This window comes from Schistocerca serialis, chromosome 1, assembly GCF_023864345.2.
Source record: "Schistocerca serialis cubense isolate TAMUIC-IGC-003099 chromosome 1, iqSchSeri2.2, whole genome shotgun sequence".
Lineage (NCBI taxonomy): Eukaryota > Metazoa > Arthropoda > Insecta > Orthoptera > Acrididae > Schistocerca > Schistocerca serialis.
In genome coordinates, this window is record NC_064638.1 from 599,220,095 (window position 1) to 599,461,303 (window position 241,209).

General features: G+C 39.8%; 2 protein-coding genes across 4 annotated transcripts; both read left to right on the forward strand.

The window, feature by feature from the left end:
• The first annotated feature begins 50,254 nt into the window (after positions 1-50,254).
• LOC126477028 (protein-L-isoaspartate O-methyltransferase domain-containing protein 1-like) lies at positions 50,255-100,068 on the forward strand. Of its 3 annotated transcripts, none has more exons than XM_050103587.1 (6): positions 50,255-50,596; positions 50,736-51,089; positions 51,163-51,297; positions 83,029-83,132; positions 95,352-95,505; positions 97,537-100,068. In XM_050103587.1, the coding sequence occupies exons 2-6, from the start codon at positions 50,783-50,785 to the stop codon at positions 98,073-98,075; spliced, it is 1,239 nt and encodes a 412-aa protein (XP_049959544.1). In that variant the 5' UTR covers positions 50,255-50,596; positions 50,736-50,782; the 3' UTR covers positions 98,076-100,068. The 3 variants fall into 3 exon arrangements, with proteins under 3 accessions (XP_049959544.1, XP_049959545.1, XP_049959543.1); XM_050103588.1 differs by having other exon boundaries at positions 50,255-50,563; XM_050103586.1 differs by having other exon boundaries at positions 50,256-51,089.
• Positions 100,069-123,318: 23,250 nt separating this feature from the next.
• LOC126477064 (lethal(3)malignant brain tumor-like protein 3) lies at positions 123,319-205,076 on the forward strand. The gene is made up of 14 exons (XM_050103589.1): positions 123,319-123,453; positions 124,400-124,776; positions 129,855-130,248; positions 138,460-139,646; positions 144,551-144,844; positions 153,498-153,684; positions 153,816-154,315; positions 162,305-162,509; positions 163,183-163,406; positions 178,053-178,281; positions 185,507-185,818; positions 186,059-186,272; positions 199,682-199,810; positions 202,274-205,076. Exons 2-14 carry the CDS (start codon positions 124,510-124,512, stop codon positions 202,806-202,808), a joined length of 4,677 nt encoding a protein of 1,558 aa, XP_049959546.1. The 5' UTR covers positions 123,319-123,453; positions 124,400-124,509; the 3' UTR covers positions 202,809-205,076.
• Positions 205,077-241,209: the final 36,133 nt, after the last annotated feature.

Sequence of the window (241,209 nt, forward strand, 5' to 3'; positions counted from 1 at the left end):
TCCATGCACAATTAAATAATAAAATATGTATGCATTCATGCACTATCAAATGACTGAACATGCACAATTAAAGGAAAAACATGCAAGGTCAGTACTAAATATTTTGTTGAGGTGTATTTTAAAACAGTATACAACAACCAGTTCTCCATTGACTTGGAGTAGTTTTCTGTGGTTTCGCTTTTTGAATTTAGACAAATGCCGGGACTGGTTTCTTACTACAGGTCACAGCCAATTCCTCCCAAATACCTACCTTTGTCGAAAAACTCTAATTCCCTTAAGGACGCAGCCCCTGCTTAAATGAAAAGAGCTGCCTGAAAGGTGAGCCGATCATCTCTTAGGAGATTCCTGGCACTAAAAGCCATACGATAAATAAATAATAATCCAAATTCTCCTCATTTGTGATCGTGCAGTTGTCAGCTGCCACATTCTTTAAGGCAGAAAATCATTTTTCTTACACTGCAAGAAGTGACAGATGTCTATTCAAATGAGGAAATTTGAGATATTGTAACGCTGAAAAATTCGCGAGCCTTTGCGTTTTCACCACCAAAAATTGTTCTAGCTTCTCCATTGAACAGAGATCTCTTTATTCCAAAGCTCTGTTCATAATAACCACGGTGTTCCAAAAAATAAGCTTTCCTCCATTTCCGATCAGTTCCTCAACTCAAATCCAGACTGAAAGAAGAAGAGTGTAAAATGACCTGGGGGAGTGAAGGGAGATAGGAGCATGATCGTTTCTTAATGGTTTGCCAAAGTACAGCACTCCTGCATCACGAAATTATTTCTCCACTTAGTGAAAACTCCGGGATCATTGTCGAATAAAATAGTATATCATTCTTTGTGGAAATTTTCAGAATAAATTAGATCTGACACACAAAGTGCCCCAGTGGCGCCAGCTAAAAACGATTACACTGGACTGTAATCAGAGGAAACGATAATAAATGAACGTTTAATACCAGCTGCACTTTTATCAAGATAGTTGGTCGCAGAATAACGTGGTTGGCGGATGCGCAATCGCCAGGGTATGTGTGGGGGCAGTGGTAGCGGTAGGGGTTGCGGGCGAGCGCTGTAGGGTAAGTGCCTTTCTGAACTTAAGCATACGCTCACATTTTCTGTAAATATTAAGTGTAGCCCTCCGCACCCACACTTGCATGGTGATCATTCAAAAAGCTCTTCTGTCACTTCTGCTGTTTTTATTATCTAACATTTTAAAACCTACATTTGTCTTATTTCCACGGTAAAATATAAGTCTTTTGCCAAAACACAGCGGAGTTTACATAATGTCACCTCACTAAAATATTGTGCAGACGTAATTGTGTAGAGAATCCTGAAACAGTGGTACATTAAATGAAGAACTGAGAAAAAGTAAATTCAGTAGCAAATGAAAAAGCACATCCTCAGTACAAAACGAACTGTAATGCTTCATTTCCGTTATTCGAAAACCCACAGCATTTCTTGTTTCACCAACTATCGATGGCATTTAAAAATTAATTCTTTTATCGAAAAACTATGTAGTTAGCGGGGTACGTCGGTAGATAATGAAGTTTTGCACAATAACCATATGGCAAAACACTCTCTTCTTTGCATTCTATCGTGTTCCAAAATCTCAATTCGATATCTGAAACCGTTTACGAAATATGAGGAATGCTGTGAATATTCACTCTGGCTTTATCGCTGGCGCCTGCGACCGGAAATCAATGTGCAACATCAAATCAATTTTCTCGAGACTGATGACGGGGAGAGAACTCCACCTACGTCTAAAGAAAACTTGAGTGTATTAGCTAAGTTCATTTACAGCAACTATGCACTAAACGCAAAATCTTAGCGACTGGTATTTTTCGTTGCAATCTTTCTCGAATTTCGCACAATGTCTTAGTTAACTGCAAACATCACAATAACAATAACCATTAGAGAAATAATGGGCACGTCATTATGAAGCTGAAATATACAGCTATAAGTAACGCAAAATAATTTTTTTTTCGAAGTGTTTCTATAAAATAGTTTGAGAAAGACTACAGGGCGTGCGCCTCGATTCTGTCAAGGCAACGCATTGCTGGCCGACCGAAAGAGGGGAAACAATGGCCTGTCCTTCGGAACGAATGAACTCGCCCAGCATTTTGGACGAAAATTTCTCACTGTGCATCGCCCACCGTATCCTGTGCGGACTCTATCGTTATTACTGTGGTCTTCAGCCCCAAGACTCGTTAGGTGGCCGCGCGGGGTAGCCGCGCGGTTGAGGCGTCTTGTCACGGTCCGCGCGGCTGCCCCCATCGGAGGTTCGAGTCCTCCCTCGGGCTTGGGTGTGTGTGTCGTCCTTAGCGTAAGTTAGTTTAAGTTAGATTAAATAGTGTGTAAGCTTAGGGACCGATGATCTCAGCAGTTTGGATCCGTAAGACCTTACCACAAATTTTCAATTTCCTCGTTAGGTGCAGCTCTTCACGCTAATCTGTCCTGTGCAAGCCTCTTCTTCTCTGCATAGCTATTGTAGTCTACATCCCCTTGCACCTGCTTGCGTAAAGTTTCTGATCGCAGTACATCGTGTGAATGTCTTGCAGTAATTCCAATCGACTCAACAGTGTCTCAAGCATAAACTAATATGCTTCAGCAGACGTGATTATAAGCTGCCTATACAAACAATACGGGTGTACCAAGAGCCCCTCTTTATTGCTTCTGTGGGTTACTGTGCAAGTGTTTAGCCTCATTAGCTATTACCGGTAACACCACTACAGGAGGACACATCAACATCTACATCGTCATGACTATTCTCCAGTTCAAATTAATGTGCTTGGCGGAGTGTTTCTAGAACGGCTGTCAGGCTATTCCTCCCCTGTTACACTCTCGAAGAGCACGTGGAGAAACAAACATCAAAATTTTTCCGTGCGAGCTCTGATTTCTCTTTTTTTTTTTTTTTTTTTTTTTACAATGATAAGTTTTCTCTATGTAAGATGGCGACAGTAAAATATTTTCGCGTTCAGACGAGAAGGTTGGTAATTGAAATTTCGCGAAAACATCTCGCAGCAACGAAAAACGCCTTTATTTTGATGATTGCCACCCCAACCCGCGTATCGTATCTGTGACACTCCCCCCCCCCCTCCTCCCCCCCCCCTATTTCGCTATAATACAAAACGAGCTGCCTTCTTTGCACTTCTATATCCTCCGTCAGTCCTACCTGGTAAGCGTACAATACCGCATAGCAGTATTCTAGCAGACGACGGACAAGCGGATTGTCTCTTTAGTAGACCTGTTGCGTCTTCTAAGTGTTCTGCCAATAAAACGCACTATTTGGTTCGCCTTCTCACAACACTTTCTGTATGATGGTTCCAATTTAAGTTGTTCGTAATTTTAATTGACAGGTGTTTAACTGAATCGATACCCTTTAAATTCGCGTGATTTATCTTGTAACCAAAATTTAACGGAACTTTTTTTATTGTTTATGTGGAGGACTTTGTACTATTTATTGTTCAGCGTCATTTGCCGCTTTTCTCACGATGCAGATATAAAATCATTTTGTAGTTCGTATTGCTCTTCTGATGAGATTACTACACGTCAAACGACATCATCGACAAACAATTTAAGACGGCCAGTCAGATCGTTTCCTATATCGTTTATGCAGGATAAGAACAGCAGAGGGCCTATAACACTTCCTTGAGGAACCCTAAAATCACCTCGGTTTCAATCAAGGACTTCCCGTCTGTTACTGCAAACAGTGACCTTCCTGATCAAAAATCACGAATATAGTTGCACAACTGGGAAGATACTACGCAGGAGCGCTATTTGATGAGTAGCTGCTTATGAGGAAGGTGTCAAAAGCCTTCTGGGAATAGAGGAATATGGAACGGACTTGAATTTCCTTGTTGAAAGCACTCATTGCCTCGTGTAAATGAAGAACAAGTTGAATTTCACAAGAATGATCTGAATAAGTGCTGGTTATGTGTCAACAGATGGTTTGCTATGAGGTATTTCATAATTTTCGAACGCAGTATATGATCCAAAATCTTACTGCAAATCGATGTCAGTGACATGGGCCTACATTTCACTGAATTACTTTTGTTTCCTTTCATGTGTCATAGTGAGTAGAAGATGCTACTCGCTATGCTTGTGTACTGCCGTGATCTGAGCAGCTTTGCAGCCTTTAGATGCAGATCTTCCATCGAATGAGCGGTTGTAAGTGGCTGCTTAACATGGAACTGTTTGATCGACATACTCCGAAAAAACCTGTTTAGTGTGCACCAGAAGACTCGCCTGTATTGAGTGACTTAAGTTGCTTTATTACACTAAGAATCTACTTCTAAATTACTCAAGTTGGCAGCTGTTCTTGATTCGAATTTTGAAATCTTCACTTCATAGTCTTTGGCGAAGAATTTTCGGAAAACCATGTTTAGTAATCGCACTTTAGTGGCCCTGTCATCGGTAACATCATCACTGCTGTCACGTATTAAAAATATTAACTGCATCTTGCCGTTGGTATATTTTACACAAGACCAGAAATCTTAGGATGGTCTGCTAGACTACGAGACAGAGTTTTGTTGTGGAAGTTATTGAAAGCATCTCGCACTGAAGTCAACGCTGAATTTCGAGTTTCTGTAAAACATCGCCAGTCTTGAAGCTTTTGCGTTCTTTTTAAATTTGTCATACTTTCTTCGTTGCTTCTGCAACAATGTTCTGGCCTGTTTTGTGTACCGTGGCGAATCAGTACCATCTGTTACCAAGTTACTTGGCATGAAACTCTCGATTGCCGTAAATACTGTTTCTTTGGATTCCTAAAAGGGAGGTCAGAGTTCGTAGTAATTGACGAAAAGTCATTGAGTAAAACAGAAGTAATATCTGAAGTTTCCCAAGGAAGTGTTATAGACCCTCTGATGTTTCTGATCTTTATATGCCCTCTGCTGTTCCTGCCTACATAAACGACATACAAGACAATCTGAGCAACCCTCTTAGATTGTCTGCAGATGATGTCATTTATCGTCTTGTCAAGTCATCAGATGATCAAAACCAACTGAGAAATGATTTAGACAAGATATCTGTATGGTGCTAAAAGTGGCAATTGACTCCAATTAATGAAAAGTGTGAAGTTTTGGCTAAAGCAAACCAAAGACTACGATTTATTGGTAGAACGCTTAGAAAATGCAACAGATCGACTAAAGAGACTGCGCGCAATACACTTGGCCGCCCTCTTCTGGAGTATCACTGTGCGGTGTGAGATGTGCATGAGATGGGACTGACGGATACATCACGAAATAAGGGGAAAGAGTGCAGCGGACATGATGCGTGAATTAGGTTGGCAGTCATTAAAACAAAGGCATTTTTCGTTGCAGCGGAATCTTCTCGTGAAATTTCAATCACTAACTTTCTCCTCCGAATGGGAAAATATTCTCTTGGCTACCTTCTACATAGCGAGAAATGATCGTCATAATAAAATAAGAAAAATCAGAGCTTACGGAAAGTTTTAAATGCTCGTTTTCCCGTGCGCAGTTAGAGAGTGGAACCGTAGAGAAATAGCTTAAAGGTGGTTCGATGAACCCTCAGCCACATACTTAATTGTGAATTGTAGAGTAATTATGTAGATGTGGATGCAGAAGCCACATATGACCTTCATTTACATGATTCGTTTTACCGCTTTTTTAAATAGGTAAACGAGTGTTTTGTGTTTAGTTTTGGTGGGTTTCGATGTTACAATATTCTGTCTCGCTGTAACAACCCGGGGTCACTAATCTCTCCACCGATTAGAACGTTCGCTATTTACTTAGGATTGTTTGCGGCTAAGAAGCCTAGTATATTATCACTATCATTTAGACTTCGTATGAGTTCCTAAATTAACTGCTCAAAATTAAAATTATTTTTGGAGAACACATTTCGAATAACTGAGGACGACGTTTATGGTTCAAATGGCTCTGAGCACTATGGGACTTAACATCTATGGTCATCAGTCCCCTAGAACTTAGAACTACTTAAACCTAACTAACCTAAGGACATCACACAACACCCAGTCATCACGAGGCAGAGAAAATCCCTGACCCCGCCGGTAATCGAACCCGGGAACCTGGGCGCGGGAAGCGAGAACGCTACCGCACGACCACGAGCTGCGGACACGACGTTTATGACTAATGCCTACTTTAAACATATATTTTCGCCAATATATAGTGGGTAAATTGAAGTCACCACCAACTCTATAACTGTATAAGTCGGGGGGAGGGTGGGAATGGGTTAAAGAAACCAGTTATTAATTTGGTCCGGTTGTGAGCATAACATCTACCCATACTAACACACAGCAGGTGTCTACTTCAATTTCACTACAAGATAACAGTTCCAAACACCAACTGAATTTAATCTGTCCTTTCTGAACACTGTTATGTACTTGGTAAGAATTTCAACTGAAGTTATTTCTGACTTTAGCCAGCTTTCAGTACCTATAAAGTCTTCTGCTGTGGTGTTTTCTTTAACGACTAGGTGCTCTGGTTCTTTACCATCACAACTACGGCAGTATTCAACTATGATACCAATGTCTCCGAAAGGCACTCTTTGAGACTGAAGCCCTGTCTGAATTTTTCCGAGACCTTCTAACCTACAACAACGTTAAGTCCATTTCACACTGTCCTCACTATCCATGTAACCACCTCCTGTGTATAATGGACTGCTGATCTATTAGGCAGGTCCCGATACCTCTCCATCATATGGCACAGGTCAAGGAATCTGCAGCCTACACGGTAGCAGAACCAACTGAGCCTCTGATTCAGAAACTTCACTCAGTTCTGTGCCATACGTAATCGCCAGAAAACAGAGAGAATCTGCTTCGATCCAAAGTGACACATTCATTTCTACCGACATGAGCCAACAGCTGCAGTTAGCTGACTCTATTTTCTTCATGTCAGTGGGAAGGATCCTTCCTCATCTTAAATGACTCCCCCACCATTCTCACGGAGTACACATTGCATTTCTTCCCCTCCTTGCCAGCCATATCCCTAAGGGCTCCATCACGCACCTAACATTGGGTACTTTCTGCCATTAAACCCAACCCCCTGCGAATCCTTGAATCTTGCGGGCTGAGAGGCATCGTCTGAAAGTAGGCAAATGACTGCAGCCGCCTCAGGATCTGTATCAGCCACAGATAATACCTGAAATCTGTTTGTAAAAAAAAAAAAAAAAAAAAAAAGAAGCAAGGACTTTCATTCAGTCCTCCAGAAAGTCTTTTGCCGTCTGCCACACCTACAAACAATATCCCACTCAATCACCCAAGGTAATCTCCTTGTCAGTAGCAACAGGGCTAAGCGCACCAATGGACCAATCGGGAGACAAGTGGGATGTGCTGGATGTCCCTTAGATCCTCATGGCCAGCCTTCCACCAATGATGCCCAGTGGCAGCAGTCTCATGGCATGTCATTGGAGCTACCACTCCCTTGAGCTGTGAGGAAGTATTAGTTTTATATGACCTACAGATATATCTCCAAGGTATGAAATCAATCCTCATACAGTGAAAACACAATAAACAGCTATTGTGGGGACATTCATTCAACTTAATCTAGACCATTTTACGATCTCTGATTTTAAATTGTTTCATTGTTCTTCACATTATGTGTGAGCAACGTGCCTCCAACTTATCTTGCATATGAATATAGCATTGACAGTACCTATCAGTCCCAAAGACAGTGGAAATTTACACTACTGAAACATGTGAGAAATTTAAGATTAAACTACAAAGTCACACAGACAAAGCTAAGCAATTAACTAACATCTAGTTAGAAGGTCGTAATATAATACACAAACAAATTGTCTATTCTCTTGGTGCTGCTTGAATGGAGCCTGGGGCCTCCCTGAGATGTCTACAACTTTCGCTGGTTGTTCAAAACAAACTACAGAACAAGGAGGAGCACTCCTCAGGCTGTCAGGAGGCACTGTAAGCCAAACTGGGAATAGCTCTTCAAACATAGAAAAAGGAGCTATTTACAGCTTGAAGAAGGATGACTATTACCATATTCAAAATATAATGGTAGGGCAAGCAACAAACTGCAAACAAGTAAGTATATGTAGTAGCTTTCTTAGTTATACTTGGATCACATCTGACATCACATTTCTCTGACACAAATGCTGAGATGATGCAGGAAAAGAAAGAAAAAACTACAGTTTCTTCCTAAACACACACACACAAAAATGTTACAGCACTTGAATCCCTCAAGAGGGTTGATCCATTTGCTGACGAGACACAATCCATTTACCACGTTCTTGCATCAAATCATAACGAAAGAAAGAAATGAGTGTGCCTATAGGGAACACTTTTGCATCTGGACACAGCTGGTGCTGAACGACAACAGTTCACTTGGAATGGAACATTAAATGTTGAGTAGATATTCATTCCACCACGAGTCAGACTGGATGTCCATAGGCTATATTGTTAATGCAGTGTTCAAAAACGCTAGGGAGGCACACCAAAATTTGAATCAATGTGCTCTCGTGGCACTATTGGAAGAGCAGTGTCGCTGAATTACTGGTCTGTGAACCCATGCAACCTGAGAAACCAGCGTGACGTGGGATGTCATTCAGTGACGTTGCATATCAGATATGGCTATGCGTCCTAGGGCTAGAACAATGACCGAGCGAGGTGGCGCAGTGGTTAGACACTGGACTCGCATTCGGGAGGACGACAGTTCAATCCCGCGTCCGGCCTTCCTGATTTAGGTTTTCCGTGATTTCCCTAAATCGCTCCAGGCAAATACCGGGATGGTTCCTTTCAAAGGGCACGGCCGACTTCCTTCCCCGTCCTTCCCTAATCCGATGAGACCGATGACCTCGCTGTCTGGTCTCCTTCCCCAAACAACCCCCCCCCCCCCCATTAGTAACATTTCAGTAGTAACTAGAACAATGTCCCCTGCATCAGACCTAAGAGAAAAATATGTTGACAAAGACTGCTATCTATATATTCAAATTGCGTGTCTATGCCTTTTACGGTGTACATGGATCCAGCAGTGCGCCTACACACAAGTGTGTCCCTGAGTGGCTAAGGAATCTCTGATACAACAGCTGTTAGGTATACAAGTAGGGCCTACAGGGCATTTCAACTGCCCCTGCCGATGTCGCTGAATGCAACCTGCATTACGTCTGAGTCACGAACGCGATCCAGACAGGTGAAAGCCATGTAATCGATACAAGTTCCCTCTGAGAGCTTTGGGCGACTGTTAGCAAACGGTATCAAACTGCAAAAACTACAAGTGCGGATTGACCTGAGTTACAAGGTATTTTTGCACCAATATATACATTACTTCTACCATACTTATCCAAGTGTCTCCAATCTATCTTTGTGCAATTAACAGAGGAGTCCTTCAGGAAGAGGAGTCCTTCTGAAAGTTTATTTCGATTATAGAACTTAATGCTTCGTAAATGGTTCAGAAACGTTGCTTAGTAAATTGTGTTTCACACGAAAGTAATAGGAGATGTCCAAATGGGAGTTGTGGAAGTAACAGGTTTCCGGTAACCCAATGATAAGACTAATATATATGACTCGCTGCGTTAATGTGCTAAAGTAGTTTTATAAACAAAATATCTACAATAGGTCTAAGAGGTCTTCGACTACTACACCAGTCATTCTGCGACATTTTCACACTGTGAATCACTTCTCCAGAAAGAAATGGCCAACATCTTTGCTCTATCATGTGGGGTTGCATAAAACGACATCGGTAAGGACAGCTGAATCAACCTATATAGCAGTGATTAGTTCAATACGATAAGGACAGAATCAGTAGGAATACTATGGGGCTTCTGGCACACAGTCCACGTTCCACCACTAGTCAATACTGCACACATGTGACGTCATGAAGATGGAGCTGGTGGTATATTAAAAAATTTAAAATGGTGACTGACAGATAATTTAAGAATTAAAGATGGTGGCTGGCGATAAATTTAAAAATTAAACATACATAATTTTTTTAAAAAAATCAAGTTAGTGGCACTAGCCTTGTTGTGCTTTGTAACACTTCCTCCCTTACCGTCTCCTTTCCTCCAGTGAGAAAACAATACCTTAAGATCATTAAAACGAACCAGCCAGTCACAATATAGCTTGATGCTGAAAAGTATCAAAAAAATCTGATTTTTTTTGCAATATGCAAAAGAATTTATCAAAAAAATTACTTGCTGTACTTTTGATTATGCTGAAAAAAATCTGAAAGCTGTGAATTCTTTTTTTGCATAATGTTCAAAAGTATTTATCCAAAAACTTACGTGAAGTATGCAACTTGCAGTATTTCCATACGTAAAAGAACTTTTCAGTCCATTAAAATGAAACAACCAATCACAATGTAGCCATCTTGACAATGCTCGAAGGTACCCAAACACTGAATTTCTTTTAGTGTCATGTTCAACAGTAGTTAACCAATAAATTACTTGCAGTATTTTTTTACCGTGCTCAAAAGTATCTCAATGCTCTATTTTTTATCTGAATGCTTATTTTTTTTGCACCATTTTCAAAAGTAGGCCTTAAGTTACAGTGAAAAACAAATTTTAAAAATTGACAATATCTTATTATCCAACACTTGTTCTAAGACAAGTGAAACATGGTGATCCAAAATATGGAAACCATTTTCCCTACCACCCACCTTTTTTTGGATATGCTCCTTCAACCGTTTATATTTCACAAGAACAATTACTGTTACACAGAGTACTAATTAACATGGCTTTAGGTAAGGAAACGACGAGATTGAGTCACATCACACATATGCTATACAGTACTATGTAGTTCAAGATATGATACACACATGAAATCCATACTCACTGAAAATACACCATTAATCTATGGAGGGTTTGCTTTGAATTTCTTGGCTGCAGACTCCCGTTTGTGCTGAGCGTTTTTGCACGTCACACTGATATGTACAGCATTAGTCAGCCAACATTCCTTCACTCCACTGGCACTGAGACTGTAACTCCATCACTGAGATGTCCTGGTGAAAACGTTCACCAAGTTTGTCACTGACAGAACCTAGATTTTTGAGGGAGAAGTGAAGATGAGAGTGAAGGAGATGAATTTTGAGGGCGTGTTGACATTCAGCTGTCTGTACGCACTTCTTCACAACATTCACAATCAACAGACTCACAATTTCGATGAAAATGGCTACAACTGATTTGAATGCCAACCCTGCATTTCTTTCAGTATCATTCAGTAAGTCTTGGAAGTGGGTGTCAGCAATTACTTTCCTTATTTGTGGACGTATGAACACACTTTCTTTTACTTTCGCATATCTCAACTTTGGAAATTTGGTGCACAGTACCGAGAAACATCTGAGTCGTTGTGTAGTGTCTACACGAAGTTCTTCATGAGCACCAGCCGTAGCAGGATAATTTTCTCATGGTCAAACAATGGCACACGGAGAACATTATTTGCCGATACAGTCTGTTTCTAATTGTCCTATTTTCCTTATGTAGTTTTGCTTTCCATATCTATTGTGCCACCCACGGACAAAACAGCAGTACTGCCTGGATTCCCATGATAATGGTAACAACTTTTAAATCATGTAGTATTTTTTCAAGAAGTAGCGTCATAGATCCATATGTCCCTTTTAGATGGGTAGGATGACGAACTGATACTGATGCATAATTGTTTCCATTGTATAATAATAAATACTGCATTCCGATTTATTTCCGATGAGTCACTGAACAATCACCATGCTTCAATGTTTCGTTAAACTCTGAGATTTGACGTGAGATCTCAAACGTCCTTACAGCAGCAAACAGTGTCACTCGTTGCACATAATTTCTTATGTTCTTTGTAATGCAAATGTGAAGTTATTCTATCAAGCGCAAGCAAATAAAATTCCTCTAAGGAATGAAGTGAGGAGTTCAGCTTGTTTTGTTAGTGCCGGGTCCGATATGAGGTCACAAAGGTCAGCACTGGTCAGTAGATGAATACCTTCTCCAGACTGGTATTCATGGTCTGATACGCTGCTTGGAGGTGAAAGATAACTTTCTTCTTACGTTTCTTCATCAAATGTATATTGTGAATATGCTATCGATATTGGACAAGCGATGGTATCATGTAGAAATGATTTAGAAACTGAAGAGACGTCTGGATACTTTGCAGAAACACGAGTTTTGTAGGAAACACGAGTTTTCGCCTTCCTTATCCAACTGCGCGAGTTGCGTGCACACGTCAAACATGAACTATGTTGCCCATGATTTGCTAGTACTTACATTTCAATCGAAGTGTTATTCATATGCAGTCTTCAGAAATGACGTAAAAGACTTACGATGGGCTTAGTCTCTTAGGCAACCGCACACGTAGCGAAACAAGTCTCGTGTATTTGTGCAACCTCTGGAAGTCATAATATCGCCTTAAACTGAAAATAAGAAAGTAACACATGAAAAATTAGTAACATGATATCGAAAATTTTTTGTCGTGTTATCTCAAAAAAAAAATATTTTCAAAGATGACGAAAACATTGTACAGCGTTAAATGAAAAATTACGAAGAACGTATGGGCAAAAAAATTAATGAACCGTATTCCACGAAAATTAATTTTTATCGATGTATTGAAAACCTGATGTGTCAGAGCAAAACGGTTTTCAGATCTGAAATCAGAATAAAACACTACATTAGAAACAGGAAGCACCATGTCAGATATCTGTAGCTTGTTCATCAGCGTTACTTGCCGTAGTTTTAGTCCTGGTCACGAGTATCCAAACGCATTGAACTTTTTTATGCCATGTTGAAAAGAATTCATTCAAAAAAAAAAAGTTGAAGAGTGTAACTACGATTACCCCGAACGCATAGTGGATACTATTGAAGTAATGATGATCAGTTCACATGGTGACTGGCTTTCCCCTATTACCCATTTGCCAGATACTGTGTACAGTTTCCCATAGAACCATTACCTACATACCTTTATCTGTTTACTGTTTACCATTTAACCTTCATTATTTACCGTTACCCATTACTTGTTACCAACTACCTGTTTGCACTGGAAAATACCCACAGTAGCTGACACCTGCAATAGCTGACACCTCCCAATAGCCGACACCCCTTAGTAAGTGCTAATAAGCATGTGGCGCTTATTGATCACCAAAATCGAGTTTCGACGTAACATGGTATCTTTAAACTATCAAAATCTTTGACTTTTCAAATTTGTGCCGCCAACTTGGTTTTATCATCTAGTCTTATTCTTGCATTTGCCATGTGATGGTGTACTGTATACTACGTCAATAATACTCGTAAATAGCGAGTTTCATATAAAGTTGTGATCAGGTTATTAATACGATGATTATATGACCTTTTCCCCGTAGTGGTAACTACAGACTTCTTCGATACGATTGCACACCTGGTTTTGCTACACTTGTTTCGTATTACTCATGTGCCACAAAATACTAATGAACTGCCACATTTGTGATTGAGAAGTGGCCGTGAGTTTGCCTACAGCCTCTTTCACTGGCGAACTGCTGGCAGTTCAGACTTTGATGTTTCCGACTGCATTTTCACGTCCACATGTTCCAATTAAAGCACAACATAACCTGTCCAGCATTGCCCAATAGCTGTGGTGCACACAGATTGCACCATGTCTACAGGCGTGGCAGTTCCTGGACTACCTTCGCTGCAGTACCCCACAACATTTGAAGAAAACATATTTCCTGCCACCCAGATACACAAGCGTGTACATCCACCTGACTTCCATGTCATTATGTTCTCGCATCAAGAACCTGTGACCGCATTTGCAGCTACTGTGATGCTCGTGCCTCCCACGCCTTGTGTGTCATGTGGACAGATGCTTACTTGTGCTGCATCATAGACATCCAATCATATACAGGTTTCTGGATACCCACAATCCCCTCACTGCCATCTTCCAAAGATACCACAGCAGCCATCTGTCGGGCAGTTTCTGAAACATCCACAACTGCAAAAGGAAAACCCCACAACATAGTTTGTGCTGGTGGATAATATCCTGGACAACCATGGCTTTTGGGATATGACACATGCTTCATCTGCTTGGTGAGCCATCTACACGATGAGCCAGACCTGGTCAGCCATCTATTGCTCACACCACAGAGCCAGCACAAATACGCAACTGCAAGAACCCACATCATCAAGCGCTTAACGCATCCTCCTGCAGAAGCCATCCACTCTATTATTCATGAAGTGTCTTTAGTGGACTGTACACACATTCTTAACTTTGGCGCCACTTATGAGCTCAGATCAGCATACACAAACTCGCCAGCCTCGTATTGTGGCCGTTGTGGCTCGTGATATTACCGTCAGATCTTTAGCTACATCCGTTGGTTAACAAAAACGCCACCCTGGAAGAAAAGTTGCATCTGGTGGACCAGGCATACAACGTCATCAAGCACTGCCAGCTAAAATTCTCCTATTTTTCTGGTACGCCTGAAGCTGGTAGCAGTGTGCCATGCCTGATTCCTGTGCATCATCAGCCAGCCAGCAGAGGTCGGGCGGGCAGCAAGCAGCACTAGCCAATGGTGTCATCTGGCAGCCAGACCAACATACCTAATGCCATTCCCAGTCCAGCTACCCGACCCACCTCTACACGACAGCAGAACGCCCCACCCCATGCCGCCAGCTCTCTGGCTCAGGCGCCGCACACAGCATACCCACTATGATGACACCACGTTACGTTTGGAGATTCCACACATTCTTGTCGCGCTCCCTGCAACTACCCAAACACGAAGCATGAGTCTTGATAGGCCCAAAAGTTCACACCGACACTTCAGAACGCCGATCACGTCATTGGCCAAGCACACTCATTGCCCATCATGCTGGCAGACTGTACTTCTATAACAGGATCGTTGTTGTTGTTGTGGTCTTCAGTTCTGAGACTGGTTTGATGCAGCTCTCCATGCTACTCAATCCTGTGCAAGCTGCTTCATCTCCCAGTACCTACTACAACCTACATCCTTCTGAATCTGTTTAGTATATTCATCTCTTGGTCTCCCTCTTCGATTTTTACCCTCCACACTGCTCGCCAATACTAAATTGGTGAACCCTTGAAGCCTCAGAATATGCCCCACCAACCGATCCCTTCTTCTAGTCAAGTTGTGCCACAAATTTCTCTTCTCTCCAATTCTATTTAATACCTCCGCATTAGTTATGTGATCTATCCATCTAATCTTCAGCATTCTTCTGTAGCACCACATTTCGAAAGCTCCTTGACCAAACTATTTATCGTCCACGTTTCACTTCCATACATGGCTACACTCCATACAATACTTTCAGAAACGACTTCCTGACACTTAAATCTACACTCGATGTTTACAAATTTCTCTTCTTCAGAAACGCTTTCCTTGCCATTGCCAGTCTACATTTTATATCCTCTCTACTTCGGCCATCATCAGTTATTTTGCCCCCCAAATAGCAAAACTCATTTACTACTTTAAACCTCCCATTTCCTAATCTAATTCCCGCAGTATCACCCGATTTAATTCGGCTACATTCCATTATCCTCGTTTTGCGTCTGTTAATGTTCATCTTGCATCCTCCTTTCAAGACACTGTCCAATCCGTTCAGCTGCTCTTCCAGGTCCTTTGCTGTCTCTGACAGAATTACAATGTCATCGGCGAGCCTCAAAGTTTTTATTTCTTCTCCATGGATTTTGATACCTATTCCGAATTTTTCTTTTGTTTCCTTTACTGCTTGCTCAATATACAGATTGAATAATATCGGAGATCGGCTACAACCCTGTCACACTCCCTTCCCAACCACTGATTCCCTTTCATGCCCCTCAACTCTTATAACTGCCATCTGGTTTCTGTACAAATTGTAAATAGCTTTTCGCTCCTTGTATTTTACCCCTGCCACCTTCAGAATTGGAAAGAGAGTATTCCAGTCAACATTGTCAAAAGCTTTCTCTAAGTCTACAAATGCTAGAAATGTAGGTTTGCCTTTCCTTAATTTATTTTCTAAGATAAGTCGTAAGGTCAGTATTGCCTCACGTGTTCCAACATTTCTACTGAATCCAAACTGATCTTCCCCGAGGACGGCTTCTATCAGTTTTTCCATTCGTCTGTAAAGAAGTCGTGTTAGTATTTTACAGCCGTAGCTTATTAAACTGATAGTTTGGTAATTTTCGCATCTGTCAACACCTGCTTTCTTTGGGATTGCAATTATTGTATTCTTCTTGAAGTCTGAGGGTATTTCGCCTGTCTCATACATCTTGCTCACTATATGGTAGAGTTTTGTTAGGCCTGGCTCTCCCAAGGCTGTTCTAATGGGATGTTGTCTACTCCCGGGGCCTTGTTTCGACTTTCAGTGCTCTGTCAAACTCTTCACGCAATATCGTATCTCCCATTTCATCTTCATCTACATTCTCTTCCATTTCTATAATATTGTTCTCAAGAACATCGCCCTTATATAGACCTTCTATATACTCCTTCCACCTTTCTGCTTTACCTTCTTTGCTTATTACTGGATTTTCATCTGAGCTCTTGAAATTCATGCAAGTCGTTTTCTTTTCTCCAAAGATATCTTTATTTTTCCTGTAGGCAGTATCTATCTTACCCCTAGTGATATGCGCCTCTACATCCTTACATTTGTCCTCTAGCCATCTCTGCTTAGCCATTTTGCACTTCCTGTCGATCTCATTTTTGAGACGTTTGTATTCCTTTTTGCCTTCTTCATTTACTGCATTTTTGTATTTTCTCCTTTCATCAATTAAATTCAATATCTCTTCTGTTACCCAAGGATTTCAATTAGCCCTCGTCTCTTTACCTACTTGATCCTCTGCTACCTTCACTATTTCGTCTCTCAAAGCTACCCATTCTTCTTCTACTGTATTTCTTTCCCCCATTCTTGTCAATCGTTCCCTAATGCTCTCCCTGAAGCTCTCTACAACCCCTGGTTCTTTCAGTTTATCCAGGTCCCATCTCCTCAAATTCCCATCTTTTTGCAGGTTCTTCACTTTTAATCTACAGTTCATAACCAATTGATTGTGGTCAAATTCCACATCTGCCCCTGGAAATGTCTTACAATTTAAAACCTGGTTTCTGAATCTCTATCTTACCATTATATAATTTATATCATACCTTCCAGTATCTGCAGGCTTCTTCCATGTATACAAACTTCTTTCATGATTCATCTTTTTGCAGTTTCTTCAGTTTTAATTTACAGTTCATAACCAATTGATTGTGGTCAAATTCCACATCTGCCCCTGGAAATGTCTTACAATTTAAAACCTGGTTCCTGAATCTCTGTCTTACCATTATATAATTTATCTGATACCTTCCAGTATCTGCAGGTTTCTTCCATATATACAACCTTCTTTCATGATTCTTGAACCCTTGGTTGGCTACGATTAAGTTATGCTCTGTGCAAAATTCTACCAGGCAACTTCCTCTTTCATTCCTGACTCCCATTCCATATTCACCTACTACGTTTCCTTCTCTTCCTTTTCCTACTGTCGAATTCCAGTCACCTATGACTATTAAATTTTCGTCTCCCTTCACTATCTGAATAATTTCTTTTATCTCATCATACTTTTCATCAATCTCTTCGTCATCTGCGGAGCTAGTTGGCATATGAACTTGCACTACTGCGATAGGCGTGGGCTTCATATCTATCTTGGCCGCAATAATGCGTTCACTATGCTGTTTTCAGTAGCTTACCCGCATTCTTATTTTTTTATCCATTATTAAACCTACTCCTGCATTATCCCTATTTGATTTTGTATTTATAACCCTGTTTTCACCTGACCTAAAGTCTTGTTCCTCCTGCTACCGAACTTCACTAATTCCCACTATATCTAACTTTAACCTATCCATTTCCCTTTTTAAATTTTCTAACCTACCTGCCCGATTAAGGGATCTGACATTCCAAACTCCGATCCGTAGAAGGCCAGTTTTCTTTCTCCTGATAACAACGTCAACCTGAGTAGTCCCCGCCCGGAGATCCGAATGGGGGACTATTTTACCTCCGGAATATTTTACCCAAGAGGACGCCATCATCATTTATCCATACAGTAAAGCTGCATCCCCTCGGGAAAAGTCACGGCGTAGTTTCCCCTTGCTTTCAGCTGTCGCAGTACCAGCACAGCTAGGCCGTTTTGGTTAGTGTTACAAGGCCAGATCAGTCATGATCAGCAAATTCTATTTCCTCATAGACACATGCGTCGACACTAGTGTCATTCTCAAGTCAAGTTCTCTGCCTGCAGTCTTACCATCTTCTATATGACTCCAGGCAGCCAGCAACTCCACAATTCATATCCAAGGCTCAGTCGAACTTCAGCTGCATATCTCATCCATCTTACGCTGCGCCTGGGCATTTTGCGTCATGGATGTCAACTGCCCCATTATTGGCATGAATTTCTTAGGCAATTTCGGATTCTCACCAGATGAGGAAGCATCAGCCATCTTGCACCATGCTACTGGCATCTGGATAAAAGGGGTATTTGCTACCACCCCACTGCCTTCCACCACACACTATGATGCCCTGTCTGCTGTTACAACCGAATGTATCCATCTCACTGCAGAGCTCACCACCGCCCTGGCTTGCCTAACAACTCAGCGCCACACAACAACCCACCCTCGCACTGAAAACACTCGCCTACAATAGCTGATCACCGCCATGTCAGCTGACCTGACACATGCATTCGAGGCAGCAGAAGACCCAGTCACGCCGTGGGGGCATGATCACACCAATACCACTATGGTGCAGGCGTTACAGATTCCCTCACAGAGACGCCTATTCCCACAACTCAGTGATATTCTTGCTGCAAACGTCACCAGTATTCCCCCTCTGCCCCCAGTGTTGTTGTTCGGGGAACACCGTTTGCGGTACGCGTGATTATTAACGGTACTTGGCACTAATTGAACACCACAGGAGGCCCTCCAGTACGCTACGAGGCTCAACGCCTTAGCGCCACGAAACTGCAGCACACAAAAACCACAGTACAAGAACTGCTAGACTCCAGTATTGTCCACCTGTCCAACAGTAATTGGTCCTCACCAGTCCACTTAGTTCAAAATGGTTCAAATGGCTCTGAGCACTATGGGACTTAACGTCAGAGGTCATCAGTCCCCTAGAACTTAGAACTACTTAAACCTAACTAACCTAAGGACATCACACACATCCATGCCCGAGGCAGGACTCGAACCTGCGACCGTAGCGGTCGCGCGGTTCCAGACTGAAGCGCCTAGCACCGCTCGGCCACACTGGCCGGCCCACTTATTTCCTAAGGAGGATGATTCTTTCTGTTTGTGTGGTGACTACTGACAACTGAATGCCCAGGCAATCTTAGATAATTATCCTGTACTGCGCATACAGGATTTCGCTCAACAACTCCATGGTGAGCGGGTTTTCAGTATGATAGGTTGCCAGAAAGTGTAGCACCACATACCAATGCATAACGACAACATCCCTAAGACCGGAATAATCATCCCTTTCGGACTCTATGAGTACTGATACATGCCACATGTCCTAAAAAATGCTGCACAGAGTTGGCAGCACTCCCATACTGTTATGCATGTCTAGATGACATTCTTATTTCGTCAACCACCTCCAAGGAGCACGAACATCATCTGTCAAGAATTCTTAATGTACTCACTGAGAATGGATCGCAATCAACATCACTAAATTGCTGTTGCCAGCTGTTGGTGTGACATTCGTGGGTTATACTGTGTCCGAGGAAGGCATCTGCCCCACATCAGAATGGGTTAACTTTATCCGTGACCTTCCTCTGCCTGAGACTTATGTGAGTGACACAGCCATCAGTACTGTGTCTCTTCAGCGTGTCGAGGGTTCCAAGCAACCACTTTGGTTCTTCTCGCGAAAGTCGTCCGCCTCCCAGTGTAAATAGTCCACTTTCGACCAAGAACTTTTTGCTATTTACGAAGCAGTCTGGCATTTCCACAATGACATAGAGGATAGGTCAGTGACTATATATGTGGACCACAAGACATTGGCTGAAGCAGTGCTTAACCCCACAGCCAACCTCCCTCCTCGACACTTCCGACATATGGACTTAATATATCAATTCGCCACCGATGTCCATTACATCAAGGACACAGATAATTTCGTCGCCGACTACAAGTCACAAGTTGGTACAATCTTGTTCTCTTGGGACTTCGGCGAACTAGCGGCTCAGCAACAAAGGATGGTGACATACACCAGTTACCACTCAGTGAGTCTACCTCACTTTCAATTGAGTCTCACCAAATTCTAGGTTCTTCCCTATTGGTCCTCTGGGACGCTTCCACAGGCAAGGTGAGCCCCCGAGTTCCAGCTGTCTTGCACCGTAACATATTTGCCGCTATCCATGACCTCGCTAATCCTAGTAGTGAGGCGACCAGGTGCTGAATAATGCCATATTTCGTATGGACAGGGGGCTAGGGCAGACTGCAAAAACTGAACCTTTGTGTGCATGTCCTATCATCGCTCCAAGGTGGGTCGCCATGCATACCAACCATGGGGCTCATTTGACGCACTTAAAGGCAGATGCATCATGGACATCTCGACCTCATCAGTACACTCCCTCCTTCAGAGGGTTTTTGATACATCCAGTCTATCATCAGCTATGTTAGTAAGTGGATCGAGACCATTCCCCTCGCAGATATAATGGCCAACTCTGTCTCACAGGCCTTTATTGCCTCCTGAGCATGTGGTCAGCTGCTTGTCTTCAGTCATGATGGGACAGGGACTACAATTTGAGGCTGTTCTTTTATCTAGTGCAAACAAATACATAAACAACCGACCATTCACAGAGCAACGGGTTGGTCGAGCACTGGTACTGCACTTTAAAGGCCGTTGTGATGTGCCACAACAATTCTTGGTCAGAGGCTCTCCCCTGGATCCTGCTTGGCATCCGTACAGCCTGTAAAGAGGACTTACAAACTTGCCTAGCTGGCTTATCGTGTGGGGAGCCTCTCGTCCTTCCAGTGCAATTCGTTGAGGACTCCAACTCTCCCATGCAGTCCAAACTTCGGCCGTTAGTAAAATATGTTCTACACTCTTCTTCAATTAAAAGAAAAATGCATTTGACATTAGGTTGGTAGCTGAACCTGCATCTAGAATTAACTATGTGTCAATATTAAATATTTTCACCTTAATGATTGCTTGTATTTGTTCTTCCCGGATTTTATCTATTGTATCTACCTCATGCTGATAGAAATCATCCTTGATGTCACTTTGTTTGTCAAACCTTATAAAACATGTTTGTAGCTATGCTTTGCCCCCCACTCCCAGAGAGCTCAATAGCCTGGGACTTAACTACGACCGGTTGGTGTTTTCCGACGGCATAGTGTCACTTAATTCATTACCTGGAGTAATTTCAGTTAGTTGCACTGTGTGGGTACTTCGATAATCTGTGTCGTTAGCTGCTGTGCCGTTATTTTGCTGCCCAAAGGTCGGTTGCAGTACAGCGTAAATCAGGGCATTGTTCCCGCGCGTCGGCCACTGCTACGGCTGATTGTTTCTGTTCAAATTCAGAATAGGGCCTTGTGTTGGTGGATTGTAATTAGCGCGTGCACTGAAATTACTCCTGTTGTTTTGAATATTTCTATTAAATCGTTTGTTTTTTCCGTTCCCGTTACCGTCTTCGTTTTCCTTGGGTATGTAATTTTGTTGCGTGTAGCATCCTTGCTGTGTGTTTAGATCACGTTTTACTGTCTGATTTACATAACTATGTTGTAGTTGTGCGTGATTTTCTGTTGCTCTATTGGCTACTGGTCTTTCCTCATAGATTAAGTCGATAGAATCAAGCACTGACAGAAAATATTCAGTGTCGTGTTGTGGCGTTGCGAATAATTTTTCTCTAATGTGAGATGGTAAACGACTTTGAAATTTTTAACACCTCTACTTGTGATATTGAGTTCGTCCAATAGCGTCTCTTGTTCACGTATTTTTCAAAGTATCCACGTAGGCTATCGTATTTGCCATTAAATGGTGCGGGTTTGAAAACCTTGCGTCTTTCTTGCACTGCCTCAAACCAGTATTTGTCGAGGATAGCTCGTCCAAATTCGATATAAGTGCTGCAACGTTCGGCCACTTCAGTTGACCATAAAAGAACGTCACCTTGCGTATATCCCACGACAAATTTGAATTTCTGTACTTCCGTCCGTTTGCATGGAGATACATGACGAAAAGCGTTGATAAATTCTACTGGATTCATTCTTTTACTTTCGTTAGTGAATGAAGGAAATTGTCGATGTTTCAGCAAATCTTCATCTACAAAAATAGTTGATAGAGACGTGGCGTTTTCGGTCGTATTTATGTTGTTACTGTAGTTACCTGTAATTCGGGTTGGTAATTGTTAGGTATTGGAGTTGTGGGTATGTTTACATTTTGCACTCTACAACTGTGCCGGCCGGGGTGGCCGAGCGGTTCCAGGCGCTACAGTCTGGAACTCGTGCCTCGGGCATGGATGTGTGTGATGTCCTTAGGTCAGTTAGGTTTAAGTAATTCTAAGTTCTAGGGGACTGATGACCTCAGAAGTTAAGTCCCATAGTGCTCAGAGCCATCTGAACTCTACAACTGTCACTGCTACCTGCTGTGGGGACTCGTGACAATTTGTGGATAAACACCGACAGGTTGTGGTTTGCTCACTGTGTCCTATTTATTATTTACGTGCATATTTCGAGATCCGGTAATATTTTCTTGATTGCTGATCCTATCTTCCGCGGCTTGTAGGTTAATGTTTCCTTGTTCACGATTTCATTTTCTTTTTTCTGAAAAGCCCTTTCTACTACATCTGTGTGTAACTTACAATCTGTTACTAACTTCTCTGCAGTGGTATTACCCGTATCTAACGTACCTGCTTTAGCTTGACTCAGATTTTCATTGATCTTCTCTCTCTCCTTCTTAGCACATGCCGAGTCAACTTATAATGTTGTTACCCTTAAAGTAAGCTCTTCTACAGCTAGAGGTACACCTTCATAGCCCTTATTTAGTTTGTTAACTACAGTGGTTATCTTTTTTACTGTCGAGCACAACTGGTTTTCTGTAGCTTCAATGTTTGTGTTCGCGTCTGTGATTTTCTTTATCTGTTGCTCTACTAGATAATGATTGCGAAAATTTTGGGCTAAGTCATTGAATTTCTGTGAAATTCCTTGAATACTTGTTTTTATTCTTGTTACATTTTATTTAGATCTTGCGTGGCGGTGTTCAGTTTGTGTATCAATTTTGATATTAATATCTTGCTTCATATCACTGAAATTGGTGTTGATGCTACCTAATTTCGTGTTTATGCGAGATAATAACTGCCATAGCGGTGCGTCAGTTGGATTACTGTGGTTGCTGTCAGCTGTACCTGTTAAGTTAATGTTTGTGTTGTGACCAAGTGGTGTTTGTAATGTGTTGTCAAAACACGTATTGGAATCGCTCTCCAATGTTCCATTCATGAGCGGTATGTCACTCTGGGAGATGCGTGACATTGTCTCGTCAATTGTAAACATTGTGTCGTCAAGGCTATTCTGCTGTGGAGCGTCGCTATCATTTGTCTGACCTGCGACACTCATCTCTGATCTACTTAAACTTTCTGCAGGCATGCATGGCGTCTGAACTTCAAATGTTCGATCTCGCAGTTCTACGCCATCTTGGCTGATTGCATTTTCGCTATCGCTATCAACAATGGGCAAATATTTTTCGTTATATGGATATGCAAAAAATAAAATTTTTACTTTCATACGCTAATTATTACACCTGACAATTGTAATTTACGCGATGTCAAAGCCTGCTTTACGTCTATTATGATGTGCAAGCTATTGTGTCACAATTCTTTATGTTTTACTGACAATGTGTATCACAATGAATAATTCCTGTGAACTTTTCACAATAAAATTAAAGGAAAGGAATAATGGAGAAAAGATTTCTGTCTACAGCAAAAGAGGCGCTACCATGCAAGCAACTTCCATAGCCTTCCCACCTTTGCTGGGCCGGGCAAAACAGCTTACTGTGGAAAATTTCAGGTAACATGCGTCCAATTCTTATTACTTACCAAAATTTCTCCTCAGTTTTTGCCTTTTTGCTTTACCTGCTTCCCGTCATGATTCACGCAAACAAAATACAGACAATTAATTTTTATGATGCATAATAATGTCGTAGAAATTTCTTGCTCTAACAATAGTTAACAATCCCTACTCACAACCGGTGCCCTGAATTCTTGGCACACGATCGACAGTAATGTTGTAATAAAAAAATTAAATACATATGCATATGAAAAATATTTAAACAACTGCGTTATTAGAGATGTCCCCTGTTGTACGAATTTTAGGCTATCGGACTTCTTCTCTTACATTTCAGTTATAGATACAGGCAGCGGACTTCAAGTACACCAGTGCGTTTCATAAATAAGAAAATCCTCCATACTTTTCATTTCCCTTGAATGAAAAGTACTTAATTCTGGTATCAGTTTTTTTTCTTATGTCGAAACATGTATGATACAAAGCACTTAACAGAACTTCTACATACAAGAGAGTATCAGAAACAAAATCATGTACAGAAAAATAAATGATTTTTTTCCATTTGTCTGTGCCTTACCGCGCATTCATAATAATTAACGTCTTTGCGAACGCTTATGGTTGATCGATGATTTTTTTTTTTTTTTCAATTTTAACTATACGATATCCTGGGGTCATTCATTATGTACCTACACGTTCTCCTTAACTACTTGTTTTAAAACGATATATTTTTGCAGGCTCATTAAGTGACGTATGTGCTGAAGTTTGACTGCATGAACAGCGAAGATGTAGCAAGTGATTTTTTTTTTTTCCTTTCATCATTTTGTAGGAGGTATGGTTCAAAATGGCTCAAATGGCTCAGAGCACTATGGGACTCAACATCTGAGGTCATCAGTCCCCGAGACGTAGAACTACTTAAACCTAACTAACGTAAGGACATCACACACATCCATGCCCGAGGCAGGATTCGAACCTGCGACCGTAGCGGTCACGCGGTTCCGGACTGAAGCGCCTAGAACCGCTCGGCCAACCCGGCCGGCTGTAGGAGGTATCAGCAAGAAGAAATTTTGTACAGATTTGAAATTAAATTTAAAGTTTGCTGCAGCTCACCAAGTGCTCTCATTTTCAAATACTGGACAAATCAAAGACCAGTATTTGGGCGTCGTCAGTTACACTGCCTGAAGACAAACACACAGTTTCTAACTGTAATACTTGTCTTGTTGTGTAAATTTTTTTCAACATGAGTATACCTCTTAATGAGTAGATTATGATAACATTTTAAATTTTTAAATTCGCTCAATAATCACGGGAAATATTACAAATCAAAATTTTGTTGCTCTTGGAAGCCATTAGACCGGCGACTTGCAATTGATAACGGGTTCCGGGTTCCTGGATAATCGCTTAGTACGAGGAGTGTTCATTAAACAACACAACACATCTTTCTTTCTTCCTTTTTTTTCGTCTGCCAGATTCGGTTGAAAAAAGTTCTCGAGGTTCCGATAGTTGGCAGCGGTATGCCTAGTCTTCAAAATGACGTCTGTAACGATGGTGCTGGTGTAGCAGAAAGCTGTCATTGTGTTTCTTTTGAAGAAAAACCAGAGTAGCTTGTGAAGTGTCTACGGAGATCTGACAGCAAACAAAGTCGACGGGCGAGGTGTATGTCATCACCCCCAACGAGGACGCGTAGACCCGTCCGATCCCCGCCTGCCGGCCGGCCGCATTCAGTTGCGACTCCTCGAATTTTGGAACGTACAGAAATTATCATTCAAGGTGACTGGCGGATCACAATCAAACACCTCTCTGCTCAACTGTATGTCGCTGTGATATTGCAGAAAAACTCGTTCACCAGTCGTGGTACTCAAATGTGTGCCCACTGGGTTCCTTACCACCTAACAAAAGTCCATAAAGAGCAACGAGGACCACCAATGCTAAATTGCTTGTGCGGTCCGAGGCTGATCGTGACTATATATATATATATATATATACAGGGCAGTCCATTGATCGTGATCGGGCCAAATATCTCACGAAATAAGAGTCAAAAGAAAGAACTACAAAGAACTAAACTTGTCTAGCTTGAAGAGGGAAACCAAATGGCGCTATGGTTGCCCCCTAGATGGCGCTGCCATAGATCAAACGGATATCAACTGCGTTTTTTTTAAATAGGAACCCCTATTTTTATTACATATTCGTGTAGTACGTAAAGAAATGAGAATGTTTTAGTTGGACCACTTTTTTCGTTTTGTGATAGATGGCGCTGCAATAGTCACAAACATATGGCTCACAATTTTAGACGAATAGTTGGTAACAGGTAGGTTTTTTAAATTAAAATACAGAACGTAGATACGTTTGAACATTTATTTCGGTTGTTCCAATGTGATACATGTACCTTTGTGAACTTATCATTTCTGAGAACGCATGCTGTTACAGCGTGATCACCTGTAAATACCACATTAATGCAATAAATACTCAAAATGATGTCCATGAACCTCAATGCATTTGGGAATACGTGTAACGACATTCCTCTCAACAAGGAGTAGTTCGCCTTCCGTAATGTTCACACATGCATTGGCAATGTGCTGACGCATGTTGTCAGGCGTTGTCAGTGGATCACCATAGCAAATATTCTTCAACTTTCCCCCCAGAAGGAAATCCGGGGACGTCAGATCCGGTGAACGTGCTGGCTGTGTTATGGTTCTTCGACGACCAATCCATCTGTCATGAGATATGCTATTCAATATCGCTTCAACCGCACGCGAGCTATGTACTGGACATCCATCATGTTGGAAGTACATCGCCCTTCTGTCATGCAGTGAAACATCTTGTGGTAACATCGGTGGAACATTACGTAGGAAATCAGCACACATTGCACCATTTAGATTGCCATCGATAAAATGGGGGCCAATTATCCTTCCTCCCATAATGCCGCACCATACATTAACCCGCCAAGGTCGCTGATGTTCCACTTGTCGCAGCCATCGTGGATTTTCCGTTGCCCAATAGTGCATATTATACCACTTTAAGTTATCGCTGTTGGTGAATGACGCTTCGTCGCTAAATAGAACGCGCGGCAAAAATCTGTCACCGTCCCGTAATTTCTCTTGTGCCCAGTGGCAGAACTGTACACGACGTTCAGAGTCGTCGCCATGCAATTCCTGGTGCATAGAAATATGGTACGGGTGCAACCGATGTTGATGTAGCATTCTCAACACCGACGGTTTTGAGATTCCCGATTCTCGCGCAATTTGTCTGCTCTGCTACTGATGTGCGTATTAGCCGCGACAACAGCTGAAACACCTACTTGGGCATCATCATTTGTTGCAGGTCATGGTTGACGTTTCACATGTGGCTGAACGCTTCCTGTTTCCTTAAATAATGTATCTATCCGGCGAACGGTCCTGACACTAGGATGATGTCGTCCAGGATACCGAGCAGCATACATAGCACACGCCCGTTGGGCATTTTGATCACAATAGCCATACATCAACACGATATCGTCCTTTTCCGCAATTGGTAAACGGTCCATTTTAACACGGGTAATGTATCACGAAGCAAATACCGTCCGCACTTGCGGAATGCTACGTGACACCACGTACTTATACGTTTGTGACTATTAAGCGCCATCTATCACAAAGCGAAAAAAGTGGATCAACTAAAACATTCTCATTTCTTTACGTACTACACAAATATGTAATAAAAATGGGGGTTCCTACTTAAAAAAAAAAAAAACGCAGTTCATATCCGTTTGACCACTGGCAGCGCCATCTAGCAGGCCAATCATAGCGCCATCTGCTTTCCCCTTTGAAGCTAGACGAGTTTCGTTCTTTGTAGTTTTTTCGTTTGATGCTTATTTCGTGAGATATTTGGCCCGGTCACTATCAATGGACTGCTCTATATATATCATTTTGAACCAGAAACTAAATGGCAATCGGAATGGCGCCAGACCACCTCTCTCCTCCGAAGAAAATGTTCAAAGCCGCACCGCATCCGATGAAACCACGGCCGTGGTCTTCTGGGACTCTGACGGGGGTTATTCTGTTTGATGTTCTCCCGCAAGGGGCAATGATCAGCTCTGAAGTGTATTGTGCTACCCTCCAGAAATTGAAGTAACGCCATCAGCGTGTTCATCACCACAAATATGCAAACACACTTCTCCTTGTCCTTGACAACGCAAGGCCTCGCAACAAGTCTGAGCACCTAAGAGGGGCTCACAAAACTACACTGGACTTTTCTTCCTCATCCGTCCTTCAGCCCGGATCTCATACCTACCGACTTCCATCTGTTTGGCACAATGAAGGATGCAGTGCATACAAGATGGGGAGGTTGTTATTGATACAGGAAGACGTTGGCTCCGACGTCGACCAGTAGAGTGGTGCTACGCCGGCATCTATGCCCTCCATGTAAGCTGGCACTAGGCCGTCGCATTGAACGAAAATTATGTTGAAAAATAGGGCTTTGCAGTCAAGAGAGTCAGGAATAATATAGCGTATTGAAATCCTGGATGAAACCAATCTGCTTTCAGAAAAAAACGTGTTTTATTACTTACTGAACGCCCTTCGTAAGACAGATTATTAACGCAAATGGCTGTAATCTAAAAAATGTGGTTGAATACAGAAGGGGAAGCAGCGTGTTGCGAAAAGTGGACGTTTGAAACTAAGCTGTAACGTCTGAAACGCCGACAGGAGCCAGCTCACACAGAAGTACAAATGCTCGGAAGATACAGGCACTTCAGACAACACGGCGAGAAAACGCTGGAGACAACACAAGTCACGCAGGAAACAATGGAAGCGACGTTATGAAATGTTACAGGATTGTCAGGAAGACTGACTATAATTGGTACGACAAAAGTGTAAATATCGTAAAAATCCCACGAACCGTATAAAACTGGTGACAGCCACAGCTGAGATAAGAGATGGTACGCAGAAATGGAAAAGAAGTTTATCAGTACTGAGAAACTCGCGGAAGCTGCAGTGGACAGAAAGGCCGCCATCCCTGGTTCCAACAAAACGTCTGACGGTCAGCTGATTAATGTGACCACGCCTGATAACCTCCGATGTCGCGCTGTTAATGTTACAAGCGGCATTAATGCCAAACAGCAGATCAGCTTCTTTCCAGTTGCACACAATCAGCCATATAATAGCAGACTTAAGATTTGTGTTTACATAAATATTAAACATTAAAATTGTTTTTCGATGTTTATCAGCAAATGAAAGAAACGAAGCTTATAATTCTGAAACGGTATATTTCCATATAAAAGTCCCTTGATTTACCTTTCCGCATCACCATTGTCAACTACCGTACGTTTTTAAAAGCTAGGCGTCGAGCGAGCTTTGTATTGCATCGCAGTAGAAGAAAGGGAGTGGGCAGATTAAAATTTAGAGCTGTTCCGGCTGCTCTTTCAACTGCTTTATCAACATCTGTTGAACCTAATCGTAACCTTAGGAAGTCAAAACAGACTTATCTTTATTTGAGAAAACAATAAAGATTGTACGAAAGATGCGTGAAAATATACTGCCCAGAGTACTGCAATTTATTCTATGTGCGCCACGTCCAGTGTACATATAGCAGGGTATAGTAAACGAATACCCCGCCGTAGAATTCATCGTCATTGTTCTCAAAACAACGATGCAGTTTTTGTAACTTCTTATAGCATCCAGTACATAGATTCGATATTGTGTACCCGAAGCAAGAAGTCGGCAGCAAATGATAATTTTCCAACGCATCAACAAATGTGTGCCGTGATGCTTCCGGATGACGTTGTACCTCTGGATTTTTATGCTACACGTTTGTGGCTTCGAGCCACTCAGTCTCATGTAGCTTTGTGTGGAGAAAATGAAGTTTCAACATTCATCAGATACAATGCAGTGGAGAAAATAATAATCTTTCGTCACTGTCAGACTTTGCAGTAGGTACTTTGACAGCAAAACACTGCTCTAATGTTGTTTCCAAAACGCTAAATCGAAGTTTAGTAACGGAAAACTCGAGAAACAGTGGCACAGATACTGAAAAATAAAAATTGGTGCCTTATTTACAATCAAATAACTAATTTGCCGAGATACCACATTGTACATCACGATGACAAGCATAATAAACAGGACCTCTCGTGCTTCAAACTGAGCGAGACGCCATAGTGGTAAAATACTGGACTCGCAGTCTGGAGGACCAGATTTCAAATCGTAGTCTGGCCTCTAGATTTGGGTTCTATGCTGTTTCCATAAATCGCTTAAGGAAAACGTCGGGTTCGTTCCCCTGGAAAAAAAACCGGTCGAATTCCTTTCCCTATTTTTTCCTGGCATAAGCTTTTACTGTTTCTAATGACTTTATTGTTGACAGGTATAATCTGCTAGTCTTCGTTTCGTGCTTCAAAAGGCAATATGAAACAAGTATCACATTAGTAATGCAACTGAGAGGCTTCGGCTCGCTGTAAGTATAATTGGAAGCTGGCGTTGATCAAGTAAAGAGGTCACTTAAGGAACATTCATACAGTCAATATTGAAATGTGATCCGGTGGCTCAGTGGTCCTTTGTCACCAATAAACGAGATGCTAACGAACAAAATTATTTTGTTATGTTAGCCAGTACAAGAAAGTGCAAGATACGCTAACCACAAAGAAATGTACGGATACGCATTACATATAGTATGCTCAAGAACAGGGGTTAAGACTAAGATGAGATAAATGCATGGAGCCTCGACTAACCCTTGGAGTACCAGTGGTTTCTGCCTGAAACCACTAATTTATTAATTTTTATTTTTGTCGTTTGCATTAAAACAGCGATGATATTGCAAGATAGACATCTAGTGGAACACTGAAGTACTTTTACAAATGGAGCGCATTGTAGCAGTCATCGTGTGCAAAGCAACAGACGACACAGTGATTTCAAAGTGGTTCCAAAGTGAAACGAAAACTTTAAAACAATTGGTTGTTTCCTTTTTGCCGATTTCTTCTTGTATTCGTTGCTTGCTGTGATAATAAATATTAATTTTGTGAAAAATTTTAACATTATATCCCAAAGTGGAACCACCTCCTTGACAATTATTGATTGTTTACTTTTTGTCAATTTGTTCTTGTACTCGTTGCTTACTCTGATGGTAAAAATCAGTTTTGTGAGAAATTTTAAATTTTTTTGTATTGTTGGTTAAAGACACTAAACACTGAATAATCTCGCCTCTCAAGGAAAACGCACCTGTAACCATAAAGTTGTAGTTCTGATAATAGATCAGTTTAGTTGATTCGAATATAACGTTTCAATAGGAAGTATTAAGCTTAATTTCATTTGAAAAATATACGTACATTAAGAAACGGAAGGGCTTCTGCTACCTAGGAAAAATAAAAATCTTTTATTCACATATTTGTTTTCTGTACTTGAGACTGTTGATTTAAGATGCAAGAAGGTAGATCGCTTACCGTGAAGCAGCAATAAGGGCATGAATAGCTCCATAATACCATAAAGAAAAGAAAGAAGAAATAATGAGAATAACTGTAGGAAAGAAAAGACAGATAGTATTTCAGTTACTAAATTTCGTTGACAGATCGTTAAAAAAGATTTAAGAGTATAGTTACATTCTCATGAAACTTACTTTTCAGGCGGCGGCAATTAATACATGTTGTATTCACCTAAACTAAACAAAACAAACTGTCTGGGCAAGTGAGCTCAAACGTCGGCGGAAAGCAGCGGCATGTCGCTTTCAACGGTACTATGCCCAGTAGATCGGTATTGAAACCTACCTTTTGGTTGATGATATCATGTTCAGTATGACATGCTAACCCTCTGTGATCAGGTTCCTTGAGACAAACACTTCGGGAAACAGATACGCAACATAGAATACAAAGTGATTTTTGAGGAGTCTGAGAGCTACACTCGTATTATTCAAGGAAAAATTAGAAACCTTCTGCGACAGCCAAACGAAAATTGCTATACAAGCAAACGTTCAAGACATACGTTATCACGCAATAAGCCTTTACCGACACTACACCCGCCGTTTTGCAACTTTTAGAAAAAGATAAGTTAGTGTTTAACGTTCAGTCTACAATGAAGTCGTTGGAGACGAAGCAGAAGCTCGGATTGTTGTTAGGATGGAAATCAGTCTCGCCTTTTAGAGGAACCATCCCAACATTAGCCTGGACGATTTAGGAAAATAGCGGAAAACGGTAATTTCGGTGGCGAACTCGCATTTGAACCATCGTATTCCAGAATACGAGTGCAGTGTGATGACCTCTGCGTCACCTCGCTCAGAGCACCTTTTCGCACCATGAAATTGCTTAAAACTTTGCAGTCGTAGCCTTGAAGGAATGACTTGTTAGAAAGCAGCAAGCAAAAAGCAATAAAAAAGATCGCCTCAGTAAAAAGCAATCATCCTCATCGTTAACGCAGAAATCACATTTGTAGGCGGAAACGAACGTGTCTGAGAGGTAGACAGCCCACAGTACTCTAGTACACGTGTAAACCGATATGCTGACAATATAGACCATTCAGCCAGATCTGGAGGTTAGTACACCCATGCAATATTAAAAGTATTCCTCCTCACACCATAACTGCTGGACCACAAAAACTATCATGTTCGACAGTGTTCCTGGTTGCATTACATGTTCCGTAACCCTCTGTTGAGCATTAAAGTATTTTAGAAACGATTTCCCGTGTACTAATAGTATTTGCTTTATCGTAAGCTGTTTCTAATTTATGATTGATAACAGATTTGAAGTCACTACCTCTCGGGTGTCTACCTCTTTCAAAAATCACTTTAGACATTAAAAACCTTCGTGGCATGGGTGAGATAAATCTACTGCCTGAGTACATATGCTGGGTTGCCTCCTGGAAGCACAGTCGTCACGTAACGAGACGAAGCTGAATGGAAACATCAGAATTACCTACATTAATATCCATATACTGACGTTCAAAACTTAACGTCAAAAGTGACTATCGCATGATGTAGCGCTGCCAAATAATACAGCTCGATGAAACTTGAACCATACATACAAAGAACTGCTGCAGTATAGCACAGAAGGTGATTGACAGAAATAAGCAAGGAGACGAACAGAAATGACACGTTTATTCAAAGCCAACAATTAAACTGAAGTAAACGTAATTTTAGACGGTCTCCTCGGCATTACAGAGGGTAGTACGTGGTTCTTAATATGGTGAGTCAGTGCATGCACGTCCTGCAACGTGCTTCCACACTGGCTACAAGGTTGGTTAGGAGTATTTGCGGTAGGGCGTTCTATTCCTCCATCAGCACAGTTGACTCGTGGAAGAGGGTCGTTGGTGCATGTGCAACCGCTGCAATACTTCTATCCAAGGCATCTCACACGTCCTTGATGGGATTTAAGTCGGGGGAGCGGGCAGATCAGTCCATTCGCCGAATATCCTCTGTGGTGTCACCGCCAGACACCACACTTGCTAGGTGGTATTTTTAAATCGGCCGCGGTCCATTAGTACATGTCGGACCCGCGTGTCGCCACTGTGTGATCGCAGACCGAGCGCCACCGCAAGGCAGGTCTCGAGATACGGGATAGCACTCGCCCCAGTTGTACGGACGACGTAGCTAGCGATGCACACTGACGAAGCCTCGCTCATTTGCAGAGCAGATAGTTAGAATAGCCTTCAGCTAAGTCAATGGCTACGACCTAGCAAGGCGCCATTAGTAACATTGCATGTATCTAAAGAGTCTCACTTGTATCGCCACAATCTCCAGATGTACCAAAAGGATGGATTAAAGTTAAGTATTCCAGAAGCTACGTACTTTTCTTTATAGCATTCATTACGTATCCTGTTTCAGACCTCACGCCATCCTGCTTTAGCTTAGCGCGTGCCTTTCGGCTTCCTCTCATTGTGTCTAGGCTGTCTTGTCTAGACACAACATCCTCTCATTCCAAGAACTCCTCCACCTGATCTGTTCTATACAGTCGCGCATTGTCATCCATAAAAATGAGGTCAGGTCTGAATGTACCCCTGAAAACACGCATATGATGAAGGAATACAGTTTCACATTAACGTTGACTGGTGAGTACAACATGTTCAAAGATGTGGAAGGCAGCACTTTTCCAACATTACGAATATGCCTTCCCACACCATAACAGCTGGACCCCAGAGACGATCAAGTTCGACATTGTTCCTGGAGACATTACGTGTTCCCAACTCTCGCCATATGAGGGTACAGCCAGAATCGCCAGTCACACTGAATCTGCACTCATCCGAGAAGAGCACACATCCCCACTCCTCATAGATCCAGTCCCTATGCCTAATACAGATCTTGTGAGAGGCCGAAACCCTGAGAATGAATTCATGTCAAGACGAATGGGACAACTGTGATTTGTTTTTTCCTTTATTGTAATTTCATGTCTTGTACGAGGCGGGCCGGCAGCAGCCTACATACGCCGCCCTTCGGCCAATAGATACAACAGATACACATAGAAGACATAAAACATAAAAAGCATGGTAATACATGATGATGAACATTACATGATAGATTAGAGGCCGTTCGACAGAAGGCACTGTGCACACAAAGGTGGTCAACAGTAGAACAAAGACATCCAATTGGAGACACGAATGTAGGAGGAGACTGACGAAAACACTGTAGCACAAAACGAAGAAACACTGACGCACGGAAACACTGGTGACGATCATCGGCGAAGCACTCACAAACACAATGATGAAGGGGGGGGGGGCTGCCTCTGGGTGGAAGGGAAAGGTAGGAGGGCGGGAAGGAGGGAGGGATGGAGCCAGTGGGAGAAAGAAGGGAGAGTGGGGGGAGTGAGAGGGGAGGGGTTGGAAGCTCAGGGAGGGGGAGGAAGTGGGAGACGTAGGAGAGAGGTGGGAAGGGAGAAAGGAAGGTGAGGAGGGAGAGAGGGAGCCCTGGGGGGAAAAGGGGGGGAATTGGAGGGGAGAGTCAGATTTGGTGACAACTGTGAAAAGGCCTGTAGGGATATATGCATTCTTCCCCAACACCAGGAAGCGAGTGAAACATGTTAATCCCAGTCGGGACATGGTTTATTTCTTAACCAGTGGTGGGCCATACCCCTTTCCTTTGCTGCATGTAAATTTCGGTCACGAGGCTGACTGTCCAGTGAGAGAGAGAGAGGGATCCCAGAACACATACTTTTGTACTGTGACCATTGGTCATAGAGAAGACGACTAGAGAACTCAAGTGACGAAATAACACAGTCACTTAGAGATCAGACCTTGTCGGCTGATCTTAACGACTTTGCAGACAATATCTAGAGCGCTGCGTCAAGTGCACTTGCAGCAATGAGAGTCCAACAACAACAACAACAGGCTTAGGCAAAAAATGATTCGCAGACAACGCTAGCGAGACAGATGGCAGTAGTAGTGGCAGCATAGTCACTAAAGTGTCACGAAACGAAGTGCTCGTAAGACATTAAAACTATATTGTCAGAGAAATGTAGAAATAGAAGGCAGCACATGCTGCTGTGTAAAGTAACGTAACGTAGATGTATAATCACGTCATCTCAGGGCGAGAGGTTCGAAGTATTGTTGAGGTTCTCGTCCTCAGATGGCGAGTGGTAGTAGATCAGGCAGGAGCTGCCCAGTAGGGGGATGCTGAGTGTCGTTCTGAGGGCAATCCTTACTGGACGGTTATAAATAAAAACTCATTTCTAATTTTTATAGTCTTAACACATACATCGTTAATTTTAAATACTTGCTGATCAGTTTTAAGTTCACAAGTATTTAAAACTGCAAAACTGTTAAACTTAGTTAAAATAAGAAGAAACCAAATATTCTATATGTCCTGTAAATATACAATTTAATTTTGTGGAAACTCGACCTGTGGAGCGTAAGTTGCGCGTCTTACAGTCCCGTCAAATGTGCTCGCAATTGCACTTGCTGTTTGACGTGGGTTCCTTCTTGTCTGTCGCACAATGTAGCGATCATATGCTGCTGTTTATGACCATGACTGACCACCTCCTTTCCTCTGGGTAGCAAGCTTGTGGTCTGGAAAGTTCCCCACACCTGCGAAACAATGCTATGAGCAATACCACACCTGGCCTACACTCACTATTCTTTGTCCTTCTCCCATTTCCCGCTGATTTTTCCCGATGTGAATCAATCTAACTGTTGTCTCAAGACCACACTCTGAAGAATACCATCACAAAGCATCATAGCTGCTTCCTAATTGACACACACTATCTTTTCCTGTTCCATCGACTGTCTCGTGTTGCTGAGCCAGTGCCTAATGCTGACCACACGCCATGTTATGTCCAGCTTCCTGTGGACAACTACAGAACTTGTCACAACACGCTGCTGCACTTTCGTTAATTTCAACCAGTTTATTAATATGTTACTTTATCTGCCTTATTAGATACACAAGGATTTATTAAGTAAACATTACTAATATCTTTTCCAGAGCCTTAGCACGGTATTACAAATGTCAGAAAGTTTAATACGTTTCTAGTTAGAGCATGTACAAATGTCGCACGACTGTAGCAGGAATATAAATGTGGTCATTGGTTCCAACAACACTACCAACTAATAAAGTGGCGTACCACTCTGCCTATACGCCATATCTTTAATAAGAAGTGAATGCCACCAAGTTACGGGTAAAAGTGTTCTTCACCCTCTTATTTTGGAATGGCTGTGCTGAGGTGCTAGCAGCTGAGTGGCTGGAAATCCTGTGTGGTCAGTGGAAGGCTAATTTTTCACTTTATTTGCTCTTAATAAGGACTGTGGACTCTGGGTCCTTTAGCCCTTATGATGTGTTGATGTGCTGATTTTTCAAGTCCGATGGTATTGTAGAACTTCTAAGATGGCCCTTGGTGCTCTGACCTGTTGCCAGTGTCTGGGTGCTACTGATCCTGTACACTCGAGATGTCTAGCTGTAGGTCTCAGGGTGTCGATTTTGTCCAATAGCTTCTGCATCATCTGGATGATAGCTCCCAGGCTGCTGGTTGTTGTAGTTCTGGGTATAAATCCAGAATCCTTGCCCACTTGGGGCACCGAAAATAAGACATAGGCACCTGTTTTTCAATGTCTGGATCGGCACTAGGATACAATGGCAGCATCTGGAACCTTCTTGGGAGGGCCTGAGTGATGCAAGCACGGGAGGCAAGTTGGTCAGCTCCTAGCAGCTTTGTGCCCCTGCAGAACTGTGGCCAGCAAGATATATGGGCCCAGCAGCGTGCATCACAGTACTTGTACGAAATTTCACATGTTATGACTGCCAGCAGCCGTCTCCAGTGGGAAGAGAGCTACTGCTTCAGACAATATTAATAATTCTTAACTGCCTGTTTAGATACATGCTAGCTCTTGATAACACCTGACATAGTTAACAGCCTTAGTGGGTACAGTCTCTCTGGCTAACTGATTTCCCGAAGCCCTGCATGGAGCCGAGCATTCATGGTGTGTGGTGGGCAAGACCACTAGTGTGACATTATAAGTTCATCGTGGGCCCATTTCTTGTGGGCGCCGCAGAGAACCGACTGATATCAGATGGCGCAAGGGCTAGTGCAATGTTTGAAACTGGAGTTCCCATGGCCTTACGAGCATCAAGTAGTCATCTTTGCTTTTGCTCAATGTCCAAAGCTCACCTCCATTCCCTGCTAAGTGTGTACCCTTGGTCTTTTTTTAAAGTTTTTGCTTTTTATTCTAATTTCGCCGCTGCTTGTGTACCACAATCCAAATGTGATGGTGTTTCAGCTAAAACCCTCGTCTTTTCAAATCGTATTTTGTGCCCGTTTTCTAGGCAATTTGAGCCCTGAACATCATCTCAAGTTCCCTTTGTTTAATACATAATGAGTGCAATGCAGAATGTTCAGGAACAGTGTGAATGGTTGAACCTACGTAAATGCTACCACATTCACAGGGGACTCCATAAACGTGAAAACCTTGAAGACCTGTCTTGTCTTAGATGTGGGCCACAACACTAGTCTCAGTCCATGTCTCTTCAGCACGCTAGTAGCGGCTCTACAGTATGGAAGGAATGCTGCCTGCTTAGCCTCTTCCACTGATTCATGGTGCGTGTTTCATCATTGACACCTGAAAGACTTTGCAATTTCTCCCTTCCTGTAACCATTTTATCTGAAGTTCAAACTATTTGCACTATTGCAGAGCATTCACGACATATTATGCAAAGGAAACTTGAGAAGCCGGCAATGGCTGAACATTGCCTAGGAAACAGGCATAAAATACAATTTGAAAAGACGAGGGTTTTGACTCAGACATCATGATATTGGAATTCTGGTATAAAAGAAGTGGTGGAAATTAGAATAAACAGCAACATCACTCTGGCCTTCTCTGGAAGATTCTAGACATCTCTTACAAGCAAAACACCATTCCAGCCCTGGTAGTCAGTGATTTTAAGCCATGATGACAATGGCATTGACAGCTATCGAAAGCTCGAGTGTTTGAATAAGTCATGTAGCTTGAAAAGCGATAAGATTTTGTTGACACAAGGTATCAATATGTGAACACTACCACATGAATATCGAAAAAAAGACACTAAACGAATTTCAGTCTAAGGCAGGTTCACTGTGATCATAGATGGGTGTGGGTAACGTGTGTGGTATTAGTATGTTCGTCAGAATATCTTGTCATCGATCAGGCCTCCTCCTTTCAGGGGAAGAATGGTCCAGGCAAGGTCAACGGCAGAGTGACGATGCATGGTGGCTTTTGTCAAGGTGGACACAAGCCACAGGATTCCTCTTCTCAACATATGTGCATCTCATGAGAGTTTCTTCAATGTTCACGAAGAGATCAAGTGTTTATTTTTTATCAGTTCTGCACGGTCTAGCAAACTGCATGCTGGAATTTAAATCTTGAGGTGTGCTTCTTCTCTGCACTGACAACAGCGAGATGCAAAAGAGTCTCTTGACAGACAAAAGGAAAGAATTGTCTGTGGAGTAATGCTACCATACATGGTATTGCTATCCAAGAGTAGCTTTTGATTCAGGAAAGACTTTCACAGTGCTTGTGTATGTGTCACAGCTAGTGAAAATTCTCTTGAGGAGAAAAACATGTGTAAATTTTTATGGTAAGTGCTGCCATGTATGGCAGACTGGCCAATATCGTTGCCAGAAAAAGGAAGATGTGTGATCTTTGTGGGTCACCAATGTGGATTTTATCCAGGGAAAGGACAAAGACAATGACTAATAATGCCATGGTTCCACATAAAATGCGTTTTATTACTTACAGCAGTACAACCAAATTAACATCCATACAGCTGTAAAGCTCACACCACACTACGCTCCTCTCTGGATACTCCACTCACAACTGCTGTTGTGCTGGACAGAGAGTCGTACCACCTCCCAACATCTAAAATTTTTTTCATTGTACAATGGCTTTTATATTTCTCTGCCTCATCAACCATGAACAAAGGGGTGTATAGGTCACTGACCACTGCTGGTACTGAGATCTCATCTGTTGTTGAAAAGAAAAAAAAAACTACAAGCAAATTATGTGTCCTGTAAATTAACACAGGTCTGTGCCCATAACCTGATAAAACATTTAGCAACATATTAATAAGATAAAAGAAATCAAATGATATGGAATCCAGGTATCAATAACAACAGAATAAAAATATAATGCATTACAGATTTGTCATCGAAAAGGAAAGGACAAACTGAAAAAAGTTAAGCTGAGAGATTTGAATAGCAATGCTCACAATTTCTGTCCATCCGTGGGCAATATAAATTGTGTGGATGATGTCGAGAATACACGTCTTTTTTATGTACAGTTTATGTCATCATTCTTTTGTATAGTGGATTTTTCACAACAAGTAAAATTCCAAGATGACGTTCATTCAGACTAGTATTTGTATAGGTAATCAATATTTCTTACGAAATATGGGTACATGATTTTACATAAGATGCAGAATGTGTTCATTGTGCTTTTTACCACTAACCGTAAAGTATCCGACATTTTCATACCATACGCTGCAGGAATGCACAAATGCAGGAATGCACAAATGATCAAACAGTTTGTTAAATTGTACTCTGTTTGCTAAATATTTGACTATGTACAATTTTCTTGATGTGTTTTTCAAAAATAGAGTGCATCTGGAATTTTAGAGATAAATTTTGATTGATGGAAGATTTGACAAGTTGGTGGACGTTTCTTATGTCGCTGTGCGAGCCGTAGCTTCTTTCCCAGCTATATATTATGCAGTATGAGGTTAGAGAATATCAGCATTCTGTGCACAACATACAAGCAGGAGTGCAGTAAGAAAAAACGAAGTTCTTCAATTCTTCAACAGATAATGTAACCTACTGTATTTTCCTATGTAATATTTTAATGAGCTGTCATTAGAGGCCCAAGTAGTACAGAAAAAATTTTGGTATACTGGTCTCTTTTTCAATGTTGGGGTGAAGTAACTCTGGAAATGGAAATGAAGTTCCATGCTTCTTCACAGAGCATAGGGGAACGATGAGGGTGACCCACACAACCGTACTAGGCAAGGTCCTAATGGAGGTGGTTTGCCGTTGCCTTCCTCTGACCGTAATGGGGATCAATGATGATGAAGACGACACAGCAACATCCAGTCATCTTGGGGCAGGTGAAAATCCCTGACCCCTCTAGGAATCGAACCCGTGACCCCATGCTCAGGAAGTGAGAATGCGATGAAGTAACTCTAAACAAATTATTAAAAGTTGATGTAATCATATTCTGAATGTAACATTTTCTTTAACAGATCCTCATGTGCACATTTCTCTCTCGTTTTAAACCATTCCCTAGAACAGTGTCCTGGTTACTACTCCTTCTTTGAACAAAGTGCCAGAGTCAGTGCTAGAAATGTTTTATTTGCCCTTGTAGCCATTCCCACTAGTGTCTACGTATAGCATACACAAACAACATCTGCTTCAAAAGTGACGCTAAACTGACATACTTTGTTGATGTGTGAACAAGCAAGTTACACAAGTGCATGGCTATGTAACAGGGAATTTGACAGATCTGGTTGATCATTAAAAAGGGCCTAAAGATCAAACAATTTATCAATTGCCACTATGTTTGCCAAATATGCAGCAATGAAAAGTGCTGTTTGATATGTTTGTCTGTTCTGGAATGTGGCTGTCATATTTGCCAGAAATTTCGACTGGGGGAAAATTTGCAAGATGCCAGACATTGTCTGAATCAATGTTTCACTGCATGTGTTTAGTGAAAAACAGTTTTATTACAATTTATCTCCATTTTTAGAGAGTTTCCACAACTCTGGAAACTATAATCAATGACAAAAAGGAAATACCAGTAGCAATTACCTAAATGGTTGCGATGTTGCATCTTTCCCAGCCACATATCACACGGGATGAATGTAAGAAGAAAATCAAAATTTTGTGCACATCAAGTGGCAGTGCAAAGAAACTAAAAAAGATCAAAGTTCTCCAGTTTTTCCACTGATGATGTAGGCTATATGTTCCCCCATTGTGGTATTTTAATGAAATGTCATTAATATGTTTAGAATATCATTCTGGGTCCAACCAAGGACACATTTCTGACATAATTTAAAAGTCTCAACAGTTTACTGAAACAATGAACTTTATCAATTCAGTTCTACTTTTTACTGGACATGGCTTCTTTCAGAAATGGTATTGTAGAATGTGCATTGAACAACCAGTTCTAAAACAGATCTGGAAAATCATTTTGAACTTACCTGGACACATTTTCATTCCCTGTTCTCCTCGCACTACTGTAATTACTGCCAATGTTATCAGCTATATAACAAGACAACTTTTCTTGAAGTTTGTATTTTTTTCATGCACTGCAAAAGATACCAAGTCAAAATTTGAGCAGTTTCAATTGACACTTCATCGAAATTTAACAGTTTGACGTGAATTCTCTCCTTCAGACTGAAATACCTTACAACAATCGTAACATGTTTTACTTCACATCTCTTTGGAGTATCCATCTTTTCTGTTATATAGGGTGTAACAAAACAGTACAGCACAAATTGCCGGACACATTCCTCATATGCAGACCAAGAAATTATGTTATATGAATTTTGGGAATTCTTTGTTTCTGTGTTACAACTCACTTTCTCCAACTCATTAATCATGGGAAACACACAAGAACAGAACGTTAGCATCAAGGCACCATGCACTGTTGAAGATATCTGGTTACATTGTGCACTTCCAGTGTTTTGTTTTATGTGTCCCTGTTGCCATGTGGCGTACATTATTGTATGTTTACAGTTAACATCAACTGTTCCAGCGATCAGTAAGCCTGTTGCAAACACATGGGTTACCAACAGGTTACTGTGCAGAGCTAATCACAAAATTCGCTCGTGCAATGGCAGTGTACATGAATGGACACGTGGCAGATGCCCATTTGATGTATGGATTAGCTGATGGCAATGGCGCTCACTCTCAGTTTTCGTACTAGGAGAGATTTCCAGAATGAAGGTGCACCAACAGCAAAACTGAGGGAGGCCAAGAAGGATGACGACACTTCAACAGAAGGTGCAAGTTTCATGCTGTTGATGACAATCCTAGTGTCATTACAAAATGTAGATAGGTAAAAATCAACCAATGCCCTGGCCTGTACACTCTCCAGACCTAGTCCACAAGACTTTTATTTGTGAAGGCATTTGAAAGCTCTTGCGTATGGAAGCTCAGTACAAGCTGTTCAGAGTCTCTGTGCCTGTATTATGAAAGGCTGTGTTACCATATGCAATACTTCAGGTATACATAAATGCATCCGAGATTCACTTTGACACTGGGTTGATTCATTTATCAATGCCCATCGAGGGCATATTGAACATCTCCTGTGAGAAAGATTTGCATATGGTATGCTGGTGTCTTCTATTCATGTGTGTTTCCCATGATTTATGAGTTGGAGAAAATGAGTTATAACAAAGAAAGAAACTATTACCAGACCCATGTGCACATAAAATAATTTTTTCGGCTATGTGTCCTGAAATTTGTGCTGTACATTTTTGTTGCATCCTTTATAATTAATGTTTTCCAAAGAAGTCAACACTACCAAATACTTTATAAATGTCGGAAAAATTTTAACAATAATTGCCTCAATTTTGGTTCTAGCATGTGAAAATTTTGGATCATTTAAACTTTTAGCCAGTTTAGATCTACAGTCTGATCTTTTGAAACTGAATTCATGTGTAGCAGTGTGGTATGAAAATGACACCTCTTTAACTGCACACTCAAGCTCACAACTCCCTGAAAAAATACCTTACGTTTAGTGAAGCAGCAGTTTTAAGGTGCGTCCACATGATGCCTTCTTTCGTTTCAACTTTGCACATGCACATGTATTTCCAGCAGCGCAATTATGTATGCATGTTTGTTCATGCACAATTTCCTGGAAATGGAGGCTGTGCGTTAAGCATTTTACTTTCCAGCTTCAGTGTTTATGCTCTTTGGCAGAAAACTGGCAGCTGGGGCCCATGTGTGTTTCATTTTCTAGTGTGTTGAGATTATGCTGCGAAGTGGTTTATGTACACTAATGTCAGCTGAGTCCAAAGGAAGGACTTTGAAATGTATAATTGATCACAGGACAAAGAAACGCAGTACAGAATGCCACTTCTAAAGAGTATTTAAATAAAAATTTGAGATATGATGCTCAGTGTCTCTGATCACATTGCTGTAAAAATAAGATACCGTAAATTTTGAAGTAGGAAAACAGAAAAGAATGAGCCTAAAATTTATGAGAAGTATATGAAAACTCGAACAAATTTCATGCTATGGCGACTTACATCACAGCTACTGTGGAGCCAGGCATCTGTAGAAAAGAAATGCTAGAGTATGTGTAGCTCCTCAAGAAGCTACAAGAAAATAGAAATGAAGGATACTGATGATGCTAAAAGTTGCAAATTGGACATCACATCATCTGTGCTAGTGGATTTTCGAGTCTATGAAATTCCCAGAATTGTCGAGTCAAGGGTATTAATCTACATGTAATCTTTCAAAAATTAAAGCTGTGTAAATAACTTTTTTATAAATTAAAGTACAAATAACACACTGAAAGATAATTAAACTTCACATAACGACTAAGAATCTCCCTGAAGTATTTCACAGTTTCAGGAATGATCACTGAAATGCTTTGTTCTGAAATGCGAAATAAGTAGTTCAAACTGGTGTATAAGAAAATCTCGCTGTGTCCTCCTGAAACTTGCAATCAAAACTTCGTTGTCACTTTGTATTTCTCGCACCTCTGTTATTTAGATAATTATTTATCTATAGTCGCTTTTGCATTTTCTTCTTCTGTAGTCTTTTCAACACAATAAACGCAGCTCAAGCTCCCAAGCAAAGAAGGGGCCCATAGCAGATTGCTTATGCATTGAGGAAAGATGTGGACATGAGAATGCTCATACGTACATGTGTACTTTCCACAAATTTTTTTCACATGCTCTTTAATGCCCATGCATCTGCAATTGCACATGGGGAAAGAGGCTTCGTGTAGTCACACCTTTAATAGCAATCCTATGTTTAGTTGTTATCACTTGGTCTTTAATATCACCCTTTCCTTTAAGTGTAACAGAAGATACATAGTACAAAATAAACACGTTTGTTGTTACTGTCATTACACAATTTAAAAAATTTGTATTCCTGTTGCATTAAACATATAACTGTGTATGATGCTGTTCCATGTATTTGTGAAGCATGGATCGTGTCTGGCGTGTTTGCGAGAAGTTCTGATTGATGGGAAGTTTGACATTATGATGGACATTGTTTGTGTCCTATATTTCGTAGCAAATGTTTAGTGAAAAATAGTTTTATTACAATTTGTCTCACTGTATCGTGAGTTTCCACAACTATTGAAACTACAATCAAGGATAAAAAAAACAACACTGGCAGTTATCAAAATGGTAGCGTCTCTCCTAGTCATAATTGCCAGTAAGTGGGAAGAGGTTAAGAACAAAATCATTATTGTACCCATAATATACAAGCATGGTCGTTTCTACCATTTGTGCAAGACTCGGCGACCGCCAAGGGCGGCAAATTTTAGAAACGGCAAAGGATGGACAAAATTAATTTCAAACCAAACAGCGAAAGAACTGACCAATGAAAAACAGCACAAGGCCGAATTGTTTTCAAAAGCATAGTTATGCTTACTTGATAATTCTTTACTTACTTCGACGAAAGTAAACACATCGTCTCTATAAACTTCAAAACTAAAGCAGCCACTACTGAGTACGAAACGGAAGCAAACATGATTTTTATTAATGTCTGTCTAGTGCTGGAGCGGAGCACGTGCTCTGTCTTGCTGTTATGTTATGACTTGATACCACACCTCTCTCAGTCCCTCGCTTTAGTTTAATTATTACAAGTATAACAAGATATTTGAAGTGTTGTACCGTCGGATACTGTTGGAGATGGTGGAGGGGGGTGGGGTATCGAGGAGACCGATGCTAGTTTTTTGGAGTGGCGTCAATTTTCAATCCTCACCTAGCACGGCAAAACACCAATGACCCTGTACGTGTGCAACGGAATAAAAAGTATCTAAGTCATCCACTTCTTTTACAAACAATGTGGACTACATATTTCCCATTGTGGTATTTTAATGAACTTTCGTTAGAGTACCAAGTAGAAGAGAACAAGTTTTCATATACTTGCATCTTCCTCTTTTGGTGTGAGGGCGAAGTACCGTAACTACAAACGAGTTTCACTGTCTTTACTCAGAAAGTTGATGTAGTCACCATGATCTGAGTGTAACATTTCTTTAACAGGTTTTTTGTGTGTACATTTCTCTCTCATTTTAAACCATTCCCTAAACCACCATCTTGTTTACTTCTTCTTCTTCTTCTTCTTCTTCTTCTTCTTCAAACACAGTGCCGGACTCAATGTCAGAACAGCTTTATCTGCATCTGTAACCAGTACTGTCAAAATACAGCATACACGAAAAGCATCTGATTCAAGAATCAAGGTAAAATAAATGAAATTTTGAGATGGAACTGGTAGCCATGCCTCGCCATCGATGCCAGTGTTTGCTCATAAGTCAGCTGAGAGAGACATGGCAGTAAGACAATGTTTAAAACCGCAGTGTCGAACATAATAGGCCTAAACCTAATAAATCCTCAACAGTCATAAAGTTTTCAAAACTTACACATTTTTGAACGCTGGATATTGCTCAGACAGAACTAATAAAAAGCAGAACTATTCAGGTAAATCCCAGATGTCCGGTAAACCTGGTCATTAGATGACCAATTGCAAAACAATCTCGACAGTAATGAAATTTTCAAACCCCGGACATTTTTGCTATGCTGGGTAGTACTCAGACAGAACTAAAAAACTAGGACTGTTCAGGCTAATCCCGTATGTATGGAAAGCCTCATCATTAGATGAGCACATAGAAAAGAATAAATTTTCATGTACTTGTGTCTTCTTTTTCAATGGTGACTATAAACATGTTATTGAAAGTTCCACTGTCCAACCACAGAAAGTTGACGTAATCATCAGATTCAGAGTATAACATTTCCTTTAACAGTTTGTCATGTGTGCAGGTACATTTCCCTCTCATTTGAAACCATTCCCAGGAACAGCTTTGTGCTTTCTTCTTCTTCTTCTCCTTCTCTTTCCTCTTCTTTAATCACCATTCCAGAGTAAATGTTAGAAATACTTTATTTGCACATCTGGCCATAACCACTAATGTCAAAATAAAGCATACACATAAAGCGTCTGCTTGAAATGTAGGGATGAACTGACGAACTTTGCTAGCTCGTTTGACACATCCATGGTTAGATAAGGGTGAATTTGACAAACAAGCCTAAACAGTGTCAAAGAACCTGTCAGAATTCAGTAAGTTTGTCAGATACTGACTGTGCATTGCGCTGTTTTATGTGTTTGGCAAACATAGACTGTATTAGATTTGTTAGAGAGAAACTTTGATTGTTGACTTATTTGACAAGATGGTACATGTTTCTTTATTGATTTACTCAATCATCAAGTGTACAGAAGTGTAAACATGATGTAGAACATGTTGAACAGATGGTATGAGGACATATATAGACACAACGTTGTTTCATATAGTGTTAAGTTATATTACATAAGTATTCATAATAATATAAGAATAACTTCAAACAATAATGCTAGTTATAATCAAACAGTGTAAGTTCATTAATGGACAATAGGTCATTCTAAGATCACAGTTTAGTTTTGAAAGATAATCAAAATATATATTGCAATGGTAGATGTCATTCAAGAAAATCTTGTATTCTGTAAAAGCAATATTTTGTTGGAGTAATCTTTCATTTCTTTTTTTTAATTTTGTTGGTTTTGAATATTTTCTACTCCTGTTTGGGAGATGCCTATACAGTCTGATTCCCATACATTTAACACTATTACTATACAGTTCAGCAGAGGAACTGGTCTTGACATTTTTTATTTGCTTTGTGTCATGGTCCATGACTGTCCAGATTCCTGTGCAGACTATTGACATTTTGTTTAATAAAACAGAGCAGTTCCGAGATACTGTGTATTGACTAGGGACAAGGAGTATGCTTAATATTTTAATAGTGATTTACAGGTTTCTCTTTGCTGTTCTGAATAGTAAGGATGGTTAGGCAAAATGCCTTTTTTGTATTGAGGGGCAGTCTGTTTGGTGTAAGCAATGAGTCTAGTTGGCTGTATTTATATTAACTACTATTCATCTGTATTAGAGATAAGGACACTCTTATTGTCAGCAAACAGAAATGTCTCACTAGTGGATAGGGTGGATGGGAGGTCATTTACATAAATTAGAAATAACAAGGGACCTAAAACCGAGGCCTGTGGTACACCATGTCTTATGACTTGTGTGGGCGAGTGCACCCCACTTAGAATTCCTGATTGGCTGACTTTATTTATATGAAGGTATTTTGTTTGGTCTTTGGAATAATTGCTGAGCCAACCATGGGCGGTTCCTCTTATCTCATAAGAATCCAACTTATGCAAAAGTATGTTGCGATTTACCAAAAAAAAACAAAAAATGGCTCTGAGCACTATGGGACTTAACATCTATGGTCATCAGTCCCCTAGAACTTAGAACTACTTAAACCTAACTAACCTAAGGACAGCACACAACACCCAGTCATCAGGAGGCAAAGAAAATCCCTGACCCCGCCGGGAATCGAACCCGGGAACGGGAAGCGAGAACGCTACTGCACGACCACGAGCTGCGGACTGCGATTTACCATGTCAAAAGCCTCTGTGAGGTCAAGAAAGCCACCTTTAGCTGGGTATTTCTTTTCAACAAGATGTAGAGTGGTAACAAGAAATTCGTGTATTGTATCAGCAATGGTTTCATTTTCTCAGAAGCCATAGTGAGCAGAAGAAATAGTGCTATTTTCTCGCAAAAATGATTTTAGTCTGGCAGCCATTGCATATTCAATTATTTTCTAAATATAGACAGTGCCATAACTCAATGGTAGTTGCAAGGATCTTCTTTAGATCCTTTTTATATATGAATATGACTTTTGCTATTTTAAGGTTTCTTTGGGATATTGTATATGAAAATAAAGTATTTATTACATGAGAGAGCGGCTTATTAATACGTTTGCTGCATCTATGGGGAAGGAAGCAGGGGATCATGTCTTCCCTGCTGATATATTTTTCTTTATTTTACTACTAATTATCTTTTATATCTCCGTTCCCAATGTTGGTGATAAAAAAATTTGTATTGTTGAAGGTCCCATATTTAGAACTGATTGAGGGGGAAACTATCTTTTATTTTTTAAATTCCTGAGCTACCTCCTCTTGGTAAGTAATCAATTTGCATTTACTTTTAAAGTTTAATGTCACTAAAACTGTTCTTATTCCTACCTGATTTTTCATTAATTGTTTGCCACATGCATTTGCTTTTATTACATGAATATTTCAGAAGGATGTTATTTTGTAGGTTTTTCTTACAGTATTAGCCACATTTTTAAATACTCTTTTGTATGCAGTGAAGTTCTTAAATTTTTCACTTTTGCCAAGATTAGTCTTGCTGAGCAAGAAAATCTCTATCTCCCTATTTTCCACTTTGCTGAGATATACGTGATGTGATCCCATTGGAGGATGCCCTCTTGATATTTATATTTTTGTTTTTAAAGGGAAATGGTGGTTAAATAGTAACAGAAAATGTTTGAAAAAGTGTCAGATGTTTTATATACTGTTTTCTCTCTGCATGTGGGACAAAAAGTTAAGGACATTGCTTTGACGAAAACTTCTGCTTTGTATTCTCATTTTTTCGGTTGATGTTTACTTTTAAAAAACACTGCCTGTATAATCAGTGTATTATCGTCAGGAAATCCCAATTTTACAGACCTGAAAGAACAATGCAAGATATTAAGTACTTGGTCAAGAGCGCTGAAGTTTTGGTTGGTTTTACCCCAGATGGGGATGTTTCCTTCATATTAAAGTTGTGAAAGTTCATAACATTTTTTAAAAAACATTAGCCACTGACCTTTGCCTTCTGCAAGAAAATTTATATTAAAATCACACAGATTATGCCCCGTGATGGTTTTCTTTTTATCACTTTTTCTGTATAAGGAGCCAAAGCTGCCCAAAGGAGATCTATAAACTGATATTACATAAAAATCGATATCTATGATGCCCAACAATACTATGTCTTTTTCAATAAGTGACAGCTGCATGTGTCCAGCATTGAAACCACCTTTGAAGACTTTCTGTGAAAAGTCGATTAGTGTTTCCCTCCTACATACTCCATATATTTTCCATGCACAACATACAACCGGGAGCCCAATAAAATAATGTCGAAGCTCTTCTATGCTTCCATGAACGATGTATATATTGTCATGTGGTGGTACAGTATTTTAATGGACTGTAGAGGATCAGATAGAATAAGTGAATTTTCACGTACTTGCTTCTTCTTTTACAATGTGGATCTGCAGTAACACAATAATTAAAAGTTTAACTCTCCATTTGGAAAAAAAAATTGTGTAATCATCAGGCTCTTGGCGTGATATTTCTTTTAGTAGATTTTCACGGTTAGGTTATTCTCTAAATTGCAATCGTTCTCTGGACCAGCGCTGTTTTCTTTATCTTCTTTATACACAGTGCTATACAATGCAAAAAAAAACGCTTTGTCTTCATTGGTAGATATTCTCACTAGAGTCAAAATACTTCACCAGACGAACAACGCCTTATTCAAAAGTGAGATTGAATTGACAAGATAAGTCTCGTTGGTACACTTACGCCTACGAACTTATTTGACAAACTCATGGATCGAACTAGAAAGGGGCGAATTTGACAACAGGCTTGACCCTGTATGGGGTGGTTAAGAAGACAACTTTACATAGCATATTAACATTTAGCCACGAGAGTATATGCGATTTGTATGATCGATACTCACCATTATTTTTTAAACTTTTTTATGTTCGTGATATTTCAATATTGTGTTTAAGCAGAAATTGTAAATAGAACCATAATATGAATAATTATTTAATTTACTGGAGCTGTTTCCGTGTGTGTGAATTTTTTGTTTATATTTTTCCCACTCCGCGCAGTTAGCGCCTAAGAACTCTCAAAGGCGGTGGGATAATTGTCAAGACTGGCGTCTGAAAGTTTTTTGTTGTTGTGTATCTGTTTACTTTTGGGTTGAAATAGTTTATTCTATTCCGGGATCTATCGCAGGAATTTAAGTGCGTTTATGTTTATTAGAAAGAACATTGCCTAGGAAAAATAGTATTTTTAAATGACGCGTTGAAGATCTTGGTCTTTGACGTTTTTTAAACTCAACCAGCTGATCGACCTTGAACTCATCCCCTCAGCTTGTACATACTACATATATTCAGCTGTTATGAAGATTCAGTACATTGGCAGTTAACACTGTGTAGGTTTCACGTCAACAGTACAAAAACATTTAGTGAGTAAATAGGATTTGTTGTCAGATTTCGATTATATCGTAGCAAATCATAGAACATGGAGTAACAAAGAATAATACGTACAGATACGACGTAATGAAGAATGGAACATAGCTTTTAAAGAGAGTGTTTATTTTACAGTCCATTGATAGTGAGGGAGATACACTGATTGTGTACGACAGTTCACCATGGGAGGTGCTGTAAGTGCTGGAGAAGACAATGATGATTTAATAGATAACTTGCTAGAAGCTGACTACATCAAAAGTTCAGTTGTCGAACGAGTTTTTCGAGCCGTTGATCGTGCACATTACTTCACACCAGATTTTCAGGACACAGCATACAAAGACGTTGCTTGGAAAAAAGGAAATCTACATTTGTCTGCTCCCTGCATATACAGCGAAGTGATGGAAAGTTTGCGTCTTGCCCCCGGTTTGAGTTTCCTTAATCTTGGTTCGGGAACTGGCTATTTAAGCACAATGGCAGGCTTGATTTTAGGTATGAACTACCATAACTTGCTTCAGTTGCCACAGTAAGTTTAAATATTTTAAGTTACGATTTATATTTTCAGGGCCGTATGGTGTAAATCATGGAATAGAAATTCATGAGGATGTATTGGCGTATGCCTGTGTGAAATTGGAAGAATTTAAAAGAATTTCTCCTGCACTTGATGAATACGAATTTTGTGAACCAAAGTTCGTGAATGGTAAGCCGTAGCCTAAAACAGTTTAGCTTTTATCAGTAGGGTTGAGATGTATAGTGAGCAACACTCTGTCATGCAAAATATCATATATCATCCCGTTGTCTGTATACTTTTTTGTTGAGACAGCCTTTTACAAATCGTAAATAAAGTCACTGTATCACCATATGTTTGGAGAAGAAACATTTGCACAAATCTTATCACTGGAGGAAAATGTATCTCCAAAATTATCCTCAATAATAGAATTGTTGAATTCCTAGATTTCATAGTATTATACTGTATTGTTACCAGGTATATTACATGTGTAACAACAAAATTAAATTACATGCAACTTGAAAAGTACTTGGACAGGACAAAGTCAAACATTGCTTCCTCAAGCCATATGATACTATAAAATATTGGAGAAAAATTATTTGAAAACTTGGCACTTGTGATTGCAAGTTATACTATATCATGGAGCTGCCAAGACTAATTAAATTCAAATCTCTATTAAACAGGATTGATTGGTGTGGTTGTGTTAAAAGAATTGTATGTACCCGTAATTCCATCAGTGAATGGAAGTTGTTTTATGGATTCAAAGACTGTGTTAATTCATAATTCACAAGTGAATTTTACCTGTGACCTCTCACATGGTAGCGCAATGAGTGCCAGAAAATTGTTCTGTGATGGAACTATCCATTGTCAGATCTGGAACTAGCTCTCCTGCTTATCATCTTGTTGGATTTAGTGAAGAATGGCATAGCCACAATGTGAGTGGGTCCCATAATGAATTGTTAGATCTTCGCAGAATGTAGCATAGCAGTGTCACTTACTGATAAGTGGATAAGTATAAATTATATGTCAAATTGTGTATCCTGTCAGAGAAATAATTTCTATGGCAACTGCTTTATTACTGAATCTGTGGTGCAAAATCAAAGACTCATTCTGCAGTTCGTAGAAGTTAGGGATGTAAATAAGTCCTTCCACCACCCCACACATACTAATATTACTCTTATTGTGCAAATGGTTAGACCATCTTAGTTTGAAAATGTAATTAAATATACCATTGAAAATTGAAGATGATTTAGACAGAAGAAAGTTTAATTTTTATTGTTGAAAACACAGTAATCAGCTGCTAAAAAGTGGTACTTAAGAAGTTTAATTACCAGTCATAGTACAGAAATCACACCTGCACAAAGAAAGTTAGAAAATAACCCTGACAATATTTATTTTGCTTCTACATTATTTTTTGGAATGTAGGTTGTGGTGATAGATGAGTCTGCTTAGATTAGTTTGAAAGAGGGCATTTGGTTATAAGTGAATTTGGCAAAGGTGTTGTAATGACGATAGCAGTAAAATTTTACTGCATGTATTTTATGCATGTAAGGTTTTTGGAGAATGATTTATGTATGTCATTTTGATGACATGCATCAAAACAGATGGGTGGGATTCCTTCACTGGTCAGGGGGGGGGGGGGGGGGGATGGTTGGAACAAATTAAGCTAAACATTGCTTGGATGCCGTGCTGTGTTGTGTGACATCATTGGACTGCGGTGTGTTTGTTTTAGAATGGAAGTGAAATGCAGTAGAGGCAGTGTGCTCTTGTGGTTTGATTATGTGGTGTGTTTGTGAGGTATGTTGTGTCATTTAGTGTGCTACATTCATCATAATGTGGACTGCACAAAATTACAAGGTGGCAAAATAGAAATAGTGTATGGAATGTTCTCATGTTAGAGAGAATATTTAATAAAATGCAAACTGTGCTCTTAGGTGCCTGTGTAAGCACTGAGTAAGTGGATCAATTCTTCTCCTTTATTTTTAAGTAAATTACTGGAGTAGGTTGGTAGATCAGTGTTTATTAATATATATCGAATATGTGATTCTGTTATTAATAAGCATTGATAGCAATGCTTTGTCCCATGATTTAGTTAAACATTGATCCACTTAGCGACATTCATCAAAAACTATTTTCTCACTTATTTTATTGTCTTGTCCTATCTGACTCATTCTATCTCATGTTCAATTCCCATCATTTACCATGCATGAAGTTACCACCAATTGCAACATGCAACAGAAAAGCCACATACACCATAAGTGCACATTTATTCTAGGTTAACTCAAGATTGTGATACCAGCATTTGGAGTTTGTGTGTGTGTGTGTGTGTGTGTGGGGGGGGGGGGGGGGGGGAGGGATATTAGTATCCTGGTCTAGAGTTGAGTTGTATAGGTGAACTGGAGATCAGGATATGGCTTTAGTTTTTGTAGTAGTGAAGAGGGGTTTATTGGTGTACTGTACTGGTCTAGGATTGGGCTATGTAGGTGAACTGGAGATAGTGATTCCAGCTTTTGTAGTTTGAGGGAAGGGGGGGAGGGTGTTACTGATATGATATCCTGGTCTTGGAAATGATGATGTTTGGTTTGTGGGGCACTCAACTGTGTGGTCATCAGTGCCCATACAAAGTCGCAGTTTTTACACAGCCCCATTTTTGTACCCAGTCCAATCTAGCCATTGTCACGGATTATGATGATGATACGAACACCTGGTCCCTGGGCATTGAAGATCTCCAACCCGGCCGGGAATTGAACTGGGACGCTGTGCTCCAGAGGCAGCAACACTAGCACTAGACCACAAGCTGTGGATCCTGGTCTTGGGTTGAGCTGTATAGACTAACTGGAGATGGGTTACAATTATCTTTTGGTGTGATTTATATGATTTGTCAGATTTTATTTTTTGGCAGTTTCGAGAGTTTTGTGTTTTCAAAGTTTCGATTTTAACGCAGTCATTTTTATTATTGAATATTTAGTTTGTCTCTGTCCAAAACACCTCTTTCATGAGTTGTCCTGCTAATTTCATTGAGTTTAGTCAGTAAATTGGTTTACAAGGTATCTGTATTTTTGTGGGTGTTGCGATCACTGTATTGCTCGCCATGTTGGATATATACAAAATAGGAGTTTTCGGCATGGGATGACGTTATTGGTCAAAGCAGCTTGGTGTTATCCCAGTCTCGGGTAGGCCCCATGACTTTGTTCATACAAAGAAAACTTTGAAGATCAGTTAACTGAAGCCTGTGGTTCCACCTCGCGAACTTACAAGAAAACTGTCATCTTTCAACCTAACCTATATCTCTGGCTATGGATCAATCTGCCAATGCAAACAACATATGAAAAAAGTAATACTGACACAAAAAATATTGTGAGTGTTTGTGTCTCTTCGTGTTTGTGCTTTTATGATGCCACACACAACAGCATTTGTGTCTCGGCACAATGTTGTTCAGTTGGACCTCCGCAGCTGGTCTTCACTTTTCCGGCGATGTCTGCCCCCTGCCATCTTTCTCCCTTGATCTTGGACTTTTTCCATGTGATGTTCATGTCTCCTAAATGTTACAAAGGTGTGCTTAACTGTAGGAATAAAAAATGTTACTCGGATAAAGATGCTTTAGATAAAACAGACATTGCCAAGGAGACCTGTTTTTTTCCAATTGTAATTCCCCACTGTTCTTCTAATGAACTAAGGTTCTTAATTCTTACTCATTTTCCAATACTTTTGCTCCTTAATGGTTTTTGTTGCTGATTATAAAAATCAGTTTCAGCTGACTGTGGTTTATGGAATCACAGTAAAGCACCAACATATTTTTCATGTAGGTTTTGCCTCCTCGTGTAACGTTCAGAATGGAGATATATATATACTGTTAGGATGATATTAAACAAACTGCTGTCTAGTGTAAAACAAGAAATTAGCAATCACTACCAAAACAAAAGAAAATTTTAAAAATACCTCATTACCTAATGTGTGCACAAATTATCAGAATTCGCAGATTCGAGATTGAAAATTTTGTTAGCTCCCATCCACATCCCTCCATGCCCCTGATCCTTCCCCCCTTCCCTTCCTCTCCCTCTCTTTTGGAGTATGTTTTGTGTCTACATCCAGAGACGGACACTTGTGACTGTAAGACATGGTTTCTCTTCTTTTCTCTCTATAGTGGAAAGTCTCCGTCCTCCCTTTGTCCTCTTTTCCTCGATTCTTCTCTTTACCTTCTCTACTGCGGCATTTGAGACCTCTTCTCTTCTTTCCTTTTATCTGTTCCTCCCTTTCTATTTCTTTCCTCCCTGTGTGTGTCTGAAGGCCTACCTACGCGTAGCCGGTGACGGGGTAATGCATAACTCCTTGCCCCGGGTGGACAAGGAGGACACATATGTACTCCCTGGTAAAGGTCAGGCCTAGGGAGGGTGATTACCCAAGCTGGTATCTTCTGAACTTGCCAATCAGTCCCTCCATCCCTTTCTCAGGAGATGTGACTAAGGTCTGGACAATCACCTAAGGCGGTAGTGCCCTCAGAGATGGCCCCTGCTAGGAAGGAGCACGCCATCGAAGACGTCAGTAATCATGGGGGATAATTCCACAATGGTTTCCTCTACTTCTACAACTTCTGCCCACAAGAGAAAGCTAGATGCATCTCAGCCATGGACAATTCTTCCATTAGTGCCAAAGTTTGTAGTTGTTTCTCCGTCTGACGGAGCTCAAGACTTCTGTACAGTCAACCCTTTCATTATTCAGAAAGGTGTCGCTGCAATTGCAGGCCCTGTAAAGTCTTGTTCCCGGTTATCAAATGGCACCGTGTTGTTAGAAATAGACAGTGCCCACCAGCCACATAAACTGCTTCGAACTACACTGCCACACACCATCCCTGTCCGGGTGGAAGCACACTGTACTTTAACTCATCGCGTGGGGTGGTTATACAAGATCACTCAATGGATTATCCAATGAGAAAATTCAGAATTACCTGTCTGACCATGGCGGAACGGCTGTACATAGTCTTGAAAAGGGTTGACAAGGAATTGGTACTGACCCGCACTCTTATCTTGACACTTGACAGAATTCAACTTCCATCGAACATTCAAGTGGGATTTAAGATCATTTCAGTTCACCCTTGCATCCCCAATCCTATGCGTTGCTATCAGTGTCAGCAGTTTACTTATACCAGCGTCATGTTCCATTGTGGTCAAATGTGTTACATGTGGCAGGGATGCTCATGAGGGTGATTGTTCACCTCCATCCCGTCGTTGCATCAACTGTATGGGCAACCACACTGTTTCCTCTAGCGATTGCCCTGCTCCCAGTGGGTAAATATAGCACTGTCCTTGCCTCTCCTCGACCTACTAAGGAGGTAGCCACACAGACTTGCGATCTCACCTTTAGCGCCATGGTCGTCAGATTGGCCAGCCCAAAGATTGCCCGTTCAACCTCCCCACAATCACCTGCTCACTCTAATGCTCAAACTTCATCAGCTTCTGCTAAGTCACAGGCCCCAAAATCAGATGCCTACTTGTGAAGATTTTTTATGTACCCCGAGCTCACAACCATCAACTCCTCCTTCATCTCAACGACCTGCTTCCAAGAAGGCGCAAAAGGCACAAAGTTCCTCTCCTTCTCCGCTATGGTGTGTCTCTTCTACAGCGCAACCCAGCAGTAGCCGCCCTCGGCCATCTTCCGTGTCGCTGAGACGCACCGATGGCGGCCAATCAACCAGCCAATGACTGGTGGAAGGAGCTGCCCCCAAACACCCTAAGGATCAGGATCTTCTGTCTTCGGCTGAATGCTGTTCCACGCCGTCGGCCCCTGGCTCTCAGTGGTTGTTGAGTTGATGGCAACCATGGTGAGATTTTTCCCTTTCCTGTCCACCCTATGTCAATTATCCATTGGAATTTGCTCCATCTGGGATAAATTGTTGATCCTTGTATGATCCTACTCCCTGATCATCTTCTGTCTTCAGGAAGCAAAGCTACATCCCCATAATCGCTTTGTCCTTCCCTCATTTCCAATCAGTCCAGCTTGATCTCCCCTCTGTTGATGGCGCTCCAGCACATGGGACTTATGATTCTTCTTGATGATACTATCCATTATTACCCAATCCCCTTAAACAGTTCCTTCCAAACTGTCGCTGTACGTCTATCCCTTTCTGGATACAGCTTCTCTCTTTGTAGTGTATACATTCCATGGTCCACACCAATGGCAAGAGCTGATCTCCTTGGTCAGCTCCCACCCCCCTTATTTGCTGGTTGGGTTTTCAACACCCACCACCCGCTTTGGGGATCTCCACGTCCTTGTCAGAGAGGCTCCCTATTGAGTGATCTCTTGCACAAGCAGAACATGTTTGGTTCAACACTGGAGAACCTACATTTTTCTTTGCCTCCATGTCAACCATCTCTCATTTGGACCTTTCGGTCGGTACTGTTCAGCTAGCTCGGCACTTAAAATGGTTTGCTCTTGCTAATACACACTTGAGTGACACATTTTCCATGTGTCCTTAGATTACAGCCGCAAATGCCATCATGCACCAAAGACGCTGGAAGTTTTCCCAAGTGATTGGACACAAATCTCCTCTCTAGCAACATTTGATGACCATCAATTTCCTAGCGTAAACGATCAGGTTACTCGTGTTACAGAAGTTATTCTTACAGCCGCAGAATGTTCAATACCTCATACCTCCCCTTCCCCAGGGCCACCAGTTCTTTGGTGGAACGAGGCGTGCCATGACACAATACGCGAGCAGAGACGTGCTCTTCGTGTTTTCCGCCACAATCATACATTGGCTAACTGTATCCGCTATAAGCAGTTAAGTCCATGATGCTGTCGCATCATCCACTATAGCCAGAAGGCAAGCTGGGACTTCTTTACCAGTTCCTTTAATCTTTAGTTTGGAGTCGAATTCAACGGTTATCCGGCATGTCTAGTGTCTCCCTGATCTCTGGGCTAACTGTCGCACAAGTTACCTTAGTAGTCCCAGTCATAATTTGTATCTCATTTGGTCAATACTTTGCTGAGATTTCGAGCTCCTCAAATTACCCGCCAGCCTTTCTCCCGAAGAAACACCAGTGGAATTGTGACTCCTTGCTTTCTCCTCTCAAAATCGTGAAAGCTATAATACCGTTTTTTCTGTGCAGGAACTCCAACATACACACTCTTCCTCTTGCTCTTCCACCCCAGGACCTAATAGCGTCCTTGTCCAAATGTTACTGCATTTATCATACCATAGTCTGCATTACCTCCTCATCCTTTATAATCGAATTTGTCAGACAGTACCTTTCCCAGAAGATGGCGGGAAGCTGTTGTCATTCCTGTTCCAAAACGTGGAAAGGACAAACATCTCCCCTCTGGCTATCGCCCCATCTCTCTCACGAGTAGTATATTTAAGGTTTTGGAGTGTATGATACATTGCCATTTAGGCAGGTGGCTGGAGTCCTGAAACCTTTTAACACCTGCCCAATGCAGTTTCTGAAAGCATCGTTCCACAGTTGACCATCTTGTTGCTCTCTCCACTTATATCATGAAAAATTTTCTCAGGAAACGCCAGATGGTAGCTACATTTTTTTGATCTGGAGAGGGCATACAATACCTGTTGGAGGATAGGTATCCCCCACACACTATTCTCTTGGGGGCTTTCAAGGCCAGCTACCCCTTTTCATTCGTGAATTTATGACAGAACACACATTTAAGGTGCGGATGAATACTACTCACTCCTGTACTTTCTCCCAAGAAAACGGGGTGCTCCGTGCTAAGTGTTGCACTGTTTGCCATTGCCATAAATCAAATTATCGATTTTCTCCTTCCCGATGTCTCGAGTTCACTCTTTGTTGATGATTATAGCTCTCAACGGACCAGCCTTCTTGAACGACGTCTTCAAGGATGTCTCGATCGCCTCCATTCATGGAGCACCGAAACTGACTTTAGATTTTCTCTCAGTAAGACCGTCTGTGTAAATTTTTGACATCGTGTGGAGTTTTATCTGCAATTCTTATGTCTCGGCCCTATCATCCTTCCGTTCACAAACATCACCAAATTCTTGGGACTTCTGTTTGACAGAAAACTGTACTGGTCTTCCCACTTTTCATATCTTCCGGCTCGCTGTCTGCGATCCCTCAACACCCTCCGTGTTCAGAGTGGTACCTCCTGGGGAGCGGACCGCCCTAGTGTGCTCGCAATTGGACTATGGAAGCATAGTTTACTCCCCTGAACAGCCGTCTATTCCTCAACATCTTGACTCTGTCCCATCATGGATTGCTTTTAGCATTTGGAGCTTTTTAACCAGCCCTGTTGAGAGCCTTTACACCGAGACTGCTGAACCTACGCTGTCCAGTTGGTGAGCTGTCCTTCTTAGTCGTTACACTAGTCATCTTGTCTTCCATGCCTGCTCATCTGACCCATGCCCTTTCTTTCTATGCCTCCTTGGATTTAGGGTCTGAAGGCCGCCCTTCCTATCTACTGCCACCGGGAGTCCACTTCTGTCAACTGCTACATTCCCTTCCCTTCCAATTCCCTAAAACTTTCTTGACAAATGGGGGTACGCCGCCACCTTGGCTTCACGCCCAGACCTGCCTTCTCCGTGACCTTTGCTAGCTTCTCAAGGATAGCACCACCCCTGTAGTTTATCGTCGGGCATTTGCTGCTTTATGCACACAAATGGAGGATGCCACAGTTATTTACACTGACGACTCAAAGACCACATTTGGTGCTGTGAGTGTCTATATTGTTGGTGACACCCCTATTAGATTTTGGCTTCCTGACCAGTGTTCAGTTTTTACTGCAGAGCTTTGCGCTGTTCTCCAGGCTGTCCAATACATCCGTCGCCATAAGCTGATACAGTATATTATATGCTCAGATTCGCTCAGCTCTTTTGTCAACCTCCAAGCTCTTTATCCCTACCACCCTGTGGTCCACGGGATTCAAAACTGCCTCCACATGTTCCAGTTGGAGGGTGTCTTTGTGACATTCCTCTGGATCCCAGGGCATGTTGGTATCCACGGAAACAAGGCAGCCGATATAGTGGCAAAGGCTGCAGTCTCTCTTTCTTGGCCCGCTGTTCGCGTGGTTCCCTTTGCCGATCTACAGAGAGTTTTGTCATCATGTTGCCCTTTTATGGCACACACATTGATCTGCACTTCTCAATAATAAATTACGGGATGTAAAACCTCTTTCCTGTGCGTGGACCTCTTCCTCCCTGCCTCGTCATCGGGAGGAGGTAATTTTAACTAGACTCCGGATAGGGCACTGTCTTTTTATCCATCGACATCTTTTATGTGGCAATCTTCCCTCGCTTTGTCCCCACTGCTCTCATCTGTGCACGGTGAGACACCTTTTATTTCAGTGCCCCTATTTTAATCCACTACTCGCTCTTTTACAGCTGTTGCCTGATATATCTTCCCTTTTAGCAGATGACACGCACTCAGCCGATTGCATCCTTGAGTTTATCAGTGTCTGTGAGGTGACATCGGTCATTTGTAGCTTTTTTTCGGTGGAAACAACCCCTCTTCAATAGCAGATTTCCTTCCGTTTTTTGTTTCCCTCCTCCTTGAGTTTCGCTCCCATTGCTGCTGATTTAAAATTCGGTTTTTTACCCTTCCTAAGCCACAGAATGGGCGCCACCATAGCAGTTCTGTGCCCCAAAACAATAAAAGAAAAACGTACAAGTGTGTGCTTGTGAATTAATGCTCAAAAACAGTTCACTTTTAATTGTAACAGTATATAGATCCACTCTGGGAAATTTTCAATTATTTATGAGGAACATAGATTCCTTACTGTGCTATCTGTCAGACATCAGCAAGCAGTTAATAGTCTGTGGTGACTTCAATGTGGATTTTCTACAGGATTCTGACAGGAAAAATGGTCTGGAAACCTTATTTGGATCCTGCAGTTTACTCTCAGTAGTTAACTTTACAACACAGGTGGATAAAGACTGTAGGTCCCTAATTGATAATGTCTTCTTTGATTAGGCAAAAAGCAAGAAAATAACTGTTTACCCAGTAACAAATGCTCTCTCTGATCATGATGGACAGTTAGTCAGGCTAAATGACATAGTGCCTTACTGCATGGACACACCTCAGTGGAAGTCGGTTAGAATCATTACAGACTACAGAGTAAGTCTTTTTTAAGAGTAGTTTACAAGAAACAACCTGTGATGGAATTTTTAAAGAGCCAAATGCGTGTATAAAATTTAATCTATTCCATGATAAATTCATATCAGTATTTGAAATTAGCTTTCCGCACAAGCTAATCAGAAGGGACATTAAACAGCCATGTAAAAAAACCATTGATTACTAAGAGGATTGAAGTATCTTGTGAAATGAAAAGGGAAATGTATCTTTTGGCAAGAATAAGTAGAGACCCTGCAGTAGTTGTGCGTTACAAAAACTCCTCAAAATTACTAAGAACAGTTATTAAAAAATCAAGAAACATGCACATACTGTCAAAACCCAGTATGTCTGACAGCAGAGTTACGGCATTATGGAATATAGTGAAGAAAGAGACAGGACAGCCAACCACAGAAGAGCATAACATTACTATTGAATTGAATGGAAGGGTTATAAATAACAAGTCACAGGTAACAAATGTATTTAATAATCATTTCTTAAACATAGTGGAAAGCATAGGGATCAACAGTTCAAGAGAAAGATAACAGCAATATGTTGAAGAAGTAACTCTCATAAAATTACATCATATGAATGTACCACCAACTTCTACTTCTGACATTAAGAGGATCATACATTCTCTCAAGAATAAAAGCTCTTCCGGTTCTTATGGTATCTCCAATACCAGTTCTTATGGTGTCTCCAATAGAGTACTAAAGATTTGTTCCCATATAATAAGTCCAGTATTGTCCAAAATACATAATACTAGGGACATTTTTCCAGAGAGACTAAAATATGCCATTGTTATCCCCCTCTTTAAGAAAGGTGATTCGAGAGATGTCAGTAACTACCGACCTATTTCACTACCGACATCATTTTCCAAAATTTTTGAGAAGGCGATGTATTATAGGATAGTATCTCACCTTGGCAACAATATCATCCTCAGCAAATCACAGTTTGGGTTTCAGAAGAGTTGCTCGACAGAGAATGCCATGTACATGTTCACACACCAGATGTTACAAGCATTAAATAAATAATAGCACCAGTAGGTATTTTCTGTGACCTATCCAAGGTATTTGATTGTGCAAATCATAGTATACTCCTAGATAAATCAAAGTTAATGGGATTAACAACCATTGGATCATAGCATTTCTAACCAAAAGAATGCAGAAAGATGTACTTGGTAGTAATTCAACCAACAGAATACAGGGACATAATTCTGACTGGGGAGAAATCGCATGTGTAATTCCCCAGTGCTCAATCTTGAGTCCACTACTGTTTCTCATATACGAGGGTTGGAACTTTAATAGTGGCGACTATTTATTTACAGCTTGTACAAAATAGATGTGTGTTTCAAAGTTTTACTGGCCTTCAAAGTAGTCACCAGCATTGTGTATAACCCATCGCGAGCAATGTGGAAGTAGTAGGATACTCTTAGCAGTGCCAGTTGTGTTGACAGTTCGAGCAGCGCAGTCTATTGCTCGGCGAATTTGTAGCAGTTCTGAAGAGAGTGCCGTGAAGTGTTTCGTTCAGTTTACAAATAGTAGTTGAACTCACGACGGTTTAAGTTAGGGGAGTGCATTAGGTAGTATAGCACTTAGCAGCCCCATCACTCAAACAAATCAGTAACAGCTTGCACTGTACGTGCTTGAGCATTGTCCTGCAAAATGATGGTCAAGTCCTGCAGAAAGTGTCATCACTTTTGTCTCTATGCTGTTCATTTTTGGAACTCAACCTACAACCATCTTAGAGACAGAAGTGATGACACTTTCTGCAGGACCTAATCATCATTTTGCAGGACAGTGATCAAGCATGTACTGTGCAAGCTGTTACTGATTTGTTTGACTGATGGGTCTGCTGTACTACCTACTGCACTCTTCTGACTTAAGCCCTCGTGAGTTCAACGCAGATTTCTAAACTGAAAGAAACACTTCATGGCATTTGCTGCAGAACTGCCACAAATTCATCAGGCAATAGACTGCGCCGCTCGAACTGTCAACACAACTGGCACTGCTAAGAGTAGCCTACGGCTTCCACATTGCTGGCAATGGGTTATAAACAATGCTGGTGACTACTTTGAAGGTCAGTAAAACTTTGAAACACGTACCTATTTTGTACGAGCTATAAATAAATAGTTGCCACTATTAAAATTCCAACCCTCGTATGTAAATGATCTACTGTCTAATGTACAACAAGCAGAATTAGTTCTTTTTGCAGATGACACCAGTATTGTAATCAGTCCCAACATATATACAGAAATGGTGAACGAAGTTCTCAAAAATGGTTTTCTGCGAATGGTCTCACCTTGAATTTCACGAAGACACATCATATTCAGTTCTGCACCCCAAGGGTTACTGCACCAGTATAAGTGTATCACGTGATGATGAAATAATACGTAGGGTGGAAACTTCAAAATTCTTAGGTGTCCATATTTATGAGAATTTAAATTGGAAAAAATGCATTTTGGAACTCTTAAAACAACTTAGTTCAGCCCTATTTCCATCTAGAATCATAGCAAATTTTGGGGAGAGAGAAATCGATGTTGTTGTTGTTGTCTTCAGTCCTGAGGCTGATTTGATGCAGCTCTCCATGCTACTCTATCCTGTGCAAGCTTCTTCATCTCCCAGTACCTACTGCAACCTACATCCTTCTGAATCTGTTTAGTGTATTCATCTCTTGGTCTCCCTCTATGATTTTTACCCTCCATGCTGCCCTCCAATACTAAATTGGTGATCCCTCGATGCCTCAGAACATGTCCTACGAACTGATCCCTTCTTCTGGTCAAGTTGTGTCACAAACTCTTCTCCCCAATTCTATTCAATACCTCCCCATTAGTTATGTGATCTACCCATATAATCTTCAGCATTCTTCTGTAGCACCACATTTCTAAAGCTTCTATTCTTGTCGAGAAATCAATAAGTTGACATATTCTGGTTATTTTCATTATTCAGTAATGTCATGTGGAATAATGTTCTGGGGTAGCTCATCTTTAAGAAAGAAGGTCTTCATTGCCCAAAACATGCTGTAAGAATAATATGTGGTGCTCGCACACTATCATCTTGTAGACATCTGTTTAAGGAGTTGGGCATTCTGACTACTGCTTCACAGTATATTTATTCTCTCATTAAGGTTTGTTATAAATAATCCACTACAGTTCAAAAGGATTCATGAGGTACATAATTACAATACTAGAAGAAAAAATGGCATGCATTACTCAACATCAAGGTTGTCTTTAGCACAGAAAGGGTCACACAGTGCTGCAAAAAAAAAAAAAAAAAAAAAAAAAAAATAATTTGATCTCTTACCCAATGATATAAAATGTCTGACAGACAGCAAGGTAAAATTTGAAAATAAATTGAAAAATTTCCACCTTGACAACTCTTATTCTGTAGAATAATTTCTATGTTTGTAATGTGTAAAAGTGGTGGGTAGGAACTGCTAACTCAATCTGTATCTCTTGTGTGTGTGTGTGTGTTTTTTTTTTTTTTTTTGGGGGGGGGGGAATAATTATATGGTGGTGATTAGAGTACATATAGATGTACAAATTAATATGTAAAATTACTCGTTCCATGTCATGACGATTTATTGTGCAAAACAATCCGTGGAACACGAAAGTAACTACCTTACTTACCCACCTGACCTTAATTTACGTCAGTTTCTTCCGTCTCAGCATTTCTTCACGGCAACTACTCTTTGATTCACTCCATTTTAGTTTTTTACATCGTTCATTGTCTTACCAGTCTGTTTTTTACTCCCCCCCCCTCCCACCTCTGTTACGTACAATGCACTTAGCTTTTCACTCTTCTTAACTCATGCATGATGTTTAAGCAGTAATCTCTGTCTGAATATTACCGTGTCTTCACCTTTAAGTCCTCAGGTTTTCCAATCTCATCTGATGCAGTCCCCGAAAATCAGTCTTTATTTCTCACCCTGTATGGTAAGTCTGCCCTGACACACAGTTCTGGGCGACTTTCCTGAAATCTACCCCTTTTCCTTCACCCCTCTTCCTTCCCCTCCAACCCTTCTGCCTTAAGAAGGAGCCACTGACTCTGTAAGCTTGTCAATTACAACTGTCTTTTGTGTGTGTTCTGTTGCCACTTGGTGAGTACAAAATATTGTTTGGTTAATGTGTTAGTAGTCAGTGTAAACACAGTGGGCAATATTTTTCCGTGTCAAGTGTTAAAACTTTTTCAATATTCTGCATATTTCACATCACTGGATTTCTAGTGTAAAATATGCATTTTGGCAACACTGTTTCCAGTGTTCTTCTCTTCTGTTTATGACATACGAATGACTACCATTCTGCATCGAGTTTTGAGTTCAGTTTAACTTTTTGTTAGATACAATTTCAGTGAGGAAATGCAGTAGTGGAAATGTGAGGCGAAAAAAGATACCAGAAGGTGGTCTTTAAGAAAAGTGAAAAACACTTCACGGTTGTTGGAAATCTGGCAGAGGTATTACAGAAATATCTTGGTGCTCAAGTAACGGTATTACCATCACTTCCATTGTGCAGGAGTTGCTACACTCACTGCAAGAAGAAATTTAGTGACAACCCACCAGAAGGATCATCACCTGAATGTGAAACTGAAGAAGACAGTAAAGATGTTTATATTCCTGGGTGTGAAGTTATTGATGCATCGAATGTTATCGTTACTGCTGTGGCCTACTATATCCCCCGTAAATGTACAGGAAAAGTAAGAAGCACAAGAAAAAAAAACAGTATGTGAAAAGAAAAGTGGAAGAAATTGAAATAAGTTTTACACACACAGCGTCTTCAAAATTTTGTTAAGTGTATAATATAGATGCACTTGGTGCAGAACCTGAAGATAGTGATATATGCCCAAAATGTGATGTGTAGTTTCAAAACCTAAATACTGCTGTCTTAGTAGCCACCTAGTCTGAGAAGGTACAGTTTCTGACACTGATATCAGGTAGCTATTCTAAGCCGCAAATACATAAATACATACCAACTCTCTCACATCATTTGGTTTCTAAAGCTCGTAAAAATATGAGAAAGGTATTTCGATGTGCCCAGATTCTTACTGTGGGCATCCATTGCAAGATGATATGCTTACCATTGCTCTGTAATATTAACTAAATGATGACAAAAATTGCAGCTGGCAAAGTACTAACCAGATTGTTGATATCTCTATTAGTGAAAATGGTGAAAAAGGCAAAATGATATATGAAAAGGCCAATAAAAGAAGCAGTCTCATAATGGAAAAGGAGAATCCTAGTTTAAAAATTGATGCATTGTGGAAGGGAGGATAGTTGAAGAAGACAGTAAAGTGAGAAAAGTTTGTTACAGAGGTTAAACATTGGATCATGAAAGTAATAGCTCACCATCATATTCAGAGGCAGGTCATAGCAGAAGTAAAATCAGCCTTATCTCAGAATACAGACACATTAGTTCATTTCGACTGTGCGGAGAACTGTTCTGTTCCTTTGCAGAACGAAATTCGAAGTTACCACTGGCACACATCACAGATATCAATATTCACAGGGGTTGCTCACTTCCTTGGAACATCACATTGTTTTGCTATTGTCAATGATGATCCCATTCACGGCAGTGCATGTGCATGCTATGCTGTCGGCATGATAATTATGTCATAGCATCTAGAGGGCACGCATTTCCTATCGTGTGTATATAACTGATGGTGGAGCATCTGATTTTAAAAATCGCTTTCAGCTTTGAGCTTGGTCAGCACTTTAGAACAGGAATAAAGCCGCAAAAAAAAAAAGAAAAAGGGGGGGTGGTTGATTTTGAACACGGGGGCGAATTTGGACAGTGTGGCTTATTTGCTCTTTGCCACCGCATAGAAACAAAGAGTTACTTATTTTAACGTCCGTGCGCCAGGTATTTTAAACGCAAGATTGCATTTATCGCTTTCCACAACTGTTATTTTGCACCAATTGTTTCCCTAGGTGAGTAATTGACAAACAGTCTCAATGTTAAAAATCCATGCATTATCATAAAGTGGAAACTTTCTATTGTTGCACCGAGCAGGAAGTTATTGTAACCATAATTGTCGATGTGCTCAGTGGCTAACAGCATTGAGACAATTTATGTAACAGTTTGTAGAGTTTGTTGTGTAAGGTTATAAAATAACAATGGGTTTTGTGAAACTGTGTACTGTGTGGGATGATTTCGGACAATGCCAAGAACGTATAAGAGCAGGAGAGGTGCTACAGTAGGTTGTAATTATGACACAGACCTTTTAGATAAAGCTGTTCGTGATATTCAGAGTGGTAAATTATCGTACAGAAAAGCGTGTGATATGTATGGTATACCTAAATCAACCCTACAAAATAAAGTGCAGAAAGCACATAAAAAAAAAAAAAGGGAGGACAGCCAGTGCTAAATAAAGAAGAAGAAGAAGAAGAATAAATGTTGAAGCAAGGTATCTTGAGGGCTGCACATTGGGGATTTCCCTTCACTAAACTGGATATTAGATATTTAGTTAAAGGCTACCTTGATAAATCTAACGGCAAAGAGAAGAAATTTCGTAATAATTTGCTGGGGGAAGAATGGGTGCATTTATTCCTCAAATGACAGTCAGAAGATCTTTCTGTTCGCTTAAGCAAAAATATTAAACAAGCTCGTACAGACCTTATCTGTAATATATCAAATTCATTATATCATTCCATATCATTTATTCATAACAAAGGGCTACCTTAAAATGTGTAAAATGACACCAAAATCGAATAAAAAGCACATAGAATTAATAAAAAAAGGCAGTAACTGTCCGAATTCGCCCTCTATGTACTGTAACTTCGGACAGAGATTTAAAAAACACGTGTGTCCGAAATCACCCCAATCCATGGACTTTGGACACTTTATTTAACTGCCTCAGATAAATCTACCTACGCATACACTTTCTGGTTCTGGGATATTTTATTCGTTATACATATACCCTACCATTTCCATAACAATCAATTTAATCTAACAATATATACGAAAGTTACAATCAAAATAATGACAAAACTGTCCGAAATCACCCCATTTGACTCTGTGTGTGTGTGTGTGTGTGTGTGTGTGTGTGTGTGTGTGTGTGTGTGTTGTGTTTTCCCCACAACAGAACATGGAAAAAGTGCATGTGATGGGGTAGGAGGTCTCTGTAATCTCAAACATAAAGCTGTTGATGCTGTAAGAGATGCTACTGGGTTTGTACACACCGTATCAACATTAGTCACAAACGTGACACTCTTAATTCTAAATGAAATTACATTCGGGGAATTCCATTTAAAAAAGAGAGAAGAGTTTTCTGCTATGAAGCCTGTGGTAGGAATTCAATCAAGTCACTACCGGGTTGCATCCCGGAGTGGCACATACATTGCAAGAACGGTTCTCCATGAAGTGCAGCTTGTTACTGTCTGTGAAATGCAGAGACTACAGTATACATAAGAAGATTTTGTAGCGAGCCACTTCATTTCTTGTGTGTATCACAATCAGTGGTGGGTGGGACAGATATCAAGTGTCTCTCATGAGCTGCAAAATATAACCATCTCCTTTATGACCCCTCATGGCCCTGCTAATGCTTTTAGAAGGCAATCATCAAAAGATCAGTGTGCAGTTTCCATTTCCCAAGTACTGCTTTTGTTAGATCATTGTGGTCCGTGTACAAATTCAGCTCAGCTATAAAAGTTCAGTGAGAAGCAGATGAAAATACAAAAAAAAAACAAAAAATAATGAACTCTTTTCAACAGTACAGTGTTGATTGTTACATTGTAGGCAATTGTAATTAATGAAAAGTCATGAAGTAGTAAAATCATGACACAAGGCAATAATAATTTGGTGAACAATATCACAAAAAGAAAAGTGGGTATAAATATTCTATATCTCATTTTTGTTATAAAATGCTTTTGAACAAAATTATGAATTGTTTTCCCACTCACTTATAATGTTGTAAATTAATTATTTCAATACAGAAATACCATTTTTGCATGACATTTACTTAAAATCAGTGATCAGTTTAAATAGTTAAGTGTCCATGATTTTTTGACCTTGAGAGGAGAGTTAGGTCTATCTTAAAAATTGTCGCGTATTTTGAACAGACAAGTATTGCCTACTCTGATTGTACATTCCCTAAGTGCAGCGACCAGCTAACGTATCATGAAATTTTAGAACATGTAGGTATGAGGGTTTCGGAGAAAATAATTTCTAAATAACCAAAAAATTTCAGATTCTTTCATGTTTATGTACAAGTATTTTGACAGTTTAAGAATTTCATGCGTTAGTGTCATAGCTGACTATTAGCAATCCTTCCACTTATCATTTTTTCAAGACAGTTAACATCCTGCGATTATTCATATTTTCAAAACATAATTTTGAAATTCACAAAAAGTTACCAATTTTCATGTTCATTTTTCCAAAAAAATGAAAAAAGCTCAGTGTGTATGTATTAGCTATGTTTTATAGTATTGAGAGCAAAGTATTTATTCTGAATAAATTCAGATGTCTATCACTTTTGGTTTCTTTATTGCAAATTTTCAATTTCCCCTTTTGTTATGGCATTTTCATAACTACTCTCATTTAGAGAGGTCTGCAGCATTATAACAAATCATCATAAAATCAAAATATTGTAGTTTTTGAGAGGTATCATGTGGAATTTCAAGATATATTTTTTCAGCAAACTCTGAAATAGTGATGTGACACATTCACTCTTGACCTGTATGACTTGAGATGAAATCGCTCAGTAATGTCATCATTATTGCCTCTAGAGCATGGCATTGTGGGTTTGATTCCTAGCTGGGTCAGAGATTTTATTTGCTCTGGGCTAGGGGTTTGTGTTGTCCTAATCTTTTCATCTCGTCCCCCAGTTGCCAAAGTGACAGAGAGAAAGGCTTGCACAAGTCAGCTGAACTATCGCAGATTGGGTGTCTTGGGCGATAATGCCATACGATCATTTTATTTGCATTATATAATTGTAGAAGAGGAACAGATATAGCCAAAATGTCAAGAATGTTTGGTTGTTTCTAGGGAAATTGTAACAGCTGGGCTTTCTATTTAGCAAAAAACATTATTACTTGGGTAATAGACCAGATGTCTGGTTTAAAAATATCAGGTTCTTCTACAGGCATAAGAGACTCTCAAAATCCAGACATCTCTGCTAACTTCAGTACTTTCAAAATTTAGTTGTCAACATAGGGCATTGAGTTAGGACTGCAGGAAAGTATAAAGATGACAGAGATGGTGTGATAATTAGGTACAGTATACAAGAAGAGAATGGTGCAGAATTCCTATATTATTAACATCAGGTAACAAACACTTTTAAGCAAAATGTAGGGCTCTCCCACGTTACCCGATTTCAATTCTCCAATGGATAAACCTTGAGAGGGATGGTCATATTATTAATGGGGAGCCAGACAATGGTTCAGATCACATCTGTGATTATGCAGCCAAGTGTTTCAGCTTACGTATGACTGGAAATTATAGTCACATTATTATAAAGATTGTTGCTCTTTGATGTACTGGTGTGAAAAAAGCTATGGATCAATCATTCCAGTAACTTTTTACACAGAGACAGAAGACTCATTCATGAGCACACGGGTGTGTCTAATAAGAAGTATGAAAATGTAATATAAATACAGATGAGTGGAAGAATAAACATAATTTCAGCACGTTTTCTAAATGTATCATACCATCACATTGACAGTTGTGAAAGTTAAATGAGAACTCTATGGTGGTAGGAGTGCGGGTAGGCTACTATAAACTGCATAGTGAACGCATTATTGTGGCCAAGATAGACACGAAGCCCACACCTACTACAATAGTACAAGTTTATATGCCAACTAGCTCTGCAGATGGTGAAGAAATTGATGAAATGTATGATAAGATAAAAGAAATTATTCAGGTAGTGAAGGGAGATGAAAATTTAATAGTCATGGGTGATTGGAATTCGAGAGTAGGAAAAGGGAGAGAAGGAAACATAGTAGATGAATATGGATTGGGGGAAGAAATGAAAGAGGAAGCCATCTGGTAGAATTTTGCACAGAGCATAACTTAATCATAAAAGAAGGTTGTACACATGGAAGAATCCTGGAAATACTAGAAGGTATCAAATAGATTATATAATGGTAAGACAGAGATTTAGGAACCAGGTATTAAATTGTAAGACATTTCCAGGGGCAGATGTGGACTCTGACCACAATCTATTGGTTATGAGCTGTAGATTAAAACTGAAGAAACTGCAAAAAGGTGGGAATTTAAGGAGATGGGATCAGGACAAACTGATTAAACCAGAGCATAAGGGAACAATTGTCACAAATGGGGGAAAGAAGCAGAGGATCAAGTAGGTAAAATGACGAGGGCTAGTAGAAATCCTTGTCTAACAGAAGAAATATTAAATTTAATTGATGAAAGGAGAAAATATAAAAATGCAGGAAATGAAGCAGGAAAAAAGGAATACAAACGTCTAAAAAATGATATTGACAGGAAGTGCAAAATGGCTAAGCAGGGATGGCTAGAGGACAAATGTAAGGATGTAGAGGCTTATCTCACTAGGGGTAAGATAGATACTGCCTACAGGAAAATTAAAGAGACCTTTGGAGAAAAGAGAACCACTTGTATGAATATCAAGAGCCGAGATGGGAACCCAGTTCTAAGCAAATAAGGGAAAGCAGAAAGGTGGAAGGAGTATATAGAGGGTCTATACAAGCGCGACGTACTTAAGGACAATATTCTGGTAATGGAAGAGAATGTAGATGAAGACGAAATGGGAGATATGATACTGTGTGAAGAGTTTGACAGAGCACTGAAAGACCTGAGTCGAAACAAGGCCCTGGGAGTATACAACATTCCATTTGAACTACTGACAGCCTTGGGAGAGCCAGTCCTCACAAAACTCTACCATCTGGTGAGCAAGATGTATGAAACAGGCGAAATACCCTCAGACTTCAAGAAGAATATAATTATTCCAATCCCAAAGAAAGCAGGTGCTGACAGATGTGAAAATTACCGAACAATCAGTTTAATAAGCCACAGCTGCAATACTAACGCGAATTCTTTACAGACGAATGGAAAAACTAGTAGAAGTCAACCTTGGGGAAGATCAGTTTGGATTCTGTAGAAATACTGGAACACGTGAGGCAATACTGACCCTACAACTTACCTTAGAAGAAAGATTAAGGAAAGGCAAACCTATTTTTCTAGCATTTGTAGACTTACAGAAAGCTCTTGACAATGTTGATTGGAATCTCTCTTTCAAATTCTGAAGGTGGCAGGGGTAAAATACAGGGAGCGAAAGGCTATTTACAATTTGTACAGAAACCAGATGGCAGTTATGAGTCGAGGGGCATGAAAGGGAATCAGTGGTTGGGAAGGGAGTGAGACAGGGTTGTAGCCTATCTCTGATATTATTCAATCTGTATATTGAGCAAGCAGTAAAGGAAACAAAAGAAAAATTCGGAGTAGGTATCAAAATCCATGGAGAAGAAATAAAAACTTTGAGGTTCGGCTATGACATTGTAATCCTGTCAGAGACAGCAAAGAACTTGGAAGAGCAGTTGAATGGAATGGACAGTGTCTTGAAAGATGAACATCAACAAAAGCAAAACGAGGATAATGGAATTAAGTCTGGTGGTGCTGAGGGACTTAGATTAGGAAATTAGACACTTGAAGTAGTAAAGGAGTTTTGCTATTTGGGGAGCAAAATAACTGATGATGGTCAAAGTAGAGAGGATATAAAATGTAGACTGGCAATGGCAAGAAAAGCGTTTCTGAAGAAGTGAAATTTGTTAACATCGAGTATAGATTTAAGTGTCAGGAAGCCGTTTCTGAAAGTATTTGTATGGAGTGTAGCCATGTATGGAAGTGAAACATGGACGATAAATAGTTTGGACAAGAAGAGAATACAAGCTTTCGAAATGTGGTGCTACAGAAGAATGCTGAAGATTAGATGGGTAGATCACAAAACTAATGAGGAGGTATTGAATAGAATTGGGGAGAAGAGGAGTTTGTGGCACAACTTGACAAGAAGAAGGGACCCGTTAGTAGGACATGTTCTGAGGCATCAAGGGATGACAAATTTATCATTGGAGGGCAGTGTGGAGGCTAAAAATCATAGAGGGAGACCAAGAGGTGAATACACAAAGTAGATTCAGAAGGACGTAGGTTGCAGTAAGTACTGGGTGATGAAGCAGCTTGCACAGGATAGAGTAGCAGTCTCAGGACTGAAGACCACAACAACAACATGGTGGTAGCTAACATATTATTGAAGAATTAGTAAAAGAAGAGAGGAAGTGGTTATGTGTCTATGGAAAAACGAGATTGAAGCCCAAAGTCTTAATTCAGAAAGTACTGTGTTGAACACCTAATTTTACACTGTTCCACAGTAATGGATATTAAAAAAAGAAGCAGGCCAGCAGCGCTGACAATGTATTTTGTACCAACAGTACATAATTTAAATTTTATCACACAGAATATTCGTAAGATTCTCTAGAATTTAATAAGGAATAATTTTAGGGAGTTTCATACTGATAATCTGTTAAACAGTGCATATGGAATACTAACAATGTTGTCTATGAACAGTTACAATCACAACCTTATAAAGATTAAAAACATGGTTTGTCAATGATAAGTTTTCGTATCCAACAGCATACAGTGATTTGGATGTAGAAAGTATTTATAAATGGTTTGCCTAGCCATGTAATTATTAACGAAACCCACTGTTCACTTGAGTTTAAATATTAAAAGAACATAAGATACAACAGGACCATTTAGCCAGAATATTTAGGTATAATTTGCAGGTAGAAGTATGGCAAGAGATTAACGAAGCAGGTATGAGAGATACGAATTTTTAACTCCCTTTTTAATTACATTTGTAAGCAGTATCTATTGTGTCATCGATTAAGACAGGCACTAAATTTTGATAGAAACATTATTAAAGGCTGTATAAATGATTAAATGTAGAATCTTCTGCCAGGAAGATAGAACTCCATTTCTAAAGTCTGGCTCTAATCAAAGAATGAAACTACTTTTCCTACAACACTCCAAAAATAATTACACTGAACACAATAAGTATTACACAAAGAACTAACTGAAACTAGTCAAATATAAGCATAGCGAAGAAACAGATAAAAGCAGTAACACAGAATAGATTTATTTCCTAGATGACAACTGTGTCAAGTTACCAAATTGGAAAGTTGGTCACTAAATGCCGTGACCTCTTCCTAACAGTGACAGGGAATGTAGAAATTGGCAATACACAATCATTATTTTCGCTCATGGACCCTATAGTCATGACCAAATTCAAACAATGGAAAGTTCAGATTGGAATACCAACAATATTATGAAAAATATTGATGGCTACTCACCATAAAGATAATGCAGTGAGTTGCAGACAGGCACAACAAAGACTGCCACACGCTGAGCTTTCAGACAAAGCCTTCGTCATAAAAAGGAAAAAAAACATACACACATTCACAGAAGCGAGCACACCTCACATACATAACGGCTCACTCGGCTGCAGCAAGTGGAGGCAGCAGTCGTGTATCCAAGAATGACTGGATCATATTGCCAATGTGGTTTACTGAGTCACCAGTACCTTCATGCCAAAGTGTTACGGACAGCTCCATGTAGCAGCAAGTAGCACTCTGCAATCAGAGACAGGAGTGCTTCTGCATGAAGGTTGAAGTGCATACCAGCTACTGAGAGCCTTGTAGACTTTTGAGTGGTAAAGTAGCATGTCATCAGGAGATTAACGTGAACAGGAAGAAATCTGGTTGTAATTCATTCTGCAAAAATTGGTTGGAACTTCTCTTGTATTGGCAACAAAGGTTGTAGATGCCCGTTATCTACACGGTAACAGGACACGATATTGTCTGTGGCATGTTATGTTTCAGTGGCTGGCAGCCTGCAGTTCACAGCCAGTCCCTCGAAACTTACCTTGTGCATCTTGCAAAGCTATCATTATTTTGGTCTGATACATAAGACGAAACTACCAGAGGTTTCAAATGTTTTTTATACAAAAATATACAGTCAGAACTGGAGCCAGTAGGTTCAATGCAGTCAGTGTGCTTCACTGTTAACAATGACACCACATTTATATTTTTGGTCGCAGACTAATGTGGGACCATCCACAGCGACATGATTACAAAAGTAAACTCGGGTATTACATTTTTTAATGTTTGTCATGCAGCACAAGAGATTTATTACAAAGAATTGTATAGAAGTGTTTCTTCTTCAGATTGCAGTGCCTTTTTCACCAACTCCACGGCACTGTAGTTAGTCAACACTTTTATGGATGCACTTCAAATGTTGCAATAGCAATATAATGAAAAGGATAGTTTCTGCTTACTATACAGAGGAGATGCTGAGTCACAGAAAGGCACAACAAAAAGATTGTCAGAATGTTAGCTTTTGGCCGTCAAGACCTTAAAAAAGAAACCGCGCACGCAGGCGCATGCAACTGCGACACACACACACATGACCACAGTCTCTGGCACCTGGAGCCCGACTGTGAGCAGCAGCACATTATGGGAGAGGCAACCGGTGGTGGTGAGGGGGAGGAGGCTGAGGCAGAGAAAGGGATGGATAGCAAGGTAGGGGTGGGAAACAGTAAAGTGGGGGGCAGGGAGAGACGGGGGGGGGGGGGGGGGGTAGCGGAAAAGAAGAGAAGTAAAGGACTGGGTACATCGGTGAGGTGCCGCAATGGCAACTGTGAAGGGGCTAGATGGGAAAGGACAATGACTAACAAAAGGTAAGGCCAGGAGGGGTATGGAATCATAGGATATATTGTAGGGAAAGGTCTCACCTGCACAAGTTAGAAAAGCTGGTGTTGGTGGGAAGGATCCAGATGGCGCAGGCTGTGAAGCCGTCATTGAAAAAGAAGGATGTCGTGTTGGTGGCATGCTCAGCAATAGGGTGGTCCAGTTGTTTCTTGGCAAGAGTGTGTCGGTGGCCATTCATGATGACAGACAGCTTGTTTGTCATGTCCACTTAGAATTTAGCACAAGGGATATGAGGCAAGGGGTTGGGAGCAGCGGTTTTGTAGGGGTGGATGAGGATATTGTGTGGGTTCGATGGGTGGCGGAATACCACTGTGAGAGGGGTGGGAATGATAGTGAGTAGGAAATTTCTCATTTCAGGGTGCAGCAAGAGGTAATTGAAACCGTGGCAGAGAATGCAGTTCAGTTGCTCCAGTCCTGGGTGGAACTGAGTCTCTCTTGAAATATACAGAGGGCCTCTCTGAGGCCTTTACTGACTGTAATTACCCTCCCAACCTTGTACAAAAACAGATCTCCCATCCCTTTTCTTTCCAGTCACCAAACACCTCCCAAAGTCCCACCATATGACCACACATCATCCTCCATTTCAATAACTGCTTCACAGCCTGCACCATCTGGATCCTTCCCATCAACACCAGCTTTTCTGAATTGCACAGGTGGGAACTCTCCCTGCAATACATCCTATGTTCCCGCAACACTCCTGACCTCAACCTTTGCTAGTCATTGTCCTTACCCATCTAGCCCCTTCCCTGTTCCCATTGTGGCACTTTACAGCCCTCTATTCCACCAATGCACCCAGTCCTTTACTTCTCTTCTTTTCTACTACCCCGCCCTCTGTCTAACCTCCCGACTGCACCTAGCTGCCCCTACTGTCCACCTTGCCCTGCATGCTCCCTGAGCACTTTACCATCTACCACCCCTCCCTCTTTCCGCCCCAGCCTCCTATTCCATACCACAACCGGTTGCCTCTCCTATAATGTACTGCTGCTACAATTTTTGTGTGATAGCCCTTCCTGAGTAGTCACTGTCGTCTGTAATAAGCAGTTTCAAACATTGATTTTGCCACAGCTATTTTTCACAGATAGAATTTAAATCCAGCATCAACTTGTGTGGAAAAGAGCTGTTATTTTACAGCCTAATCTAAATGGTGTAAAAATTTTATGCAGTTGATGTTTATTTCCTGGTAGATTTTTACAGCTGCTAATTTACCAGTGTTGCTCAACATCTTTCATTATTTCATCAACTTGGTTGAAATTTTGACCTGCATCTTTGATATAAAAACATTCTGTCAAGAAAATTTTAGTTGGCTTTATGTCTCATGCATTTGTACCACATGATGTACAAAACTATCGGAAATCTTTTTGGTAATGTGAACCTCACTCATCCCTTTGTTATAAGCAAATTCCAAAATGTATTTGCTTTTTTCATATTTTCACTCAGATTTAAGACACATTATCTTTTCTTGGGTACATTATGCCCAGGAGGTGACTGATAGAAATAATTTTTTCGGAATTATTCAGTTGTGAAGCCATCAGCTGCGAAATAAGAAGAAATTTGCTTTCCTTGCTTTTATGTTGGTTTTTTTATTTAATTTGCATTGATGTTGTTGTGTAAATTCTCTCTTCTGCATAGCATGGCTGCTGACAGTCACCATAATCTGAGAGCAATGGTGAGTCGCATGCTGACAGGTTGTAGGTGTGGCGAGCATCGGCCAACGCATGGAAAACTTTGACAAGACGCAGTGTGAAGACTGGGATGTGGTTTGAAGGAAGGGAAAAACGTGATCTGTAGAAAAAGAATAGGTGCCCACAATGGCAGCACAAATAGCAGTGACTCTCGTGTGTCTAGCAGCAGAGATGTTGCCACATGGTTCCATGGTGGCTGCAGGAGATGTGGCTGACAAGAAATTCAGTATGCATATGTTGTGGTCGAGCTGTTTATCTTGCATCTCCTGCGGCAGTATTGCCAGCAGCCTGAAAGCAGTGGATCCCAGGGGACACAATATGCCTTCCCCCTTAAAAAGAGGCAGCTCAAAGGCAGAGCAGCTGCCACTGGGATGAAGCGGTCTGAGACAATTGAACCAGCAGTGGCCTTGACAGGCATTGGTGGCCCATGACAGGGCAACACTTGATCAGTGACAGTAGTCTGAGATCTGACAATGCCGACAGGCCAGCAAGGCATCCAATGTGGAATTGGTGCTGCTGACAGGAAAAGGCTGCCATGCCAGGGACCTGAGCATGTTCATCATGAAGGAAGGCAAGCCAGCTGCCGAAAGGCAATGACACTTGATGAGACCAGGTGCTGCCCGGGTTTGCGTTGAAACTTCCATAAGCACCCCACCACGTGCCAGAGGAGGAGGAGGAGGAGGAGAGGTAATGAGATGGTTGTCTCAACCAAGGGAAATATGGCAGGAGGCAGCAATGTAGGAGCAGAAGAATGAAATGATGCAGAAAACACAATGGTGGCATCAACATATCTAGTGACAGTGGGGAGTATGGCAGCAAGGAGATGGGGGAGGGGGAGTGCGCCAGTTGCTTTGGGGTCAGTGTAGAAGGAAGCATCTCCACAGGCACCCTATTCAACACCACTGTAGCAACAAGGGTGGCTGCAAAGGAGCCTGTGGTGACAAGGCTAGCTGCAGTAGGGTGCATAGTGGCAGCGGTGGCCAGAGATGCATTTGAAACCAATGTTGTTAGAAGCAGCAGACGACAGAGCAACTCTGCAGGTGTCTGATCAAACACCAGTGCAGTGACAAGGGTGGCTGCAAAGGAGATGGTGGTGGCAAGGAACACAGCAGCGGGATGCCAATTAATGTGCCCAAGGTAGCTAGAATAAATAAACCTCAAGTATGCTTAAAACTGAATACAACAAAAGTCATTTGGACGTGAATCTGCACTGATGTAGCACTGGAAACTTCTTAAAAGGGCAATGTCAGTGCATCCCTATCAGTGAGGAGCAATAGAGCTCAACAATAGTCCAGGAGACACATTCTGGTGAGATTAAAGCTCGTAAACAGTTGGAGGTAACGTGGTTGCCATAGAGAGAGGGGCTCCATCACACAGACCACACATGTGTTATCCAGGAGTGATGGCAAGTTGTGCACTGATGGGCCAAGGGTGCAGCTATTGTCAGCACCAGTGTGGGGAATTCGCACAAGGTGCAGATTGTAATATGCAGATTGGTTCTTTCCTTTCATGTGTAACAGTATATTTTGCTTCCAAGAAAATTATATTATTTTTGTTAAGACTGCATTGTATTTTGAACCCCCTTTTGTAAGTAATCTAGACATAAAGTGAATTAGTTTAGTATGAACTCCAGTAGTCTTGTTTACACTGCTGCAGAGCAATAGAGTAAAGGAGGAGGAAAGTAACTTCCGCAAGATGTTTTTTTGCCAAGTAATATAACTTGATGCTAACGGAACATACATAGAAAGAACTGCTACAGTATAATGCAGAGAGTAACTGAAAGAAATATGCAATGAAATATACAGAAATGACACTTTTATTCAAAGACAATAATTACTCTGAAGTTCCCATGATTCATGATGGACTACTGGAAAATATGAACAGTGGGAGATGGTGCTTAATAGGGTTGTGTTTGATCTCATGGGTGACAATGCTAGATGGATCATCATATGGTGACAGGTCGGAACACACAATGCACCCAGGAAATTGTCGAACATGATCGCTTTGGTGGTCCAGATGTTTTGGTGTGAGGAGGCATAATGTTGCTTGGGGTTAAAGACTTACTAATCTTGGGACACAGTACCCTCGCCAGCCAACATTTTTGTGACCCTGTACTCCTTCCCCATGCGTGTCTTTTCATGAGTACATTCATCCCTGGCTTTATCTTTATGGCATTGAACTGCACAGAGTGCAGGTGGTGGAGCTCTTGGAATGAGAGAATATTATGCGAATGGACTGGCCTACCTATCTCAACTTAAATCCCATGAAGCACATGTGGGGTGCATTGAGTGACATATTCCAGTAGTTGTCAACTGCTCTGGTAGAAAAAACCTCAAGAACTTTTTACCAACCTTGTGATTGGTATGGGAGTACACTTCAGAAAATGTATTGCCATCTGTGGTGATCACACACAATATTATGAACCATGTCTTGCCTTTTGTGTATATGGGGCCACCATCATGAATTGCGGTGACTGCAGTGTAATCATTGCCTTTGAATAAAATGGTAATCTCTGTTCATATCGTTGCATATTTCTTTCAGTTATCTTCTGCATTACACTATAGCAGTTCTTTCTATGTATCACCCTTAAAGTTACTTTCAACTGTGTATTTTTCTGAATGCTCTTCTAACTGTTGAGAGATAAAGAAAACACTGTCATATTGAAATACTTTTTTTCATGGTAAGGTGCTTCTTAATTGATTATCTGAAAATCCAATAATCTCACAGTTGAGCAATGTTGTGTGTCAGTAAAAGGAAGGTGGGAAGAATAGGGTTTAACATCTTGTCAGTGACAAGATGATCAGAGATGGAATACAAGCTTAAATTGGGCAAGGATGAGAAGAAACTAAACTGTGCACTTCCAAAAGCACCATCCTGGAATATGCCTTAAGCAGTTTTGGGAAATCGCAGTAAATGTAAATCTGCATTGCTGTATGGTCATTTGATCCACCATTCTCTCAAATATGAGTCCTGTGTCTTACCACTGTGGTATCTCACTTGCTTGTGTGTCAGTAAAGGCTGTCTACCTTCATTACAATCTCAAGTTAGTTAACTAGAAAGAATAGGCAAAAGAAATATGTAGGTAGTAATTTTTATTGTAGCAGCAAAACTTTTTCAACTGTCTATTTTCTCATAGTGATAGCTCTTGACAAGATGTTACAGAAGTTTGGAAAAGAGGACATAGTAAGAGAGAAAGATAACAAGTGAAATTACAAAAGAAAAAGTGATGTAAAAGACCTCTTGTGCTATGTAGACAATTCGTTTTCTCTGCCATTTTTTCCCCTCTCTTTCCTTTTCATCTTATTACACAAACCCGATTCATCTCACCATGTGTCTAACACTCCAACAAAGTGAGTTGATTATGATACTGGACTCGTATTCATGTGGTCTGGGATTCATTTCCTGGTATGGCAATACAGGTTTAAGTTTTCTGTGGTTTCTTTGAACCACATGAAGCATATGCTAGGATGGTTCCCGTGAAATAACACACTGTTTTTTTCCCCAACCTTCTCCACGCTGAGTTTGCGCTCAGTCACTAATGATCACCTCATCAACATGACATTAAACATAAAGCAGCCTTTTTTAATCCTCCTTTTTCCACACTCTGTGTATCAGCTAATCTTTTGCTTGCTTTATACACTAGATTTCTACTATACTCCCTCAGTTGTTACTCCACTACCCTTTTTGAAACTGAATGTATTTTCCAATACGTATAATTGGAAATGGCTTCTGAACTGGCACTTTTTTCCTCATTAAGTTAAGATTGAAATAACGTTATGTTTTTCTTAAAGTGGCTTTGTGTGTCATTATAGAACCATCTGACGTAATGGAAGCATTTCCCTATTTTGCAGTCATTCTTTCATTTTGATGTTTATCTATACAGTTATACGTATTTACTGAACCTGCCCAAGAACTACCCACTATCTTGTAACTACAATACATTGAGGTGACAAAAGTTGTGGGATATCTCGTAACAGCCGGCCGGAGTAGCCAAGCGGTTCTAGGCGCTTCAGGCCGGAACCGCGCTGCTGCTACGGTCGCAGGTTCGAATCCTGCCTCGGGCATGGATGTGTGTGATGTCCTTAGGTTAGTTAGGTTTAAGTAGTTTTAAGTTCTAGGGGACTGATGACCTCAGATGTTAAGTCTCATAGTACTCGGAACCATTTGAACCATTTTTATCTTGTAATATCTTGTCTGACCTCCTTTTGCCCAGCGTAGTGCAGCAATTTGATTTGGCATGGACTCAACAAATAGTTGGAAGTCCCCTGCAGAAATATTGAGCCCCACTGCCTCTATAGCTGTCCATACTTGTAAAAGTGTTGCCGGTGGAGGATTTTGTGCACAAACTGACCTCTCAATTGTCTCCCATAAATGTTAGATGAGATTCGTGGTGGGCAATCAGGGGCCAAATCATTGACACAAATTGTCCAGGGTATTCTTCAAACCAGTCATGAATAATTTTGGCCCAATGACAAGGCTCATTGTCATCCATAAAAATTCCATATTTGTTTGGGAACATGACATCCATGAATGGCTGCAAATGGTCCCCAAGTAGCTGAATATAACCATTTTTAGTCAATGATCGGTCAGTTGGACCAGAGGACCCAGTCCATTCCATATAAACTCAGCCCACACCATTATGGGGCCACCACAAGCTTGCACAGTGCCTTGTTGACAACCTGGGTTCATGATGTTATAGGGTCTGCACAACACTCGAACCTTACCATCAGCTCTTACCAACTGAGATCATGAATATCTGACCAGGCCACAGTTTTCCAGTTGTCTAGTTTCCAACTGATATGGTGTTGAGCCCAGGAGAGGCACTGCTGGTGTTGTCGTTCTGTTAGTAAAGGCACTCATCTCAGTCATCTGCTGCCATAGCCCATTAATGCTAAATTTTGCTGCTCTGTCCTAATGGATATGTTTGTCATTCATCCCACATTGATTTCTGCAATTATTTCACACAGTTTTGCTTGTCTGTTAGCACTGACAACCCTATGCAAACACCGCTACTCTGGGTTGCTAAATGAAGGCCATTGGCCACTGCATTGTCTGTGGTGAGAAGTAGTGCCTGGAATTTGGTATTTTTGGCACACTCTTGACCCTGTGGATCTCGAAATATTGAATTCCGTAATGATTTCTGAAGTGGAATGTCCTAAGCGTCTAGCTCCAACTACCATTCTACATTCAAAATCTGTTAATTCCCATTGTGTAGCCATAATCACGTAAAAAATCTTTTCACATTAATCACCTGAGTGACAACTTTGTCAATACACTGCCCTTTTATACCTAGTGTATGCAATACTGCTGCCACTTGTATATGTGCATATCTCTTTCCCATGAATTTTGTCATCTCAGTGTAACTTTATAGTTCGTTTTGATATTACCACTAATATCAGTTTTGGTTATCATCATCATCATAGTTTCCATTGCTTTCTTTTCAGGAAACTGTCTGAATCTGGGTTCAGATGTGCGGCAGTATGACAGGGTTTACTGTGGAGCAGGATGCCCAGAAAACCATGAGAATTACATGAAAAACCTCATTAAGGTAATTTGTCTTTCCATAGTTTCAGAAGTTAAAGTTTACAGCAACTTCAGAAACTCATGGTACTAATGATGTAACATACTAAAATAATTAAGAAGAGAATCACCCTTGATACATGACTGCTAAGGAAGACTATGGCTGTTTTGGATAACAAAAGTGATTATACACTCTTAGGTTTATATTATCTTGTGCAGCTCTCTGTACATGGGTAAGAGCACCAAGATAAGATGTAATAGGGACTGAAAAGCATATTATGGAGGTCAGATAGAGCAGTACTGCAATCCATAGTGGCACTGTGCAAGAACACTTGTACTGAACTACATCAACCTACCTAAGCTGATTGAGGAGATTCACGTGCAGGCTCTCTCCTATGACTCATTCAGAGATGTAAAGGTATCACAATATTGCTGGTGTATTTTTATCTGACCAGGTAAGCTTTCATTAAGTTTAAAATTGTGAGGCACAGAATGCTCAAAATGAAAATCATTGTAATAGTATAAGTGAAAACTCATCTAACTTTTGAGTAGTTTGTTGAAAGCAGATGGATGTTACTATAAAACAGAGAAATCCACCTCAAAGAAAAATAGCATTGAATTAGGAGAAAGACCACATAAACTCACTTTCAAATCATGTCACCTTACCATGTACCTTATACTCGTGTAAGTGGCCCTTTCATCAAATGTTACCTACGTAGGTGCTACGTACTCCAACTTCATTGCCGGCAAAACATAAATTACCAAGGGATTATGGCTCACTATATATATATTGTCTTAAGCATTGCTAAGTTGTCAGTCAGATTGAATGACAGCTAATAAACTCTATACACTGGCCTCACCCAATCTCATGTTCCTTAGTGTGCTGCAGGTAACAGCAGGTATGCTGGTACGCTCTATTTTGCTGCTTGGTTCTCATAGATCCTCCCTCACTGCACTAGCACTTCCGAACATCAGAAATGGGTGTCCCAAGCACATGCTTGACTCTCGCCATCTGTGTAGTGTTAATTTATGGGAGTCCTTTAACTTTTGTTTGTGTTCCTTTCTGTAGACTTCCCTCCTTCACCTTTTCTGTTTCCATTCTCAATTATCATTTACTTGTGTTCCTCTGCAAAGTTAAACTCCTTTCCTTTTATAATTTTATTTATCTTTCTCATGTTTGCCACTTCTTCTTTTTCTGAATTGAATTTCTATTTCTGCTTTATTGTTCCTTTAGGCTTAATGCTCGTCTTTGACTTTCTGGCTATCAGTCTATTACTTGTTCTGGAATATGAATGTTACCTATTAAAGTCTGAATCTTTTCTATATACTCTGTCTCACCTGGTTCATAGTTTGAGCTACAACACCTATATGCGTATCTCTTCCATTTGGCACTTAGCATATTTCTCATAAGGATGGGATTCTAAAAATTCTGAAGTTAGGTATCACTCACATTTCAAATGTTTATATGTCAGCTTCAATCCAATTGCTCCTCTAAAGACAGCTGGGGAGTAGACACTCCTCTTCTGTCACAAATATGAGTTTGTTTGTTTATTTATATGTCATAGCCAACTTTATTGAATCTTGTAAGTGCTGCACTACTGTCATGTACATCATCAAATCTGTTATATATTTATACAAGATATTTGGAATAAATATTGTGTATGTAATACGGATTGACAGACATTTTGGATGAAATGTATGTGAATTTAAACTAATATAAATGTGTGTAAACAGTTACATTACACATGCATACTTCATAAACAGAAAGTAATACAGAATGTATTTTTATGGATTTTGTATGCTTTTCAGTTATTTTCAGTAGTAGAAATATTTACTTAAAAAAATGTTCTATGTCTATGGTAGAATGTGAAAATAAAGCTTTAGTGTTTGGTGCTAAGTGATAAATATCGGCATTTATTGTAATGAGTAGTTTTGTAATGAGTAGTTTTCAATGACTTACATAGAATTCTGCTTGAGACTAAGACATTTGGTAAGATACCTTGCTACCTAAATATTCTTGCTCTCTCCTTTAATACTGTCATTCATAATTAATTTACTGTGTCAGACCTGGAACTTCTGTTTCCCATACTTTTATTTGAAGAATGAGAACCAAACCAGATGAATTGATAAATTATGGTAGTTTAAATAATACTTTCAAGTAATCTGTATTATTTGAATCTCTGCATCCATAATTTGTAAAGTTTACTGACTGTGGACAAATTTTATACAAATGTGTCAGGCACAAGAGAGAGAATGTATGGATGATACATTATGTCGTGAGTTTTTTGTTTAGAAATAACATTTGAATGTTGTTTCTTTGTGAGAATGTCATATTATGCTTCGTGTAAGGAGGAGAAAAGCCTACCAACATGTGTTCTGATTCAACAGCAGGGAGATCATTGCCTATTGGGCTTGCATTGTTTCACAGTATTGCTACCCACAATGTTTGGGATCCACTAAATTTCATGCAGATATGGAATGGATGGGTTCATTAGGACCATACTCAGCACTATGCAAAAGCTTGATGATTCTACAAGACCAATGCCCAAGAGAACAGAATTATTGTTTGCTCAGCCATACAATGTTGCACATCAAGCACCTTCAGTAAGGAAGTGGGCTTGGTTGCAGCAAAAAAAGTATCCAAATGGACAGTGTAACAACACCTGGAGTACCACAGGCAAATGTAGTTTGGATTTTCCTTGTTATGGCAGCAGAGAGAGGCCCATGGACACTGATGTGCCCATCGACAGCAGTGGATAGAGAAGTGGCTCTCTCGTATCCTCAGGCAAATCTCAGTTTTGTTTACGGACATATCTTTGTGTGGCAGCTTTAAGGATAATGAACATTGCCATATCACATTTTTATTTATCATATGGCCATGATGATATGGGATGATCACCTCTGGTAATTTTTGACAGCAGCCGTTACGTGTGGTGGCAGTGTTCTACCTTTGAGGCCTCTGTGACATTATCTTTTAGCGAGATAGTGCCATGGTGAGCACATTGTCCAGATGTCTGATCTGTTGATAACATCTGGTCACTTCCAAACAGTGTGGGATAATGTACCTGTACGTACCAGGCAAACTCGATTCACCTCTCTGCCTACCTGGATTAGAGCTGTTTCACCAGGGGTGGCAACTATGTGTACTAAATTTTGCCCTCTGAATGCTGCAGATCATCTACGAATTTGTTTATTCTTCATACTATACTGATATGCAAAATATGTAAAATTTCATTACTTGCTATCCATTCTGGTGTTGATATTTTGATGTCCAACAATGGACAAGAGCAACAGTTTGAGGAATGAAAAGAGGCTGAAACAAGAACCATACATTGTTATGTGTTGGGACAAAGATCCACACAAATGTTATCTTAGTTTGTACAGACCATTGAATCAAGGTATAAAATCTGTACAAAAACTGTGATCTTCAGATGAACAACTCTAATTTATTGCAAATCATATCCAAAAGGGGGTGAAAGGTTGAATAAGGAGAACTGCTGTACGTAGCGTAAGTGATTTCACTTCTCTTCCCTCACAATGGAAGAAGTGAAGAGAAATATTGGCTGGTTTTTTCTTATTTATTTATTTTTATGAGAGATGATTGGAAGGACTCTTTAAAAATGCTGTGATAGTTATATTGAACAACACAGATCTGGCAGACACTGGCTACATAACACACTGTCAGAGAGTTAAAATGATCGTACAAGGCTGCAAATGGAATTATTTCTTTGTCGAATCACACTGCTGTTAGACAGGAGTCATCTGAAAGGTATCGTGATTCAAGCTTGCACGTATCGGTAATGTACGACAACTATGTAGTAAAATCATAAGAGGTAGATTGCAAGGCAGCTTTGCTTCCAAATTACTGGCAAATATTCTAAGAGTACAGTACAGTGTGTATCAAAAAAGTATCATCTGACTTGGCACTTCTATATTTCTGAAACTAATAAACATATACAATGAATTTTGTTTTTTGATGGATGTGAAACTCCAAAAGTTTTTCATAGGTGTTCAGTATGCCCCCCTTGAGATGCACAGCACAGTTCAATGTGGTATTCAAATTGTTCCCACACTGCAGCAAGCATGTCTTGAGTTACAGCTTCCACAGCTGTGTTACGTGATGTCTCAGTTCATTCAATACTGTTGGTAATGGAGACACATAAACAGCCTTTTATAAACCCCCAGAAGAAATAATTACATATAGTCAGGTCCGGTGACCTCGGAGGCCAGTAATGTACGGCTGAATCATTTGATCCAGTGCAACCGATCCATCTCTCAGTAATTCTTTGATTTAAAAATTCCTGCACTTCACTGAGGAATAAAGTATTTATTGCACAGAAGCGTGTAATCAGAATAATAGCTGGAGTCCACCCAAGATCATCCTGCAGACATTTATTTAAGGATCTAGGGATATTCACAGTAGCTTCTCAGTATATATACTCTCTTATGAAATTTGTTATTAACAACCAAACCCAATTCAAAAGTAATAGCAGTGTGCATAACTACAATACTAGGAGAAAGGACGATCTTCACTATTCAAGATTAAATCTAACTTTGGCACAGAAAGGGGTGAATTATACTGGCACTAAAGTCTTTGGTCACTTACCAAATAGTATCAAAAGTCTGACAGATAACCAACAAGTATTTAAGAAGAAATTAAAAGAATTTCTGAATGACAACTCCTTCTACTCCATAGAGGAATTTTTAGATATAAATTAAGAAAAAAAAATAATAATAAAAAAAAATAAAAAAAAATTAAAAAAACAAAAAAAGTAGTTATATTAACTTAAGTATGTTGTTAAATTAACCTAATTATGTCATGTATTGGAAAATTCGACTCGTTCCACATCATTACGAAATATCGTATTCATGATCCATGGAACTAGTATTAATCTAATCTAATCTAATCTAACCAGATGCCAGTGTGGCGGTGCAACCATCGTGTCGGTAAATGAAGTCATTTGATTCATACTCCAACTGTGCGGAAAGAAAGTTCTTAAGCATCGATATATGTGCTTCCTGTAACAATGTTCTTGGAAAAGAAAAATGAGCCGTACACGTTTTCCTGTGAAACTGCACAAAACAGATTAAATTTTGGAGAGTCCCTCTAATGTTGAACAGCTTCATGTGGTTGTCCCGTACCCCTTTTCTCGCACTGACATTTCAGCTTTCTATTTAAATGGAATGTTGTTTCTATTCAAATGGAATGTTGCCTAATCACTAAACACAAAGTGTGGAAGAAAACTGTCATCCCCCATCTTGCCAAGAACAAAATTACGTAACGCCAAATTTTGTTGTTTTTGTGAAGAGCTTGCAGTATAGCTGAATTTTGTATGTAAACATCGACACAACACGTACCAGATGGATATCAGGGACATGTTGAGCTGCACGGTGAATGGATTTCTGCTGTCTCCATGTGAAACTATGGCAGATGCGTTCAGCATCTGTGTCAATCAGTGATGGCCCAGCAATTTGCCTTGACACAAACAACATGTTTCTTGAAATTGTTCATGCCATCGTCTAATGCTGTGTGCTGTAGGAGGAGCCACACCATACCTAGTATGAAAGCCATGCTGAACAGTTTACTGATCCACACTGTGCAAAACGTAGAACACAAAAGACTTCCTGTTGTCCCGACACCATTTTTAATAGAACTGAAGTGGTCGCACACTGCTGCTACTTAGCAGGAACCATGTAAAACTCGAGCGTTTGCTCTTTCCAACAGTGTGTTGTTCATGCACATATCTCAAATAAAATAATAGTTATGATTTTTTTTAATCGGTGATTCTTTTTGATACATCCTTTATATAGGAATTTTTTGATTGAAAAAAATATGTCATAAATGTTTTGCATTCAATTTTATAAGAGGAGTAGGAGGAGAAGGAGAAGCTGTTGACATAATATGAGGTGATAGTCGTTTACAAAGAAGAGACCTGGCTTCAAAGAAGCACAGTGAAGGAAAAATGCAAGCAAATCACAATTTAAGCGTTTTGCCAGTAAATTCCAATCTATTAGCTGTGTTGAACACTCCAAAGGACCTGTTGATCCACCTGAGCAAATGACAGTGTATAATTTGACCACATACTAAATCAAGACAGCAGTTACAGCATTTGTTACATGTGGGATGACTTACAGATGTAAAACATGGCCAGTGGCAATTGATGAAATGTGTCGATCAGTAAAAGATCTCTAACTTTGTTGCTATGTGTATTCTGCTGTGCAAGAACCATCCAAACTTGTAGTCTACTTATCATACATTATTTGAAGTAGCACAGAAATGGAGTTCGACTCCATCCATTGCAGGAGAAAGAGGAAAAGTATGTGCTAGTATACCATCCTGAAATATGGACACAAATCGTCTGAGGTTTCATGAAGAATATTCATTCTTTCGTTATCACCATTGTTCTGTGTGGCAGTTTTCACAACTTTAAATGTGACAAGAAAGATGTCCACAAAATTCAGTGCACTGTGTTTGTTCAATCCACTGTAGTCTCGACATTTGATACATGTTTGCTCCCACCTTCATATTACATCTCCAAAATTTAAAGATTTTTTGAGAGTTGTGAGAACAGATGCTTCCGAGGGAATTCCATGAACGTTACGCGATTCGTTGAGTGATGAAACTTGAGTTATGCATTGCCTAAATGAAACTGTAAATAGTACTCTTATGCAAATTAAAGGGTTGCGCAAATTTTTTGGTGAGAGTTTGATTGTTGACTAAATCATTTGTTTGTTGTAACCCTTAATTTTTCACACTGTAAAAGTTATTTTTGAAGCAATAAAATTGAAATTAGCAGCTAGTATGTGTTATTAATTTTTAGTGCCTATGTGAAAATCCAATAACTCTTCTTCATGCTATAATAAAGAATCTTTGAAACCCCTCAAAGTGAGCAAATAGCTTTATGAATCTCATAAGTTAGTATTCGTAGTTTCCTAACAATAAGTCAACTGTAAAACAATTCCTTGAACTCCCATTGTTGATATCTATTGTGCTGTGAACAATTGTCATATGTGTTTCAAAACTAGTGAAATGCACATCCATTTTTTGACATAAATAGGATGATATGATACTGTTGTGTGGACCAAAATTAATACTAAATCTTGTTACATTTTGTCACTAGCAATGATTGGGTTTTTATTTCCCATTGTTATCACAGTGAATAGATGATGAGGGGATGAGATGCACCTACCAAATGCACAAAATAACTTGGCACCTTTTGGGGATGCTGGAAATGTAAGCCTCCCAATCACCTCTTAGTACATTTGATACTATGGGGAGGGGAGAGGTGTGGGGGAAACAAGTCTTTACCCTCTCCTCACAGCGCATGCAGCACACAACAATTATATATAGCTATAGCATACTGCATTTGTATTACTAAATGGCTATCCCAGAACTCGTGGCACTGTACCCAGACCCATTTGCAGTTGCCTATTTAATGGCTTCTAGGGGCAACAAAAATTTTGTTTCCAATATTTCGTGCAGTTATTGACCAAATTTAAGAATTTGGCACGATCTTATGTTAAAAGTTTAACACAATAAGACAAGTATTGCGGTTATAAACTGTCTTTGTCTTGAGATGATAAACTGGTAGCATGCAAATACCTTGACTATATTCATCCAGTATTTGAGAATGAGAAGACGTGACTTCCAGTGAACTTCATATGTAATTTCAAAACTTTTACCACCACAAAATGATGAAAGGAAAAAGTTTATTGCTTACTACATCCGCCATTCATTCAATAAAACTGCAGCATCAACATGGCATTTTAATTTATTATATCTCCATGTAAACATTGCAAACCACTGTGAGGTGTATGGCAGTGTGTATGTCCCATTGTACCAGTTATTAGAATTTTTTCCTATCCCAGTAACGTATGGAGCAGGAGAAGAATGACTGCTTTAATGCCTCCATGCGTGCTGTAAGTAATTCTGATCTTGTCATCATGATCCCTATGGGAATGATATGTAGGGAATTGTAGTATATTTCAAGTCATCTTTCAAAACTGGTTCCCGAAACCTTGTAAGTAGTCTTTCTCAGAATATTTAAGTCTGTTTCAAGACTGTGCCAGTTCAGTTTTTTCAGCATCTCTGACACACTCCCAGGGGTCATACAAACCTGTGACCATTTCTGCTGCACTTCTCTGTATGCATTCAATATCCCCTTTATGTCCTAGCTGATGTGGGTCCCACAACCTTGAGCAGTATTGAAGGAGTGGCACATAAGTGATTTGTAAGCAGTCTCATTTGTAGACCGCTTACACTTCACCATTATTCTGCCAAGAAATTGAAGTCCACCACCTGCTTTGCCTATGACAGAGCCTATGTGATCGTTCTATTTCATATCGGCACAAAGTGTTACACCCAGGTATTTGTATTAGTTGACAGATTTCAGCTGTGCCTCACTGGTACTACCATAATAGGATACTACATTCTACTTCTTTTTAAAAAAATCTGGCTGAATGTTCATGCAGCTTGTTTCAGACAGATCTTCATTATAGATAACTGCATCATCTGCAAAAAGTCAGAGGTTACTATTAATATTGTCCGCAAGTTCGTCAATATACAACATGAACAGCAAGAATCTCAACATACTTATCTGGGGCAAACTCAAGTTTACCTCTACACATGTCAGTGATTCTCTATCCAAGATAACTTGCTGTGTCCTCCCTACCAGAAAACCCTCAATCCAGCCACAAGTTTTGCTTGATACCCCATACAGTAGTAGTTTTGATAATAATGATAGATGTGGTACTGAGTCAAATGCTTTTTGGAAATTGAGAAATACTGCATCTACTTGACTGGCTTGATCCAAAGCTTTCAATATGCTATGTGTGAAAAGTCCAAGCTGAGTTTTCGGAATCCATGCTTTAAGGCTTGGAGAAGGTCATAGGACAAGGTCATTCTATTCGAGATACCTCATTATGTTCGAGCTCAGAATATGTTCTAAGATTCTACAACAAATCAATGTCATGGATGCTGGGCTGTAATTTTGGGAATCACTTCTGTTATCCTTCTTGTAGATGAGTGTGACCTGTACTTTCTTTCAATTACTGGGCATGGTTTTTTGTTTAGGGATCAGCGATAGATTGTAGTAAAAGAGGGTCCAACTCTGCTGCAAATTCATTATAAAATCTGACAGGGATTCCATCAGACCCTGGAGTTTTCTGCAGTTTTAATGATTTCAGCTGTTTCTCAATGCCACTCATTCTAATACTTATTTCAGTCATCATTTCAGTAGAATGAGGATTAAATTAGGACAGTTTTCTGGGTTTTCCTTTGTAAAAGAACATTTGAAAATGAAGTTAAGTGTTTATGCTTTTGCTTAGCCAATGTCAATTTCAGTTCCTATTTCATCCGTGAGTGTGACTGGACACTATCTTTGGTGGTGCCACTAACAACCTTTACATATAACCAGTACTTCATTATATTTTTTGAAAGATCGTTTGACAGTATTTTGCTAAGATAGTCATTGAAGGCTTTTCTCTCATGATAGCAAAACACTTTTCAGTCAGTACCTGTGCTTTATTTTATACCTATTATGCAGTAATCTCGGTTTCTTGAGAAGTTTCTTTACAGCGACTGTATACCATGGTGCCCCCCCCCCCCCCTCCCCCAAAAAAAAGATCATGAACTGTTCTGCTGGATACTTTTTTTTTTCTAACTTGAGACATAATTCCCATACATGCCTCTGTTCTGTTCTAAAAGTTTGTTTCCTCATTGAGATATGACACCACTGCTTTTTTTCTCTAATTTACATATAATTATTTTGGCATTTTTAGTGGCCCTTTGTACTTTGATAATTATTGTTGCTAAACTGCCTCATGGTCATTGATACCTATTTCAATGTGGACATCCTCTAAGAGGTCAGGTCTGTTTGTTGCCATTAAAGCTGATATAATTCCGTAACGAGTGGGATTCTGAACTATCTGTTCTAAGTAGTTTTCAGAGAGAGCAATTAGTAATGTTTCACAGAATGTCTTGTTGCACACATCTCTAACAAATCTGCAGTTTTTGCAAGTGAATGGTGGGTGATTGAAGTCTCCACTAGTGATCACTGTATGATTGGAGAACTTGCATACAAACAAACTGAGGTGTTTTCTAAAGTTTTCAGTTATATCAGGAGTTGAGTTTTATGATCCATAGAAGGATCCAACTACAATTTTATCCCCACCCCTAATACTGAGTCTTGCCCAAACAGTCTCACAAGTAGCTTCAACTTCTATCTTGATGGAGATGAGTTTCTTGTTTACTAGGACAAATATACCACTTTCATTTCTCATTAGCCTATACTTTCAATAAATGCTTAAATTTTCCCTAAAATTGTCACTGCTATCAACTTCAGAATTTAACCAGATTTATGTACCTTCCTAGTTGCATGTGGGCTCCACTACTTTTTAGCAGCATTTCATACTCTCAAACTGTGGCACTTTGTGTGAATGCTTTGGTGGTTAACTACTGGGATTATAATACTCTTGCCTCAGGGGAGTACTCCTTTGTGTCTTTGGCACAAATCTAGGAAGTCACAGCATAGCTTGTCACAGAATCTTTGATGTTTCTGATTCAGTCCTTCCACTTGACTCATAACAAGGTGGTCACGGTCAGTCCTGGGGACAATGCTATAAATTGTGAGCTTTACTTCTTTACTACTAACTCTATTATTCACAACACAGTTTGCAGGCAGTATTCATATATACCACTGAATGTACCTGCAGAATTATATCATTGTATGGCACATAACTCAGGAGACATGAAGTCATAAACATTTAGATGGGTGAAAAATTAGCATTCATTTGAAATGACCTGCAGTAAAATTTCATCACTCATGACATCTACATTTATTACTTGTTTACTACTAACTCTGTTGGTGACGTACTGTGCAGACAGTATCTACAGGGTGACAGTTATTGAGCTATACAGAAAAAATGTAAATTAGTTACAAACTACAGTGTGCACACAATTTATTCAACATGTAAATGTCACTACAGATATTTGGATTTAGGTTATGACATGTTCGATGCGCCTTCCATCATTGGCAATGATGGGGTGCAAACAAATAGCGAAATTCTGCATGACCCACTGTAGTGTTGGAACATCGATGCTGTTGATAACTTCCTGAATGGCTGTTTTCAGCTCAGCAATGGTTTTGGGGTTATTGATGTACACCTTGTCTTTAATATAAACCCACAACAATGAGTTGCACGTGTTCAGATCCAGAGAGTATGGTGGCCAATCAAGGCCCATGCCAGAGGCCTCTGGGTACCTCAGAGCCAGAATGTGGTCCCCAGAGTGCTCCTCCAGGACATCAAACACTTGCCTGATTCAATGGGGTTGAGCACCATCTTGCATGAACCACATCTCGTCAAAATCAGGGTCACTTTGATAAGAGGGATGAAATCGTCTACCAAAACCTTCATGTTCATGTACCATTTGTTAGTCACTGTGCCATCACGGAATCTTGCACTGAGTATTTCATGACTTGCCACTGCACACCACATAGTCACCTGTTGAGGGTGAAGAGGCTAATCAGTCATGAAATGCAGATTCTCAGTCCCCCAAATGTGCCAATTCGGATTATTGACGAACCCATCCAAATGAAAAATGACTGACAAAAGCAAGGCACGTGTGCATGCACATACTAGTTCCTATCATGGCCCGCAATCAACAGTGCAGTTTGAATGTCTTAAAGCAAACTATTTAGAGGTTATGATGATTTTTATTTAATGTGGTTCAATAATTGACACCCTCGACATGTATCAGAGAATTTACATGCAAAATTATATCATTGTACTATTCTTAATTGAGGAGATATGACATCATAAACATTAAGCTAAACTAACTTTTGTTTGACATTTCACACAAATTACCCAGTTTATATTCATCCATTGCTTCATAATGAGAACACTTAGTGACTTGTAACGAACTTTAAACATAATTTCAAACCTTTTTTAAGCTTTTTCTCACTTACATGCTTAAAGCAAATATAATGCAGAAATCATTTGTAATCAGACATTTGAAGTTGTTTTATACATGGGGGTTTGAATCCTTAAGGAACTGGATATTTGCTGGTTGTTTCCTAAGTTTAGAATGGGCAGTAGTAATTTGTACCAACCTGAAGTCGCCCAACTTACACCTATTCCTCTGCTCTCCTCTTTATTATAATCAAAATTGTATTTTCTTTCTCAGTGTTGCCTGTATTGTAGTTATAAGGAAAATGTTGGCCAAACAATTTTTTTGTGATGTTTGCAGGTCGGAGGCATACTAGTAATGCCATTGAATGAGCAGCTTCTCCAGATTTCTCGCACTTCAGACACAACTTGGGATGTGAAATCAGTACTTCCTGTGTCATTTGCATCACTTTTGGTACCTGATCAAAAAGGGTTCAACCACCAAGTAACTCTACGTAAGTAGAATTTTGTAGAGGGAGGCATATTCTTGCAGTAATTGGGCAATATAGCTATGTAATTGTTTAAGCATTTCTGATGCTGTTTCTTTTATGATTAGAAAATGGTGTATCTGTGTATACCTCCAGTTTATTTTATATTCCTTTCTGTAAAAGATGTGAAGGTGTAGTGTAATGTCCCTGCAATCTTCTTTGATAATTTCTTCAATAAGTACACTGCTGGTTTCTTTTTCCCTGCAGCCACGCGTCCCCACTCCCTACTCATCATTAAAGGAACTCTTGAACCCATAAGGTTCCATCATTCTTCCACTTAATGGTATCCTGCATATCAGTTTTACTCTGAGGATGAATGTATTGTCATTTAGCTACATAATGTATAATAGATCCTATGATCACTTTGTTTCTGTGAAGCTGTGTCTATGACTACTTGTTATCATTCATATGGATTACATTTTTAAAAATTAATAACATTTTTCTTACTGGATGACAGTGCAGAAAATTACTAAAACTCTATGAATTAATATTTAAGTACAATACTGCTGTCCTCAGACTGAAAGTTTATCTTGTGCTTTACTAGACTCATTTTTATTGGAGATAGTACATGCCTGTTTTTCTCTAACCTTTATCTAGCTCTTTCCCAGCTATTTGTGTCTCTTAATGCCTCATGCCTTTGTCTCTGCACATTCGAGGTGCGACAATAAAGTAGTGAGACTGATTTTCTTTGGATGTGGTAACCCTTCAGGCTTGCGTAGGCACAATATCTTTGACGTTGGTCTGTAAGCTGCTTCTAGTCCAAGCTGCACATTGATGCAACTGCTCAGTTGTGAGTTGTGCTGTAATAAGTTAACACGTGTTTGTGTCTCTCATCACGGAAATGGAACCGCATAGTATTGCGCAGCGGTATGCCGTTTCTTTTTATGTTAAGTTGGGTGAAAACGCAACAACAACTTACAAGGCGGTAGGGATTAATTTACCAACTTGATGAGCTCTCTGTGTTAGCAATCAGATGAATGTGGTAGAGCTTTCATGAAGTGTCCAATACAAATTATTATGGTGCAAATTAGTTTTTGTACATGATTAATTAGCTGTATTTTCTGTAGTTCATATTTTTGGCTAATCCAAGCTAATCCAACTCTGTTATAACTGCAACATTCAGAACAAAGACCAGATTTTAAGTCTTACATTGTCTGTGGTTGGATCTGATTTAGTGAAGTTTGGTAAGAAAGAAATGAATTGAGAGTTGTATTAACGAAGTCTGTGAGCTATAAAATAGCCTTGGATTATTTTAGCAGAGGTATTGATATTACAAGCCCTGCCCTTCTCTCTCTCTCTCTCTCTCTCTCTCTCTCTCTCTCTCTCTCTCTCTCTCCCCCCCCCCCCCCCCCCCCCTCTGACCACACACACACACACACACACACACACACACACACACACACATATATATATATATATATCCAAAATCTCATCAGGTAATGAATTGTGCGCCAGTCTAGCTATAATTTGACAATTGGAAAGTCTTGGACAGGTTGACACAAGAACAAAATTTTAATCATTTTCATAAGTTCAGCCATAACTGTAGAATATTTCGACATTTATGAAGAACATGAGAGCTTTATGTAGTTTTTAAGTACATTTGAAATTGGCCGAAAATATGATCCATTATTTTGATTCCTACTTGCTTACTGTGAACCGTTTACTTGTTCTTACATTTTGTAATATGCATAACCAGATGCCACCTGTTGCCTTTGGTTTTACCTTGCACTAGGACGAAGCCGTGTAAATTTTTCTTTCGTAGGGAAGCACACTGTAAGATAGTAAAGCTTATGTGTGCTTCTGATGGAGACTACTGTTGTAGTATTCATAAATATATGAAATATCTCCCCAAAGCTTATATTTCTGTTCAGAATTAGTCAGCTCTCATATGCAGAAATATACTTATGAGTTCTAAAATATTTCTGTTTATCATTAGATACAGCAAGACATTTTAAAATCTAATTAGTGGCATACTTACAGTTCTGTTGTTTTGCACAGCTGATACAGCGCCACCAAGCTTGCAGGAAGCATGCCGAGTAGTATTACGACGGGAGCTACGCCGACTGGTGGAAGCAGAATTACCACCTCCACCACCACCAGCTCCACGCCGTCCTCGATCAAGAGCCTCTGGTTTACGCAGGCATACATTTGGGCAGTTAATGCTTCCATTGCTTGATGGATCAGTAGAGGAACTGCGACCTGTGGCAGGTGTTGTGCGTCTGCCTGCTCCACCATCTGGTTTCAGGAGTGGGGGACGAGGTGGAAAACGCCGCAAATCTGACTCGGGCCTCGGAGATGAGGAGGACGCTGACATTGAAATTTCAGGTGATTCACCTTCAGGGGAAGAAATGGCATCTGGTTCTGACCTGTCTGATGCAGATGGAGATGACTCACCACCGCCCCCACGTCGCCGTACTCCAGCTACAGTACGAACTCCACCTGGTGCAGCTTATGCTGCTGGTATGCGTGCCAAGATCCTTCAGTTGCCACTCCCTCCTACTCTAAAGAGTTTTCTGAACCTGAACAGGGACTTCTAATAGAGTGAAAGTCCTCTTTTACATTGGTGAATTTCTTTTATTATGTGGAGATTGTTGCTTACATGCCCTTCTACACTGAAATAAGATCGATTTATAAATTATTTTGGTTTCCTTTGCTTTTCATTAATTTCTGAGCCTTTCAGTTGTTTTGTGTATAAATTAAAGTTATATGCCAAAATAAACATAGTGGCCAATAACATGGTGCCTGAAATTTTACTTTCTGTGAGATTGAAACAAAATACCAGTAAAATTTTCATTATTATGATTACACGAGGAGTATGTCATAGCCTTGATCTCATCGACAGATTTTATATAGTATACCTGGGTAGGAAGCAGTGACTCTCGTTACATATCCTGCCAAGCACTGTATGAATTTGCTCCAACAGATGCTTACAGCTTACTCTAATAACACATGAGTGGAATTCCAGTCCTCTAATCAGATTCTGCCATGGAATTTGACTGTATCATACTAGCTGTTATTTTATAGATGGAAAATTAAGATATTCTAGAGTTCTCAATACTCTGGTGTTTGTTTAATGTGTTTTTCCCCATTTCTTGTGAAGTTACCTTCAGTAGTAGCCATTTCTAAATGAGATAGTACAGTGGTCATTAATATGCAGCTTATTTATAGCTAAGCCTATAGTTATGAATTCATTTGATAAGTTTGTTTCTTCTAGCTTCCAGTTTCATGTGCTCCTATTTACACTTGACTGGCCAGCTAAACTTTCATTTCTATGTGATAAACTTCCCGGAAAAACATAGGGCTGCTGAAAAGTGTCCATATTTATTTTATCTGTAGGTTCTTCAGAAATTGTTACTTGTTGTTGTAAATCTCTGTATAGATGTAGGAAAAGAGTTACAGAAAACTATTCTGAGAAAGGGAGGAATAAAAGTGGAATTACATGTGTAACTGACAATACTGGAAATACAAGATACAGATCAGAAGAATTAACTTTAACTCACATTCTGAGAGTGACAAGGGGGGCTTTGAAAAGGAACAAGGACAATGTCATGACAGTTATAATAGTAGTAAAATATCTTTTGCGCAGTCATTGTATTACATGTTGTGTGTATGATTTTAGTACTTGATCACTTTTCTCTGGCTGCCTTCATATTCTGATCATTCTCAATCATTTTGTATTATTTTACATGGGAACTGCTGGTTTGTAAATGTTGCACATTATTACTTTCAGGCTTACAAGTGTTGTACAGGATTTACTTGTGGTGTAACTTAAAAATAAATTTGGTGTATTCCTGATTATTACTTGCTTGTTGATGTAAATACTTCACGTTTTGTCCTTTCTGTTGTACTGCTTTCTTATTGGAACAAATCAATTACTTTTTTAGATTGTGATGTAAGCCACTACCAGCTGCATTAATTGAAAACTGTTGGTATTGTGTAAGTCCCATAAATCACTTGATTAAATTTCCCTGTATAAAACCAAAATAGACTCTGTTGTTCTTGGTAGTTCTGAAATATAGGAGGTACATAATGTGTAATAAAGTATCTTGCAAAAACATTGTGTGTGTTCCAGTGTAACATTTTCATGAAATAACTATTTTTAGTTCTGTTACAGGCTTGCTCCGATTTTGCCATATATGTACAAACCTATATGCCAGACAGATATATAAACTTGGTCCAGAGTTACTGATTTCTCACACAGAAAAACCAATTTTGTTATAAAAGATGTTTCTGTACTCCCTATTAACAAAATTTTAATTATGTTGTACTTAATTGCTTATTATGATTCAATGGATTAACCTCCACCCATTGAAGAGTGCTAGGTTTTGAAAGTTCCTAAGTTGTAAAAATTCCTTATAAGTATGTCTAACATGTCATCAACCTTGTTAAAAATCTAAATGATAAATTGTGGTCTATGAAATACGAATTGTGTATTTTAGTGTAAAATATCAGTTTTGTTTGGATATATTTTATATTTTGCTTATGAAACTTGTATTTGTAGCAATGTTAATAAATATTTTAGACATCAAATGTGTGTTTCACTGTAATTACATGAAGAATATGGCACACATTTGTCAGAAATGGGTTGCATGACATATGCCAGCATTTTTTTTTGTTTCCTCTGCCATAACGTATACATACATTATGGAAAAAAATTGCAACACCAAGAAGCAGTTGTGCAACATAAGCAAAAATTGATTGAGGCATTTCTACATCTGGAAGATAATTTCTATTCAAGTTTTGTGCCAGTCTCTTATGAGGTTGCAAATCAGATTTGCTTTAAATACACACTGTAATGTTCACGAGCATTAGTTATCTTCGAGATTGGACGTGGTGGCTTGATGTCAGTCAAGAATGCCTTTAAATGTAACAAAAACCCCATTGTCCACACATTACTGAGTTTGAACGAGGTCATGTAATAGGACTAGCAGAAGCTGTTCCTTCTGTGATATTGCAGAAAGACTCGACTGTAATGTAGCCACTGTACATAACTGCTGGCCGTAATGGTCAAGAGAATGTTCGGTCGCAAGAAGACCAGGCTCTGGACAGCCAATGGCACTACTGAGAAGGAAGACCATAGTGTTTGGCATATGGCTCTGGTGTATCATACTGCATCTGCAGCAGAAATTTGAGCAGCAGTTGGTACCACAGTGACACAACAAACTGTAACAAATCAGTTCCTTCAAGGACAGCTCCAAGCCAGATGCACTGTAGCACATATTCCCCTGACCCCAAATGATCGCCATTCCGACTTAAATGGTGTGAAGCTGAGGAGGGCAGGGTGGAGATCTGCTATGTTTTCCGATGAAAGCTGGTTGTGCCTCGGTGCCAGTGAAAGAGAGAGAGAGAGAGAGAGAGAGTGTGTGTGTGTGTGTGTGTGTGTGTGTGTGTGTGTGTGTGTGTGTGTTTTTTAGGAGAAGGCCAGTCGAGAGCCTGCAACCAACCTGTTTGTATGCTACACCCGCAGTTATGGTGTAGGGTGAGATTTCGTGTGACAGCAGAAGCACTCTTGTGGTAATCCCATGCACCCTGACTGTAAATTTTTACGTCAATCATGATTTTACACGTTGTACTGCCATTCATGAGTCGCAGTCCAGGGTGTGTTTTCCTATAGGATAACAGTCACCCAGATACAGCTGTTGTAACACAACACAATGTGCCAACATGTTGCCTTGGCATCCTTGAGCACCACATCTGTCTCCAATCGAGCACAAGTGGGACATTATCAGATGACAACTCCAGTGTCATTCACAAACAGCCTTCGACATCCCTGTGTTGACCGAACAAGAGCAACTGCCATGGAACTCCATCCCACAGACTGACATCCGGCACATGCACAACACAGTGCATGTATGTTTGTGTTCAACTGGCAGTTACACCAGTTATTAATGTACCAGCATTTCACATTTGCAATGGCTCATCTCGTGCTTACATTAACATGTAATCTTGCAGTGTTAATAAGAAATATGTTACCTAGACAAATTTATTACCAAAATTTTGTTACTCTACATTAATTATGTTTTAGCAGCATGATTTTTTTGTGTGTAAGGGTATTTTCCGTGCCTTCGTGATTTATTATGATAAGACAGGTTACTACCACCTTCTCTCTCCTCCCCCCCCCCCCCCCCACCTCTCTCTCTCTCTCTCTCTCTCTCTCTCTCTCTGCTGGATCAAGCAAAAGCACTTGCCTCCTCCAAGACATGGCACAGATCTCAGCTTCAAATCCTAATTGGTCACATAGCTTAAATCTGCCAGAAAGTTTCAAATCGGTGCACAGTCCTCAACAGAGTGAAAATTCATTCTGGGGTTCTCTAGTCCTTGGGCAAGACATTTCTGTGCTATATCCTCTCTTCCAGGAGTGCTAGGTATGCAGGACAACTTGTAAGAAACTTCAAAAATAGGAGAAGACGTACTGGTAGAAGCAAAGCTGTGAGGGAGTGTCATGAGTTGTCCTTGGATGGCTCAGTCATTGAGCCCTTGCCGGTGAAAGGCAAAAGTCATTTAGCTCAGTCCCATCCAGCACACAATTTTGATGTGCCAAGCATTGAAAATCAGCACACACTGCTGCAGAGTGAAAATTCATTCTGGAAATTGTATACTTAGCCAAATCCAAATCAATATTATTATCAGCAATAATGTTGTCTGTGCATATAAACATTTTGAAAGTTATTTTCCACTTTGTTTTTAAATGCTTGCTTTCTTCATAAAAGCTTGAAAGGAAAGATATATTGTTCTCCACCTGGAAAGATATATTTAGCTTGCTGGGTTTCTCAGATATATCTCTCAGGTAGTATAATTTGAAGAGCAAACTTGCACTGTAAAATAAATTGACATATTTGTAAGTATTTGAGACGAAAATAGTGATACTTCATTTTTTTAAATAATGAAAGCTGTTTAAGAGTGTCCCCTTGACAGCCATCACATTTCCGTTTGCAGTTAAAGTGTAGTGAAATTCTATTCCATTTTACCACATAAGTAAGCAAAGAAACAATTACTAATTGCATGACTTTTAATCATGATAAAATTAGATGCTTTTTGTAATGCAGTGCTAGGGTCTGCAGAAATTTTCTTAGCCACTAAAGCTTCCAGATGAATCCTACAACAATAAAAGTAATTGGATCTTTGCTTGCAGATAAATAAAACACAAAATCCTGCTCTTTTTCGTGCTATCACTGCTGCACTGCTGGGGCATATTCTTATCACATTTATTCCATTCCAAGCCCATTTAATTGCAAAATCATCCATATTTTTAAAAATCTTTTACCCATAATGTGCTCCACAAACAACCAGCAAAATAATCTTTGTGCACACACTCAGCGATACGGTTGCTGACTTACGCCAGCAGTTGTCAGGTTTTTAGCGTCACTTGGTTCATCCACCCGAACTGCATATTTCAATCTTTTTCAATTCTTGCATTAAGTTGCTGACACTGGATGGTGCTCATTTCCAAAATGCATCTGTGTGCTGTATCATAATACATTTTTTGTTAATTTGAGTTCAGATTTTTGGCACCTGTATAATTTCAATCATTCATACAGTCACATAAGATCTTTGTTTACAGTAAAAGGCACTTTAAGCATTGCAACCAAATAAGAGGCTTTATAGTATGCTTTTAATTGCTTCTTCCTGATCAGTGTGTGAGATGTCCTTTGGACTTTTCCGATTTCACATAACCGTTTGAAAGACTTCTCAGGCTTATCGGAAGACAAATGTCTCTTTAATTCTATAAGTTTCAGGCTAATAGTTCGTTTCAAATCAAGCTTACAGGTCTATCTTCAGTATTTGTAAAAATAAAAACATATCCATATTGCAGAAATACTCCATAGTATTTCTGCATTTTTACTTGCAAAGATACGCTGTCTGCGGTTTTAAATAACTCCACATACCTGTTACTACTGGATGGTCCCAGTTCTGCAGCATCCTACCTTGTCTTGATGCTTGACAGATTTAACCACTTACCCATTGCTAAGATACTTTAGATTATTTCTGGTTCTGACAATGATAGAACCCAAATCACTCACTTGTTTCTGGATTTGTATGCCTAAACTTGATAGAAACACAGTTGCTAACCATTTGCACGCAACTGCCATAAACTTCAGCACAAGTAGTCTTCAAGGGGGGCAAGTTTTTGAACCTGATGAGAGTTTCCCATACACAAACAACTAAATATTAGCTGAAATAAAGATAACAAGCTGGCCAAACACCACAACAAATTTGAATGTTTATCACTAATGGCAGTTGTAACTGTCTGCAATAAAATAAGATTGCAAGCAGTGATCGGATGTTTCTTCATCTTTTACTCCCTTGACAAACAATTTAACATTATCAAGAGTTAAGGGTGAGATAAGTTTTTCCTGATATTTACACGACCCCCCCCCCCCCCCCCCAAAAGTGTTCATGACCTGCAGTTTGAAAAGCCTTTAGTGTACCACCAACAGCCATTAATTTAAAGAAAATACAACACCAAAGCAAATATCAAAAATCGTTTTTGCTAAAAGCCAGTCATACTTTCTCATGACAGTGATCTTAGCAGAGTACTAAAGCCTTGTTTAGAGTTGTTAGGACCATCCTTGAACTGTGATTATAACCAGATAACAACTAGGCATATTACCTGACAGACAAAAGCAAGCCGAAATGACACCCATCTATAAACTATGGAAATAAGAAAACTATGTCCAATCACAGACCCAATTCTCTTATTCCATTGTTTTCAGAATTTTTTGAGAAAGTAAATTTGAGAGCATAACTTGATAACTCTTTCAGTTAGTCTCTCGAATACAGAGAATGAGCTCAACTACCCTGTTGGAGTATTCCATGGCCTTACCAAGATCTCTCCTTTTTATTGGCCATAAAATTCTTCTTATTGAGGTAACATGTTCAGATATTAATGGCATCCACATATGGAGTTTTACCTTTGTAACAGGTCTTAACTTCGTAATGGAAAAGGAGAGGATAACATTGACAAACTATGCCAGATGAATAAAATTAAACTCTGAAGAGAAGAACGCCGGCCGGAGTGGCCGAGCGGTTTTAGTAACTACAGTCTGGAACCGCGCGACCACTACGGTCGTAGGTTCGAATCCTGCCTCGGGCATGGATGTGTGTGATGTCCTTAGGTTAGTTAGGTTTAAATAGTTCTAAGTTCTAGGGGACTGATGACCTCAGAAGTTAAGTCCCATAGTGCTCAGAGCCATTTTTGAAGAGAAGAATATGAAGTCCAGAGTTGTGGAGCATTCCATACTTCTTTTCAACTTGGGTAAGCATACTTCCAATGATTTTTAAAGAGTGTTAAAAAAACTGTAATGATTGATAATGATAAAAGCATACTAGTAAGTAGTCTTCACTCAAACATGACTGGCAGAGTCCCTACACCTGATTCCTGACAGTCTCTCTTACTCTCATAGTTTCTTGTATTTTGCTATTTAAAATGAGTAAAAATGGCTTGCAGGTACCAGATAGGGACATTAATGGTCGCACACTAAATGAGACACTGCTTAAAATTGCTTGGAACCCACTTGAGCAACAGGGTAAAATGTAGCCCACACAGAGATAAACTAAAAATTAGATCACTTTGTATGGTTAGCAGTCTGAAGTATTTAACTTGTGTTGCCTTAAATATAGTGTGCCTGAGCATGGTGGCACAGTGTCTATCTCACTGAATTTGCATTTGGGAGGACAGTAGTTCAGATCTCATTCCAGCCATCCAGTTTCAGGTTTTCTGTGGTCTTCGTAAGTCACTTAAAGCAAATTTCAGAATGGTCCCTTTGAAAAAGACATGGCCAGTTCCCTTCCTTCCCTTTTCTGCCTTAATCAGAGGTTGTACTCCATCTCTAATATCCCCATCATAAACAGGATGCTAAACTGTACTCTTCATTTGTCCTTTGAAAACAATGTGTTAGCTGATTCTGCTTATTTTCACTCCTTGCTGTTTCTTGAAACCATGTTTTGGGAGTGCAACAAAAATGTTGAAAGCTTTTAGTCAACAAAAGTAGTTAGTAACATTATTGTGTATAGTATGAGGGGCATTCAATAAGTAATGCAACACATTTTTTTCTGAAAGCAGGTTGATTTTATTCGGGATTTCAATACCTCATATTACTCCTAACTCTCTCAGTAACAAAACCGTAGTGTTCAACATAATCTCTGTTCAATGCAAAGTGTTACACCAACTTATTGGGAGGGCCTGTATGCCTGCATGGCACCACCCTGTGGGTCGGCATTGGAGCTGCGACAATAATCTCCCCATCATCCACATACTGAGTGCATCCTTCATTAGGCCAAACAGATGGAAGTTGAAAGGTGTGAGATCCAGGCTGTAGGGTGGATGAGGAAGAACAGTTCAATTAAGTTTTCTGAGCTCCTTTCAGATGTGTAAACTTGTGTGAGGCCTTGCATTATCATGGAGGAGGAGAAGTTGTTTGCATTCTAGTGGTGATGCACATGCCGAAGTCATTTCTTCATTTTTGTGAGGGTAGCACAATACACTTCACAGTTTATTGTTGCATCATGAAGGAGGACATCAAACAGAATAACCACTTCAGTGTTGTAGAAGACCATCACCATGACTTTATCTCCTGAGGGTGTGGCTTTGATCTTTTTTTTTTTTTTTTTTTTTTTGGAGGAGAGGTGGTATGGCATGACGCAATGGATTGCTGCTGTGTTTCTAGTTCGAAGTGATGAATTCATGTTTCATCACCTGTGATGATGTTTTATAAAAATTAACATGATCATCCTTCTAAAATGCAAGCAGTTCTGCACAGGTAGTCCTTCGTTGCTCTTTGTGGTCTTCTGATAGGCAGCGAGGAACCTGCTAGGCATGCACATTTGAGTACCCCAACTGATGGTGTTGTGTGTCGGCACTACCAACAGAGACGTCCAGTTGAGCAGCAAGGTGTTTGATTGTGATCCATCAATCACCTCAAATGAGAGTGTTGACATGTTCTAACATTGCAGGAGTTACAGCTGTGTGCACCCAGCCAGCACGCTTGAGATTAGGCAGGTTCATGTGACTTCATTGCAGTAATGACAGACACCTTACACAATGACTCACCATGCTTTTGCTCACTGCCAGGTTTCCATAGATATTCTGCAAGCATTTCTGAAGATCTGTGATGCTCTGGTATTCTGCTAAAAGAAACTTGATGATAACACTCTATTTGAAATGAACCTCCATTACAGATGTCACCTATTGGAACTATATGAAACTATAGAGGCTGAAGCAGAGATATTCCATGGTGTTTCACAACAAATTCTGTATTTTTTTCAGCTGGAATTGGCCAAGAAAAAAATATGTGTTGCTTTACTTATTGAATGACCCTTGTAGATAATTGCATATCTGGCAGATTCCTCTTCAAATATCTGTAAAATTGTATTTCTTTTTTTGGCAATATTGAAAATCCGAGGATGAGAAGAACCCAATACTTCTTCAGCTTTATTCAGATACTATTCCATCATAGATAATGATGTCATCTGCAAAAAGACTGAGAGATTACTCTTAATATCATCTATCAGATCATTAATGTGCAAAATGAAAATTAAGGGACCCAACACACTTCGTGGGGGCATACCTGAACTTAATTCCACGTCTACAAATGACACTCCAGCCCAGATAAAGTTCTGGCATCTCCCTACCAAAAAATCCTCAATGCAGTCGTATATTTCATTTGATACTCCATACAAATGTACATATGTTAACAGGTGTTGGTGTGGTACAAAGTCAATAGCTTTTCAGAATTCAAGAAAAACGGCACCCACCTGTTTGCCTTGATCAGTGACTTTAAGGATGTTAGGTGAACAGAGAGCATGCTGGATTATGTATGCCTAACATTTCTGGAATCTGTACTAGTTGGCAGCAAGGAAATCATTTTGATTGAGCTCTGAATATGTTCTAAGTCTGTGCAACTTAGGGATTGTAGTAATATTAGCTGGTAGCTGTGTGGGTCATATATGCTATCCCTCTCAAATACGGTTATGACCTATGCTTTCTTTCAGCCACTGAGCAGTTTTCTGTTATAGGGACTATGATATACAGGTTGGTTGTAAATTGGTGTCCATAAATGAAGGGATATGTTCCTTTTATCAAAAAATTACAAAAAGTCAATATGAACAAGGGTCCAAAAATCCTTTTTTAGAGAGCTACAAAAGGAAATCACATGTAACATTACCAATAAACCCATATAACTCCCTAATGAATGATTTTGGACCCATATTCTTATGGACCTTTTCTAATGTTTTGGTGTTGTGAAACATCCCTACATTTATGGACATCAATTTACAAATGCCCTGTGTTATGCTTAAGAGGAGGACTAACTCAGCTGCAAATTCTGTATAGAATCTAACAGAGACTTCCGTCAGGCCCAAAACCTTGTTCAGTTTTAACAATTTCAGCTGTTTCTAGACACCACTGGCACTAATATTTATATTATTTATATTTGCAATCTTAAGACTTACCTTAGAAGATAGATTAAGGAAAGGAAACCTACATTTCTAGCAGTTGTAGATTTAAAGAAAGCTTTTGAAAATGTTGACTGGAATACTCTCTTTCGAACTCTGAAGCTGGCAGGAGTAAAATACAGGAAGCGAAAGGCTATTTACAGTTTGTACAGAAACCAGATGGCAGTTATAAGAGTTGAGGGGCATGAAAGGGAAGCAGTGATTGAAAATGGAATGAGACAGGGTTGTAGTCTATCCACAATGTTATTCAATCTATATATTGAGCAAGCAGTAAAGGAAACAAAAGAAAAAATCGGAGTAGGAATTGAAATACATGGGGAAGAAATAAAAACTTTGAGGTTTGCTGGTGACATTGTAATACTGTCAGAGACAACAAAAGACCTGGAATAGCAGTTAAACAGAATGGACAGTACCTTGAAAGGAGGATATAAGATGAACATCAACAAAAGCAAAATGAGGTTAATGGAATGTAGATGAAGTAAATCAGGTGATGCTGAGGGAATTATATTAGAAAATGAGACAGAACCTGACTAAAAGAAGAGATCAGTTGGTAGGACACATTCTGAGGCATCAAGGAATCACCAATTTAGTATTGTAGGGTAAAAATTGTAGAGGGAGACCAAGAGATGAATGCATTTAGTGGATCCAGAAGGATGTGGGTTGCAGTAGTTACTCAGAGATGAAGCTTGTACAGGACAGAGTAGCATGGAGAGTTGCTTCAAATCAGTCCCTGGACTGAAGACCACAACAACACATCTTTGCAATTGGGCATGAATTAAAGTGGGGCCTTTGTTACCCTCAATTTCAATACCAGTGTCATCTGTGAGTGACTGTACACTAAGCATGTCGAGGAACTCCTTGGTTTTTGTGAGAACTGTTTGAGATTCTGATATGGCAGTCATTGAAGTCTTCACATGTGCCTTTTTGATAGTATAAGTGTTTCATTTAGCATCTGTCTATGTGCCATTTATTTATAATTTTCTTCATAGAGAAACTGCCCCTTGGAGAGACCCTCCCTTTACGAATTTTTTACTAGGTACACATTTACATCCAACCTTCTATAAGGTTCTGTAGAGGAACTTTCACTCTGCAGTGATTGGACCTTCCAGTATCATATTAAGTATTAATGCAGTTTGCAACGGCTCAACCTCTTCATTAATGTGTATCTGGACTTGTTCGATATCGCGGAGGTTCCCTTTAATGATGGAATGTGTGGAAGATATGCTGAAACTTGCTGTATTGACTTATTCCTATAGTTCAACATGAACCACAAAACACTACTTGTGATTTATTCTTTTCTCATTCCTCACAATATTTTTCCATTCATCCACCTTGTCTTCTGTATACTTTAGTGAACATTCTTCTGCTTTTACCTTTTTTCTTTGTTTTGAATGTCATCGTCCAGTATACTTATTGAATTACCTATCTTTACTCTTGAAATATTAAAAAAATTATTAATCTTTGTTCCTCTGTCATTTTCATATGTGTAAGAAGTATAACACAGCTCTTCTAAATCAAATCTGAGTGTCTCAAGACAGTCCTATAAACTTCTTTCTCACTTTTCATATTTTTTACCACAGATTTTTGGAAGGCCTTTTCTTTATGGGTGTTCATTATGTAAGGAGCTTTATTTGCATTCTAATGTCTAATTTTTGTATGAATTTACATTGCTGTTTTTTAGTATAGATGTTCTTACAAAGTTAGCATGTCATCTCAAGTTTAATGATTCTAGCACCATTCATATATTAGTGAATCACAGTATCTGAATTACTCAGCTGAGGTTTACAAATTTTTGGGTTTTATTGGACTTTTTGCAATTTCAATCTTTGGCATTTTGAGTGCATCCTAAATTTTGATCTTGAACTATTCCAAATGTTGAGATTTGAAGGTCTGTTTCCTTTGCAATTTTTCGAAAAGATGTATCTGAATAATGGCTGAATATGTATTTTGAACAAATACTCACCTGCAAAAGCCAGATGTATAATCCAAAACCTTTGTTTTTGGTTTCCAGTTTGATTTCATTATCTATTTATGTTTCTTATAATACCATTTTCCATTCTCAAAATAATTTTTTCCATGATATAGTTAAAGAGATGCCTGTCTCCTTGGAGCCTTGTTTTATTCCTGGATGCTTGTGATAATTTTCTTACAAATTTCACTTTGGAGTCCATGCATTTGTGAGGGATTGTATGATTCAGTTTGTCAGTCAGTTATCTATTTTGAATTCATGGTGTGTGGACAGAAAAGTTGAACTGTCTATAGAAATGTATATTGCTTGGAAGACAATGGAAGTGATGGAAAACTCATGGTATTGTTTTGTCTGTAAGTAATGTCCGGTTAATGTGAGGTAGTTGAATATTTGTCTCATCTTCCTTGTGGCATCCTCCCTGATGTAGCTGTCCATCAATCTGGCTTTCTAACCAGCTCCATATGGCACTTTATAGGAAATTAGTTTGTTACTGAACGGATCACTCATTCCCAATATTTGATTGCATCCATTTTGTCTTTCCTTTTGTGAAGCTTACGAATTAGTTCATCTTTCCAGTCTTGTGATATTTCTCACACTTCCAAATTAAAAAAAAAAATTGTAGTATAGGACTTATTTGTTAGCTTTGGACAAGTAAGTGCCCATGTAATTACTTGTATTCCATGTTCTCTTTTAGTTTTAGCTTGTTACCATTTTCCTACGCGTCCGGCCATCCTGATTTAGGTTTTCCGTGATTTTCCTAAATCGCTCCAGGCAAATGCCGGGATGGTTCCTTTGAAAGGGCACGGCCGACTTCCTTCCCCATCCTTCCCTAATCCGATGACCTCGTTGTCTGGTCTCCTTCCCCAAAACAACCCAACCATTTTTCTTACTGTTATGGACTAGTTGGTGAAGAGTTCACATTTTGTCTCTCATGTGATTTAAACATTAATTTCTCTTTGGTTCCTTCCCATTTGGTAATTTTTTAAAGTTCTTAGCTAGTAGTGTACAGTTTTGTTTGTTGTTAAGTGTTAAACCGTCCCCTTTTCTTTTCTAAAGCACAGTCTTGGAGGCAGGTGTAGTTCCTTCGTGACTGTTTCAAAAACTTCTTCACTGGGTGCTGTTGTTCCTTGTTAAGTGTTTTCTTTGAAGTTATTAGTCTTTTTAGTTGTTGCTTCGCTAATTTTCTGGAAGTGGTGGTAATTTTATTGGCTTTTATTCAATTTCCTTGCTCATATTCTGTTATCCAGGGCTTTGTGACATGTACCATCTGTGCTTCATAGTTCATCTTATAACAGCAGTTTTGTCAGCTATTAATTTGAAAAATTGTCTCAATGTTATTGTTAATTTATTTTAATTTTTGGCGGAATCATCATGTTGTTGTATACTTTTTTCTTGTATTATCTCATTTGGGAAGCATTTGGATTTTTATTTTAGCCAAAAAGGCTTTGTTCCCATATTAATTTCTATTCTGATTTTTAAATTCACAGTTTCTTTTTTATTTTGAACCTATATTGCCACATATTTAAATTCTGAATACTTTGTGTATGTTCTCTGGGTCTCTTGCTTTCTGGGAAGGTATTTGGTAGAAGTAGATGTCAGTTTTAGACTGAAGACTTTTGGTTTGTCCTATGTAGGATACTCTCATACTATCTTCTTATGCATTGAAGTCTCCAAGTAGTTTCTTGACAGTGCCTTTGGGAATTCATTTATTTTGCCTAATAGCCCTTTGAAGAATTTTTGTGATACTCTATCTGAATTTGTTTCTTCTTTCTTAGTTATTGGGATGTGAATGAATAGAAGTGTATTTTTGTATACATGTGACAGTGACATGTTTCCCCAGATGTAAACCAGACTTTGTTGATGAAATTCAGAATTTTTTACATTAAATGTTTCTGGTACTATTATATTTTTAAACAGCCCTTCCTAATATGAAGAACCGGCAGTAACGAGACCACTGCTCAATAAATGACTAGATTTAAGTTCATTATAAAGAATGACTTTTTTTGTCTTTTCAGTTGATGCAATTGTTAACCCTACAGATGGGGCCTTAAATGCTGCTTTACTGTGGAGCCAGATGAAGCCTGGTTACTATAACAAGTTGTTGCCCTCCATTACTCAAATAATCTTGAGATGGGCAATGATGCCTCTACAGCATCATCATCATCACCATCATCCGTCTTTTGACACACACTGCTGGATAAAAGACTCCTGTAGATTTTTTTCATGCTTTATGATCTTCATATATTTCCTTACATTTCTCCTGCATTGTTTGTAATGTCATCTGCCCATCTTCCATGAGGTATTTTTTTCTTTTATTGTCTCTAGGAATCAATCAAAGAACATCAGCAGATCAACTGCCATCTACGCATCAACCTGACTGCATGTCTAACCACATCTTTCATATTTCATTAGAGTCATGGCTTTCAGTCTAGTCTCTCGTGTGATCCGTTTTTTTGTCGTTGACTTCATTTGTCAAAGATTTGGTTTCCTGTCATTCCAACAATTTTTAACATGCACTTCTGAAACACTCTCTGAGTAGTCCTTGTTTTTATTAATAGTTTTTGCATTGAAAATGTATGCCTAAGTGCTTTAAGTCAAAACAGTTAATAGGTGCTGGTTGTAAATTTTGCTTTTCAAATACACTGGAAAAATAGTTTTTGAGCTCCTGTTTCATTACCAAAAGCATTCCAAACTATTGTACTCTGCCTACTTATTAAGTTTCTTCTTACTTTACTTTACAAGTGTCTAGGGCCTTATCAACCATACGCCTGCTCTATGAGCCTCTTCCACTTCTGTCTGTCCAATGCACTGTTTGTCCAGTTGCTGTTGCTGTTCATCCTAGTTGTGTTCTCTCGAATGTTATCCCATCATCTGATTCTGGGTCTTCCTCTTTCTCTTGTTCCATCTAGTGTTCTGCTGAATGCCATTCTACGTAGTCTATTCTCTGTCATTGTTGCTATATGGCCTGCCCAATTCAACCTTCTCCTCTTGAGCACTTCAACGATGTTACGGTATTTGTATGTCCTCTTAAATCTTCATTTTTTTCTTATTCTCTATTCCATGTTATTTTCGTCATATACAGGTCCAAAAATTTTCCTTAGTACTTTTCTTTCGAATATTAATAGTTTTTCTTCATCTTTCTTTCCAAATATTAATGTTTCACATCCATATAACATCACAGGTATAATGGTCGATTGATATAAGTGGATTCTGAAGTGATCTTTTCCTTAGAATTTTGATGAAACTAAAAAGTGTCTTGTTTGCTGTTGCTAAACGGGCATCTATTTCTTTATCTGTTCTGTTGTTATTACTAAAAAGACTTCCCAGGTACTTGAAGTGGTCAACAGCCTTGAAATTGAATTCATCTGCAGTCAAAGGTACATCTTTTCTGGTTTTCTTACTTATGGGCAGGTATTCTGTCTTTTCTTCATTAACATGTAATCCTGTTTTCTCAGCAATTTTGTAGTAATTGTGCATCATTCTGATTAATTCTGTTTTGGAACTACTTATCAGTGCTACATCATCTGCATAGGCAAGTGTTATAATGTTCACATGCTGCAGCTGGATCCCTTGTGGACTGGTTTTAGAAAGTTCTCTATCGATCATCTCTAGTACAAGGTTAGATAAAATAGGTGAAATGGCATCCCCTTGTCTCAGTCCAATGCACACCTTAAAATCTTCAGTTTCTCCTACCAGTGTCTTTATGCGACATAAAGTTTCGTCTATACACATTTTAACTAATCTGATTAATTTTGATGGTATTTTAAGTTCCTTCATTATATGTAGGAGTGTCTGTCAGTGTATGCTATTATAGGCCTTTTTAAAATCTATGAATAATATGTGAACATCTACATTGAATTCCCATGACTTCTCAGTTACTTGTCTAGTGTGGATCTGTTTCTGCGGAAACCACATTGGTAGTCCCCAATCAGTTCTTCTGTTATTGGTATCAGTCTGTTTAATAGGCAGCTCAATAAGATTTTGTAGGTGACATCCAGTAAGGCAATTCCTCTGTAGTTACCACAAACAAGTGGATCATTCTTCTTAAACATGGGGCACACAATTGCAGTTTTCCAATCTTCAAGAATGGTTTCTTTCTTCCAAATTGTTTCTATTAACGCCTGTAATTCTAATTCCAGTTGTGGGCCTCCATTCTTTAATTACTCAGTGTATATCTGGTCTTCACCACAAGCCTTGTTATTCTTTTATTTCATTATTGCTTGCTGTATTTCATTTACTGATGGGGTAGTAACTGTATCAACTGTATCAATTGTACCAGGTTCTTCCAATTTAAAGTAAGAATGTGGGTCATTGCAGTTGAGAAGTTGTGAAAAGTATGTCCACCTTTTTTGTATGTCACTTTTGTTGGCCAATATTTTCCCATACTGATCTTTTGTAAACTGTTCCCTTTTATTGAATTTACCAAATTATTTTTTTTTAATATTTTGATACATCTGCCTTGTCCTGTGATGATGGAAATCATCATCTGCTTCTTGGATCATATTGTTATAGTATTCCCTTTTCTCTTGTCTTAGGGTTCTTTACGTTTCTTAGTGGAGTTTATAGTATCTTTCCTTCAGTGTCATATTGTCCCTTTCTTTATTCCATGCATTCCTTGCATTTCTTCTTTCAAGCACTTTTTCATGACACTTTGTGTTAAACCAAATTTTATTTGGTCATTTTCTTTTACCCCCCATGAACCATGGACCTTGCCGTTGGTGGGGAGGCTTGCGTGCCTCAGCGATACAGATGGCCGTACCGTAGGTGCAACCACAACGGAGGGGTATCTGTTGAGAGGCCAGACAAACATGTGGTTCCTGAAGAGGGGCAGCAGCCTTTTCAGTAGTTGCAGGGGCAACAGTCTGGGTGATTGACTGATCTGGCCTTGTAACATTAACCAAAACGGCCTTGCTGTGCTGGTACTGCGAACGGCTGAAAGCAAGGGGAAACTACAGCCGTAATTTTTCCCGAGGACATGCAGCTTTACTGTATGATTAAATGATGATGGCATCCTCTTGGGTAAAATATTCCGGAGGTAAAATAATCCCCCATTCGGATCTCCGGGCGGGGACTACTCAAGAGGACGTCGTTATCAGGAGAAAGAAAACTGGCACTCTACGGATCGGAGCGTGGAATGTCAGATCCCTTAATCGGGCAGGTAGGTTAGAAAATTTAAAAAGGGAAATGGATAGGTTAAAGTTAGATATAGTGGGAATTAGTGAAGTTCGGTGGCAGGAGGAACAAGACTTTTGGTCAGGTGACTACAGGGTTATAAACACAAAGTCAAATAGGGGTAATGCAGGAGTAGGTTTAATAATGAATAGGAAAATAGGAATGCGGGTAAGCTACTACAAACAGCATAGTGAACGCATTATTGTGGCCAAGATAGACACAAAGCCCATGCCTACTACAGTAGTACAAGTTTATATGCCAACTAGCTCTGCAGATGATGAAGAAATTGATGAAATGTATGACGAGATAAAAGAAATTATTCAGGTAGTGAAGGGAGACGAAAATTTAATAGTCGTGGGTGACTGGAATTCAAGAGTAGGAGAAGGGAGAGAAGGAAACATAGTAGGTGAATATGGATTGGGGGGAAGAAATGAAAGAGGAAGCCGCCTTGTAGAATTTTGCACAGAGCATAACTTAATCATAGCTAACACTTGGTTCAAGAATCATGAAAGAAGGTTGTATACCTGGAAGAATCCTGGAGATACTCAAAGGTATCAGATAGATTATATAATGGTAAGACAGAGATTTAGGAACCAGGTTTTAAATTGTAAGACATTTCCAGGGGCAGATGTGGATTCTGACCACAATCTATTGGTTATGAACTGCAGACTGAAACTGAAGAAACTGCAAAAAGGTGGGAATTTAAGGAGATGGGACCTGGATAAACTGAAAGAACCAGAGGTTGTACAGAGTTTCAGGGAGAGCATAAGGGAACAATTGACAGGAATGGGGGAAAGAAATACAGTAGAAGAAGAATGGGTAGCTCTGAGGGATGAAGTAGTGAAGGCAGCAGAGGATCAAGTAGGTAAAAAGACGAGGGCTAATAGAAATCCTTGGGTAACAGAACAAATACTGAATTTAATTGATGAAAGGAGAAAATATAAAAATGCAGTAAATGAAGCAGGCAAAAAGGAATACAAACATCTCAAAAATGAGATCGACAGGAAGTGCAAAATGGCTAAGCAGGGATGGCTAGAGGACAAATGTAAGGAGGTAGAGGCTTGTCTCACTAGGGGTAAGATAGATACTGCCTACAGGAAAATTAAAGAGACCTTTGGAGAAAAGAGAACCACTTGTATGAATATCAAGAGCTCAGATGGCAACCCAGTTCTAAGCAAAGAAGGGAAGGCAGAAAGGTGGAAGGAGTATACAGAGGGTTTATACAAGGGCGATGTACTTGAGGACAATATTATGGAAATGGAAGAGGATGTAGATGAAGATGAAATGGGAGATAAGATACTGCGTGAAGAGTTTGACAGAGCACTGAAAGACCTGAGTCGAAACAAGGCCCCGGGAGTAGACAACATTCCATTAGAACTACTGATGGCCTTGGGAGAGCCAGTCATGACAAAACACTTCCATCTGGTGAGCAAGATGTATGAGACAGGCGAAATACCCACAGACTTCAAGAAGAATATAATAATTCCAATCCCAAAGAAAGCAGGTGTTGACAGATGTGAAAATTACCGAACTATCAGTTTAATAAGTCACAGCTGTAAAATACTAACGCGAATTCTTTACAGACGAATGGAAATACTGGTAGAAGCGGACCTCGCGGAAGATCAGTTTGGATTCCGTAGAAATGTTGGAACACGTGAGGCAATACTAACCTTACGACTTATCTTAGAAGAAAGATTAAGAAAAGGCAAACCTACGTTTCTAGCATTTGTAGACTTAGAGAAAGCTTTTGACAACGTTAACTGGAATAATCTCTGTCAAATTCTAAAGGTGGCAGGGGTGAAATACAGGGAGCGAAAGGCTATTTACAATTTGTACAGAAACCAGATGGCAGTTATAAGAGTCGAGGGGCATGAAAGGGAAGCAGTGGTTAGGAAAGGAGTGAGACAGGGTTGTAGCCTCTCCCCGATGTTATTCAATCTGTATATTGAGCAAGCAGTAAAGGAAACAAAAGAAAAATTCGGAGTAGGTATTAAAATTCATGGAGAAGAAGTAAAAACTTTGAGGTTCGCCGATGACATTGTAATTCTGTCAGAGACAGCAAAGGACTTGCAAGAGCAGTTGAACGGAATGGACAGTGTCTTGAAAGGAGGATATAAGATGAACATCAACAAAAGCAAAACGAGGATAATGGAATGTAGTCAAATTAAATCGGGTGATGCTGAGGGGATTAGATTAGGAAATGAGACACTTAAAGTAGTAAAGGAATTTTGCTATTTGGGGAGCAAAATAACTGATGATGGTCGAAGTAGAGAGGATATAAAATGTAGACTGGCAATGGCAAGGAAATCGTTTCTGAAGAAGAGAAATTTGTTAACATCGAGTATAGATTTAAGTGTCAGGAAGTCGTTTCTGAAAGTATTTGTATGGAGTGTAGCCATGTGTGGAAGTGAAACATGGACGATAACCAGTTTGGACAAGAAGAGAATAGAAGCTTTCGAAATGTGGTGCTACAGAAGAATGCTGAAGATAAGGTGGGTAGATCATGTAACTAATGAGGAGGTATTGAATAGGATTGGTGAGAAGAGAAGTTTGTGGCACAACTTGACCAGAAGAAGGGATCGGTTGGTAGGACATGTTCTGAGGCATCAATGGATCACAAATTTAGCATTGGAGGGCAGCGTGGAGGGTAAAAATCGTAGAGGGAGACCAAGAGATGAATACACTAAGCAGATTCAGAAGGATGTAGGTTGCAGTAGGTACTGGGAGATGAAGAAGCTTGCACAGGATAGAGTAGCATGGAGAGCTGCATCAAACCAGTCTCAGGACTGAAGACCACAACAACAACAACATTTTCTTTTACCTATGATTTTGAAAGCTGCTTCTTGAATACAGCCCTTCAGGTGTCTCCATCTGCTTTCAGCATCCTGTGGTTCTGTACTGGTCAGTTTTGGTTTTGTTAGATTGCTCTCAATTTCTTTTGTAAAATTTTCTTTTATATTTACTTTCACCAGGTTTCCTATGTTATATCTTGTAATTTCTTCTCTATTTCTATTTACTTTCCTTTTGAGTTTCACTTTCATTTTTGATATGATTAACATGTGGTCTATGTCACAATCCTCTCCCCTAAAGGTTCTGACATCTTTAATACTGTTTTGGGATCGTTTCTGGGTAGCTACATGATCTATTTGATTGACTACCATTCCATCTGGGGATACCCATGTTCCTAACTGAATGGGTTTATGTTGAAATTTTGTACTGCATTGCAAAGTTTATAAGCCGAACCCCATTATCTGAACTTTCCTCATGTAAGCTAAAATTGCCAATGGTTGGCTTGTAGATTTCCTCCTTTCCTACTTTGGCATTAAAATCTCCTAATACTATTTTTGCATTGTGCCTACTTAATGAGTTGTATGTTTGTTCCAGTTGGCTGTTGAATTCTTCCTTCATATTGTCATCCTTATCTTCTGTGGGTGTGTGTGCATTTAGAAATGTAATGTCTAACCACTGCGCCTGAATAGTTATGTATGATATACGGTTGTTAACATGTTTGAACTCCCTTATTGAGTCATCTATTAATTTATGAATGTACAAACCGGTTCCAAATTCATGGCGCTGACCACAGTCTCCATACATTATCGTCCTGTCTGCTATTTTCAGTGAACCTGTTCCCTGCCATCTTACTTCTTGGAGAGCTACCAGTTGCACTCTATATTTTCTTAATTTGTTTGCTAGTATTTGGGCAGTTCCAGGACGATACAGGATTCTAATATTCCACGATCCAAAAGAGAATTCCTTGTAGCTTTGCCAGTTTTTGTTCCAGTAAGTCCTGTCCTGTTTCCAAGGCTGGCATTGAGTATCCTGACCATTTTGTATTTTTACACGAGTGGGTTGGTAGCCCTCTGCACAACCCCCAACGTGAAGGACCAGGAGTCTTGATTTTGGGATACTCTACCCCTAGGAGGGTTGCCTTCACTGCGGCTGAATGAACCTCTCCTGCCTGTGCTAGTTTTGGTCCAACCTGGGTATTTTATTTCCCCGGTACCCTCTATATCTAGAGAGCATTTCCCTATCCTCCACCTGGGGAGGCACCCGATGAAGGACTAGCAAACCCCACATAGGATTAATTTTCTTCAGTTGCCCTAAACACAAAACCTCTATAACCACATTGTCAATGTGTGCAAAATTAATTTTTATATGTTGATTATAAATTATTTTAGACTTTCAGTCCTACTTTCAAGCTTTTCTCTATGAAGTTCTTTCATTTTTGTTGAAGTTCATCTGCACCAAGAGTAAACCATACAATATCCCCAGCAAAACAAAGGAAATATTAATGTGCTAATTCAGATGCATTCATCCTTCTTTCTCCCAGTATAGGGCTCTGAAACTAGGATGGTAAAATTAGTTTTGTTGATACTGAATCTCTGTGCTGACTGATCTACCAATTCTGAATTTCTTACTGTCTTGATGAAGTCTGATGGGAGTTGTGATATTCACATAGATGTTCTTCAGTGCATCGGTATAGAATGAACTATTGGTAAGATTCTGAAGCATTGTTAGTATACACTTTATTAAAACTAAGTGAAAAGTCTTCTGAAAATCTGTTAACACCAGGCAAAGTGGTTAATTTGCACTCTTTTCTGCACTTCATAGTTCTGTCCTCAGCTTGAAAATCGTCTTTACTAATTTACATTGCTTGCGAAAAACAAAGATTCTGGGTTCAAGTCCCTGTCTGGCGCACAATTTTAACCTGCACCTCTGCAGCAGAGTGAAAATTCATTCTGGAAAATGTATTCATATTGCTTGTATGTAATGTAGCTGATGGCTAGCGAAATCTTTACTTCACAAAGTAAAAGTCAAAGGAAATTTGTACTGTACAAGTCAAAGGAAATTTGTACCGTACTAAATGAGAGCAGCAAATAAATCTCTATAAGAAAATTATGTTTTAATTGTCTATGAATATATGCTATCAATTCTTTCCTGGTCCTTAATATTGCAATTCAATCTTGTTATGTAAAAACATTCCCATTTAGATACTAACTTTGACTGGTGGACTCTTGGAGAAAGACACTCATGAAAATCTGTGTACCCAGTTCCAAGATAAAGTTTTCAATGCAGGAATGATCTCAGCTTCCTCTGTCTGCTTCAATAGAGATTTTGAAGGCAAAATTAGACTAACAAAACATCACAAAGTAATGTATAAACAATCATTAAACTTACATTTTATCCACAGATAAGAACACACTTTAATGTAGGTCAAAATAGGAAATAAAACCAGCAAGTATTTTGTGGTGATTTGCTAAGTATAGATTCAGATCAGAAGTAAGTCTCAAAAATATCAATGTCAATGACCTCACTAACATTAAACTGGAATAAAAGAGCTGTTCATTAAACTGTAGGCTCTGAGATTTTACTCTGTTTTTTTTCCATAAGGAACTACTGCTTCTTTTCACTCACTAGTTCAAAATAACAAATTACTCCTGTTGATTAATTTTGTGTCTTCCACATGATTTTCTGATAAGCACAACACACATTCTAATACCAATGTTCCTGTTGAACATCTTGGATTTAAAAATATTTTGCCTATATATTCAACACGCCTTCTGTGTTTTGTTGCAGTATGTAACCAAGTACTTATATATACACCTACTTTTGATAATTTTAAACTATAGTATTTTGATTTGCCTACAGCATCAACTGCAACTGTCCCTAACCGTAATATCTATCTTGTAGAATAATTTTACTCTAAACAATATCTAGCAACTCATTAACTACAGTGGGATGGGATGGTTAGCCTAACCTATCCAGTGACAATCAATGTATCTGGCAGAAGTCATGCAAATAAATCCTGCCTTGAAGCATTTGGGTGCAATCCAACCATGTATGATGTCAATGAATGACAGGGAATCCAACTGTCACATCCATGTGTGAACATCCTGGTCTTTTGACAGATTACTCAAACCCTACATTTACATTACTACCAGAATGTTTTTACCATGCTGTGTCACATGGCTTATGAAGCATACTTCATCACATTATTGTGATAAACATGCCCAGTGATGTTCTTCAGTTACACATATTTACATCACCATCTCTACGAATTTTCCTGTGATATTTGACTGCTTCCTTCCTTTTACTTTATAATTGTAGTAGTTGGATTCATGTCAACAGAAACGAAGATTCTGGTAATTGTTGTTACTGTTCTTTGTCATTAACAAGACCATCATATTTTCTCCCTGTTCTGAACCGACCAGAATGTGTTTTGGCAGTCGCACAAAGTACCAAAATCGTGTTATTTATGAAGTGAAAGTCTGGGTCCAATTAATTAAATTGTAGGGAAATATATCTAGCGACAATTAATTTTTTGCAGACTTGTCGCATTTTATTTTTTAATGGCAGATCTAGATATACTTCACAGTTGCAGTAAACAGAGGATTTGACGAGATGTTACAGCAACCCGGCAGCTATATTCCCATCAACAAATGAACAGAGTCTAAACAGGAGAAAGGAATTAAACAAAACATAGAACTAGACGAGTTGGGGTAACCTGCCAATTCCGTCTCTAATCAGCATATGTTCTTTTAAAGACAAATCTACTAACCTATTAAGTTCCTCGGTGTAACATAATTATAAAATACAGCATCTAGACATAGTGTAGATGCAAATGTTGTGCGTGACTTGTGTTCGAATTGAACTTCCTACTTTAACATTTATAAATATACTCTTTCCCGCCCTACTGAAGATAAATACCATAAAAGAAAACTGGATGTTGCGCTTGATACGTGAAATGGGGAAGACATATTGCTGGAGTGTAATAATATTAAAGAAGCGGCAGCTAAGACCGGAAATATCGGCGCTATGTTGAACAAAAATGCAGTTCTGTGTTTAGAAGTTTTATTCGACATATTACAGATTATACCCTGTGCCAGGGATATTACATAAACCTGGAGCATGAATTTAAAATTCTATGGCGTAGTGCGAAACGTATTTCTTTCCCTCGTCTGGGCCTGAGCACTGAGACGAGGTGATAGGTGCTGTCATTTATCCAAGAGGATTAGCATAGTGCATGCGTCAATTTGCTCAATATATCCTCTCAATTATAGCAGCAATCACTGAAGCGCTAGTGAATGCACTCACTAAGTCAGCGCGTAAAAGTTCGTTAAAAACTTGGCAGCAGGGCAATCAAGTCATACAAACTAAGCCTCCTAGCAAGTCACGTTGATCTCTACATTATTACGATCAGTTTTATTTCATTGTCATAAGCAAAAAAGTTATTTCAATAACTGAGAAGTTGCTGTTCAGATAGTAACTTCGTTCCTGTGTAAAGTAAGCTGAAAACAGTGTTATCCGTATTTCAGGTGCCACATCTTATTAAGAAAAGTTCCTTTTTTTTTTAAATAAATTCTGAAGGCTCGAGAACGCTTGAGATAGTCTCATAAACCGTCCACTTTGCGTCAATAGCGCCCAAGTACTATTAATTATCTTTGAAATCCTTGGATTCAACGTCTCTGGAGGTGTTTTCAAACAGTAGTGCGTTGCGAATAGCTTAGGCATTCATAAAACATAATTATTGATCTTCAGATCAGTCGATTGGAATATTTGTAATATTTTTGGTGGTATATGAGCAGTTACATTCGTGGCAACTATTTTATGTTTCATATGGGGTGAAATGAAGAACTGTTCCATACGTAGTAGTTTGCAGTTCTACCCCGTCTACAACCTCTGTAGTGGCGCGGAAACTGCCCAGTTCGTCATAGATGTTACCAGTCGAGGCACCGCCTTCTCTACTCAATGAGCGAAGTACATTACCACTACCAACCATGAAGCTACGTAATGAACGGTGTTTGTGATTAAAACAACAAAAGTTTTCATTGAAATAAATTTAAGAAAGACCCTCGGAGGAACGGTAAGGTATTTTGAGATACAGTATTAATGTTTCATTGTTTTTTTAAAGCGCTAAAGTGAAATAACCGTTTTTGCGAAGTTTGTTTTGTTGTACTATCTAAACGTTGGTAGAGCGGACTAGTTGAGCCAGCGTAGTGTAGATTGTTCGTATACTGTAGACCTTCGGTGTTTATAAGTAAACGTCGCTAAAATAAATAATCAACTCAATTATTGAAAAATTATTGTTGCATTTGAAGAGTGACTTTTAAGTTTGGATCTGCTTGTTGGTTTGCAGCACTTTTTTCGTAGGATGAAAGCGCTTGTGACATGCGAATATCAGTGCTTGTCTTCGGAGTTGCGTGATGTTAATTTTATTTGCCCGTTTCTTGCGAGCAAGAGAATTGCAAAATGATAATGCGTGATTTTACGATGCGCACATATTGTTGATCTCATACTCAAAAAGTAAAACCTATTTACAGGTAAGTAACTAATGAAATTCGAGCGTGCCTTGTACTTCCTAAACGCAGTTGTGCCGTAGAGTGATTGCGCGAATGTTACGTTTCGAATTTAACGAAAAATCTTCATGTTCCATGAATTTGTACGTACTGATATTGTCAGATACGTAACTTGCGCGTATTTTGAAATTAAAATGAATTATAATTCTAAGTTGATTAGCATTATTCTGCGTTACTTGTGTAATTAATGTGCGGTGGACTATTGCTCTTCCTTTAGTATACAGATTAGTCATCTTGGATATGAAACTGCAGAGATAGAGATGTGTAGCGAGTGTTTTTATTCCTCTTGCACACAGTTTACTGATATGTGCGCCGTTATCACCACCAATAATAAATCGCCGCAAAATGTCAACGAAACTTCAATATTTACGCTGAATGAATGTGAATTGTTTCGTAACCGGTATCTGCGTAAACGCGAAGACACTCCGAGTTGTAAGGGTTTAAGCGTATAAAGTGTCAACGCACATTTTATTTTTGCCACTTCCGCGTCGAGTAGGCAGAATGTTTCAAAACTTTGTTTATTGTGTACTTATAGTGTAAAATGCTTGTGCTTCACCCATTGTATAATAGAGTCGTCTATATTAACGCGATTCATCGCACACCAAATAACCTGTAGCGTAAACAACGTGCAATTCCTCGTGCAGCAGGAACTAAGATTTTCCTTCGAAACACACTTTCCTTAGGAGTTATATGATTTTAAAGCTGGTGTGAATTTAGTAAAAAGTAATATTATGCCTATCTCAACATCGTATGCTTGTGTTTTGAATTCTGCAATGCGTTTATGAAACCTGCACTCCTGTATTCTGATACACAAGAATCTAATATGTATTTCTTATTAAAAAAGGTAAAAAAATGTTTTTTAAAATATATGACAGTCCACTACTCCCTCTAACAACATTTTTGTCAACAGGTTTTCGCCACAATATGCCCGTTCTCTCAGGTGAAGAAGTGAGAAAAAGAAACTTTTTGTTTATTAAATTTTGTTGTTAGTAGTGCCAGCAACATTAACAATACTTTACAATGAATACGCCAATGATTACAACAGTTGCTGCCCAAACAACTGCAACAGAATCTCCAACTTCAGTTTTGGTCACCAGGCAAACAGTAGAAAAAAGCCCTGTTGAAATTCCTGTAGTGTCATGCCCAACAGCTCGATCAGTTGTCACATCAAGCAGTGCCAAAGTGATGCCTGTATTCTACATTCAGAGTTCATCGTCAGGCACCGTTCGTGTAGCACCTGCTAATGGTACCACTGCTGCCAGCACAGCAGGCACTTCAACTATTCAGGTATGTGTTACTTAGCTAATTGCTGGTGTTGCATCTACTTTCTTTACTGATAGCTGAAAGTGGTTGTAAGCTAATACTAATATGCAAAAAAGTGAAGGTACTGGCACAAATTCCAGTTTGTTTTAAAGAAACTTATTACTGATATGTAAGTCCTCTTGTTTGTTGTCAAGATGTATCAATGTGTCATTAGTGTTGGTGTTCCTAAAACTGACAGACTTTATGTCACTTACTTTTCATCAACAGCTCATATTAGCCTTAGGTGCAAATAATTTCCGTGTTCCTCATGTTAATTGACTGTACTCATGGATTTGTTAATATCTCTGTTAGAGGACGATTTCTGGTCCCTGTTTCTTCCAGTTTTAGTAGTTTATGTTGGAAGGTGATAATTTGGCTGTGAGTTGTCGAAGTCAACAAATGTGAAAATCAAATCATAGTTGCCGTGAAATACTGACATGTAGCATAGCCCGAGACCTGGATTAGATTGGAGGTGACAGTTTGGTTATAAATTGATGAGGTGGTATTAAAGGCTTCAGTTAATCCACAGTGAATGAACCCACTTTGTCTACTATACAGTGAGGGTATTAGTTTTTGTTTAATTTGTTGGTAATAGTATAATAGGCCATGAGGTGTTTGAATGATTTCCTGATCATGCAAGATAAATTTGTCATGCATTATGAAATTATGCAGCAGTAGGTAATATAGTAATATGACAGTTTGTTGCTCAACCTCACATACCTGTGAACTTGCTTGTGTGTCCGTGAGCACTTGCTATGCACCAATAACCCTACAGTATATGAACTTGACAAGTTATGAACTTATGTTGCCAGTAAGGTGATGTGATACTTAATTCATGAACAGCATGTGTTTTCTAATCTAAGTATAGTGAATGGAGAAAAGTAATTCTGCTGTCCTTTAGAAACACATTACAGGTATTTTGTTTTATTGTTTTTGTTTTGTTGTATTGTTTTTGTTCGTTAATGAAGCATGCAAAACAGTAAGTAGAACAGCAACAAGATTTGTCAAAATGGCTTTGATATTTGACAGTGTGGCACATCCATATTTATTTTGATGGGTTAAATATACAAGACCTTAAGTAATATCTCATTAAGGTTTATCTCAATTGCATTTGTTGTTTTAGGCCTACAGGTTTTACATTCTGGAAGTATAATTTTGTTGTCAGAGGAAAATTGAGGTTTTCTTAAAGCAAGAATTAAGTAAAACATGTACATATCAGCTTTTCATTTATCCTCATTGCTATTTTTTTTAATTTGTTTTTGGTGTGGTTTATGATGACAAAGCTCATTGTGCACTGCTGTGCACTGTAAATTTATTGTTAGTGTTCTCACTCCAAATTACGTGAACACAATGGAAACTATGAGGCCTTAAAAGTGGCAATATCCTTAATTTAAAAACAACACAGCAGTTTGGATGATCAGACACACGACTATTTACATACTTCGCATCTGACCAGTCATGTTTAGTAAATATTTCTCATACAGCACCAATAATAAGATTCCGTCAGAACTATGCAGAATTATTTGGCAAGATGCTGAAGGTAATGATTAAACCACCATACTTTGAAAATAAAGTGAGACCACAGGAGGCACCTTCCTAGTTCTGCCTAAAATTAACAACTTGAGATAATCATCTTGTGCATCACATTGTACTTATCCGAAGCGTCCGATCCCACCCGTCGGCTTTGACCTGTGACGTAAGGCTGTTGTGGTGTGTGACGTCACGACAGTGCGGAATTTAGTTTGTGAGAGTGGCGTGTTTGTAGGTGTAGTTTTGATGTGATCGGGGGCTCTCTCTGGTGGTGTATCAGGTGATGTTTCTGGTTTAGTTCGCGTGTGTGGCTTGTTTATAGGTGGTTTATTGCTGCGTTCGCTGGTTATGCGGTTCATTTGCGTGACAGCATTGCACGTGTGTGGTATCAGAACTGTGCTTTCAGCAGAATATTTTTCAGTGAGTTAACGATTTTAGTTTTGTCATTTCAACGTTATTGTAGTTTTTTCCTGTTCGTGTGTGAATTTTGGTAAATTGCTTTTTTTATGTCTTTGGTAGGTATGGATATGACTGACAAGGTCAACAGTTTTCGGTTGTCGGCGATGATGGGAGACAGTGCGTTGTCTCTAATAAAATTTCTTCAACTATTCAGAAATTTGGATGAAGTCATGAAGTGTTCAGTATGTCGTGAAGAAATGGGGCTTACTAAAGTTCCGGCGTCTCGGACCAGGGACTGCTGTATGTGGAGATGTCGTAAGAATAATAGGTCAAGGAAAGTGTTAGATTCCAATTTTGTTGGTTTGCTGTGTTTTTTGAGGTAGTGATGATTGTGGACGTGGTTGTAGTTTTGGGTTTTATAGTTTGGTATCGGTAGTTTCTGTTGACCTATGTAGGTCAAGGGAAATGTTCGATTCCAATGTGTGGTTGTGGCTGTGGGTGTTCTGGTATCGGGAGTTGCTGTTGAGCTATATAGGTCAAGGGAAATGTTATTTGTGGGACCGGGAGTTGATGTTGAGCTATATAGGTCAAGGGAAGTGTCCGATTCCAGAGGATATTGTGTTTAGTGGAATTTGGGGAGTTTTGTGTTGCCGGTTTTTTTTTTGTCATTTTGTGTGGTTTCGTATGGTGGTGTGTGTCTAAATTTGTTTATATTTACTTTGTCTCCACCCAAAAACCTCCAGTTTCCCACGCTTGTCCCATTAGTTTCATTCTACATCTACATCCATACTCCGCAAGCCACCTGACGGTGTGTGGCGGAAGGTACTTTGAGTATCTCTTTCGGTTCTCCCTTCTATTCCAGTCTCATATTGTTCATTGAAAGAAGGATTATCAGTATGCCTCTGTGTGGGCTCTTATCTCTCTGATTTTATCCTCATGGTCTCTTCGCGAGATATACATAGGATGGAGCAATATACTACTTGACTCCTCGGTGAAGGTATGTTCTCGAAACTTCAACAAAAGCCCGTACTGAGCTACTGAGCGTCTCTCCTGCAGAGTCTTCCACTGGAGTTTATCTATCATCTCCATAACGCTTTCGCGATTACTAAATGATCCTGTAACAAAGCGCACTGCTCTCCGTTGGATCTTCTCTATCTCTTTCTATCAACCCTATCTGGTACGGATCCCACACTGGTGAGCAATATTCAAGTAGTGGGCAAACAAGTGTACTGTAACCTACTTCCTTTGTTTTTGGATTGCATTTCCATAGGATTCTTCCAATGAATCTCAGTCTGGCATCTGCTTTACCGACGATCAACTTTATATGATCATTCCATTTTAAATCACTCCCAGTGCCCACTCCCAGATAATTTATGGAATTAACTGTTTCCAGGTGCTGACCTGCTGTATTGTAGCTAAATGATAAAGGATGTTTCTTTTTATGTATTCACAGCACATTACACTTGTCTACATTGAGATTCAATTGCCATTCCCTGCACCATGCATCAATTCGTTGCAGATCCTCCTGCATTTCAGTACAATTTTCCATTGTTACAACCTCTCGATATACTACAGCATCATCCGCAAAAAGCCTCAGTGAACTTCCGATGTTACCCACAAGGTCATTTATGTATATCGTGAATAGCAACGGTCCTACGACACTCCCCTGCGACACACCTGAAATCACTCTTACTTCGGAAGACTTCTCTCCATTGAGAATGACATGCTGCGTTCTGTTATCTAGGAACTCTTCAATCCAATTACACAATTGGTCTGATAGTCCATATGCTCATAAGGTTTTTTGTGGAATGTGTGTGTGTGTGTGTGTGTGTGTGTGTGTGTGTGTGTGTGTGTGTGTGTGCGTGTGTTGGTTTTTCAATGTATTTTCATGTTTGTGGTCATGTTTACGTAATTATGTCATAGGCGCCATATTGAAGTCATAGTGTATGGTCGTTTCCGCCGTATTTGTGGTGTTATGGGTCAAAGAAGACGGGTGGAATTGGCTGTTTCTGTATTTCCATGTATTTTATAATACATTTACAAACATATAAAGCTTTGTAATAAAAAAAGGAAGCCGCAACAGTAACCAGTTAACTCTGATATGTTTCAGAGTGTCAAGCTATCATTCATGTGATGGGAGAAAACCCAGTTATAACATAAAGCAAAATTTGTATTGTACTTCTAAATGTTAATTTTTTGTTTTAATATTACTATGTACAATAATTTGTAAAGTTATTGATAAATTTGAGGGAAAAAATGTTGCTGTTTTAATGGTGCAGGATGTAGGAGAATCTTCTCTCTCATGTGGAACATTTCTTCATATCATCTAATTTCGTTTGATTATACTGTTGTGCTTACATACAAAGTACGGAAGTTCTTAAATTCCAGCAATGTACTGCGTCATATTGTATCTTGAAGTTATTACACCAAAATTTGAAATATTGGAGAAGTTTGTTCAGGCATCATCTTTTGAAATCTAAGCTGTTCTACTGTGGTAGCAGAGATAGTAGTGGTTTATTTATGCAAGTCATCTACTTAATGCACCATAATCCCAATTTTAATTAAAATCAAATGCAATTTCTCATTTATCAAAACATTAAAAGGTGTGAAAAACATAGGAGCAATATATCATTTATTGGTATTTGTTTGAAACATATTACCCTTCTTGTATGATGTGACTTGCCTCTGCACAATGAGAATCATGATTTTCAAGCAGTTCTGGTTTTATGCTATTTACAGTAAAGAAATTTATTGACTTGGATGGGTATCATTTGCTAATAACAAAAGAACATTTAAAACCTTTAATATACAACACAGAGTTCTTCTTAGAGGTTAAGCCTGCACCACAGTACATGAATATGTGTTGTTATTGTTGTCACTGTAACTCACACTATTGTTAGAGCTGTCACTTTCATTCCCACACTTTGCATTGACCAGCTCTTACCATTATTGACAATTTTACCTAGCACTTCACCGTTACTTTTATTATAGAAGGAATTAGTAATGTACTATATTTTAATATGATATATTTTGTGCTGTCAATGTGCACGTCATGACAATATTACTTTTAGAATGTTAATGCATTAAAAGATTAATATCGTCATTTAATACTTTGTGCCCTTCTTTCAAAACAGAAGCTGCCTACAGCTCCAAGAATAGTTGCTGGTGCACATTCTGTGAAACAGCCTACACAACACTTGGTTATACAACAAGCTGGTGGAAAACAATATGCCTATGTGGGTACCATCATCAAACCACATGGAAACAAGGAACTTCTGTTATCAGCGGGAGTTCTGCCCAAGCTTGCACCAGCTCCTGCTCCGCCACCTCCTACTGTTAATGTTGCTGCAAATCAGCCACCAGCTCAAATACAGGTGACAGGGTCTGGAAATACTGCTTCAAATAAAATGACATCTCTGCTTGTTACTTTGCCACCAGGAGCACAACATGTTCCATCAAAGCCAGGCATGATAAATCTGAAGATATCAAATGGCCAAATTCACACTGACAATAAAGGCTGCATCACAGGTATGAAAGCATTTTTGCTGTGTTGTTATTACAGTGTGCTACCTTATTAAGTTGCTGAATAGTGATTGTGCACTCTTTCTTCGTGCCCTTTGGTTTCATTGTATTGGTGTTCCTAAAAGATGTTAGATGCATATTCATTTGATAATTTGTCATTGATGTTTTGGCTTCATGCTGTCTTATTAGGAGAAACATGTAAGCAGAATGTCTCACATAATGGAATAATCATCTGCTGTCTGTGCTAACCAAAGCCCTAAGTTACTGATAGGTTTGCATTTTGGTGGACAAATACTCTTTCAGAACACTTTTCTTGAATATCACACTGTCATTACCATCAGTTCTAGCCAAACCATAGATAAGTGATTATTAGATGTTGTCTTAATAATTTATTTTGAAGTCATTCAATAATAGAGAAACATTCACCATCATACTAATAAGTATGAAGTGTCTTCTTCCTGAAGTATATGTGTACAGAGCAAACTGGATAAATATAACACTGCACTCACAACTGAAAAGAATCCAGTTGAAATCTGCTTGTTTTACAGGCTTTATATAATTTCCATACCCTAGTCCAAGAGAACACACACCACTGAGGTGTGTCAGATCTGTATCGAGTCCCCCCAACAGACTAATGATGAATGTCAGTGTGCCGGTCACCCTAGGTATGGCCTTTAGGCAGTTTCCCTCATTCCAGAATGTGAATACCCATGTCCTACCTCTGTTAACATGACTTGCAATTATTTAGAAAAACTTTCATTCACTTTCATGTGAATAACACTACACACAGACTGTTGGGGTACACACATTCTGGGGAGGGGGGGGGGGGGGGGGGTGTAGAACAGGGTGGCAGCAGGAAGGGTATCTGGCCACCCCTAAATTAACCATGCCAAATTCATTAATAACCATTGCCAACCCTGTGCCAGTGTGGGGAAAAATGCACAAGACAAAGAAGTCCTAGACCAAGTGAACAGTGCTGTAATCCCTTTTTAAAGATTCTGAATGTGTGGAGAATGCCCATCTCTTATGGGTGGATTGTCACTGGGATGTGTTTGTCCACTTAAAAAGACATATTATGTTCTTGACTGCTAAGACACTCCCTGTTGATAGTTTGGTCACAAAACTATTTTGCACATCTCGTATCAACTATCTACATGACATAAATTAATTGTTTCCAAAGCGTGGCGTTTTACTGCATGTAAATTAAATATGAATATTGTGTAGTGTATTATACACATTGTAGATGCAAATACTGTAAGTATTTTCATGAATGAATTTAAAGATAACTGCGACACAGGAGGTGCATAACAATAACAGAAATTCCTGGATTGAGCAATATGTAAAATTAGGGAAAGGCAACCACTCACGTATAGTGGACTGATGCACGGAGCACAGTACCACATAACAGAAAACACCATTCCCACTAGCTTTTGAACAGTAGCTGTTTTTCCAGCAATAGAACACACATTCATATACACTACTACAAGTTTTGCCATGGTAGTGTGTGTTTGTTTGGGTGCCTGTGCAGTACTGCTGGAAAAAGAGGTAATGTTTGAAAGATTGTATGAATGCTGCTTTTTTGTTCATGTGCTCCACACGTCAATCAGCTTTAGGCAAGTGGTTGTCCTTCCCTAATTTTATGTATTACTACATATGGGAGATGGATAAGAACATCACTATAGCATTCACCTTTGATGCTGAGTGAACAAACCACAAAGTGATAGTTTGAGACAGTTCAGGAATTGTTCCCTTATCAACAAGCTTGTGTGTATGGCTCTAAAGTAAATGTTGTCTTTGTAGACATCCAAGTTGCTTTCATTTTGATCACCACCTACATATTATCGTCACTGATTTTTATTGGTAAGGGGCATTATGTGCATCTGAATTTGATTCTGTCAGAGGATTTTAATGTAGGGGGAAAAAAAACAATAAGTTTCCTGTTATTTTGTGGAGCAGCATTATTATCAGCAAACACATGATAGTTCTGTTGGGAGTGGAAAAGATGAGCTTACTTCCCCCATGTACTGCTGCCAACAGTTAAAAAATTCTTGTTGCGTTGCATTGATTTAAATCTGTCATCAAGGCACAATTAATATTCTGCCTATTACAAAGTCAAAATAAACTTTGTAAGAGGCATGTGTGGATTGTGGCATTCATTCTGCAAACATTTATAAACTATTTGTTGCCACTTTGATGCTTATTATTAAGATCAGACACTGTCAGTGCAGCCCCAGTAGGTCAGGCTTGAAAATGAACCTGTAACAATCAAAACTGGTTGCCTAATATAAATACTGCAACTATTGACAGAATCTTAATAAAAATGTTAAAAATTAAGGACATTGTTGTTTCAGTACAGTATTGTAAGACTGTAGTATCTTGTAGGAAGATCTGTTAGTCAAAATACCAGTAATATATGACTAGTTCTCAATTTTCTAATTAGTAAGCTCCTAACTATACAAGACATTCATGGACACAGCTGCATGTGAATAAATGTGTTCATTTCTTCCATGGCTTTTTGTTTCACTAAACTGCTGACACTTTTTCTGTACCTTTGTTTTCAGAAATATTGTTTGTCTACTCAAGATTTCATATACTTTCATACTCACCTGCACTATTAGGTTGGTGCATTAGTTCATAGCGTTTTTCCATAATTTTTTTAAGTACAACATACACATAACAGAGATTTTAGTCATCAATAATATCTTCTCCTCCACTATTTATAACAGTCTGCCAACACCAGGGAACTTTTCAATTCCATGACTATAGAAATTATGTGGTTTAGAGGCAAAGAACTCATCAAGACAAATTCAGAGCACACTTTCATCTGGAAAGCAAGTTCCTCGCAGATTGTTTGATAGAGAGTAGAAAAAGTGAAAATCTCAGGGCAAAAAATGAGCCGAATAAGGTGGGTGCAGAGTGACTTCCCAGCCCTGCCTTCCCTGTCAGTCTAGCAGAATGAGGGCAGGCCTTATCATGGAGCAGAATCACTTCAAGCAATCTTTTTGCTCATCGTTCTTGTTTTGCCTCTGCAAGATGTGTCAGTTGTTCACAGTAAATGCCAGATGTGATTGTTACACCTCAGGGAGGCAATTCGTAACATACCACACTGTCACTGTTCCACCAGATGCACAACATTATCTTTTGTGGATGCATGCAGATCTTTGTACAGGGAATTGGTTCTTTGTTTGGTCTCATTCATTCACTTCTTTTCCTTATTTTAGCATAAAGACACCATTCCTCATCTCCATTAACAATACAGGGTAGGAGTGGTTGGTGTTGTTCGCGAACCATTTGATGATGGGCAAACAGAGATGCACATATGGCCAACTGCTGACTTTTGTTGGCTTTTCTTGAGAACACTGACATGGATTATATTGGTTTAAACAATCTTCATTGAACCCCGTAGGTCTTCCTGAACATGGAGTGTCGATCCTCCTTGGAAGGAGATGACCATTTTCTTGCCATGTTCTGTCCAATGGCATTATCCCCATATACAGTGCACTGTTTTCCACAGTAGCTGCAACAGTGCTCATCATTATGATAATCACTGCCGCACAGCCCCCAGATCTACGATCTTTCCAAACACTGGCAGAAACATGATAGTGGTGTCCCTTACCATTAGACATTTGAAATAAATTATTTAAAAAGAATCACAAATATATACTGAGTGGGATTTTTTGTGAATGGGAGAATATGAACCCTTCAATAAATTAGCAGTCTTTGTTAGCTAATAACTCTTTTGTGTGACATGAAATTAGTTATAGGAAATATACGACCAGTAAAGACAACAGAGTAGTAAGACAGTACACCGTTTTTTGTGTTGTCTCATTGTCACTGAATGCTTGTACCATGGGAAGGAAGGAGAGGATGCTGCTTGGTGGCTGGTATCCTCTTCTATAAAACAAACTGCACACATGAATTAACAAGGCTCTTTATTAACTTAAACAGGAAGCTACTTAACTTTAGTTCATCCAGGTGTTGTGGTACAAACTCTTACATAATAGTTCATGTTAGCTTCACTGCAGGTGAAGTACAAGTCCCGCTATGTGCACTACTCTGGTTGCTAGGTACTGACTGACTCTGAACTAGCTGCGGCTGCGACTCGCACTGGGCTGCAACTGATGACTTGAGTTGTTGGCTCACTAGATGACTGACTGACTGAGCCCTCCAGTCCGCAGCAGTTATCTAAATACAAGCGGCCGAGATGGCTTTGTTGGCCTGTTTCTTGTGAGTCTGTCTTTGGCCTTCCTCCTGATAGGCTCGCTTGCTCTGGTGCCTACTATTGATCTTCTAGCAGCCTCTTTGCCAACCGGAGTGCTGGCAATAGCTTACACCAGCACATCCCCCGCCCCCTCCCCCCAAAATGCATGTACTGGGGCTGCAAACGACAATGGGGAGGGAGGCAGGATTCTGGACATAGAGATGAGCCAGGAGCTGTGCCTATGAACGGTGTACTCTGGACTACCCCACCATCTGGCTTGTGAGGCAACAGGAACATCCTCCAGAAAACAGCTGCCAGGGCACACGTCCAGGTCTGAGGGCATGTCTTGGGGTGATGATGGCGATGACGGGGCCAGGTCCATTGGCTTGGCAACCGGGGCGGCAGGGCTGACGGCCGCACAGTCATGTGAGGCTGTAAATCTGGGAGAAGAAAAGCAGCAGAATCACAGGGCAAATAACATGCGTGAATTTGGTTATGGTGGTGGCCCTGCAAATCATCAGGACTTACAGTCACATAGAAGAGGCAATGCATTCCTGGATTATGCCTCTTTCCCAGTGCCCACAGTTATGATAAACCCTGAAAAGAATAAGAACTTGTGGCACAAAGCGATACTTGCAGACCATTGGTGGCGTCGGGTGCTGCAATGAGTGTAGCAAGTGTAGCAACATCGATGACAGTGGCTGTGCAGAAGTTCTGCCGGTGATGGTGTGTCTTCTGGATGGGAGCAATAGGAGGTGAGAAAGAGTTGCAGTGCCTGTTCCCCAAGTGTGGGTGGTGTGAAGCTTTGCCATCTGTTGCTTAAAAGTGGTACGACACATTCCGGTTCTATGTTGCACTGCAGGTGAAACGGAGCACTTATGAGATGACAAATGCCATTTTGTTCACAAAACTGTTCAAAGTCATGTGAAGTCAACTGGTGTCCATTCTCTCACACAAGTACTTCTGGCAAACCTACTATGCAAAATATGGAGGACAACACTTGAATGGTGCCACATGATCTGGTAGACGCCATAGGCACCACAGATGCTAAAAGAGTCTACCACTACGAGCCAACGAGAGTTCCAAAATGGTCCTGTAAAGTCTATGTGCACTCAGCTTGAATCTTAGGCCAAGCTGAGAACGTCTGTGGTGAAGCAGATTGGTTTTCCATGCATACACAACACTGTGACATCATCTGTTCAATGCGAGCATCCATGCCCTGTCAAGTACAGTGCTGTCGCGTTAACTGTTTAGTGTGAACAATTTCCCAATGTCCTTGATGGAGAAGTCACAACACATCCTTTTGCAACAATTTGGAAATAAGCACATGTGATTGTCCACTGACATTTTGAACTAGAACCACACCTTGTTGTACTGAAAGGTTATGCCGATGTGCAAAATATCGGCACACAACTGAGTTCTGGATACTGGTCGATGGGGGAGGTCAAGACTTGTGAATGTAATACAACAAAATCTTGAGATTGGGGTCTGTTTCCATGGCCTGTGCTATTTTTCTGTAGTGCAAGGGAAATGATTCTAGCAATTCAGAGTCCTGTGCATTGATTTGGCAACAAGGTACGGCAGATGCACCAAAATCAGTCTCTGGGCCAATTGGAAGGCAACATAGGGCTCCTGCATTGCCATGCTTTGCTGTAGGTCTGTACACAATTTTATACTGATACTGCGAAAGCAGCAAAGCCCATCATTGCAACTTTTGAACAGTGCATATAGGAACTGGCTTTGACAGATGAAACAGGGACTGCAAAGGCTTGTGATCTGTCAGTAAACAACTTGCGACCATACAAAGAGTGATGGAATTTTGTCACACCATATACAATAGCGAGAACCTCATAATGACGTACCTGCTTCATGAAGCCATCTTCTCATCTTTGAAACTAATTTATTTACTTCTTCAGTTTTATCTTTAGTTCTTTTCTGTTTTGAACCTCAGAAAGCTTTTTTCTTTGTGTGCTTATCATTTGCTCTTCACTGTATAAAAACATAAATAAATGTATTTTAACACTGATGAATCAATCTTACATACAAAATCATGTTCATGTGTGTACATTTATAACATATGTCTTTCATATAAACATATTTTTATTTTATGTCACTTAGTAGTGTAGTATCCTGGTAAAAATTTCCTGCAAAAAATTCGTTTTCTTGGATGGATTTCATGTCGTTTTTGGGCTATTTGACTGGTCTATTAGACTTGTAAGAAAATACAATACATAATCTTTTGTACCAGTTATTCCTCTTAGCCGTTTAGTTCCATTATGGTAGTTTAAGTTTAAATCTGTGGAGTTTGCTAATAATAATAATGCTGATTATTCACACACTCAGTTAATCACAGAAACATATAGTGATCATCACTTGGTGTTCAACTGTTACTGTTTATTCAGTTGGACTCATGTGACACAATTCCCTTTTGTCTGTGGGAAATTTTTTTTTTTTTCCCTAGAACACTTGACATATGTTCAAAAATCAACTTAGGAAATGTTCAGAAATCAGCTTAGGATGTATTCAAAAACCAATTGGGATGCATTTCACAATCAAATGAATAATCAATAGAACAGTGTGCGCTGGATGCTAGATGCTTTGCGAAACAAGTTATTTGAATTTTATGTCCCCTGAAATTGCCACCTGGGGCAGATATTCAGTTTTGTCCTTACCTAAATCAGGGTCTGCTGTTGCAATATGTTCACTATATGCCATGTGTGATGTAAATAATTTATTATGCACACTGCTGTTTTTTGCAGTAAATGCACCCCTTTTCTCACATCTGTATTTGTTTTGTTGCCATCATGAAGTGCTCCCCCCCCCCCCCCCCCCCCCCTCCATTCTTTTACATCAAGCAATTTTCTTTTATCTTTGTAAAATGCAACAAACTTAAAATTAAATTATGTGACCGATGGAGGTATACCAAACTAGGACTTGAATTATAAATTTTGCTTTCGTAGTTAATGCTCCGTCAACTAATTTTAACTCTGTTGCACATCTTGTTAATGTACCAACACATTTAACTGCTCAATTTAATGATTTTTTTTCCAAATTATATTCCAAATAATAATATTTTTTTGATTAAAGAAAACTATCCCATTATGAATGACATTACATATAGACATATAAAGAGGGCTTTTAAAGCTCAGAATAATGAGTTGCAAAATTTTGAAAACCACCGATTACAAAATCCTGCGTATACTCGTGTACTGGACTTTGACTAAAATATCCTGTGTATTATGTGTAGCTGTCAAATCTAACCATGTATTTCACAGTGGTTTCCTATGAACATAAATTTTGGAGGAGCTGGCTGGAGCGCAGTGGATGTATTTATCTGATACCACAGGTGTGCACTTGTCACTCAGCTGCCCAAGTGTAGTCACTTTTGGTCTCTAGTGAAGTAACATCACATTCTTCTTCACTTTCAAGCTGCTAAATTCAACCTCGACCTCAGGATCACTATAGTAATCCTTTTTTTTGTTGCCTAAACAACAATATAGAAGAGAGTCTGAAAGCACACATTTTGTTGTCACGTATCCATTACTGCACACAGTATAGATGATATCTAGTGGCAACTATTTCAACAAAAACATGATAGCCAAGCTGCAAATGTAGTACCAGACGTGCTCTTGCAGCCAAACACATAACTATCAATGCTGAAACAGATATAAGCAGGATTTTATTTTTGCAAAGATCGGGTCTTAAGTTGCTTGAGTATATTCAGGATTTTAAGTTTCTATCAAAATATTAAAAATGAGGTAACTCAGAGTTGTATGTTAAGTGGTTAATTACATGTTCAGTTTTCTGTAGATTGAAAGTTTCATTCTGGAAATGTTAGTTGTGAGGGGACTTCCTCAAAGATTCTTTACATAAGACTAATGCTAAAAGAATATCAGTGATCTTTATTGCTTGATTATAACTACATAATTATCTTCTGACTGATTGATGGTAACATGTGTGAATCTTTGCTTTTGGATGTTGTTTAATAATTTCATTGTTGTTATCATTTTTTCCAGTTCTTCGTGATTCTTCAAAAGTACTACCAACCACGCCAACACTTCAACCAGCAACAGTGAAGCCCAATGGCTTGCTGATACCTGAAGTTACATCCAGTACACTAACTTTAACTCCAGTGTCTTCAGAAGCACACACCCAATCTGTGCCAATAGTGACCCAGCAACCAGTGATACTTCCTGCACCTCCTGTGTTGCAACCACAGCAGCCAAGACCAGAGCCATTGGCACAGCAACGACAAAGAGTCCAACAGCAGCAGCCTCAGCAGCAGCAGCAGCAACAACAACAACAACAACAACAACAACAACAACAAAAGCCACAGCAATTGCAGCTTCTACAACACCATCCTCAAAAACAGCAACAAGTGGTACAACTGCAACCAGAACAGCAGCAGCATCTACTTCAACAGCAGCAGAAAGTGAAACAGGAGCAGCAGCAACTACTTCAACAGCAGCAGAAAGTGAAACAGGAGCAGCAGCAACAGAAATTAAAGCAGGAACAGCAGTTACAGAAACTTAAACAGGAGCAACAACAGCAACTGCAGAAGTTAAAGCAAGAACAGCAGCAGCAGAAACATCAGTTAGTTCCCAGCTCATGTGCTATTGCTGTTGTTCCAACTACTGGGACAGCCACAGTCATTTCTGTTCCTGCTGTTGTCACTTCATCTCATGGGACTTTATCTGTTGTCCCTAAGCTTAAGGAAGACAGCACACGTATTAATACTGTTGTCACAACTGTCACAACAACTAGTATCACCAGTGTTACAACTGTTAGCAGTTCAGCCTTGGGAACCGTACCTGCTGCCCTCAAAGCAAAGGATGATAGTGGCTGTACTGTAACTGCAGCAACAATAGCTGGAACGACTGCCGTCATCACTGTTCCTGTTTCTGTTAGCCCATCTCCTCGTTCTGCATCTGGTGCTCCAAAGATGGTGGAAGATAACACACGTACTTCTGTGCTTGCCACGAGCACTGCAACAGCTTCTCTCATCACCATTCCCAATGCTGGTACAACACCTCATGCAACTGTATCAGTTGCTCCTAAGATGAAAGAAGATAGTGTACGTACAACCTCTGTTCTCACAACTGCTGGGACCACCATCATCAGTATTCCTGCCGCAGTCAGTCCATCTCCTACCACAGTATGTGCAGCTGTAAAATCAAAAGAAGACGGCACACGTAATACACAGGTGATGAGGCATTTCTCAGAAGTAGCTAAACAATAACTATTAAACTTTTTCTGTAATTGCATTGTTGATTTGTTTTATGTAATGCATGGATATCATACATAAGGTTATTTAAGTTCACTGTTCTGAACTGAATAACACATTCCCAATTTAATGTTCATCCATTAAAAAAGAGAAGGTAGGAATAAACTAAAGCAAGAGCAACCTAATGTAGGCTTACATGATCTATAACAAGAAGTAAACGCTGTTATGAGCTGCTTCTAGGGCTGTATTCACGGGATGAACCAGACTGACACTGAAACACATATGAGATCTATTACTGAACTTATTTTTCTTAATAATTGTTCAATTTCTACATGTAAAGCAAATGGCTACTTTTCACTTTGCATGACTTTTTAGTTCTGTAATGTTTCTCATTTGATCTTGAAGGCCGTATGTAGTTAAAAATTCTCATGTTTTTACACGTAGCCGTGTAGTATCCAAGCTTCTTAATAGACTACTTAACATTCCATAATTCATTATAAGACATAATGAAAATGAAAGCTCCTAAACTAGCCACAGTGAGGTAATATTTTTAATATTAAAAATATATAACCTCATTGCTGATAGTTTTGGAGCTTTCATTTTCTGTATGTATTTTAATGACATATACAATGCTGCAGGCACAACAGAACACAAAATATTTCTATAATTTGTTGTGGTTGTTGTCAGGTAATGGTATTTGTAGACAGACATTCACTTGATTTACAAATCTTTTATTGAAAACCGGCATTAGAGAATAACTTAATGTTTGCAACATTCTAGGCCGTATATTAGTGGGAATGGAATTAACTGGAGGTACAAAAGAATTTTTGGAATGTTAATGTCACTTCTTTCAGAAGTAAATGTGGGTTACTGAATTTCTTTAATGCTACAACCACAAGCTGACAAGATTCTGCATGGGCGCAGTGTAGCATCGGGAGGAGGGGTTACTGAATTACCAACGATGGATGTGGATGTAATGCTAGGCTCACATGTAACTTTAAAATCATCCGTGAATAGGAAACTCCAAATATATGTAAATTTTCCCTCAACAAGTCATTTAAATGCTATGGTCTTACAGTCGCTCATATTTTACCTTATAAAAGGCAGGCAGTTAATTCTTGTCCATGCCCTACATTTAAGTGGAATGCACATTGTGTATTCTAAACTAGTAGCGGAGAATGTTCTATAAGTTAATGCAAGAAGAGACTTTCCTTTGGATGGACGTGACATTTCACTCAATTGCTTTGTAGTTGAGATGAGAAACAGCAGATGCCAAAAATACAAATATATTTATGTAACAACAGTGGAAATTCCTGTATGTGATAATATGTAAAATAAAGGAAAGGTAGCCACTTAACTATAGCTCACCAATGTGTAGGGCATAGAAACACTAAACCAAATACAGTACTTATACTAGCTTTTGAGCTCTTGCTCTTTCTCTAGAAAAAGTACGCACATTCATGACACACCCACACAGACATCCAAATGCTTGCAACTGTGGCTGTGGTGAGACTGACACTATGTCTCAGAATGTGAATGTGTGTACCTTTTTCTAGAGAAAGAACAAGAGCTCAGAAGCTAGTGTAAATATTGTATTCTGTTGATCGCTTCTGTGTGCCACACATCTGTAAGCTATAGGTGAGTGGTTTCCTTGAATTTATTTTACAAATTTATTTATAAATGTTTTATTGTCCAAACTGACTGATATGCTAAATCTTCCATAAGACAGTGTGCCTTGTTGTACCTAAATGTTCCTTTTTGAAATTTTCATGTTTTTACATGTAGCAGTGTAGCATCCAAGCTTCTTAATAAACTACTTAACATTCCACAATTCATTATAAGACATAAAGAAAAAACTGCATAGGTTGTACAGATGGAATGAATTCTGGCAGCATTTTCTAAAATAAAGAGTATTGTTATTCTGTTGCAAACGATGCAGTTGGTGAGTCTGTCTATGAATTTGTAGTCATGATATTTTGAAAAGGATAGTTACTACTCACAATGTAGCAGATATGCGAAGTTGCAGGTACATGCAACAAAATAACTGTCAAACAAATCATTCGGCCAAACAGGCCTTCGTCAGAGTAGATTACACACACACACACACACACACACACACACACACACACACACCTGTACCTCTAGTTAAAGAACTTGAGGACACCTTTCCTTCACAGGTGTTTGGACTATGGAAAACATCCATACAATTATATGCACTTCAAAGCAAGCCGATTTGTTGAATTTCATTTGGGCTAATGAATAAATGAAATCCGGTGAGTGTGGAAATAGGAACATCAAAATATCCATCAGCATACCCAATATTGTCATTGACAGGAAATGATGGATATTGAAGCTGAACTGTTTTGCGAACAACAATGGTATGCAATAATCTCGTACAACATCCAGCAGGAATACGAATATTAACAGGGGATCAACACACAAACAGTACACATGGTGATTCATGTTGACAGCAATAATATTCTGTAATCATTTCAAGATACTGAAGACATTGTTTGACAACTGTTAGATCACAAAGCAGAAAGTATTTTTTTGTGTGTATAATACCAAAAAAAAAAAAAAAAAAAAAAAAAAAAAAAAAAAAATTTGCAAAGCAACTTCTCCTTTCTTTCAATGATGTGTACAAAGCAACAGCTAAGTCATTTCCACATCATCTGAGAGCTTTTGACAAAAGGAATTCATTAAGTAGTATTATCAGTGCAGGTTTTCATTAAATCTGATGGGAGAGGTGTGACTGTTACCACAGAACCCCATGTGTCACTCTGCTGGCTTGCTTCAGCCACTGATACGCACCAGAAATGTTAAATGTTCTGAATGTTGCTCGCCCAGCTCACATACATACACAGCTCAGCTGGCTGCCAGTATAAACGTGGTGTAAGGGAAGGAACCCTGTAGGCTAGTCAGAAACAGTTGCATTTAGGATAAAACTATGTTGCACTAAGCAATCAAAATTATCTCAACCTACACCTGACATTGCAAAATGAGTTCCAGACTCTACTGATATGATATCAGTTTTTAGCAGAAGACCTTATGTTTTACACAGTAAAGCATGTGGTCAGCATATTATAAGTTCACTGGTTATCCACATACTTGTTGTTAGTAAACATAATAGGAAAGTAAGGTAACCTATAGGTAACATCTTTAAAAATATGCTATATACTTTAAGCAAAGCAGACAATCCAACATGTTTTCGGACATGTGGGCTGTTAGCCAAGATCTTGCATTATAACTGTTATTGCAATTACTATTCTGCTGACTTACATTTTCAATAGATCAGCATCATTTCTACCTCGTTTTCATCGATACACATTTTACTCACACATACTTTCAACTAGAGATGGTTGACTGAAGGGCCAGTGTTCATTTTCCTTGTGTTTCTGTTTGTTTGCTGCCAACTCGAGCAAGTGGACGAGTTTTGTTATTGCTGGTACAAGCGCAGTGCACTACTACAGAAGGGTCAAAGTCAGTTTTGTGTGACAGTTTTGCTAATATCATATTTATATGAAAGTACTCTGTGATAAATTTTTCAGCAGGAATTTGGTTTCTGAATAAAGACAGTTAGAGTGCTATTTAAAAAAGGCTTACTGTTGTTCATGTCTTCACAAGAAACAAAGATAAAAGGAAGATAGTCATGCTGTTTAATGTTCCACTGGTTACTAAATAACTTTACTTTATAATTTTATTTTCCTTCTGAACAAGGTAGTGGAGACTCCAAAAAATGTAGTTCAAGAAATTCCAATTTATTTTAACATATAAATATTAGCTCATAAAAGATTGTACTATTATAGTAGTGTTGCTGAAACTCAAATGTAATAAAGTATCCCATGTAAGACATCTTTTGTAGTGGTAACTGCTGTTGTCTCCTCTGCTTTGATCAATATGAAAGCTATAAAAATCTGGGAAACCAGTTATTCTAACTACGTCATTGCACTTTTTTTATGCTTTCATGCCATTACTGAATAATTTCTCATTAACAATATTTGTGTAAGAGGAATGTCTACTAACTAGTTTTGAAATAAGTAGCATTTGGAACTGCATGAGGAACATACAAATTAGAAAACGTGGTTAGTTCTTAAAACTTTTGTATTGTTCAGTGAGAGATCAGACAAACTAGCCGAGGAGGAGAGCAATTGAACTGGAGAAACTAAGGATAAAGGGCCTAGTATAAATTAAGACTTTGTCTATGTTAACAGCTAAGTACATGTGGGGGACCCAAAGCCCATCTTCACACAGGGCGGTGTTGAATACAGTTATCATGCTATACTGAACAAGACCTAAAGGTCAACTAGTAGATCTCTTGCAGGTCATGGCTACATTGGCTGTGTATGTTCTGTCAGTGCTGAGACTAGGGTTTATGCTACTGTTAGAATTCGTGGAGCAGATTTTACATCAGGGCTGTTCCTAATGGTAAGAGCCATGAGCCATAATTTGATATGTTGTAGTTTGTAGCAGGCGGGAGGAGTGGAAAGGAGTTTTGGAACAGTGGACCCTTGGTGAATTTTGTTTTATGGGCATTAAAGCCTTGGCCTTGGACCACAGCCTAATGCCCATAAAACAAAATTCACCAAGAACTCAAACACCATCCACGAAAGCTTGCAGTGTAAATTCTCTTGTCACGACCTGAACTAAAGAACTCACACTTGATGTGTCAACTGATTATTGTGTTTTACAGTCCAGATTAGTGCAGCTTTATCAACTTGCTTATTTCATAATTCTTACTCATGATTATTGATATATGCTGTTGTTAGAATTCACTCTAAAACTTTTTGTCACGTAAATTTTTATCTCTTGATCAGTGTGACAAATGTAGGCACAGCCCAGTAAAAATTGTTAGTTTAAAAATAAATTTAAATTTTTATCCACAGGACCTAAACCGTTGCTTGCAGGAGGCAGTCGATTCATTTTCACCACCCCATGTTCAGAATGATGAAGTAACACTGATAAAAGTGGTCAAACCAGATGGGCCTGATGCTTCCCCCCGGCCTGCACAGTTGCCACAAGAGGATGATGTCAAAATAGAACTCGTGAAGCAGGATGTCACAGTGAGACAAAGCCAGCCACCAACTCAGGCCACCGATATTGACAGTGATGACTTTGATCCCATGAAAGTTCTTGAATGGAAGAATGGAGTTGGCACTCTACCAGGTAGTGACCTTAAGGTGAGTTTAACACAGTTTCTTTATTTGACTTGTTTCAAGTGACAGTGACAGCTGTCACGGTTTTTCATGTATTAATATTGTTAGAAATTCAGATACAAAACTTACATGTACACTGATACGCCAAAGCCTTGTGAAGACTGGCCACTGTGATGCTGGATGCCCCCTGGTCGGATTGCAGCCATGTGACGTGATAACAAAAAGTATGTAAGTGGGGCAGACATGGACGAGGGACCAACTTAGTGAAGATATGGGCTGCAAATGAGGAAGTACATTGGAATAAGCTACTTTGACAAAGAGAATGTTATTATTATGCAGAGCCTGTGAATGAGTATCTCAAAAACGGGGAAGCTGGTCAAATGTTCTCATGCTGTCTGAGCATCTATGGAAAGAGGTAGGACATTGAAGCTGTCACTAGGTGCTAAATAGTTGGACATCCATGACTCTTCACAGAACATGAGGTTTAGGTGCTTTAAAGTAGGATAGATGGTGATCTGTAATGTTTCTGCCAAAAGAACACAATGCTGGTGTATGCACAAGTGTTTTGGAGCACACCAGTCATTGTACATTGTTGAACAGTGAGCTCCGCAGCAGACCACTCCTGTGTGCTCATATGTTGACCCAACGCCACCATATTATAATTGCAGTGGGCACGGGACCATTGGGATTCAACCATTGATCAATGGAACTGTGTTAACTGTTTGGGTGAATCATGTTTTGGTACATCAGGTCAATGCTCTTCTCCACAAACACCATCATTGAAGTGAATGGTGGCTCAAGACTTGCAGTGTTCCTTGGATGCAGGCTGTTGGGAGTAGTATTATGTTACGGGAGACATTCTCCTGTCCTTGCATGGGAGCTTTGGTAGTAATCAAAGACATGCTGACATCTGTGAACCACCTGCATCTCTTCATGCTTGATGTCTTCTCATCTTTCACCAATACAATTAGTGTGTCTGTGTCAGAACCATGCTACAGTGGTCTGAGGAGCATAATAGTGAACTCATATTGATGTCTTGGTGACCAAATTCACATGATGTAAATCCTATGGAACCGATCTAGGTCGCTATCGGGCACTATCACCATGTTCACAAATCAGCAGCCCGTTATTTACCCAAATTACATGTCCTGTGCATAGACATCTAATGCCACACGCCTCCATAAACCTACCAAGAAATTGTCGGACCCCTGATAAACAGAATCAGTGATGTATTTTCTTCCAAAAGTGGATAAACAAGCTATTAAGCAAGTGGTCATAATGTTATGGCTAAACAGTGTATTTTACCTCTCAATTATTAACGTGCAGCTTTGTATTTTGAATTCTGAGCATTTGTTGCTGGGTCTCTCTCTCTCTCTCTCTCTCTCTCTCTCTCTCTCTCTCTGTGTGTGTGTGTGTGTGTGTGTGTGTGTGTGTGTGTGTGTGTGTGTGTGTGTTCAAAGAACATAACACAGGAAAGTTGGCTTGAAATGCGAAACAAAAGTCGTAAGATCCACAGGTTAAAAAGTATTTTTACATAATAATTGCACTGAATTATCAAGAACTCACACTGAGAAGTGGCACAGCAGTTAGCACACTGGACTTTCATTTGGCAGGCTGGCCATCCAGATTTAGGTTCTCTGTGATTCTCTAAATCACTTCAGGCAAATGCCAGAATGGTTCTTTTGAAAAGTCACAGCCAATATTTTTCTCTAATCTGACCTTTGCTCAATCTCTGATTACTTCATAGTCAATGGGACATTAAATTCTTGTCTTCAGGAGATCACAGTGGTGTCAGTTACAATTAGCAAAACTTTACCTGAATTACAAACAATGGAAAATCCAGGAGGCAAAGCAGCCAGAGACAGTGATCCTGTGTGTGTGAGTTTGTTTGTGTGAATATGTGTGTGTGTCTTTTGTCTATTTCAGAAGAATGCTTATTGGTTGAAAGCTTACTTGTTTAGCAGCCTTCTTGTTGTGCCTGTCTGTGTTTCGACATTTCCACTGTATGGAAAGCAGCACTTTATCCTTTTCATAATTTTGCCTGAATTTCTTTTGATAAGAATAACATAAGAAACATAACATATAATTGCTCTATGTAGCAACTAAGAAGAGATATTTCAGCATAATGTTTCTTTTCTGTCACGTGTACCTGAAGTTACAAATATTAGCTAAATCAGTAATAAATTGAAAATACAAAAGAGTATCTGTAAGCACTCACTTATATAACATAATCCCATAAAACAAGTATTTTTACCTCCATCAGAAGAAGAATTTCTGTTATTACACAATGAAAATTGTTTTTATACAGGATTTTATAAAATATGAAGATGTAGTAAATTGAGCAAAAATTATGACAGAATACAAGCAAAGTATAAAGTGATAAGTGTAAGAGGATGTCAGAAATGAACAACACAGCACAATAAATATGTTTGAGTATTTCTGTGTTACTTTTTTTTAAAAAAAAACTATGTTTTGTGAATGAGCACTGCCTATAATACAATAAGATACAAACTTAATAGTCAAAAACAAAGGTGTCATTTGGAACTTGGCAAGCCGTCACACCATCCCATCTATACGATTTATAGGATGGTGTGCCATAAAGACACATAATGATATTAGGTCACCAGTGTATGTACTAATGAAACAACTGGACTTTTGTGGACTATTGCAAGTACCAACTCAGAAATTCATCATCATTTGTGAAAATTTTAAAAGTGGGAGACTGAATGCAAGTTATGTATTGATGATTTAAGTTGTCATTCACTGGTCATGAGAGTTCTTCTCCAAGAAACACTCTCTATATTAAAACAAGGTTTTGATTTCATGTGTTAAGCTTGTTTCATTATTAGTTAGTGATGGCACACTTCTTGCATTAAGGAAATTATTATGAATAAGTTGATGGGGTTCCAGTGGGCTCTTGCTGATTGAAGTGGCACTTTGAGTCATACTTGAGAGGACCAAAATTCAGTTCCCCAACCAGACATGCAGATTTAGGTTTCCAGTAGTCTCCCCTTATCACTTAAGGCAAGGACCAGAATGCTTCCTTTGGAAAGGACATAACCAGTTTCTTTTTCTAATTGGAGCAAGAACTCCATATCTAATGACTTCTTAATCTTCCTTTCTTGCTTCTTTCCTTCTATTGGGCTTGCCTCAGTAATCATTTGAATGCTGACCAAGAAAGGTATCAAGTCTGTCTTCGAACCATCTGCAAAAATAAGAAATCTTCTGGACCTTGTGAAAGTTAACCTAGGGCTTCTTATACCCAAGACTCTCACATTCTGTCCAACCAACTGCAAATATAAGAACTTTGTAGACAGTGTGAAAGGTAACCTCAGGCTTCACACACCTGCAGTCTTTCGCATCCTTTTCGACTGTAGAAAATCTTACATTGGACCAACATGGTGATGTGTCTCATGACACTCTGAAAATATGAAATATGTACAATATAAGACTTGAGCCAGAAGACAAGTCTGCACTGTCTGTCTGAACATAGTTTATGAGAGGAGACAAAAACATCATCATACTGCACAGTATGGGTCTTTGGCGTGTTTCTGCAATTGTTGTGGAATAATCATAATGAGATTTAATGGATCACTGCCACCAAGTTCTAGATGATGACACTATGACAGACTGGCATTTTGCCAGGAGGCAAGAGTGCAGAATATGATACTCTTAAACATGTCTACGCCTTGGGGATATATGCAGGCTGTAGCACAAAGAAGATTTTGTTGAATTTATTGAAGTTTTTAATAACAAGAAATTTAGCACAATTCTTTCTATTCTTGGAAGTCTTCATTTGTACACAGTTTTGAAGGAAGGAAGATTGGCTTCTACACTATGTGATCAAAAGTATCCGGACACGCCCAAAAACATATGTTTTTCATATTAAGTGCATTGTGCTGCCACACTGCCAGGTACTCCAGATCAGTGACCTCAGAAGTCATTAGACATCATGAGAGAGCAGAATTGGGCACTCTGCAGAACTCCGTTGTCAGGTGATTGGGTATCACTTGTGCCATATGTCTGTTCATGAGATTTCCACACTCCTAAACACCCATAGGTCCACTGTTTCGGATGTGATAGTGAAGTGGAAACATGAAGGGACATGTACAGCACAAAAGCGTACAGGCCGACCTCGTCTGTTGACTGACAGACCGCCAACTGTTGAAAAGATTCATAATGTGTATTAGGCAGACATCTATCCAGACCATCACACAGGAATTCCAAACTGCATCAGGATCCACTGCAAGGACTATGACAGTTAGGCAGGAGGTGAGAAAACTTAGATTTCATGGTCGAGCGACTGCTCCTAATCCACGCATCATGCTGGTAAATGCCAAATGACACCTCGCTTGGTGTAAGGAGCGTAAACATTTAACGATTGAACACTGGAAAAACTTTATGTGGAGTGACGAATCATGGTACACAATGTGGCAATCTGATGGCAGGGTGTGGGATGGTGAATACCCAGTGAACGTCATCTGCCAGCTTGTGTAGTGCCAACAGTAAAATTCGGAGGCGGTGGTGTTATGGTGTGGTCGTGTTTTTCATGGAGGGGTCTTGCACCCCTTGTTGTTTTGCATGGTACTATCACAGCACAAACCTACATTGATGTTTTAAGCACCTTCTTGTTTCCCACTGTTGAAGAGCAATTCTGGGAAGGCAATTGCATCTTTCAACACGATCGAGCACCTTTTCATAATGCACGGCCTGTGGCGGAGTGGTTACATGACAATAACTTCCGTGTAATGGACTGGCCTGCACAGAGTCCTAACCTGAATCCTATAGAACAGCTTTGGGATGTTTTGGAACGTCGACTTCGTGCCAGGCATCACCGACCGACATCAGCACCTCTCCTCAGTGCTTAACTCAATGAAGAATGAACTGCCATTTCCCAAGAAACCTTTCAGAACCTGACTGAACGTATGCCTGCGAGAGTGGAAGCTGTCATGAAGGCTAAGGGTGGGCAACACCATACCGAATTCTAGCATTACCAATGGAGGGCACCACAAACTTGTAAGTCATTTTCAGCCAGCCGTCCGGATACTTTTGATCACATAGTGTATGTCCCGTCGACATTGAGGTGATTAGAGATGGAGCACAATCTTAGATGGCATCAAGGATGGGGAAGGAAATTGGCTGTGCCCTTTCAGAGCAACCATCCCATCATTTGCCTGGAGTGATTTAGGGAAATCACGGTAAATCTAAATCTGGATGGCTGGACGTGGGTTTGAACCATCGTCCTCCCGAATGTTAGTCCAGTGTGAACACACAGTTTTCATGTATTGCGGCTTGTCTCTGAAATATGATGCAGACGTGATTTCTAAATGAATAAATGAGCTGCAAGAACAATAATACGAAAAAAGACGTGCACTTATAATTGTACAGATAAGGAACTGAGCAATAGAGAGACACTTCAAAATGCTCTCGATTGCTGTATCTCATTAATGATGCTTTGATTCTTTAATCAGTGTGCGTTAATGCCATTGGTGTTGTTTGCCCTCCCTCTTTTGAGAGTTCGTGCTTGGCACACACAGAGCCCAAAACTATTGCAGCACATTCTTTTTTCTTTCCCTGGCTGCATTTCCCTCACCCTGCCCCTCCCTCCCTACCCTTGCTCCTTCCCCATTGCCCCTCCCTTCCCCTCTCTCTGTGTTCTGACTTGTATAGACCTGGCTATCCACTTAGTTCCCTGTATTGCTTGCAATTTTGTTTCTTCTGCCTGTCCTCTTTCATTCTTTTTGGTATTTAGGTCCCCACTTGAGGTCTGACCTGGACTTCTAAATTTTCTGTTTTTAGTGTAATCCATTTGTAGAACATCTCCCTCATCTTGGGGTGCAGACCTTGCCACTCTTCTCCATCTCTACCGTGCTCTGGTCCTGTCCAGACTAGTTTATGGTAGTCAGGTTTGTTGCTCAGTGGCTCCTTCCACTCGGCAACTACTTGACCCTGTTCATCACTACTTGACCCTGTTCATCACTGTGAGGTGCATCTGGCTAGTGGTGCCTTTCGCACGACTCCTGTTGACATTATTCTCACAGAAGGGTGATTCTCCCTCTACAAATATGATAGAGCCAACTCTTGGTTTCTTACGCAATCACCATTTGCCAAGTCCCTGATCATCCCGTGACCCTTTGCAAATGAGGCATGTCTGCCTCTTGATTATTGCCCATGGGTGGGATTGCTGGTTGGAATGCACCTCACTTCCCTCTATCTGGATCTCCATCTCCACTCACTGGAATGCGCCCTGTGTATTTCCTCTAACACCTACCCTTGGGTGGTGCCTAGACCATGGATTAGGACCGACCTATTCCAGGGTCCTAAGGTCTCTGCCATTCCAGTGGTTTTCCAGCATCTTGTATATGCCATCTTTGCAGAGTTCCAGGGTGCCACCATCTTCTACACTGATGGTTCTAAGATGATAGATAAGGTGGGATACACCTTCATGTCTCCTACTGGCTTAGAACACCATTTATTGCCGGGATCATGTAGTGTGTTCACAGCAGAGCTCTTAGCCATTCACAGAGCCCTCCATTCCGTTTCTCAGGCCTCCCTCCACACTGTGTTAATTTGTACTGACTCAATGAGCAGCCTGCAAGGTATCGACCAATGCCAGTCTTCTCACCATTTTGCCTCTCTTACCCATTACCTTTTCTCTGCCCTTTGCCATGTCACCTGCTCAGTTGTCTTTCTCTGGGTCCCAAGTCAAATGTGCATCCCAGGGAATGAACTGGCTAATGATTTCGCTAGGGAAGCAGACCCCCCCCCCAAATTCCATTTCATGATTCCAGCTGTAGATATGCGGATCTATATCATATCTCTCTTTTCCCAAAAGTGGAATGACATCTGGTGCGCTACTGCTCACAGTAATAAACTCCACATGATCAATGAGTCTACTGCAGTTTGGCACTCTTCCTTCCACTCCTCTCGTAAGGCGTTCACTGTCTTATGCTGTCTACGTCATATATTGGAGGAATGTTCCCTTCTTTTGGCCCTTCGTCCTAAGTATCATCTTCCAGATTCCTTAAGTTTAATATTGGTAGATTATTCATGGGTGGTTGAACTCGTCCTCAATTTCCTTCGTGAAAGTGGTTTATATTTTGAGATATGAGGTTTTGCTTTACTCCTGGAGCAGGGACAGGGTGGTTGTGGTTGGGGCCTCTCTCCACATTTTCTCGGTCTGGGACCCATGACCACTCCCCCTTATCTCTCTGTTTTCCCATTTTTTAAATTTGGACTACCATTTTATACCTTCTACTGTGTGTATTTTAACTTCCTCATTTTATAGTTTGATCCTCTCCACTTTTAGTGGACGCTCTCTCTTCTGTGTGTAACTTTGGAATCGTGGAACTGATGACTTTGCCGTTTAGTCCCATGCCCCCTCAATCAGTCGATCAATCAATCAATAAAATAACCACAGTTTGGTGGTGAGCACTTATGCACATAGACAACTCATTGGTTGCCACCCCTCCTCACTGAAAACTGCATAGAGACTGGAGCATTGTAGACACTTGACTATTTTACACTTGACCATAACTGTTACAGGACAGGAAATACGTGACTGAACTGTGGGATGAGGTGGTGGATTGGCTTATAAGACAGGTCTTGCATGTTAGTTATCCAACACTTATGATGCAGGATTCAGAGCACAGTTGACATAGGCATGGACTTGTACACTGTGTAGATTGGGTTATTGATGTAATTCTGATTTGTATGTGTGTGTGTGTGTGGGGGGGGGGGGGGGGGGGATAGTATTTTTGATAGGATAACCCTTACATTGTTTGCTGAACATGAAGGCCATTACCCAATTGTGACCAGCCAGTCACAAATTCAACCATCCTGTTGCTGAACATAATGCTTTCCACAACACCAATTACTTCTGTAGGTGCTTCAGTATCTGTACTGTTTGGATCCCTCTGCCACGCTCACACCCTCAACAGCACATCTTAACTGTGTTGAAGGAATTGCCCAACCTCCACTAGTCCCCTCCCTACCATATTACATCTACTCTCACTTTTCCTGACCTCTCATTTTCCACATTACTTCTCCACATTCCAAACCTTACCTTTGGCCTCCCCCCACATTTGTCCCAAGCCTTACCCTTTTAATTTTATGAATGTCACCATTTTGAGTCCAGTTTGGATGTTTATGTGCGAGAGAAAATGAACTTACAGTTGGAACAAGTATAATAATTTGAAAGCTCATAGTATCTCTATACTGTTATGTTTTTTTCTGTACCATCATTATTCAGTGATAGGTTAGTGGTTGCCTTTCCTTATTATTTCATGAAAGAAGTTTTGTGTAACATATTTTGCCATCACTTGTTTTTAAAATATATTGATTGAGTAGTTGCGTTTTCTCATTCTACGTATAATTTCATTATTACAATACTGTTTGATCATGTTGTAAGACTAGCCAAACAGTCATAGCAAGGCTTATAATTTAGCGACTGTGGGTTATTTCAGTTGATGTAATAAGATTAAAATTTCAGAGACATCAACAGACTGCTTTGTCACTTAAGCAGATAAATTACTGTTAGTCTGTTCTCATTTCTGTGGTGACACTTGGTTAAAAAATTGAAATTCTATGCTTCTGTTCAACTGCAGCCATTTTCTTTTGTAATCCTGCTGTCGAAGTATGTTAAGTGTAATGAGTGTGTTGTATAATCTCTTTCCAGTTTCGCATGAATGAATTTGGAATTATGGAGATGATTGATGAAGATGACTGTGAAAAGCTGAAGCAAGACTGTAAATCAGCCCCTGAAGCTCAGGAATGTGAAAATGCTGAACAAACATCAGCTACAAATGATTGCTCTTCCATTCTTAAGGCTGTGGACAAAAGGGAGGAAAAACATTCCAGTACCAGTAAGTGTATTCAATACACACATTGTTTTTCTAAATTTAATTCATTCTTTTATGAAATAAAAGTAGTCAGTAAGTAATTTAGTGTTTGAAGAATGGAAAGAAATGTTTAATGATACTGTTTCTATTTATAGCTCCCTCTTTACAACAGCAAGTCGTACGTCCTCCCAAGAAGGAGAACCCATCTGGAGGTAATTCAGGACAAGCAGCGGATGGAGGCAGCAGCAGTAGTGGCACTGATGAAATCTATTGTTGTGAGGGATGTGGCTGTTATGGATTGTCAACAGAATTTGTCTCTTCACGGTTCTGTAGTGATCTTTGTGCTTCAAACTTCGCAAATAGGCGTGCTCAGCAGAGCAAGCGTGAACGTGATTTGCTTCTACTCCGTTTGCGGCGACGCAAGAAGCGTTTATTGCAGTTAATGCAACAGCAGCAGTCGCAAAACTATGCACGGCATCGCCTGCGACCAATGCCTCGTGATCGTCAGTTACTTCAGCATTTACAACATCATTATGCTCGTGCTGTGCAAAGTGGCATGGTGTCCAGTACTGCAAAAGAAAACTGTGAAATAGAGATATCTGCACAGCCTGCGGCCAAGTCTGATGAAACAGCAGATGATGTATCAGATGACAAAGTATGTATTTGAAATCACAGTACACATTACTGGATTTTCATTTAGAGTAGTTCTATTTTTGATGCTTATAAACCCCATTGGAAAGTGGTGCTTCCTGAACATCTTAATTCATCTGTTTTTGTATCTTAAAAAGATGAAGGCAACAGCCACCATCTCACTAATTGTTCGGTTGTCGCGCAAGTTCATGGCATTTTCCATAAGTTTAATAAATGCAACAGATACACATAACAGACTTTAGTCATCAGTAATATATTCTACATCAACATGTACATCTATATAGATACTCTGCAAATCACATTTAAGTGCCAGGCAGAGGGTTTATCGAACCACCTTCACAATATCCTGTTATTCCAATCTCGTATAGCTCACAGAAAGAACGAACACCTATATCTTTTCGCACGAGCTCTGATTTCACTTATTTTATCATGGTGATAATTTCTCCCTATGTAGGTTGGAGTCAACAAAATATTTTCGCATTCAGAGGAGACAATTGGTGATTGGAATTTCATGAGAAGATTCCATCGCAACAAAAATGCCTTTCTTTTAATGATGTCCAGCCCAGATCCTGTATCATTTCAATGACACACTCTCCCATGTTTTGCGATAATACAAAATGTGCTGCCCTTCCTTGAACTTTTTTGATGTACTCCATCAGTTCTATGTGGCAAGGATCCCACACTGCACAGCAGTATTCTAAAAGAGGACGGACAAGCCTACTATAGACAGTCTCCTTAGTAGATCTGTCACATTTTCTGTGTGTTCCTTCCAATTTAAGTTTGTAATTCAGAGGTATTTAGTTGAATTTATGGCCTTTATATTTGACTGATTTATCGTGTAACTGAAGTTTAACAAATTCCTTTTAGCACTCACATGGATGACCTCACACCTTTCGTTACTTAGGGTCAACTGCCAATTTTTGCACCATTCAGATATCTTTTCTAAATCGCTTTGCAATTTGTTTTGATCTTCTGATGACTTTATTAGTCGATAAATGACAATGTCACCTGCAAACAACCTAAGACGGCTGCTCTGATTGTCTCCCAAATCGTTTATATAGATAAGGAACAGCAAAGGGCCTATAACACTACCTTGGGGAATGCCAGAAATCAGTTCTGTTTTACTTGATGACCTTATGTCAGTTAGTACAAACTGTGACCTCTCTGACAGGAAATCACAAATCCAGTCACACGACTGAGACAATATTCCATAAGCACGCAATTTCACTATGAGCCACTTGTGTGGTACAGTGTCAAAAGCCTTGCGGAAATTCAGAAATACAGACTCAGTCTGAAATCCCTTGTCAATAGCACTCAACACTTCATCCAAATAAAAGAGCTAGTTGTGTTTCACAAGAACGATGATTTCTAAACCCATGTTGACTGTGTGTCAATAGACTGTTTTCTTAGAGGTAATTCATAATGTTCGAACACACTATATGTTCCAAAATCCTGCTGCATATCGAAGTTAATGATATGGGCCTGTAATTAATTGGATTACTCCTACTACCTATCTTGAATATTGGTGTGACCTGTGAAACTTTCCAGTCTTTGGGTATGGATCTTTGGTAGAGCAAATGGTTGTATGTGATTGTTAAATATGGAGCTAATGCAGAATTTAAAATTTTCCTGGTGAACTAAATATTCAAAAAGATTTCGGGCTTGCAGCCGGTCGTCGTTAGCTTCCATCCACGATTTCGACTGGACAACTGCCAGCCATCCTCAGGTGAGCCATCGAAGACTGGCGAAGACGCCCTCCATTCCGTAATATATAGCGTGCAGCGAGTATTCCGCGCATGCATCAAAATCATTCTTCTAATTTTCACAGGATGTCATGTCATGCCCTCCACTAGCAAAACTAGTTATTTCAATAGGTCATTTTCCTGTGTTTAAAATACAGTTTGGTTTGTTGTTATTCAGACTGCTTATAACATTTAAATAGCATTTACCATCAATATTATCACAAAATATCTCTTATTTTTAAGTAATTAACGCTTAAAAACCATTAAATATCAAGATTTGGTCACGTGATCAAAAATGCATTATGTTCCTCCATGGCAGACCTTCAGTGCACACTATCACTGTTCGTTTTTGGAGCATCACCTGCAACCAGCTTTGCGAAAGAAGCGGCAACACTTTCTGCACAACCCACCCATCATTTTGTACGACAATGCACAGGCATATACAGCACAGGCTGTGGCTGCTCTGTTCGGCTGATGGGACTGGGAAGTACTGTACCATCCACCATACGCCCTAGACTTAAGTCCTTTTGACTTTGATTTGATTCCGAAGATGAAGGAACCACTTTGTGGCATTCGCTTCAGAACTGTTCCAGAGATTCGACAGGCAGTGCACCACTCCATTTGCACCATCAACAGAACAGGCTCTGCTAACAATATACTACACCTTCCACATCACTGGCAATGGGTTCTACACAATGCTGGTGACTACTTTGAAGGACAATAACAGGTGCAAATATGTAACTCTTTTGTATCGGTTGTGAATAAATAGTTGCCATTATTTAAGTTTCAACTCTGGTATATTGTATGTAGTGTTAATGCATTCTGTGGAACTGACACACTCTGCATCACCAGCAATTCATAAGGTGCACTTCAGAAGGTTCGGTGTAACTTTGTGAATCATCCTGTATTTGCTTCTTCTGACTTACCGGGGCAGAGATAGTGTGACATTCTTGCTCACTCTTCAGTTTGCAGACCTGTTAAGTAAATAAGTCTATGATCACAATCTGACAGCTTACCCTCCTTCACACTTTTTCCTTCCTTTGCCCCCTCCAATCTGTTGCACTCCCAAAACACAATTTATTCGGTAATACAGGTCTATTGCACTTAGGTATGGTACGCACATTTCATAATTGTTCTTTCCTCACATTATTCCACAATAAACATTAATTTTATACTACTTAATCTGTGATTTTTCCATCCCTGCATCGTGGAAGCTGTTAGTACCAGAGAATAAAAATCATAGAACATTTTGTGTTGAAAATTTAATTCTGTAGAGGAAGACTTTTTGATAGAAGTTGCAGTTTTTGAGCTATTTAAGAAAAACAAAAACTTACCTTTAGACGCCCCCTCTACCACACACACACACACACACACACACACACACACACACACTCTGCAACAGTCAGGATTCTTAGTATGTTGTTGATTCCATTCCCTCCTACCACTGTAGAAACATGTATAGCCACACGAATTTCCTCCCCTACATTTTCTTCATTGACTGGACTAAAAGGCCAGTGCCACAGTGAGATTTATTGAAAAAAAAAAAAACTCCAAGAAAACATAATTCACCCCTGAAAAATTTGGTTTACAAAAAAGGAAATATCTCAATAAAAGTTAACATATTTTAGATTTTATCACAGGTTTGTTTAGTAAAGGCAAGAGCTTCACAGAATACTGATTCAATTCCAGTGGTGTACACTTATGGAGATAAGCCTATGGAGTGGTTTGCTGTTAAAATTATGAGCAAGTATGTTTCAAGGAAAATTAAATAATATATTAAATGCATATATTAAATGACTGGAGAAATTTGAGTTCATGTGGAGGCGTACCAACATTTCTTCCTTCTGACTGTTCATAAATCCCAAACGAAATGAGAAATGCCAAATGCCAATGATATGCAAAGTACCCTCTGCACTCTGCAACACATCTGGTATGCATAATATAGATGTGAACAAGGGTGGGGGCGGGGGGGGGGGGGGTGGGCTATGGGGTATGGAGTATCATGTTACACCGGATAAAATGACTTCAGAAATCAGTGAATATATTGCTTCAACAGATTCAATCATTTTTTTATAATTATGTAGCAATATAGGTTGCAATGTGTTTCAAACACATTTTAACAAAACAATTAGAGCAGCAAATAGCTTACTATCTAAACTAATAAATATCATTGAACTTAAAATGGGCACCTTATTATTTATTAATATAAATTAGATGTATATTAATGTACGAGTACCACTTACAATAATCAAGAAAGATAAATATGCTGGGTATGTCTACCAACACGTGAATTGCTGACCCCAGACAAAAACTTCTAATCGCCAGACATCTGGGTCAAATCGTATTATTTTCCTGGGCACACACACATTCTGTAGACACGTTTTTACCCTGAACTCCAAAACAGTTACCAAAAACTACTTTAAGCAACACCAAATTTTACCAATTTGACGGTGGAGGACCCCAACTCTCCTTTTGTTAAGTGATATTCCATTCCTCACCCCCACCCCCCCCCCCCACCCCCACCCCCTACCATTGCCCCCACCCCCACCCCCGTGACCGACTTCTAGAATCACCCCTGGATGTGAAATGTAGTTTGCTTTGTGGTAAAAATATTTCTGTCAGTCTGTGAGGTCTTCTGGCTTTAAGTAGTTCATATATCTGATAAGGTTGAGGTCATGTGATGATGAAGACATGAATATTGTATTTGAAGTGATAAGATTTGAAATTCCCACAAAGCTGTAATTACTTTGCGTTCTTATAGTCACTTCAGATGAATAACAGAAAATTTCACTGAAGGAGACCGCAGCTTATTCTTTCCCATGCAGTTGTTCGTATCACAGGTTGGCTGCATCAGTCCTGTTCTATTTCTCACAACCTCTTTGGGGGTGCAAAATCATAAAACAATGTTCTTGGGTATCCATTATACAGGGTGCTCAGAAACAGTCTGAAAAGCTTCTAGGGTGTTGCAGGATAGGCTTTGCTGAGAAAAAGAAATTTAGTACATTGTGCTGTTTCCAAGTTGATTAGCACTGAAGGTAGCCAATCAGGCTGTTGCACTTTCAGACTCAAGCGGCCTGCCAGATACAGTTGTATCAGTTATTCTCATAGTGTAGATGATATCACATGAGACTGCTCAGCCTTAGACTCACATTCAGTCCTTACTGCCAATCCATGTCCAATATTTATATAGCCCTCATGTTCTGTTTTAGGAAACCAAAGAACACATTTGGTGTCACCATCGGTGGTGGACCACTTGAATTCGTGCACACGATGCTAAGTAACTCAGAAACAAAGCAATGTATCAAATTTTTTTCCTTAACAATTATTTCTCAGCACAATCTACCTTGCAACAGCCTTTCATGATTCTTTACTCATACTTACCTTCATTTTATTACATCATTTCTTCAATGTCGGAATCAGTCACTCTTCATATTTCCCTACTCAAAAAAATAAATGTATCTGCTCTAAAACCGAACTGAATCTGGGACCAACCCATCCAAAATATATTTTTTTCTATTAAGAAAAGTATAGCTACCACTCATTTCATCCGTTCTCAGGCCATTTAGGTTCTATGTTTTCACATTGTTATTCATGAACTCAAAGTGTGTAGTCCATCCCCAAAATCTTAACGAACGTATGCTGCATTTTATTTCATGTTCTTCTTTCCTTAAATTTTGATCCTCTTTCCATTGTTATGACAGTTTGTCAAAATGGGCTGTCTCATTTGGGTGACCAGCAACTAATTACAATACCTACACTTACAGTGTTGCTTTCCAGCCACCTAATCCTTTTGCCCCTAGAAAAAGCTACACTGTTTAGTAAGTGCAGTTTGCTCCACATAGCTTAGTTGTCAGGCATTTTACCCCATTATCTATAATTTTTATTCAGGTATAATTAAACACCAGAACCACAACATTTGGCTAGTCAGGTTGTTCTGCCATGTTTATTTATTTATTGTATTTCTGGAGTTCCATACCTAAATCAGAAAGAATGAAACCCTTAGAGAGTCGCTTTGTTGTCTGTCTGTGTGACTGTTAAAAACCTCTTCTCTCAGGAATGGGTAGACATATGAAGTTGAAATTTATGTCACATATTGAGGACTATGATTACTTGGCAGCGTAAAACGTTGAAGGTTCTAAGTCAATGCAGTTAAAAGATATGACAATTTAGGTCATATATTTTTATACTTACAGATGCTCATCAAAACCTATAGGGTACTTTCTATTGACCTAGACTCATGAAGTTTGGCAAGTAGTAATGTTACACAGTACAAGTAAAGGAAAAATTCCAAAAATTGTTAAGTTGTAATTATATTAGACAAAAAAAATTTCTTTTGTCATTTGTTGTGTGACGTCAAATTTGAAATTAAAACAATCAGTTTTTCTGCGCTTAAGATAACTGGGTCACAATGGTAAAAACCAAACATCAGACAAGGAATTACTTTATTGCTCATGTGACATACCTGTAATTTATCCATCATCAGGTATCCAGGAGTGATCACAATACATACTACTTGGATTGCCATACCTAAGTGTCGTAATCACTCCTGGATACCTGATGATGGATAAATCCGGGTATGTCACATGAGCAATAAAGTAATTCCTTGTCTGATGTCTGACTCTTGCCATTACGACCCATTCAGACTGAATGGAGAACTGCTGATTATTATAATAATGGTTGCCTGCCTCCTGCACGACTTTGTCACATTCATATTATTAAAATTGAAACAACCTCAAAAACCTTGGAATCCCTGGGACCGATATCTCACCAGCATCAGGGTCAGTAATGGGCAAGAACAGTCAATATTCTCAATTCCTGGAATGAATAACTGTCTATATACATAATTAACTTTGTATAGAACCCTCAGTACGTGAGCCCAACTCGCAAATGTCGAATTTTTTTTTATCAGTGCACCCATAAATTCTTCATTTTTTATCATTATGTCCATAATCAAGAAAGATAAATATGCTGGGTATGCCTACCAATACATGAATTGCTGATCCCAGACAAAAACTTCTAATCGCCAGACATCTGGGTCAAAAAGTTTACCTTGATTTGTGAGTAGTAGAGATATAAAGATGGTTTACAAGCAGTTGGATTTAGACTACAGGCCATTCCATCAGCGGATGAGATTGGAGAGGTGGGTGAGGTCAAGACATTTGGAAGCTGCAGTGTCATGTAATGAAGAGAGGAAAAATGAAATGGGTGACAAAAACATGAAAAGAAACAGATAACTGTAAGAAGAAGTCAGTGCTTGCCTCATTGTTTGACAGAGAGAACTGATCATACATTGGTGTTTTTTGATGCCATGGAGAGGGGAGGAGTGGATAAGGAATCATTTACGAATTAGAAAAAGTGAGTGCTTTGAATTTTTCGTAAATACAGTGGGGTATTGAATTGTGTGCAGAGTCTAGGGTAGCTTGTTTCATAAGTGTACAGCAGTAGTGGGAAAGGACTTTGGAAATGTTTTTGTTTTATAGGTGCATATAGCTGGAGTGCTGTATAAGTGAGATCTTGTGTTGTGATTATGATGATATAATAGGTACTTGATCTGTGATGTGAAGTATATAGAGACTTGCATACTGATATGCTGCTGGATTAGGCAGTGTCTCATGGACACACAAGTTGTCTGGTTGTAATTGTTCTGACTGGGCATGCGAGGCACTAATATGTTAACTATTCTTTGTCAACACTACTGTTAGGATGACTGGATTCCACAGCAAAAGATATGATTAAAAAAAAAAGGTTGGCCATGTCAGGCCTCCCACTTGGCAGTGAGTTTCTTTGTGGTGAAGAAGCTTACAGGAACTAAAAAATGTGATATTACATGCTAGATATATCATGGTCCTAGACTTGGTTGAGGGTTAAGACTTAGCATCTCACTAACAGCATACTCTGTGGTGATGAAGCTCATGCTCAGTTGAGCATAGAGGGAGAGAAACTTCCCAGGAAACTTTCTGACATAGATTTTCCACTGATTTCCAAAATAGTGTCTTGCAAATGCTGTGAGACTAACTTTAAAAAGTCAATAATTCATTTATGAAGTTTATTGTTAACTGTTGGGAAGCATTTTAAGAGAGTCATATCCATCTATGTAATACTAGTAACAAAAACAACCTCCAGTATGCAATGTTTATTTTTACTGTGGCAAATTTTAACTAGAGATTATGAGGACTCTGTGTCATAAATACAACAATGATTGTTGCTTTAGTATAGATTTCTTTATTTGTCATGAGTTTATTTTTTTCCAGACCACTGTTTCATGGCTCTCAAGCAAGAAAGGTTTCTTATGGCCAAAATATCTGGAACATTGTAAAGGGAAACAAGCTCCACAGAAGCTGTTTCGTGACCCTTTTCCATATATGAAAAATGGCTTCAAAGTTGGCATGAAACTTGAGGGAATTGATCCTGAACATCCATCATATTTTTGTGTGCTCACTGTTTCTGATGTACAAGGTTAGAATTGAATATCTAATGATATACGACAAATATGTAACATCTGTGTAGTTATAAATTAATTACTATTATTAACACCTGAAACACAACTAAAGAATTCAGTTAAATAAAAAAATAACAAGCCACAGATGCTGTTACCAAATATCTGACATTTGTGGCATTCAAGTGATTATAGGATATTGAATAGTGAATTCCTGCCTTAAAATGATTACTTTTTTATATGAACATTATAATTAATTCTCACATCTCCTGCTTTATATACTTAGCTTTTCCTATACTTATTGCCTGCATTAGTAACATTTATGTTAACCAATAAATCCATCTCATTCAGTAATTGAATATTGACTTCTGATGATATGGTAGTATTATTGTTGACTTTTAAATAAGAAACAAAGTCATAGTAATGAAAATCTCTAAGTAAACCTAAATAAAAGAGCCAGTCATGTAAAATGTAGGTGTGCTAAAGCAAAATTGTTATAAGTAACTTTTCAAGCTTTGGTAACACTGCAATTGCAGGCGCTATTTGAAGTAATGCAGAAAAGTGAGATACTAAGTTATGAATACATACTCAGGAAATAAACAGAAATGAATGAAAGTGAGCTGAACCAAATCCTGTATTTTCACTTACTAAAATTTTATTTGCAAAGTAATTACACTGTCTCTTTCCAAACAGGCTACCGTATCAGACTGCACTTTGATGGCTACCCTGACAACTATGACTTTTGGGTAAATGCGGATTCAGTTGATATATTCCCAGCGGGTTGGTGTGAGAAAAACAATCATAAGTTACATCCACCAAAAGGCTATTCGCCTGCCAGTTTCAACTGGAATGCCTATCTCAAGCAGTGTCATGCTCAGGCTGCTCCGAGGAATCTCTTTGCCAATAAGCCTGGAAATGTAAGTTAGTACACAAAATTTATTCCATTTTTTGAATACTCCAATTTTGTTCAGATTATTTGTTTTCCATTTTAGTGAAATGGTTAACACTCAGATTTTGTACAATTTTTGAAACCTGTCATACCAAATACAAGTATTGTTATAAGCTTATTTCATTATTCAATAATTGTGGGACTGTACTCAAGACTGTACCCATACATGCATCCCTTTGGCTGAAGCAAATAGATAGCCACAAAAGTCTTTCTTCAGGACTTCAAAAATATGGAAATTGCATGGGGAGAGATTGGTACTGTAGAGAGGTTGTGTAAAGGCATCCCAACGAAATTGCTGCTTCTTAGTGAAAACACCCTTGACATCATGTGGTCAGACATTACCTTGCAACAGAATGTTGCTGGTCTATCAACATTTCTGAGTGTTTGGATTCAATGATGTGCTTCAAATGATACACAGTGGTATGTGGGCACTGCAGAAATCGAGACGCGCAGTCAAGTCCAAAAGCCCAGGGATGTTGATGGACAACATCATTCTGTTGCAGGATAATGCTCGTCTGTACATTTCCAAGAGCAACAGATCACAGCATCTGTCTAATGGATGACTGATTACTTTGTAGATTGTATGTGTGTGGACAGATCACAGCAATTGGTTGTTGATCACAATGGAAATCTCAGACAATCTGGTGGATCACATCAATTCATACACACAGACAGCTGACGGCTGGTTAGCAACGATGTGAGTGTGATTCCTTCCTCAAGTTATTAAGTATGGTTGTGCATTTTTGTTTCGTTTCCCCTTGCCCATGCTGAGTAAGAATTTTACATTGGAATTAATAGGTATTCAGGGATCACAAACTACTCTGAGAAGTGAAGTTGAGGCCAAAGTTGCCATTTATATTAAGAAGGAGTACATAATACAGCCTCCAGTTTTGTAGTGCTGTAGAAGCAGAATTGGTTGGAGGTTTATAATTATAGTCTAGATATACTAGGCCTTATCTGCTGATTTTGAGTTATTTATGAAACACTTACTCTTATTATTAAAGTTTTTAACTTCTTAACAGAATAGCACACAGCTACCATAATATTAAGTGTGCATCTTAATTTAAAGCTCAGGCCAAATCTGTTATGCAGCTACACTCTAACCCCTTGTCATTTCATGTAATCAAACTCTCCTTCCTAGAATGAGTTATGATAAACAGCAGTTGTTCTATTGACATTTCTATACATGCATTGAGCTTGCAAAACAAAATGTGTTGTGCAACTACTTAAAGTTAAACTATAATAACAATGAATAAAAAAGAAATTGAGGACTGATAAATGAAAAATAAATTGTATTAGCACACTTGAAAGACAAACAGTCTTCTTGGAATCAGTTAAAATAATTATATATGCTGTTAAGTAACCTACAGTTTCCAAGAAAAGCATCGTAAAGCAAGTTTAATAAATTGCAATACACATTTTTCAATTTGTTTTTTGCAAGTGTTCATGGAGATACAGAAATCAACTGCAACTGCTTCTAAAAATAGCAGATCCTTTTCCATAGCAAAAGTTCTCGATGCAATGACATTTTTTATACTGTTTGAAATTGCTTGCTAAATCACTTGCGTCGAGGTGAGCAAGCGACTGATTGCAGTAATATCACATGCGACAGATCACTGTGGTCTGCCACTCATGTGTGGGGCCCGTTATACATCCTCCATTCATTTCTGATCCCTTCCTCATGTGATTTCCACATTTTTGAACCCTGAAGAAAAACATTTGTGGCCATCAATGCGCTTCAAAGAGGTGCATGGCTGGGTACTACCATGATTCCTTAGGCAATTGCAAACATTTCTTCATGAAGGCATTGACCATTTTGTCTTAAATGTGTTAACAGTTACGGTGATTACTTTTGAAATAGTTAACGGTTTACTTAATTTTTTACATCTGTGTTGTTTTAATTTGACTGCCCCTTACGCTTCTTATTTGTAAGAAGAACGAAGGATAAAGATCCATTTCAATTTTGTAAATATCTATCAGCCTCACAGTGCCTTTAAGGTGGAAGAAAGTCTGTGCTCTTGGTCAATGATTTATTTAACAAAGTTTTTTCATGGCAATAGGTAAGGTTAATAATATAAGTTCCAGTAACCTAATGACTACGACAGTTCTAAGGTTTAACAAAGAGAAAGTATGACAATTAGTACAGAAAAAAGTTCCTTGGTGAAGAATGATTATATTCACTGCATTATTTAATATGAGATATGTTTTGGTTGGCAGGAGAGCCAACACCGTGTTACTAGGACGAGGCCGAAAGGCACGCTTTTTAGCTCACGCAGGCTGGCGTGAGGTCTGGAACAGGACAAGGAAATTAGAATTTAGAAAAACAGACGTAGCTGGTGGAATACTTAACTTTAATCCATTAATGGTGAACGTCGGTCTTGACGGTACATTATTCACACTATCAATAGTAACTGATAATGGCGCCTTGCTAGGTCATAGCAAATGACGTAGCTGAAGGCTATGTTAATCTATCATCTCGGCAAATGAGAGCGTATTTTGTCAGTGAACCATTGCTAGCAAAGTCGGTTGTACAACTGGGGCGAGTGCTAGGAAGTCTCTCTAGACCTGCCGTGTGGCGGCGCTCGGTCTGCAATCACTGATAGTGGCGACACGCGGGTCCGACGTATACTAACGGACCGCGGCCGATTTAAAGGCTACCACCTAGCAAGTGTGGTGTCTGGTGGTGACACCACAAAATATTTGTACTCTCATGAATCATTTGGTATGGTTTACTAGCCCAGCTTGTGTATCCACAAGCCAAATTGATTGTCTGCCTAACTCTACCAAAAGCATTAATGTACTTTTCAGGCAACATACTACTCTTCTTCTGGCATATTAATAATTGGATTTTAATTTGCTTTTGACACAAACATTTAAAATTTGATGACACTCATTACATAGAATACCACCTGGTAATGAAACACTGAGACAAGAGTTCTCTCAATAGAATGACAAATCCACATGTGCAGATAAAAATAGCCCACCTTACATTTTTATTTAAAAAAAAGTATTCATCAGGAGAAAGGAATAAAGAAGGTAGGAAGAACCAAAAAATATTCATAAAGGATAGAAAAATTTTATCATTTAAACTGTATATTGAGAGAGAGAAAATTGTGCAGTGAGAAAATTACAATAATTGTGTCCTAATAGTGATATTGTGTCTTATCCTGTTTACCAAGTATCTTTTCTCATTCTGCCTCTGTAGTTACCCTTCTCTGATATTTTTTTGCTATTTTCAAGGCTATTTCGGTATTAATTTTCTTTCTTTTTTCACTTTTCTATTTGGAAGCAAACATTTTCATCACTATTTTTGTGCTGATCTGCCTCTTACCCACTCCTTTTGAGTTTTGTGTGTTTTCCCCTCTGTATATCTTCACAAGTGTGCCCCAGTGATTGTCTTAGTAGCCCTGGTTGATGCTAAATAAGTTCTAGAGCATTTGTTTTCTAACAGTTGATATGCCCTTCACCTTTGGCAATGATTTTTGTGTGTGAAAAATGGCATGTTGCACCACAGTTCTGATTACTATAGATCCTCTGATAAAAGGCTTGAGATATTGCTTCAAAGGCCAGACAAGCAAGTATATACCACCTCTTGGTACTCAGATCAGCCTTTTGTTTTGTAGGTGATTTAATGTATAGCATATCCTCATTATAGTCCTCCACTTTACAGTGCATAGCTGATACTGTCTGCTCAAAAAGTTCTGATACTGATTTCATTGCTGCTTTATAAATGACACCAGAATAGTGACTATGGTGGTAGCTTGAACTAACAACTATAAACAGAATTTCATTCATCCAGTCAGTTGTGAGCTGGTGAAATTAGGGAGTGGACATGCAGTAGTAATATGATAACATTGTTGTGTCATGAATCACAGTGGAGCAACATCTCTAAATCAAATGTTCAAGCAATTCTTCAGAATATTTTGAAGAAGAAAAGTGCATGCAAAATTTGTTCGCACATCTTGATTCCCAAACAAAAAGAACAGTGTATGGACGCATGTTGCACTTTTATTTAAATGAAAAATTCATACAATTCTTTTTTGGAGCAAATCATCATGTGTTACAAGACTTGTTATCTGTACGAACCTACCACAAAAATGACAAAGGGCAGAATGGTCCTCAGATGGTTCACCAAGACTGGAGAAAACATGAATACGACATCCAAGTTGAACAACATACCAAAGAAGGACTATTCTGACACTTTCACATGGTTGTACAGATGTCCTGTACTCAAGTGGGGAGAGACTTTGTAGAACACCTGAACTTTCCTCTATTTTTAGTAATACAGTCTCAAAACCTTGTGGACTGATGGGTAATACAGAACTACTCAGTTCTCTGGAAGAGAACTAGTAAAACATTTTCTTAGCTGTTTCCTGAATTCAAACTACAATTTTCAATGCTAATTGTTATGTGGGCAGTTCAGTAAATACTCACAGATACAAGTTATCTGTTATTGAACATAGTCCCCTTTTAGGGATTTACACTTTTCCAAATGTCTTGCAAAAAGTATTAATTGCAACTCTAAAATATACCCCTGTCTCAATTATGAGCTAATTTCATATATATATATATGAAAGCGCTGGCAGGTCGATAGACACACAAACATACACACAAAATTCAAGCTTTCGCAACAAACTGTTGCCTCATCAGGAAAGAGGGAAGGAGAGGGGAAGACGAAAGGAAGTGGGTTTTAAGGGAGAGGGTAAGGAGTCATTCCAATCCCGGGAGCGGGAAGACTTACCTTAGGGGGAAAAAAGGACAGGTATACACTCACACACACGCACATATCCATCCACACATACAGACACAAGCAGACATATTTAAAGACAAAGAGTTTGGGCAGAGATGTCAGACGAGGCAGAAGTGTAGAGGCAAAGAAGTTGTTGAAAGACAGGTGAGGTATGAGTGGCGGCAACTTGAAATTAGCGGAGATTGAGGCCTGGCGGATGATGAGAAGAGAGGATATACTGAAGGGCAAGTTCCCATCTCCGGAGTTCGGATAGGTTGGTGTTGGTGGGAAGTATCCAGATAACCCGGACGGTGTAACACTGTGCCAAGATGTGCTGGCTGTGCAGCAAGGCATGTTTAGCCACAGGGTGATCCTCATTACCAACAAACACTGTCTGCCTGTGTCCATTCATGCGAATGGACAGTTTGTTGCTGGTCATTCCCACATAGAATGCATCACAGTGTAGGCAGGTCAGTTGGTAAATCACGTGGGTGCTTTCACACGTGGCTCTGCCTTTGATTGTGTACACCTTCCGGGTTACAGGACTGGAGTAGGTGGTGGTGGGAGGGTGCATGGGACAGGTTTTGCATCGGGGGCGGTTATAAGGATAGGAGCCAGAGGGTAGGGAAGGTGGTTTGGGGATTTCATAGGGATGAACTAACAGGTTATGAAGGTTAGGTGGACGGCGGAAAGACACACTTGGCGGAGTGGGGAGGATTTCATGAAGGATGGATCTCATTTCAGGGCAGGATTTGAGGAAGTCGTATCCCTGCTGGAGAGCCACATTCAGAGTCTGGTCCAGTCCCGGAAAGTATCCTGTCACAAGTGGGGCACTTTTGTGGTTCTTCTGTGGGGGATTCTGGGTTTGAGGGGACGAGGAAGTGGCTCTGGTTATTTGCTTCTGTACCAGGTCGGGAGGGTAGTTGCGGGATGCGAAAGCTGTTTTCAGGTTGTTGGTGTAATGATTCAGGGATTCCGGACTGGAGCAGATTCATTTGCCACGAAGACCTAGGCTGTAGGGAAGGGACCGTTTGATGTGGAATGGGTGGCAGCTGTCATAATGGAGGTACTGTTGCTTGTTGGTGGGTTTGATGTGGATGGACGTGTGAAGTTGGCCATTGGACAGGTGGAGGTCAACGTCAAGGAAAGTGGCATGGGATTTGGAGTAGGACCAGGTGAATCTGATGGAACCAAAGGAGTTGAGGTTGGAGAGGAAATTCTGGAGTTCTTCTTCACTGTGAGTCCAGATTATGAAGATGTCATCAATAAATCTGTACCATACTTTGGGTTGGCAGACTTGGGTAACCAAGAAGGCTTCCTCTAAGCGACCCATGAATAGGTTGGCGTACGAGGGGGCCATCCTGGTACCCATGGCTGTTCCCTTTAATTGTTGGTATGTCTGGCCTTCAAAAGTGAAGAAGTTGTGGGTCAGGATGAAGCTGGCTAAGGTAATGAGGAAAGAGGTTTTAGGTAGGGTGGCAGGTGATCGGCGTGAAAGGAAATGCTCCATCGCAGCGAGGCCCTGGACGTGCAGAATATTTGTGTATAAGGACGTGGCATCAATGGTTACAAGGATGGTTTCCGGGGGTAACAGATTGGGTAAGGATTCCAGGCGTTCAAGGAAGTGGTTGGTGTCCTTGATGAAGGATGGGAGACTGCATGTAATGGGTTGAAGGTGTTGATCTACGTAGGCAGAGATACGTTCTGTGGGGGCTTGGTAACCAGCTACAATGGGGCGGCCGGGATGATTGGGTTTGTGGATTTTAGGAAGAAGGTAGAAGGTAGGGGTGCAGGGTGTCGGTGGGGTCAGGAGAGTACGTACTCTCTGCTGGAAGTATCACTTTGCCACAAAGAAAAATGATCCTAATCCTACTCCTAATGATCCGACTCCTCAAGACACCATCCAAATTGAACCCTGCCTGGAACAGTTCCGTCCTCCGTCACAGCGGGACCCACCTCCTCTTCCTCAAAATCACCCTCTCCAAACCTTCCAGGAATTTCTGACTTCCAGCCTTGCATCTCAATCCTTCTTAAAAAACCTTAATCCTACACCCAACATCACCACTGCTGAAGCCCAGGCTATCCGTGATCTGAAGGCTGACCGATCCATCGTCATTCTTCCGGCGGACAAGGGTTCCACGACCATGGTACTTGATCGTCGGGAGTATGTGGCTGAGGGACTGCGTCAGCTTTCAGACAACACCACATACAAAGTTTGCCAAGGTAACCCCATTCCCGATGTCCAGGCGGAGCTTCAAGGAATCCTCAGAACCTTAGGCCCCCTGCAAAACCTTTCACCTGACTCCATCAACCTCCTGACCCCACCGACACCCCGCACCCCTACCTTCTACCTTCTTCCTAAAATCCACAAACCCAATCATCCCGGCCGCCCCATTGTAGCTGGTTACCAAGCCCCCACAGAACGTATCTCTGCCTGCGTAGATCAACACCTTCAACCCATTACATGCAGTCTCCCATCCTTCATCAAGGACACCAATCACTTCCTTGAACGCCTGGAATCCTTACCCAATCTGTTACCCCCGGAAACCATCCTTGTAACCATTGATGCCACGTCCTTATACACAAATATTCCGCACGTCCAGGGCCTCGCTGCGATGGAGCATTTCCTTTCACGCCGATCACCTGCCACCCTACCTAAAACCTCTTTCCTCATTACCTTAGCCAGCTTCATCCTGACCCACAACTTCTTCACTTTTGAAGGCCAGACATACCAACAATTAAAGGGAACAGCCATGGGTACCAGGATGGCCCCCTCGTACGCCAATCTATTCATGGGTCGCTTAGAGGAAGCCTTCTTGGTTACCCAAGTCTGCCAACCCAAAGTATGGTACAGATTTATTGATGACATCTTCATGATCTGGACTCACAGTGAAGAAGAACTCCAGAATTTCCTCTCCAACCTCAACTCCTTTGGTTCCATCAGATTCACCTGGTCCTACTCCAAATCCCATGCCACTTTCCTTGACGTTGGCCTCCACCTGTCCAATGGCCAACTTCACACGTCCGTCCACATCAAACCCACCAACAAGCAACAGTACCTCCATTATGACAGCTGCCACCCATTCCACATCAAACGGTCCCTTCCCTACAGCCTAGGTCTTCGTGGCAAATGAATCTGCTCCAGTCCGGAATCCCTGAATCATTACACCAACAACCTGAAAACAGCTTTCGCATCCCGCAACTACCCTCCCGACCTGGTACAGAAGCAAATAACCAGAGCCACTTCCTCGTCCCCTCAAACCCAGAATCCCCCACAGAAGAACCACAAAAGTGCCCCACTTGTGACAGGATACTTTCCGGGACTGGACCAGACTCTGAATGTGGCTCTCCAGCAGGGATACGACTTCCTCAAATCCTGCCCTGAAATGAGATCCATCCTTCATGAAATCCTCCCCACTCCGCCAAGAGTGTCTTTCCGCCGTCCACCTAACCTTCGTAACCTGTTAGTTCATCCCTATGAAATCCCCAAACCACCTTCCCTACCCTCTGGCTGCTATCCTTGTAGCCGCCCCCGATGCAAAACCTGTCCCATGCACCCTCCCACCACCACCTACTCCAGTCCTGTAACCCGGAAGGTGTACACAATCAAAGGCAGAGCCACGTGTGAAAGCACCCACGTGATTTACCAACTGACCTGCCTACACTGTGATGCATTCTATGTGGGAATGACCAGCAACAAACTGTCCATTCGCATGAATGGACACAGGCAGACAGTGTTTGTTGGTAATGAGGATCACCCTGTGGCTAAACATGCCTTGGTGCACGGCCAGCACATCTTGGCACAGTGTTACACCGTCCGGGTTATCTGGATACTTCCCACCAACACCAACCTATCCGAACTCCGGAGATGGGAACTTGCCCTTCAGTATATCCTCTCTTCTCATCATTCGCCAGGCCTCAATCTCCGCTAATTTCAAGTTGCCGCCACTCATACCTCACCTGTCTTTCAACAACTTCTTTGCCTCTACACTTCTGCCTCGACTGACATCTCTGCCCAAACTCTTTGTCTTTAAATATGTCTGCTTGTGTCTGTATGTGTGGATGGATATGTGCGTGTGTGTGAGTGTATACCTGTCCTTTTTTCCCCCTAAGGTAAGTCTTTCCGCTCCCGGGATTGGAATGACTCCTTACCCTCTCCCTTAAAACCCACTTCCTTTCATCTTCCCCTCTTCTTCCCTCTTTCCTGATGAGGCAACAGTTTGTTGCGAAAGCTTGAATTTTGTGTGTATGTTTGTGTTTGTTTGTGTGTCTATCGGCCTGCCAGCGCTTTTGTTCGGTAAGTCACCTCATCTTTGTTTTTATATATAATTTTTCCCACGTGGAATGTTTCCTTCTATTTTTATATATATATATATAAAAACAAAGATGATGTGACTTACCAAATGAAAGTGCTGGCAGGTCGACAGACACACAAACAAACACAAACATACACACAAAATTCAAGCTTTCGCAACAAACTGTTGCCTCATCAGGAAAGAGCCGCTTGGCCGCGCGCAAGCCCTACAAGATGCGTCACCCGCGAGTGTCGGAGGCCGCACGCACCAAACGAATGATAGGCAGTGCAGCGAGCAGCTGTGTTGTCCGTCTCACCCACGTGGCGGCGCGCCGCACTGCGCGTGGCCTTCGAGGTGGAAGGACGTGCTTTGCGTCAAATGTGCCATGGAAAACGGGAATGCGTGTGTTGGGAGAAGGGGCGAAGCCTTCTTGTGCCCTGCTTGTGTCTGTATATGTGTGGATGGATATGTGTGTGTGTGCGAGTGTATACCCGTCCTTTTTTCCCCCCTAAGGTAAAAGATGATGTTGAATGACAGGTGAGGTATGAGTGGCGGCAACTTGAAATTAGCGGAGATTGAGGCCTGGTGGATAACGGGAAGAGAGGATGTATTGAAGAGCAAGTTCCCATCTCCGGAGTTCGGATAGGTTGGTGTTGGTGGGAAGTATCCAGATAACCCGGACGGTGTAACACTGTGCCAAAATGTGCTGGCCGTGCACCAAGGCATGTTTAGCCACAGGGTGATCCTCATTACCAACAAACACTGTCTGCCTGTGTCCATTCATGCGAATGGACAGTTTGTTGCTGGTCATTCCCACATAGAATGCATCACAGTGTAGGCAGGTCAGTTGGTAAATCACGTGGGTGCTTTCACATGTGGCTCTGCCTTTGATCGTGTACACCTTCCAGGTTACAGGACTGGAGTAGGTGGTGGTGGGAGGCATTTGGCATTACCCCCAAAGGCCTCACACTTAAAGTTCCCATCTCTGGCTGCAACCCTTCTTTCCATCAGTCCCTATACCAATTCCAAACTGAACAATCCATTGCCCTCACCCACGTAATCCTTCACCTACACATCAACTCAGCCAATGCACACACCCGTCAACTCCTATCCTTAATAAAAGTCCTTAATCTTTCCTCTCCCACATCCACACCGGCTGTTCAGAGCATCCTCCTACAGGCCAACCGTAAATTAGAACAGCATGCTATCCTCCACCTCAAAAAACTATCCAATCTCCTGGTTTCCCACCTCCGGAAAGGCAACTCACTCACCCTTCACAACCTTTCCAGCAAACCTCAACCTCCTCTCATTGCACACAAACCCAGTCTCTCCCATCTACTCAATCTCCCACTTCCAGCTCCACTCCCTCCAAAACCTCAAAATTCCAATCAACACAATCTGGAACCACAACACCCCAATTCAGTAGTTAACCTTTCCTCCAAACCTCTCTCCCAATCCGAAACCTCTGTCCTATCCAAAGGCCTCACCTTCAGCCCCACTCCCAGATTCAACCAAACAGCCCTCGTCAAAGATTTCCCTGAAATGAGATCCATCCTTCATGAAATCCTCCCCACTCCACCAAGAGTGTCTTTCCGCCGTCCACCTAACCTTCGTAACCTGTTAGTTCATCCCTATGAAATCCCCAAACCACCTTCCCTACCCTCTGTCTCCTATCCGTGTAACCGCCCCCGGTGTAAAACCTGTCCCATGCACCCTCCCACCACCACCTACTCCAGTCCTGTAACCCGGAAGGTGTACACGATCAAAGACAGAGCCACATGTGAAAGCACCCACGTGATTTACCAACTGACCTGCCTACACTGTGATGCATTCTATGTGGGAATGACCAGCAACAAACTGTCCATTCGCATGAATGGACACAGGCAGACAGTGTTTGTTGGTAATGAGGATCACCCTGTGGCTAAACATGCCTTGCTGCACAGCCAGCACATCTTGGCACAGTGTTACACCGTCCGGGTTATCTGGATACTTCCCACCAACACCAACCTATCCGAACTCCGGAGATGGGAACATGCTCTTCAATACATCCTCTCTTCCCGTTACCCACCAGGCCTCAATCTCCGCTAATTTCAAGTTGCCGCCACTCATACCTCACCTGTCATTCAACATCATCTTTGCCTCTGCACTTCCACCTCGACTGACATCTCTGCCCAAACTCTTTGTCTTTGAATATGTCTGTATATGTGTGGATGGATGTGTGTGTGTGTGTGTGCAAGTGTATACCCGTCCTTTTTTCCCCCTAAGGTAAGTCTTTCCGCTCCTGGGATTTGAATGACTCCTTATCCTCTCCCTTAAAACCCACTTCCTTTCGTCTTTCCCTCTTCTTCCCTCTTTCCTGATGAGGCAACAGTTTGTTGCGAAAGCTCGAATTTTGTGTGTATGTTTGTGTTTGTTTGTGTGTCTATCGACCTGCCAGCGCTTTTGTTTGGTAAGTCTCATCATCTTTATATATATATATATATCTAAAAACAAAGATGATGTGACTTACCAAATGAAAGTGCTGGCAGGTCAATAGACACACAAACATACACATGAAATTCAAGCTTTCGCAACAAACTGTTGCCTCATCAGGAAAGAGGGAAGGAGAGGGAAAGACGAAACGATGTGGGTTTTAAGGGAGAGGGTAAGGAGTCATTCCAATCCCGGGAACAGAAAGACTTACCTTAGGGGGAAAAAAGGGGTATACACTCGCACACACATACATATCCATCCGTGCATACACAGACACAAGCAGACATTTGTAAAGGCAAAGACTTTGGGCAGAGATGTCAGTTGAGGCGGAAGTACAGAGGCAAAGATGTTGTTGAAAGACAGGTGAGGTATGAGCGGCGGCAAATTGAAATTAGCGGAGATTGAGGCCTGGCGGGTAACGAGAAGAGAGGATATACTGAAGGGGAAGTTCCCATCTCCGGAGTTCGGATAGGTTGGTATTAGTGGGAAGTATCCAGATAACCCGGACGGTGTAACACTGTGCCAAGATGTGCTGGCCATGCACCAAGGCATGTTTAGCCACAGGGTGATCCTCATTACCAACAAACACTGTCTGCCTGTGTCCATTCATGCGAATGGACAGTTTGTTGCTGGTCATTCCCACATAGAATGCATCACAGTGTAGGCAGGTCAGTTGGTAAATCACGTGGGTGCTTTCACACGTGGCTCTGCCTTTGATTGTGTACACCTTCCGGGTTACAGGACTGGAGTAGGTGGTGGTGGGAGGGTGCATGGGACAGGTTTTGCATCGGGGGCGGTTATAAGGATAGGAGCCAGAGGGTAGGGAAGGTGGTTTGGGGATTTCATAGGGATGAACTAAGAGATAACGAAGGTTAGGTGGACAGCGGAAAGACACTCTTGGTGGAGTGGGGAGGATTTCGTGAAGGATGGATCTCATTTCAGGGCAGGATTTGAGGAAGTCATATCCCTGCTGGAGAGCCACATTCAGAGTCTGATCCAGTCCCGGAAAGTATCCTGTCACAAGTGGGGCACTTTTGGGGTTCTTCTGTGGGAGGTTCTGGGTTTGACGAGATGAGGAAGTGGCTCTGGTTATTTGCTTCTGTACCAGGTCGGGAGGGTCGTTGCGGGATGCGAAAGCTGTTTTCAGATTGTTGGTGTAATGGTTCAGGGATTCCGGACTGGAACAGATTCGTTTGCCACGAAGACCTAGGCTGTAGGGAAGTTGGTTGCGAAAGCTTGAAATTTTGTGTGTGTGTTTGTGTGTGTGTCTAACAACCTGCCAGCGCTTTCGTTTGGTAAGTCACATCATCAGGGAAACATTCCACGTGGGAAAAATATATCTAAAGAAAAGTTGATGTGACTTACCAAACAAAAGCACTGGCAGACCGATAGACACACAAACACACACACAAAATTCAAGCCCCCGCAACCAACGGCCGCCCCACCAGGAAAGAGGGAAGGAGAGGGAAAGACGAAAGGATGCGGGCCTCAAGGGAGAGGGCAAGGAGCCACCCCAACCCCGGGAGCGGAAAGACTTATCTTAGGGAGGGAAACATTCCACGTGGGAAAAATATATCTAAAAACAAAGTTGATGTGACTTACCAAACGAAAGTGCTGGCAGTCGATAGACACACAAACATACGCACAAAATTCAAGCTTTTGCAACCAGCGGTTGCTTCATCAGGAAAGAGGGAAGGAGAGGGAAAGATGAAAGGATGTGGGTTTTAAGGGAGAGGGTAAGGCTTGGCGCACGGCCAGCACATCTTGGCACAGTGTTACACCGTCTGGGTTATCTGGATACTTCCCACTAACACCAACCTATCTGAACTCCGGAGATGGGATCTTGCCCTTCAGTATATCCTCTCTTCCCGTTATCCACCAGGCCTCAATCTCCGCTAATTTGAAGTTGCTCCCACTCATACCTCACCTGTCATTCAACAACATCTTTGCCTCTGCACTTCCGCCTCGACTGACATCTCTGCCCAAACTCTTTGTCTTTAAAGATGTCTGCTTGTGTCTGTATATGTGTGGATGGATATGTGTGTGTGTGTGTGTGCGCGAGTGTATAACTGTCTTTTTTTCCCCCCAAGGTAAGTCTTTCCGCTCCTGGGATTGGAATGACTCCTTACCCTCTCCCTTAAAACCCACATCCTTTCATCTTTCCCTCTCCTTCCCTCTTTCCTGATGAAGCAACCGTTGGTTGCGAAAGCTTGAAATTTTGTGTGTGTTTGTGTGTTTTTTTTATTGTGCCTATCTACCAGCGCTTTCCCGTTTGGTAAGTCATGGAATCTTAGATATATTTTTCCCACGTGGAATGTTTCCCTCTGCTATATATGATGATGTGACTTACCAAATGAAAGCGCTGGCAGGTTGATAGACACACAAACATACACACAAAATTCAAGCTTTCGCAACCAACGGTTGCTTCATCAGGAAAGAGGGAAGGAGAGGGAAAGACGAAAGGATGTGGTGTGCAGGCAACATGACAAGGCTGCCAGGTACGGACGGTGGTGGGATGTGAATTGGGAGGAGGTTGTAGGAGGTTTATAGTATAAACATACTATGACCCAAATTATGGTATTCATGGATGAGATTATTTGAAGTGTAGTGCATAAGGTGCCTTATGAATTCACACTATGTTGCAAATGTTCTGTAAATATATTGCACAATTTTTGTGCTTACGCAGTCTTTGCTTGACAGATCTGAAGATGGCAGCATAGTTTGCCAAAACTGGTAATCTGAATAAATGCTCTTCTAAAGCGATCATAGCATTATGAAGTTTGTTACTTCTATTTTCATATCAATCCAGACCATCCCTAGAGTGGAATTATGTCAATAGTCTGTGCTGTACACTTGCTTTCTGTGGTCCTTTTCAGCAGTATGTGTATTTTGGGGAGGGGGTGAGGTAATTACACAAATAATAATAATAATAATAATAATAATAATAATAATAATAATAATAATTGGGACAACCTCGAGAGATGTTGTAAGTAATACTCCTCATCTGCCAAAAGTAATGAAAAAAAGATCTATTGATTGTGTGTTAGTTCCTAAATGTCCATGTTGGTGATGCGAACACCTAATACAGTAACAGTTTTTGTTCAAATTGTTTTTACAGGCTGTGTGTCCTAGTGGCTTCCGTATAGGTATGAAGTTGGAGGCAGTGGATCGCAAGAACAAAAACTTGGTATGTGTGGCTACAGTGGCAGACATTGTTGATAACAGGATACTAGTACATTTTGATGGTTTGGATGAAGCGTTTGATTATTGGGCAGATCCCTCATCTCCATACATACATCCTGTTGGCTGGTGTGAAGAGCACAATCGTCAGCTTACACCACCTAAAAGTAAGTTCTAAGTAGAGATTTCGATCCATTATAACAACAATATTTTTTTATTTTGGATAGAGAAAAATTAAGTCGGATTTTATACATTTCTGAAAACCACTGAACAGGATTATGAAAAGCCTTCGTTACTTATACAAAACAAGTAATGTGATTAATGCTTCAACAGTAAGTCAGAATTATCTCCATTTAAAACAGTGATAGTGCAAATTTTGTTTGTGGTATGTGAGATTGTTAAAAATGTCAAAAAACTAATATGAAATTATTCTAAGGTCCCATTAAAATTTGATATCGGAGATTTTTAACAATAATGGACATTCCTATATAGAGCAATACGTAAAATAGGGGAAAGGCAACCACTCATTTATAGGGGATTTTTGATGCATGGAGCACAGAAACACATGAGAAAAACAACATTCATACTATATTTTGAGCAATAGCTCTTTTCTATGGCAAGGACACATATTCACACACACAACTACAAAGACACCCAAACACACACTCCCATGCACACAACACAGATTACACAGGCCAATGATGGAAAAACTTTTCTGCTGAAAATACATTACTCTTATGTTTTTTAGGGTGGGAAATCTAAATATGATACTTAAAAACTGTGTCACCCATCATTTCTTCACATTTTACGGTTAAATTTATTAAATTAAGCGATTTTTTAAAGACATTAACAGCTTTTATATAGTTAAAATAATTTAAAAAGGAGGTGTAATGAATGTAGATGACATTGGTAGCACTGCTGAAAAACGTTTGCTGGCAAAAAAAGGTCGATTCTATTTTTGTGTTAACAGATGCTGTTTTGTTTACTGTCAACCTAACCTCACTTTCCCCGTTTCCTTTACATGTGCTCAGTACAATGTCTAATTGTGGTTGTAAAAACTCTGCTGACAGTTTTTGTTATATTTGTGGTGAATTTGTGATTAAAAAACACAAAAGAAACATTACAGACTTTGTGAAAAAGGTTTATCTATCATACTTTGGATCTAAACTTGGTGATCAAGATAAATCTTGGGCACCACGTAAGGTATGTTATTTGTGTGTTGAAGATTGAGAAGATGGTCCAAAAAGGAGAAAAAAAGCCTTTACATTTGCTGTTCCTATGATATGGAGGGAGCCAAGAACTAATATACAATCTGATTTAAATGAACCAGATGATGATGAATTCCATTATAATACAGAAAGTCTAGAGCCCAAATTGTTTACTCAGACCAAGCTTAACGGTTTGGTAAGGGATCTGGGCTTAACGAAAGAAAAAGCTGAATTGCTTGGCTCTAGATTAAAAGAAAAGAACTTATTGGCAGTCGGAACCAGCATATACATAAATAGAAAGAGAGAGCAGCAATTTTCCAAGTTTTTTTTTTTTAACAAGAAGGTGATTTAGTGTACTGCTCAGACATTCCTAGCCTGATGAATGAGTTTGGTATTGTATACAAGAAGGAAGACTGGAGGCTGTTTATTGATTCATCCAAGACTAGTTTAAAGGCTGTTTTATTACATAATGGTAATGTATGCATCTATACCTGTTGGGCATTCTGTACATATGAAAGAAAGCTATGAAAACTTAGAAATAGTGCTAAATAAAATAAGCTATTCTGCTCATAGTTGGATGATATGTTGCAATCTAAAAGTATCATGCATGCTCCTTGGTCAGCAAGGTGGTTTTACCAAATTTCCATGTTTCTTGTGTGAATGGGACATTAGGGCTAGGGTGGTGGTGGTGGTGGTGGTGGTGGTGGTGGTGGTGGTGGTTAGTGTTTAACGTCCCGTCGACAACGAGGTCATTAGAGACGGAGCGCAAGCTCGGGTTAGGGAAGGATTGGGAAGGAAATCGGCCGTGCCCTTGCAAAGGAACCATCCTGGCATTTGCCTGAAATGATTTAGGGAAATCACGGAAAACCTAAATCAGGATGGCTGGAGACGGGATTGAACCGTCGTCCTCCCGAATGCGAGTCCAGTGTGCTACCACTGCGCCACCTCGCTCGGTGTAGGGCTAGGGATCAACACTGGTGCAGAAAGAACTGGCCTGTGAGGGAGTCTTTAAAACCTGGTGAGAAGAACATTCTATGCTAAAATCTTGTAGATTTAAAAAATGTACTCCTACCACCTCTTCATATAAAGTTAGGCCTAATGAAACAGTTTGTAAAGGCTTTGCCTAAAGATGGACCGTGTTTTAAGTATCTCTGCCAGAAGTTTCCACACCTTTCAGAAGCTAAACTAAAAGAAGATGCCTTTGTCGGACCTGACATTAGAAAATTGATGTTTGAAGGGGAACTTTGAATCCACAATGACCTTAAATGAGAAAGAAGCATGGGTATCATTCAAGCAAGTTATTACAAAGTTCTTAGGATATGAAAAAGACCCAGAGTATGTTTCTATTATAGCTACAATGTTAAATAAGTTTAAAACTTTAGGATGTTTAATGTGCCTGAAAGTTAACTTTTTGAACAGTCACCTTGATTACTTCCTGGACAGTATGGGAGATGTTAATGAGAAGCAAGGAGAGCATTCTCACCAGGACATTAAAGTGATGGAAAAATGCTACCAAGGCCGCTGGAACACCAACATGATGGGGGACTGCTGTTGGTCACTTCACCAAGAAGTTCAGCAAGCTACTCATCGTAGAAAAAGCTACACAAAAAGCTTCAAAGAAAAAAGAGAAAGAAAATATAAATCAATTCCAGCTGACAATTGAAACCTCTATTAACACTTATCATTGTTTTAAGTAGCTTACTTAAATTCAAACCACACTTATGTTGTAATAAAGCATTTCATTAATTTCCATGTTTACTGTATATCAAAGGATTTTTATACTACATAATAAAAAGCATATTGCTTGAAAACTATGGGTGATACAAAAAAACTAAGGCTAGATTTGGATTCAGCTCATAAATATCTATAAAGATCAGCATCAGAGTAAAAAAAGTTTATCAAAAAAATTTTTCGTTGGCCTGTGTTATTGATACTCGATTATTGAAAGCAGTTGCCTGAACAGATGGACATGGGGAAGGAATAGATAAGAATGTTAGGAGGGGGTAGTGGGAAAGAAGCAGGTCTTTGGATAGATGACTGTGTGGGCACACAAGAAGAAGCGGAGAGTACAGAGAGGACAGCAAAAAGAGATGTAACAAGAGAGAGGGGGGCAGGAAGAGAGAAAGGTGAAGATGAAAAGACAGAAAGGGAGGGGAGAGGGCTTGAAAAAGAGAGGTGGAGGTGGGGGGGGGAGGGGGGGGAGAGAGAGACACACAGACAGACAGACACACCTTATGGGGTAGGGAAAGGAGGAAGACTTAGGTCGACAGAAGAGAGAAGGGAAAAGGTAAGGTGAGGCAATGAGAGCAGAGATTTAGGCCAGGGGGGTTGCGAGAGTGCAGGATATGATTGACAGACAGTTCCCATCTGTGTAGCTCAGAGAAAGGAGAATTCAAAGGTTCTGCATAGTGAAGCAACTGTCAAAGTCATTTATGTTGTAGTTTGCAGCATATTGGGCAACTAAATGGTGAAGTTTGTGATTTGTCACAGTTTGGCGGTGGCAGTTCCTGCAGTTGTTTACTTGTCATGCCCACATAGAATTCTGTACAGTAATTGCTGCTTGGCTATTATGTAACATGGCCCTGGCTGTTATTGGGTAGAATATGCCTATGACTGGACTACAGTATGAGGTGCTTGTAGGGTGTTTGGGACAGGTCCTGCAACTGGGCTAACCATAAGGGAATGACCTATTGAGTGCAGGATTGGGAATATGATTAGAATAGGGATTACGATGAGAGTTAATGGAAGCCCTGGTGGAGAATGTGGTTGAGCTTTCTGAGGCCAAGGTAATACTAGGTGATCAGTAGAGTGCTGGTCAGTGACATTGATCTCAGAACAGCAGATGGCATGACAGATTTGTTTATTGATGAGCTGTATAGGATATGTCTGACAGCAAAGGCTCTGTTAAGGTTATTGGTATTTTTGACAATTCCTGCTTTCTACTGCAGTTTCACTGTCCACAGGTGGTGAGGACATACGAAAAGACTTTTTGACATGGGACAGGAACAGCTGTCAAAGTGGAGGCACTGTTGGAGGTGGGTGCACTTCATATGAACAGATGTATTTATGGAGCCATCTGGGTGGTGGAGATTGATGTCTAGAAAGGGTGCTTGATGTGTTGGTAAGGACCAGGTGAAGCGGGTGTTATGGTTACGGAGAGAAGCAAAGATTGTCCTTGCCACAGTCCACATCATGAAAATATCATCAGCGAATCTGAAACAGACAAGAGGTTTTAGGTGTTGACTGGATAAGAAGAATTCCTCCAGATGACCCATAAATAAGTTGGCATAGGATGGAATCGTGCAAGTATCTATGGCAGTACCATGAATTTGTTGGTAGATTTGGCCTTGGAAAATGACATTATTGTGGGTCAGGATGTGATTAGCTAACAGGATTAGGAAAGAGGTGATGGTGTTGGTATCAAGAGGACATTGGAAAAGATAGTGTTTCATTGCTACAAGACCATGGGCATGGCGAATGCTGAAGGACATCACATCCACAGTGACCTGAAAGGAGCCTAGTGGCAACAGGACAGGAAGTATGGAGTGGTGAAGGAAGTGAACAGCATCTCGAATGTAGGATGGGAAGTTACGGACAGTAGTTCGGAGGTGTTAGTCAACAAAGGCAGAAGTTTGTTCTGTAGTAGCAGTTCCAGCTTCCCTTCATATGTGAATCTTCACCCCTTCTACCCAGTTCTTCCCTTGGTAATCTTTCAGCAACTCCTCACTTCTAACCTAGCCCTGCCTTCCTTTCTTAAATCTCTCCCCATTTAATCCCCCCCCCCCCCCCCCTTGCACTCCTACCTTTTATGTATTCCACAAATCCAACCCTATGGGTCTCCCCCTACAGGTTGCATTATAACTGGGAATAATGCTCCTACATAGCAAATCTCTGCCTTTGTTGCCCATCCTACATTCAAGACACTGATCCCTTCCTTCACCGCCTCTCCATAGTTCCTGTCCTATTACCACTAGACTTCTTTTTGGTCACTGTGGATGTGACGTTCTTGTACACCAACATCCCCCATGTCCGTGGACCACTCCCTTTTCCAGCACTGTCCTTATACCAAAACTACCACCTCTTTCTTAATCCTCTTAGCAAGCCACATCCTGACCTGCAATTATTTCACTTTCCAGGGCCAAATCTACAAACAAACTCATGGTACTGCCATGGGTACTTTCATGATCCCATGCTATTCCAACTTATTTATGGGCCAGCTGGAGGAATCTTTCCTATCTGGTCAACACCCAAAATCTCTTGTCTGCTTCAGATTCTTTGATGACATTTTCATGATATGGATTCCAGCAAGAACAACCTTTGCTCTTTCCTCCATAACTGTAACACCCATTCCCAAATCTGCTTCACCTGATTCTTCTCAACTCTTTGAGTACCCTTCCTAGATGTCGATGTCCACATCTCAGATGGCTCCGTAAATACATCTGTACCTATCAAGCATACCAACCTCCAATAGTACCTCCACTTTGACAGCTGCCAACCGTTCCATGTCAAAAAGTCTCTTCCATACAGTATCATCATCTGTCAACACTGCATCTACAGTGGAAAGCAGAAGTCGTTAAAATATACCGATAACCTTACCAGAGCCTTTATAGTCAGACAACATCCTATCCAGCCCATCCATAAACAAGCCTGCCATGCTGCTCTTCTGAGATCAGTAAGTCTATTAAACAGCCACTGACGAGCACTCTTCTGATTACCCAGTATTACCCTGGCCTTGAAAAGCTCAATCACGTTCTCCGCCAGGGCTTCAACTAACTCTCATCATAATCCCTTTTCCAGTTCTACTCACAGTCCTCCACTCCATGGGTCATTTCCTTGTGATCAACTCAGGTGTCTACTCACCATCTCCTATTGCAGTCCAGTCACAGGCATTTCGTCCCCCCAGGGGCTCGCCACTCTTTAGCGGGTTCGTGCTTGGCTACCATGAGGCCCCAACCTTTGCAGCATTTTTTCCCTTCAGTGTTGCTTGTCTGTCCTCTTGCTATTCCTATTTCCCTCCCTTGGGGAACATGTCTAGGGTGTTTTTGGGAATGTGTTCCCCATTTTCAGTAGTTGACATAAGAACAGTCTCACCACTGTTTTTTGTACCTATTTTCCTTTCATCATTCACCTTCTCTTATCCTTCCTTTGCTTTGGCATTTGAGGCTCCTCTTTTTCTTCTTCCTCCCTGTGTGCTCTCGAAGTCCACTCCACGTGTCTGAAGCATAACAGGTCACTGGGTAACATGTAATTCTCAGCCCCAGGTCAACAGGTATAATTCGCACATACCCCTTCGTGCAGGCCAGGCCCATGGAGGGGATGTTTAATAAACTCAAGTGGCAGACTCTGCAAGAGAGGCGCTCTGCATCGCGGTGTAGATTGCTCGCCAGGTTTCAAGAGGGTGCGTTTCTGGATGAGGTATCGAATATATTGCTTCCCCCTACTTATACCTCCCGAGGAGATCACGAATGTAAAATTAGGGAGATTAGAGCGCGCACGGAGGCTTTCAGACAGTCGTTCTTCCCGCGAACCATATGCGACTGGAACAGGAAAGGGAGGTAATGACAGTGGCACGTAAAGTGCCCTCCGCCACACACCATTGGGTGGCTTGCGGAGTATAAATGTGGATGTAGATGTAGATGTAGGTGATTGCCTGAGCTGCTACCTTCTCACATTCCCGATTGGTTCCTATCAGGTGTTTGGGAGTGTGACCTGAGATGTGAACAATCATCTAAGGTGGGTGAGGCCGCTCTGAGGGGATGGGGACCCTCCAAATGGAAGGAGCGCACCATCGGAGACATAGGCGATGATGGGGTATTTTCTCACAATGAGCCAATCATCATCTTCACTGTCCACATCTACCAAATGTAAATGGAATAAAGCTCCCAATTCATAGGCCCTCCCAGCTTCACCACAGTTCCTCGTGGTTTCTCATACTGGAGTTGGTCAGTCTTTTGCAACAGTGAATCCATTTCCTACTCATTAAAGTGCTGGTACAATTGCAGCTTCTTACTGGTAGTTGTGTTTGGTAGCTGTCCTGTAAACAAATAGTTGCCATTCATTTTTTTATTCTTATCCAGATGTGGAATATTAATGATAGAGGTCAAAATCTATAGATGACTAAGTGCAACACTTGTTAAACAATATTATCTTAGCAGGTATCACTATAAATATTTCTTTGTTTCAGCTCATCACTTCCCTCAGCAGTTCTCTTGGCCACAGTATCTCCGGGAAACAAAATCGGTACCAGCACCCGCGAGAGCATTTAAGCAGCGACCACCATCAGGTTTCAGACCTGGTATGCATCTTGAATGTGTTGACAAACGAGTGCCACAACTTATTCGTGTTGCCACAGTTTCTGCAGTGCGTGGTCACCAGCTGAGAATTGAATTTGATGGTTGGCCACGGGAGTACGGTTACTGGGTGGATGATGACGCTCCAGATTTACATCCTGTTGGTTGGTGTCAAAAGACCGGTCATCCACTGGAACCACCACTCGGTAAGTGGCATAACGTTTTTGCTGTTGTAAATATTTCATTTATTTATAAACCTTGTGCAAAGAGCTAAACAGTTTTGCCTTAGTAAAGGTATGCAGAAATTTTTTAAAATAGTGTTTGGTGGATGTGTGTAAGATCATGACATATGTGATGCATCTAGATCATGACATATGTGATGCATCTCTGTCTTCAGCTCCTTTGTGGTGTCACAGTTATTTCAATACATGTTTGAACAATTTCAGTGCCAGAAGAAACTGGAAGTAACTCAGAATGTCCAATTTTGGGCTGTAATGGAGTGGGGCATATCAAAGGTCCCAAATTTGCAATGCATACTTCAGCAGAGTTCTGCCCATATGCCCCAGGAAATTTCCAGTGCATGGCTCACATTTCTGATCGATTGTCTGACAAAGTGGCAAGCACTGAAACCCAGTTGGAAACGTGTTCTTCAGAAAAAATGTGAGTCACTATTATTACTGGTTTAAAAATTAGATGATGTTCATTTCATACAATGTAACACATTTCCTACCATGAAGTATGAAATAATGGAAGTGATTCAGACAGATAATACGAAGTGCTTTCTTGGGAGACAGAACAGAGCAGTAGGTGGTGATGTATTGTTGGAATTATGAGGCATGTGAGAAAAGCAATGAGACTGTCAACTCTGTGAATGATGTGGCAACACTGTGTTATTCTACTTGTGTAAACAAATGTTTTCATCCTTTTGAGATGCTCAGTCTTAGTTTGAGCTGTGTAAAGCTTTCACATGATTTTTGAGAGTGCCATTGATGAAGTTGTGTTTTTGTTGTGTGTTACGAAAAGGGAACAGTGGAATTTAGAGCAATGTTATGCCATCAAGTTTTGTTTGTTAAACTTGGGGAATCCATGAGTGTGACATTTGAAAAATTGAAACAGGCATATGGGGAGCATTGCTTATCTAGAATACAAGTTTTTTACTAGCAAAAATCATTTTTGGAAGACCGAGAACACATTTAAAATGAATCGTGCTGAGGGAGACCTTCAATTTCAAAAACTAATGATAACATCGAACATGTGCATGCTTTTGTGAGACCAGGCTAACATTTAACAATAAGGATGATGGGGGTGGCCTGTTAAACACTTTCAGTGAACATCAGATTTTGACCAAAGATTTGCACATGGAAAAAATTTGTGCTAAAATAGTGCCCAAAAACCTTACAACTGAGTGGAAGGACAGTCAAAGAAACTTGTGCATTGATCTTCTTGAGAGGATTGCCAATGACCATGAATGATTGTCATGTGACCATATGTGATGAATCCTGGATTTTTTACTACAATCCTGGGACAAAGCAGCAAACTAAGGAATGGCACATTGAGGCATCACCGTGACTGAAATAAGCTCAAATGAGTAAATCAAAGATCAAAACAATGCTTATTTGCTTTTCTGACGGTAAAGGTATAGTGCATAGAGAATTTGTTTCTGCAGGAAAAATTGTTAACCAAATGTTTTACAAAGATGTCCTTGAAAGGCTCAGGAAAAAGGTGAATTGAGTGAGACCGGACATTGCAGACAAGTGGGTGCTGCATCTTGACAATGCCCCATGTCACATGACCACTGCTGTCATGGAATTTTTACTTCAAGATATATTCCTGTTGTTCCACAGCCTCCCCGATCACCTTATCTGAGTCCTTGTGACTTTTTTATTTTCCTAAAATTGAAATGTCATTTTGGGACTCTGGAGAACATTCAAAAGAACGAGACTGATGTGTTAAAGACCGTACCAGTTGAAGCTTTTCAGCACTGCTACCAAGATTCCACAAGTTATAGCTGCTGAAGGGAACTGTTTTGAAGGGACAATGGTGTTGTTTGAAAAATATAAAAATGTTGGTGGATATAAAGTCAGTCTCATTACTTTTCTCACACACTTCATAAATTGAGAGATTTAATACATGATATGAATATTGTAGAATTTATTTTTCCCTCATATTTGAATCAGTTGTGAAAAAAATGCCTTTTCTTAACTTGATCGATTTTTTATATGTGTTGAAACAATATTCCACATACAATAATGAAATGTTTGTGGTACTTTGTTTTAGAATAGTATGTTTCAAAGTAGTTTATTTAACTCACTAATTTATGTAGTCTGTCTGCCCTCCTCTTCCTCTTCCAATTTTCCCAAAATAGGTCTCTTGTGCTCAAGAAGCATTAGTTTATATCCTGGTTTTTGTATCTGTAATCCACTTACCAAGAAAATGAGTCTCTTATCCCTCAGTTTTTTGTATTGCTCATCACCATAGTAAATAGCTTCCTGTCTCTGGCAGCCTTCTTGAGCTCTTTTAATTCATCACCATCACGAATAGTTCCCTCAGCGAATGCTTTGGTTTATTGCAAGCTGGTTTTTGTGCATTTCTGAAGTATTTTAAACAAACCCTTTCTTGCCAAATTAATGTGATTAAAAAAAAATGGTGAATAATACTGTACAAGAGTATTTTATTAGGTTCATTATAAAGAGGTTTAAGATAATATAAACAGGCATTTGCTCAAGTTCATTGTGCAAGTTAGATGGACAAGTGATCATAAATAAAACATTAGCAGAATTCTCAAAATTTCCTGTCCCCCCTCCCCCCAAAAGGAGGAATGAAAATGTGAATATACTTAGCTGAGAAACTAATTTAAAGAAAAACATTTACTCCCTGAGTGAATATTATCAAAATGTTATTAGTCAAAAGACCAGATAATGATGAAAGAGTTAGAAGTCAGTCACTTTTAAAATTGAAACTTATGTATTTACCCTTACTGAGCACATAAGGTGCATAAAATTTACATGTTTCTGTACTTACTATTGTTGTTGTTGTTGTGGTCTTCAGTCCTGAGACTGGTTTGATGCAGCTCTTCATGCTACTCTATCCTGTGCCAGCTTTTTCATCTCCCAGTACCTACTGCAACCTACATCCTTCTGAATCTGCTTAGTGTATTCATCTCTTGGTCTCCCTCTACGATTTTTACCCTCCACGCTGCCCTCCAATACTAAATTGGTGATCCCTTGATGCCTCAGAACATGTCCTACCAACCGATCCCTTCTTCTGGTCAAGTTGTGCCACAAACTTCTCTTCTCCCCAATCCTATTCAATACTTCCTCATTAGTTATGTGATCTACCCATCTAATCTTTAGCATTCTTCTGTAGCACCACATTTCGAAAGCTTCTATTCTCTTCTTGTCCAAACTATTTATCGTCCATGTTTCACTTCCATACATGGCTACACTCCATACGAATACTTTCAGAAATGACTTCCTGACACTTAAATCAATACTGGATGTTAACAAATTTCTCTTCTTCAGAAACCCTTTCCTTGCCATTGCCAGCCTACATTTTATATCCTCTCTACTTCGACCATCATCAGTTATTTTGCTCCCCAAATAGCAAAACTCCTTTACTACTTTAAGTGCCTCATTTCCTAACCTAATTCCCTCAGCATCACCCGACTTAATTAGACTACATTCCATTATCCTTGTTTTGCTTTTGTTGATGTTCATCTTATATCCTCCTTTCAAGACACTGTCCATTCCATTCAACTGCTCTTCCAAGTCCTTTGCTGTCTCTGACAGAATTACAATGTCATCAGCGAACCTCAAAGTTTTTATTTCTTCTCCATGAATTTTAATACCTACTCCGAATTTTTCTTTTGTTTCCTTTACTGCTTGCTCAATATACAGATTGAACAACATCGGGGAGAGGCTACAACCCTGTCTTACTCCCTTCCCAACCACTGCTTCCCTTTCATGCCCCTCGACTCTTATAACTGCCATCTGGTTTCTGTACAAATTGTAAATAGCCTTTCGCTCCCTGTATTTTACCCCTGCCACCTTTAGAATTTGAAAGAGAGTATTCCAGTCAACATTGTCAAAAGCTTTCTCTAAGTCTACAAATGCTAGAAACGTAGGTTTGCCTTTCCTTAATCTTTCTTCTAAGATAAGTCGTAAGGTCAGTATTGCCTCACGTGTTCCAGTGTTTCTACGGAATCCAAACTGATCTTCCCCGAGGTTGGCTTCTACTAGTTTTTCCATTCGTCTGTAAAGAATTCGTGTTAGTATTTTGCAGCTGTGACTTATTAAGCTGATAGTTCGGTAATTTTCACATCTGTCAACACCTGCTTTCTTTGGGATTGGAATTATTATATTCTTCTTGAAGTCTGAGGGTATTTCGCCTGTTTCATACATCTTGCTCACCAGATGGTAGAGTTTTGTCAGGACTGGCTCTCCCACGGCCGTCAGTAGTTCCAATGGAATATTGTCTACTCCGGGGGCCTTGTTTCGACTCAGGTCTTTCAGTGCTCTGTCAAACTCTTCATGCAGTATCATATCTCCCATTTCATCTTCATCTACATCCTCTTCCATTTCCATAATATTGTCCTCAAGTACATCGCCCTTGTATAGCCCCTCTATATACTCCTTCCACCTTTCTGCTTTCCCTTCTTTGTTTAGAACTGGATTTCCATCCGAGCTCTTGATATTCATACAAGTCGTTCTCTTATCTCCAAAGGTCTCTTTAATTTTCCTGTAGGCGGTATCTATCCTACCCCTAGTGAGATAGGCCTCTACATCCTTACATTTGTCCTCTAGCCATCCCTGCTTAGCCATTTTGCACTTCCTGTCAATCTCATTTTTGAGACGTTTGTATTCCTTTTTGCCTGTTTCACTTACTGCATTTTTATATTTTCTCCTTTCATCAATTAAATTCAATATTTCTTCTGTTACCCAAGGATTTCTACTAGCCCTCGTCTTTATTATTTACTATTATCAATACATAAACAGTCAGAGTTTCTCCAGATCCAACTGGCTAATGAATATTAAATATGTGTTACTGCTACTTATACATTTTGCAGATGGTTAACTCGATAGTTTACAGTATGTTAATACTTAAATTTCATTCATTTCTTGAACAGTGATGTTTCACTACTAAGCAACTACAGCAGTATCTGGCGCATCTTTGTTCTCATGAATCCTTAGGAAAAGAAAAATTTTGATTTTAAACACTGTAGATATCATTTTATTAAACATTTAAAATATGATGATAGTAATAATATTAATGACATAAACTTAAATGCAGCATCCTCACTGCTCTAGCCGGGATAGTCCCTATCAATTCAGGCAGGCTAGGAAAAAATCATTCCTAAATAGTCACAGTTGTTATTGAATTTAGCATATGTTAAAATGAAGGACTAAGTAAGGAACATGTATTTTTTTTTTGTTTTCTCCAAAAAAATTTCTGCTCCAATATTCAACCCTCCAAAGATGACACTGTACATACCATTTTGAAGACGCGAATTTTAGAAAAAAATTTAAAATACTGTATCTCTGGAACAGTTCTAGATTTTTTTTTAAAAAAAAGATAATTGCTTTATGATTACAAAGAAATCCTCCTTTTGGACTTACCTGCCAAAGTTCTTTTATTATTATAGCATTCTGAACTACTACTACTACAAATACTCTTTGGTATTACAGCCCTTGTAGGGCCTTGGCCTCCTGGACAACCTCCGCCCACTATTCTGTGCTGGCTGCCTTTGCTCTCCATCTTCTCATTCCCACCCTTCTCAAGTCCTCTTCCATGTTGTCTAGCCATCTGGTCCTAGGTCTGTCCCTTATATAACGTCCACCGGGTTTTGCTTTGAAAACTTTAGTGACTGTGCTGCTCTCCACCATTCTTTCTATATGACCCAACCAACATAGTCTATTACTCTTTATTTCTGTCACTATATCTGTTTGTTGTACAACTCTCTGATCTCCTTATTATTTCTGATTTGTCATAATCCCCTATCATTCACTGGCCTGTAGATTTTCCTAAGTATCTTCCTTTCCCATCTCAACAACAACTCCTCATCATTTTTTGTCATATTCCAGGTCTCCGAACCATACATCACCACAGGTCTAACTACTGAATGATACACAGTCAGCTTCAGATTCCTACTAAGGCTCCTTGCTTTAAACACTTTAACCAGTGCAAAGTAGCTCCTGTTACCAGCTGCAATCCTTGCATGCATTTCTTCTCTCATGTCATTGTTCTCAGTTACCAGTGACCCAAGATATTTAAAGCTCTCACAGTATTCATATTCTTTTCTGTTCACAGTCATGCTTCTTTCTCCTTCACTTTATCTTTTCCTAGATGTTGGTCTTTGACTGGTCCCTTATATGGTCAGCCCCATCTCTGCACCATATCCTTGTACTTTTTCAAGCTTCTCTTCCAGGTCCTGTTTCTTCCTGGATAACAAATCAATATCATCCGCATACACATGCTCCTGAGTCACTCTATTAAACAGTGTTCCCCCATGGTTGTTGCTTTGTGTCTTTCGCATTACACTCTCCAAGGCGACATTAAGCAGAATAGTGGAGAGCACATCACCCTGCCACAGTCCTTGGTTTACTTCAGATGCCTTTGATAAAGTGCCCTCGATCTTTATTTTGCCCACTGTTCTTCTGAAAGTCATTTGAACCAATCTTATCAATTTGTTAGGGACTCAACCAATCTTATCAATTTGTTAGGGACTCCTGCCTCTTGCATTGCCTTCCAAAGTTTTGTTTGACTCATAACTGGTGTCTACAATCCATGCAATTCATCAGTCACAGTCATACACACATGCCACAACATCCCCCTTCTCAGCGTGTGAATCTGAATATTATCCTGCGTTTCTGAGGTGCTGGCTGAACAACTGAAATTTCTTCTTTTGTGCAATATGAGTTCGCCCATCACTTTGAGTCCAAAAATGTGTCTTCAGAATTCCTTTCATAGGAGTAGTTTGTTTGGACCATTCTTTTTTCTGTTCATGGAATTCTGCGATTTCCTCTTTGGACAAAACAGTGAGGGCTGTCGATGTGTAAGATTTCACGACTCTCATAAAATCCTCAGCATTCTGAGTCACAGCTGCATTTGGTCTGGAAAGATTGTTTTGTAACATGGTGCTTCAGCAGGCCACCTACACTATCACCACTATCACAAGGCCTCTTCCCATGACCAGTAGCACTGTATACCCAGTCAGTTGGCACAAGTGACTTACTCAATTCAAACAGCTGGTAACGATTTTTAAAATGACTAGGAGCACCATCAGAAATAATGATGATCTTTTTTGTCTGTGTTTGCAGTTGAAGAATTTTGCACATTGCTAGCAAAGCATGTGCTGAGGCATGTCCTGTGTCATCACTTATAACTGCAACACTTGTGGTCTTGTTTTGAAAAAAAAACTCCTGTAAAAATTGAAACCTGGTCATTACTCCAATGATACCCTTGTACTTCTTGTGGGAGGATTACAGACCAGTTCTCAGCAAAATCGCAGTGAAGCACTAATCATAGTTCTTCAGCCTGTACACACCGTTTCACTTCTGCATGGTGGGGGTGTTGCAATTTCTTTAGATACTGGTGTGTTACTGCTTTCACTGACCATTTACAAAGTTCATCAATGAAACTGTCAAAGGCAACAGTTTTCTTAATTAGTTTATTTTCCTCCCATGTCACATATGTAATTTCTGCAGAGTTATCTGCTATGTCTTCCAGGTTAAGTGTCTGTAAAGACAGTCCTCCCTTTCCAGGGCACTCACCACATTCTTGAAACAAACAAGACTTTCACTTTACATCACAGACTACTAATGACTTCACACGCCCAATCATGGTGCCATATGTCACGTGCTCCAGTAAGTTCAAAATTTGCTCAGTACACACATAAACAGACATCTCTGGGTGGGTGTGGAACTACCCCCTTTGGTCGTAGTGCATAAATTTTTGATCTTCCCATATGTGCAGTTGTATAGTTGCTCTTATAAGTTGCAGACATTTCCTCAATACTGTGAGTCATGTACATCTTCACTTTCACAACTTTTTGACCTTCCACTGTTACAGTTATAGCATCTATTTTGTTGGCACTCTGGCGAGAACAGTCCCATTTATCTTCGAGATAAAATGTCTGCACTATTTGAACTTCAGCTGCTTCTACAGGATGATCATAATAGTGATCTGGTCTTCCAAAGACTCCTTTTACAGACCTCACATTTCTTGATGTGTCTGCCGTGTACTTTGATTCTTATGGAAAGTGGTTCAAAATTGTTTTCTTTGAAAATGTCTGTGAAATAATAGTAAAAACTTGCACCTTCTCACTGTAGGATGCACAATATTCAACAGCTGAATTGATATTTGTGAAAAATTCCTGGAAAGAAGTGCAAGAGTGCTTTGGTTCATTTTCTTCTGAAGATGAAATTTCTACTTTGAAGAGTGTGGTCAGTTTTGCTGTAGTGTATTCGTCCATAGTTTTAGTGATTTCTCTGTGCTTTCTTGATGCATAGAGCTTATGACTTGATTTCACTGACCACAGTTTTTTAACAGGACTAACACCTACCTCTGTAGTTGACTGATTCAGGATATTTAATTCTTCCTCCATCAATGCAAAATCTGCAGATACTATCATTGTTGTTATTCTGTCAAAACATTTAGAACACGAAAAGTCGTCACTGGAAACATCTTCACTTTGAAACAGAGTCTTCAAATGAGAACACTTGTTCCAACCTGAACAAAGTCTGTTTTTTGTCTTACATATGACTCTTTTATGGATATACAAACAGTCAGTCACCTCACTCTAATATGGCCCCATTCAGAAGACATTTCAAACAGTCCTTTTCACACAACTCAGTGGTTAGTCTAAGTTTTCTTAGAAGCCTCTTCAGTATACAAATGTCTCTGGAATAATAGTAAAAACTTGCACCTTCTCACTGTAGGATGCACAATATTCAACAGCTGAATTGATATTTGTGAAAAATTCCTGACAAGAAGTCGATCAGTTGTAGAATTTTGGAACACATATTATGTTCGAGTATAATGAATTTTCTGGAAACTATAAATCTACTCTGTAGGAATCAGCATGGGTTTCGAAAAAGACGATCGTGTGAAACCCAGCTCATGCTATTCGTCCACGAGACTCAGAGGGCCATAGACACGGGTTCCCAGGTAGATGCCGTGTTTCTTGACTTCCGCAAGGCGTTCGATACAGTTCCCCACAGTCGTTTAATGAACAAAGTAAGAGCATATGGACTATCAGACCAATTGTGTGATTGGATTGAAGAGTTTCTAGATAACAGAACGCAGCACGTCATTCTCAATGGAGAGAAGTCTTCCGAAGTAAAAGTGATTTCAGGTGTGCCGCAGGGGAGTGTCGTAGGACTGTTGCTATTCACAATATACATAAATGACCTTGTGGATGACTTCGGAAGTTCACTGAGGCTTTTTGCGGATGATGCTGTGGTATATCGAGCGGTTGTAACAATGGAAAATTGTACTGAAATACAGGAGGATCTGCAGCGAATTGGCGCATGATGCAGGGAATGGCAATTGAATCTCAATGTAGACAAGTGTAATGTGCTGCGAATACACAGAAAGAAAGATCCCTTATCATTTAGCTACAATACAGCAGGTCAGCAACTGGAAGCAGTTAATTCCATAAATTATCTGGGAGTACGCATTAGGAGTGATTTAAAATGGAATGATCATATAAAGTTGATCATCAGTAAAGCAGATGCCAGACTGAGATTCATTCGAAGAATCCTAAGGAAATACAGTCTGAAAACAAAGGAAGGAGTTTACAGTAAGCTTGTTCGCCCTCTGCTTGAATACTGCTCAGCAGTGTGGGATCCGTACCAGATAGGGGTGATAGAAGAGATAGAGAAGATCCAACAGAGAGCAGCGCGCTTCGTTACAGGATCATTTAGTAATTGCGAAAGCGTTACAGAGATGATAGATAAACTCCAGTGGAAGACTCTGCAGGAGATACGCTCAGTAGCTCAGTACGGGCTTTTGTTGAAGTTTTGAGAACATACCTTCACTGAGGAGTCAAGCAGTATGTTGCTCCCTCCTACGTATATCTCGCGAAGAGACCATGAGGATAAAATCGGAGAGGTTAGAGCCCACACAGAGGCGTACCGACAATCCTTTTTTCCCGCGAACAATACGAGACTGGAATAGAAGGGAGAACCGATAGAGGTACTCAAGGTACCCTCCGCCACACACCGTCAGGTGGCTTGCGGAGTATGGATGTAGATGTAGATGTAGGTGTAGCACTGAACAACTTCAGTACAGAAACCTGCAATGAGTGAACAACCACGACAAAGAAACTGGCAAGAAACTACAACAAAGTGTAAGAAATTTCTGCAACAGTGAAAGTGAAAAGAAATAACTGCAACAAAGAAACTGATAAGAAATAACTGCAACAAAGAAAATGATAAGAAATAAACATTATAACAAAGAAATTAGTAAGAAACAACTTCAGTGAAGACATACTTTACCCTTGAAAGTTAAAAAAATGATTTTTTAAAATAAAACCTGTCCAACGTGAAAGCTCCCCCTTACAAATAATGTAATACTTCATGGTACTAATCAACAGAAAAAAGCTAACTGTTCTGGATTGGCACTTTTGAAAAAAAAAAAAAAATTCTGTAAATTATAAAAAATATTCAAAAGGCGACAGTAAAAAGAACTTTTACAGATACTTCCAAATGGAGGATACCATTGTAATCATAAAGCAATTATCTTTCAAGCAAAAAGCTCTAACAAAATATCTAGAACTGTTACAGTGATACAGCGTTTTAAAAAAATTTCCAAAATTCGCATCTTCACAATGGTGTTTGCAGTTTCATCTTTGGAGGCCTGTATCTCAGGGCAGGAAGTTTTTTGGATAAAACAAAAAATATGTGTTTCTTACTTATTCCTGAATTTTAACATATGCTAAATTCAATAACTTGCGAGACTATGGAGGTAACCCCGCAGCCTGAAGTGTTACAGACTACACCAGTCATGTTAATTCAGGATTTCACTGTGATGGTCTATGGATAACCTCAAACTTGAGGCCAGGATTAAAACTTTGCCAGTTCTGCACTAGACAGATAGGTCTAATTGTGTACCAAAACATTGACTACAAACCCCATATTAGCATGACTAGAGGAATGAAAAACTATTGTACTCAGATGAAATCTACTGTACCAGTAATTTTTTTTTTTTTTTTTTTTTTTTTTTTTTTTTTTTTTTTTTTTTTATGCTGCGGCCAATCCGTTTTTAGACACAATGTGCTGAGGGCAAATCTTTAAGAATGAATTGAATACTAAACTGGATGGAAACTGGAGAAAATAATGTCAGCTTTGGAATTTCAAATTAGAAGATAATATAAAATTAGCATTGTAGAGCAGAGCTTCAAAAATTGAACATTTTTGTGTCCAAGATTTTAATGATATATGGCACCAGTAATTAAAAAAAAAATTCGAGTACTCTCATATTGAACCACACTTAAGGTAAGAAAGAGAAATTATGTTGGGTAGTGTGTACTTCTGTGCTTAAAAATAACTTGGTAACATCATTAGGTAAAAAGTCAGTTTAGGATTTTAAAAGACCAAATAAATCACTAACTTTGGGAAAAACATTAGTTGCTGCCATCTTCAGCTATGCTTTAGGGTACCTAAAAAGGATAAATGAAAATGGATATGTTTAATAATTCAGAATCAAAGAAAATTTTTTGTTGCACTGCAAAATGTAATGGAGATTTTTAGACACATCCATTATCTCCATACATATAAACTGATTTTTGCATATAAATTATAAATATTTCTTAGAAAGCTCTAAATTATAATGCATTAAACTTAAGGTTGTGAAGAAAATGCCATTGCCACCTAATGAACAACTGCCATAACTCAAGAGAGTAGCAGAGTGCTGAGAATGCAGCAAGTGCACTCTTAGATGCAGCTAGTGTGATGGTTCAGAGGTGGAGCATGTAGCTAGAATGGGAAAGTTGTGGGGTCGAACCCCGGCAAGGTCACTTTTTTCAGTCTAACTTTTGACCTAGCAATCACCTCTCGATGACACAGAGACAAGAATTTCACAATTTGGCCATAATAGTAAAAACTTGCACCTTCTCACTGTAGGATGCACAATATTCAACAGCTGAATTGATATTTGTGAAAAATTCCTGACTGAAGAGCAAGAAGCCTGAGAGCCTGGCCTGTGCAGCGGCATTAGGCTGGTGGCTTCTTACACAGTACTGCTTCATACATATGCTGATTTTGTCTTTACGACACAGGCATGGTACTTGGGGCAAATACAGTTTGCAGTCTTAATTCACTGAAAATTCTTCAAACAATGGGTTGTGAGGTGCTCACCTTTGAAGTATCATAAAAAGTTATGACCACTAACAAGAAGATAATCGTCTAATCATCAAGTTGTAATGTGAGACTTAAAATTTGGAAGAAGCAGGTATTTTTAACCTATAGTTTCTCTGCAATCATTTGAGAACAACTGCACAATGGAAAGATGTGTGAACCCAAAATATATGGTGCTTTATTTTTTATGCTACAAGTAAGAACTACTTCAGGAACTTTTCGGTATTTAAATACAATATGTTGTTTCAGCAGCATAGCAGATGACTTCATTTTCAACTTTCAGCTTTTCTTGAATTAAAGCTAGCTGTGGACACGATTCCTTGAGTGCCACAGTGAAGAATTATGTCATAAAGAGTGTTCAGTGTGGAGCTGCAGCATTGAGTGTGAATAACGCATCACAGTGTGTTCTACGCTTCACAAGAGGACTGCTGTAACATGAGCTAAACATTTAGATAATGCCCATTTTTTTCTGATTTTTTCATTTATGTGTGCCACCTCAGCCAGCCTGCAATACATATTGACTCACTCATATATCCACAGTTCGCATACAATGTTGAAGTTGGTTGTAAATATATTACTTACATCATGAACTATTCCCATCATTGCCATGAGACATCACTCCAAACTCCAATTCTGTATGGAACACACATTTCCTAGCTTTCACTGGTTACATCGCGTAAGTTATGTGAAAGTGATGGTATTCATGTATGTAATGTTGTTCTCTGAATTTTATTCATAACTCTACACTGTGGCCCATAAACAAAACACTCTAAGGCAGATAAGTCATCTGTTCATAGATACTTAATGCTACCTGTGCGAAGCCAGGCTGGGACACTTGTCTTGCATAATTTCTGTTTCTTACATTAAGTGTGGTTCAACTTATCAGGGCTACCAAGGTTTTTAATGACATAAGATTTTTGAAATGCAGAAAAAAGTTAGAGATTAAATATGATCACTTGGAAATGTTGAATGATACTGATACTGGGCAGTCTTTGCTGAATATTGTGAACTTTACTACATAGGAAAGGAAATCCTGATAGCGGTTGTTGGACATTGTCACATTTACGTACAAAAATTGTCTTTATAGCAATATTTTTCATTTGCTATTATTATTATTAAACAATGGAATATCCGGGATGGAATAATGATGATATTATGAAAAGAATAGATTGCTACTCACTATATAGAGGGGACGTTGAGCTGCAGACAGGCACAACAAAAGGACTACTAAACATGTAAGCTTTCAGTCAGAAGGCCTTCTTCTGAAATGGAAAAACACCCCCCCCCCCCCCCCCCCACACACACACACACAATGTATATTCACTCAAATGTAGCTCAGACACACATGTCAACTGTCTCTGGCTTCCAAGGCCAGAGTATGGCCTTGGCGGCAGAGACAATGGTCGTGTGTGTGTGTGAGTTGCATTTGTGTGTGTGTGTGTGTGTGTGTGTGTGTGTGTGTGCGCGCGCGTGCGCGTGCGTGCGGTTCAACATCTTCACTATGTGCTGAGTGTTATTATTATTTTAAATTTGCGTGCTTGTGATTGTTTAATCAAACATTGCTGTCACAGATAAAAAGTAATCTCTATGTCAAAAAGCACATTCCAAAATAATATACAATCAAATATACAGAGGTGAAGCCAAGTCACATAATACTGAGAGTGGAAGGGGAAGGTGAAGTCCAAACTGAAATGAAATTATTGAATGTTGTAGGAAAGTTCAGGAGCCCCACAAGAATCCAGTAGGACGGCCAGCAAAGCGTCGTCGAGTGGAGAGTTGTGAAGAACCAAAATCACTGATAGTTGTCCAAGAGGAAGAGGAACCAGCAGCAAAAAGGGATCGGTAAGCGAGCAGCAAAAATTTTCATATTATTCTTCTCTGATTGTTTGCCTCTGTGCTGTTTAAGCCCTTACTTATTTCCATTTTCATTTCTGCCTGCTTCATTTCAAGTTTATCACAGGATACTGTTATTTTCAAGTTGTAAGAACTGAAGACTCTATGCAACTGTGATTTCCAAATCCTGAATACAGGCAATCAAATGATGTATAGTGTAGGACTGCAGGAATGATATTACAGATATTTGTATCAGAAAACATCCACTTTAAAGTGTAGATAATGAAGAATGAAGAATACTGATAATAGTTTCTGCGCCTTCTATTACGGCTGTGCAAATCACATATATTGACAAAAGGGAATTGGGTGATACAGATGTAAAATATAGAATATGACAAAGCAGAAAAGTATGAATTCATTTGTGTGGGACAAAAACATTTCAGGCAACAATAAGAAAGGGTGGGTAGACCAGTGGTTGAATTGGTCCTCTTCTGTGGATCAGAACTGTGGATTTTAAATACTGACCTTAGAAGGATACTCATAGCTGTGGAAAGAGATTATTTACAAAGGAGCACCAAAATATCATTAATCGAAAGAAAACCTAATGATGAAGTAAGAGCTAGAATGACGGCAAATGAAACAATGATAGACAGGACTGAAAGAAAATCATCAAAGTAGTATGGAAATTTGTTGAGAACACCAGATCATCAGTGGCCAAAGAAAGTTTTTAAATGGAAACCACCTGGCAGATGTAAACACTGCAGACCAAAACATTCATGGAAAGACCACATCAATAAAATAGTGGAGCATCACAATGTGAACACAGAGGATGCCCTGAGAGAGAGGCTTGGCAGGAGGTAATAGGGATACAACAAAACATTGTTATTAATTGATGTTGCTGTCAGTTACTCCTTTAATAATAATATAAATCACAATGCACTTGATTCTGACTTATTATTAATCAGAAATACAACTAATAAGCAAATGTACTTGGACATTAGTTTAAGAATGTCAGGGCCTTTAAAGAAGCACCTTTATTAATTGGTCTTGCTATCAGTTACTCCAGTAGTAGTAGTAGTAGTAGTAGTAGTAATATAAAAATCACAATACACTTGATCGTGATAGTTATTATTAATTGCAAATATTACAAATAAGCAAATGTAGATGGAAATTAGTTTAAGAAAGTTAGTGCCTTTAAAGATGCACCTGCACAATCTGTTGTTATTGTTCACTTCCACACAGTAAATCTGTGGATGATGATTCCGTGAGAGAACAAATAATGGACGTAATCAGAATAAATAAATATTCTCAAAATTTGTTGTGTGATACTTCTTTGAAGTGAAAATTGTATTGCACAAAGTTTTTTGAGGAGTATATCAGTATGCTGGAACCATTTTAGTCTATTATTAATATGGGCAGCCACTGTTCAACCACTGATATCTGTTCTTAGTGCCCATTTTCCAGTTTTTGAATTTTTGTAAGTTTCATCAATTGCTTTGAATCTTTCATGATTTTTGTGGTTTTGTTGACGGTGGGTCTTCAATTACTCTACATCTGCTGTCAGTGTACATTATAACTTAAGTTTTTATTACATAACTGGTGCTGATTTTGGAGCACTGTAGCTGCTGTGTTTGAAGCAAAAGAGTTTTTACAGCAGTTAAGAATATAGTTACAACAAAAAGTTAAGAACTTCATTAATCTCATGTTGAGCAATAATGTTTTGTTTCACTTTTATGGTAGCCACTTGTAGTGTGCAGTTTGATGCTTAAATTAACTTCAATTCAAATTATTGCACAAAACTGAAATATCTTGACAAGTAAAAACATAATTGAGATGAGTGTACAGAATTTCAGCAGATTACATTCCATAATTATTGCCAAGTCTTAAAAACAGATTCAGCTCTTATGCTTTCTTCACAAATCATAAAGATTTAAACAGGTTTTGTGTATCATTAAAGCTTGTTATTCCATATTGTTGTTACGTTTTTCTTTATTGAGAGGATAATGATGGGCATTTTTATCTTTTATCAGAAAATTCAGTTTCAGCTTTTATCCAACATTGTTTCTGTCAGTGAATTATTCAGACACATAAAAACAAAAGAAAAATAGAGTTAATAAATATTGCTGAGGTTTGTTGCCATCAAAGTCTATTGTGATCCTCTAAGTCTGGTAACCTCTGAAATTTACACCTTTTCACTGCATAAATGTGTAAATTTCCTTATGCAATTTATATATACTGTGAGTAGAGAAAATATATTAATCTACTGGTAGAAAATGAAAACACATAAATCACAAAAAATTATAAAAATTTTGATTTGAAAAGCTTGAAAATTTACATTGTTTTGTGTATTTCCATATACTTCCACTTCGTAAGTAGATTTTCTGTATCTGCATTGTAAATATTTTCAGTTCTTTGATCATTCATATAATGTTTTTTGTGTAGCCATGTACTGAATCACACTTCTACATACAGGCACTTCTTGGAGTCCACCAGCATGCCAGTTGCCACAAGTGACTCAGGAGTACAAAATGGCGAAGACTTGGGAAATGGTAGTACTGTTCGTGAAACGAGTACATCACCTAATCCTCTAGCATTTGCAAGTAGCTCACAAAAGGATTCGGCCGATATAACACAACTGGAACTGGAAGTTCGAAATAGTGTACGCAGCCCAGGTTATGATCCACAACCTTCTCAAGGACCGATACCGTGGACTCAGCACACAAAGTACCTTAATACATTCCTAGCTGCTGTCCCACAGCCTCCAGAGCTTGTCAGTCACTGGACTTGTAATGACGTATCAACGTTTTTACGCAGCATACCTGGATGTGCCCATGCTGTTAATGCTTTTGCAGAACAAGAAGTGGATGGTGATGCATTAGTACTCATGTCACAAGACGACTTGGTGAAGGCAGGAGGTCTTAAACTGGGCCCAGCTGTGAAACTGTACAATTGTGTTGTTTTGTTGCGACAGTTGAAAGGTCAGGCAGAAGGACAGATACTGAGTTGATTTGTGTTTGAAGTGTGTATATACCTGTATAGTGTGCTGTAAATTCAGCGTATGTGGTTATTGTTGATATATGTGAGAAATAGCTATGTCTTTGTAGCTGGTAACTCAACATGTTTGCCATGGGAACTGCATAGACCTTTGTGCGGGAAACTGGTTTGATAAGTTCTGAGACAGTATTTCAGCCTTTATGACAATGTGCCGCAAGTGCCATAATAGACATAGTTTTGCAACTAGAGCTTTTCAATTTGTTCTACAGACTGAAAAGAAAAACATTTTTATCAATCCAGTGTGTCTTGAATGATATTAATAAATCTGAGGATGCTTGCTTGATCAGTTTTTAGCAAAGTATATAGTAAAGAAGGTGAAGTTGCTTTTTTAGTATGAAAATGTATTTCTCACAATGTAAACTGTAGTGTTTGTAGTCACAGGGCCACTTCTTATTTACCTTAAATTATTAATATTCCCAAGTGATTATTAGATCTTTCCAGTAATCATTATTGTTTGTGGAAACAATAATTTCACATGTCTTGGCAGAACATACTTTTTCATACAGAGAAAGTAACATATCACACTCATAAATTATCATCATGGGCTGGAATTTCCAGAGTCACATTGATAAGATTAGAGGAACAATGGCAGTTACACCCATTGTTAAGCAGTATTACTTCTCCTGCATCCAGTACATGATCTGGATAGTCATTTGTCCAGAACTGACTAATTTACATTTCTCACTGTAAAAATAATTTCAATTATATAAGGGTATATATTTTCACTATTATTGTTGTGGACAGATGACAAACCAAATAAATTACAAATGTTTGCTATACAAGGAACTTACTATCATTGTTCATTTGAAGCTATGTGTGTATTGGAATAAATGAAATAGCTCAGGTATAAAGTTGTATCACAGGTACCTACTATGTCATGAAGACTCACCAGTGTGTTGGCCTACTTTTTTCTCAGCTGTCAATCATTGCACCTCTTTGATACTGGTTAAGTGTTACTGGCAAGAGCAGAGTTGCAAATCTACAGTGGCTGTCATCTCAGCAGTTACTGCTCTTCTGCATTCATAACAGATATGTTGTCAGATGGTGAGAGGGCAGCTGAAAGCATATTATTCATATTAACATAACAAAATCCATAGACTACGGTAGTCCTTGTTAGTGGTAAAAGCAGTCTGATAGAGGAGCGTATTGATTTGGTGTTGAGACCTTATGAAGAGGAAAATAGGCTACATTGTGATAAAACAAAATCAAATAAGGGAAGTAAATAATCCACTATTTGCTCCAAAACCTTATTTTAACAAGGAGGAAAAATGCAAAATAGAAGTATTGTACCAACTTTTCAGTAGAAGAGTCTCCTCTTCTGATAAACATGTAGAATGTATAGACGGGGAGATCAACTTTCATTTCTGATGTAGAAAGGTGATATTGAAAGTATATCACTCTGTTCTAAATTTTTCTGTTGGTTTCATTTGAAGGTGTGAATTAATTAGGGCTAAAAATATCACAAGTGGGTGCCCTTAAACCAGTAAACATACACACAAAATTGCTAGCTTTGCCCAATACTATTAAAATGTGTTCTATATCGCAAGCTATTACTGTTGTATAGAAAAAATTGATGAGATATCATTTCATTGTATTTGTTATAGAACAGCATTATGAAATATGTAATGCAAGGGTAAGGGGTGTTTGTTGAGGAAAAGGGACACTCAAAGCCATGATGTGCATTTGTTCAGGAAGAGAAACAGCAAAAGACAAATGAACTTTTATTAATTTTATCCGTTTCAATGTTACTGAACTTATTTTTGTCCTTTCTTGTGTGTCCATTGTTTTTGTTGTTGAATTATCAGCCATTGATGTTTCTCTCTGTGTGTAGCATTTTCCTTGTGCCTTGTGATACAACTTTTGCAGGATATGTTGCATGTTTATTGCTGAAATGTTAAGACTTTCTGTGTTTCCAACCAAAATAAGAAAGAGGTGTATTACTTCTGAAACCAGTAATTACTATGATTATTCTGTGTATATGTATATATATATATATATATGTGTGTGTGTGTGTGTGTGTGTGTGTGTGTGTGTGTGTGTGTGTGTGTGTGGTATAAATTTTTGTACAAAAAATGAATTTTGACATGTATATTCCATTATAAAAATGAGGAAGCCGCATTATTTGTTTTGTTTTTGTGAGAGTTTTATTTTCAAAGTAGCTATCATGTCTTTCTTGGTAAACTATTAAATCTTTTATAATATATTATACAGTGACAACTTGTGAGATGTCTGTTTTATTTCTCAAATACCTATGGCAACATAAATATGAATTGGAGAACTATTGTCAAAATCAAAATGACTTCCCATTTATATTCCATCAAGGACTTGCCATTACCATATAAAAATTTCTAAAATATGCAATTCATGTAATTTAACTGGTAAGCTGAATGTTTGAGGAGTTTTTAAATGTGCACAGCAGTATCTTTGCTATCTCTTCAGGGTGACAACTTGTTTCAAAATTGGTAATTCTCAGGGAAATTGAATTTTCAGGAAAGTATGTAAGCAATTTTTGGTGGGGAAAGAAAAGTACTCTGGTATTTTGTTGTAGATCACTTAGATTCTTCTTAGAAAACGATTGTTAATGGTGAAAACATGCATTGAACAGTTATAATGTTTGTTTCTTGATTGCAAATACCTTCAGCAAGCTATGCTGACCTTAGGAATATTCATTGTTGTGTGTAGTAGTGGGTTATGTATGACTGCTGCTATACTTTGTTTGTGAGGCTGCCATAGCTGTTCTCCACCCAGGCCAGGCCTTTTTTTCTTTGAGCGGCAGTTTTTAAGGTCTTGATAAAGTCAAGAAGTCACCAGCAGCTCTGCTAAAATCCATTGTCAACAAGAAGTGGTTTAGTACATTGACAGAGACAAATAGCTGCCAATGAGCACTGTTTGGCTTCCACACCTGGTGTGAAGCAGTGGCAGTGTGTCCATCACACGACATTCCTCAGAGCAAGAAGCCTGAGAGCCTGGCCTGTGCAGCGGCATTAGGCTGGTGGCTTCTTACACAGTACTGCTTCATACATATGCTGATTTTGTCTTTACGACACAGGCATGGTACTTGGGGCCACACAGTGTTTGGAGTGATACCGTGACCAAGCAGCTTGATGATCAGTGGAATAGTGGATGCCACAGTGGGCTGTATTGGACATCTGTATACAGTGGCCGCTTGTCTTGACCAAACAACGCCTGCTCTGATGATTGAATAGGTATATATCATTAATACTTTGATGGTGGATTGGTTTGCTCTTGTTGACAGCAGCATCACTTGAGGATGATTGCTGCAACACCGATTTGCCACCCATGTGATAACTTGGGTCAATGCCAATGCAGTACTGGTGGTGGTATGTGCACTAGTGAACTGAGCTGCAAGAGAAATTCAGTAATAGATGGAGAAAGTGAGTTCTGCTTTCACTCTGCTATGTGTTCTGGGTTCCTGGTTTCCAAGTCCATTTTCCATTGCACGAATCTGAGTGCGGTGCACTGTAATCTGTACATGAGAATTTGTCATTCACACAAAAGCAACAGTAATATTTTTAATTTTTTATAAACTATAAATAGGGTTCCATGCTTAAACAAACATGTTTTACAGATCAATACTGAATATTCTGGCTTAGTTATTTTTTAGTAATTTTACTGCAAAATGGTACTTTGTCATAGTGCCATGACTCAACGTTAACAATGACCCTCTCACGTGAAGAGTGTTCAGTTGTAAACACAATGCATTGTTGCTATCACAATCTATTGATATTATATTCCAGTGATAATAGCCCAAGTTGTCTTCTTGTGAGGAGTTTTCATATTTTTATATTACATAGGTTATAACACAGTGACACAGTATGGTAATGCGCAACAGTACTTAACGGAATTTCCAGGGGCAGTAAAAGCTGATAACGTACATAATTTTAGCATGTTTCCTGCCACAGGCGTAGTGATGGGTGTTTCATTGCCAGGCTAGGCCCTGCCACGGTGTTAGGCAGGGAGTTCTTTTGTGGCCACGATCAGCCTCACGGCAGTCAGTGTGTTACATAAACCATCGTCCAGCATTCTGATTTCGCCTAATCATTTAGCCATAAACCTCTTCATCATGGACATCACTGAGAATGCACAGAATATGGAAGAAGAATCAACTGCCTCATGTTGTAAATTCTACATTGTTATCCTGCAGCAGGATGAGATAGAGATCTTAGCCCTAATGAAATCTCTTCTCAAAACTTGACATATTAGTCATTAGTGATACAAGATCCTTATGTCATCGATCAATGGATTGAAAATAAGTTTATTTTCTAAAATCTCTTCTACTCAGTGATAGAGACACATGTTTTTTGCACTTCAATATAAGGATATAGTCATTAGAAACAGCATACTTTGACAGGTGGCATGGAAATTGAGGAGGATAATATTTGAAGTAAAAGAGTTACTGTCAAAACACATAAGAATATTAGCAAATGCCCATAAAGAGATTAGCAATCCAAGGGAAAATGAAAGATTTAATGCAACAGAAAATTAAATATTTTCTAGATAAGCATTTAATCAGTCACTGAAAAGAGTATAATATATTAGAACATTCTACATGTGAAATTACATTACCATAATAATTTTTATGATAAGGCATTTTATCATAACTTTACTGTTTTCTTTAGTACTTTTAGTCAAAGATCAGTCACTATGGAAGAAATAATGCAACATGCTTTGCAACTGCTCAGTGTTTTTGAGACTGCAGGAATTTTATTCATTGCATCAAAGTTTGGCTATCTTTTTATGATCTGGTGACAAGAATATTTATGGACTGTTGTCAGTTCATTGAGCAACATAAGGAACAGTAAGTACTTCAAAATATATTCCTATTTCTACATCTACATCTACATCTATACTCCGCGAGCCACCTTACGGTGTGTGGCGGAGGGTACTTATTGTACCACTATCTGATCCCCCCTTCCCTGTTCCATTCACGAATTGTGCGTGGGAAGAACGACTGCTTGTAAGTCTCCGTATTTGCTCTAATTTCTCGGATCTTTTCGTTGTGATCATTACGCGAGATATATGTGGGCGGTAGTAATATGTTGCCCATCTCTTCCCAGAATGTGCTCTCTCGTAATTTCGATAATAAACCTCTCCGTATTGCGTAACGCCTTTCTTGAAGTGTCCGCCACTGGAGCTTGTTCAGCATCTCCGTAACGCTCTCGCGCTGACTAAATGTCCCCATGACGAATCGCGCTGCTTTTCGCTGGATCATGTCTATCTCTTCTATTAATCCAACCTGGTAGGGGTCCCATACTGATGAGCAATACTCAAGAATCGGACGAACAAGCGTTTTGTAAGCTACTTCTTTCGTCGATGAGTCACATTTTCTTAGAATTCTTCCTATGAATCTCAACCTGGCGCCTGCTTTTCCCACTATTTGTTTTATGTGATCATTCCACTTCAGATCGCTCCGGATAGTAACTCCTAAGTATTTTACGGTCGTTACTGCTTCCAATGATTTACCACCTATGGCATAATCGTACTGGAATGGATTTCTGCCCCTATGTATGCGCATTATATTACATTTATCTACGTTTAGGGAAAGCTGCCAGCTGTCGCACCATGCATTAATCCTCTGTAGGTCCTCCTGGAGTACGTACGAGTCTTCTGATGTTGCTACTTTCTTGTAGACAACCGTGTCATCTGCAAATAGTCTCACGGAGCTACCGATGTTGTCAACTAAGTCATTTATGTATATTGTAAACAATAAAGGTCCTATCACGCTTCCCTGCGGTACTCCCGAAATTACCTCTACATCTGCAGATTTTGAACCGTTAAGAATGACATGTTGTGTTCTTTCTTCTAGGAAATCCTGAATCCAATCACAAACCTGGTCCGATATTCCGTAAGCTCGTATTTTTTTCACTAAACGTAAGTGCGGAACCGTATCAAATGCCTTCCTGAAGTCCAGGAATACGGCATCAATCTGCTCGCCAGTGTCTACAGCACTGTGAATTTCTTGGGCAAATAGGGCGAGCTGAGTTTCACATGATCTCTGTTTGCGGAATCCATGTTGGTTATGATGAAGGAGATTTGTATTATCTAAGAACGTCATAATACGAGAACACAAAACATGTTCCATTATTCTACAATAGATTGACGTAAGCGAAATAGGCCTATAATTATTCGCATCTGATTTATGACCCTTCTTGAAAATGGGAACGACCTGCGCTTTCTTCCAGTCGCTAGGTACTTTACGTTCTTCCAGCGATCTACGATAAATTGCTGATAGAAAGGGGGCCAGTTCTTTAGCATAATCACTGTAGAATCTTAAGGGTATCTCGTCTGGTCCGGATGCTTTTCCGCTACTAAGTGATAGCAGTTGTTTTTCAATTCCGATATCGTTTATTTCAATATTTTCCATTTTGGCGTCCGTGCGACGGCTGAAGTCAGGGACCGTGTTACGATTTTCCGCAGTGAAACAGTTTCGGAACACTGAATTCAGTATTTGTGCCTTTCTTCGGTCGTCCTCTGTTTCGGTGCCATCGTGGTCAACGAGTGACTGAATAGGGGATTTAGATCCGCTTACCGATTTTACATATGACCAAAACTTTTTAGGGTTCTTGTTTAGATTGTTTGCCAATGTTTTATGTTCGAATTCGTTGAATGCTTCTCTCATTGCTCTCTTTACGCTCTTTTTCGCTTCGTTCAGCTTTTCCTTATCAGCTATGATTCGACTACTCTTAAACCTATGGTGAAGCTTTCTTTGTTTCCGTAGTACCTTTCGTACATGATTGTTATACCACGGTGGATCTTTCCCCTCGCTTTGGACCTTAGTCGGTACGAACTTATCTAAGGCGTACTGGACGATGTTTCTGAATTTTTTCCATTTTTGTTCCACATCCTCTTCCTCAGAAATGAACGTTTGATGGTGGTCACTCAGATATTCTGCGATTTGTGCCCTATCACTCTTGTTAAGCAAATATATTTTCCTTCCTTTCTTGGCATTTCTTATTACACTTGTAGTCATTGATGCAACCACTGACTTATGATCACTGATACCCTCTTCTACATTCACGGAGTCGAAAAGTTCCGGTCTATTTGTTGCTATGAGGTCTAAAATGTTAGCTTCACGAGTTGGTTCTCTAACTATCTGCTCGAAATAATTCTCGGACAAGGCAGTCAGGATAATGTCACAAGAGTCTCTGTCCCTGGCTCCAGTTCTGATTGTGTGACTATCCCATTCTATACCTGGTAGATTGAAGTCTCCCCCTATTACAATAGTATGATCACGAAACTTCTTCACGACGTTCTGCAGGTTCTCTCTGAGGCGCTCAACTACTACGGTTGCTGATGCAGGTGGTCTATAGAAGCATCCGACTATCATATCTGACCCACCTTTGATACTTAACTTAACCCAGATTATTTCACATTCGCATTCGCTAATAACTTCACTGGATATTATTGAATTCTTTACTGCTATAAATACTCCTCCACCATTGGCGTTTATCCTATCCTTGCGGTATATATTCCATTCTGTGTCTAGGATTTCGTTACTGTTCACTTCCGGTTTTAACCAACTTTCCGTTCCTAATACTATATGCGCACTATTTCCTTCAATAAGAGATACTAATTCAGGAACCTTGCCCTGGATACTCCTGCAGTTTACCAATATTACGTTAACTTTTCCTGTTTTTGGTCTCTGAGGACGGATGTTCTTTATCAACGATGATAATGTCCTCTCTGGTAAGCCGTCAGGTATTTTATCGTTTCGCCCAAGGGGGGGTCCCTCTAACCTAAAAAACCCCCGTGTGCACGCCACACGTACTCTGCTACCCTAGTAGCTGCTTCCGGTGTGTAGTGCACGCCTGACCTGTCTAGGGGGGCCCTACAGTTCTCCACCCAATAACGGAGGTCGATGAATTTGCAACTGCAGAGTCGTCTGAGCCTCTGGTTTAGACGCTCCACACGGCTCCAAACCAGAGGACCGCGATCGACTGTGGGCACTATGCTGCAGATATTAAGCTCAGCTTGCACTCCGCGTGCGATGCTGGTTTTGTCATTATAGAGTAATAAGTACCATGACATTTGTGTATTTTTCTGCAGAAACGGTAAACTAAGTTTAATAACCCTGAATGATAGACTAGCATTTTTGTGACAAAATAATGCAGATCTAGCATGAGTTTTCTCTGCATAAATGATGTTCAAAATGAAGAATTTTGAAATTTATGTACGGTAATTGTTTTACAGTGTATATCACCAGTAAGTGACGAGACCAAAAAAAAAAAAAAATCATCATTTGTGGCCATGAAAACATGGAAAGTAAAACTTGCTGTGGAAAAAAAATTGGAATTTCAATCTGAAAAATTTCAGGAAATCTTTAGATGAAACAAAGTCTCCACCTTGTCGTTGAACCAATATGTCAGCTGTAAACTGCCAACCCATCTTCAAGACAAGTCAGAGATTGGCACCTCAGTTCTGTTTCCCTTGAAACATTATGTGGTGTGCTTATGTAAAAAATTATGTATTTTAATTATTATTATATTTTGGCTTATAGCATGCAGGACAGTTATCCAAGATATCCTAAAATACTGAATGACTACTTAAACATGGGAAAATATTACACATCAAGCTAGGACGCTGGTGTAGATCACATACACCACACAAGAACAGGTTTACATATACTTAATAAATACAATTTGTGAGTTCATACCAAAAGAAAGCTAGTTGCAAATGCTAGGTCATAGATTACAGAATGCTGCAAAGTAACAATTGATGTGGCTAGCTAAAGTTTTCGGTCCTAGATAAGCTATTGCAAATGTAAAATGCTGGAACATTAACAACTGGTGCAACTGCCAGAATATTGAATGCAAGTGTGCAGTGTGTATGCATTGTGTTGTAGCAGTCCTGGTCAGTTTGTTGGCTAGAATTCCATGCCTGTTGCACTTGGCCAGTCAATAAAGGGACGGATCACCTTGGTTGTGGATGACGCTGTAGATGTACAATGACATAGAATATGTGCTTGATTGGAGACACATCTGGTGACCAAGCAGGCCAAGGCAGAGTGTGGACACATTGTACAGCATGTTGTGTTACAACAGCGGTATGTGGGTGAGTGTTACCCTGTTGGAAACACCACCTAGAAAGGTGTTCATGAATGGCAGCACAACAGGTCAAATCACCAGACTGACATACAAATCTGCAGTCTGGGTGGATGTGATAACCACAAGAGTGCTCTGGAAGTCATACAAATCACACCCCAGACTATAACTCCAGGTCCAGTGTGTCTGGCATCCAGACTGGTTGGTTGCAGTCCAACTGACCTCCTCCTGTCCAAAACACATCCATTGCTGGCACTGACGGAGAACCAGCTTTCATCAGAAAATACAACAGACCTCCAATGAGCTCTCACTTGACACCACTGAAATCGCAAATGGTGGTGGTTTGGGGTTAGTGGAATGCATGTTAAGGGCGTTTGGCTCGGAGCTGTCCTCGAAATAACTGAATTGTAACAGTTCGTTGTGTGACTGTGGTGCCAACTGCTGCTCAAATTGCTGCTACAGGTGCACTATGATGCACCAGAGCCACATGCCAAACACAGTTGTGTTCTCTCTTGGTAGTGCCACATGGCCATCCAGAGTGCGGTCTTCTTGCGATCCTACATTCCCGTGACCACTGTTGCCGGAAATCATGTACAGTGACTAAATTCCTGCCAAGTCTCTCTGAAATATCACAGAAAGAAACTCCAGCTTCTCATAGCCCTATTACATGACCTTGTTCAAACTTAGTGAGATGCTGACAATGACATCTTTGTTGCCCTTAAAGGCATTCTTGATTAATATCAAGTCAACACTTCCATTCTTAAATTGCTCACAACCATTATAGCATGTATTCAAAGCAAACCTGAAAATCAGGTTTGCCTCCTCATGTGGCACTACTAGCACCATGTGCTGGCGTGAAATTTGAATAGACATCATCTTTCAGATGTAAAAGCATGCCTACCAACTTTAATTTATGTCGCACAACTCCTTCTTGGTGTTGCAATTTTTTTTTTTTTTTTTTTTTTTCTCCTGTCAGTGTAAATTATAGTCCACTTCTCTGTCGGGTACAACAAAGGTGAAACCTGCCCATATCCTTCTCTGTTGCTTGAACCATCAACATATATTACAGGAATGTACTGAGAATAGCAATGATATCACATAGGAACTTTGGAAGGACTTCACTTTGATGAATTTTAGTCTGCAGGTATTTCCAGTATTTGTTCCATTCATAGAGAAGCCATGTTTTCCTCATATTTCTGTTATTTGCAAGTTGAGAGAGAGTCTCACACTTTTTGCTGTGTGGATGGTTAGTGTCTACCATTCTTTGCAAAATATGACAATCCCAGAGCACTGTTCTGTGAATATGTAAAGGCCTTTCTATTGATTGCAGGAGTAGGGCATAGCTCCGAGGCAGACGCATAGGCTTTTGCTCTGTAATTTGTCCAGCAGCATTAGATACATATTAGCAGCATTGTGGTCAAGCATGTATCTATAATCTATATGGGAATGTATCAATATGCCATACAGAGTAAGCAGAATGTTGAGATGAGCCCCCCAGGATACTCTCATCATCTTTCTGGTAAGGTTCAATGCTTTTTTGCACATACTGTTGATGGTTTGATTACAAGGTTCCCAGCTCATTCTGGTATCAAAGAGAGTGCCAATAAATCCAATATGTGATTTTAATTGTATTTTATGAGCAGAGATTCTTACACTTCAAATTGTCTGGTACAGATTGTTTTGTGAAAGGAACAATTACTTATTTTTCTGGAGAAATCTGTAACCCACAGCTGTGTAATGTTTTACCAGTAAGTCCATCACCTTTGACTGTACACGCACAGCCTGATCCATACCACTGATTGACACAAACGTACAAATATTGTTTGCATGCTGGAGGCTTTTCACAAGAGACTGGACAATTGTCTCTGCCTCGTTAATATACAGTGCAAAGAGTTTGCGACTGAGGATTCCTCTTCATGGAATTGTTGGAAGGAGACATGATCCAGGTAATTTATTCTGGAAGCAAACCTATATGCATTTTTTGGCAAGGATAGTGCCAATTCTGTAAATCAGCTGTGGCTGGATTCCTTAGTAGCACAGATATTTGAACATTATCATATGCCCCAACAACACCAAGAACGAATTTTGAATAAAAATCAGCATTAGTGGACGAAGACTTCTGGCATGAGAAGTCATCCTCATTCTGCCAATGGTCTTATCAGGGAGGGTGGAGCAGCTGATAGAAGTTCAGGGTGAACTTTTATGCGTGGGGGTGGGTAACTGATCTAAAGATGGAAAAGGCAGAATAATCTGCAATGTTCAATAGCACGAGGATGCAAAAGGCAATGGAAACCACTGCATTAAAGACACATTATGTGTATGTTGCCTGTAATTGAAAAATTATCATCATGATCTATCCATTGGTAAAATATTCCGGAATAGTCTCACATTCGGATCTCTAGGAGGGGAACGCCAAGGATGACATGACCATCAGAAAGAGACTGAATAACTAATGAAAGGACAACATTCTATGAGTTGGGGTGTGGAATGTCAGAAGCTTGAGTGTGGTAGGAAGCTAGAAAATCTGGAAAGGGAAATGTACATGCTCAATCTAGATATAGTGGGGGGGGGGGGGGGGGGTCAGTGAATGAAATGGAAAGAAGTCTGGATTTCTGGTCAGGTGAGTATAGGGTAATATCAACAGCAGCAGAAAATGTATAACAGGAGTAGGATACATTATGAATAAGAAGGTAGGGCAGTGTGTTACTGTGAACAGTTCAATGATAGGATTGTTCTCATCAGAATCGACAGCAAACCAACACTGACAATGATTATTCAGGTATACATCTTGACATTGCAAGCTGAAGGTGAAAAGAAAGTATATGAGGATACTGAACGTGTAATTCAGTATGTAAAGGGAGATGAAAGTCTAATAGTCATGGGGGTCTGGAGTGCTGTTGTAGGGGAAGGAGTAGAAGAACAGGTCATGGGAGAATATGAGATTGGTAGTAGGAATGAGTGAGGAGAAAGACTAATTAAGTTCTGTAATAAATTTTAACTAGTAATAGCAAATACTCTGTTCAAGAGTCACTAGATTAAGAGGTACACTTGGAAAAGGTCGGGAGATTTGGGAAGATTTCAGTTAGATTACATCATGGTCAGACAGAGATTCTGAAATCAGATACTGGATTGTATAGCATACTCAGGAGCAGATATAGACTCAGATCACAATGTAGTAGTAGTGAAGAGTAGGATGAAGTTTAAGAGATGAGTCGGGAGGAATCAGTAGGCCTAGAAGTGGGATATGGGAGTACTAAGGAATGCAGAGGTGCACTTGAAGTTCGCTAAGGCTATATACACTGCAATATAGAATAGCTCAGTGGGCAGTACAGTGGAACAGGAGTGGATATATCTGAAAAGGGCAATCACAGAAGTTGGAAACAGAAACATAGGTACAAAGAAGGTAACTGCGAAGAAACCATGGGTAATAGTAGAAATACTTCGGTTGATCAGTGACAGAAGGAAATACAAAAATGTACAGGGAAATTCAGGAATACAGAAATACAAGACACTGAGGAATAAAATATACTGGAAGTTAAGGGAAGCTAGGACAAAATGGCTACATGAAAAATGTGAAGAAATCGAAAAATAAATGATTGTCAGAAGGACTGACCCAACATACAGAAAAGTCAAAACAACCTTCGGTAAATTAAAAGCAAGGGTGGTTAACATTAAGATTGCAATGGAAGTTCCACTGTTAAATGCAGAGGAGAGACCGTATAGGTGAAAAGAGTACACTGAAGGCTTCTATGAGAGGGGAAATTTGTCTGATGTGATGACACAGGTGTAGATTTACAAGAGATAGGTGACCCAGTATTAGAAACAGAATTTGAAAGAGCTTTGGTACAGTTAAGATCAAATAAGGCGGAAGGATAGATAACATTCCATCAGAATTTCTAAAATCGCTGGAAGAAGTGGCAACTGAGCTACTCCCTGAGTTGGTGTGGAGGATGTAAGAGTCTGGTGATATATCATCTGACTTCGGAAAAGATTGCAAGAGCTGACAAGTGCAAGAATTATCACACTATCAGCTTAACAGCTCATATACGTATCCAAGTTGCTGGAAATAATACTATACAGAGGAATGGAAAAGAAAATTGAGGATGTGTTAGATGACATCAGTTTAACTTAAGGAAAGATAATGGCACCGGAGAGGCGATTCTGACAGTGCGGTTGATAATGGAAGCAAGACTAAAGAAAAATCAAGACATGTTCATAGGATCTTTTGACCTGGAAAAAGCATTTGATAATTTCAAATGGTGCAAGATGTTTGAAATTCTGAGAAAAATAGGGGTAAGCTATAGGGGGAGATGGGTAATGTATAATATGTACCAAGAACCAAGAGGGAACAATAAGAGAGGAAGACCAAGAACAAAATGTTTAGATTAAAATGGTGGTAAGACAGGGATGTAATCTTTCACCTCTACTGTTCAATCTGTACATCGAAGAAGCAATGATTGAAATAAGAGAAAGGATGAGCAGTGGAATTAAAATTCAAGGTGAATGGATATCAGTGATATGGTTCACTGATGACATTGCTATCCTGAGTGAAAGTAAAGAAGAATTACATGATCTGTTAAATGGAATAACAGTGTAATGAGTACAGAATATGCACTGAGAATAAATTGAAGGAAGGTGAAAGTAATGAGAAGTAGCAGAAATGAAAACAATGAGGAACTTTACATCAGGATTGATGGTCACAAAGTAGGTGAAGCTAAGGAATTCTTCTACCTAGGCAGCAAAATAACTAATGACGGATGGAGCAAGGACGACATCAAGAGCATACTAGCAACGTCAAAAAGGGCATTCCTGGCCAAGAAAAGTCTACTGGTATCAAACATAGGCCTTAATTTGAGGGAGAAATTTCTGAGAATGCACACCGAGAGCACAGCATTGTATGGTACTGAAACATGGACAGTGAGAGAACCATAACAGAAGGGAATCGAAGCATTTGAGATATGGTGCTACAGATGAAAGTTGACAATTAGGTGGACTGATGAGGTATGGAATGAAGAGGTTCTGTGCAGAATTGGAGAGGAAAGGTATATGTCGAAAACACTGACAAGAAGAAGGGATAGGATGGTAGAACATCTGTTAAAGATATCAAGGAATAATTGAGGACATAGGTTGCAAGTGCTACTTTGAGATGAAGAGGTCGTCACAGGAGAGGAATTCATGATGGGCCGCATCAAACTAGTCAGAAGACTGAATACTCAAAAAAATAAATAAATAAATAAATTTTCAAGCCATACATCATTCAGTAGCTGATAATTACTTGAGTTCTTGTTTTTAAGAAATGTTAATTTCATCCATATGTCAACAATATTAATATCATTAGTTAAGGACTCACAAAGCTGTTCTTTTTACAGTCTTTCAATTGTCTTCAAATTCTTGAAGCTATTTTCCAGTATGCAATGAATGTTGTTTCTGGAAGTTACTGTACACAAGTTTTCAATGTGCTATAGCTCCAGAACACTCTGGTGTCCACCAGACTAGGTGGTTGCTTCAAAATGATGGTTTCCTTTCTCCTAGAGCAGAAGTTCTTGCAGCTTCTACAGTAACTGAAATGAATTATTGATAGATATCTTTCAGACCTAACAAGATTGGAACTCTCCTGGACTGTAGCAGTCAGCTTCCATGATATGCTAACCACTGTTTGGATATATACTATTGACTGGATATGTAGGGTAATCTACTGTAATTTCCAGAGGAGGATAATCGGAACCAAGAACTTCATGTTTGGCCGTCCACTCTGTAGACAGTGAAAGTCAGCAGAGCATAATGTCAGTGGCTTATGTATCATGACAGGAGGGCCATCTTTTAGGAACTGAGATTTCTATTTCACAACCGCATACTGAGTGGTGAGTGTTGAAGTCTGTGCAAAGAAAAAAAATGGCATTTGAGCTGATTCACAGCAAGGTTTCATATTTCACACGTAGGATATTTGTAAATGGTGACAACGGTAAATGTGCCTTCAGGAGAGTGAATTACAGCAGCCACTGCTTGGCAGTCTGTTGTCTTAATATTGATGTAATTTTTTTAAACTGAATTGTATCTCTAACTAAAATGGCTATGCTTCCTTTTTCATCATCTCTATCATGTCAAAACTTTGCATAACTTACGAACTGTAATCAGTTGGGTGGCGTAAATCAAAGTTTGTAAATACAGGCTATCTGTAAATAGTTGCTGCTATGTTCACTATAATGACTATCTTTGTTCAAGCTAGCCAATTATGTGTTCCACTGAAGGACTTTAAAGGCCATTATCGGATATTTAGAAGTCTTTAGCAACATTCTGCATAAGTGCCTATCTTGTTACCATATCCATTTCATTAAGGAGGGGAAAGAAAGATCTGTAGTGTTAAAGTACAAAAACTGTTGATATTAGCTTCTCAGTCTGTCTGAGATGTGATCAAAGGAATGGTAGGATACAGACTGTTTTGTTCTGAACTCTTAAATTGACATAACGTATCGGAATAACTAGGCAATGAGTGAATGTTTCATTTTTGTAAGACTAGGAGCTGGAACTGATCTAACTGCATGCTTAGCCCCCGTTGTAGCTCTTTTTCTATCATGTTCGGGTATATGATTTCCCATATACTTTAGGCCAGTCACTAGAAGGGAGCACTCATGTAATAGAAACATCAGCAATAACCAGCAAAAATGAGGGTTGCAGTGACGGGGCATCAGATGCACAAGAACTATCTGCTTCACTGCACTCGGCTTCCATATGCTGTTGATAGATTGGCAACAGCAATCTGTGGTAGTGTGGTTTCCGTTGCAATTAAAACACTTATGCTCTCAGCTATGTGAGCACTTCAAAGTCTCATGGGGTCCTGTGTGACATTGTGTTCCTAAATGGAAACACCTAAGACAGTTACATCATTGCAGATCTGTGTGGATTTATGTTGCAAATGGGAAGCACAAATGGCACAAATATACGTAGTGTGGAAATTGTTGAGATTTAAATGTTACAACAAATTTAGGTATGGGAAGGACTTGCACTTCTCCATTTTCAGTTACTATCTTCATGAGCCTTTCTACACTCATTACTAAAAGTCCAGATTTTATTTCAGCAAGGATGTCTTCAATAGATAATGCAATATCAACATTGTGTATAATTGCCCACTTATTTGTAGAAAATTAGTGATGTAAGCCTTCTTACTTTTCTGATAAAAGAAATCAAGCAACCTTAATCTGCTTGCTGCCTGCCCAGTTTTAGTGTTGGTTTAATACCCGTTTCTGACAATAGCTGAAAAATTAATAATTTTATGTCTTAATTTATCACTTTCTTTAAACAACATTCTTCCCAGGACTGTCGGATTTAATTCTATCTACAAATACATCTTAGGGATCCATGTCTATTAACTGATATGTTTTGCCTTTTGTAGCTTGTTTCCTGTTGATAGGCAACACGTTACTTTCTGCAGTAGTGACAGCTGTGGGAACTGAAGTGTCAAAATCCTTACTGTCTGACTTCTGGGATGTAGATTGCCTGTTGAAGTGGATGTTTACTGAATTATGACACAAGTCACTGTCTACGGCTCCCACAATGTAGGTGACATTTGCAGCATATACTGTATTTACATCCCGTATAACATTACTAACATACATTTTACTTGGTTTTGCCTTCTTTGGCACATTTGTGCCAGGAGCAGGTATTTGTTGTCATGATGTGGTGATTGGTGTCTTGACTTTTGTCATTGGTGGTTTTTGTTGGAGACAGTTGTATGAGGTGAATCATATTCCACCTCTATCTGATAATTCTTAGAACAGTGATCTTGAAAGAACATTACCCAACTGATGCTTGTCTTAATTAGCTCTGTTGATGGGGACTGTGCCATGACTGGCTCAGTGGTATGGCCCATACGTAGTGGCTTTAAATGACCCTTGGCATCAGCTGGGCTCACTTCATTTGTTTCCATTTTAACTATTGCCACTGAGTGTAATTCCCAGCAACATTAGTTGAATGGTTGTTGTGAACAACTTGTTAGTTGCAAAGATGAATGCATGGCCAACCCTTAAACCTAAACATGCTACGAAAAGTATACTGCTGTGTGCTAAACTCACTGGGAATTGAGTCTTCCGTGTCTCAGCAATGAAGTGTAAGAAATACAGATAATTTATTTGATTACACAATGCTGTTAATATAGATTATGTTGAAATTGGGCCAAAGCTTTTATGAATACGGGTGAGTTTCAGTCAAAGTGTTAGTTCATACTTATAATTCATACTTACTCCTCCTTTATGTAATCTCAGCTAAAATGGTTTATAAGCTTGGTTAAAATTCTCAATGTTTTTATTTCCTTTCTATACAGTTGGCGATAATCTCTATGAGCACTCAACGGGTGTAGGGTCTTTAATGCACCGTTCATCTCCATTACTGCGAAGTAGAACAATTAATCCTTGTTCCAGTTTTGGTCCACAGACTTTTTGTAAATAATTTTGAAAGCTGCTTTTGTGCTACTGAATTCCTGCCTTAACCATTTCTGTTAAAACACTACTTTTCCATGAGCCTTTCTTTTCTTCATATCTCAATTGTCTCTATATACTTCTTCTAGTACTACTTCAAAATGCAGCTATTTTCATTGTTAACCCTTTGACTGCTAAAGACACTGCTGTTATATTCCGTCTTGAGCACTGGGTCATTATTACCTAATCTGGTTATCTGCACTGAGTACCTTGTGTTTATGCTGCTACCAGGAACTGAGTTTAAAAAAAAGTGACCTGGTGTGCCCTGTGCTGAATATTTCAGGAGCACTGACTATGACTACATGTCTCTCTACAGTTTTGTCATCACTAAGACAAAAATAAATACAGTAGCCATAAAAATTATGCAGACCACTGAATTCAAATGCTGAATGGCCAAAACCATGGGTATATTAAAATTACTTTTTTTTTGCGAAGAATTACACGTTTAGCAACAGTTTTCTGACTGATATTAGTAGGTCATGACAAAAGTGACGTGTCACTTTTAATTCACCTCAGTTATTTGCTGTTCCTTGCTGCCTAACCATAAAACCTGTTGTCCTGATTCAAGTGGTGAACAAATCTGTTAATAGTTATATGGATAGTTTTTGGATCTCTCTTCACTGGGTACTGTTTGATGGGGGCAAATTATCCTGTTTGCTACGTTGGCTGTGAGGGCAGCTTACTTTGTATTTTTGCTCTGCAAAGCATCCTGTTAAGTCATAGTGTGAACAACATATATAGACTGTGTGTGATATTTCTCTATCACATCAGTGTTTATTATGATATAGTGGTAATAACTGTTAAGTGTGATATGTTTGGTAGCTTCATGTATGGTTTGTTCATTAAGCTGTAGCAGATTGAGCATGTAGTCAGAGGAGGACCAAAGATTAAGTATCGGTAATACATAATCTGTGTAAAGAGTGTGATGACAACAGTTTTTTTGTCATCCTATTTAATAGTTTACCAAATTAGGCCCACCAACAAAACTTGTGCAAGGCTCTTTCTTTGTCACGGATTTCACCTCATGGGTATCAGTTGTTGAGCCAGCTCACCTCCTTACAAGAACATTCAAGAATTTCTTTCGATCAGATGTATGAGTTACTTTCTACCTATCACTGTAAATGTACTCATGTTATTGCTACTTGTATGGAGTTTTACTGCTGGCAAAAATGGTGGCAACAGTTATACAGGGCATAGGCAGCAGAAGTACATGGACTTAGATGTCATCATAATTTTGTGATAAATGTTCATAAGGAATCCCATGTCAATCAAATGGTTCATAATGCAATCATATGTTTTGTGCCTGATGGGGAAATTTGAGAGGAGCTCTACAGTGTAAAAATTGTATGCTTATGGAAGTACTGAACATAGTCCATTCATTTGAAGTTTTAATGGGCTGCAAGCAGTCAGATAGGTGCCCACTACGAAGTTCCAGAAATCGGTTTCTCTCACCCCTCCCAGTCTTCAGTCACTTAGCAAAGATATGTAAATGCTATTGCAGCAGTCCAGCAGATGTATCAGCTTCATATAGGTAATCGGCATTCACAACAGCAACAGTCCACATTGCAACAGTGACAGCCTCATGTTCCACTGCCTTCGTGACCATGCTGTTTCATTCAACATGAACAGGCCACATGTCCCAAGCACAGGGCAGTGTGTAATAGGTGCCATAAGAAAGGACACATTGCTTCTGTGTGTAATTCCTTTCCAAACCTGAGTGAGGATGAAATGAACATGGATATGAACAGTGTGTCAGCAATGACAGTGCCTCAAAGCAAGTTACACTCTGAAGCAGTAGCAACGTTGGTGAATTCTCAGACTTATGTGGATTTGGGTTCTTCCCCTCTGACTCCAGTGTTATGGAGCTGGTGGTTTATAACAAGCAACAGATTCCAATTCTTGGATAGTTTTCTGCACCTTTGAGCAGATGGCTGTGGTTCATTCGTTAACATTCCTAGTAGTGGATAATGCTTACACTGAAAATCTGTTTTGTTTGGATGCTTTTAAACTGTTTGGATTCTCCATCAATGATGAAGTGCATTTGATTTCTGATCAAGTTTGATATCAACAGTTAGATGCTCTCTATGCCAAATTTTCTCCAAGACCAGGTTATGTAACAGAATTTCAGGCTCATATTACAATGAAACCGTGTGCCCCAAATTTTTCTGGGCTCACCCAGTACCAGTAACTTTATAGTACCAAGTAAAAGCAGAATTAGATTGTTCAGTTGCTTGATGTTATTTGTTCTATTTCTTCCAGTGATAAGTCAACATCACTGGCGACAATCAAAAAACCTACTGGTAAATTATATATATATATATATATAAAAAAAAAATAATGCACAGGAAATCATTGATAACCTCTCCTTTGCTGCACCCTGACAAGCTGCTAGCAAAATTATTGAAGGGCCATTATTTTTCCGAGATTGACTTTGGAGAGGCATATTTACAGCTTCCACTTGATGATGAGTCTAACTGCTTTCTAGTTATCAACACTCCATTTTCGCTCTATCAATACCAATATTTGACTCTTGGGGTGGCAAGTGCACAAGCTATTTTTCAGTGCTTTTTAGAGCAACTTATTGCATCAGTTCCAGGCTGCACCAACTATTTAAATCACATGGTAGCGTCTGGTGCCTCTACTAAGAAACATTTGCAGAACCTTTATGCTTTATTTGCTGTTTTACAGTCTACAGGGCTAAAGGGTAATTTGGACAAGACACCGTTTTTTCAACCATCCTTTATTTATTTGGATTTTGAAGTGTTGCATGCTGGCATTAAACCACTGTGCCATCATATTGAAGCTATTGCCACACCCCAAGTACATCAAGGAATTACAGGCATTTTTAGGCAAAATTGTGCGCTACCACAAATTCGTACCATATGCTGCTACTGTGGCACAACAGCTCCATGCATATTACATAAAGATGTTCCTTTCCACTGATTTCTGACTTGTGACCAGGCATTCAAGTTGCTGAAACCAAAGCTGCAGTCGGCCCCTTGTTTGGTCACTTCTTGAGTGCGCAGACTTGTGTGAGGCCTTGCGTTGTCACGGAGAGAAGGAGAAGTTGGTTGGAATTTTTGTGGCGACAAATGCGCTGAAGTCTTGTGTTAGCGATGGACATGTTTCATTTTGGCCTTGGCACCATTCTTGCTCATAAGTATGTGGACAGTGCTGAATTCTCTACTGAATATGCCTCTGACTCCATAATTTCAGCTCAACATTGTTATTCTCAGATAGAGAAAGAGGCTCTGGTCATCATGTACGCCCTAAAAAAATTTCATGGTTTTCTATATGAGTCTCTAAGTTTCACCTTACCGCAGACCACAGACCAGTGATATCTCCTTTTAATCCCCCAGTATCCTTGCTGGACAAAGCCACACATTACTCATCAGCGGTGGGCTCTTTTCCTGTTACGACACAATTATAAGATACGTTTTTGACCTACAGAGCAACATGCAAATGCCGACGTCTTATCGCAGTTGCCTGCTGGTCCAGATCCAGAATCTTATAAAGAGGAATTACTTTGTTTTCATTTAGACATGGACACTCAAAATGTTGTTGATGGTTTCACTATTACTAGCACTAAAATTGCAGCAGTGGTAGCCACAGATCTTGTTTTAAGTAAAGTTGCTTCTTTTGTGCAACACGGATGGCTGAAAAATCTCTGGGCCATGCTTCTGATCCTTTGAGAAATTATTTTGCAGTACAAAATCATCTTCTTGTTTGGGGTGGTGTGCTACTGTTAGCTACAGACGACACAGCTTCTGAGGTGGTTGTCCAGTCTGCCCTGCAGTGTGATGTTATGCGTAGACCACAGGTGTGTGTCACATATGAAAGCATTAGCATTCCAACATGGTTTTTGGCCAGATATTGATGGGAAATTAGCACAAGTGGTTGTAACCTGCACCCCAGTGTGCCACCCATCATGTGGCTCCCTGTGCTTCATTGTCACCGTGGTTGGCTTCACAGTAGCCTTCATGTAGATTTTGTGGGACCTTTTTTGAATTTCTACTGGCTTGTTGTAATTGGTGCTTATTCTAAATTTCTGCGTGTGGTGCATTGTCTGTCTGCTTCTGTCATGGCAGCAATTTCTACTTTGTCAAAAATTTTTACAATGGAAGGCCTTCTGTATACATTAGTTACTGACAATAGCACTCGGTGCGTATCTCAGGAATTCGAAGATTTTTTGTAAAAACAGTGGTGATCCTCCTTTCCACCTTTAGTCGAATGGAGAAGCAGAACAATTAGTACAAACATTTAACACTCAATAAAAAATACATTTTGAGTGTGTCATCAGAAATAGCTGTTGACTGTTTCCTCAGTTCTATAGGTTCACACCTGTTGGTGATAGCAGGATTGTTGCACAGTCATTAGCCCTGGGCTCCACTACATCTCTTCAGCTGACACCAGGAAATCTGCCAGCACTGGCACTTTAATGTTTTCAGTCTGACACAGCTGTTTGGGCTCACATGTTTGGCCATCAGCTGAAGTTTGAGAGTACCCATGGCCAAAGCCCATTCGTCATCCACACGGATGAGGGGAGTGCATCGCGAGACATTGACTAGCCACAACCCTACATGGGCAGCTGTGCACTGGGTGGTCCTCTGTCCCCCCCTCCCCTCTCCAGTGCCTTGTTCAGCATAGCAGGACTCCAGTTCCTCTGCCGCTGCCACATGTTCTGTCACCTTCTCTGCAACTTCCTTCCCTGAAGTTGGACTTGAAAAAAGACACTGCACTAGTGTTGCCTGTCCTATCATATGGACTCTCATAGGGGAGGGGGGCAGAGGGGGAGGGAGGCACGACATCTGTCCGTACTCATGCCATGTGCACAACCCTACACACCGGTGGCAGCGTGTTGCATTATTCAACATCCTACATCAACCACAGAAGAAATGGACATGAGCACAGTGCTCACTTCTTTTTGCAAAGGAAGAGGAGTGCTGTAAACTACCATATTTACTCGAATCTAAGCTGCACTTTTTTCCGGTTTTTGTAATCCAAAAAACCGCCTGCGGCTTAGAATCGAGTGCAAAGCAAGCGGAAGTTCTGAAAAATGTTGGTAGGTGCCGCCACAACTAACTTCTGCCGTCGAATATATGTAGCGCTACACAGGCATGCTTTGTAAGCACAAAGATAAATACTGAAGCCAAAACCTCTGCGTCAGTAAATAAATAAAAAAAAAATTGGAAGACGAGCTTTTTTTCTCCGCCCTGAGTTTCGACCACTGCATTCTCATACATTATCCAACGAAGTAAATGTAAATTCCGTATTGTTCATCTTCGAATGTAGCAGAATTTCAATGTACTACGAAAACCCGACTGGCAAGACTGTTTGGGATGTTTGCCAATATGGCCAACTCTACGTTCTGAATTTTTTCCTACCTGTGAGAAGTGTGGTTGCTAATAAGAACCTGATGAAATGTGAATCGCATACAGTATTCTCTTCACCATAAGAATAATACGAATATAAACATTTTGCCATGTATTCTTTCGTGTTTGCTGCTATCTCATTTAAATCCTGTCTGCCTAATAAACTACGAAACTAGAGTGAGACAACAGCAAACGCAGAAGAATTTACGTATTGTGTCATTTTTATATTCATATTATTCTTATGCCTAATAGTGATACAGTCGGAAATGAAGCACGGCAACTGACTAGATTTTTAAATCTAAGGTGACTCTAATTTCTGTGCAGAATTTGATGTACTAAAGAAGCGGCCGCAAAGATTTTCAAATGGAGAAAAATTTTCGACTATCTCTCGTTCAGAACATGTTCTATCATGTGCCGTCTATTATTTGGTTCTTGTTGCTCATTGTCAAAACAAGCAGCAGTGTAAGTAACTACAAATAGCATTCTCTTGCCATTGTTTCGCTAATGAAACGATTCCTCTCCTTTTTTTTTTTTTTAAAGTTGTAAACGGCGGTAGCGCGCACAAAAGCAAGCCATGCTGCGAGCGCCGACAGGCCGTAAACACGAACTATCAGAATGCGACAAACAATGCATGACACAGTACAGTAATGCATTTTCAGCTTAGAGTAAACACCTATAACAAAGAAAACCGCACTTATCAGATCAAATAAGCAATTGATTCAAACCAGACGAAGCACGTGAAAAAGAAAGGGTACCCGTATAAATACGGACGGAGCGTCTCACGCATAGCAATGGCTACCTGGTAAAGCTTAACTGCTAAGCTTACGACTCGAACCAAACTACTGTAGGTGTATCGTCATTCATTCGACCTAAATTGTGTCTCATATTACAATGGACCAACTTTGTTTCGATTTGGAGGTGCGTCCTAAAACTTTTCTGTCCCCTTGAATTTCGAGTCTCAAATTTCAGGTGTGGCTTAGTTTCGGGAAATTTTTTTTCCTTTATTTCGAGTCTCATTTTTCAGGTGTGGCTTAGATTTGAGTGCGGCTTAGATTCGAGTAAATAAGGAACCCATTTTTTATGTGTGCCGCATCATAGTTCATGAGTGAAGTTTGTGCTTCATTTGGCCACCTGAGGCCTCTTGGACTGCTAATACGACAGCAGTTGTGTGCACAGCCTGTCAACTGTGCCCCCTGTTGGAACTAATGAATAATTAGGCTGGAGCTCTAGACTCTGCCAGCCACTTGTATATTGCTAATTGTATTGTACCTTGTCTTCCATGTGTGTGTAATGTCTGAGCAATAAATTACAGTGTTCTTGGGGTAGAATGCTAGTTGAACACTGCGTGGTGCGTTCCTTGTCTAGATTTTTACAAAGTACGCATTCCAATAAACAATTGTGTGAGCTCTGTACATAACATAACTGCATGATACATGCTATACATTTACAGTTCTATCAAATAATGATAAAAGGTGTGGAGACGTGCATGTGTTGGCATTTTCATTAGGAAAACACTTAAACCTATACTAGACAGCAATGAAACTGGCAGCTGAGAGAGCTAGGTCAGTTCTCTCGCCCCTCATCTTCCCTCTGCTTCTAAGTGCCAATGAGAAGACTGTGGCCTAGTCCAGTCTGGTTAGTGACTCTAAGCTAACACTGTTGCCACAGTGCCATTTTTGTCATGTGTGTTCTACAAGTATCATCCTAGGGAGCAATGGCTACCAAATGATTACGTAGCATTAATAGCATTTATGTGAGAATGCTACACTTCATTGAAGCTGCTGCTGTTGTCCTGGTTCTGCAACTTTGTTGCTACCCCCATCCAGCATTTATTTATGTGTGTGCTGTGTAGAAGTGTATGTTTTTAAAGAGAGCAGTGCTTTTCATTGGGTAGTATTGCTATTTTTGTTTGTGAATTAAGATGATTGAATGTCATGTACAACGTATACAGATTTCTTCATGATCAGAAAGACAATGCCAGAAGAGATGCAATTTTATATACACTGCAAACTGCAGCAGCAAAGATGTGTGGATGGTGTTTAACTATGAATTATACAGAGAATATATACATCTACATCTATACTCTGCAAACTATCTTGAGGTGCATGGGAGAGATTATACCCCATTGTACCAGTTATTAGGATTTCTTCCTGCTCCATTCACGTATGGAGCATAGGGAGAATGAGTGTTTGAATGTCTCTCTGCATGTAGTTGTTATTCTAATCTTATCCTCACAATATACATGTGAGCAGTATGTAGGAGGTTGTAGTATATTCCTAGAGTAATCATTTAAAGCTGGTTCTCAAAACTTTGGGACTAGACCTTCTCGGGATAGTCTTCCAGTTCAGTTCCTTCGGTATCTCTGTGACACTCTCCCATGGATTAAACAAACCTGTGACCATTTGTGCTGCCCTCCACTGTATATGGTCAGTAGTCCTGTTAGTCCTACCTGATATGGACCCCACACACTTGAGCAACATTCTAGAACTGGCCACACGAGTGATATGTTAGCAATCTCCTTCGTAGACTGATTGCACTTTCCTAGTATTCTATCAATAAACTGAAGGCTACTGCCTGCTTTAACCACAACTGAACCTATGTGACCATTCCATTTCATAATCGTACCGAGTGCTACACCCAGGTATTTGTATGTGTTGGCCAATTCCAACAGTGACTTACTGATGTGAGAGTCACAAGATACTATGTTTTTTTCTTTTTTGTGAAATTCACAGTTTAACATTTCTGAACATTAATAGAAAGTTGTCAATCTCTGCAGCACTTTGAAATCCTATCAAGACCTGACTGAATATTTATACAGCATCTTTCAGATAGTATTTCATTATAGATAACTGCATTATCTGCAAAAAGTCTGATTTCACTATTGACATTGTCTACAAGATCTTTAATATACCATATGAACAGCAAGGGTCCCAACACACTTCCCTGGGGCACACTCCAAGTTTACTTCTACATCTGATGATTACTCTCCATCCAAGATAACATGCTGCATCCTCCTTACCAAAAAGTTGTCAGTCCAGTCATAAATTTTACTTGATACTATATATGATCATACTTTTGACAATAAGCGTAGGTGTACTACTGAGTCAAATGTTTTTCAGAAATGAAGAGATACTGCATCTATGTGGTTTCCTCGATCCAGAGCTTTCAGCGCACCATGTGAGAAAAGTGAGAGTTGGGTTTCACATGATCAATTTTTTCCAATCCATGCTGGTTGGCACTGAGGTGGTCTTTCTGTTCAAGATACCTCATTATGTTTGAGCTCAGAATATGTTCTAAGATTCTACAACAAATCAATGTCAAGGATATTGGACAGCAGTTTTGTGAATCTTTTTTGCTACTCTTCTTGGAGACACGTCTGACCTGTGCCGCTTTCCCAGCTGAAAATTCAGTTCAGAGTCTGGCAGGTATTCCATTGAGCCTTGAAGTTTTGTTCAATTTCAATTATTTCAGTGGATTCTCAACACTGCTGACACTAATACTTATTTCATTCATCTTTTCAGTGGTATGAGGATTAAACTGGGACAGTTCCCCTAGGTTTTCCTTTGTAGCACTTGAAAAGAGAGTTAAGCATTTCAGCTTTTACTTTGCTACCCTCAGTTTCAGTTCCTGTCTTATTTGTTAGAGACTGGACATTAACTTTGATGCCACAAACAGCTTTTCAGCTTTTATTTTGCTTTGAAAGGCACAATTTCCTTCCCAGAATTGCTCTTCAACAGTGGGAAGCAAGAAGGTGCTTAAAACATCAATGTAGGCCTGAGCTATGATAGTGCCATACAAAACAACAAGGAGTGCAAGCCCCCTACATGAAAAACACCACTGCCTCTGCATTTTAATGTCGGCACTACACAAGCTGGCAGATGACGTTCACTGGGCATTCACTATACCCACACCGTGCCATCGGATCGGCACATTGTGTACCGTGATTTGCCACTCCTTTTTCCACTGTACAACCGTCCAATGTTTATGCTTCTTACACCAAGTGAGACGACGTTTCGCATTTACCAGTGTGATATGTGGCTTATGAGCAGCTGCTTGACCATGAAATCCAAATTTTCTCACCTCCCGCCTAACTATCATAATACTTGCAGTGGATCCTGATGCAGTTTGGCATTCCTGTGTGATGGTCTGGATAGATGTCTGCCTATTACACATTACAACCCTCTTCAACTGTTGGCAGTCTCTTTCAGTCAACAGACGAAGTTGGCCTGTACGCTACTGTGCTGCGTGTCCTTTCGTGTTTCCACTTCACTATCACATCGGAAACAGTTGACCTAGGGATGTTTAGGAGTGTGGAAATCCCACGTACAGACGCATGACACAAAGTGACACCCAATCACATACCACGTTCGAAGTCCGTGAGTTCCGTGGAGTGCCCCATTCTGCTCTCTCACAATGTCTAATGACTCCTGAGGTTTCTGATATGGAGTACCTGGCAGTAGGTGGCAGCACAATGCACCTAATATGAACAACTTATGTTTTTGGGGGTGTCCGGATACTTTTGATCATGTAGTGTATCTCTGACACACACGGTTTTGAGTATAAAGTAATACCATTGGAAACATGGCCATTAGATTGCTACAGAGGTTGTAGGATTTTCCCCAGCCCTTGACTAGCACAGATCTCTTCCTGATTAAGCATTATGAGAGGACTGATTTACACGTACAATAAATAGGGATGCCCACCCGGCTCCTGGGTGGAAAGGCGTGCCGGTCCCCGGCACGAATCCACTCGGCGGATTAGTGTCAATGCCCGGTATGCCGGCCATCCTGTGGATGGTTTTTAAGGCAGTTTTCCCTCTACCTTGGCAAATTCGGGCTGGTTCCCCTTATTCTGCCTGAGTTACACTGTGTCGGCAATTGCTACGCAAAAACACTGTTTCCACATATGCGTGAACCATAATTACTCTACCATGCAAACATTTGGGGCTACACTCGTCTGGTATGATGAGACGTTCCTGTACGGGGGGGGCAGTGGCACTGGGGGCCAAATCGCACAATGGCCCTGGATTCAGTGTGGGGCAGCAGTGTGGTGGGTGGACAGCTGTGGGGTTGTGAACCAGTGAGGGCTATGGTGGGACGAAGCCTCTCCATCGTTTCTAGGTCCCCAGTTTAATAAATACATACATACAAATAGGGATGAGTTCAGATGGTCTTTCTGTAGCACAGTTTCTTTGCTACTGAGGGGCCCAGGCTACAACCATCCCTTCTGCTGAAATTGTGGGGCGACTGCTGTTAGCGGCTATCCAGATATTTTTGAATACATCCCTGTTTATTCCTTACACTCTGCTGCACAAATTATTCTTCTACAGAAGAGGTGTAGCTCTGGATAAATCCTTCCGGCAGTCTCACCTTACCATCATAACTGTGCCCTCCCTCGTCGCAGTGACCAGTCATCCCTTGTTTGCTGTGGATTTACCAGTTAGTGTGATCTTTTTCCTTTTTGTGTATAACCAAGTATGTCATTAATACTCAGCCTTATAGCTGATTAACACATATCCTGAAGTCTGATTCTATTTTAGACTGTAATGCCTGGGTACATGTCTGATTGGTTCTGTATCCTCCTTACGATCTTCAATTACACCTGTTATAAACACTCTCCCTAGCTGGCCATTTAAGAACAAGCTAATGTACCCTACCTTATATGAAACTTCTATGTACATCTAGCAGACATCCTTCCCTGTCCATTTCTCACATGGAAACTCCAGTCTCCAGTTAGCTGCAAAGCGTGCAGTCCTATGTAATTCACAACATGTTGGAGCACCTGGGGTACTATGAGTTGTATGGATGACCATAGTTCTAGCACTATCCATCCTGGTTTATCCACTAACTCTCCACATCTCAACTCAGATTTTACAATTGTCCTTGGCATCAGTGTCGCACAGTTCTGTCCAACACTAGCCTTCAGCTAAGCTGTGTAGACATCAATTTCATATTTCTCTTCCTTCGTTTCCAGCCTGTGGTGCTAAAATTAAGCCTTGCACTGCATGCGCTTACATAGACTGGTAATAAGTTCACACAAGAGTCGGTACAATGTCGACACTTTATTCACGAACATTTACATCGTACTGAAAGTTGGCAGGATCAAGTATCTTCTTACAACCAACACTCGATAAAAACCAAGCACGCCTGTGCTTGTCACCAACTTTAATGGGATTGCCACAAGTTTCCCCAAGTGAATTTCCCTTATTTACGGACAAGTTTTAGCATTTTTCCCTGGCAAATTTTGAGATCTCAAGGGTAAGTAAAGACGTAAGTTGAAGGGGAAAAAAAAAGGGCAAATACTTCGTACTTCTAAACGACTTGTTAATCCTCTAGTTCCGAATGAACAGCAAGCTGTTTCCTTTACAAGATTTATGATCTGAAGGGTAAGTAAACAGGTAAGATGGGTAAATGAAAGCCACTTTTAGATGAAAAATTTCTGTGTTCATTAATGAGTTAACTCTAACTTTGAATTAACAGCAATCCCATAATTGCTCACACTAAATCACAAAGAATTGAGACAAAAGCATTTTATGCAAGAACTTTTCTTCTGTTATTGTTAGCTTACTTTTTTTTATCTGCTTTATTCAATTTTTAAATACAAAGATGGTGAACATAACATTGTAAAACACACAGCTAAAAATGCTACAGAAGTATGTCTTCTTGAAATCCAGAACAAATATTGACACACATCCGCATGTCTATGATGTATCCTTAAAAAAACAAATTTATCAAAGCAAAGAATTAAAGTGAGTACAGAAAATTTTACTTGGCTAAAATTGTTTTTCATCTAATAGTTGTGACAGTGACGTATGACGAAATCATAACTCCAAAGAAATTTTTCTGACAGAACCCAATATTTAATTACAACTTATCACTCTTAAATATCATACATCATGTTGAATACTTTGATTTTCAGAAGTTTATATTATGACCATGTGATAGCTTCTGTCACTGTTTTTAAACATAACACATTTTCCATGCAATCAAACCTTTCAGACATAGGTCATGGTGTCAAAACATCATACAAATGGTTTGAATCACAGTGCAAGAATTTAATATGGGCAGAAAACTGTTCATCAGATTAAAATTGATAACAAATGTGAAGTTTGTCAAACTGGCTATTACTTTTAAAGGGCTGATAATCTTATGATTAAATGAAAACTAAAAAGAAGTTTTGCTTTTTCATTAGGTGTTACAACATATGAAAATTCAGTAATTTTTAGCAAATTAGGTGACACTTTCAGTTTGTTCACGTAAAATTCAAACAAATTTTAAGCTCTGAGAAAACAGACACCATGTATAAAATGAGCAGTAAAAGGATTCTGGCATTATATTTAGTCTTAAATGACAGAGTGTGTATTTTTACATAGCTGCAGTCCCAATAATTACCATGTGGAACTGGAGGACTAAGAAAATGGAACAACTACACTCATGCTCATTTATTAAGGATAATTGCAGACTGTGGTATCACCCAACGTGGCACTACACAAAACTGGCACTAACTGCTTAGGCACATAGGGAACACACATGACACAGATCTGTAAGTCCACGGTATTAGTGATAAGTTGAGAAAACCATCCCGAAACACATGTGCTACAAAATGCCACTGTTTCCTGCGCATGTAACCCGACATCAATATGGGATGTAATCACCATTCACACGTACACAGGCTGCACAATGGATTGGGATACTCTTGATCAGGTGGTTGAGCAGCTGCTGGGGTATAGCCTCCCATTCTTCCACCAGTGCCTGTCAGAGCTCCTGAAGTGTCGTAGGGGTGTGAAGATGTGCAGCGATATGTCGACCGAGAGCATCCCAGATGTGCTCGATGGGGTTTAGGTCTGAAGAACAGGCAGGCCACTCCATTCGCCTGATAACTTCTGTTGCAAGGTACTCCTCCATGATGGCAGCTTGGTGGGGCTGTGCGTTATCATCCATCACGAGGAAGGTGGGACCCACTACACCCCTGAAAAGGTGGACATACTGGTGCAAAATGACGTCCCGATACACCTGACCTGTTACAGTTCCTCTGTCAAAGACATGCAAGGGTGTACGTGCACCAATCATAATCTCACCCCACACCATCAAACCACGACTTCCATACAGGGCCCTTTCAAGAATATTAAGGGGTTGGTATCGGGTTCCTGGTTCACGCCAGATGAAAACCCGGTGAGAATTACTGTTCGGATTGTACCTGGACTCATCTGTGAACATAACCTGGGACCACTGTTCGAATGATCATATACTGTGTTCCTGACACCAGGCTTTATGGGCTCTCTTGTGACCAGGGCTCAGTGGAATGCACCTTTCAGGTCTCTGGGCAAATAAACCATGCCTGTTCAGTCATCTGTAGATGTGTGTCTGGAGACAACTGTTCCAGTGATTGCAGTAAGGTCCCAAGAAAGGCTACCTGCAGTACTCTGTGGCCGTCTGAGGGAATTGATGGTGAGTTATTGGTCTTCTTGTGGTGTTGTATACTGTGGACGTCTCGTACTGTAGCTCCTGGACACGTTTCCTGTCTGCTGGAATCGTTGCTATAATCTTGAGATCACATTTTGTGGCAGACGGAGGGCCTGTGCTATGACCTACTGTGTTTGACCATCCCCCAGTCGCCCTAGTATTCTACCCCTCATAACGTCATCAATATGTGTTCTTTGAGCCATTTTCAACACACAGTCACCATTAGCACGTCGGAAAACATCTGCACACTTACTTCCTGCACCGTACTCTGACATGCACCAACACACCTCTGCTGCGTATGAGGACTGCTGCCAGTGCCACAGTATGCCAACCGCAGGTCAAATGCGCTGCATAGTCATGCCCTGAGGTGATTTAAGCCTGCAAACCACCCACCAGAGCATTGTTTCGCCATGTATCAGCATTATCCTTAATTTATGAGCATGAGTGTATATACAACTGCTAAAGTAATACAGCAAGACACACACACAAAAATAACAACAGTACATTTCTTCATCCTTTGTACACAAGGGGTATCACATTTTTTATTAGGTGCAGGTGTAGGAAATTTATAATTTGTATTTGAAGTTAAATTTCAGCTAATGTTGAATGTTTACCCACCCAGCATCATACATATTATATCTGAAAAGTTTTTAAGGAAGAAAATAACAATTTTTAACAATAATTTGAATCATAACTACAGTACACCTTGTAACACATTGCTGGAAATGGCAATTCACCTGTGCATTAACAATACTTATTTACTACTATCTTGTTTTTAAGTTTTGTCTCAATCCATGTATGTAATTTTTCAAATGACGGGTGAAGACCAATACTGCAGTAGAGATGACATCAAAAACTATTCATTAGAATACATCCTTCTTTCCACAGAGGATTATCAATTGTCATGCACCCTCCTGATAGATTAGAAGTGTATGTTGGGTTATGACACAGACCTATGCTCTTGCATAGAACTCCAATTGAATTTGGAAAGCTGAGATAGGTACTGGCAGGCAGAACCAGTGATGCGGGTAACGACACATGCCTGAAAAGGCTGTGTAGTAAGAGGTTCCTTCACAACTGATGCCAATGGAGTAACAAATGTTTTAAGACACACGCTCGAAATAATTTCTGGCATCTGTCTGCGCCACACATTTTGTAACTAATTTCTTTATGAATTTTTTTCTTTTTGTGCAGTCTACATCTGGCACACAAGCTACCTGGTCATTATTTTCCTACATTAGTATGTATTGTTATGGCCTCTCTTGCTATGGTCCAGATTCTGGCACAAAATATTACAATTTTTTTTTTGGGGGGGGGGGGGGGGGGGGGGGGGGGAGGGGGACAAAAGCTAGATGTGTACAAAACACGTATTCATATCCTGACAAGATTGGAAAAATGAACATCAAAATATAGACAGAGGTCTTTTCAGTCACCTTTCTCACTAGGTTTCATATTTTGGTAACATCTTCATCTTACCATATGGGATTTATGAACTTTCCAGGAAAGATGATGCAATAGACAAGACAAACATAAAAGAAATATGTTGCATACCATAACATTAAAGTACAAAAAATGAGAACAATATTAGGGTAGGTTTAGTGACTTTTCTATGCCAAATAATAATTCTCTATATTTTGTCAAACAATTCAAATCAATCAATGGCAACCAGTCAAAACTCCTTTGTGAGGGAAGTGATCTCTCCATCAATTGCACTCAGTTCAGTGGCTCTTTCGGCCAATATCCATGACTTTTTGGCCTCCAGTTCTTTAACTTGCTGGACGATGGACCTCTCCCATCTAGCTCTCTTGGCATCTTCATCTTCTTTACGTTGCTTCTGCTTTAAAGCCTCGCCATACCAATCCCAAGCACTGTGGTAGTCCAGAATCAATATCTTGTTAATGACAATCTTGAAGACACTGCCAGCTGATTTCAGGCCATCATATACTTGATGTATGCCTACCAGTGACTTGGTTTCTTGGTTGACTATCATACATTCTTTATTAATAGAAAAACATTCCCCTACAGAGGCTTGACTATAACTCAGAACGGGATCCTTTTGAAGAAAACTATACAAATGCTGACAGGTGGTACTACCATCCAATAAGTCTCTCCAAAAGATCAATTCACGGCTCAGTCTTCCTGTAGTTTGCACAGAGATCCAAAAATACCTTCTTACTGAGAAATTGCATGAATTCTTTCTCAACTTTATCACTGTCTTTAGCACTTAGGCAATTCTGCGAAAAGAATTTCTGCAAGGCATTCAAGATTCTAGCCTTGCTAATTCTTGGGGTAATTAACTACGACAACTGGATCATAAAGGCTTATGTATCTACAAATTCTGTACTTCAAAAGTGATTTTAGAAGGCGGTTTGAGCACATTTCGATTGGAAAGTCGCTGCATTCAGTCCTGAAAATTAAAATATACTTGGCATGACCTGCCCCCAAAATAAAACTAAAAAAAGATATTTTAGCCAGCAGCAGAGGATCTTTGAGGTACTTCAAACACTGTTCATCAGCTGTATCTATTTTAATCTTGTGCTCCTTTATGTTGTCTGCATAAGTCTTTAGAAAGGGGATCATTTTTGCATTCCAAGCAGCTGCATCCTCATTTTTCAGCCAGTGCATGGAGCAACATTTTTTAGGGACGGGCGGATTTTCACATTTATTAAATCTTCAGTGCTTCTTGCAGGTACATTCTCCAGCACATTATAAATCAATCTCACAAAAGGTACAATGCCCCAGTTAGTCTTTAAGGCTGTGTTCTTGAAACACTGATGAATTGTATGAAGTCTACCAGATCCCATATCAATAAAAAAAATGTTTATGCACTGTCCCCGTGAATACTCTTCAGATCAAGACACAAATCCTTCAAGAATGCTCAACTGACATTAGGCCCTTCCATTGATACCTGAAGCATGTTGGTAAAATGCTGATCAGAAGTTTCTATCCTAAAACAATCCAAAATGTCAGCAGCAGTGGCATGGCCTACAAATGCAGATGAAAAATAGTGCCTTTCAACTTATTTGTTACCATTGTGCCAATATCTGAGAGCAATATCCATTCGCTGCAACTTAACCACCTTGTTAAGGCTATCATCAAATAAGATAACTAAAGGAAAACATGTTCAAGATCATTGAGAATATTTCCCTAAAGTGTAGAGCTAACCCACAAACAATGCTGTATAATGTCTTGGTCTGCCCAAGCTGTACCTTAAGCCATATCTTCATTACGCGACATGGGGTACATGAAAGGAACCTCCATGAAGACTGCAATAGGAGAAGAACAAGATTTCACAACCGTCTCCATTCATATGGAGTGCATTCCAACCAGTCTTCCTCAAGACCATTTGTTTTTATTTCCATAAACATCGAGGGATCTTCCCAAGAGAAGGAAGTATTAGTAGCAAATTTATGCCAAAAATATACATGTGACATTCTGCTAGCCCAGGAAACACAGAGCGGAACTACTAAAAACCATCCAAGAACTGCTGATATAGAATTAATACTGGAAAGGCCTCACGACAAATATGGCAGTGCCGTCTTTGCCAGACCTAACATGAATATCACATCAGCCTCACTGACTGAAGACAACAACACAAACTCCTCACAGTGCAAATGCCATTCTTCTGTGTAACATTTGTCTACAAACCACCAGATGCCAATTTCAGCATTAAAACACCAGCCAACTTCAACCATCAGGATGTGAACTCTGTCATAGGTGATTTCAACTGTAGAAGCACGTCATGGGGATACCCAGATACCAACACAAACAGAACGAGTCTAGAAACAAGGGCTGAGGCTCATGACCTACATCTGAGGAGGAGGAGGAGGAGGAGGAGGAGGAGGAGGAGGAGATTAGTGTTTAACGTCCTGTCAATGAGGTCAGTAGAGACTGAGCACAAGCTTGGATTAGGGAAGGATTGGGAAGGAAATTGGCGGTGTCCTTTCAAAGGAACTATCCCAGCATTTGCCTGAAACAATTTTGGGAAATCACGGAAAACCTAATCAGGATGCCCGGAGACAGGTTTGAACCGTCGTCCTCCCGAATGCAAGTTCAGTGTGCTGAACACTGCACCACTCCGCTTGGTGACCTACATCTGATCCATGATCCAAAGTTTTCACCTTCCTTTAACAGTGGCAGGTGGAAAAGAGGGTACAACCCAGACAACATCTTTCTTTCTTCAAAGGTAACTGTACAATGTATGAAGCCTTTAGGAGAGCCCACGCCCTGTACCCAACATAGACCTGTCATTGCACTGTGAATCCTGTAGTAGCACCTGAAGAGGTATCTTTCAAGAGGTGGTTAATTCAAGAAGGCTGATTGGCAGAAGTTCAGTGAAGAATTTGACTCAAAAGTGATAAACATTCAACTGCAACCCGAAATGTACAAAACCTTCATCAAATACGTCCAACAAGTTTTGAGGGAAACTATTCCAAGAGGATGCAGAACTCAGTATGTTCCAGGCATGTCCAGTGATGACAAGCTGTCGTTAGAAAGATACCAACTCTCTATGAAGAGGATCCATTTGCCGAAGAAATGATTCAAGCTGGTGAAATACTGCCGCAAGCCATTTCAGCACCTCACAAAGCCACATGGAGTAACCTGGTACAGAACCTCGACATGAAGCTGAACAATAGACAAGCCTGAAAACTGCTTAAAAACCTGAGTGGCGACCCTGTAAAATCACAAGACAATTTTACGAGTGTGATTCCTAATAAAGTGGCAACCCAGCTCCTGCAGATTGGCAAAATAAAAGGAAAGACGCCCAAAGAAGCTCTTCGAGCATGACCCAGAAACAGAGCATTATTTTCTTAGGGATCCCTTCTCCATGGCTGAACTCGAAGCTGCCATCTCCAGTTTGAAGATGCATAAGGTTTCAGGTGGCAATGACCATAGAGTTGACCAGGTAAAGAACTTTGGCTGTAAAACAATGGAGTGGCTACCAAGCCTAATGAACACGTGTCGCCGCCAAGCTACACATCCCCAAAATGTAGCGGAAGTTTCGAGTCATTGCAATGTTTAAGCCTGGAAAGGAACCAAATGATCCAGAAATTTTTTGACCTATCTCCCTTCCATGCCACACCTTCAAGATATTAGAATGGCTGTTACTTAACCAAATGAGTGCCACCCTCTAAGTGAAGTTTATCCCACAACAAGCAGGCTTTCATGCCAGCAAATCAGGCTGTAGTCAAATCTTGAATCTAACCCAGCACACCGAGGACAGTTTTGAGTGTCGTGAGATTACTGGAGTCGCTTTTTTTTATCTAACAGCTGCATACAACACTGTGAATCATAGGAAACTGTTAAAGAAAGTGTATGACCTTACTAAGGACTACCAACTAACATCCCTCATTAGCACCTTCTTTCAGAGCAGAAGATTCCAAGTTTCATTACAGGGTAAGAGGAGTAGATGGCAAATGCAGTAGAATGGTCTGTCCCAAGGCAGTGTGCTTGCTCCAGCGCTGTAGAATATCTACAAAAATGATCAGCCAATACCAGCAAGTACTAGGCTCTTCATCTATGCCAATGACACAGCAGTAGCTATGCAGGGGCCAACCTATAAAGAAGTAGAGGGAAAACTGTCTCTAGCAATGGACGAACTCTCCAAGTACTATGATGCTGACCACTTGAAGCCTAGTCTCAGTAAAACTCAAGTGAGCACCTTCCACTTACGAAACAGGGAAGCACAGCAAAAGCTGGACATCACATGGCGAGGAGAGCAACTGAAACATTGCCCAACACCAGTCTACCTAGGTGTCACACTGGACAGGGCTCTAACGTACAGGCAGCAATGTCTAAACACAAAACAGAAAGTCATTGCTTGCAATGGGATACTTAAGAAGCTGACTGGAAGCAGCAAGGGAGCCAACTCACACCTCCTAAGGACTTCTGCATGTGCGCTTTGTGTATCAGCCTCTCAGTATGCTGCTCCTGTGTGAAATGCTTCAGCTCCTGCTAAGCAAGTCGATATTGCAGTCAACGGTACTGCAAGGATCATCTCAGGATGCTTGAAGCCAACACCAGTGTAGAAATTGTATCCGATTGTTCGAATAGCCCCATCCAATATCCGGAGGGCCACTGCTGCAGACAATGAGAGAACAAAGCAGGAGAATGACCCCCGACATTGCCTGTATGGTCATCAGGCAGCAAGATCCCGCATTAAACCCCGCAAGAGTTTCCTTACTAGGACTGAACCACTGGAGGGAGCACCAGAGGCAATTCGGTCTTGCAACATGAGAGAGCTCACAGCCCATAGATGTTTCACCAAAAAAAAGAACTAGCTCCTGGCGCAAGCCTACAATACCCTGTATGGAGGTCCCTCAACCATCTAAGAGTGGGTATCCCCCGATGCAAGACCAACCTGAAGAAATGGGGAATCTTTCCATCGAGCGCAGACACCTCTTGCGGCTGCGGGGCTGAAGAAGATCCAAGCCATCTACTTGTATGCCCCCTCCTGGACAACCCGTCCACAATACAAGATGTTTATGAAGAAAATGACAAAGCTATTGCAGCTGCTATTTTTTGGAAATGCTGACCGGACATAGAAATGAATGAATGAATGATTAGGCAACATGACTGGAAACGAAGCTGTCTGCTTTCTTGTAGTAGAAAAGGACACACGCTTTTAGACAGTCTGCAAAGTCCATAATATTTCCGCCTTATAACATCATCCTGAATCAGATACTTTGAAATATGACTGACTGACGCAGTGTTAGTGGAAGTGATGCTGGGCTGCAATAGCTGGAAGGTTGACACACCGAACATCAGCTGTGAGCTTCCCGATTCACGTGTCACCACTATCTTATCAAGCATCAAGGTATCATCTTCATTATACCCAGTTATCTCGCCAGACAATAGGGAGCTTGATCCAGAAGTACCAACGCCCTGAAAACAATCAAATATCCAAATATGATGATGATATGACCTTTGCAATACTACACACCTGCCAACATTTAAAATAAAAAAATCAAGAAATGCAGTTTGAAA

Coding starts and splice junctions, on each gene's coding strand:
- LOC126477028 (XM_050103587.1), top strand. CDS start 50,783: ATGGGAGGTGCTGTAAGTGCTGGAGAAGACAATGATGATTTAATAGAT. Junction 51,090..51,162: donor AATGGCAGGCTTGATTTTAG/GTATGAACTACC, acceptor TTATATTTTCAG/GGCCGTATGGTGTAAATCAT. Junction 95,506..97,536: donor CAACCACCAAGTAACTCTAC/GTAAGTAGAATT, acceptor TGTTTTGCACAG/CTGATACAGCGCCACCAAGC.
- LOC126477064 (XM_050103589.1), top strand. CDS start 124,510: ATGAATACGCCAATGATTACAACAGTTGCTGCCCAAACAACTGCAACA. Junction 153,685..153,815: donor GGAAAAACATTCCAGTACCA/GTAAGTGTATTC, acceptor TTCTATTTATAG/CTCCCTCTTTACAACAGCAA. Junction 163,407..178,052: donor TTGCCAATAAGCCTGGAAAT/GTAAGTTAGTAC, acceptor TTGTTTTTACAG/GCTGTGTGTCCTAGTGGCTT.